General features: G+C 39.3%; 3 protein-coding genes and 1 long non-coding RNA gene across 10 annotated transcripts; 2 read left to right on the forward strand and 2 right to left on the reverse strand.

Moving 5' to 3' along the window:
• Positions 1-311: 311 nt before the first annotated feature.
• On the reverse strand, positions 312-13423 carry LOC136994648 (uncharacterized). Its single transcript, XM_067313880.1, has 13 exons — positions 13329-13423; positions 7650-7894; positions 6561-6632; positions 6433-6471; positions 6156-6215; positions 5624-5683; positions 5039-5110; positions 4526-4597; positions 4322-4420; positions 3500-3607; positions 2843-2914; positions 1839-1986; positions 312-861 (listed from the first exon to the last, which is right to left on the reverse strand). Exons 1-13 carry the CDS (start codon positions 13421-13423, stop codon positions 438-440), a joined length of 1566 nt encoding a protein of 521 aa, XP_067169981.1. The 3' UTR covers positions 312-437.
• A 7838-nt stretch (positions 13424-21261) lies between these two features.
• ATP11A (ATPase phospholipid transporting 11A) lies at positions 21262-165454 on the reverse strand. Of its 3 annotated transcripts, none has more exons than XM_067295749.1 (29): positions 165201-165454; positions 88937-89059; positions 71656-71745; positions 71030-71110; positions 67961-68068; positions 66449-66577; positions 65852-65955; positions 64437-64487; positions 62020-62084; positions 60357-60438; positions 58955-59105; positions 57452-57649; positions 55449-55622; positions 53791-53954; positions 53471-53542; positions 51638-51711; positions 51277-51380; positions 48696-48877; positions 47763-48014; positions 46004-46178; positions 44448-44550; positions 44051-44196; positions 43002-43061; positions 40297-40424; positions 38337-38472; positions 31367-31432; positions 30979-31082; positions 28780-28945; positions 21262-21716 (listed from the first exon to the last, which is right to left on the reverse strand). In XM_067295749.1, the coding sequence occupies exons 1-29, from the start codon at positions 165237-165239 to the stop codon at positions 21459-21461; spliced, it is 3585 nt and encodes a 1194-aa protein (XP_067151850.1). In that variant the 5' UTR covers positions 165240-165454; the 3' UTR covers positions 21262-21458. The 3 variants fall into 3 exon arrangements, with proteins under 3 accessions (XP_067151850.1, XP_067151866.1, XP_067151858.1); XM_067295757.1 differs by lacking the exon at positions 21262-21716 and adding an exon at positions 24074-24262; XM_067295765.1 differs by lacking the exons at positions 67961-68068; positions 71030-71110; positions 71656-71745; positions 88937-89059; positions 165201-165454 and having other exon boundaries at positions 66466-66567.
• Positions 165455-204659: 39205 nt separating this feature from the next.
• Positions 204660-272880, forward strand: TUBGCP3 (tubulin gamma complex component 3). 5 transcript variants are annotated; one of them, XM_067295780.1, is made up of 24 exons: positions 205299-205346; positions 206260-206354; positions 216228-216335; positions 218217-218284; positions 223650-223727; positions 224362-224579; positions 231922-232094; positions 234596-234714; positions 239086-239211; positions 242774-242842; positions 248286-248418; positions 249726-249892; positions 251261-251371; positions 251769-251877; positions 255143-255313; positions 256508-256697; positions 258014-258149; positions 259026-259094; positions 262340-262475; positions 267719-267807; positions 267942-268073; positions 268437-268577; positions 269235-269351; positions 271728-272880. In XM_067295780.1, exons 1-24 carry the CDS (start codon positions 205330-205332, stop codon positions 271884-271886), a joined length of 2931 nt encoding a protein of 976 aa, XP_067151881.1. In that variant the 5' UTR covers positions 205299-205329; the 3' UTR covers positions 271887-272880. The 5 variants fall into 5 exon arrangements, with proteins under 5 accessions (XP_067151891.1, XP_067151915.1, XP_067151900.1 ...); XM_067295790.1 differs by lacking the exons at positions 205299-205346; positions 206260-206354 and adding an exon at positions 204660-204811; XM_067295799.1 differs by lacking the exon at positions 206260-206354 and having other exon boundaries at positions 205187-205346.
• A 2581-nt stretch (positions 272881-275461) lies between these two features.
• On the forward strand, positions 275462-280581 carry LOC136992057 (uncharacterized). Its single transcript, XR_010884049.1, has 2 exons — positions 275462-277007; positions 278041-280581. It is a non-coding gene; the product is annotated as an uncharacterized lncRNA (long non-coding RNA).
• The last annotated feature ends 7777 nt before the right edge of the window (positions 280582-288358 follow it).

Consider the following 288358-nt stretch of genomic DNA (forward strand, 5'->3'; position numbering starts at 1 on the left):
GCTCTTTGGCAAGGGGGTGAAAACAACGATTAGGCACTTCCCTCTCCTCCCGCAGTCGCTTCTCTCATGCCCCATGTGCTCCCCCCAGCTTTTCTGGACTCCTCATTCCCTGCTTTGCTCTTTCTCAAATCCCTGCCAGCTCCCCTTAGCCCTCGGAGGCAGGAAAGCCCTGTCCGTGGAAACTTCCCCGCCTCTTCAGAAGCTTCGGCAGTCTCGTCGTTCTGTAAACCCCCCGCCTGCACAGCTCTGCCCGTTACAGCTCGAGGACGGAGCAAACAGAGGCTAAAAGCAAACAAAAGTAACGCAGGTAGCATTGTCTGCTTTTGAATTTACCTTTGCCAAAAAAAGGGGGAAAAAATTGGTCTCCCTTCTGCCGCAGCAGGGTAGTTTATAGATATTTATTACGATATAATCGTTGGCTGCCTCCACAACCGGACCTAAATCCCCCCAGGTTTCGACCGGCTCCAGCTGGTTCCAGTGCGGCAGCAGGGAAACACAGGCGGGGGGCCGGGGGGCCGGGGAGGCGGTTTTGCAGGCTGCTGGACGGCACCGGGCACAGCGGGTGGCAGCTGCTGCTTTGCCCACGGCTGCATCTGGGCCGCGGCCATTGGCTGCTGGTGCCCAGGTGCCGGGGCAGTGCTGGGGGGCCGCGGGGGCCGCGGTGGGGGCGGCCGGGGTGGGCGGCTGCCCGCGCGTGACGGGTCCGGTTCTCTGGGGCGGCCGGGGTGGTTTTCCAGGGGCGAGGGGCGGCCGCTGGCGTTGGGTCCAGGTCTCCGGGGCGCCGGGGTGGGGGGCCGGTTGTCCCGGCATGAGAGGCGGCCGCTGGCGTCTGCTCCGGATCTCTGGGCTGCGCGGAGGTTCCTGCAGGGAGAGGTGGCTGTTCAGGACACGCAGGCTGTGGGTCCCAGGGCGCAGGAGAGCCTGGAGCTGCCGGGGCGCAGCAGCCCCGCGGTGTGGACGGGCTCCGAGGGCTGCTGCTCCGGGCCCCATCGGCCACCTGGCTGGGCCAGGCCACAGCTGATGCGAGGGTGCCGGCGGAGCAGCGTGCAGCCCCCGTGGTGCCTGGCACCCTGCCTCCGAGTAGGAGCTGTGGGGTACCGAAAGCTACACGTAGAAAACAGGGCACACTTGCACCCACACAGCGTTGTTTTTGCTCCCCTGCACCGGCCAGCCAAGCCTAGTGGCCTCTCAAGTTCTTCTTGGCCCGTACCACATTGACCTGCCTTCTCTGCACACGCTGGGAGGGGGATCGAACTCTGAGAAACAGCGGGGACTGAAGTACTGCACAGTATGCCAGAATCTAGGAGAACTGCATAGTCTTACTTCTCAGCGTGCCTGACAAAGACCAATACTCAACTTGTAATATTTGACTGACAGCGACTACTCAGGGTATCCCCAAGGAAACAAGATCACAACTTCTGCTGCAAGGACAGCTAGGCTGAGCAGCACATTTGGAATTAATGGCATTAGATAACAAGGTGATTTCTGTCGCCAAATTCCCTCATAGTGGACTGTAGCTATTGCAGTTCTTACTTTCTATGGCAATCTCGCCCTTCTTTGTTTCTCTTCCTGACTTGGCTTTGCCTTCGTCTGTGCCTGCGTCTTCTCTTTTAGCAACAGTGTCAGTATTAGGTAATACTGGCAACAGCAGGAATGGCTTTCAGCAAAGAATACTCATTGCTATGAACTAAGGGGCCAAATAGAAAATCTTACACCAGAAATCTCAGCAGAGCGCCGTCAACAGCTAACTTTGCCGTCCTGAAGACTACATCTGTAAACTCTTCCTTACTAATAGCAGCCGTCTAATACAGAATTTTAGGGAAAAAAAGCACACGCACCGTTTCCTCTTCCTCCGCAGCAAAATAGCTAGGCAGCACAACACTGCTCCAGCCACAAGGATACCCAAGGCTGCTGCAGTGCCTATCGCGCGATGCTTCCATGCGTCTTTTGGATCTGCAGCAGCTGCGCTTCTCTCACTCGCCAAACCTGGAGGAAATTACACAAGGCCATATGTTACTGTGTTCCGCACTGCTGATAATCTCACAATGTGTTTGACATTCCCAGGAAATTTCCTTTTTCCCCTTTCTTAGCATCTCTGAAGGAGTGAAATCTCGGGGACTGCAACGCTTCCTTGGTTTCAGTAGCAGCAAAGTGCCCAAGTCACTGCAAACGAGCACGCTTTGGAGTCTCTCTTTAGCCTCTCAGCCTTGTTTACGTTCTGCGATGGCCATAATCCAGTTCTCCCAATTGGATGGGTTTGCTCCCCCTTTCTGGCAATCCTTTACATCCCACAATTCCTTTGGTGCTCTCTCGCCTTTCTGAGGCTCAAAAGTGCTGCTGCACGGAGGCATGCTCTGACCCTTTGGGACAAGTCGTCCCACTGAACAAGACTCATTAGGCCAGGCGGAGAGCACTCGGCAGTGCTCATCTGCTTTACCAATAACTCCTTTGAGTGACGTGGACAAAAGCCATCCCGGGTCCAGGGAGTGCCACTCCGACTCTTCCCTCCCAGGTCGGCACGCTTGCCCCAAGGGGAAAGAGTCAGGCTCTCTTGGGCTCTGGCTTCCATAGCCAGTGACACCGGTATTCCTGGCTACACCGTGTGCCGGCTCCAGCTGAAATGGTGCTGGCTGCGCTCCCCAGCCCAGCAGCCAGGGCCGGCTCCTCTGGGGCGGCCGGCAGCAAAGGAGACACCTGAACCTGGCTCTCTCCCTTTGCCTTTTCTCCAACACAGGCACCGCCTCCCCTTCCTCCGCCCTCCGCTCTTCCAAACACCACTTGTGTGCTCCACGTCTTCAGGACAACTCTCTCACTTAGGCATCCCTGCAAGACTGCTCAGTACCTCGGTGCTTTGGGAAAAAGGCGTATTTCCTGTCGTGGGGGGCTTCCCTGGGCTGTGACACACTTGGAAGCCCTGTCAAGAATCAGAGAGAGGTAAAGCCTCAGCACTGCTCAGGCACACAGCATGCAGAAGGACGGACGAGCTTCCCTCCAAACCCCTGCCCGACCGCTGAATCAGGGCATCACTCAGGACCTCCTTTCACAGCAGGGATCCCACTCTGTGCTCCTTCTGTGCCTAGGGCCTCTGGGGACTCCCTGCAAGTTCTGAGATGCAGACACGGCAGGAGGTCGAGTCGATTAAGAGTTGTGGAGCCTGTGGAACCTGCGCTCAATGTGGTTAAAACTGCCTCCTTCCCCCCAAATGGCAAAGCCCCGAAATCCCTGGGAGCTGCTTGGGGTGGGAAGTGAGGCTGTCTAACAGGACGCACAAAGGTTGCTATGCACATCTCGGGCACACTAATTGCAATCATCTCCACACGCCAGAGACAAAAGTCATCTTCAGAAAGCCGCTCCTGGCTTGTTTCAGAACACTTCCGGTGCCCTCATACTTTAACATTTGGTTGCTGACATGCTGTGCAGTAGTGGGCCCCCAGGGAAGAGCCTGCAGACACACAGGGATTTTGAGTTCCTACACCAGATGACAATGGACAGCAAGTACCTGGCATGCCCGCTACTTGAATTGCCTCTCCTTCTTCATCAGGGACTGGCAGGCTGTGACTGCCTCCTGCCGGAAAGGTCTCCTTCTCCAGGGTCTCCTGATGATTCTCTTTGGAAAGAAAGCAAGACAGCTTGATTAGAAGGAACTGTTCCTCATCCACTTCCTCACGGTATCTTCAGGAGGCAATACTTTTCAAAAGGCTTCAGGAAAAACCTCAGAAACAAAACCTGGCATTTCAGGGCGGGCACCTGGTCACTAGCCCAAACAACGTGTCCTTCGTAGAGAAAAATCAAAGCGCACAAAGTCTTCCAGATAACCAATACGGGCAGCAACGCCGGCTGTTTGGGTGGGGAGACGAGACAGTTGCATGTGATCCTCTCGTTCCCATTCCACTTGGTGCCTTTTTGAGAATTGGCAAGAGAGATTTGGCACGATGAGCCTTGTTTCTCAGAAGGCCTTTTACCCCAGCTGAACTGGCTACAGCTTTTTCCTGCTCTCTTTGAAGGAAAGCATTCAATAAGGCTCATCGTGCCAAATCCACCACACAGCACGCACAGCAGTCACATAGAGTGCACTGAGCCCCAAGCTCTCGCCGCTCTACCTCCGGGGCGCTTTCGCAAACATGGTGAAGAACACGCTCGTAGAAGAGACCCCGAACAAGCTCTGCGGCTTGCCAGCGCCTGCAAGGTGTGAAATGGTGCGTCACTGCGGCAAGGCTCTGGTCAATCCCCTTCTCCTGCGTAAGCTACAGCTTATCCATTCCTGTTTCTAAAACCTCGGGTTTACAATGATTGCGCTTAACACACAGTGAAATCTACCCACCAGCTGCTCTCTCCAAGTCCTTCAAGATTTCCTGTAGGACTTCAGAGGATTTCTGAGAAGACTTTCCTGTTTGGGCCTTGTACTTTCTTCGCCGAGGACCTAAACAGAAAGGATTAAGCTGAATTTCACATGAACGAGACATGCACAAGGAAATGCTGCTTCTTTCAAGTAAACCAAAACAGTAGGAGAATAGTCACGACCCACCTGTACGATCCCCCAGAGTCTCTGAACCTGCATCCAGCCGAGAAGCTGCAGAGACATCCTCTACGGCCACATCTGTAACCAAAGAGACGAGCAGAGCTCTTTCCGTATGCTGCTTCAGATTTGAATGGGAGTCAATGAGCATGGAACGTATCATTAGACCAAGGCACTTGTCCCGCCCTTCCACTCCTGAGTCTTCTGCAAACACTTATCGGGTACCTGCAAAGGCACCATGTGGCTACAAATCTAAGCATGCTGGGAAAGGATGCCCTGGAGTTCACACAAGCTGTAACCTCAACCCCCCAAACCTGCTGCCTTTGCTGTAGGCGCTGCAAGAAGCACAAGGCTGGAGGAGCCAGGCAGAACACCCACCGTACATCTCTGAAGCCCTCCCAAAGCCCACTCTGCTCCTCTGCAGGCATGAGCCTCGGCCAAAGAATTAAGCTACACGGCCCATGAATAAAACTCTCAAACAAAATGCTCATTCCAGGAAGTGAATAAATCTCCACCACTTACTCCTCGCATGCCCCTGAGGCTCGGAGATGGGATCCAGCTGAGCAGCTGGAAGGCCACTGCCTGCAGGAACGCCTGTAAGCAAACACAGACAAGACAAGTTTTCATCACGTGGTGCCACATACTTCCGCAGAAGTGACTTGCCGTGAATTTCCGGAAGGGGAATGGGGGACACACATGTAGGTCGAGAGTCTCCCAGCTGCAGGAGGGCCAGGGGGACTTGTTGGCTGGGACCTGGCACCTCTCCAAATCCTCCTTCAAGGCGCTACCCAACAGCCCCCAAGCACCCCCGGGACAAACACCCGGCCCCTCGGTGCTTCCTTCCGCGGAGGTCTCTAACATACACCAGGGAAACCAGAACTTTACCAGCAGGCAACCTGTAGAACCGGAGGACAACAAGGATCATTTACATTGCTCACGCACAGGAGCCCGCGGGCCGGTGGAAGACCGAACCAGCGTTACCCCTAGTTGTTCTGCTGCCCTTTGGTCAGGGGATGTGTGCTGCAGACTTTGGCTTCCTCAGGAGGGCGCTACAGAGCGAGAAAAGAAAGGCCTATTTGTTCAACTGACTATCTGCTGACTACTCACCTCCAGGTTCAAATCCAGGGTCCAGAGGAGAAGACAAATGTCCATCGCCTATGCCCACATCTGTAACCAAACACACATAGGAACAACTCCCATTACACAGATTTCCATATGCTTCTTCAGATTTGAATGGTAGTGAATGACGGTGGGGGACACAGAATCACAGCTAGGCGCTTGTCTTGCCCTTCCACTCACGAGCATCTTGCAGACGCTCACCACGTGCATGCCCAGGCACCGTATGGGTACCAATCTAAGCAGGCACAGAGCTGCCGCGGGAAAGCACACCCTGCAGTTCACACAAGCTGTAAACTCAACCCCAACAAGCCCGCTGGCTTTGCAGCAGGCTTTGGAAGCAGCACAAAGACTCTGCAAGGCAAAGCACCCCGAGGCACATCTCTGAACGCCTCCCGAGTCCCACTCTGCTCTTCTGTCTGTGCGAGCAGCAGCCAAGCACTTATTCAGTTACACTCCACACCAAGAAAAGTTGGAAACGGAAAAGCTGCTTCTGTGAAGTGAATGCATCTTGACTACTTACCCCGCGGATCCTCCCGAGGCTCGGGAAGAGGGTGCAGCTGAAAATCTGGATAACCATTACCTACAGGCAGAGCAGAAAGCCAACACATAGGTGGCCAGTTTTCCTTACAAGCTGCTACCAGCTTCTTCACAAAGCAGGTGTAATGAATGGAAGGGGGGGTCACGTCATGACATGGGACATATATGCAGGTCGAGAGTCTCAAAGCTGTGGAGGGGCAGAGATGACCTTTGGCCTGGCACCTGGCAGCTCTCAAAGTAAAGAAATGCTCACAACTTACCCCCGCGGCGCCCCCGCGGCTCTAAAGCCCTTGGACGACCTGAAGAGCAAGTATGAAGTACAATTTCATGTGAACAGAATAGTACAAAGTAAGTTCTTCTTTCAGGGAAGTAAAAACGGACTACGTACCCCTGGGAAGACCCCGAGGCTCAGCAACAGGATGCAGCTGAGAGGCTGGATAAGCGTCCACTACAGCCGCATCTGTAACCAAGCCGAGACGGGAACAGTTCTCATTAAGTATTTCCATAGACGACTGCTGATTTGAAGGGTGGTGGATGACGGGGAACATATAGTTACACCATACTTCTGCTCCCGTGCACCTTGCAAACACCTAGCGGGTGTCTGCACTGGCACCGTATGGGCATAAACGTAAGCAGGCACAGAGCTGCTGGGGGAAGGGACGCCCTGGAGTTCACACAAGCTGTAAACTCAACCCCATCATGCCCCCGGGCTTTGCAGCAGCCACTGGCTCAGGGGCACTCGCCAACGGCGCTTTGCGAGCCAAAGCAGCCAGCGCAGATCTCGGAAGCCTTCCCCAGGTCACACAGGCAGGTCGAGAGCCTCACAACTGCAGAGGGGCCGGGGGCACCTGTTGGCCGCCACCTGGCAGCTCTCCAAATCCTCTGTCCAGGCGCTATGCGACAGCCCCCAAGCGCCCCCGGGACAAACACACGGGGCCCCTCGGTGCCTTCTTCCGGGGAGCTCTCAAACGCCCACCAAGGAAGCCAGGACTCTACAAACGGGGAAGCCTCAGCACCGCAGCACAGGAAGGCTCATTTACACTGCGTGGGCACAAGAGCCCACCGGCCCGCTAGAGGCCAAAGCAGCGCGAGGACATCCGTGCTTCCAGCCTTTCCAGGGAAGATCCCCTGACGACTCGCCTCCAGCCCGTCCATGAGGCTCACCGCTGGCATCCGGCCAAGCACCGCCATCGCCATCGCCCCCAGGCACCGCTGAAACCGCGCGCGGGGACAGCAGCTCCCGCCACACAGCGCCAGGCGCTGCCCCACGCACAGCGCCCCCAGCGCCCCCAGCCTCCCCGCGGCCCCACGAGCCTCGCGGAGCCGCTCCCGGCCCCCGACGCCGCCGCCGCCGCGGCCCCGCAGCCCGGCAGCCGCCTCCCGCCGCCCCGGCCGCTCGCCAGCCGGCCCCGCGGCCCCCAGGCTGCCGCGCCGCGCCGTGCGGGGGCGGCGGTGCCTCCGTCGCCGCCCGCCCTACCTGGGCCCGGCGCTGCCCGCGGAGCAGCCCGGCTGTCCCGGGCACGCAGGGCCGCCAGGAGGCCGAGGAGCAGCAGCAGGCGGCGGCCGGGGGCGGACGCCCCCCGCGCTCGCACCGTGCTGCCCGTCGCCAGCAGCCGCCCCCCGCCGGCGCCCTCGAGCAACGCGCGCGCGGAGCGGCGTCTGCCGGGCGCGGCGCGGCGCAGCACAACACGGCGCAGCGCAGCACAACACGCCGCAACACGCCTCAGCACAACGCAGCGCAACGCAGCGCAGCACAGCGCAACACAGCGCAGCGCGGGGCCCCTCTGAGAGCTCACGGGCGCCCTCCGCGCGCCTCCGCGGGGGCGCCAGGGGCCGCGCACCCCCGCCGCGGCCCGCGCTCCCTCCGCGCGCCGGCGCCGCCCTGTGCGGGCAGCCCGGGCCTGCTGGCGGCCGTGGTTGCTGCTGCTGCTGCCGCCCTCGAGGAGCCCCTCGGCGGCAGCCCGGCTCTCTGCCCGCACGCTCGGGCCCCTGCGCTCGCCTCGCTGCTCTGCAGCTCCGCGCCAGCGCTGCCGGCCCTGGCGCGGGGCCGCCAGCGCCTGCTGCAGCCTCGCTCTCTGCTCTCCTGCCCGCCCCCCCTGCAGCCGCTTTGCTCCAGCCCCAGCTCTGCGCTTCTGCAGCTGGCCCGGGGGCAGCTGGTGAGAGGCGTGGGGGCTCCGGCGCCAAGCCTGTGCCCCAGCTCCCGTCACCCGTCAAGCTGTCTTTCGTTCTCCTGCTTTCTTGCTGGCACCACTCCCTCTGTACATTTGGCCTTAGCACGAGCATTTCTAGCCTCGCTGAGCCTTGTGCACCGCCTGAAGCAATCAGAGCTCTCCTGGTCCTCTACATTTCCCTTAGTGCTCCTGGTGGCTTTGGTGCTCTCTCCCAGCAAGGAGGAGGTCCCGACGCTCTCACATATCACAGAATAGCAGAATCACAGAATGGCTGAGGTTGGAAGGGACCTCAGGAGAAGATCATCTAGTTCAACACCCCTGCTCAAGCAGGGTCACCTAGAGCACATTGTACAGGATGGCGTCCAGGCGGGTTTTGAATATCTCCAGAGAAGGAGACTCCACAACCTCTCTGGGCAACCTGTTCCAGTGCTCTGTCACCCTCACAGTGAAAAAGTATTTCCTCATGTTCAGATGGAATTGTCTGTGTTTCAGTTTGTGCCCGTTGCCTCGCGTCCTGTCACTGGGCACCACTGAAAAGAGTCTGGCCCCATCCTCTTGACACCCTCCCTTTAAGATACTTGTACACATTGATAAGATCTCCTCTCAGCCTTCTCTTCTCCAGGCTAAACAGGCCCAGCTCTCTCAGCCTTTCCTCCTAAGAGAGATGTTCCAGTCCCCTAATCATCTTTGTAGCCCTTCGCTGGACTTGCTCCAGTAGCGCCACATCCCTCTTGTACGGGGGAGCCCAGAACTGGGCACGGTACTCCAGATGCGGCCTCACCAGGGCTGAGGAGAGGGGGAGGATCACCTCCCTCAGCCTGCTGGCAATGCTCTGCCTAATGCACCCCAGGATACCATTGGCCTTCTTGGCCACAAGGGCACGTTGCTGCCTCATGCTTAACTTGGTGTCCACCAGCACTCCCAGGTCCTTCTCCGCAGAGCTGCTTTCCAGCAGGTCAACCCCCAACCTGTACTGCTGCATAGGGTTATTCCTCCCTAGGTGCATGAACCTGCGCTTGCCTTTGCTGAACTTCATGAGGTTCCTCTCCGCCCACCTCTCCAGCCTGTCCAGGTCTCTCTGAATGGCAGCACAGCCCTCTGGTGTATCAGCCACTCCTCCCAGTTTTGTATCGTCAGCAAACTTGCTGAGGGTGCACTCTGTTCCTTCATCCAGGTCATTGATGAAGAAGTTGAACAAGACTGGACCCAGTACTGACCCCTGGGGGACACCACTAGCTACAGGCCTCCACCTAGACTCTGCCGCTGATCACAACCCTCTGAGCTCTGCCATTCGGCCAGTTCTCCATCCACCTCACTGTCCACTCATCCAGCCCACACTTCCTGAGCTTGCCTATGAGGATGTTATGGGAGACAGTGTCAAAAGCCTTGCTGAAGTCAAGGTAGACAACATCCACTGCTCTCCCCTCATCTACCCAGACAGTCATCCCATCATAGAAGGCCATCAGATTGGTTAAGCATGATTTCCCCTTGGTGAAGCCAAGTCTGAAGACTAACAACCCTGATGGGATTTTAACTGAATTTTGCAAGATACTAAAAAGAGTTTAATCTCCTGTATTAGGAGACTTAAAAAATCATGCCAGGAGGCAATATTCTATCCTGTTGGAAGGAATCAAGGATCTTAATATGTAAAGAGAAGGGGTTGTCCAAACTGCTGTCTGTATAGACCTATTGCATTATTAATATTGACCCAGTGGTTTTGCCGTGATAGATGAGGGAGCATACACATTACATTTGTGAGCCCAGACTAATAAGGATTTCCTGTAGGCAAAGAAGTTATAGATATACAAGAAGGGCCCCTAATCTAGCAGGTAACATGCACAAAAAACAAACCCTGTAGAAAGCCTACATGTCTTTCCTGACAAAGGAAAAACTGACTATAGAAAAGGGGGAAAATGGGTTCTATATTAAAATGACTTTGAAGAAAAGCTGCAGCTGTGCATTTTTGTTTTTTATAAAGATCTCAGAGCTTCTGTTGCAGCTAATTGAACTTCCTCAAATGGGCTTTAGTTAACAAGAAAAAGAAAAGATTCCCACAACCATCACTGCATGGTAGCCTCTGGCCACAGCAATCCAGCAGGATTCTTCACAAGACAGATCAGAGACGAGAGTATCATGAGATCTATAGTGCCTGACAACAGTGGTCTGGGCTTTTTGCACAACTTCCACTTTCCTCCTTAAATGCAATAGATTTCCAAACATTGCCCTGGCTTAATGCCTGGATATAAAATTAATTATGATAAATCAGAATTGTTAAGTGTTTGCACTTCTGGGAAAAGTTAGGGGAATGTAAAGCTTCATAAACTGAAGTGATGAAAAAGTTTAAAAAGTTAAACATAAGTACCTTCTAAAAACCAGTTATTTACTGTTCTAAAGTAACGACAGCTCTTAAAGAATGTGTAAGGTTGGACATTTCTTGGATGAGTAGATTAGTTACCAGTAAAACTAGCACACTCTTACAACTTTTTGTATTTCAGTGTTCACAAATATGTTCACAATGTTCACAAAGACTTGGCAAATGGTTCTCATGAACTACATCTGGAAATATAAGAAGCCAAAGTTGAGTGCATGAGTATTATTCAGATATGCTAAGGTCAAAAGATTCATGGTCCCAGTACAATGGCATATTGCCACAAGTTTGCTGAAGGATGTTACAAGTCAGGATGTGCAACCTTATTGAAATGTGTTGATTGATGCAGTACGAGGGAAATGCATCTTTCAGATATGAATAAGAATTTTCTGGGGGGGGGGGGGGTTTGGTCAAAATTAAAAAAGCTATCCCCTTTCCATGCTACCTCCAAATCTTTGGTTAAATATGAAAATTGCCTTTTTCACTTGTCCTCCATACACTGTTGCTCTTAAAAAAATTCTCTCTGAAGCCTCTTAAACATGTCAGTGGTCAGGTAAAGTGTCACTCAAGCCAAAATTCTGGTATATAGGCAATTTGCAATAAATTCAATGAGTTAAACGTTCCTCTTTTCCAATAGCTTCAAGTTACAACTTTTTGTAATGAGAAAATACTGAAAAAGCCACATTAGACCACATACCCTTTTTGAGCAACTAGCATAAATGGACTCAATAGAAAAAGGGTTAATTTCCAAAACATACACAATTTTAGCAGAGGAAGAGATGGATGAGGTTATTTTGAGGTTATTTTGAGGTTTTGCTTAGAAAGAGACCTGGGGAAAGGAACAGAGTTGGATGCAGGAGAAAGATGTGAGAGAAGTTATTTATCTTCCTTGTGGAATTTACACACAAAACTACCCTTTCATAAAACACTCGCTGGCTGGTTCTGTCTGCAATAAGGAGGCAAACCACATTCTTTAAGGGGGGATTCATCATGCTAGAGAGGCCCAAAAGAGAAACAGAGAGGGGAAAAAAGGAGCCTCTGTGTGTGTGTTGATGGTGTTTGTGTGCAGATGTCCAAATATTTTTTGGATGAAAGTGAGCAGGGTAGTAACCACTGTGGTGGTGACCATATTTGCTTCGGATGTACTGGTTTTCCTGCTGAATGATCCTCTGAGGCAGCATGAAAAAAAGAGATCCCTCTTGTTACCATGTATTGGACTATGCTTTGCTCAAATGTGGAAGGAATAGTTTCCTTTGTTCAGAGTGGAAGTTTGGAGTGCTAAAACAGGGATTTCCAGGGGAAGAAGAAAATACCCCAACATGTAAGATGTAAGAAGGAGGCAAGGAAGGCAAGATGTAAATTTGTGTATCCCGTTCCTGCTTTATAAGGAGGACAAGAGCTGAGCAGGCAGTAAAGCCTGAAACCCTAGTCAGACTCTTTAGAATGGATAATTGTCAATTACATAAAGCTTTTCTGCCCGTGCACAGTTTCTTACTTACCCATGTGTGTGTCCATCTAACCATCTCTTAAATCTGTATGTTTGCTCTTTTTTAAGTTCCTCCTGCTATCTGATCATGGTAGTTGCTCTTCTCCAAATTTCCTCAAACTCTTCATATCCTTGCATCAACACATTAAACTGAATACAGTGCAAGCTGTAAACATACACTGTGGGAACCAAACCATGTGTATTAACCTACTTTTGCACACACAGTTTAAAATAAATAGACTGTTTGCTCAGGTTCTTTTTTTGTTGTTGTTGTTATAGAAGCTAGTCTAGTTTGTTTGCTCTAAAAATCTTGCATCTGAAATTTGCTACATTTCTTTACCACACTCCAGCATTATAAGCTGAAAGAGCAAATAATTAATTTCTGTCAGCGTTAAAGTTTATTGGTTTTCTATTTGGGGTCTCTTTATCAGTAGTTTATGATTTTAACTTTTTCAAGATATACTGTGAACAGTGGGAGGGAAACTGCTTTCAAGATGTCAGTTTACATGACTGAGGAGCCACCAATCCTAAGATGTTTTAAGCATGATCATAAAGAGATTGCAAGGTGGAACTGCAAAGCACATTATGAGTGTTACTACAGTTCAACTGTATTAGGATGGAGATAAGGTTGAGAGGACATATCTGTAAATGTAAATATACTATACTCCAAAACTAGGAAATGAAAGAATGTTCCTAGCTGTGTTTCATCTGGTATATTCTGGATCCTATAATTTGAAAGCATTATAGTGCATAGTTCAGATCAATGCAGTTATAAAATATAGAAAACTAGCATTGACATGTTAGATTTCAGCTGATAAATAACACTGATTGTGTTACTGTAGCAGCCTTTTTGACTTTGAAGGAGAGATTTTAATGGGGAAGATTGAAGCAAGCTTGCAGATTGTAATGAGACGAGTCCAAAGACCATTATTCTGGGGATCCCTGGGTACTTTAGGCCCCTGCTTCCAGGCATATTGCTGTCAATATCCACATAGCCATGGACAGTCAGCTTTCTAATAACCAAGTCCTTCCTTGTAAGCATATACAATCATGTTCTGCTGCACCATGGGTTTAACAGTCTCTTTCCATTGCCTGGGGATATAAGAAAAAGGTTCTGGATCACTTTCGTACCTTCTTCGCTCTCTTCTGCGTTTGCTCTCCAGCACCTCTGGCTTGCAGTCTTGTCTCCTTAGCCTAACTTTACTACCATGGACCTTTACTACCATGGACCTGGACAGACCACCATGGACAGACTGTTTTCAGTTTCTGGCCTTCTGTAGCTTCACCCTGCAACAGTCATGAGGAGCTATCCACAACTCTGAAACATCTGTGTCTTTAAAGTATTCACACTGACTGCTTTAATCCTCCATGACTTTTGAATTACACATTCCAGAAAGAGATGCCAGAAAGAGGCCAGCTAGGTGCTGGCCTAATGATACTCTTAAAAGTCCACTTACCTAATACTGAGTCCCAAACGTTTTCACACCACTTTTTGTTTGTTTTAAATCATCTTACGCATGAGGGAAGCAATGCAAGAAAATATAGTGCAGGTGAAGGCCAGCATTGTGGGCCAGCTGTAGGCAGAAAATAACCACTTGTTACTAAATTTAAAATGATATCTTTGATGACAAATCACTCGTGTTTGACATGAGAGAGATTGGGGAGTCATCTTTTATGTCAAAGAAATAAGAATAACATGATAAAGAGACCTCAAATACTGTCTGTACTACTACTGGCTATAGCAGGACTTCCGAAGTTGAGGTCAGCTGACTTAGCCAGCACTGGTACTATGATTTCTAGAATCTTTTTAATTAAAAGCTCCTTGCTACATTATCATGAATTCAACTTTTTCTTCTGTGCAAATGACAGCAAAGACTCTAAATTTCATACAAGTATAAAGATTTCAACTACAGAAGCAGTTTTATGAGTAAATCTAATTTTAAGAATAATGTTCTCCAAAGGTTTAACTTACTGTCCTACAAAACGTGTTTTAGCTACTAGTAAAAGTTCATGCTATGACCAAGATAACTACAAGAAAATGAGCAATATGGGGGGAAAAAAATTGACCAGCTTTTACTCTTATTCTGTTGTAAAGTGGTAGTGCTGTGGATTTTTGTTTGCTTGTTGTGCTGACTCTAGAATGGAAAATAGAAGTAGCTGAATACACTACTTATTTAGAAAAATAAAATCTCTTCTTTCTAGGCTAAGAACAAATACGTAAACTTTCAACCCACAAAAAAGAAGATATAAACGAAGTCCCAGAATTATCACTAACAGCGATAGCGTATGCAGTTAAGCACCTATTATACTATACATAGATCAGTACTAGCTGGAATAAAATTGTCTTGTATTCAAACATACTGTTAACTGCAGAAATGTTCTGGTCGTGCACTCAAATGTGGATGCAAACGCATCTTCTGTGCTGCTGCTTCTAATAAATATCCAGAGAAGTTAGAAGTTATCAGGTAGTTGTGCATTTCTCCTCATCATGCAGACGTTAAGGGCCTCTAAGGAAGGTGGATGCTGAATCATTTGCTTTAGGTCCTGAGAGGATGTAGAGAAGCCTGACTCATGTTGCTGTAAAATCTAATATGGAAAGACCTTCAGTTTTTTTCCATCTGGACCAGTTCCCTGGTCCCATTCAACACAATGATGCACTTGGTGCTGACATTCTGCAAACCACAGCCTTAGCTTTCAAGATGCTTCTGTTCTTTTGAGCTAAACTGACAAATAATTTGGACTTTCTAAGAAGACTCACTTTGAAGTCAAGCAGATCCCAGCTGTTACTGAGCTATATCACGGGTTCAGTTTTAAGTTTTGGTTTTGTGCCTGAAATCCACCGCAGGGTGAACTCTCTCTTTCTGGGATATCATTTCCTCAGAATGAAAGGGAACAAAATACCTCTTCATAGCTAGGAATAAGCAATTAGCATTCAACCTAATTAATATTGACAATTTTCTCCAGCTATGCAGTTTATAATTATCTTAAAAGCAAGCTACTTAACATTTCATAGAAGAATACTCCTGCTGCTTGGTTGGAAACATTTTCTGAAATAAAAGACCAGCTACTACTTGATGGTCTTGAATGGACCCAGACTTTTTTTCCCCTTCTTTTCTAAACCTCAGAGCTTATTACCTTATTTGATTGGATTAGCTTTCAGATTTGTCTTTGGTTTTGATGTTAACATTTCAGTGTCAAGTATCTTTACAAAATACATTTAAAATCTTAAGGTAAGTGATGATGAGCTTTTTGAACAGCTATTAACATTGCTTTTCTTATTAGGAGCAGGAAGCATATTCTGTTTTTCATGCATTAAATAAGGAGACTGGATGTTAACAGTTCTTCCTGATATAATCTGAATAGTGAATCTGTGAACCTAGCAGGACACTGCCTCATATATATTTTTAAAAGCATGATGCACCGTGATTTTTGTACTGAAATGAATAACAGAGAACAGCAGCAAGCCTTTTGGTAGTTTAGAATTGAATACTACTCCTATTTGTCTCCTTTAAATGGAAAATAAAATAAATAGTTACTAAGAGTCACCACTATTACCTTATTGCAGACTCATCAATTAAAGAAGATAGTTTCAGAATTAATCACACACTGGAATTTTCAGATAAACACATCAAAACATATATGGGGGACTATTAAGTGTCTGATAAACTGTCCTACATAATGAAATGAATTAATGGCTATACTTGTTCTCATCCCTGTGCTATCATTTAACAGCGTAAATGAAGCCCTTGAATGGCCATTATTTTTGCATTAGCATTTGAATGAAATAAAAATGAAAGGACCTATAAATAAATGTAAAGGAAACACACAGCAACAAGGCTTTATTCAAATGATCAATTATTCTTTTTAACTTCCTGTAGAGTATCAGCTGAGGAAATCAGAATATGTGGAAAACAAAAACATAAAATTTTAGTCTGTCTCCAAACTATCTTACTTCATATTAGAATTAACTTCACTGAAGATTTTATAGAACAGTATTGCATATCTTGAAGAAATAAAATTGTATCTCATTCTAGAATATGAGAAAATTTTCTTCAATTAATTCTACAATGTAACTTACTAAAAGACCATAATTTAAAGATCTAAAGGCAAACATACAGTATTCAGTTCAGAATTAATACAATTTAGAAATCACTGGTTTTCTATCAGTGATTTTTTCCTTTAAATAAGTAAACATATTTTACATGCAAAACGGAAACTTGTCTATTTATGAGATAATCTGCTCCTCTTCTAGCGTGTTCTTCCTGAAATTGTAATTATTCTATAGCCTTTCATATGCATCATCACTTTCTTTTCTCAAAACCAGTTTCTATTTAATATTTTTATCTAATTGCAATTTGTGCATTTTTTCTTCATTTCATAAATAAAGGGAAAAACATCCACTTTAATCTTCCTTTTACAAACAATCTTCTCCAGAAGTTCTTTCAATAGAAAACCAAAATTCCTTGACTAACAAAAAGCAGATAGGTACAATGTGCTTGGATTATTTGGATGAAAAGTTCATATAAATTCAAAACCATTACTCTAAAATCTGTATTTTAGGAACTGAGAAAACAACAGCTATATAGCAGTACTCAAAACCATTGAATTTTAAATACAGAAAAAAGGTGCCTACACATTCTATGTAGCCTCAGAGAGAAAGAAGGAGCTACCAACCTAATGCTCTTAATTGCTCTGTGGAAGCTCTCTAGGAGAGCTTCAGTTTGACTATGTGAATATGCTGTATAGTCTCTCCCAGTTTCAAAAATACAGAAAGTCCTATAATATTGTACCACCAAAAGAAAGAAAGAAAATGATGGTATTTCTGTGCTATCAGTTCATTTTGTAAGCATCTGTGAACATTGCTACCAACTCAGATGGTAAAGCCCACTGTTTTTGCCTTTTAATTCAGTTTCTTTAAATTGCCAAAATTGCAAGAGAAAGGAGAAATAGCTCAGGACCTCAGAATCATAAGGAAATACGGATCTTCTTATGCATAGCTTATAATTTTGTTAAAGAGGTGAAGTTTAGCACTAATCCAATCTGTGCGGGAGGAATGAAGCTCTCCTAGACTGGTACCAGTTTGTATTTACTTTAAAACAACACCAAAAGGTTCTCATTTCAGCCTTCTTTGATTTTTCCCTTTTGTTAGCTAGCTTTTTAGCTGGTTATGTATACTCTGAAAATAAATGTGACTACAAGCATATTCAGGAACAGAATCAAACACTCATTTGATTTTCTATTATCTACTTATATTTTATTACAGGTTAATAAGAAATCATCTGATATTCATACTTAAATTATTTTAATTACTCATGAACAAACTTAAACCAGTCTTGAATTTTTAAATTTATTGCAAGCAGATTCATATCTCCTGCTTATATATTCTACATAAAGATCCAAAATGTGACTGAATATAAACAAGTTACATATGGTTATCTACAGAAATGAAAGTTAAAAATAGCACTGAAAAGAAACTTTACAGTAGTGCATTCACACACTGACTCTTCAATCAAATAAATGAAGTGGTATAGGATAATTTAAACACAAGATTCGAAGTCTGATTTATTTTCAAATAAATGCACCTATAATTGTTCAATTAAAAATATATGTCAGTATTTGGTGCTGATGACTGCAGACATCTTTAATGTTTAATGCACAGATAACTACCCCCAACCCCCCAAAAGCACTTCTGCAGATTCTACTTTACATTAGATCATGGAAGGACATTTAAAATGTAATGTATACATACCACAGAATTTGTGTCAGAGACAACACATATTAAAATTCTGTGTATTTTCATAAGGTAAAAACAAATTAAAGCTATATAAACTGATTTTTAGATTATTCTGCAAAGTAGAATCACATACTTTTTCACTTCCGTAATACTTTCGCAAATGTCCATTAAAGCTTGTTTTAACAGAGACAGTAGCATGAGCACAATGATCCCACTGGCTTCCAAAAGAAAAGTAGTGCAGTTGCTTAATTAAGCTATTTTTTCCTCTTATATTTGCAAGCCAGTTGGGTCAAGACAAACAGGCTAACGCAAGCAATAAAGTAAACTGTACGCTTTTATATTAAGTGGCTGAACAAACAATATTAATTATTGTACACCATGAAACAAAAAAGATCTAAGTCTTTTGCCACAAGCCACTGCAGCAATACATGAGCTTCAGTGGCTGAAAAGCTTGAAATACCTTCTAAGTTTTCACATATGTTTGATTAGTGCTTACTAGTTTCAAGACATTTATAGAAGCAGTTATGGAGACATTATGCTGTTAAAGCTGCAACAATTTAAACAAGGCAAGTTAGGAAGATATATAGATTTTTGTACTTTTCCCCTTTAATTCTTTTTTTAATATATAAAAACCTGTCTCCTTTCAGTGTCCCATCTATAATAAAACTTTCTAATTCATTTTGATTTACTTTTTCATCTTCACATTGTCTGATCCATTTACAATGAAACTCCAAGTTAACACCTGCTGCAGTGGACTAGGTTTGCACTGCAATAGTAAGACAGACTGAAGCAAAGATGCATCAAGTGAAACTGAGTTGTTATATGCCTTTTCCTTTAAATGGTCTATTTTAACAAACAAACAGTACCAACTTTTAAAGGTAAAAGTATTGCTAAATCAAAGCAGAAACTTCCACTTAAATTCTAACATCCCTCCCCTTCCACAGAATGACATGTTTAACTAAAATTCCCCAAGCACTTATATAGGTGCTTCAGCCTGAATAATATTTTCAATAATTTCTAAGTGTTGGGTCACAAGAAGTTTGCAATGAACTGCTTTGTTAGTAGGCAGAACAGGAATGCAGCATTTACAAAAACATTAAGCACGAATTTCCTTATTTAAGGCTAAAAGATGGAAATCAGAATAAAGTAAAAAAGCAGGAGGCTTTATAGAATAAAAAGCAGTATAGCACAGAAAGCATACCACTTTAATCACTGCTATCACAAACAACAATAAATCATGAAGACTTTGGGCGAGACTAACAGAACAATAGACCTATATTTCTAACTTAACATTCACCAAAATTTTAACATTCAGCCACAGTTCCACTGTAAGCTAAGTTTAGGTAGCCAAAACTCAAAAGTATAAAAAAAGGCTTCAAAACTTAAAAAAAAAAAAAAAAAAAAAAAGAAAAGAAAGAAAAGGAAAGAAATGGTGTGTTAACAAGTGTATGTGTAAAACAGATTTATAAATAGCTACAGTATGAAAAATATTTCAGTGCAAAGGCAATTTTAAGATTTCTAAAAAATACATTACAAATAATGTTAACTACACACAAGAAATTTGTCACTGCTACTGGCATAAAATTTATACCCATATTAATTTTTTTTAAAATATATACACCAGTGTTTTATGTAGGGGACGGTTCTAACTGACCAACATTCAAGTATGCAATGGCAAATACATATATACACACCCACACTCATATACATATTTATGTATTTCAGATTGTTACTACTGTGATGACATTCTTTGAAATTGAAAAGTGCTACATATTAAATGGTAAAAATACCTTCATACCATTTTAAAGGACAATGAATGCATTTGTGGTGCTCACTGTTAGACATTTTAAAATTCTCTTCCTTTATCTTTGGTATAATAAAGATTTCACAACTCACTTTACAGTATGTCTGTTTGACCCAGGGCATATTGATAATATTTCACTCTTTTTTAATAGGAAATTCACCAGGAATATTGCAAGGAACATTTCCCAGTAAGTTGTTTTTTCTTTTATTAAAAAGTAAATTAAGTAAATTATTTTGCTTCTATTTTTTTTTTAACTCAAAAAGGGAAATAATTTTCCCTACCATCCTACTCCATTAAAAAGACAACTAACAATGTCTTGGTCAAGTCTTCCAATAAAGGCTGTAGCTCTGATTCCAGATATTTTGTTTTCATATAGAAATAAATTTTTAGCCAATGGCCTCCCAGAATTATTTAATGATTATGGTTATTTACCAGTTATAAACACCAGATTTACTGAAATTGGTTGGAATCAGATTCATCCTTCAGATATTTTTGCACCCCAAAATAAAACACTGGACTAAAGAAACAAGACAAGGATAGAGCTAGTAGTAAAATTAGTGCAAGGTAACATAAATGCAGCAGAGATAACAGACGTTCAAGTTGGCTGTCATACTTAAAATAATTCAAACAAGCTTTGTCCAACTAATTTCTATCAGAACTATGGTTCGTTAGTGAACAGCCGTGTGCCACCTAGTGGTTCAGTTGCAAAAGTCAACAGTTGTGTACTCCCTGCTTTGTAATAACCTCTGCTTAGCCAATTAGCCCCTATTTAACCACACAATTAAAAAAAAACCAACAACAAAAAACAAAATTAAAAGGATGAATTCCAGATAGTAAAAGACTCATAGCCTTTTTTCCTTTTTTTTTTTTGTTAGAAAAGGCTTTGAAAAAAAACAAGCTTGCTTCTCACTATGCATACTTTCAAATCACCAAGACAGATAAGAAGTGGGAGCGCTGGCTAATTTTTATCTTTGACAAATTCACAAAGACATTTTAGGCAAAATGCTTACATTCAGTTTTTGAGTAGATACCAACACTGATCATATTTACCTATTTAACAGCCAACTTGACTTCATATAGTGCATATGCTACACAAGAATTATTTTGCCTATCTTTCTACAGGGGAAAATTAACTCAAAACCATACATAGCCCTGATTTGGCCACTTACAAGGAAGTGAACATTAGAGAGTGTTTCTTGAAAGCAGATTTGCACAGAGGAAACACCAGTTTGTTCTACAGAAAGAGCAAAGAAAGAAAAAGGACAGAGCAAAATCAGAAACCGCACTTGTTAAATACACTTTAGGAGACTTTCATTGGAGATAACTGAGGTCATTGCTTCTGGCTGAAAATTAAAACTGTTGATCTCAAAATGTAGGTCATTGACTGAAACTATACACTTCAAGTAACAAAGAAAATGACTAAAGATGACAGAAGCAATAAATGCACAAAAGTCTTGACAGAGAATGAAGAATTTTTAGTGCTATCAGTCTCACAGTACCAGACTGTGCAGATTGTTCATTGCTCCAGTAGTTTGAAACATAGAAGAGGCCAACTGGCCTGGAAGGTTTCATACTTATAGCTCTTGATCCTGTTTGTCTGAATGCTACTTCAGACAGCAAAAGCCAAGCAGAGTTTAATATATTTCTGTGACATGTTTGTTTCCTGTTTTTGCAAAAAAGAAATAAACAAAACCAGTTTTTAAAGGCTTGAATTGGTGTTCTGTCATACAGACGTTTCCAAACCTGACCCACTGTAGCGGTAGCCTGCACTGGAACGACAATGCTTATTCGAATAGCCAAAGACAGACGGAAGTACTGAATAATCAATGCCTCTCCAGTGCGTAAACATCATTTTTTTAGAATGAGAATTAGACCTTCTTGCTGCGGAACTGCTGCAGTCACTGCTCCTATATCTTGGGCTTTTCAGACAGGCAAGAGGTGTGAACTCTGAGATGTGGCCCTGACAGTGCCTTGATGCATTCTGTTAAAAAAAAACAAATACACAGTAAATAGATAATTTCAGAGCCAGAAGTCTGAAATTGTGTCCTTCCATAGGGCTATTATACCCTTGGCATATTAATGCCTCTCACTAGATCACCACTCTGGCTATTTGTTTCAAGTGAAAGTATAATCCCTCCATGTTGTTGAGCAATCAACCACTTTCAACATAATTAATTTTACATTAAGACCTACAGAATCAGGCATAATTTTACATACAATTTCTAAAGCTGATAATGGGTTTTTTAGAGAACAGATGAAGATACAGAGGATTGTTTTCGAGTTTTTTTTTTTTTAATCAGGTTTATATAGCATTTTGCACTGATTACTGATAAATCTTTTTATCTCAGACCTTTTTCAGTCAGGAATTTTTAGGGGGAATTTTAAGAAGACAGAAAAAAAATCAACTACTTTGCCCTGTACTTCCAAAGAGAGAATTCTCTACAATCGGTTTGTGCTAATAGATGAAAGTGCCAGCAGTTTAATGCACTAATTTTGTACTTTTAAGCAAGATCTGGTTTTGGACTTGCTTAGGTTACATGTAGCATCTATACAGGCAATTTATACTACACATCGCAATACTCTCTGGGTCTAATTATCAATTAATGTTTATCTGTACTACATAGTCACCTGACATTCTGGCAGAATCAGCATCTCCACTCAGGAAATAATAGCATAGCTGCATGACAAGACTCTGGAACATGTGCACAGACTAAAAGAAAATTGGCACAGTGCTTTCCTAAATCAGGTTTATCTATTCTCCTTGCTGAATGCACATATAATTTCCAGGTACAGGGTTATGGAGGTAATGTGACAGTATTTAAGATACAAATATATTATAAGCATTATTCAAACCAATGGTATAAATCACTCTCCCTATGAATACTATACATATGAGCAATATTCTTAATCATCCACTTTCTCTTTCCCTGCTAACATCAACAAAATAGTAAAAAGGGGGAAAAAATAAATATTAATGATATATGTTTATAGAAGTTTGCCTGAGATTTAATATTACTTTTTTTTTACGCCAATCACAAGCTCAAAACACTACTCTTACATAACCAAGAGCATGCAGAAAGCCATCTTAACAACAGTTACTCTGGGAAGAGAGAGTGAGCCAACTGTACCAAACTATTCACTACCAGTGTTGCCTGGCTTCTTTGAAACACATATATAGACCAAATACCAAAATTAATATAGAAAATGCAGATAATCAGGTAACCAATTAGCAGACTTTGTTTTAGAAATGCTGGAGGGAGTTTTCAAACACTGCTTTGATACCAATTTTCCTACTCCTCCAGCTACAAAGAAAAGCAGTTTAGTTACCATAAATATCTCTAAAAACAAAATTGTAATTTTTCCACACATAAAATGGATTCCAAGACATGCTATCTTTTAATCTGCTATGCCTAACACTACTCAAGAAAGTTGGGGCTTTCTACTACTTCTCATCTAGCAGATGTTAAAAATAAATCAGAAGAACCCTTCACCTACCTTTAAGCCCTACAGGCCAGGCCATTTCCTCCCACACCAGCTCATTACATTGCATTTGTCCTCTTCACATATGGGTACTTTGCTCCTTCACTTAATTTGTTGTGCATGACTTTTGGGGGTCAAGAGAGCGTGAAGGGACTGGAGCAGATATGGCATCCAGGTGGAAATGTATTTGAGTAAAAAGTGTTAACTTTTTACTTACACTTGTTAGTGTAACCAGTGGTATGGCAAGGAGATAATGTAAAGCAGAGAACTTCATTCTCCTGCCCTAATGTTTTCAGGCTTTAGGAGCTCACCACTTATGCTTCTGTTTCAGATGTTTGGCAAGACTATCATGTTTCTCTGTTGATTCAAGGCAGCAACGCATTGATGCACTGGTCTATGCAGACCATACTATTACAGTAGATACTGTCAGATGTATAGCCCCAGTCTCCTGACACAAGGTCCTATTCACATGTAACTTGCTTCCTTTGATATCGTTATCTTCCTGTTTTACTGTCTGCATTTGGTCTATGTATGTATTCAAGAAGTTGAGATATGATGGATAAACTGCTAATGAGCAAGAATTACTTCTGACTCTATATATTCTATACCATGGTGTAATGTGAATGCGTTCTGCAATAATGGCTGCAGTTCTACAAAAGAGATGTCACACAACACCCACTGTATTAACAGGACTTTAATACAGGTACATTGACTCATGCAGATGCATTGTTTTGCGTTACACTAGTAAGTGTGTGAGACAAAGATCTTACCTGGGATACGGAATACCTCTTGCAAAAACTAGGCTCTCCAAGTAAAATATAATGATTTTATATCAATATTGGTAAAGTACAGCAAAAACTCTGGAGGAAACAGTTGATTTGTAAAAAGCACAGTTCACCAATAGAAATTAATCCAAACTGGCAACACGTACAGTACTGTTACCTAGCTTTGATCTAATTATGCCTCGGAAGCTGAAAGATTTCCTTCAAGAAGTGGCCCATCGCTGTTCGCCAGTGCATTTAGGGTTGTTTTATGTCTCATACTCTTCTGCAAGGATGAGGAAAAACACTGAGACTCTTGCTGAATACATGCGGGAAATGTGAACGAACTGTACCATTTGGTACAAATGTAACTACTGTACCAAGGTCCTGTAAAGTGACAGATTTTCTGATAGATTTAAAAATAAAAGGTTATTCAGTGTAAAACAAGGTTTCTATTTCTCAATCCTGATGTTAACCCTTTGAGCCACACTGAGGATGTTTTTAATTCCATTCCAAACTTCGTTAAAAAATACTTAATTACTCCCAAAAGTATTTAAACTGTACCACAACCAGCTACTGTGGGCTGTGTGTTCTTCCCCACTGACAATGACCTGTACTGAATTAGAGAGTTCCCCTTGATTTGATAAAGCCATGTATGAGCACTGTACCTAGAGTAGTGCCCTACAGGGCACATTGGCCCAGTATTTCTTTTAAGGTGTTCTCTCCTAGCCAGCCCAGGCATTCCAAGTTAAGGAGCGGATGTCCTACTTCTCTACTCCCCACGACAACGGTATAGTGAAGGGAGTATCGCACGTGAAGGTGAGGGAGCCCAGCGGTAATGAAGGCCAACTTACAGCTTATTCATTACAACATGGTGAAAGAGGGCGGGAGAGTTGCTAAGGTAACTTTTTCCATGGGATTCAAATATTGCAACAGCAGGATCCCTTTCTTTGTTTCCCATACAAGAGGAGCCCAACACATGACAAAGGCAACAGTTTACTGGTCACTAGTTTTCTCAGAGCACTGTGCACTTGCTCAACAGAAGCTAAGCCCATTGAGGAACAGAAGAATGGCAAAACCCCAGAGAGGCTTCCCAGAGCAAAAGTGCCGCTTTGGGTTTCCCCAAGAGTGGCAAAGCGTAGAGATTTCATAACAAGGCTGATGGTCTGATCTTGTGGCTAAAGTGAAAGTGAAGTAAAAAGCCATCTGTCAGAAGCCACGAGAAAAAGAAAAATTTTTCTTAAAAAGGAACAAGAACATAGAAGTTATTTACAGCTCACAGTCAAAACACCTGGTATTGCAGTTAGAAAATATTTGGGATTACTGAAGCATTGTTAATTGAAGGGACAATAAAAAACATGAAAAGAGGGTAATTTATATTTTCCACAACAAATTAATGCAGTTTGGATATAAAAAAAATCCTACTGCTTATTAGAAGTAAAGGCTGAGAGAAACCCCACAGAACCCCTGCTCTTTTCTTCCAGTTAAAAAACAAAATTCAGATTGATGCATTGAGTCAGTCACATGTATGAGACATGAGCAAGTTTTGGCCTGAATTACTCAAAGACAACAGATTCCTCCAAAGCTTTTGCAGAACCAATGTTTTAGCCCATTAAAAGCTAGCTTTTAGCCAGTCTCGTGTTTTACTTGTCAACTGTTCCAGAAGTTCTTTATTATAAAGAAGGTTTCATAGCTTACATGAATGCAGTAAGTTTAAAAATCATTGGTTAAAAGCCCATTCAAACTAATCCTAAGGAACCTGCAAGCTAGTTTTAGCCAAAATGTTCAATACTGAAAACAACTTTGTGTAGTTTCCTTGTGATTTATGCCGTTTCTGTCATTTTTATTGACTATATATTTTTGAAGGGATAAAGAGAAAGAAAATGTATTTTTTATCTTAACTAGTTAAAAAATAAGGATATAAATTCTGCAGTGGAAACCAGCAGTCTCCTACTACTCAGTCAAAAAGAGCTTTCTTATAAACTTCAGGGAAGCCAAAATTTACTAGCTTTTCTCTATTTCATTATTAAATTAAATAGTATATACTTTTGTATCTTGGGCTATTTTCTTTCTAGAAAGAATCACAGAATTTCATAAAATGGAATACAAGGAAAGCTTGGTTTGAAAATGTATGCTAGAAGTAACTTGCCAAAAAAAAGCTGCATATTCTTCCATAACAGCAGAGGAGATAGATACATCCATATATTTGAAAGATTGATTCAGTATCTTCCAGTACTACATTTTCTGTACTAAGCTAGTAACATTGGCATAATCAGTATTATCATTTCTTTTTGTGGTGAATATTCCACTTAGTCACAACATGCATTCACCTACAGATATATCAAAGATTAAAACGGGAATCTAAGATTCTTGAGGCAGAAATATTATGTTAAATTCAGTAATAGAAGTGGCAAAAATGACAGAGTAGTGATAGTGATGGATTGTGACAATGATTCATAGGTTCTTTGGGATAAATAAACAGAAGAAGGAAAAATCTATGTGAAAAGTATTCTTCTTTAAAGTATAGTTGACATGTGAATCAGAAATGGAGACAATGAGTATGGTAAATAACTTCTGATGATAAACTTTCTACTGTCCTTTGAATAAAATGGCCAAGCATGCAGAAAGGCAGAAAAAAGTCACCTTTTTTTTCCATTAGAAACTTAGACTGCTTGAAGTCTGAGAAAGCATAAAGATGGTGGACTGCTCAACAGAAAGGCACTGATGTTTAGTCTGATTTCCCCAGAAGATTGTAGGAAGTAACCGTGCACATCATTTATGATTAAAGCAAGGTAGCAGTTATTTAGACAGAGCGGATTGGAAGACAGGAGGAAACAGAGAGGAAAGAAGAAACAGAAGGGATATATCTGGTTAAAAGCCAAAGATTTTCTGCTAAATATTAAAAAAAATGAATATTGCCAGTGTTAAGCCAAAAAGTCTGCTTTACAACTGATTCATTTCCAGCACTAACATAAAATGTAAATGAGAAATGCTATAATATCTTCGCTAGGGTATTATTATTTGCATTAACCAATCCACATTCTCTCTTTAAACTTTTAAATTAAAGCATGCAGAACTACACTGAGCAACCTCTTCTACAAGTAGCACATATGCCATAAACACATCTATAAAGATATTTAAATAGAAAAATGCTACACGCCAATCAACCTGGAAATGCTATATTCTTGCCTGAAGTAGAGCATTTCATAATTCTGTATATTCAAGAAATGCAAAACAATGGCAAGTGGTTTTACTTTGCAGATACTAGAACAGAATTTTTTTTACCTTTGCCAAATAGGAAATTTTATTTTCCTTAGAAGTGAAATTCCTTTATTCCTTTCCTCTTAATGCAAAATATCTTTTCTAACAGAAATTAAAATACTAACTAATCCCAACACACAGTCACTGGTAACTCATTAATTTCAGTTGATGTGCTGAAAAGAGCAAGGGCAATAACACAAGTTTCAGATTCAATACCTTTACCATCCATACATGTTCTAACATATGTAATACATGAAAGTTTGCTGAGGCCAAAAGTACAGGCAAAACCTTCAGCTGGGGTGAGTCTGATGGCCCCAGACTAGTACTATGCTTCCCACAAAACTTGGCCTCCCTCTCAGCCTCAGCAGAGGAGGCCTGTATTTATGCAACAGTTTCTTCTGTTGCGCTGATCAGAAGAAAGGTGACAATAAATTTAAAAATACTCTTCTCATGGGGGGAGCAAGGCATATGTAATTTACTGTGACAAATATATTTGAAAATTTTTTCTAAAGATAATGCATCAAAATAGGCAAAATAAATATAATTTGAAATACAAAAGAGGAAAAATGTTTAAGAGAATATAAATAAAGTTTAAATACACATTTTTGTAACAGGCATAGCATCAATATAAAACAGTTTACTAAGGAAGTATTACATTGCATAGATCACGCAATACAATTGAATGTTGGCATGAGTTTACTACATATTCCTTACCAACACACTATATATTCATCACATTTATTTTAAGCATATAAATTATACATTTTGTTCAACAATGAACACACACGCAGCTGCAGTGTTCCCCTGCTGTAGGATTGCAACTGCTTGTTCAAATCTCTACTTTAAAGTGGATTTCAGTAAAGTGACACGCTCCCTTGCTATTGGGTTTTAATTTGGACTTAGCTTATTTAGCTTAGCTAAATTAGCTTGTAGACAACTATGTTCAACTTGGACAGCAAATGCTAAAATGCCCATATTAAAGTTTCCTTAATGCAGTAGAATAATTGCAAATGTATTTTCTGGGTTTGAAAGATAATTACTTCAAATCATGGGTGTAGACAGCACCCCTGAATACTCTACAACAACAGGAACAACTCAAGGCTCTGTGCCTAGGCTGAGACAGATACCTAACTTCTGCTCCCCCTGCTTCCTATCACATACCTTAAACTATCCAGTCCATGTTCCTATTTTCTCCCTCACTCCTTCTATCTACCCACACTAAGAGCCCCATCCCCCTTGTCCTTTTTGTTTCCTTAAATCAGGAATCATGTTCAGCTGTGTATCCACCTCCCACCATCCTTATCAGCTGATTTCCCAGTGGTTGCTGGCAAGGAAGCACAGAGCTCAACCCAGGGTTTAGGTAAATGCCACCATATAAATAATAGGTAGCTTCACTCACCATACCACTTGGAAGTGGTTAGTAAATAACCAATGACATACATGGGGAACATCTGCTCTAAGCTTGTTTCTAAACCTCAGAGAAGTCTAATTATTAGAGATCTGTGGTACAAAAAATGACTGTACAACAAAAATAATTTTTACCTGGATTCTTTCTGTTGCTGTAGGACACAACTGTCTGCATAAAACCTTCTTAAGAACATCTGGAAGAAGGCTGACAGTTATGAGTAGAATTATACCCAGCCATGCAGGACCACTAGACAGCATTTGCATGAACACATAATACATCCTCTGATAATTGAGAAAAGGCCTAGTGGGAAAAGATTAAATAGAAATTCAGTACACAAGAGAAAGGCTGGCAATGTTAAATATAAATATTATGACAGTCATGAAATGCAGCAGGTTCAAATTCTCAGTTTGTGCAAGTTCATCCATCCCAGTTTTCTCAAAGTGAGACACTCACTGATTAGAGGGAACTGTCCTCCTCCTGTCTTCCAGGGTGCAGGGAAATATCATGCTATTCTTCCCCCCAAGCTGCCTCTCTCTTGCAAAGATAAACAAAGTTACATTCTTACCCTGTGTATATGCTCTTCCACCTACTCCTTATCTTGCCCCAGACATTTTCTGTATTTCTTCTCACAGCCTCCTAGCCATTACTTCCTTCCTCTCTTTCTCATTGCACGCTTTCTTGCATGGTTCCTCAGAGCAAGGCTTGTCAACCATACCCTTCTTCATACTTCTCATTCCTCAAGCACCACCAAGCATCTCTGATGGCTTTGTGTTAAGCTCCCCAAACGATTCACCACATTTTTGTCTTCCCCTACTCTCACTGCTTTCACTTGCATGCCTTCACTTGCATGTTTCCCTGTATCTCGATGGCAGTTTTACGGTCATTAAAATGTCTTTGCTGCTTTCACTAATGAAGGTTTAAGGTATATGACAGTCATTTATATTTACAGTAATTGGAACTAGAGGCCATGCTTACTGAGAACAAAGATCAATGGACAGTTTGTAGCAATACTGCAGTGTAAAGCCCTACTGCCAGTAATTAAATACTGTATTAGAAATCTCTTTAAATGGAAGACAGAACCCCCAAATACATAAGAATTGTTAAAATAGCCCAAATATTTCCATACTGGTATAACCATATTTCAGCTCATTTCCAAAATTTGATAGAAGTTCTTGCATTCTAAGAAGTAAGCAAGTTAAAATACATTGCTGCATGTAAATAGAGATATCTCTAATACACAGCAGGACTGACAGTTTCAGGAAAAATATCACTTCTGCAAACTGTTGTCATTCTGATGCTGAAGAAACTGAGACCTGATTTTGTTGAAAAGAAGATAGGCTACTGAATATCCAAGAGTTGGCAGTTGGTTACTCATTTGGAAAAAAATCATTGTAATTCAAATCCTCACTCCAAATTGAATGGCACCTCAGTCGTCATGCAACAAGTAGCCGCTGTTTTATCTTGGGTCCGTCAACATGTTTGTTTATGCATACAAAGTAGAACAAGCTCCAGCAGCAGAGATTAAAAGAGAGGACCGTGTACCTAGGAACTCTCTACAGGTGAGAGACATGAATTCAAGTTCCAGATGGCAATCAGGCATAATAAGAACTTGAACCTGTGTTTCACTTAATCTCCTCCCAACAATTTCAGTTTCAAGTACCTGGAATTCTTTTAAATAAAAAAAGGTTTTAACATTTTTTAATCAGCTATGGGCAGGAGTTATACTGCTTCTTAAAAAGCTTATTTTCTTACCAGCAGTAGGACAAGTAGGTGCTCAGACATTTAGGGTCAATCTACTTGACTAAACAAAAGAGGGCAAGGAATGACCTCAAAATACATGGCCCCTGGTCATCCACACAGCTTCATTGTTAATTCACTCCCAGGCTCTAGTTTAGACTGTTACAACGAGCCCCCCCTCAAGACAAACACACTGAGTGGCTAGCCCCAGGCAGCACAGATTTGACCTACTCTGTGACATTTTGCCTCAGATAGATAGCCTTGGCCACTTGAACCAATCCTTGGTCTTTTTTTATTTATTTATAGTATTGTGATAGCTTTAGTGGCAGTCTGAGGTCTGATATTCTTCTTCTCATAGTCTTCTCTAAGAATATTTTTAGCAGTCTATTTTCTAAGAATATTTTTCAGTGAAAGAAGAGCTGAGCATTCTGTAATCAGCATTACTGATGTGTTTAAAATGTGATTGCTATTGGAAGTTCTGTAATATATAAAAGCTAAACTGAACTCTGTTTGGGGGAACAAAAGTGAACTATCTAACAACTCTATTTAGGTTTCTGAAATAACATTTGCAATGCAATTTATAGTTGAGTTCATACCAAATAATTCCTCCCCAGAGCAGAGAAAAGATAATGTAGAATAGCAGTGATCCCCAGATCATGAAGTGATTTATCCATGTCCAATATTGTGTATCTAGTGCAAGCTGAAAAAACAACACATTTGTTATTACTATCAAGAAGCAACAGAATACTTAGTAGGAGTGAACTAAAACTACACCCTTTGAAAAAGGTAAGGATTCTACACAGAATTAGTTGACAAAAAAGCTTTTCAATTTTGAGTAAAGTTAAGAAGGCACAGATGGCAAAACTTGTAAATTAAACTAATAACCTCAAAAGGATGGTTGTAGAGAGAAGTTGATATTACTAAGCAGCCATGAGAAAACAAGCTCCAAGAAAGTTTCAATGGAAAAAATATAGCACACCTTACCTTCAATGTAACTGTGAATACAAGCACAGTAAACACCAATGTTCCAAAGGTCCAGTTTCCAAACATCTATAAAAGATGGTTATAGGTTATATCTTATACTGTAATATCAGTTATAGGCTATATTTTACACTGTATCATGAACTGACTAGAAACAAACACTTAAAGCTCATGTATTGCCTTGTATCGTGAACTGACACTAAGCAACAACACTGAATTCTTGTATGTTCTATCATGCTCTTGTGTGTACACGCTTTGGACTACATACAGTAAAAACACACCATCAATGCGCTTAACCCAAAGTTCATAGGTATATTTCTTTATAAAAACAAAGTGTAGCACAGTTAATGAGTTACTGAGATTTCCAAATGAACTGCAGTAATTTCATGAGTCTTCTTGACCACCATCTTTTCTCTGATCTCACTTCTCTGCTGTCCTTGGAGTCTCACAGTTTCTTGGAGGTTCAACAGTGTGTTATATAGAGCACTAACAGTACAAGTAAGAATGTGATAACCATCAAAGCCATATTAAGTATATAGATGTTCTATATAACAGTTTAAGATACAACACCTCTGAATTGTAGTTAATTTTCTCCCCACCTGCATAATGAAATAAAAACACTTCAGCTTTTCAAGTGGTCAGAAATGATCATTTGTGATGATGGAGGGAAGTACTGGTGGTGACTATGGTCGCAGAGGATTGCTTGGTCTGCAGTAACTATGAGATGACCAAGTTCAGGGTCCAGAGAAATGTTAGGAACATCAGCAGCTGAGCTGGACGCTATGTTTTAGGAAAATAGATTGTTTTATTCAGGAAATTGCAGCCATGAAACAGAAGAGTGCCCAAGAGAGCTGAATGATTTTTAAAGAGAGAAATGCTGAGATCTCAGGAACCCTGTTCTGCAGGAGGATGTGGAATTTCAGCAGAAGACACCATTGGCTAAGCAGGAAGTTTCTCAATGAACAAAAAGGCAAAAAAGAACCATACAACAGATGGAAACAAGGGTAGGCAACAAAAGAATAGTATAAAAGCACTGCCTGTGCACAAAGGAAGAAAATCACGAAGGCCAAAGCCTAGCTGGAACTAAGATTAGAGCGGTGTTGAGGGTAACAGAAAGGGTATCTACAGATATCCTAGTTTAAAAGGGAAAATGTGGGTCCATTGATGGAATAGTGAGGCAACCTAGTGAAAGATGATAAAGAAAATGCTGAAGTATTGAACACTTTGCATATGAGTCTTCAAGGGCAAAGCCTGCTCCCTGCATACAGCAGCACAGTTTGGGAAGAAGAGGAACACCCAACAGTGGGGGAGCAACAGGTTAGGGATCACTTAGAATCTGGACACATTCATGTCCATAGGGCTGAATGGAATTCACCCAAGTGTGCTGGTCCAGGTGACTGCCAGGCTGCTATCTGTTATTTGTGAAAAATCAAGGTGATCGGGGAGGTCCCTGAAGACTGGAAAAAGGCCAAAAGCCTCACCTTTAAGAAAAAAGGGAAGGAGGAAGACTTGGGGAAATGCATGCCAGTCACCCTCATCTTGATCCCTGGAAATATCATATCTTGTTAGAATCCATTTCCATACATATTAAGGACAAAAAGATAATCAGGAATAGTCTACATGGATTTACCAAGGGCAAATCACATCTGATCAACTTGATTGCCTTCTACGACAAAATGACTGGCCATGTAGTTGACATGAGAGCAGTGGATGTAATCTATTTTGATTTTAGTAAGGCTTTTGGTGGTGTCTCCCACAGCATTTTTCATTTGGAAGATGAGGAAGCAGGGGCTGGACAAACAGACTACTAGGTGAGTTCAAAACTGGCTGGACCACTGTACTCAAAAGTGTAGTGATCAATGACCTGATCTTTCATTGGCTGCAACTAACCAGTGAACTACATCAGGGATTGATACTGCGACTGGTATTGTTCAATATCTCCATCAGAGACTGGGAGGATGACACACAGAGCATCATGAGCAAATTGGCAAATGATACAGAACTGGAGGAAAAGGCTGACATAATGAATGGCAGAGCCTCAATCCAGAGGGACCTCCATTAACTTGAGAAGTGGGCCAACAGAAATCTTATGAGGTTCAGTAAGGAAAAGTGCAAAGTTCTACATGTAGGGAGGAATAACCTCATGTATTGGAACTGCCTGGCTGAGTAGTGGCCCTGCTGAAAAGGAAGTTGCAATGGGATTACAGTGGACTCCAGATTGAATACAAGCCTACAGTATGTTCTCACTGTAAATAAGGCAAACTGCAAACTTGGCTACATTAGTAGTACTTAGTCACTGGATCAAGAGAGTTTATTATTCCCCTCTACTCAGCAATGGTGAGGCTGAACCTGGACGTGAAAAAATTGAGAAGGATCAAGTGGAAGGCTACCAAGATGGTTAGGGATCTATAGCTCTCCTAAGAAGAGAGGGTTGAAAGAGCTGATTTACTTAGACTGTTAAGACTTACTTAGTCTGTTAAGAGTTAAGGAACAACCTAAATAGCTGTCCACAACTATTTGAAAAACATTTACAAGGATGATGTAGTCAAACTCTTCTTGGTAATAAGTGGTAGATGACACAAGGGCCCATGGCCACAGATTGCATGTTAGGAGGTTTAGGTTGCAAATTAGGAAAAAAAAATCAGTACGAGAGTAATGCAACACTGGAAGAGGCTGCCCAGAGAGGTCATGGAATCCCTGTCCTTGGAGGTTTTCAAGACTCAACCAAAGCCATGGTTGACCTGATCTACTGTTGGCAACAATCCTGCTTCTAGCACGAGGCTGAAGTAGACGAATTCCAGAGGTCCCTTCCAACCAACATTTCTATGACTCTGCTAAAAGCTTCACTTGTTACCCAGGGAGACTAAAGTCCCATAATCAGTAGAGAAAACAGATTTGTGCAAATCCAGTCACAGAGTCACATGGGAGTGACTTATCAATTTGAAAGGATGACATCATTCAGTAACATTTCTAGGCACGATAGCACTGGTAATTCTCAGTGTTGCTGCTGACAGTTTCTCCCAGTATCACTACCAATGCTGATTCTATTGATGCTTCTGTGACAGGAACACCTGTCTATCATTCATTTTACATATGTCAGCAGTTGAGAGATGGCAGCTTTTGATCCCTACTTTCAGCTACCAGTAAAACATATTCTTTCCTGTTCTTCAATGCTGTTCAGCCTCCAGTTCTTTATCTCATTTTTATTAACATTCTAAAAAATATTATCTGTAAATATTTACTGTCTTTATAGTTTCAGTTATTAGGCCATCTGAATTAACATTTTATGCTGTTTTTCATACTCCTGACAAGGCTACTTTTGTTAGCTTTTCTATAAACAAGTTTCTCTAGATATGCCAAATGTAATAATTCTTCAACACCTCCAGTAAGAGTGCAAAGCTGCAAGACTTTCAACACAGACTTCCACAGCATTCTTATAGTCAAATTGGTGATATTTTTTTAGGGTATGTGGACTACAAGGCGAATGGAAAATTGGCTGGACTGCCAGGCAGAGATGTATATGATCACATCACAGAGATGTGATTGCAGTATGAAGTCCAACTAGTGGCTGGTAACTAGTGATGTTCTTTCAGAGCTGATACTAGGGCCAATACTGTTTAATGTCTCTATTAACAACCTGAACAATGTAACGTGAAACACCTTCAACAAGTTTGTGGATGATATCAAATTGTGGGGAAGTATTTGATGTGCTTGAGAGCAGGGGTGCTATACAGAGGAACCTCAACAACTTGGTGTCATGGGCTGACAGGAACTTGCCTTCAGCAAAGGCAAATGTGAGATCCTGCATTTGGAACAAAAAAAACTGATGCACGAGTACAGGCTGGGGCCTACTGGCTGGAAAGTAGCTTTGCAGAAAAGGACCTGGGAGTCCTGGTGGACAACAAGTTTGATGTGAGCCAGCAACACGCTCTTGCAGCAAAGGCGGCCAACCTTATAAAGTATTGGCAAGGGTGTAGCCAGCAGGTCAAGGGAAGTGATTCTTCCCCTCTATTCAGCACTCACAAGGCCACATTCTGGAGAACTTTGTTCAGTTTTGGGCTCCCAAGTACAAGAAAGACATTGACATATGGCAGCAAGTCCAGTGGAGGGCCATCAAGACAGCTGGTCAGGATGCTGGAGCACATGACGTGAAGCTTAGGGAACTGGGCTTGTTCAGCCTTGAGAATGGAAGGCTAAGGGGGGATCTTGTTGCTGCCTTCAACTATCTGATACTGATAAGACAGAACCAGACTCTTCTCAGAGATGCACAGTATCAAGATGAGAGGCAACAGATACAAGTAGCGACAAGAAAAATTCTGGTTAGGTATTAGGACTTCCCTCTCCTTCTGTGACTGTATTCATTGTATTCTGTGTTCCTACCCATTGTTCCTCTTGTCTATCTACCTTTCTGCTCTTTTGTATTTCCCATTCTGTTACTCATTTTAACTTAATTTCTCCTACCTTTCTCTGAACCCAACTTAATTATATTTAAACCACTGTGCATCAAATGTTAAAATCAAAAATCACAGATGAAGTATGTTTTATTACATGGGTAAACTAAGATGACATTTACAATCTGCAATCACTTCTACAATGCTTTCTTTTCCTCTTACCTTCCTTATGTAGTTGGTTTCTGACTATATTTTTACAACATCAACTATGATGTCATAGCCAAACTGTAACACTGTGCACAAAGCATTATCACAAATTAGTAAAAATTAATAATAGACAAATCTTTGTCATCTTAGTTTTGTTTACCAGGAAATGAGTGAAGCAGGCATTTATGAAGTAAATTTCAGTGATTAAAAATACACTTTTCCAGTATTCTAGTAACACCACTCTATAGAGTTCAAACAGTTTCAACCAAATTTCTAAGTACTGAAAAATACACTGGGGGGCTTATGTTTGGAAGTGAGCTGAATGATATGTAAATTCTAGTCTGACACAGGAGGTAATCCACGTAAAAGACATTCACTTTGTTCAATTTTTACCAGTTTTGCAAAAATGGTGATTAGTTCACTTCTGGAGGGAAAGAAGATTTACAAATTTTTGATTCAGCACCCATTTTAAAAATTTGGAACATAACTTGGATCATCTTGTACCATTTATGGTATTAGTGTTGCCCTCAACCCTTTTATCCCTTTCCCTGTCTTTTACCTTCTGCCTGTTGCATAACACATTGTTGCAGTAAACTTTTCAGATGAAATCTTTCACTGACTTTTTCCAGACATAAGCATAATTTAAACACTTGAAAATAAATACCAACACCAACTAACATTCATGTATGTACGTATGAACGGATGTATGTATCTCTGACTATTCCTGAACACTAACTTTCAAGTCTTTAAAATTGCAACTGAATATTTGTATTTTTTATATACATTTATACATTTTTACATACACACACGTGCATGCTGAATGGTACTGAATTTTCTACACCACTCTGACCCTCAAGGGCATCTGAATCTCTCACCAAGCAAAGCACCTTATCATCCAATAATAACATGGGTACCTAGTTCTAGAAATACAAGTGTGGGAATTAGGCAGTAGTGTGTTTTTAGAACTTCATCAAGAATTTAATTTAATATATGCAACAAGTGTGCTAAAGTTTTTAAAAAGGAACCTAGTTAGAATATTTGCAGTATTAACCATTTACATTTTTTGTACAGATATGAAAAGACTAATTTTCAGGACTACAAATATGAACTGACGCAGAGTTTTCAGTATCTAACAGAGAACATCACTGTCAGAACAGAGAAGATCATGTATCAGAAGAAGTACTGCAATGTACAGTTATGTCTAAAGGAAAGTAATTCAATCCTTAGAAGATTAACTTTCTAACATGGTCTCACACAATAAAAGTCCATTTCACTGATGAATGTCACAAAGATGTCATTTAAAGATATTTGAATACTGCTTTTCTAGAAAATGTATACTTATACTTTACATGTAAGTAACAAAATTATGCAAAGTTTGCTTTCTCTCTCACTTTGTGGGTCTTTTCTAAAGCCTTTGAAGCATTTTATAGCATAAATTATAATACATTTTCTACAGCAGAGATAGGAACAAACTACAGGCCACGGAGAAGCATAGAACAATAATAAAATGCAAGGAAGCAAAAACCTACCTATTTTTGAAAGTTCTTGGTGGTTTAATATTTCTCATATACCTTAACATACCTTATACCCTATATAAGTTCTTTATATTTTAAGAACTTATAGAGTAGCAATAAAGAACATTTTTATTAATAAGTTAAGTAATATTTTTAAATAGCTGTAGGAAATATTTAACTGTTCTTTAATTAACAGTTTAATTAAAGAACAGTGAAAGATGAAATGGATATCATGACAAATCCACAGTAGTCTTACCATGTGAGTGTTGGTTGTCATTAGCTGAGGATAGGAAGAGAAGCAAGTAGCAAAAAGAAAAAAAGCACACAAATAAAATAGACCAAAATATCAATGGGTAAAATAAATAAAATGCAAAGGTCCTTAAAATTTGCATTCATGTGACTGCAAAGCAAGTAGAGATAGAATATTTTAAGCTGCTATATGTAAAAATATTTAAAATATTATAAAAGCCTGTTATATTTAAGTTCTTGTGTGATCACTCATAACTACTGTACCTTTTCTGAATACATAGTTAATAAGTTAATCAAATATTCATCAGATGCATGTTAAGCACAAAACAGAAATGTTACCATGTAAATTCTGAAGGAATACTTGAAATATATGATATACATTTATCTTAAGTTGTATCTAGTCCCATGCCACTATTTGCTGATATACAGAATTCCTATTACATAATTCAGATTTGCTAAACAGATAACCCATCTATCTCACCATAACTTATAAAACAGTTGTCATCTGTGCTGGAAATCTTGAAAAAAACAATTAAACTGTGTTCACATTGACTGAACACTTGACGTTTAAAAAATTATATTTCATCGAGTCTGATCAAATCCAACACTAACCTGTCCATTGCTGGTTACAGTTGTGTCTTCAAACAAGAAGTAGGCACCAAAGAAAAATACCACAGCATCAAACACTCCTAGGAATGTCCAATAGATAAATGCACGCCAGCGCAACAAAGCATTCTTGGCAACATCTCTGTGTTAAACAAGATATATGCATTCATATTAGCACATTTAAAGGAGTCCAGACAAATGGGACCAGTCAAACTATTTTGTGAGGGAAACAGAATTAAGAGACCACATATGGGATAACTTCACATTTCCACATGACAACTCTCTACCACTTCACAACCAAACCTTTCCTGGTTAGCTCCTCTTTATTTTTTAATTTAATTTTTACTGAACCCTTTTAACTGTTGCCTGTAGTTCTGCTTATTCCAACTGTATAGTTAATTCTTCTCCTGTGCTGCACCAATTTACATTTCAATCTTTTTACAGAAGGTATCTCGTTTACAGTACCTGCTGTGCAGCTGATGATCCAGTATAAATTGTAAATAAAAACACTAGAGGTCTCTAGAGACTCCACTTTATTTCCCATGAGGTACTTTTGTACAAAATATTGGAACAAAACAATTAATTTTATGTGAAACATGAATAACCAGGAATTTGCAGCTCAGTTGAACCTTTAAGTCAAAATGCATTTCTTGAATGTTTTCACACAAAAAAATACATGGATTGATCAACAGTAGAACTGATCACTAAATCATTAACATACATTTTCTTATTACAGAAAAATTTAAATAGTACAAATTTAGTTCTTGCACACAGAAAAAGTATACATAAACGTATCATTTACCATAAAACATGTCAGAACAGATCACAACACAGTTAAATGAAAACACAGAATTACCAAAATATCACATAGTAGCTGGAAACATTTACCATCAACCAAGACTTTCACCCATATATCCTTTAAAAATTGTGTCTCATGACCATCTGATGTCATTTTTCACTGTAAATTACCCAATGAGATTAGCAATATTCTTCTAAAATGGTGCAAAGCCATATATGGCTAACATTAGCTTCATCTGGCCTAGAACAACTGCACTATTGCTTGAGACAGCTCAGCAGCAGACTGTTAGACATACTAAGTTTTCAAAAACCAAAATGAAAGATCTTCTGAATTACAATTTCTAAGCCGAAAATATTTAAAATATAGAAGAGAATAAAAGTGAGGGGTTTTGGTTTCAACAGTAGTATCTTGTATTCCTCTTAGAATGACATCCTATTCAATTACGAGATAAATAGGTAAAGGCATATCACTTTAATCATTACCTTTTGCGCATCTACTATTACCACTTCCAAAAAATGTTTTCCCTTCAATTATCTACTATGATCACTCTCTAAAATGTACTGGTTTTGCAGCTACAAGAATCAAAACTGGGCACTGTTGCTAATTTAGATGGCCACATGCAGATTATTGGCAGGGACAGTATTTCAAGTGGCTAAGAGAAGTAAACTAAAACAGCCATAGCTTTAATGCCCTGCAAATGAGTCAACAATATGCAGAGGACAATGCTGGACACCCTGCAGAAAATATCCTATCACATGTCTACTCTAACACTCAGTTCCTCTTTCTTTCAAAATAAAAAAATATATATGGAAGAAATGGTATGTTTTCTCTTTATAAAAAACTTCTATTTCCCCTGGCTGAAGGAAATAAATAGCTCTAAAATAAATCATATTTTCAATTTGTAGGACAGTAACTTGTATTATGCTCTCATTCACTAAAGCAGCAATTGAACAGCGTGGATTGCAGTATTTAAATATACATGTTAAAATACATGTGCATCTACAGTACTTTATGTACAATGCATGTGGTCTTCAAACCTTCCATGGCAGTATATCTGATGTTGTTCTTTTGTACCTTGTGATATAGAAATCCTGAGTACTTTGGTTTAACAGAGCCAGATTCCGCCACTGAACAGTCAAACTTTACAAGGTAATGTATTAACTTTACCTGTATAGGAAAGGCTCTCTCTTGAGTGTGTCTGCACTGACATGTTGTTCCATTAGACTGTACAAGAGGATAGGAAGGGAAGTGAAGCTGATATTGTACAGTGTTAGATACGCAGTATCATATAAAGGCTGTAGATAGAAAAGAATTAAATTAGCTAGTTACAATTTTAAAGCACAACCCACTGCATTACGCTTGATTTAAAATCAATGAGTCAACTTGTTCAGAATCACAAAAGTATATCCCTCCACCATGGAAGCAAATATCCCTGAACAGCTGCTTGCTGATGTAAGACGCAACTCCACACTTGTACCCAATTCATCTGGAGGACAAAAATTAATAGTCTGGTCCACATATTGGCCCCTCCTATGGTTTCAACCGAGACCAACTCTAAACTACCCAAACTGAACAACTGAAGGTTCCTGTAGAGACAGAAAATCCTCTCATACATCCACCCCCAATTTATCTCCTCCTTGTCTATACAACATGGAGGCATGCAGGGAGGGAAGGAGAGCGTTCCAGAGGTTCCTCAGCTGTAGGTGATTGAAATGAGCCGTGCATAAAAACAGCCGAAAATGTCTGTTTCTTCTTTTCTTCGTACCACTTTTCCATGTGTGTACCATCACTGTAACTAGTACCCTTAAATTTATTATATCACCTCATAAAGAGGGCTGTTATTTCCCAAAACCTGTTTGGTGATCATTTATGCCTTAAAAATTGCTGTCAGCCCCCCCTTTTGATTCAGAATTATACTTTTCACTTAAAAGAATAGGAACTTTTACAACCAAATTTTCATCAACACATACTTTATTAACTAAATCCAAACAATGTCTCATAAAAACCTACAAAGCTTTCAGTGAACGGCTGACAAAAAACCCCAGTTCTGTCATTTTTAATCTTCCTGGAGCTTTATTTTGAGAAATTCCACAAATTCAAAGAAATTATACTATTTTCTTCCAGTAGAAATTTAAATAATCTTTTGTCTATGTTCAGTCATTCCTTCATTTGTTTTTCACCCCCTCATTCAGGGAGAAAGGAGAGGTAGACTTTTCTGCACAGATTAGACAATAGAAAGCAGAGGGGAGAAAGGCAAATAAAAAATTAGAAAAAACACTGCATCTTCTCCTAAAAGATGGTACTTTTTGGTAAGAGTAGTTCCCCTTTCCCTTATCTGTGTTTATCTTTCCTTTTCAATTAACTGAATGATGCTCTTTGTCTAACATTTGCAAGTCATTCCTGCACAGCCCCAGAGAAGACTCACTGATTCCTCCATTTTCATTCTTAATTCTAAAAATGAACAGCTGGTTCAAATATTTATTTTTCAGGATTGCCTCTCTCCATGCTGAATGAGGTCAAACCTAATAAAGTCCACATTTCTGAGGGAAATTTCACTTTCACAGAATCACAGAATCGCTGAGATTGGAAGGGACCTCAGGAGAAGATCATCTAGTTCAACACCCCTGCTCAAGCAGGGTCACCTAGAGCACATTGTACAGGATGGCGTCCAGGCGGGTTTTGAATATCTCCAGAGAAGGAGACTCCACAACCTCTCTGGGCAACCTGTTCCAGTGCTCTGTCACCCTCACAGTGAAGAAGCTTTTTCTCATATTCAGATGGAACTGCCTGTGTTCCAGTTTGTGCCCGTTGCCTCGCGTCCTGTCACTGGGCACCACTGAAAAGAGTCTGGCTCCATCCTCTCAACACCCTCCCTTCAGATACTTGTACACATTGATAAGATCCCCTCTCAGCCTTCTCTTCTCTAGGCTAAACAGGCCCAGCTCTCTCAGCCTTTCCTCCTAAGAGAGATGTTCCAGTCCCCTAATCATCTTTGTAGCCCTTCGCTGGACTTGCTCCAGTAGCGCCACATCCCTCTTGTACGGGGGAGCCCAGAACTGGGCACGGTACTCCAGATGCGGCCTCACCAGGGCTGAGGAGAGGGGGAGGATCACCTCCCTCAGCCTGCTGGCAACACTCTTCCTGATGCACCCCAGGATACCATTGGCCTTCTTGGCCACGAGGGCACATTGCTGCCTCATGCTTAACCTGGTGTCCACCAGCACTCCCAGGTCCTTCTCCGCAGAGCTGCTTTCCAGCAGGTCAACCCCCAACCTGTACTGCTGCATGGGGTTATTCCTCCGTAGGTGCAGGAACCTGCACTTGCCTTTGCTGAACTTCAGGAGGTTCCTCTCTGCCCACCTCTCCAGCCTGTCCAGGTCCCTCTGAATGGCAGCACAGCCCTCTGGTGCCTCAGCCACTCCTCCCAGTTTTGTATCGTCAGCAAACTTGCTGAGGGTGCACTCTGTTCCTTCATCCAGGTCATTGATGAAGAAGTTGAACAAGACTGGACCCAGTACTGACCCCTGGGGGACACCGCTAGCTACAGGCCTCCAATCAGAGTTTGTGCCACTGATCACAACCCTCTGAGCTCTGCCTATTTTTTGCATTGCTGTTCCTAAATTTTGTGTTCCCATAACCCTGACTTTGAAAATAACATGGCTTTTATGATAATTCATCCAATTAATTTCTGTAACTTAACTTCAACTGCCACTGAAAATCACATGAATCAAAAGTGCTGCTCTTCTTTCTACAATGTGCAAAGTAACTTAGAAATTTTCTCAGATGACCAGGTACAGTGAGAACATGAAGAATCCATTTGTTTCAAAAATTCCAAAGAGAAATTTTTGCAGTGAGAAAAAAAAAATACTAACCTGTTGTGAAAACCCACAAAAGAACTGATATAAAAACTGAGGGAAAATGAAGCAGACATTCTGTAAGACAAAGTGACAAAATTATCAAGTGAAATACAAGCACTAATACACATGCTGTGCACAATGCTATAACTATGTACATTATGATTTTATAAAACTAGCAAAAGTAAATGCTGCAGGAACAGTAGAAGACCTGCATACATTAAACATTAAGCATTAACATTCTCATCTTACGTTAGTACAGTAAGAAAATACTCAAAATATTTTGAAAGCAAACTTATAAGACTACAGTTTCAAAATTCAAGGGCAATGAATTTTTGATCCAGGAGTACAGTGCAGTTAAGAGAAAGCAAATAAGGTACAATTCACAGTAGAACACAAACTGTGATAAGAAAGGTTGTTTATACTTTGCTCAGCATGGTTCCCAGCAAAGAAATTTTAAGATGTTCCCAGCTGTGACCTCCAGGTTCATCCTTCCTTAACTGTACATACAGTCAAATATCTAAGATTTTGAATTACCTTCTTAAGGTTCCTTTCTATAATCTTTCCATTGCTTACTGAAGGAACTTAGATTGGATCCCAACATTTAGACATAATGAAACTGTCTAAATAGGGGGATGCACATTATCAACTTTCTCTACCTATACTATCCCAATGAATTTAGAAACTAATATAATTTACAGTTAAACTAAGTTCTCAAATACTATTTCCATTTTGATTAAAAAGGCCATTGTAGAAAGAATCTAGAAGTTACTGAAAATAAACAGAACAGTCTGTGCTGGAATTTGTAAGGGAGAAAAGACTAAAGCAAAAAGCAAATTGTACTTTTAACCATATTATAGATTATAGAATATATCTAAACAAAAGCTATTTTGCCTCACCATCTGGGTAACAACAGTAATCCCATCTCAGCTTTGCATCTTCCAGTCAACAAAATCTCTTTATGGAATTATTACATTTTTGTACTATTGACTGTGCAAACTGTATATAGTTAGGTATTACCATATGAGTTTTTGAGATTTAAATAATTAGAATAAGCATTCTCCTACCTTATAAAAGAAGTATTGCACAAGTTCAGATATCCTAACATAATAAAAATGCCCATGAACAAGCAACATTTTTTTCAAATGTTTAAATTTAGGTATTGCATAGTCACTGTTTCTTGCCGCTTGACGACCTTCTTTGCCAATGATTCCTTTAAAAAAAAGTGATGAAACTTTTTAATAACTAAAGAACTATACAAAACATACAATTATTTGAAAAATTATATAGCAATGTTGTGACATTGATCTAATAAGAGAGCACCACTGTACCTCATAAAATACTTGTGGTAAATGCACAAAAAGTTGTCTATAAATTGAGTAACATGATTCTTCGATTCCTGTTTTGAAGGATTAAATGTTTCTGTCATTTTGTTTGAAATAAAAATCTGAAAAGCACACTTACCTATACCAACATGTGCTTCTAGAATCATACTGACATCATTTGCTCCATCACCAATTGCTAATGTGATAGGATGCTCCTTTGATAACTTAATCAATTTTACAATCTGGAAAAGAACTACTGTTAAAAACTCTTCTCTGATGTTAATGGTTTGGTTACTTTGCATGAGACAGGATTTAGTGTACAATTTGTTAAAAATGAGCAACACAGTTACAAAGGAAATTCTGTGAAAGGACATAAAAACAATACTGCCCAATCCAACTACTATACATAAAGATCACAGTAGTTTCTTTGTATTAAAAAATATTTACTACGAACATAAATTCTTCTTTTTTAAACACCTTCAAAGTATCTTAAGGTGAGATTAGGTGGGAGGAAAAGTGAAGAGATGGACAGGAGAAAGGAATGCAGAAGAAAGGAAGATATTGTTGAGGTTGTTACGTGTTGTGTGAGTGCTTTTATAAATTAAAAGGTTTCCAGAGACAGAGTGTACATTTTCAAATAAATCTTGAAACTAAAGACTGAAAGATTCTGCTTTCTTAACTGTCCTGAAAGTTCTTTGTATTCTGCTTTAAGACATATTAAAAGTTAATTTTGGAATCCACAAGTGACCAAATGCATTTTAAATATAGATGATAAAAACAAGTTTGCACAGGAATAAAGAGCTACTTCCTGCGTTTACAACTGTGTCCTTTATGACAATTCTTTCTGTGCAGACACAGAAACAATAATAGGACTCCATGTATACCTGAACACTGTTGATACAGAAAATGCTCAAAAATTGGATTACAGATCTATCCATTACAAATTTTTACCTCCGACTAGTCAACTGCAGATAAGAACTTTTATAAACTTTCTCACAGTTTAAAGAATGCTGGCTAAATATATTTATTTGACTGAGTAAGTGTCTACATATGCTGGATCATATGTACCACTGAGAGAAAGACATAACGCTTTAAGAGAAAGAAGGAAGCATAAATTTCAATGTTTTGTTTCCTTTAAAAGGTCTTCAGCTTACACTGAGATGTTTGTAATGGGAGAAAACTTTTTACTTGCTACAAACTCGTATACAACAGTCAAAATGTACTTAAAAATTACCATGTATGCATTTTTCTGTCTGTATTCTCTTTCCCACTTGTATTTAAAAATAGAGAAGAAATATCATTCTACCATAATAAATAATTCAGGTTCTTGTAGTATTAACAAATAGTAGACTACTACCAGTATTCCAAGCTTGTTAGGTTCAAAAGGAAGCAATTAGTTCAATTCATTAAATATGTTCATGTATCAGCATGTACCATCCATAAAATTTGCAGAGTATATACATAAATCAAATTCAGGAGCACAGCAAGGTGCCATTTTAGCATACTATTATCTAAATTGCTTTTGCCAAGAGAAATTCTCCCCTCTCCCTTTCTGATTTTTTGCATCTTCCATTTTAGAAGATACAAAAGTGAATGTTAACATTTTTAATTACCGTAAGAAGTCATACAGAGTATTAACTTTCAAAATTTACATAGCTGCACAGCTAACAAGCAATTAAGAAATGAAATACAAACCTGTGCTTTTTGTAGAGGTGCCATTCGGCAGCATAGCACTGCACTGCAGTTCCTGCAAATTTCAAGAAAGAGCTCTCTGTAGTTACCAGAGCTCCCATCTTGTCTTGGTTTCATTATTAATGATAATGCTGCTCCATCAATTATTAAACCATAATCTTGCATATCAGCTGAAAGTCTGTTCAGGAATAAAACACAAACTAAGAGTCACTATAAAATCCTCAGACATATTTTAAATTTGGCAGTAGTTTATTTTGCAAAAATTAATTAATGAAAAGATAATGAGTATGGAATATTGGAAAACTAATATACTTCAATGGGAAATTCCTTGTATAGGACTGCTAGCAAAACCTTTTTTAATTCTAGCTTACGTTGAACATATGCAGCATCTCACCAATTTGAACATAGAAATCCGATATCTCAGTGACTATATCAGTGAGTATGAGTGTATAAGCAATAACCTTTTAGTTTGGTTTGAAAGGGCTCAAAGAACTGCAATGAGGTAAACTGTGTTGCAGGAAGTGTTTCACATTCCAAAATAAATGGAAAAATAATAATGCTTTTCTAGGGTCTATGTTTAAGTAAACCATACTTTGAAGAAATGCTTAAGAGACTTGCTGGCCTGGACAGATAAGCCTACATTTACAGTACATATTCATTGCATTTTTTTGTGGTGACTAAGTCTGACTCAGGTATACCTGAGCAAGCTTTAAGAAAAGCTGATGTGGACATTGCTAGAAGTGCAGCCATTGTTGAATGAAGCACAGTGTGGCACAATAAAATATGCTGAACAATGTGGGGTTATCGCCTACCCTGAGTGCAACCCTATAACTGTATTCTGTAGCATCCAGACTAACTAGTTCAAAGATGTCTTGCATTTGTCTGCATTATACAGCAGTTTCAGGCTCAGTAGTGAGTGCTGTGTAAACTTACATTCAGGATTATTTGTGCTCTAGTCTCAATACTCCAAGGATATACTATTGTGCTTGGGTTTCCAACAAGCATAGTTTCACCATGACCAATATTTGTGTGAAAAACATCACATTTATTAATGTTCTTTAACATATTTTAAGCATCTCCATCTTCACTACTAGAACACAGGCAATTTTTAACAGAGTATAAACTACTGTAACCTATATTTAACACTAATTTGCAGATGCTTTTCAGCACTTTATTATCATTGGCACAAATAGAGCAACACCATTAATATACCATGATATTAACCGAAAATTTATTATTATGAAATTCAGACAATGCACTGAATGTTTGACAGATTATAGTGAAAGGTTTTCAGCCTAACTTTGAACACCCAGGCAAAATCTCGCTACTACTCTCTGTGCACATTCTCCAACTCTGGAGACAAAGACAAGAAATTCTGATGCAGCTTAACATCTAGAAAATAGGCATTGCACAAGTTAAACATGTTTAAATATGTGTTGTAAGATCCACATACTCTAAGTTAGATGTGGAACAAATGATATAGATACAATTAAACACCACAAATGCTTTTTAGCTTGTTGTTCCTTTACTACAAATATATTGCAAATGCATATAAAATGTACTTGCTAGCTGTTTCCATATTAAAAAGAAAAACAAATATATGAAACAAACTATACTTAATTGCTATACTGTAATTCACACTCTGACAATAGAAACTGAAACACATTATTTTGCTGCTTTTGAGCTGTTCTAAAAATCATTTAGTTAATTATAAAATGCAGATGAATTTTTTCCTGGCTTGAAAATTCAAATTTTTTCTTACCCTGAGAAACTATCCCTGGTTAAGCTGCCATTGTGTCTTAGGACAGTTTTGCTTAAGTCAAAAAGCACATCATGTAAACTCTGCTCCTCAATTTTCTTTGTGGTTAGCTCAAGTATTTGCGTATTTCTCCGAAAGAGTTTGCAAGCATAGCAAGTAGCTGCAGCAGTCTCCATTTTGTCGCCTGTCAGAACCCAAACATTAATTCCAGCTTTCTGAAGTGCTTCAATAGTGTCAGCAGCTTTTTCTTGTAGTCTGTGGAAGTCAATTGACAACATACATTGACAGACTGTTTGGAAATAAGAAATTCAGAGGTCCTTATCGAAAGCTTTTCATAACCAAAAACATTTCAATAAAAGCTTTCAGATCCAAGAATTTTCTACAAATTGTGAATCTAAAAATGCTTAGAAGAGTAGTACATTACAAATAATTAGTTCTGACACTTTTAAAGTGCTCAAAGTTTCACCTCTGAGCCTAAAGGACAAGATGCTTCCTACGAAAGACACGTACTTAACATTTTTAGTGCTCTCAGTTAAGTCAAATAGTGAAGTATTGCTGAGTGATCCAAGTCACCTCCCTGTTTTAATAGACAGTTTTTGAACTTTTTCTTAAGATCTAAGGATTTTCCCTTCACTTCCTCAAGGCTCATTTCATAGTTTTTATCTCTAAAACATTTCTCTATTTGCTGAATAAGTTGTTATACTAACTGCAAGCAAATAGTTTAAACATACTGATTTTTATATGCTTATGTATTGCCATTAAGTTATAAAGTGTAACCTTAGTAAGCTAATGATATGAGATTGATTCAAATAAAGGGATTTGCCTCTAATCCAAAAAAAGTGTTACAGGAGAGTTTTCAAACTAGCAGACATTTGCTTATATATAAACGCTGGACCATGGTAACATCACTAAACATAGTCTAAGACACATACTAACCGATCTTCAACAGCTGTAGCACCAAGTAAAATAAAATCTCTTTCTATCTTCTCATATGCTTCTGCCAATTTCTTTTCCCGGTCCTGAAGGGCCAACTTTGCATTCTGAAGCAGCTTATGTGCACTGTAATACTCTTTCTCTGTGAGTTTTTTATACGCAACACACAGTGTTCGCAGTCCCTCCTAAAGAACGTAATCAAAACAAACAATATGTATCTTGTAAAATTCTTCTTGGATTTCTTAACTGGTGTTTTTACTCTGGAATATTTGAAAACTTTGAATCATTTTATCATTAACATGAAGAGTCTCCCTGCTCACCTTCATAGTAAATTATCTGACTAGAAGATGGGTGTGAATGATCCTGTGCTGCCCTGGAAGCAGGTACAACCTGTGATCCTCCAGAAGAGAAGCATCACAGCCACCCAAAGAATGTACAGGATCACCAGGGAAAAGAAGGTCAACCTAAAGCTTTCTTCCCATCTTTGTCTAACTAGGCAGGAGGAGTCAGAAGAAGAATATTAGCTCTGCAGAGCCTGATTTTGATGTTCTGTTGCTAAATACACTGCAGGTAAACCAGGGCAAGAAAGCCATACTACTGCATAAACAAGGGTTTTGGAATTTGACTTCCAGATGGCCCTTCCTTAACTCCACAAATACATAAGTTCTTTGCGGGATTTTTTTATTTTTTAGCAAAAATAAAGGGAAAAGGGGGGATTCTTATTTTTATTTTTTGATTTTAATTTTACTATATTTCCCATGTTAAATTTCATAAGATTTTATACTCTGAAAAATTCGTTGGCTGACAGCTGAGAGTCAGTTGCAAAGACTATTTTAAAAACACATACAACTGAAAATCTTATTAAGTTTTATTTTGATGCCTAGGATTTAATTGCAAAGACTACCACCTCGCAGTTTAGTTTTCCACTCCCTTCAGGAGTTAGTCTTCGAGATTAGAGGCCAGTAATTCAGTTTCTTTTTCAGACACAACATTCTGGGCAACTAAATTACTAATTACAGGATAAACTGACCTGTGACTTGACAATATTAATTCTATTTTTCCTAGTAGTGTATCATTCTGAACATGGAGTTTAAAGCATTATTTTAACATGAGAAAAGCTAGGATCTATGTGAGAAAGTTTTACTATTATTGTATTTTTTATTATCATTGATATTTTTATTAATATTTTAGAAAATTGAGTAAAGGGACAAAACATCATAGAGAGTTTTGAAAGTGAAAATCCAATATGCCATTTCAGCGGAGTGAAAACTAGACTTCAGCAGTGGTTTTTCAGACTGGATCAAACTTTTGGATTGTATGATGAGTAAAAAAGGGATAATATTTAGACTTCTGTATAATAAAAAAAAAGCTACTGTAACATAGAAAGCAAGTTTTGCCACCTGAAATATATTGCCTCTCAGAACATTGTTTAACTGGCACTTTATCTTCTTAAATGTTAAGCCAGTAGGTCTTTGCATAGTTACTTATTACCAATCCAAGAAGGAGAAGTATTCCAAAAGTATCCTGTTGCCATTCATCAGAGCAGGTGCCAAGCTGGCTGCCTGTATCTTCTTTTAGAAGCTTCTATATGTAGGAACCAGCTCTATATCCAATTAACCAGAATGAAGAAATAACTGTGGGTCTGGATTTCTCTCTTGACAGACACTGGATGGATATGATACATTAAACACTTCTTTCATTAGCTGCCTTCACTTCTAATTATCAGACAGCTGTTTCATACAGTAAAGCTTAGTAGAGCACTTTGGCAAAGAGTTTTCAAGTTTCCCTTCAAAAAAAAAGCAGGTAGCACTGTAGATATTTTTTCACATACCTGTAATAATATTTTGTTTTCAATTTGGGTACTGGATACACACAAATGGTATCCTATTTGTAAGACTGACAATCATATTCTATTGCAATGGGTTTTGTGATTGTTCAGACACAGCAAAATTCAATATTTTACAACTCCTGATACTACCTTTCAAGTAGAACCAAGTTTTGAATTTCTTCTAAAAGTAATCAGGCAGCTCACATTTTATTTTTAACAAGTAAAGATGTATGTATGAGCATGATCACTGGACTGTTTCCCCATAAGAAGCACATTTGTAGATAAATGGAGCTCTAACAGCTTTTGTCTTGTGAGAGCTTACAAAGCAATCAAAGGCAAGAAATCACAGTTGCTAAGGCTGCGGACTGAAAACAGGAATGAGACATTCAAAAAATTTTTTCACTTTTATTTCATTCAAAAGTTATTTCAAACCACCACAGTTGTGAAAATGCCATTCTAAAATGCTAATTGATGACCTCTGGTATAACATACAATATTATATATCTAATGCATTTGTATCTCACCAGAAATGCCATTGAGAGGATGAGATGGAGGAGAGATTCAAATAGGGGAGTAACACAAACTGCTACTCATACGGCCTGTGTGGACTTTGGTAAAGTATAATCTCTGTGTCTGGGAAGACAAAACTGTTACCAGACCAGGCAGGAGGTCAGGACACTTTTTTTTTTTTTTTTTTTTGGACACTGATATCACATGAACAGCTCATTAAATGTTTTAAAGCCGCTGGACTCTTACCACTGCATTGCGTTCAACTCTGGATCGTATTTGGTCAATTTTGCCTTCTTTAACTCTAGGAAATATGGAAGAATCTGCTCCCTTACAAAACAGAAATATATCACCTAAAAAAGACAGCATATGGAATTCAAAATGGCTAAGTGTATTTTTCTTCAAAAACCCCAGCAAATTACTAAGCCGTTCAAACAGGTTTCTTCCAAAATTTTTATAATATTTGTACGCACATGCTGGTACCCATTCCCCTTTTTTACATAGAAAGGCACACATACCAAGGTAAAAATGAATGAATCCTTTGATAAACCTGAAAGGAATTCAAATGAAGTAAAAACATCTAACAGGAAACAGAATGTGATAGTCCTACCTGTTGAGGATTTAACAATTACACTCATTCGCCGTCTCACAGAATCAAAACTCAAAACCTCTAATAATTCAAACCTGAAAAAGAAAAAGAATATTTTTTGAGCAAGTCTGCTTTTGCAGAAACCTAACTGGCTGCTGATGTTAGGGAACACATTATAACTTCAAGTATACGGAATAAAATACGACTTCTAGCATGGAAGTTATTCTTCCAGGGAATATTGAGTACTGTGGAAAATGGAACTACTACAGAACGAAATAGCAAGTTAAGAAAGGGGGGGAGGAGACTTGGGTCCCAATTACTTGAAACAGAGTTTGTCTGCATGATCTTCTTCAATATCTAGTCCTTGACAATAATCATATTTAACTGAATAATTTACTTAAGTAGAAGACCAGAAACCTTGTAATAGAGCATTATACTGCTTCTAAGGTAAGTAGATTCCTAGACACCTAGGCATAGCCTTAGAGCTTGAAACATGTAGGAGTTTACACAAAAGTCTTTATTTAATATTTTCCCAATTTCAACTATTTCTATCTCTTCAAAAAGTGCCAACCTCTTCTCATAAATCTTGCTCAAGTGCTGACTGACAAGTTAGTCAAATGAAAAACATTTCTTTTTACCAGTTTTTTACTTGCCATTGTTTTTATGATTTGATTAAATGATCCCAAGTTCCTTTCCTGTTTAGGATGAAAAATGAACACAAGTTCCTGTTGTATTGTCTCTGTATCATTCACTAGTTTATGTAATTTTATCATTTAGTCTCTTACTTACTTCCTTTTTATCTAAGAGACCTCCATTTTTTCCAGCACAAACATAAATATTATCATTAATTCTGATCTCTTCAGGGTTCATCTCCATTAATATTTTGCTTATAAAACAGATCTGCTTGTTTAATTAGATCTTTCAGTACTAAGTCATTACAATGGCCTGGGATTCACACCTGTGCAGGGACACACTGTTATTTCATTAAAAGCACTAACAGATTCCAACAAGGAGCTGGATCAGGCCTAGGCCTGCAAAATGTGATGCGTTTTGGAAAAAATTCCCTATGCTTATAGTGCTTTCATAAATCACCGATCATATTATTGTACTGACTGCACTTCTGATGAGTTTAGCCACAAAAAATCTGAAGTAACCTTCTGGGAAAGTCCTACATTATCTAACAGGGATAAAATTAATGGCAGGGTTCCTATATTTCCATCTGAGAATTCCTGTGCAGCTAGCAGAGTATAAAACATAAAGACTCAGATATACAAGAGACTTAACCAGTAGACATCTACATAACATTTTCAAAAGTATTCACATCCCATTGAACAGCTGTACTACTCAGATCTTATCAAAAATTTTACTCATAATATGGTCTACAAAGAAAATTAACAGAAAAACAATACCTGTTTTAAATTTTCTTTGAAACAGCTATATAAATTTATTCTAGGGGTATTATCCTCCTGTAGATTATATGGATAATTTGTTAACAACACATGGGGCACTAACCATTTTCTATTAAGAAACTATTATTTTCCACATAGCAAATGAAAAATACCCATAGTTTCTAAAATCAGATTAGGACATGAACTACCATGTCACTCCTTTGTTATTTTATTCATTTTCCTTATCACATATACTCCCAAACTGACACGCTAAGTGAAAATATAAAACTACAGAGTCTATTTAAACTTCAAAATATCACTAGATCATTATTTTTCCTACTAAAATGTACAATTTCTGGATTTTCTGAATTACAAATTAATGTTTAGGGAAAGAATGATTTATCGAACACATCAACAAAATTTCCTTTCCTCAGTCCCAGTCCTTCCATATTTTGTAACCACTCACCTCTCTATGTCATTTTCCCGATTTAAGATTTCCATAAAATTGTCCTTCAGCCTTAGATAGGTGTAACCAAGCCTGCGAAATGAAACATACATTAAGAGAATAAGTAAAACTGATAAATAGATAATATCCAGTTTAGCATGTCATAAAGATTTAAGATTGAGCTTATCTTCTGAAATAACATGTTTTTATTTGATTTATGACTATGAATAATCATGAATAATTATGTTTGCTATTAGGATTTCTATGCTGAAAACAATTCTAAACTTCAGTGATTAGGTCTCCAGATTAAAAAAGTACAATACCCAACCACACACACATACCTTTGTATTCCCTCAACTAAAGCAACTTCATCAGGTGATGATGATATATATATGCAAGGCCTTCTTGAGAGCTGGTTTTTCTTTAATCCATCTACATTGTCATCATCTTTTACCTGAACAGTGTGGCAAAGACAAAGGGCTCGGAAAAACAGTTCCTCTCTCTCCTAATAAATAAAAGAAATGATTGTCATTATGTGTGATCCCTTTCAAGCATTCCTTTGAAAACTTTTTTTTTTTTTTTTGGAAGGTGAGCATAGTCACTAACTAGTACTCTTTATCGTCAAGTAAGGCAGTGCCACAGATCACCTGCCCTTTAAAAGGAGCCAAGTCTACCCCAGTGATAACCACACAACCGGTTAATAGCTACTAGTACTATTAACATTGTCCTGATGGTGTCATGCCAGTCATGCAGCTGGTACCCAAAAAGGACAGTGTGCATCTTCTCCCTCCTCTGAGATCCTAGATGTGGCTAAAGAGCCTTTTTTCTTTATTTTCATTTAAACTTTAACAACCTGTATTAAATACTAATGAAGGTATAATTTTAGGATTCCCAAATCCAGACTGAGGAACAGAGGGCATGGAACACAGGTGTTAACAGGGTTTACACACTTCACTTTCTTACACAGCTTGAACACCTCTCAGAGCTATGCTAAATATAAGGCGTGGGGACATTCTGGCAACTGCAGCCAGCTTCTTCTAGAACGTTGCAGAGGGTTTGGTAATGACAGCTTACCACTTCTTGTTTCCAGCTTGGAAATCACACCAGAAAGAGATTTGTATTACATGGATTTATACATGGATGTATACTGGCTGTATTCTACCTTTTATCTTTGTCTGAATCATATTTTTCTGTGCCGTTCAGTACAAACTGCATCATTATAATCCCAAGATAAAAATGCCACAGGGTACCTGGGGGCCATGTTCTCAAGGCTGAGAACTGCAAGGCTGTTGAATTACATCAACATATTTTAAGAGGCCTTATTTTGTCATGGTGAAGGATTTGTGTGATTTGAGACAGTATTAACATATTTTAACCAGTTATTGTCCTGTGGCTTTGGTTATCCTACCCTTTCACACTTCTTAGTTGTTAATGTGCCATTTCTCCCTAAACTTCAGCTAGATTACTTTGCTTAACATAGCAACAACGCCACAGCGTGTACACATTGTGTGTAGTGCATTTCCAATGCGGTGACATTGAGTCACATTTAAAAGCAAACTAATTTGATCATAAGCCATTCTCTGACCACATATTCACTCAATGATGACTAAGTAAGTCTTTGCATTAGGCAATCATTTCTCCCCTTCATCATTTTCCTACCTTGCTTTCCATATTGCAGCTAATGTAAAATGGAAAACAGCCATTGCATAACTTTATGTATTAACCAGAGAAAGTTCCAAATTTTTGTTTTTGATTTAATTCAATTTACAGCTGCAGTAAGTGGAATCTGTTGGGAAACTTCTTATTAAGCATATAAGTTTTTCAGTATGAACTAGGATAGGAAAATGTTTATGCTGTGATGCATTTCCTGCAGATATCTACTTCACTCATTGAAATTCAGGGATGCTATATTTCTAATATTCCCATCATCAGCATAATTCAATATTTATGTTTCATTGTAAAAGACCACAAATTAAGAACCTAGAAAGAGTCATCTTACTTTTCCACTTCCTCCTGGAGAAGAATCAATCATATCAATGCCTGTACAATCGTGGAGAATTTGGCCATTGCAAATTACATGTGGTACATAAACATGCCCTTCAATGCAGCATTCTATGAATTCCATATTGTTCTCAGTTAATGTTCCTGTTTTATCTGTGAAGACATACTCAACCTGCAAATGAGCACAAATTAAAAACAGTAGGAATATGAATAGAGATTTTTCAAGGTCTCTTAACATAACTGAAACTATTACTGTGTTACACCTTTCTTTAAAGACCCTTATGAAGGCTCTTTCCAAAAAGGAAAACAACAGTTTCTTTCGGGGAGTCCTCTTTCATGGAAATGTGGGCACCAAAAGATTTTATACTACAAGTATCAGTAAAACTATCTTTTGCCTGATAACACATACAAATACTGCTTAACCTACTTTTACTCTTCTCTCATGCTCTTTTTTGATATTAAATGTCTTGCTTGCTGAAAGACAGATGTTTATGGAAACAAAATGCACACAAATACCATTTGCCAGGGACCAATATTTAATGTATACATCTGATCAGTTACTGATCAGTTACTGTAGGGTAAATCCAGAACAGTCCCTAGTGGTAGTGACAGAATTACTCACTACAATTACCTTAGCATAAATGAAGACTCTGAACTAACGAACGCATTCTTCGTATTGCTATTGTCCTGAAACTATTCCTTTTGCCCCAACATTCAATTTTTAATTCATTTTATCTTTTACAGTGAGCCACAGCATTCAAGGGTAACAATAGCAAAAATGAAACTGAAAAGTGAACTATAACCAGAACAACGGATAGACCTGCACAAGCTCAATTTTGGATATAAATTTTGTATACAGATTGCACGTATACATGTGTTAAACTGACAGCATTATGTAAAGTTAGGAATGAAATTCTGAAAATGAGGCAATTATTTAATCATAAAGTTTACAAATCTTAAACACCTACCAACTGTATCAAACAAAATAAACAATTAATTGTTGTTCACAGTAATTAGAAAAGAAGTTATAAATTATTTGAGCTTTCCTTTTGGTTTAACTTTTCTAACATTCACTGATTTGAAAAGGCTGTTTTCCAGATTTTCCAAAGGTTGTTTGTTATCTGCAGAGATAAAACTTATATTCAAACTTTTTCTATGTGGACAGGATTTACATGGGTTTCTCTCATGTCAGCTTCTACATTTAGTTTCATAAATCATTTATACAAGATACAAAATGCTACCAAGCAAAGCTCTTTTATTCATACAATGTGCTGCTTTCAGATCAGCACCCTTTGCACAAAAGGAGGAGTAAAACATTCATATCACTATGACAGTATTTGCTGCAAGCACTAATAACAACTCCCAATTAAAACCTTCATTAGAAATAGAAAGTATAATACCTTTAAAAAATGTAGAAACAAAACAGTTCATTGGATTGGTACTGATATGCCAAGTACTTACAAGGTTCCCATGCTTGGGACTGAGCTTAAATTTAGTAGCTTATTTAGTAGTTATTTTATATAACAAAATACTTAGCACAACCTTTTATCCAAATAGAAATAAATCTTCCTAAAAGCTTAATTACTAGTTTGGCTGTATAAAAGTAGACTAAGACACACTGATTTAATTTGAAAACCTATTAAAACATGTTTTAATGAATAGATTCAAATTAAAGATTTTTTCCAAAATGTAGTTGCATATCTTTGTCAAGGTGCAGATCTTCTCAACACAGAACACTAAAAATAGAATTCTTTTGGAAAAGGAGAGAGTTGGTCATTCATTTAACTGGAATAAACTTGTGCCCAGAGATATAGTGTCTATTTAGTCACACAAAAAGGGTGTTTTTTCTATCTGATTTTTACTCTAAAGAAGTTAAATGCTCACATAATCTCCCTCTATTGTCAATGGAGAGAAACTGTTATCCTCTTAAAGTGTTTATGTTTCACTAACACAGTTATCCATCCAATTTATCATCAGTTATAAATTTTCGATGAAATTTACCTGTCCCAGCTCCTCATTGAGGTCAGAAGTATTCACCAGTGGTCTTTCCCCTGTATCCTCATCAAACATTTCTTCATCCCATGTAAGGAAATAAGAACCAAGAAATTTCTGCATTTCCACAGTGACATACATGGATACAGGAATAATGTAGTTGAAAAGAACCATGAATGCAAGGAAGTCTGTAAATGCTTGAAGAAACTGCCAAAGAAACAAGACCAAAATATTGATTTTCGTGTATCATCAAAAATTCAAAGGCGACTACATACATTTGCAAATTAATGTTTCTAATAACTTTCAAACAGTAAGTGATACCATTCACAGCTCAGAGGTCGGCACAGGACTTATACATTTAATGATTTATATGAGGCACAAAGAAAACTTTTCATTTAAAGTTTCAATTTTGTATTCCTCTGTAGAAATACAGGTGGAGAGTACAGTTACATATTGTTGTACTGCTGCGTACATTATTGTTGTAAAGTTCTAGAGCAATTAATGTGAGAGATTACATATGAATGGTGAACAACTGTATGTGAGCAAGGAAAACAATAAAATTCATATGCACAAACTACGAGAAGAAACAAAAGTACAATAATGAATAATGCAAGGCTTACTGGATTATACAGACTTCAGGCAGTTTTTCATTAAACAGATAAAGGGTTTCCTTTCCCTCTCACAATACCAGTGCAAGTAGAATGTGTACAAATAATTAGGCAAGAGAATTCTTTTCACTGGTGGAGATTGGCTGGAGATACAGAAAGACTGCTGGGCAGGCTGAAATAGTGTTACTGGTGCTAATGAGCAACCTCTAACATGCCTGACTACTGTGTGTTCACGATGCATTTAGGGTCAAGAAGGAACTCTTCCCCCATTTTCCCCATTTCCAAGACTGAAAGGATTTACTGAAATAATATTATGTCTTCTGTAGCGTAGGGCTCATTTCATTACTTAGGATCACCAGGGTATTCTTACCTGACTAACTCCTTGCTCCTGCAAGGATGTCAGACACTGGCAACTCTAGTGGTCTCTAGTGCTCTCACTCTGCAGCAGGCTAGAGTTACAGGGTTATACACAACTATAAACTTCTGAGGGGCATTTTACAGCATATGGTGAAGTGGTGGGTAATTCCCATAGCAGATTCTTTTGAATAAATATCTGTTATATGATTATTGTGGGATTCCTTTCAGTCTATATTCCCCTGAAAAAGTTCAGGTTTTCTTTAGTACCTGACATCAATGGCAGGAAGCTCCAAATTATCTTCATATGGATTTTTATACCAAAGCAAAAACATTTTAAATACTTAATTACTATGTCTTCCCTTCAGTTAAATTAGCACATACAGCTTAAGGGCAAAAACTTAAAAGTTTCCACAAATACACCATCACCGTTGTTAGCAAAAAGAGCGATATTTCCTGACTGGTAAGCATTCTGTATACAGTTTTCAGTGGAATTCTTATGAATTTAGGGTTCAGTGAAACTTTTTTGATATTTTAATTTTTTCCATACCAGATTTCTTTTCCTTTCTGACTCGGTTTTCTGATTATACCATGGCTCATCACGAAATGGCTCACTCTGCCAGACATACTTCAGGACAGTATTTATTAGTGCTTTACTGATTAGAATACAGAGGTATACAATAAGGAATACATTCATTGATCTAAAAAAAAGTAAAAACAAAAATTCCATTAGTACCTGAACTACAGAGTTTATAAAAAAGTTTTATACTCGTATTCAAATCTAACATTTGCTATGAGTCTAACAATGCTGTGATGTTAAATAACTTTTCTACAGTGTTTTCCCAATGGAGAACAATATTATGGAGGACCACTTTCTATTTAAAATGTTAACTGCTATAACTATGTGTGAAATGTATGTTAGACATTACCAGATCTACTACATTAGTGAAAACAATAGCACAGATGGAGTCATAACAGAATGACTGGGCTTGTATCAGTAGACATTATTATGCCATTTCCCTGAACCAATATAAAAACACTTGCATAAGCACTTTTATAGAAATATAAATGCATCTAGAACATTTTGCCATGTACCTGTAATGGTTTAACTGTTTCTAGACAGACCTAAAAAAAGAAAGAGCAAGAACACTTCACATTTAAAATGACGTTTACATTAATGATGGGCATGAACTAAAAGCCCCAGGTTATACACCACTAACAACAGGAAGAGATACATCATCATTGCTCAGCCACTGTGTAGGAGAAGAGCTATCAGCTAGTCACTGCATTTTGTCTTAACTGATGACATCTTTTTTTCCAAAGGGCTGGACACCTTACTCCAGTCTGACGATTTCAAATAGTAGAGGAGAAAATAATCCTATCTGTTTTTAAAAATAAGCAACCCCTGACAGCTCATCCCTTGAGGATGGAAGTGTCTTCCTTTCCATCATATTGTGCTTATATAGAATTTTTTATTTTACCTAAAACATGGAAAATCTGCCAGACACAGGCTTTCTGTTACTGCAGTTGGTCCAAACTGAAGTGCATCATAGGAGTTATTTTTACTGAACTCAATATTTAATTGTAATGAAAAGGAAGGTTAAGATATTGAAGCACATAATCTTGCAAACTATCAGTAGGCATACTCTAACCAGTTAGAGAAAAGTCCTCTGGAACAGCAAAATATATCTTATCTTAAAATGGTAAGTATCGCATTATGTTTTTTTAATGTATAATAATTCAGTAACAAGAACCTCATTTTATATGGTGTTGTATGACTCCTTTTATGAGTCACAAATGAAACACAGAAAAATATGAATATTAAGTCCCTCCACCTTTCTTTTACTTTAGTCAATGAACGATACACTTTTAGTAAAATAAAAATATTTCCTTTTCCTCCCTCAAGCAAACATGCAGTTTTCCACCCCTAAAATACATATTAGAAATTTTACTTTTCTACAGCAGATCGTTTCTGTGATTTTGCCTGGTAATTTAGGGCCATCTTAGTTTCCATGCCGGTGTATATAGCAACACCTAAAATGAGAAAACCTGCTTTAATAAAGATTACATAGTACAATAACATATTTTAATAAAAGTACAATTGACTAGATTGTTATACCCCATCATTTCTCTAAGTCTCTATAGCCTGAAGAAAAAGACAGATCTGGATGATACTCAAGAACTAGAAACGGCATTAATATTTTGGTTCTCAGGGGGGGATATTAAAAAGCATTTTTATCCCATTCAAGATTCACAGTTCCAATTTCTAGAATGTTCTCCAATATGTATCAAAGCCAAACCAAACATGGGCTTCAAATAAACCATCCAGGCTTTCTAAGCTCTATTTTTTTTTGCTTTAATTTTAGAATCTAAGTCATACGTTCTGAAAGAAAATTCAGCATAGGGTTAAACTACAGGATAGATCCAAGAAGAATAACAGAAGACCACTGATTTCGCTCTCTTCAGGAAAATCTAATCATTCATGAAAGGAATTGTTACATCTTTTAGTATTACTCTATCCCTTTTAATAATACAGATTGAAGACTAAACCTCAGCAGATTAAATAAAAGCAGCTGTGAACAAGAAGATGAATTTAAAGTACATATTAAATCAGCACCTATGTACCTTACTAAAATAATGTAATTTTGGAAGTGGACTCTGCTGAGGTAATGGCAAACACTGCATATGTTAGGCAAACCAGAATCAGCCACTCATATATAAGCAACATCTCAGCATGATATACAAGTTAACTCAGATTTTAAAATTACCCTCTGAAATTTATAGAAATACTTACTACAAACTATATTAGTTCATCTATTTTAGATACCAATTAAAAGCAGAGAGCAAATTTAAATGAATATATACTTTTTACACTATTTTTGGAGAAGAAGTTGCAAGATTTTGATATTCTAGGCTGAGTAGTTCATCACTATTTATGATCTTTTTTCTTTGAGAAGGGAAGTTATATATGATAGTGGATGCCCATGATTTGTACCCTTGTCCCTTTCATTCCCAGCAAAGAGTGGCTTGACACAATGGAACTACTACTCCCAACAGGTTTTCTTGAAGAACATATTTAATTCCATGTTTCCTATTTCTGCTAAAATATTCAAAATTTGCCATGGAAGGAAAACAATTCATACACAGAATACACAGTCTAGTGGAAAAACTAATTTTGAGTCAGGAATTGTTTAAATTGATTTTTTTTGATCAGCTATATTTGTATTTTGTTGGAATCTGTCTGCTTTGACATTCATTTGACATTTTGAGATTCAACATTTCTTAACAGGCTCATTAAGTATCATTGGGACAACACTTTAATTCACATTGATTGTTCAAAAGACATATATTGACATGAAAAATTTAACTCATCTTCACTAATCCTTGAAGATTAAACTGTAAACCTCCCCTCTCAAAAATCCCGGAGTCATTGGCATTGTATATCAATAATAGCTGCTATACTGTAATTATGGCAACAGTAAACCCTGTAAAAAAGTTGCAAATCAAATGATTCAATAGAAATTGTGTGCTCAGTAATAATTCTAGACTTTTAACCTTGCTTGGTGTTCGGTTATGACCTCAGGGGCCATTTAAATAATCAATACAAATACTTACCAAAGATTTTTTCTGTGTTCTTTAAGGTGGCTCCTCTAAGAAGCAGATTTTCAGATCCTAATGGCCTATGAAAGATAAGTATTACGGAATATAAATACTTAGAAAGAGAAAACAGACCTTAATGGAAGCCATGTAAAATGGAAAATAAGTTCTACTCAATTAATTTTATTCTGTGTAACAAAATTAGTATTTATAGGCTGTATATAAAGTCTGCAAGTGAAAGTTAAAAACACAAATAGATGCCTAACATTAAGCTCATAATGTCACAATCGTATTAGCAACCTCACTTTTTAATATGTTGAGAAGATAACAGATTTAATTGCTTTCCAGTATCAAAGGCGAATGCATCTCAAAACCAGGCCACATGTTTAGGTACCTAAATAAAGACTCTCATCTTAGTTGTAAGGTGCATATTTCTGCACTTTTCTTTTTAGGCTTATATAAATTATAGCATCCTGCAGGTTAGAAATACTTAACAATACATTCTTCTATTTTATTTCAACTAAATGCTGTTATACAATGTAGTTACTGTATACTTTTGAAAGCATAAAGATGAACATAGGTAAAATAATTTATTGAAAAATAGGAGGAATTAGTTTAAGGATCCCATGCAGTTTAAAATAATAAGAATATTCTGAAGCATGATATGTAATATAAATAACCATATAAGTGCAAAAACAAGGACCAGTTTATAGATACACAGCATGAAGAACTGCTTGGTTGACATAGTAAACTATTGCCAGACTCTACTTATACAGCAATGGAAAAATAACAATAGCTTCAGTATTTTTGGATGTTATTCAAAGTGTTCTTGTAGTACAAAAAACACTAAACAAAAAACCAAAACCCCAAGGGCCATAATCTTTATGTAAAGCCTGAAAGTAGTTCCATTGAAACCAGTGGAATGTGCTGCAGGAATGATTTAGGTAGTAAGATATTATACACCAATATAGTAAAAAATAGCAGTTGTTCTAATAGTGCTGTCCAAGGAATATAAGCCTTAATGCCACAGTTTTTCTTCTAGTTCACAGTGTTAGACACAGATCAGTCTATCACTGTTTTTGATTAAAAAGGAGTGTGGTTTTTGGAAAGGTATTTTCTACCTATTTCTTCTTCCCCTGCCCCCCCCCCAAGTTCATTTCCAGACAACTTGATTGGTCAGAAGAATCTTTAAAATGAAAGAAGCAAAAGGGACTGTTTTAATAGTAGATTAATACAATCTACTATTAAATGATGCATCACACAGTGTGGAAAGGCCAGTAGGATCCTCAGGATAGATACTACCTGGAAGTAGGCAGCTGTCACTAGAACAGCTCACATGGCCAACACTCTGCCCTGACCCTCACATCGCAGGGAACCACATGAAACCGTACAGCCCAAAACAGCCGAGAGCTGCATGAAGTGCTCTGGTAGGTGACAGAGATCTTTGCACTGCCTTACAGTGCAGTCCTACTTATGTTTCCTGAGGGAGCTATGACACTGACAGATTTCCCTCCTCCACTTTGTTTACTGAGATAGAAAACTACTTATCTAAAGACAAATTTAGGTAAAGAATATTCTTAGCCAGAATGGAGTTATTTCCCACGTGCTGGGGCCTTGGATATAATCCAAGAGAGAAGCCTTTCCCTCCTATTGCTTTGTTCTCTTTGCTGTTAAGATCTGAAAAAAAATCAGGTACAGGAAGTCTCCTCCTTGCTGATACAGACCAGATCCTAGGCAGAAAAGACATGAAGAACAGTGCCTCTTTCGTACTGCTTTATTTTTTCTTCTCTGTTTGCTGGATTAAAAGTGTCCTGGGCTTCAAGCTGTGGCTGGTAACCCTGCTCCTTGGGCACAATGCACCTCACTCACTTCAGGATGAAACTCATTTGTGCAGCAGACAGACCCTCCCAGGTGCCAGAGCAGGATAACAAATCACCATCTGCTATACCACATACAAAATGCACTTCCTTAGATGCTCTCTTCTTGAACACACACAACACTGTGGGCTTTTGAGACAAATGTACAAATCCCCCCTAAAACTAAACATGGTATTTGGCATGTTCAATCTCTTCAAGGAAGAAGAAGAAAAAGGAGAGAATGATATACACATGATGCTAGTTATACTGTTTGATGCACTACAAAGACCCAATGCTGACAGGGCAGTACTATCAAAGCACTATCAAAATACTGTCAACATCAGTTACAAACTAAATACATGTCAAATAAAACCTGAAGTTCAATAAAGACATAAAAATGTCAAATATGAGAAAAATAACTGATTGAAAGATGAAATATTGGAAATTACAGTCTGTAAACTCTTAAGGCAATAGTCTATCACTAAGCCAAGAAAACGCAGTGTTGGTGAAACAAGGCTAATTCTCATTACTGATATATGATCCACTCTAAAAAGTGTAAAAAACCTGCATTTTACCAACCTTGCAGTAGGCTCATTCCTATCATGGTAAACATTTATTCGACCAACAAATCTGCAAGAGAAAAACGGAAGTAGTTTAGTAGCGAAGCTTATATGCATATTTTTACATAGATATGGCCCCAAAATTTGATTTTTTTAAAAATGTATATTACAAGGACATGTAATTCTCTTCATATAGATATATATACACAAACACACATATGCAAATATAAAAACAAAGTAAATTACTCTCACTTTAAAAAACTTTAAGAAGTTTGTGTGAATACGGATTGAGAAATATTTTATTAAAAGTATTTATTACAGTGAGCAAACAGTTTCCAGTTGAACATGCTCTGATCATCCAAGAAACAAGCTAAGAAGGAAATCTTGTATTTCTGTAAAATATATTAGATGTTACACTTAAAGTATTAAAGACCATATAGATAGTAAAATACAGAGCAGTAAGTCAAAATAAACTTTGCGTATAAAAAGATGTAAAAGATTATAAGGTAATAAATAAATCTTCCAATTAAACCCATTAGCAAGAAATAATAAAAAATATTATTCTCTAAATTATCTGAGGAAAGTAACAGCGTGATTAGAATACATTATAAAACATACAATAGAGTTAAAAACAAAATAAAACAAAAGCATAAAGCCAATAGGCAGTTTTCCCTCTGAGTAGCTCTAAGTACATTTTATCTACACTTGCAATGACAGTGTCCAAGTGGGTGTCTGAAACCAAAAGGGGTAAGTCTGACATTAGCATTCTGGACTGCAGAGTAAACTGGGGGGAGCTGCTGGTGGAAGGGAAACTCTCATGTTCAGAAGATAGTGACCTACTTGCAGAGAGGATGCCAAGCAGGAGAAAGCACAACAGAGTACAGCCACATCTAAAGACACTTTAAGTCTGATATGAGGCATCATGATGTAAAGGGGCCATATGCCTTTGGAAAGAAAAAAAGATCCAGCACTGGACATCTATATTGCCCCTGCAATCAGTCTGAATTCAGCCAGAGTTCAAGATGCCTACAAATCCCATTCTTAAGGCATGCAGTTAAAATACATTGCTAAGTTGGCCCTATGGCCCTTCAAGGAAGGAACGTGAGATGTCTTCTTTCTCCTGCCTGTTATCATACAAGGGCAGAGAGGATATCCAGAGATTCCTCAAAGTGCCAGGCAACTGTCCATCAGCTAGAGAAGTGCTCTCTAAAGTTACTGTGAGCAGTGCATCTGGGTTTTCTCCTAGGAATATCAGCTGAGGTGCCCTAGGGAGCCTTGAGGGCACTCTTGCAGGAAATGGATGGCTAATGGGACTTGGGCTCACTTTGGGACCACTTTAACCATAAGGACTCAGCCAGGATCTTTTTATGATGACATTCTTATAATTTATTGGTAGGGTACCTTAAATGAAACGGGTAAGAACTATTTTCTTACTTATAAAGGTCAGGCTGAGGTTGTTCACATTCAATGGTAGCATGTAACGCATCAATTTCTTGTTCATTGTGAAATGCCTTTGTATCTTGAACAGCATAGTAAGTCTGGAATGGATAGAAAGGTATAAATAAGATCAAAAAAGTAATGACATATACAAGATACTAATCTGCAGATATTCACACTTCAGGTCAGTGTGAAGTACCTTTACTAGCTTCTACATAAGACCTCATATTTCAAATAAGATACAACTTTAAATGCTTCTATTTGGGCACCTTCTTACATTATTTGTATAAATTCTTGCAGTGTCTCACAAATCAGGTTTCCATGAAAGCATATAAATACAACAAAAGCTTGTGCATTATCTCTGTAATCTGCATGCCTATACTGGGCACAGGCAAAACTGCAAACAACTATGTTTTAAAACTTCTCCTAAAACAATGTAACATTAAGAAAAATGAAGAATTCAACTGGTAGAAACTTAAATTACACAAGTGAGCATGTCTGCTTGCACATATATGCATGAAATTATAATGTATTTTCTGTAAAAAGTTAAAGGCCAATTTTGATTTAAAAAGAAAATGCATAACGTTTTATTACTTTATGACTGGATTCACCATCCAAACTAGCTGTTGTAACAAAACAGGTTCCATCCCCTCTACTACTTGACAGAAGTATTAAGTCACATGGGAATGTTTCATCTTCTTTTACCATCACAATATCTCCAACCTAAGAAAAAAAACAAATAAAACACATTTTTTATTTCTGTAACAGTCCAAATTTCAGATTTCAAGAACAAAATTATAGGTTCACTCAAAACTCTTGAAAAATCATCAATTTTATTTACACTAGGATTTTACCACAGGAGTAAAGAAATAAAGAGGTATCTCTCAAAACCAGAATTACACCCTATGGAATGAATGAGAGGATTACTGTGTACTTTCTTTCCTCTGAGGATCTCAAACCATCTTACAGATAACGTTTTATTATCCGTTACAACATTATTTGAGATGTGGAAAATACTATCCTCACTTTAAGGACACATGCAACAAAAATCCCTGTTTCAAAAAGAGCCTGAGGTTTGAGCTACTCTCATTGGCTCTTGAGGATAAGCATTGAGTTCATTCAGTTACTGATACCTACAGATACCCCATTGCATACAAATGTTTGCTATGCCTGTCTCTCATAATATTTAGTTCCTTAAAATATGATCTCTGAAAAGCAAGGGGTAGGAGAGAAATGTAGAAAACATAGGTAATGCATTAATTAATGTAATACAAATTCCAATTATTCTGTACTTTATTATTTTTATTTGGGATAGATAACTGTTGAGGCACACACATGCAGTGTTCAGCCTGTGATTTCTTTTTTTTTTTTATTACTTGAAAAGTCAAGGCAGAAGCTATCACACTCAAAGGGAAAGGTCACAGCAGGAAGGCTGTGAACACTGTAGAGCTATTTATGGCCAAATAGGGCAAAGCAGAAAAAGATATTCCTAACAAAAATATTAGAAATAAAGAAATAGTGAACAAATATCTATCAGTTTTGCTGAGTTCTAAAAATAAACAAGGATGACAAGTTCATCTGCTCACAAAAAAAATTACAGACATTGATTTCTGAAAATAACCTTTACAACACCAGGAAGGGTATTTAGAGGAATTCAGAAGCCCCATGGAGAGGCTGGGATCTGATGGGCTATGCAGAATGTATTCTGAATGTGTTGTATTTTCTCTACAAGAAATAGGACAAAGAGATAGGGTGGTCTATGATAATCAGGCTTAAAGAAGTTACTAATTTGCTTACCTAAAGAGAACCAAAAATGAAGAGAAGACAAAAGACAAATCATCAGTGAAACAATCCAAGTAAAAAAATGGAAAATAACAGTTATGACAGAGGAGTTAACAGAGCAAGGATAAAGCAGAAATATCTGTAGCTTATTAAAATATTTTATTCAGAGATATTCAATTAAAAGTCACTATATTTTAGGTCTAATCTCTATGAAATGTAATAAATACTACAATGTCTTCTACGCTACATTTCTGTAAAATTTATTTTACAAAAACTGTAATGTAAAGCCTGACTCCTAAAAGCTGTTAAGTTATAGTTACTTACTCTTAATTTTCGGCTTTGCTTTCTAACCAGTTTACCATGTTGAATGAAATGAACAGGGCATTGGTTCATTGCATTGTCAGCTTTATGTCGAAGCCAATCTTCATAACCCTAGAAAACAGTGAAATGGATCGACGGTGATGCACATTTAGCTATAAAGACACAGAACAGATCTATCTTGCAAGAAAAATTTTTAAAATGATCCTTGAGCAAAATAAGGAAGAAAAAGAAAAGATTCTCATGAGAACAAATGAAACTGTGATACATAGGTCACTGATACAGTCATGTTGGACATATGTGAAAAAGAGCACTTACAGTTACAATTAGTCAACAAAAATATATATTTTAACAAAGACATTTTGATGAACAAGGGTGTTTCAATGCACAGAGCAGTTCCTGGTGTTTAAGTGATCATTTCTTGCTCTTAGTCTATTCACTATGTATTGAGTGTAAAGTATGTATAGAGGTTGTTGCTTAGAAGATAAAATGTAGAAAATGCATTTTGGAAGGCTGGGACGCCATATTGAAAGATGATAAGGTAAGGGCATGACTGAAGGTAGTCATATTTCCTGATTGCTTTACAATTATGTTGAACTTTTTAGCCCTGTGTGCAACATATCAGTCCTCAAGAACATTGTCTGAGGAAGAGACTTTGCAGACTAACCAATTTGGATTGCTGAATTATTCTATCAATTTGTGGTGTTATACCAACAGACAAAGCGAAGGACAGGGAATCTGCAACTTTCCAACCCAAAGGTCCTGCACTGGGCTAAAGACTGCGATTGACAAAGACACTAATGGGAAGAGATGGAAAATGCTACTTGTATGCCATTGAAATTTTACATCTAATTCTCTTTAGTACATTTGAAAATTCAGCATAGAACACGAGTATCACTACTCTGAATGCACTCAGAGATAAGCCGAGAACTCTTTACAGCTTTGGTGTAACATTCTTTCAGGAGCTGGTACAGCTGCTCAAGCAGGCCCCAAAGTCTACACCAGTAGTCTGAGGACAGACTTAAGGAGATTCAATCATAATATTATACACAGCAAGTCATAATCCAGACTTTGTTTGACTCCTACCAAACTATAGTGAGAGACTGTCAGGTGTAACATCTAAAATCTTAGAGTAGGAAAGTCATGCCTAAAATGCTAGCTATTGCATTTATCACACCTCTGCTCATCTGCAAGATCCAAATTCTACTGCAAAGTACAGTCAACTGTGTATAGCCAGCAGTGTGAAGAAATAAAAACACTTTTTTATAGTTTCTTTGAAAACTAATGAACAATAAATTTGCATTTATCATAAAGACTATAAAGTACCAATGGTGGTAATCAGTTATCCTATTCAGGGACAATCAAAATTACTCCCTTTTTTTGTCATTGTTTTAATCGTCATAGCCCTGGAGCACGACCAAAGGTAGGTAAGGAAAACAGAGCCTCCATATAAGTTTTGAGCTAAAATGTGGAGCGTTCTGACATAGGAATTTTTCTGATATCCAACTTCATAATCAATCCAGAAAACAGGATATTCTTTTTGAAGTATAGCATGAGAGATCTTTTTTATGCCCATAAAAAGTGCTAACTCCTTCGAGTGGACAGGCAAAAGATTATGAACATCAAGCTGCTTGCACAAATCTTCCTAACACATTTATATCCCGTTCACTTATTTTATCTCCCGGTAGGAAAGAAATGGCTGATGTGTGGACCCAAAGATACAGTGGAGACTGAACCATGAAATGGAACTCACTGTGCCAGTGAGTTCTTACACTGATAGCTGTCCTGCAGGAGCAATTATGATTAGATTGGACTGAAGGCAACAAGCAAAACAAATAATAGAATCACTGTAAAGACCGCTATTTGTGACTATTACTTTAGGAGCTCGGAGTCTGAGAAACTACTCTGTGGCTATGGTGAGACACCACAGTAAACGCAGATGAAGAGTGCTGCAGCCACACAATGCAAAGCATTGCTTAGAAACTCACTTGCTAGTTCAGATTTAGTAACATTTTTGATGAGTTAACTTTGTACTGGCAGGCTTTATGCCAGGTCAGGTATTTCTGCAGCTGGCCTGAAGCCGACAAAGTCAACAAATTCTGCTCTGGCTCAACCAATGGAAGTGGAATCATGTGCTCACACCTGATCCAGATCAAATTTGTAACAGCAGAAGCCCTGATAATGAACAGATCTGATACTCATGATTGCAATATCCCATGAATTAAAGCACTCTATAACCACCTTAGGTTCCACTGATTCCAATGAGATTCAGTCTACATTTAAGTGCTCATACTAACCAGTACCACTGTAGTATTAGGGTTCTAGGTGAAAAACTACCATAACCCATTACTTTTGATACTAACTTAAAAGTGAAACGGCAAACTTGTACAGTTTCTTACCAATATAATGCAATTCTATTTGAACAGAACAAGTTTTATTAGGATCTTTTAAACTTCACTGATTGGCAAGAACTGATTTCTAAAAATTATTTCACTTTTGTAGATTAATTTTCATATTAAATGTGAGGAAATACTATGACATATACTCAGTACTAATCTGTAGGAAGTATTGCAGCTATCATTATAAATTGTAGATTATAACCGATATATAGTGAAGATTGTAGCCAAAATAATTTTTATTATCTGTTCATACTATAAAGGCTAGGACATCCTGAAGCTAAAAGCAGATTTATCTTATAGGCTTCTGTAGTTCTTACTAAACTCATTTTCAATCATTATAAAAAAATGTAATAGGATGTGGATTACTATTTCGAAACAGAAAAAAGTCAGTGTGCTGAGTAAACACAAGAATGGAGATGATCGCTTGGAACACAAGAATGCTGAACTTACAAAATAATTTAAAAGCTTCTGTTGAATTAAGGAAAGACACCACCATTTAGCAACCAACTCCTACTGTAACTACGAAACAAAAATAAAATTACTCTCTGAAACTTCACCAAAATCATTTGTCAGGGACAGCCCTAAGACAGTATGACATAAAGGCAGGGAAAAAATGAAATATAAAATAAATAAAATACTCTCTTTAGTTTTACTTTTTTCTCATTAAAGTTCTCACCTGTTTGATAGCTGTTACAGTGATGACAAATAAAAGTGGAAGTCCACTTGTAACTGGACTAGTAGGTGTATCAATAATTAACTGTAACAAAAGGAAAAAATATTTTCTGGTTATATTTTTGTGACTGAAAACAGTCAATTTTTCAAGCAAAATGTTTGAAGTAATTTTTTAACCAATATGTGCCCAAGCACCAAGAACATTTAATTAAAAAGAGCAGTATTCGAATTCAATTTTAAAAATATACACAATACCAGCAAAAACTGAAAAATTATAACCACATGCTATAATAAGATATAAAAGATATAATATGCTATAATAAGATATAATAAGACATATTATCACATTTGCATTTCACATTTGATATTAACTATTTGGATTTTTTTTCAAATAGTGCTCAGGAAAATATCACACAAAATTCACTTCAAAATAGGTACTTACAGGACTGAAACTTTTTTAATGAAACAGAAGTTAATAAAGTGATATTTCTTTTGGAAATACCCAGATCTCTAACCATCTAGTCAGAGCAGTTTATTAGGTGACTAACTGCCAAAGCTTTTCTTCAATCAGCATACCTCATTGTAATTTGGAAGACTCCAGAAATTTATTTAAAAATGGGGATAGCTTACCTGAACAAGAAAAATGATGAGAAAATAAAAATTAGCTATTCTTCTGAACTGCTCAAACAAATTTTTTGGTACAAAGTTCCAGAACGTGTACTGAAAATAAACACAAAGATTTGCAGTGTTTGTGAGAGAAAATATTATTCATACTTTACGCTCTAAAAAATCAAGCAAATTCCTAATTCATAACCCAAGATTAAATACAACAAAAATACTGGATAATACCTTTGTTACTTTATTTAATATATTTACTGAAATGGAATCTTAATTATCAGTCATGTATTCTTGGAATCATATTAATTGCTTCAGACAGGTTTTTCTGAACTGTGGCAATCTTGGTACTATGGACTGAAATAGTTTTTTTAATAACAACAGTGCTCATTCAGATATTTAGTTACACAACAGTTCATTTAAAGCCAGCAAAGGATTTAAAAAACATTTTAGTCATCTTATTCCTAACAGTACTTTTAATTCACTTCCATTTTGTAGGCATGACTTGTGGAGGTAGGTGGCATTCTGAGTGTTAACTAGGCACGGATAGCAAGTTGGGGACCAAGTAAGTTGTCAGCTGCTCTTTTGTCCCCTGGCTTTAACATAAACATACTCCTCACAATAAACTATACTGAATAAGAGTGTATTTTTCTACTAATCTTACAAATAGCTAAAGTTTAATAAAATGACCTGAGGTATAGTATATAAAAGTGTAAACAGAAACTGTAAAAACTTCAAAGGAAAAAAAAACATAGAAAAGTGAGAGAGAAAGGACTTTAAGAGGTCATCTAGTCCCTTCCCCTGCCCTGCAGCAGGTTCAACTATGCGCTTTTCATTCTTACACACCTCACTTTGTAGGTCCACAAACTGCATCAGAGTATTGCACATCAGAACATATGTGAAAAATGTCAGCTAAAATTGTGTAAAAACGTGTGTAAAATGGCTTAAGAAAACTAGCACTGTATCATCTTATTATCCAAATTATCATTTGGCACGTAATAAAATGTCAACTCCAGCGTAACTTTTATTTCAAAGCAGGCAGCCTGGGAAGCTTCAACAAATTATTTCTTCTGCTACAAATGTGTCTTCTCTCTTCTTGGCAGACTGCACTGACAATAGCTGATAAGCACATTATACCACTCGTTATATTACTTCTGAATTTCGCCCTGAAAGCAAAGACAGCTAGCGCTCTAAAAGGGAAGTACCTGTATTCTATCTACAGACCAAGTGCAACCTTGAGAAGCAGCGTTTATTTCCACATACAACCCCTGTTATGCAGGATAATCTTATTACTTGTTTTGGATTAAACCCCATACCTGTGTACGACATAGGAATGAAATGTTCTTTTCCTTATGATGTGCCAAAAAGCAGTATAAATAAATATAAACGTTCCCTAAGTAAACACTTATCCTGCTTAAGAGTTACCTCAAAACCCATGGAGACATACATGCAATAACTTGTAAGTCAGGTGCTGCTGTCCTTCTCCTCAGACTGGAATGCTATTTGCACTTCCCCTACCCCATCCACTTGTGCTGGCTGAAGAATTTCAAAACAGAGCTGGTTAGACTTGATAGGGAGTTTCACTTGCACAATGATCCCAAACATTTAAAGCTGCTGTTGCGATATGTGACAGTACAGAGAGGGAAGGTCCCACTCCCAGGGATTTCAGCCTTGTAGTTAGTGACAAGGACAACAATATCAGCAACGAGGTATCTTTTTGCTTACAGTCTTAGAGCTGTAGCCATCAATGAAAGGCTTAAACGCTGATGGTGATGCACAGACAGAAAACAAAACATAAATTAACAGATTCTTGGCTGAAAGATAATTTATGTGCAGGACTGTAGAGCATCTGGAGTTTTGACTTTCAGCTTTAGTTTAAGAACAAATAAAATAATTTTTATATTAACATTTTTCAGTTGTCTTTATGAAGCACAACCAAAATGTAACAATTTTCCAAATGAAAAAATCCTGCTTACATTCTGAATTCAACTGTTGTGATCTCCCTGGCACTCTAATGGCTACACACAGCAAAAAAGCTCTTGTTGGAGGGCTTTGTATATATGATTACACTAGGCATGAGACTGCAAACCACAACTGAGACATCAAAAACGCATGCTATTTTCTTATTTCTTTATTCACTATTATCAAAACACCAGATTTCTTTTACTTCATATGCTGCAAATAATGGTATGTAAGAAGAAACCAATTACAATAATTCTATATTTTCATCATTGATTATCAGGAAAATTATTTTCTAATCTTATGTATTTATTTCCTTATGAATCTCTGCCTGCGCAGAAGGTAACATGAACAGATGTTTCAGTGAAAACTTTTGCTTACATTTTTCTCTGTTTAGCAGTTTTGATATAACAAGTGTTTTTCCATGTTTCCACTGTTAAATTTTGATGATTTATACAAGTTTCACAAGAGACCATTCATAAAGTAAAATTATAATCTTGTAAGCAATAACTTCCTGTTTAAATCTCCTATATGGTAATTTGATTAAATGTATGGTGGCAGCATGCTGCTGTCAGATCAGATATTTAAAATACCAGATTGAGGAAACCAAGTCAAATAGTTAAAATAAAATCTGTAGAAAGTTCTGAACATTCACCTTTACCCTAAGTATCTGATCCTCCTCATAATCCAACCTCAGTTCACTACTTCTCCAGTCAAGCGCTGGGTCTCTCCTTTACTGCAACTTAACCTTTGGTCAGCAGCTTTTCTGTCTAAGTATATATGAATGCCTGGGAGCAGATCATTTTTGTGGTTTGAGAGGTGTTGCTTGAAACAGATGTTTCTTAAAAACAGAGAACTTGAAACTTCATTTTCATTTACCCTTACAGATTTTTAGCATTTTATTATACTGGATTTAACACATACACAGCACAACTTTATCCTGCCCATTCTTCTTCAAAGAAGTAACACTTTACGAAGGATTTTAGGCAAGAAAGAAAGAGCACCAAGATGTCTAGACAGATCTGAATATGTATTAACTATTTATATGGAAGCTGGTGCACATTGTCACAAAGTAAAATGTGATCACAGCTGACAGGACTTAACCATACCATAGTATTCTCAGTCCAGGGTTGCAGGTAGCATTTTTAATTTGGATTTATTTTGGAAAATACTGTAATCAGCCACAAAATTCCAAAGACATAAATTGTAACCGTCAACTAAAACCTTTAAGGGAGCTGAAGCAAGAAGGAAATTTGAGAAGGGCCTGTATCTATGTAAATGTAACAGCCCTCATTTCCACCCAGTAGAACAATACTTCCCATTGTTCATCAGATCTTGTATCCTTATTGGTTTGTGCTGCACTCTTTTTCCTGTAGAAGGGCATTACAAATACTACCTGACTAGTATTCATACTCTTACTGATGCATCACAAACATTAAAAGTATTAAATGAGAATATTTAATAACTGACAGTTGATTCTATTAACTTCTAGTGTTCATGCTGCTCAGAGAATGAGACAAACTCAGAATGCAGGTTCCAAACAAATTTGTAGTTGTGTTAAAATATTACAATTATCATGATGTAGCAGCACCAACAACACTTACTACAGGAATCTCTGGGCTATGAAATGAAGCCTAGCAATACTTGTACTACTCCAGTCTAATTTCTTCACATTTCCGCCTTGGCAGCCATACGACCATTGAAAGTTGAGAGAAAAAAGAAATTCACTTCAAAGTCTCTTCAGAAATTCACCTAACAATGGAAATAGCATGGATGGAAATTAAAGAATTCAGTTTTATTAATGACCTAGAAAGATACAACATTGGCTATGCCAAGGCAGACATCACTTTCTTTTCTGAAAAGACATGTTGCCTCCACTTCAGCTTTACCAGGCTTTCTAAACAAACCTGGAACGCCACAACGAAACTAGTCAGTGAAAACAAACGTTTTCAGGACATGCTAATTTCACAGTTCACACCTCCTGGTCATAAAGACATTTTGGAGGTACCCCACATTTTATTCACTTTCTCCGAGCATCAGTAGCTCAGAGCAATATCTACAAATGGATGATTAATGTATAACCATCATAATCAATCCTAGGAAAAACAACAGAGTGGCTGCCGCTCAGAGCAAGAGTTATCTCATGGCTGCATTCAAGTCTCTTAATCCTAGTTAGGCAGCAACAAAATAAAAATCTTCAATGAAAAGACATTAAAAATGAAGATGTTAAATACATTAGATTACTATGCCCAGGTAGAGAGCTAATTCTCTCTCTATTGAGTTAATTTCTAGTAATGTTCTTTGAAAACACTGAAAAACATAGTTTACGGATATTTAACTACCTTTTTCAATATATCTTGCTTGAAGGAAATAAGGATATCCAAATAGTTAGGCACCTGACACTTTTAAGATGGGAAGGCTTAACTGTTTGGGTTTTTTTTAATTGTTCCAGAAGACTTAGAAGGTAAAATGCGTACGTGCCTTCTGCATACTAGAGGTAATAGGTCAGAGAGCAAGTAGAGCTTTGTATTCATCTAAGGATTATGAACAGATACATCTAAAGCACTGTGAAAGGAACTGTAAAATCAGTCTGCCTGCATTCAAAACAGCATAATTCAAGCAAAATTGTAATCGTGATAATACCCGCAATTCTGTGCTTAGACTGTTTGGGTACACCTCGGCAGTACTGCCAAATGTGCAGCTGTCCCATCTCAACAGTTCTTGCATTCTGCCCCTTTGCGAAAGCCAGGTCAATTCTAGATCCAACTACAGCACCTCCTTGTTAGAGCCAATCCCATGAATTTAAAAACATCAAATAGAGTACCATAACAATGGTTTAATTTTCTTTTAAAGACTGTATTTTGACCTTTTCATTTGATATCTGTATTCCAGAATTTTGGCTCAGATTTCAAGCTTGCTCTGCATTCTAAGAGGCTGATATTTTCTTAAGTAAAAGGAGAGTTTCTTATGTAATCACTTGACATCAAAAGCTGGAGCTGTAAAGAAAAGCAAAGCACTCCAGACTGCAGTATTAAGATCTCTCAACACCACTTCCTCAATTTCTCACAGCTTATTTGTTTAAACAGTCACCATCTCTTTTCTAACCTGCTCTGATTTCATAGTCTGACACTGCTTTCCCTCCAAGTTACTGGACCCTTTTTGCTGTTTCTTGTAAGTGCTTAAATCTATTTTGCCAAAAATATCAACCATGTTGCTGTAGATGATGTCTGTAGACATCTTACCATGCTGAATTCTAACCCCTTCTGCAAGACAGAATTGGGAAGAAAAGATAAAAGCTGAACAAATAATGTTTTAGTCATTTCCTTTTTCAAGCTTGTCCATGTTTTTCTTTTAACAAATCAAGAAACATATGCAAGACTTGAACATGCCCATAGTGACTTCAGTATTTTTAACATACAGATTTTTATAGTACCTATCAATTACCTAGAGACGATATATTTTTTCAAGATGCCACCTTAGTAAGTGGACTGTATATTTATATATATGTATGTATTATATTTTATATATTATAACATAAAATATTGTTATATTCAAATTGTATCTATATATTTACTACATATTTTACATATATTTATATATATTTTTAAGGTATTCCCCCTTCAACAGGATAGATGAAAAAAGTCTCCTCAAAAGCTTGACAAATGCTTTAAAATTGGTTTTATTTTATATAAATATTACTCTTTTTTAGACAAATAATTTCCCAAAGTTTAACAGAGCAGAGAACTGGCAGTAACAACTACAGCAAATGGTGTGAAAAATAGTAAATCAATAATTAGCTGAAATCCTAAGCACTGATTTCAGTCTCTATCTCAAGTGACTTACTTAGAATAATCACATAGTAAGTTGTGGCAGAACTGAGCTATGATTTTTGATATATTAAATCAGTCTCACCTCTCCAAGCAAAAAACTTCAGGCTTCTGTGCTTCTTGTGATCCAATAAAAATAGAATAGCGATATCCATGAAATTTTGAAAAGTGCTTTGCAATGTATAGAACACAACTTGGAATGAATGTAGAAATACATAGTTAGCTATATTTTAATAGAAGTATTTACTTGAGCTTTATCTTCACAGTGTTTATGACTCTCTTGATGGAGAGACCCCTGTTTCTCCGTACCACATGATTCAGGGTAGTTCACATCACATTGCTCATAGTGAACCCCTTTTAGAGCAGATCAATATGCCCACACTAAAAGGCACACAGAACATGCCCTAGCTTGCTACCTAGCCCACAAGTATTTGCGCACAGACCTCTCTGCCCCACAAGGCATGCTATATATAATTATTTAGCTGCTTTGGGTGCACATGACCGTGCCAGTTCCCATTGTGGCCTTTGCTTAGGATGCACTGTTGACATTCAAATGACATTGCTTTGGGCTGTGTTTGAACTCTTCAATTTAAAGCTCTCATGTCATGTCCCTGTAGAGGCCAGACAAATTTTTCCAGTTACGAAGCATTGCTCCGAGAGGTCTGAGATAGCCTAGGACTCCTCCGCATTCCAAGGGGCTCTTCTTGGTGGAGGCATTTTAATAGTTCTTTAACCTTCAAAATTAACATTTCCTCTAAATGTGGCAAGATAATGAAAAACCAGAGACTCACAGCCTCTCTTTGTGTTTTTATAACATGATGCCGAGAGTGAGTGCTGCACGGAAGAGGGGCAGCACATAGGCATGAATTTCTGCTGGAACAGTGCTGAGCATTATGGTAAAAGCAAGGAGCTTTGCACACTCTAATTTGTACTTCCTCTTTTAGCAGTTCCTGGAATGTCCTGAACATTGAAGTATTTCCAGTACATTCGCATGGGTAGAGATACACGGAAGGAATATCAGGAACAACACAGTGAGAACAAACGAAGGGAAAATGGCTGCTGGAATGAAGTGAGGAGCATCCCAAACAGTGTAAATGCACCCAAACAATACCATCATACTATCCCCTCCTTGCATGCACAAGTTTGAAACAGTCTGCATATTAAGATGTTATAAACTATATTTCTATAGCTTACTGCTATAAGCTATCTGCTATAAGCAGATATAGAAATTTAGAATCATAGAATAACTTCAGCTGGATTTCTGGAAGCCATCTAGTCCAACCCCTTGCTTAAAGCAGGTCTAATTAGATCGGGTAACTCAGGACCATCTCCAAGGACAGACATTCCACAAGCTCTCTGCACAACTTGTTCCAGTACTTGGCCACCTCATGATAAAAGAAAAATTCTTCATATGTAATCAGAATTTCCCATGTTCCAACTTGTATCCACTGCCTTTCATCTTTTCACCAAATACCTCCAAGAAGAGTCTGGCTCCATATTCTCTGTATTCTCCAATCGCGTAGTTGTAGACTACTGTACAATCTACAGTCTGTAGACAGCAATCTACAACACAGATGCTCCCTCTAGGCCTTCTCTTCTTCAGGCTGAACAGACCCAGTTCCCGGAGGCACTCCTCATATGTCACGTTCTCCAGCTCCCTGACCAACCTGGTGGCCTCTGATGGGCTTGCTCCAGTATGTCAATGTCTTTTTTATAATGGGGAGCTCAAAACTGAACACAGTACTCCAGATGTGCTCTCATAAGAGCCAAATAGAAAAGGATCACTTCTGTCAACCTGCTGGGAAGACTCCTCCCAGCGCAGCCCAGGATGTTGTCAGCCTTCTTTGCCGCAAGGGCACAATGCTAGCTCATGTTCAACTTGTCCACAAAACTCCCAGGTCCTTTTCAGCAAAGCTGCTTTCCAGCCAGTTGGCCCCAGCCTGTGCTGGTGCATGAGGTTATTCTGTCCCAAGTGCAGGATCTTGCATTTCCCTTTACTGAACTTATATAAGGTTCTTGTCAGTCCATTTCTCCAGCCTGTCTGGGTGCCTCTGAATAGCAGCTCTGCCCTCCAGCTTGTTGACCACCCCACTCCCACCCCCCAATTTGGTGTTGTCTGAAAACTTGCTGAGAGCGCAGCACTGTGTCCTGTCATCCAAGTCATTAATCAAGGCATTAATCGGTATTGGTCACAGTACTGATCCCTAGCAGATGCCACTAGTTACCGGCCACCAGCTAGACTTTGCGCCACATACCACATCTCGTTGAACCTGGCATTCCAGTCAGTTTTCCATCCACCTTATCATCCACTTATCCAGCCTGTATCTCATCAGCTTGGTAATACAGAGAATATAGGACACTACCAAAATCTTGCTAAAATCAAGTTATACAACATCCACTGCCTTCCCCTTGACCTCATCATAGAAAGCAATGAGGTTGGTCAGGCATAATTTGGCCTTGGTTAACCAATGCTGGCTGCTTTCAAGCACTTCTTGCCCTTCATGTGTTTAAAAACAGCTTCTGAGATGATTTGTTCCATAATCTTCCCAGGGACTGAGGTGAGGCTGATCAGTCTATAGTTCTCTGGATCCTCCTTCTTGCCCTTCTTATAGATAGGTGTGGCATTTGCCTTTTTCCAGTCATCAGGAACCTCCCTCAATTGCCTGTCCTGACTGTCAGCTGTCTCAAGGCAAAGATCAGTGCAGTCAAGCCACTCCTTTGCACAGAGAGCAACCCGTCCTCCTCATCTTCCCACCCTGTCTTTTCTGAAAAGCCTGTATCCCTCCATAGCAGTACTCCAGTTATGAGAGCTATCCCACCATGTCTCCATATTCCCAATGAGGCCACAGTTCTGCAGCTGTGCATGGACTTGTAATTCTTCCTACTTGTTCCCCATGCTACACATATTTGTGTACAAGCCCCATTTGGGATATGCCCCATGCTGTTTTTACAGAGGAGGTGTGAGAGCCTCCACTGGCATGCTGTCTCCAGGACACATCTACTGTGTCCCTTGTACCTTTGGTTCACTTCAGGTCATGGTAAACCTCCCACAGTATGCCTAGTTTAAAATCCTCCTCACAGGGTTGGCAAGCCTGTTTGCAAAGACACTCTTGCCCCACTTTGTCAGAAGTATCCCATCCCTGCTCAGTAGCCTTTGCTCCTCAAAGAAGGTTCCAAGGTCATAGAAGCCAAAGCCCTGCCTGCAACACCAGCCATATAGCCAAGTGTTGACCTGCTGGATAAGTCTACTTCCTCTTGAGCCTTTCCCCTCACTGGAAGGATTGAGATGACCACCTGGGCCCCCATGCCCAGTAAAAACTTTTACCCCTCCGAGCTCTGTAGTTATTCTTGATATGCATCAGGTTACCCCTAGCAGTATTGTTGGTGTCCACATGGAGGACCAGCAAAGGCAAGCTCCTCCAAGCAGCAAGCCCGAGGGCAAGAAAAGCTTAGGCAGTCTCTCTGCAACAACATGGATCCTGGCTAACAAGCCTCCTGAGACAATAGGTTAGAGCAGCAGATAGCTGCCTCCATCCCCTGCAGGAGGGGGTCTCCAGTAACTATCATGTGCCTTTTCCCCTTCATGCGAACATTAAGTTCAGGCTCACATGGCCCTGAAAATTCATCATTCCCTGATGGGTCTTCTTTGTCCTCACCGGCACCCTGGGTACTGTGCATATTCTGAAGTTACAGATCTGCAGGTGGAGCAGAAACCTTCCTCCTGCTGCCAGAAGTCACAAGCTTCCGCCTTCTCCATCTTTACAGCTATCCCCCATTACCCATTTAGCCAGGGCCTCCAGCTGTCCCTCCTTCCTTGCTTTGTGTGGTTCAGGCTCTTAACTTTGCAGAGTTTCTGCACAGACCCTGTCAATCTCCTCTTCATTTTTCCTGATGGTACACAGCCTGCTCATCTCTCCCCGCAGCTCCTTCCCTTGGAAACTCAGCACAGGGACAAGAGCACACCTCTGACAGGAGAGGCCACTGCTGCTCCCAGCCCCAAGGAAATGCATTAGCCACTCACTGCAGGTCCAGATCTAGACAGTGACATCCACCTGCTGATGCTCCCCCCGGGCCAAGGCCTCCGATATGCCAAGAGCATTTGCATGAGCTGATGCCAGAGAGTGTGCCCTGCAGCAGGTTGAGATCATCACTGCATCCAAGAAGTGCGTGCAATCTTGAGCAGAAATGTGGGACCTCCTGCACACCAGCTGTGTTAACTGGTGCTTCTTCAGGAGCAAATAAATAGCAAATGGAAGCTGTTTCAAGGTGTCTGCCACTCTAGCCACACAGAGGAGAGGCTTTGCCCATCCCTGACCCTGCTGGGTCCCTTCTTGCAAGACTAAGAGCCCACCAGACCACAGCTGACTTAGCCTGTGAACACAATCACTGCCATGCACTCCCACTGCCCATGCTGCCCTCACAGCAAATAGCATTTTTATTGGAATGTATATGTAAAACAAACATTGAGAAAATCGTTCAGTGGATAGTGTTCTGAACAGCATGCACTCTAAATACAAAATTGGTTATATTTTGATATATATTAATATTACTGTTTCACTAGTGTTTAATAGTTGAATATACAGCATATAAAAACATAACAATTTTGAAAATCTATTTTCTACAGGTTTGTATTTTTCCCAGCATATATGTTTAATATTCTCAGATTAGGTTTGCATATTACTGTGATTTACTAAAAGCAGTATTGTTTTAAAAGCTGCACTAAGTACCAGAGATGATGTGGGAACCTTAGGACAATAGTTCAATAACAGGTCACAGAAAAATACTAACAGCCTGTCCTTTTTATTAGATTTATCCTGAAGTTATTTTTAGGTTGTAAAAGACCATTACAATCGTTTAGAATTACCTATGGTCCAGGCCACAGAACTATGCAATACAGTTCTTTGTCAGAGTGAGGTTCTGAAATAATGTAACACAACTTCTTAAATGTATAGTGGTCTACCAAAAAAGAAAAAGAAAAAAGGATGTTTGGCATTGCAACACTGATAGATCAAAAATATATACCTTTGCAATTACTGATTTAAAGATTCTGCATATTAGGAAGAAAGTCAGTCCTGGACTTCTGTAACAAATTAATTAGGCTCATGAGATGAAATAAAAACTAAGATCTTATAAATGGATATCTGATACTTTAGAAATGGTGTTATTATATTAGGAGTAATTTGCAGTAACACAAGGAAACACTGCATTATACTGAACATGAAACAGAACAAAGTCACAGTTGTACATTCATTCTTTTCTTTTTATAAGCAAACAATTTTGCTCCTTTTTGAGCAAACAATTTTGCAGTTTGTATTTTTTAATATTGTTTGTTTAGTACAGAATAAGGTATATAGACACACTCAAATATACTTTTATATTTAAATTTTATCTTTTTTATCTCTTTATCCTCAATTATTTCAAAATTTACATATGACTAGACAAGAACATTTTAGCATCATCCACTGAAACCTGACAAAATTACTTAAATTTATTTAACTATTAGTCACTGAGATTGAGATGACTCACAAATAATCAGATTAGTGCTGAAATCAGCTAAGTTTTTCCTTGCAATTTATAGGACTCTCAACATGCAGCATTACCGTTTCAGGCCATTCTCATACAAACCAACGTCTGGATCAGTATCCAAAGAGAAGTCCTCAGGAAATGTGAAAAAAACAGAAGATAATACTATTTTTGAGACAAAATTGGGAGCACTTCTGGTCAGTGAAAATATAGTAGTACAGCATTTCTACAGCAGGAGATAATAGTAATACTGTTTGCCATCTAAATTCACCTCATTGCTTCTTTATAATAACCTACACAAGACATAAAGCTATAGTACAAGTCATCATTCCATAATTTCATACCATAATTTAAACTGAATGAAATCTCTTTAATTGAAGACAAAGTTTTCAAGTTACAGTTCTTCATCCACTGTAGAATCAATCTTGCATTTCATTTAGTCATATCCCACTACTCTTCAGTATCATCTTTATGGGGCTTAGGCCCCACTGCTTCCAGTTATGTTAGTGCCCCAGACACAAGTGTTTATTGTAGCTGTAAAAATTTCCATTCATGAAACTATGACAGTAAAAGTTTGCAGCTACACAGGATCAATGTTATCAAGGCAAAATACTGTATACTGATTACTCACAGGCTGAAAACAAGAATAAAAGGCCTATTTACATGGCTTGCAAACCTGATATCTTTTAAGTTTCTCTAAGCCAGCATTTTCTGTGGTTGATAGGGAAAAAGAGTCAGTCTTCCTGCAGAGTGTCTCCTGTGTTTCTCAGTTTGTCAGCTTTTATTGACACACTCAGTAGTCTCTGACCCCTCACTCAACAGATCATTCCCATCCTGGCATCTCTGAAATTTTTGATTCTTTCTGGCGGGTCATTTTTTATGTTCTCTGCTAAAAGCAGTAAGCAACTCTAATCAGACAAGTCCTCACAGAGCTCCATATTGTTCCCTCAGAAAGATCTCATTTCTATAGACTCCCATCTCTTGTTCAAAAAAAAAAAAAAAAAGACAGATGTACACATCAAATTAGCCTTTAGTTCACTGACTCAGCTAGGAAATGCAAATCCCTACTGTGTCTACACATGAATGAGATCCTTCAAGCATAGCAGTTCTATAAATACATCACTTCCTTCTTCTGACAATTGCATTGATCTGGAATGTTACAAATTATTAACAAATGAATAAAGAGCTGAAAACATCATTATGCCACTGTATAAATCCACAGTTAGCCTATACCCTTGAATGCTGTGTGTACTTCTCTATCCTAAAACTCTATAGCTGACTTGGGAAAAGGTACAGAGAAATCTGAGCAAAGGCATGAACTAGCTTCTGCACAAAGAATAATTGAATAGACAGATTATTCAGCCTGGAAGAGAATATGGTAGAAGATCATAAACAGAACTGAGAAGATAAACAGGGGATGATGGTTGTTTTTAGATTCAAGGACTTGGAGAATCAAATGAAATTAGCAAGTAGCAGTTTCAAAATGAAGGGGCCATAGTTAATGTACTGTTTAACTGTAGAAATGTTTGCGGCAAGAAACTACGGAATCTGAAAGTTCGCTTGGGTTCCAGAAGTATTGAAGAAATTCACAGATGAGAAATTCAAATAAATAAATATTAAATACAAAATCATCACTTTTGGCTCACAAATACCTAAATCATAGATCAGCAAATACTGACAGAGTGTTCAGTGGAACTATCACTCCATGCTTGCTTGTTCTTGCATTCTTCCCCAGGCATCTACTGCTGGGGAAAACATACTGTGCTAGCTGGACCTTTGGCAGTTCTTACATCATTACCATGGTAGCTAGACAGGCACACTGACATACTACTATATATGTAAAGATATTCTCTTTACCTTACTGGTTGGGGTACTCTGGGCACAACAAAAATATGAAACTTGGATCTTAAGCAAGTTTCATATTAATTAGTTATTTTGTAATTGGTCAAGTTTAAGGAAAAAAAACAAAACTTTTTATGTTATCCTGATTCAGAAGAGGGGAAAAAAATGTTGTTTCCGACCAAATTCTGTTAACTGCTACTGCTGTATAGTTTTAACTTATTTTCCTTTTTACTCTGTAGTTAATAGAATCAGTAAATTATTTCAAAATTTGATTTACTTTTAAAAGGAAAAAAAAAAAAGCAACAACCCCCAAATCAATTTACTTGCATTTTTTTCCTTTGAAACATTAGGATTTTCTACCAGTTGATATTTTGCCATGCTGCATTACTGTCAAATGATAAATCCAAAGGCATACAACAGCTACCTTAAAGGCCCATGCAGCTGAACTAGCTAAAAATTATATCAACATAAAGATCCCCCTTACAAAGGTGAATACTTTTAGAACATAAGCCAACTCTATGCACAATCCACACGACATTAATTTATGCCTTCTCTCATTTCAACACAGCCTTTTTGTAGTACATTCTCAAAAATATAATTGAATTAACACACCAAATCAAAAGGACATTTTTGTTTGGTCAAGGTCTGTCTAGAAATCATTTTTCACCATGAGGAACATTTCATTAAGCAGCCAGAACATTAGCCATGTTGTACAGTAACATCACAATATACAAAAAATATCCTTCTGTACTGGAATCAAATTATTATCTTGCTGACACCAGGAACCCTTTGGTGAAGCCAAGTAAAGTTTACATTTAGAAAGAATAATGAGATGAACCTTAGATTTTCCTAGCTATTTCAAGCTGCCATATTTTTTCAGTGTTTTATGACAGGACATTTGTCAGTATAGTAGCATACAGATAGTCTAATTGATGAGGTTTCTTCATGGTCTTAAACATCACTTTTCAGAAGTTTAGTTTGTCTTAAGTTGGTAAAATCTGTACTTAGAAGTTTGGATTCCCTCAGCCTTGAAGAGCAATTATCTTCCTTCTTGTATGAGCATTAAAGACCTATAAAACCATAGCTGAAAGTTATTGTCCATCTTACCAATGAAAGAGTAAGGAAATATCCTTCATGGTTGAGATAACATTACAGAGTGTGCTTGTGTGTATTTTACTTTAACAGTTATGGATTTCCCATTTTAATTTTGTATATTTAATCATTTTCAGTAAGTTTAAGGCTGTGTTTCCTAAGCTGTGGTAGGTGCCCCCCTAAAGGTTACATAAGGGAACAGGTAAGGACAGTGAAAGGTTAAGAGCTCGCCAGCTTACAGAACTAGAAGCAATATAAGCCAAGTCAGTGTGGTGCTTTGCACAGGCTATTTGGGGAGTATGTGAATAATAGAGTTTACTTGAAAGGAACAGTACAGACAAGGTAGAATGGAAAGTTTTCATATAAAGACTGTCTTTAAAACTGAACTTTCAGCAGTCTAACAAATTGTACAATATTATAATGCATTTATGTGAACTCTGTTCCCTCCTGAAATAAAACTGCTGTATTTACTTTCACAGTAAGACTTAGAAATTTTTAAAAGTGTAATGAGTTTAATGAATAAATGGCAAATTTGAGAAATATTTAAGATAGAAAATTACTGCCTCTAATAAATTTTGTTCATGGAAAACCACTTATAGTTGACAACTAAAGAGTTTAGTATTTAAAACATTTCACTGAACATGCTTTACAGCTAAATAAAAATACAGTGAAGTCTCTTCTTTGAATTAATTGAAATCCTACATGTTTACTAAATGCAGTCAAGGATCTTCTGTTCAAAGCAGCTTTAAGCCATACTTAGAAGCTCATTCTGCAAAGCATAACAACTTGTAACTTACACTAATTTCAGCATCACAAAAAGATGTCAACATCTTGCAGGGCTGAGTTCACGGAACAAGCTAAGGGCACATGAAGCAGGTAGAAGAACAAATTTTTTTAATGTTTTATGGTTTTCATTTTATGAATATGAGGATTTTAGGTGATTTTTTCCATAATCACATTGACTTTTTTAGCCATTAATTTCATTTAATGTATATGGAGGAATACAGAAATCCTTCCTTTCTCACTTTGTCATTAATTTACTTTAAATGACTGAAATAGAAATGTTAATTAAAAAAAAGTATCTAAAAAGAACCTATGTTTGAGGCATCTAAATATGAAATAATGTTTTCCAATAAACAAACAAACAAACCTTTAGAAAAATCATTCATTTTCTTAAAAACCTCAGAAAATAGACTCTCCCAGCTAGCTCTACAGATTCTATGCCTGACACTAGTGACTGTAATCCTATGAATTCTATTTCTTCATTGCACACTTGTTATGGAGCTTTTCATCAAATGGGATCAGGTTTTCAATTAAACAACATTATTCCTGATATGAATACAATTTTGTAACATTTCAACATAAATAAAATGGAGCTACATAATCTGCATTTCCCCTTACTGAGCATTCTTGGTAACACAGAAAACCAACTTCTTTGGAGCAGAAAAGTCATTCCATTTTTTTCCTTTTACCTATTGAAGATCACATAAAGAAAAAAAAAAAGACCTATAGAAGTTTGAAGAAAATCATTTTTAGTCCTCCAAAATGATCTAATATTTGCAAAATTAAATTTTGTCAAGATTGAAGTCCTCAAAAGGCCAGTAAAGACATACTGGAAGGGTGAGAGTAAAGAACCCCGAGAATTCAGTTGCTACAAAATGATATAGAAATAAAAGAGATAATGTAAAGGACATTTTAATTTGAAAAAATGTCAACAGTAACTTACTTCAGTGGCTTTATTTATGTATTTCCCAGATGAGATGTATGAGATGAACAAATAAAAAAAGTGTCATGGGAGTACAAAGATTTGCATAAAATGTGTTTACTCTTCAATAATCCAAAAGGCAATATAAACTATTTGTGTAAAGCACAGGATTTCCACTTGTGCTAATTTGATCTTATTCTACTTGGACTATTTACTGCATTGTCTTTTGAATAGTCTATCTAATTAAAGACGCCAAGGTACCAGGCTGTTTGCTTTTGTATTGTCTTTGAATGAAGTATGGAAGGAAGGTAGTAAAATATATTTTCTTCGAATTCCACATAAGAAATGAAAGAGAATTTGAGAAAAGTGGCGGTTTTACTACTGTTCGGGCATATATTAAACATATAAGATATAAAGAAATATAGATGTTCGTCTCCTTAAGATTATAATGGAACTAAGTTTCTTAAATAGGTCTGTGCATCTGAGCCACTCTCCGAAAAGAAATTTTCTCAGTAGGATAGTTATTTTATTGAATTGATTATTTCCTAGTTGGTTTGAAGGTGTGCGTTCATGAAGTTTAAAACCTAAGCACATTAAAAATGTGAATTCTTAGGGTGTTAGCCCTATACTAAGCCACAAGCGTTCAACATTCAGATTAAGTTTTCCATGCCAGTGGAGGACGGACCTTTGCTAAAGCAACTCTGTCAGTCTAAAGAGGTACCAACAGCCTAATACCTCATGGAATTTTCCTCATGGAAGGTATAAGGAAGGATACACAAGCTAAAGTGACGGACAACTGGGAGGTTTCCAAAGGGCACAAATATATCACAAATACCAAGAGTTAAGAATGATCCACTTCTAGATGGATAACAATATTCTATTATTTCTATGGGTTTTTGTCAATATGAGCTTTTAGAGGGAACTGCACTGTTATCATGGAGATAGCTTAGTCTGTGGACCATTTGTATTGATCTTATTACTTCTAGTACTTTGAGGTATTGCCCTAGATTACAAAGGACATGGTCTTTGGAAGATTTTCTTTACTCCACAATCACCCCAAATTAAATTTAATGTCATACCTCTGTGTGGAAAAGCACAGCATCATTCTAACAGTTCACTATGTGCTATTTTAAACATGAGATGAGTCATTTTATTCCTGTTCATGCTAGAGGCAATTTGGCAATTAGTTTTGGTAGAAGAAATTTGAGGTATCGTCATTTTACCTTTACCAGTAGTTGTCACGAAAAAGGAAAAATATATACGAAGCAAAAATTCTTGGAGGAAATTAATGAACAGAAAGCATAACTTAAGCTGATTTATGTAAATGAATGAAGGAAAATACTACTACCTTTGATGAGACTATTCGGTTATCTGGGTATCTCTGTGGAATGTATGCTTCAGTGCCTGAAGGTGGTTCACGGTGTCCAACATAAATAGTCCGACTGTCCACCCAATTCTCTTCTCCAGCACACTACAGGGAAAAAAAAGGTGTCATCTCAGTTCACTCAGTATTTCTGCATGAAGATGAGTCACAGTCTGAATTATCTAGTCATGTCTCCGAACATCAATGCATACACAGCCATCAATGTATTACCCCTACATGCCTATTTATAATCTCCTCAAGAACACTAAAAGACACAAATATAAGTCAACTGTCAAAACTCTGCCTTAACTGCACTGAATAGCACTTTCCCTTAAAGCAATAAAGGAGCATCCATAAAAAGTATTATTTGAAAAAAGAATGGTTTAAGATTTTTTCAGTCATATTAGATTTTTATTAAGCATTTAGGTGGTCACTACGCATTTCACCACTGACAAAAATCAGTGTTAATTTAAAAAATGTATTTTATATGTGACAAGTACAATCTCATTTTTAAGACTGGCCAGGCATAACTCGATTTTTTACTAGAAACAAAACACTTTGCTGCAAAAGAGAAACCCTGTGTTCTCTGAAATACTAGTAATAATGATTTTTCCAGACACCAAGCAAATTTAAGGGATCACAGATTGCCAGTAAAAGATCTCAGTTTGTCAGCTCAAATCTTTTGCTCTTTAATTAAAGCTGCATCTGCAACTAGAAAAAAATAGATGAGCCAAACTGAAATGTTCATATATTCGCATCTCAAAACCCCCCTACATCTACAGCTCATCTAAAATCAGCACTTGTATGCTTTCAATTCACTGTAAAACTGTAGAATTCACTGCAGAAGAGCGTTTGCATATAAACAAAATGATTAATGTGTTTCTTTAGAATTGTGATGGTATATTTTTTTTTTTTAGGTACTTGGAAAATGCTCATCCCTTAGTAGACAGTTTTACTAATTCTCATCTATAATATGAAAACTATTGCTCAAGTACAGTATACATTTCTAATATCTTGTCCCATACATTGGAAAACTCAGACATTAACTCACTATTTTAATGTCATCATTAGGTCAGGTTTGGAGTTTTATAAGTAAATTAAATATTTAAATGTGTAATCAATTTAAACAGAAAAACATTGCTTTATACTGTAATGTTGCATTTACATATATTTCCATTAAGCATATTAGAGGAAAGCTTCTTTTCTTCATCTTCAATGGCAACATCTATTTACTATATTAAATGCTTCCTGAGAGTGCTCCTGGGCATTGGTGTTATATGGGTGAACTGTCAGAATGCTTTCTAGCAAACTAATACCAAACAATTACTAGGAGCAGTTTGGTAGTTTGCATAGCCAAAGCATCGCTCCCCACAGCAGCTGGATGTAGCTGTACAGCTCTTGACAGCAAGAGTTTAATCATATGGACACTGTCTCTTCTTTTCTAGTTGGTCTCACTGCCAATAGTTGTGAGCACATTTACTTTGCTAGTACAGATACAGCCAGTAAGTTTAACATAAAAAAAAAAAAAAAATCACCTTAGTATTGCCTTCAATGGTTCACTACATGATTATTCCACTGTCTTAAGTGCAACACATACGCCAAGAAGAAACTTCCAACATAAATTATGTTAACAAAGTCTCATAATACCCTGAACACCTGGAGTAGTTATGCTTATAAAACAGTTATCTCTGTGATTTGAATGGTTTTCTTTAGAAAAAAAATGAAACTTCAAAAATACCTATTGTACTCGGATTATTAACCACAGAATAGCTGAATAGTCATGAAGTGAAATGTAGAGTGCAATAAGAAGCTTAAACAAAAGCAACCTTTGCCATCCTACACATGTGCTAAAACTAGTTACAAAGAAACTTAAATTATTATTAATTCTTGCACATTACAGAGAAACAAAGGTTAGAAGCTACCAAAAGGTAGCTTCCAAAGGCTCAGAAGCTACCAAAGACCAAAAATACAAAACTAAAAATAAAGTGAAGAATACAAGTTAAAAAAGCTTGTATTTTTAACCATTCTAATCCAAGACCCCTGAAGAAGAGACCCTCAAGAAACATGATGCGAAGACAAGTTACCTATAAAGGAAGTAAAAATGATAGACCTTCTTAAGACAAACCAATGGCCTAGTCACAGTTACGTTAAACTCCATAACTCTTATTGACTTCAGTGGGAGTGCACGTACAACATTTCTCAGATACCAGATCCCTGCAGTGTGGGCCTGAAAGCAGAATGCAGGTAAGTTTAAAAAGTAGTCTAATTTTCCAGGCAGACAACTCCTTCTGTAGCTCTAATTTGACTTGTTACAGTTCGAAAGCAGGCTGCCGTTCTAACTGTTTAGGCCACTTCTGAAAATCACTTCTGAAGACTATGTAGAGTTGACTTGCAGCAAGTTTAAGTATTTTGGAAGGAAGGAAACTGTAGTGACAAAGTTTCTATATTCTACCATCCTTCTAGGGCAAGAACAAAAACTGGTATCCTTTATCATTCTACTGGCACAGAACACATTTTACCTTTCCAATATACCTGAATGTATAATGCATGCAAATGATTTACTGATGCTTGTGCCAAATAATTCTGGAAATGGAAGAGAGTGTGAGATATTCCTGAATAGTAGATTAGATTGTACAATATACTTATTAGTTTTTCTGTTAAGAAGGGTATTTCAGACATATAAGCAACATGAAGATTATTCCTAACACAGTCAAGTGCCTGAGTTCAGAGATGATTGCATAGGGGATGCACATACAGGCGAATGGGAATTCAGTACATAAATCTTTGAACATCTGGAATAAACCACTCAGCTTCTCCTTCCCTATACACAGGCCCAACCTGACAATATATTTCCTATATTTATTGTGAACTAATCTAAGCAACTTGGTGAGGACATTATTAGTTCATATAAGCATTTTTTTAATTTCACAGTATAATGTGACCTTTATCATGAGAGTTAAAACAGTCCTTTGTGAAATTATTTATCAACCTTGTAAGAATAAAGGGCAGAGCTCTTTACACAGTATTCTCCTACATTACTGCCTACCTTTTAAGCCTGGATGCCCCTAGAGTACTGTAGTAAAACTAAGTAAACCAACTTAATGTCACAGTCCAAAATTTGTATGCCTAATGAAAAGTTCCATAAAATTTACTTTAAACAGGGATATCAGATCAAGACAAACCCTTCTGCTAGCTCAATCAGATCTACTTTTACTTTAAATTGTTAAAATCACCACAAGGGACAATAACATAACTGTAACAATTTTAGCTATCTGCTAACGCAGATTTTTTTTTAATTTTTCAACATGTTAACAAAGAATAGTAAACTAATTTACTTTATTAATCTAATTCAAGAAGTTGACATAAGAACTTCAAAGCCCCAAAACATTCACAGTCCAAGTGTAAATTGTAGAAGGAAGCGTGAGGCTATATTATTCAGTGAGGTAAAACTGCAATACAAAAAGAAATATCATGCATTATTCAGTAAGACCACAAAGGAACTCACTTCTACCAAGCAGTAAAAGATGCTTTTAGGAAAACAGCGCTATATAGCCTTTTTTTTTTTTTTTTAAACAAATTGAAGGTTTGTGGCAACCCTGCATTGAGCAAGTCTATCAGCGCCATTTGTCCAACAGCATGTGCTCACTTTGTGTCTCTGTGTCACATTTTGTACATTGGTTTTTTTAGACATAATGTTATTGCATACTTAATAGACTACAGTACAGTGTAAAGATAACTTTTACATGCACTGGGAAACCAAAAAATGTGTGTGACTTGCTTTATTGCGATATTCGCTTTACGGCAGTGGTCTGGAACCGAACCCGCAATATCTCCGAGGTATGCCTGTATAAATAAACCTTAGCATTATCTGTTTCTATTAATAGCATAAAGCTCAATGTACTGAGACCTAGCTTCATTGGCACATCAGTGAAGAAACATTACTTGGTTTTAGTCTTTCAAGCAGGATCAGCAATACAGAAAGCAAAGACCAGCAAAAGACTAAGTCATCTTTACATAATACATAATAATAGCGAGACTGAATATTATACCTTAACAAACATTTGTCTTTAGGAGAAAATACCAAATATTCATATATCTTATTTTTCAGATTTAAAAATTAAACTCAAATTAGCTTCAGATTCACCTGCATGTTATTCTGCTAATTTTTATCTAAATTTAATTTAAATAAAAATATCTTATCTGAAGAGACAAAAGATTGGCATTCAACAGGTGACAAGGAAAGGATGGTAGGGAGGTATCAGCAGTTTTTCAATCTTTTACAAGAGCGCACCTTATGGTTAATTTGAAAATGCTCCTGTAACTTCTCATAGAAAAACAAACACAATGTGATCAAGTCCAGGAAGATAGTCAACCAAACTGCTCTTTGCATTTTATTTTAGTTCCTTCCTCCCAAAGCTATTTTTAACCCATTAACTAAAACTGAGCATACATATCAGGGTTGTCATTACAGTGGGTAGGTCTTTGAAAAGTAACTGTCCGTGAAAGATTCCAAGTCTTTCCAAATATTTTTAGAAAAGTGATTGGACTTACAGTTTGGGAAATCAGTGGAAACACTGAATGACATTTACTGACTCTCCACTTAAAATACCAATTTGGGCAAAACTAGTAGCAACAATCTTAGACTCAAAATTATATCCTCTCTCCAAATAAGGTAAACAAAACCACTATCAGAATAAGTTAGTATGCTTTAGGTACAGCTGAAAATTCAGCAAAATCTGCACTGGCCAGGCTGGAAATATATGTCATACAATATTCTCTTATTTTTTTTGCTAAATGCTTTCTCAGGCAGAATGTGTATGTTGGAAGAGTAATAAACAGACGGCACACACTAAACATAAATTTGCTAGTAAAGAATTCTCAGAACCAGTTGTAATCTTGCTCAGTCAGGCTATAACTAAGGTTCATTCACATAAATATACTTTGCACTCTTAGAGGCAGAGTTTGGGAACAGACTGGTGTTTCAATAAAACACTACTATTTGATCTCAGTAAAGCAATTAACACTTGGTAAAACTGCACACAAAACACACAGCTGCTCAATCACTTAGGAGTATTAGGATAACAGATACTGACAAGCTATTATCACCCAAAACCTGCATGAACTCCTGAAGTTGCACAGATTGAAAAGCTTTTGCATATAAAATATTTTGCTCTTATCTAACTGGATATGTTACTACAGGTCTGCACTACAAGATGTCCTCAGTTTTTAATTTTTCATTCAGCAGACAGAGAAAAAAAAATCAGTATCTTAAGAAGCTGTAATTCATTAAAGTGAAAAAAAGGAACTCATTTCTAATCTCTTAAGCAAATTGCCTTATTTGTCATACACCATTTTTATCACAGGTACTGAGGTACTGAGAACCTGTTCTTTTACACTTGACTCAGCAGCATTCTGCAGGTAAACCTGCAACCAACTTCCCTAGGGAAACAATGGGCGATGTGTAATTTCATCTAACCTTTCTAAATCCAATCAAATCCACAGTGCTTTTAAAGTTAGATCTGATCTATAAATCACAAAAAAGCAAAAGAACTCTGTAAATTTTATAAAACTGATTTTATCTCTACAGAATAAATCTACATTTTCTCTAAGAACTATTACAAGTAATTGCTAGCAAGTACAACAGATTAAGGATTGAAATAGCACACTTTGCATAAAATCTCATGAATTTGCATGTATTTCTCTGTGGAAATACAGGGTGAAGTTCATGCCCATTAAAAGTATCTTAGTAATTTGGCAAGCTCACTAAGATCTATATAGCGTATCGAATAAGATTTAAGTTTTGTTCACAGCATTATATTAGCCCTCTGTACGGATGAACCAAGCTCAGAATAAAGAGTAAACATAACTTTAAAGGACATTGTTTTTATATGTGTTTCATATGAATACAAAAGGGCACTTATAATTCAAAGATATATTTATCAGATAAATTTCAGGTTTTACCATCTGAGAAAGGACTACCTCAATATTAGGTATTGTAAACTATACAAAACAACTTATTATATGTATCTATAAGCCATATAGACAGTATGAGTAGTTAGTCAGCATGTAGACTTTACTGTTAAACTACTAATTTAATGGGGATACTAAAAGCAGATCTTCAGAGGCAACCACAAAAAAAACAAAACAGCTCCTCTGTCCCAGAAACTCCCTCTACGACATTAAGAAACACCTGTGACAGAATTAACAAATTCCCTACGGGAGATGTCATGGGATGGCAATCTCATGGGATCTGTTGCCTTATATCGTTGCTACAGAGTATTTACTGCTAGATTTCTTTTTAGAAAGATATTTTAAACCCTTACATGATAACTTTAGTCAGATATAATGCTTGAAAATAAAACTCTCCCAAATGCCATTGCCTACAAATCACACAATGTTGGACATCAGTATATGCCAAAGGAGAGGGAAGATAAGAAAATAAACATTCTTTGCCTTCCTTTAGGTTATTTTATTTATGAATCTCAGGTTAAGGGATGCGATTAGAAATAGACTGGTAAGTCTTAACTACAGAAAGTAGTGCTAAGTTGATAAGTAAATTACCTAACCAAGCCATACCTACAGCATTTGGTGAATTTTAATTTTCTGATGCTTCCTTCTGGTATGGACACCTACTACCACCTCCTGTGAGGTTCTCTTGTGTGTGCAGGTAGAAGGGGAAGAGCTTCACAGTGATAAGCTGCACGAAGTTTTGTGACATTTGCTTGGAAGAGGAAATGCAGAAACATGATGATGGAATCATGTAAAGTTTTGTAATGCACACCAGTTAGAACAAATGTTCTGACACAAAAGCAAATATTCCCGTTTTTGTAAAATACCTAACATTTCTGAAAACATACTTAACATATATTTATCTCAACTTTCCAGATCATAACTCCTTGAGTAAGATACTCAGCATAAAGGGTTTCTGAAGATATTCTAATACATCTATATTCAAATAACATCATATCAGTTTGTACAGTTCTAATATAGCACTTTGTCTGATTTGCAGTTTAAAATGTCACATTTAATTGAATTCCATGTAATATATACCTGATTGGTTAAACCATCCAACTTGATGGCTGAAAAAACAGTGATTTGTGTTCCTCTTAAAAAGAGTTATAGTAATTCTTTGTTTCAAATATATATAAACTTACTTAAGTTATTCAAACAAGATAAAGATCACTCATAAATATGCAGTTTAAACTCCAAATACTGCTGGCATGTATCAAAGACTTAAACTGGTCCATTAGGTGTAGCTATATGTGATACTTGTGACAAGCAAGAGAAAATCTTCTGTGTGTTTTTCCTGTTTACTTCCATGAAGACTTGTTTTGAAAGCAATACAGAGGGAAGTCTCCCATCCCTTTCATACATCTGACATTGAACCTATTTCAAGGAAACACTGGGGTGATCTCAGAAAGGTAGATAGGCAAAATATATGAATTACTGGACAGCTGGAAAAATGCTTGTTTCGCTTCTTTTCCTTCTTCCCACTGTAATAATTGTCCCACATTTTGCTCCTTGCTACCTATAATATCAGCAAGATATAATAGGGTAGGGAGAAACTGTGCCTCCCTCTATGTCTCCCCAGCCCCAGCCAAGAACTGCTACATGGAAATCCTTTCAAATGTCTGTCTTGCAATTAGAAAGGCAGATGAGAAACAAACTACACTTTGAGTAAAAGTGATAAGAGAAGCTAGAAGGGACAAGCGTCACATGAGATGCCCAATACTGGGCAGCCTTGGCACTTTAATTAATTATAAATAAAGTTTATATCTAAGTAGCTCCAGACCAACAGCTGAAATTTGAGTTTGTGGAGAAAATCTGCAGCTTCACTTGGTGCTAAAAGAAGCTGTAAGGCAACAAGAACAAGTATATTTCTTGCAAGAAAACAAAGTGGCTCTAAGAATTACATGCAATGCCAGTCAAACTCAGAAAGCTTTACAGATACTTCAGAGTGCAGGTTACTCTACCCTTTTCATTGCTAGGAAAGAACTGTATTTGCAATAATTCACCAAAAAGCTTGCAAAGAAAGAACAAAAATTTTGGTTAGTTTTCTAACTGAAAATTTTAAAATTGCTGTTTTCACAGTATACAGATTTTAAAGAAACAAAGAGGATGCAAGGAGGCAACCAGCAGAATATGTTCATTCAAAAATAAGTAACAAAACCCTAGATACACCAAACTCTCTATTTTCTTTTATGTGGAGATATTAAATGAAAACAAGCAAAAATACCTGTACCAACCTTTTCAAGAGCACAAGTTAATGCATATGGGGGCAAATATTCATGAAATTAGATACAACTAAAATTCATTCATAAGCATTGTTCTTAGAGTAGCTTCAGATTATTGAAGGGGGGGTCATATCCTAATACACACTTTAAATTTACAGCAGTAAATTACTCTACCATCAGCCTTCACGTAGATGTGATCAGAATTGGCCAGAGAGTGATAAAATCCTCTGCCAGGATTTCAGTAAATAATGAGCTCATATTCAATTTATTTGCCATTCTTCTGTTCAGACACTCTTTGAAGTGACACTCTTCAGCAAACAACCATGTGAACTTTCATTTAAGCAGGCAAGAAACAAAATGTACTATTTTTGTACAGTACCTACACTACCAGCAACACGGAGGCAGTCCCACGAAACCTTCAGGCCAAAATCATGCTATGATTTTATTCAGAGAGGAAAGAGAGAAGCAAGGGGAGGAATCAAAGTTCTGGCCAGGTTTCCAGAACAAAGACAGCTTAGAGACATGGATTTTCATATACTTTTTTACACTTAGAACAAGGGATTTCAAAATGTCTCATCTCTGTTAGCTGTTTTCTCGATTGTTCAGGTGAGCCATGGACAAAAATACACATAGTACCTATTGCACTCTGCAGCCTGACATATCTGCTGATCAAGAAGCCTCCCTATTCCTACCTTCCGCTAGAGAAGTACACTGCAGTTTTCCCCCAAGTTAACATCATCCTCTTTCCTTGTAAACCTTTAAAAACAGACATGAAAAGCTTCTGGAATGAACAACAGATGAAGATTTTCAAGATTTTGCTGCCTACAAAAGACCATGAGCTTGAATGCTTGTATGTCACAACAGCTGTGTGAACTAGCTTGATGTTTTAAAGTTTCCCTCCAACTCATGTTACAGTAATCTACTCTTTTTCACAACCAGATAGGCTTTTTACAATCATATTGCAGATATGTTGACTTAGGTTTGTTATCAGAAAGTACTGGAAGGCATCACTTAAGTCTCACAAGTTTATTGCAAATGGTAATTACTCACCGTTGTCACTCGTAACTTCTTAAAGTCAAAAAGAATTTTCATTCCTAAATAGATACACAGCTAGTGACATTTCAATTCTGGCAGAGAGAAGGTGAGAATATATGCTGATACCACAGAATATTCCAACAATTTTAACAATCTGTAAGATGTTCTTAGAAGTCTTCAGGCCACTGAGTTAGACACCTATCACCAAAGAACATGCAAATGTTGTTGCATAGAGTTCAATCTGTAATAACCTAGGGCTTTAGTCCTTATGTTATTATTTATACTGTAAATTCACCAAAGTATTTATTGTAGATGCATTTGTATCTATATATGTCTTTATATATTCATATTTAGCAGATAGTGAACTACAGTTTCTTAATGAACACTGACTTACTATTTAACACGGTTTTCTTTGCTACACAGACAATAATTATGTGAAAGCACATTCAACCCTTAGACTGACAATACATCATTGCATCTGAGAATTTGTTAGTAAATTAAGTTTTATCTTGTTAAATCAAGATGTCAGAATTCAGATTATAAAACATTATGTCAATTTTGGCATAATGTCTCAATAGCATGCAATAAAGTAGATATATTCTAAATATTAGAGGTGTCTAAAGTGAATACCAAAACACAACATTCTTATTACAGTTAGCACCATTATTTATAAAATTCAATTCACAGAAACATGATTGAAAGTATTATTAAAATTACTGAAATAATTTGTCTTGTCTAAAAGGCTTACTATTTTAGTAAAGTCATTCTTTTTTTGTCAAATACTGTTGCAACACTGCAATAAGCCTCTTTTGGGGAGGGTCATCTGAGTCTCAGCTTTTCATTTTATGTCGGTAGCTACACTAACCTGAGCTGGACCCTCATCAGATGCAAATATCCAAAGATAAACAAGAGAGACAAAACAAACTATCACATGGGTGCTGCAGAAATTGGTATGACTGATGTGGTACCTGATAGTCTTCCACACCTATAATGAGAAACCAAAATCCTCTGCAAAATTATCACTGGTTTTCTTTTGCACAGGTGTCATTTTTTTGACAAGTTTAAAACAAAGATCCTTCTCCCTTGATCCAGCCCCCAATTTATTCCTCAGGCTAAGAGCTGCCAGATTTTATCAGCCTACATACCACCCACAGAAATAAACAGATAAGATACAAATGACAAGTTTGTGCTGCATTGCTGGTATGTTTGTCAACAGCCTAGAAACCCTTGCATTAGTCAAAATGACAACACTAATGGTCAAATTCTACTATGTGTAATTACATTTTGCCATATCCCCTGCGGTGTCAGTTACAAATTATATACCTCACTTTGTCCTGTATGTGATTGTTTTTGAGAGCTATTAAAAATAGTCACATAAATCCCAGCAAAACTATACTTCATCTTGAACAAATTCTATATTTATAGCTCTAAAATAACCTGTTCAGAATGTTAAGAATGGTAAGTGATTAAGAATATATTGTTAGAAGCTATTTAGTGTTTTCCTGCATCTCCTGACTTTTTACTGTGCACTGGCACCAAATCTCCTGTGACGTAAATTTAGTTTGGTGAATGCTAACACACACAGACATAAGTCTGCTTTGATAGCCAGAGAGGACCCTAACTACAGATGGTTATAAAGATTAATGAAACATTTATTTGGAGCTGTTCAAAAAACTGACTTGAGTTTCAACAAACTTCAGACTTGCATAATTACACAACAGTGTTCCAGTACAACTCTGACACACTAAGAAAAGAACATAAAAAATTAATCTATTAGTTCTTTTAACACCGCATGGTAATGCCATATGATGAAGTATTTTAGCCAAAAGGTCATGTGTAGGTTCAAGTACTAGCTCACAAAATTGTATTTTGCAGTTTTACCTACCATTATATAGGTACTGATTATGAAATAGCCTGCTTGAACCTTATGTTTAACTATCAAGATCTTTTAAATTATCCAAAACTAGAAGGTCTCAGAATCATAAATCTGAATTCAGATGAAATCTATACTGAGGAAAAGCAAGAATTTTAAACTTAGTAAATGGCATGGCCATGAAGGATGTTCATCACCTTTGAGTGTTAATGTCAGGACTACGAATAAACCTACTCATAATGCATAAAAAGCTCTATGACACCGATAATAACAAAATTTTTGGAATACATTTTGTTTTCACTGAACTTAAGGAATGTGAAATCCATCAAGATAAAACATTATTTGACAATTCCTTTGATGCACTGAGCTTTAAAATAGTATTTACTTTTACTCTCAAGGAACAGAGATGTAATGATTTGCAACTGAACAAAATGAAGTAGAATAAATATTTCACAATGTATTACATTTACAAACATCAAAAGATTTATTTCAAGAACCAACACTGCTATGGTAACCAGTCAAATATTTTAAAAAGTAAACTTTTGTAATTGTTTCTACTATTATTTGTATTTTAAAAGTTAGATATTCATACAAAGGATTATTTTACACTCCAGCTATTTCTTTTGCCATATATATACACTCAGAAAAACATAAGCAAAATTTCAAAAAAATAGTCTACAATACAAAAGAAGAAATAGATACAAATATTGACTAATCAAACAGTTAGAAACTAGTATCAGTCACTATTCAAAAAAGTCTCAAGAACCCAGAATATAGATATGTATAGAAACCTGAAGAGCTGTTCTGCTCTTTTTCAAGACATCAAACATATATTATCCAGATAACTAAACAGCAAACTGTGGAAGTCAAAACAGCCAGTGCTTAATAGTCAAACCTAGGGAAAGGAATTTTAGTAACTAAACTCTTTGGGGTAAGTACATTCAGAAAAATTCCAGTATCTAACTAAACTATCGCTGAAAATTACAATACATCAAGACAAGACGCAGGAAAACAAGGAGGGATTTTCAGTTTTTACTATTTGAAATAGTTTAGTGTAGATCAGGTTAAGTTTAAAACAAATTATCATCAATAATTCACAGAGGGAACTTTTATTGACATAACAAAGCTGAGGAACACTTAAAAAAATTTTTTTCAATATATATTTAATCACCATACATTACTAGATGTTAACCAGCAGTGGCTGGTCAACATGATTGTGTAGTCCATACTTATAAAATAGTAATAATAATAACATTAATGATAGACAGGAAACTCATAGTGTGTCAACACAGATACTGTATGCCTAACACATCTGTAGTCAAGCTCCAGTACACCGAGTATTTCTTGATCAGAACTATCAAACTGGAGCCAGGATCTCTCAACTTCCTGTTCAGACATGAAGCTGCCAATAAATATTCTACTGGACATTGAAAAACTGCTATAAAGAACACAGAGATCCCCAAGTTTAATGCCAGATGTAATTGCAGCATATGTAGTACATTGATTTATTCACAAAAAAAGAATATTTTCATCTTTGATACCTAAGATATTTGCCCCAAAGTCTGATATATTGCATACTGCTAAAGTATTAAAAGAAAATAATCATATATTTATTACTTCCTAAATTCAGATTTGGAAAAGTGAAACTGTTATTTATTTGTGGACAAGAGAGAAAGGAAAATGAAACTGTCTAAAAGTTAAGGCTTGGCCTGATATTTAGAATTGCTGAGTATCTGAAATTCTCAGTAATTTCAACAGTGTGTTGTAATTATTTAAAAACTAAGAGTAACAGGTAAGTGGAACTTAATTTTTTACCTGTAACCAGCTTTTACTGAAGTGCTAAACTGGATGAAGGGACAGAGTGGACCCTCAGCAAGTTTGCAGACGATACAAAAAAAGGAGGAGTGGTTGATACTGCAGATGACTGGGCTGCCATTTAGATGGACCTTGATGGGCTGGAGAAATGGGCTGACAGAAACCTTATGAAATTCAGCAAAGGGAAATGGAAAGTCCTGCACCTGCAGAAGAATAACCCTGCCTTGCATCAGTACAGACTAGGGGCTGACTGGCCAGAAGGTAGCTTTGCAGAAGAGGACCTAGGAGCCCTGTGGACAACTGGTTGAACATGAGCCAGCAATGTGCCATTGAGGCAAAAGCAGCCAACAGCCTCCTGGGTTGCATTGTGAAGAGCATCTCTGGCAGTGATCCTTCCCCTCTACTGAGTCCTGGTGAGGCCACATCTGGAGTGCTGAGTCCAGTTCTGGGCTCCCCAATACAAGAGAGACATGGGCATACATAAGGGATCGGAGCATCTGACATACGAGCAGCTGAGAAAGTTGGGACTGTTCAAGAGAGGTAATGGGGAAAGAAGAAAAGGAGGCTCAGGGGGTGTATCTTATCAATGTGTACAAATACTTGATAGCGGGGAGTAAAGAGATAGAGCCGGACTCTTCTCAGTAGTGCCAAGGGAAGTGACAAGAGGCAATGAACAAAAACTGAGATACTAGAAACCCCTTTCAAACATAAGAAAAAGCTTTATTACTGTGAGGGAGGTCAAACACTGGAACAGGTGGCCCAAGGAGGTTGTGGAGTCTCCATCCTTGGAGGTATCTAAAACCAAACTGGACATGGTCCTGGGCAGCCTGCTATAGGTGACCCTGCTTGAACAGGAGAGCTTGACTAGCTGATCTCCAGAGGTCCTTTCCAACCTCAGCTAATCTGTGATTCTTTGGGGGGGGGGGGGGGGGGAGGGGAAACACCTCATAGACAAGACTGAATGATATGTATCTCAAATGACATGGGTTCCAAGAGTTCTAGATAAGATGAGGCTTTATCAAGCTATTAGCAATGTCCATGGGTCAAGCTATGAGCAGCTCAACTGAAGATATCAAGATAGAACCAATCTTTCTACCTGATCGCATCTTTTATTTCCCCTCAGATCCTATAATACTGTCACAAATTCTACTTTTTTTCTTTAGTAGGAAAGACACAGCAATGAGCTAGTCTAGTCCAAACTTCTCAAAAGTCTTCTATTTACCTACCAAAGCAGGATGATAAAGGAGTCTTTTTTCTTATTATTGTGTATGTGGTAGAATTTTATGTTCCTGCTTCTTCCCCATTTTTGAACATGTAGCTTAGTCAAACAACATTTAAACAGCCCTCTATGTTGTAAAGGAGTAATCTTTGTTGCAGTTCTTGACAATCTACTTTCAAAATGTATTTGCATACTCAGACTTTACCTTCTTGCATTCTGGCTGCATGTGTAATCTGTGATACTACAGTGTTCAACATTCTTAGGTGAGAGATCACCAAAGCTTTGCTGTGAAGTCAGGGTGGACACTGGATCCGAGACTCATCAAAAAGATGAGGCTGACTGAAGTCAATAGATAATCCTTAACTGTGGAAAGGGGTTCAAAGCATAAAGGAGAAGAGTCTTATCCATCCTGGAGATTGATAGATACAAATGACTTTATTTTAGTAAAAAATGTGGCTACTTCCCACTTTAAAGTGTGAATCATACACTGCAGCATTCATCTACAGCTCAGCAAGCAAGCTCCTAAATAATGCCATGTGATTGGTGCCAATATATTTATACAACATAGGGAACATGCTCTTGAAAGCTTTTCATGCTCTGTGTACCTCATTTTATCTATACATGGATGAAGAAACACCCACATTGAACTTTAATATATAAAAACTATTCTATGTCCTTCATCCAGGAAAACCAAGATATCGTTAAAGAAAGATTTTTCTATCAAGTCTAGAACTGTACTGTACACTGAGATTAATATATTCTGAGCTGCAAAGATTTGATAATAAAGGCAAAGGAGGTTATGTAGCTTTGTCTGGGATGAGATGATAAATGTAATCTCAAACTCCACATGTGTGTTATTCAGTGATACAGAAGAGGTTAAACATCCTTTTGATGTAGCAGGTTTCTATTCAGCAGCAGAAACGTATGTAACAATGCATGAAAAGGCTCTTCGGCACTTTGATTTACTACTGTGATTTCTTTGATGTGGCAAGGGATGAAGGCCAGTAATTACAACACATCATCCCCTCAAAAGCTTGTGATGGGGTAGCCTCTTCTTGCCATAAAATCATCTCTCTAAGGGCTCTAGCAATCTAAAAAATTCCCTCTCTTCTCCCCAAATGGATGTACCCCACATCATTAACTCGTATCTTAAAAGAGTTAATGAAAGACTCCCTAAAGAAATGTTTCTCAAACTGTAGAGGCTGATGTTTCCTTTTGCCATTCTTCCCCTTTGCTAATAAAAACAAAGAAAGAAACAAAGAAGAAGAGAGAAAAGACAGAGAGAGAGAGAGGACAGAGAGGGATTAAACACGTTTCTTCTGAACAGGAGACCATAAAGGAAACCAACACTAGCCAAGAGTATCTTACAGAAGGCTGGCAGTCTCCTATGCCCCACACAATGGGAATCCCTACCATAAGTCGACTCACAGTACAAAGTACATGCTGGCAGGAAAGACCTTCTTTCATTTACTGTACTTGAAAAAGCATATATATACTTCAGGACATGACAGGCCCTATGGGCCCTTAAAGAACCAAGCAGAGAGTATCAGGCTTATGGATCTTCTCCATGGCAGTTTATCTTTATCTTTAAATAGAAGGAAGATACCTGAGAAGTGTTCCTTCAACAGAACAAGCATCAAAAAAAAAAAAAAAAAAAAAAACCCACCCTTGAAACCAGAAAGAATTATTAGGATTATCTGTTTTAGTCTGCTGCTAAACAGCAGGCTGATGACAGGCTAAAGAACCCACAAACTGAAACATCCAAGTAATCATAAAAGGGGAAAATGACCTATTTTATGTATTTTTTCCTTTTGCAACATTTTGTTGTATTTAAATTTTATACACATATTTAAGAAATGGAAACAAGCAGAGTTGTTACAAAAGCAGAAAAAAATAATTTCAATAAATTATTTTCTTTCTTAGTGTTATCTTTTTGAAAGCAGTCCAATTGACAGATTTTCTTTTTAAAGATTGAGTTTTATTGAGCATAAGAGCTGACCTATTCCCAGAACCCCAGCACCCCCCACCAAACAATCTGGCTCTTGCTGTTTGACTACAAATTCCTGGAAGCAGGCCAAGGAACAGAAAACACAACTGCAAAGGTTCAATTACTGAAAACTGGGTTAGGAAAAGCAATGAGGAGTTTTAACCTAAGTTGTCACAGTATTTTTTACATCTTTGCATCAAGGAAATAAATGAACATGAAGTTTAAGTTGAATATCCAGTACATTTACTATACTGCAACACGTTTACCAGATTTTCCTTATTTGGAAAATACATGACCACAACAATGCAGTACTTTGAATCATGCTTTCACATTCACAGATCTTCTCAAATGATTACAGATTTATTGAGCAACCTGATCTGACAGAAGTTCAATAGAACTTTAAAATGGGCCATAGTCTGAGCAGAGGCTTGGACCAGACAGCCTCCAGAGATGAGTCTAATTGGTTGCATAAACTTCCAGACAAATATCTACGATTTAGATGAACTTGGGGGAAGTAATTCTCTGCTATATCTAAAACCAGTTTAAACTAAGTTAATTGACTGTCAGGTCAATTTTAATTTACAAGTGTGTTTGTAATCACAAGCCAGAGCACTGACATTTATCCTATCATGCGGTTTTTTAGTCTTTGCCTTATTTTAAAATATTTACAAATAAAGGCAAAATCCAAATAAAATCAGAAATTAATGTCCTGGACCTTCCCCCCCCCCCCCCAAAAAAAAAGAAACCTTTCCTTAGAAATAAAGTAACAAAGAATTCTACAAAACCTACTTCAGTCATATCACAAATATGCAGCCATAATGAATGAGGCATGTGTGGCTTCAGATGAAGAGTATATAATCACTTCTGTAAAATCTGCATGTTTCTGAATGGTTTTGGTTACATGCTGCACAATTCAAAACACACATCCTACAGGCAGGATCAGCTGTCCTGCAGGCAAAGAAAATGGGGCAAGATATCAAAATTAGTGCCAAAATTCAGATGATAGCACAAGGAGTATTACTACAAATGAGATAAGCTGATCATTGTCAGTGCCCTGGTTGGTAAACTAACAGTTGGTAGTAAAATGTCATATTGGAGTTATTTCTGTCTACTTCCTAATACTTTCCATTTTTCCTCCCCTTAAGAAGATTTAATCTATAAATGAGAGGTAATTTCATGGGGAAAAGTCATTTACTTTTGCTTTCTAGAAATAATTACTCTCTCATGTTTTTAGAAAGTATTCTACTGGACATCATCTTGGAAATAAAATGTAACTACATTTAACAACTGCAGATTAAACATGGTCTGGAAAGCTGCACATGAAGTTATTCTCTAGAACTGGCAATTCCCAGTCCAATTTTCTTGGACAACAGTGGCAACACACAAGATGGAAATACTATGCACAGATGCTGACTTGACTTCTCTTTTCAGGTATAAGCCAAATTAAAAAGTAAGCCCACCATCTTGTCTTATAAATAAGCAGCTATGACTACAAACAAACAAAATATTTTCACACTTATTTTTCAGAATATAATTTCATTTGAGGCCTTGCAACAGCTAGCAATATCAGTTACCAAATCCAGCAATCATGTACTTGCAACTAGATAGCTGATATAGACATATTAAAGATATATTAAACTATAGTAGATATATTAAAGTCTAGTGCAGAGAAAGATCAGGAGTCTACCAGTTATCCTGTTAATTTTTTTCTAGTACACATGGTTCCTAAGGGGTCAATTATACACTCTAATCTGAATTCAAAGGGAGTAAGCATTCTGATCGTAAGAGATAATTACGTACCTTGTTTCTTAATGTTAAGTTGATTATGTGCTTATGTAAGAGGCTATCTAGTGGCAGCTGGAACATTTTCCCTATGCTGAACCACTGTCTACAGTCAATGGAACACTGTGTAGTGGAAACGACTATGACCTTTTTTTTTAAATGGTATGTCATGTTCACACCAGTTTGATGAGTTCTGGGATACAGAAGGAACAAGGATATTATCTGGCAAGTTCCATCACAAATGAGTTAAATGTGCTATTGTTTTGAATTAGATTATAACTTTTAAGGAGCTGCATTGTGGATTACATTCTATTCAAATGGCTGAGAACATACTTTTTTTTTTTCTCTCCCAGTGAGGATACAATGTTATAGAAGGAAAAAAAAAAAAAAACCTCACCTTGGTTGCAAACTTCTGGATATTTTTGTGAGGACACTAACAGAAACCCAGTAAGTAGGGTAACAGTTAATCTCTGGAGATTTATTTACATTTACAAAAATAGTAAGAGCAAAGTATAAAAGCTGTATCAAAACTTATTTGTTCTTGACATAAATTCTTCTAAATGAAAAGTGTTGAAGTCCTACAATGTTTATACATACGAGAGGAGCATACCTCTAATTTTATGCTAACCTCAATATGCTATAAAAATGTCTTGGAGACAAGGCCTGAACAGATCTAGTTTGTAGGTGCAGACCTCAACCAGATACACAGCATCCTCTCTTGACTCTTTGTCCCTTGTAAATAGAGTCAAAACACCAACTGTCGAAGAATAGCCATGATTTCACTTGTATATATGAAACAATGTCTTGCATGAAACAGAACAAAAACTGTAATATTTAAAACCTGAATAAGTCATGCACATCACATATTACGTATCAGAAACCTGTATCTTTCCTCAAATATACTCTATAAAAGGACTATAGGCTATAAAATGAAATCTTAGCACTAACTAAAAGCAAAGGTTTGTACCTGTAAGAAACAATGCTAACCCTGGACTGTTAATAGGGAATCAATATGAAATAACAAACAGCATGCTTTCATGTATTCTGAAAGTCATAGCCGAAAGACCTGGGAGATGCCGTGAGAAGGCGGCTGCTAGGCCCCAAATACAAAAGCTACACTGACCTAGTGGCCCTATAAAAATTCCATTTTTCTTGGAAAGCTGCTTAGTTTTCTATAGTAGTAATTATTCTTAAAAGTCACTTTGTAGCAAACCCGTAAGTTTAGTATCAAAAGCAGATGTTTTAAAAAAATCTACATATTGAGTATTCTTGTGAAATGACATTTCACTCAGACCAAGAAACAATAAAAATATCATTTATCTACAATAGTGTTACTTATGTCCAACTGATGAAGCTACTTACTTCAGATATATTAAAAGTACACAGAGGTATAAGCCCTCTCTACTTCCTGTGGCAAGAAAAAAAGAAGACAGTATCACCTCCAGAGAAAACTCTCTTCTTCATTTCACTCAGGGAGCTGAAACAGGATGAATTTTAGAAGGAAAAGATTTCTTTTAAAGTGTGTGTGCGAAAGAAAGTGAGGTAGGCAATGGAGATAGAAGAGATGAAGTATCATGAAGCAGCCCATGCTAGAGAACTGGTACTATCTGTCAGACGCCCACGCTTTCCAATTAATGTTCAAGCACATGCTAATTTTGCCTCACCTCATTATCGCTTTTTAAGTTATTCTTTAGAAAATTCTAAGGTAAAGTTTTATTCGTAGGGACGAAAGCCTGTTGACTAGAGCTCTAGAAGGAAATTCCAGTCTGTGTACCAATGGAGTTTAAGACACCAAAGTTACGTGTTATAATTGTTAACTGTATTTTTGAGAACAGTCTATGAAACAATTTGTTTGTGCCCACATATTCATGAGAAGTATGCTACTCACCATTTTAAGGGTCTCAATACTTCAGTATTAGCAGATCTAATACCAGCCTAAAGGTATATTCTAAATTATTGTTCAAAGTAGGGGGAAGTTGGTGATGAAAGTAGGAAGCTAAATAAAGCTGATTGACAAATTATTTTGGTAAATTGTTAAACTGCTAAAAACTGCATTCATCACTGTGCTCAGAAAATGGAGAAATGTTCCAGAAAGTCCGAATCTGCACTTTAAGATGTGTGCATTAAAATTATCACCTCCTGTAAGACTCTATCACTTTTTTTTTTTTTTTTTTACACAAGTTAGTCATTAAAGCAGTGTCAATATTGCCCATTCTGTGACAAAAGCACAGTTTATGTTTTTTAAACAAAAATTAGTTACTCCATCACATACGAACAGCCAAGAGGGCAGAAACAGAATAAAGAGAAAACGTACACTCGAATAGCTGGTAGGACAAAACAGAAGTTTGTTTCCTTAGCAGACTGAAGTACTTTCAAGGACAAACATATTGTTATATCAAAGCCTGAAACTATTTCACTGTTGAAAACATTTTGGATAAGTGAATATTAAGTGTATGAATAGGTTATCATTACCACATCTTAAAAAAAGAACAAGTATTATAAAGCTTGATTTTAACTCAGAAGGTATTTAAAACTCAGATAGTAATATAATAATACAGAACATCTCTAGAAAATATTCAGATCTGGATGTAAAGACTGCAAATGAATTTTATTAGTCTCACAACTGTGATGCTACTTGCCTTAGGTATATATCAATTATACAGGAGGTTATGGCACACTGCCTCAGTATTCCGTGGTTCCATGGCATGAAATATTAGTTTATATGTTTCTCTAAGTTTTCTCTCTGTAAGATTGTCCTTCTAATTCTCAAATAATATCTCTGGCTTTTCACTGCACTTTCTCTAAGACTTAAACAGCTTTCCTACAATGTAGACACCAGAAAAAGAAAGGAATAGCATACGAGTATCATGCTTAATAGTATAAAAATCTTCCTACTCTTAATGTTTCCACTTTAACATTATATACTTATTAGAGGTAAGTGCAATATCATTTATAGAACCTTCTGTGCCTTGTTTATACATCTGCATAGATATGAAACTGGACAGATGGGAAGGGATTTTCCTCAGATGTAATGCTAGGTAGAAACCTTATGGGCAAAAAAATTTTTTTTTTTTTTTAAGTCTGTTAATACACACTTTGTTTTCAAGATGAAATTTTGCATTTTTTTCCCTTTTCCTCCCTTACCTTAACATCAGCCCCCTTATTGCCATCTCCACTCCAAGAGGGAAGTCTAGGCATTTCTAAATATTTTAAAGAATAATACAATATTAGGTTTGCCAAACATTTAACATTTAGTAATGCTCTCATGACAAATATTTTTATTTACAGTCCTGGTGAACCTGAAAGAGGAGTTGATACACATGGACCACCCATTCTGGTGAGTTTTGCAAGTTCTCCAGTTCAAAGAAAAGTAACACTGTGCTTACTCACAGAGGGATTTTCTAAGCAAATTTGATAGAAGATTGACTGGTGAAAGAAGTGAAAAACCAGCAAGCAGAGGGTTATATATTAGAAGAGGTCAGACCTACTTAAAAAGGGGAGGGAGGGGGTACACGCATCTCCCTGAGAAAAATCCTAAAGCTGGTAAAAGCTTTCCCAACGGTGAAGATGTTAAATTCCCCAATACTATTTCTTGTACTTACAACAGATGAAAAAAAATTCTAGATGACTGGAGTTATTAAAGAAGAAGCTCACACAGGCCAATGGGCTTCGGGGAACAAGCAACGTGCTAAACTGCTGACAAGAGGAGGCACCGGTGACACCCTAAACCTGACCCAGCATCAGCCTCTGGAGGCTGTTGGCACCGGGCAGGTGCAAAAACAGCAGCCATTTACTGTGGCAGTTCTGGCCTGGCCCGCGACGGTCCATCCTCTGAGGCCAGGCCCGGCCGAGGGGCCCCCCGCACAGCCCCTCAGAACCTTCTGGAAGGAGCTGCCCCTCAGGCCCCCGCCCCCGGGCACAAACTGCCACAGGTGCCCAGCAGGGGCACGGGTCCCTGTCCCCCTCTGCTCGTGGGGAGAGGCCAAAAGGAGGTGGGTGGGGTAAGGTACAGGGCCACCCTGCTACAGACACAGCCGCCTGGGGAAGACCCGCCGTGAGCACCTCTGCATCCTTTCTCCTCAGCACGAGCGCCTTGGGCACCATCCAACTCACTGCTTACACACACACACACACACACCTCCCTCAGATTTTAAGCGCAGAAAAGAAAACTGATACTTGGCTTAAAATTTAAATACGTGGCGCCCAAAGTGACAGGAAAGGAAACGGAGGAGGCAAAGAAGGGACGGCGGGGCTGCGCTTGGGGGGGGGGGGTGAGGAAAGGAGCGCCCAGTGGCCACAGGGCCCAAGGCGAAAGGGTCCCAACAGACACGGCTGTACAGTAGCTCCCACAGCACTTGCCCCAGCAGCTAAGGGCGCATGTAGGCAAAGGGATGTACTTTGCTTCTAGATAGCTGCAAAGACCAAGCCATAAGATGCAGGAACCATCAGCAGAGTAAACTAGGAAGAGGAATTCAACCTTTAATCTTATAAAGGACTATCTGCATTCTTTTTCTTCTTCTAAACATTCAGGATTTACTGATAAACGTGGTTTTAAAACATATACTTCTGTAGAAAGAAATCAGGTTCATATGACAATTCAGTTTCCTGATGTTAAAACCAAAAGTTTTTTTGAAAGTATGGCAAAAAAAGTGAATTCACCTCTGCTATATTAATACATGTGCCACCTTGTTCGACAAAGAATATACACTAGTGAAAATGTATCCCAAAACACAAATTGTAATATAACTACTATCAGACTAAAAACGAAGAAAGGAAGCAGGTCTGAATTTTTGCAGCCAAAACAGGAGGTACTGCTGTACAACGTGAAAAAGCTGTGACTTCCCAGAGTCTTCTGAAATCCTGGCCTTGATCCCACCGTAGTTGATGTCACACACCATGTTGGCAGCACCAGTCACAGACCAGTAACAGTTCACCATCCAAGAAACAGTCACCATTGTTGCACCAGTGTGACAAACACTAGTGTACAGACCCACTCATTTTATAAAGCTACATTTCTCACTAGGAAAAAGCAGACACAGGAAGACTACGTCTTCAATACCAAGTTGCTGACAAATGCTAAAATTCTCATCTGTTACAGCACATCTGCCATCTTAATGGCTTTCTACAGCTAACAGCCACATGCCAGCCATCACCATTGCCAACAAGAGGTGAAGCATATATACACGGAAGAATCTGCTTTTTTCCATACCCCATAAAAGGAAGACTTAGGACCAGCTAAGAAAGCTTTCTAGCTGAATCCCCATCACATTCTGTAAAAGTATACAAGGAAGTTTTACAAAAAAATAGCACCGAAGGGATTCAGGAATTTAGAACAGAATTTACAGGCTTGGAGATAGGAAAGTTCTCTACTGGAGAAGGTCATACAGGTCATCAAATGAAACAGAAAATTGAGGAGAAAACCCTTGTAAAAAATTCTGACTTGCATTGGGATGCAGTTTTGTGCAATGTTTATTGCAACTACAAACCACTTGCTGTTGAAAGACACTGCAAAGGGTTTTCTCCTTTGGCATTCTAGACTTCTGAAAACACGAAGGTATCTTCCCTTGCTGCAGAGAATAAAATTTTCCCATCCCACCTTGTAAACAAATGGGTGTATATATTTGAAAAAGCCAGACATCTTTAAAGATATGTTTACTACTTTTTTTAAAAACTAATTCTGACGTTGTGTGCTGCAATTAAGAGCAAAAAATCATACCATGTTTAAAACTGTAAGGCGGCTAATAAAAAGTAATCATAAATCTTTTCCAAATATGATGGAATGTCTTGAATTAGCTGAAATAAGCATTTCCAGTCCCTGATGAGACTTGCATCTGTGGGGCCCAAATTTGCTCTCAATTACATATTTGGTTAAAACTGAGTGTAAAGTTACACAGAATAGCCAAAACGCATGGTCTAGCCCAATATTGCTGCTCTGTTAATCTCAGAAACTTGGAAACTTTCATCATCCTTTTCAAGCGTTAGCTTTTTAAATACTGGGAATCACCTTACCTCACTGAATCAGTTAACAAACTGTCAATACCCTATGCTTTCTGGTAACAGGAAATAATGCAGTCCCTCTCAACATCTCAAAATGAGTCCAATACTACATTTTGCACTGTGTGATATGTGCTAATTTGTTACATCAAATTGAGAAACAGCCTTGAAACATCCTGGACTGTGATGTGTGCTAATTGGTTACATCAAAGTAAGAAACAGCCTTGGGAACATCTGTGGGAACATCCTACATCCTGTGGTGGGGGCATGTACCCTGCCTGAGATAAGGGAGTTGAGCTAGCGAAGCGGCAATGTTAGTTTAGATAGCCTAATATGGTGATGGCGATGTCACACAACTGTGAAATATAGCACGACTTCGAAAGTTGTAAAATATATGCGTGACCTGAGGGTCACCACTCACAATGCAGAGGGCTGAAGAAGACCCCTAGCAACAGCCGGCGCAACCGCAGAAGTTACAGGAAGTGCCACATATACCTGGAGCTGGAATTGCATATAAGGAGACTGTGAGGGGGGGATTGCGCGCGCCGTTGGTGGAGCAGGAGATTCCCCCGGCCGCCCAGCGCTGTTTTGCTTACTTGTAACTTGCTCAATTATTCCATTAAAGTAGATTTTATGCAAACCAATTGGTCGTGTTTGCCTATAACAATTTGGTGCCGTGACTCGGATACAGGCTTCCCTGGTTTCGGGACTCTGACTCAGGGGAGGCGCCCCATCCCGTCTTCGGATGGCCCCTGAGTGGGTAGTTCCCCTACCACAACCTGTATTTCCGAACCCTAAATCGGACAAGTAAGCAAAAGAACTGCAGTACCCCGTAAACTTTGTGCACGAAGACCCGAACGAAGACTCAGGACTGAGTGAGTATATGTATGCGGTTCCGTTCGGTTGGGGTGGGATACCCGGAGTACGTTTGAGTGAGACGTCCCCAGGGGACGGAGTGAGTGCGGACCCTCCAGGAGGGTGATTGTGTAACAGGGGACCGAAACGGGGCACCCGTCGGCCGACTGGGCCGCCCGCTGCGAAGGGACAACCGTCCTAGCAGTTAAAGACTCGGGTGGTGTGAGTGCGGTCCCCTGCGGAAAGAAAGAGAGTGACTGGGGTGGGTGCTCCGGAAGATGGGACAGAAAAAGAGCAAGTCTTCTGATCCCATAGAGGGCTCTACGGTACAGTTACCAGATATACCGCTCGATAGCCCTTTAGGATTAATGATTAAGTATTGGAACGATTGGCCCTCCAGAAAAGGCAAAAGTCGAGAAAAAATGGTACATTACTGTATGCAAGTATGGGGTGGGAAGCAGATTAGAGGAGACCACCTTTATTGGCCAGTATACGGGTCTTTTGAAAATTGGAAATGTCAGGCTCTAAATATATATGTGAATTCAAAGGAGCCCTTTAGTTTAGAAGAAAGTGAGTATGCTAGTTTATGGATAAGACCAGATACTCGGACCATGATATTTACCTTGAAAGAGAAGGGTTCGAGGAAGAAAAGCAAAACACTGGAGGAACTTCCCGTTTCTCCTCCCCCCTATATTCCCTCAGCTCCGGCTCAAAACCCAACACCAGCCCCTCCTCATAGCCCCTCTCCGACGACCCCAGACTGGGATCTAAACCCTCCTAGTTCCCCAGAAGAAACCCGAAGGGTCACGAGGAGTCAAACGAGGGGAGGTGGGCGACCTGATCAGCTGTACCCCTTGCGAGAACTCCCCATGGGAGGACCGCAGCCGGGGATGGGATTTGTGTCTATGCCCCTGAGTTCAGGGGACGTACGGGATTTTAAGAAAGAAATGGGGAATTTATTAGAAGACCCTTTAGGGGTGGCTGAGAAATTAGATCAGTTTTTAGGTCCAAGCCTTTATACATGGGAGGAATTACAATCCATCTTAAGCATATTATTTACAGCGGAAGAAAGGGAAATGATCCGTAGGGCTGGGATGCGGATTTGGGATCAACAACACCAACAAGGTCCTGCTGCAGATATTAAATGGCCCACCCAACGGCCGGACTGGGACAATCAGAATGCTGAGCATCGGACACATATGTCCGATCTGAGAGCCATAATAGTTCAGGGAATCAGGGAATCTGTTCCCAGGGGGCAAAATATTAATAAGGCCTTCATGGAACAACAAAAGAAGGATGAGACACCAACAGAGTGGCTCGAGAGACTTAGGAAAAATTTGCAACTTTATTCCGGGGTAGACCCCAGTACCCCTGTGGGACAGGCTCTATTGAAAACACAGTTTGTAGCAAAGGCCTTTCCAGATATTAGAAGAAAGCTAGAGAAGTTAGATGATTGGCAAGATAGGGGGCTGGACGAATTGCTGAGGGAAGCTCAGAAAGTGCATGTGCGGAGGGAAGAGGAAACCCATCGGCGGCAGGCAAAGATTCTGATGGCAGCAGTCCGAGAAGGGCAGAGAGGAATCCAGGCACAACCCCCTAGGTCGTATAACAGACCTAAAAGAAAGCCACTTCACCAAGAAGGACAACCCAGAGAAGTTGTGACGAGGGACTTGAGGCAGGTGGAGTGTTTTTATTGCCAGAAAAAAGGGCATCTGAAGAGGAATTGTAGGAAGCGAATGCAGGATGAGCAAATGTTCCAAGAAGATTAGGGGGGTCAGGGGCTCTATTTGCTGGGGACTCATAAAGGAACTGAGCCCTTGATAAAATTGAAATTAGGTCCCCAGCGACAAGAAGTAGAATTCCTTGTGGATTCTGGGGCAGAAAGATCTACTGTCCAAACGGTACCCTGGGGGTGTAAACCATCCCCAGAGAAATTACAAGTGATAGGAGCTAAGGGAGAACCCTTTAAGGTCCCAGTAATTAAAAATGTGGAAATAGAATCAGACTCTCGATTAAGTGTTGGATCCTTTTTATTAGTTCCCGAAGCTGAATATAATTTACTGGGCCGAGATATGATGGTTGAATTAGGAGTCAATTTAGAAGTAGAGAATCAAGAATTAGTTATAAAATTATGCACCCTTACTATTGAAGATGAGGCCAAAATCAACCCTGAAGTTTGGTATACCCCAGAATCAGTAGGAAAACTAGATATTGCTCCCTTTGAAGTGAGTATACGGAATCCAGAAATCCCTGTTAGAGTCAAGCAATATCCAATGTCACAGGAAGGGAGGCAAGGACTCCAACCAGTAATCCAGAGGCTAATAAATCAAAGGTTACTGGAGCCTTGTATGTCTCCCTATAATACCCCTATACTGCCCGTAAAGAAACCAGACGGTACTTATAGATTGGTACAAGATTTAAGAGAAATAAACAAAAGAACAATTACCAGGTTCCCAATTGTAGCTAACCCCTATACCATACTTAGTCAGCTGTCACCTGAGGCTAAATGGTATACGGTTATAGACCTGAAAGATGCATTTTGGGCATGCCCCCTTAAAGAAGAATGTAGAGACTTTTTTGCCTTCGAGTGGGAAGACCCAGATACCCATAGGAAACAACAACTCCGATGGACTGTTTTACCACAAGGGTTTACAGAATCCCCTAATTTGTTTGGGCAAGCCCTGGAGCAGGTTCTAAGTACTTACGAAACTAATCCTCAAATTACTTTAACACAATATGTGGATGATTTGCTTTTAGCAGGAAAAACACAGGAGGAAGTTAGATGTGAGAGTATTAAGTTGTTAAATTTCCTAAGTTTAAAGGGATTGAAAGTATCGAAATCAAAGTTGCAATTTACGGAAGAAGAGGTGAAGTATTTGGGACATTGGCTTAGCAAGGGCACAAAAAAATTGGACCCTGAAAGGGTAAATGGTATACTGTCAATAAGACCCCCGAAGAGCAAAAGACAGGTCCGACAATTGCTGGGGTTATTAGGGTATTGCAGACAGTGGATTGAAAATTATAGCAATAAAGTAAAATTTTTATATAAAAAACTAATAGTAGATGGGCTAATAAAATGGACTCAAACCGATAATCAAAGCCTTGAAGAATTGAAGGCTGACTTGGTGAATGCACCTGTTTTGAGTTTACCAGATATTAAGAGACCATTCTACATGTTTATTAATACACAGGAAGGAACAGCCTTTGGAGTCCTAACACAGGAATGGGCAGGGAAAAAGAAACCTATAGGGTATTTTTCAAAATTGCTAGACCCCGTCAGCCGGGGATGGCCCACTTGCCTACAAGCCATTGTAGCTACAGCCTTATTAGTAGAAGAGGCTAAAAAGATAACCTTTGGAGGAGAATTAAAAATATATACCCCTCATAATATACGAGGAGTATTACAACAAAAAGCCGAAAAATGGATAACCGATGCCAGACTATTAAAATACGAGGGCATTTTAATCCATTCTCCAAAGTTGGAAATTGAGACTACAAGCTTGCAGAATCCAGCCCAGTTCCTGTATGGGGAACCCAGTGGTCAATTAAGACATGATTGCATGCGTCTAATAGAATACCAAACTAAAATAAGAGAAGATTTAGAAGAAGAAGAGTTACCAGAGGGGACTAAATTCTTTGTGGACGGATCCTCTCGCGTAGTTGAAGGGAAACGCAGATCAGGGTATGCTATTGTAGATGGGAAGTCTCTAGAGTTAATAGAATCAGGGCCCCTAGACAAAACTTGGTCGGCCCAGGCTTGTGAATTGTATGCAGTTTTTAGAGCCTTAGAAATTTTAAAGGGCAAAATAGGGACTATATACACCGACTCTAAATATGCTTATGGAGTAGTACACACATTTGGGAAAATATGGGAAGAAAGGGGACTGATTAATTCACAAGGGAAGAATTTAGTGCACGAAAAATTAATCAGAAAAACTTTAGAAGCTCTGAGGGGACCTCGGAGAATCGCAGTAGTACATGTTAGGGGCCATCAAAAAGGCACATTTTACCACATAAGGGGAAATAATCTAGCAGATGAAGAAGCAAAAAAAGCAGCTTTACACCTATTGTCTGAAGGAAAAGAGGGCCAAGATAAACTAGATACCAGGATGAGTTTTACTAAACAGGAAATAGATAAATTACGACAGATAGGAGCCCTAGAAAAAGAAGGTAAATGGGTACTGCCCGATGATAGAGAAATAGTATCCAAAGGCGTAGCTTGGAGAATCATGAAAGAATTCCACCGACAGACTCATTGGGGAGTGCAAGCATTAGTAGACCAGTTTGGAACTAAATATATGTGCATTGGAATATATGACATAGCAAAAAGACTAGTGGGAGAATGTTTGACCTGTCAGAAGGTTAACAAGCAGCACCTCAGAGAAAAGGTCCCAGGGGGACGATCTATAGCCAGGAGACCATTTGAGAAAATACAGGTTGACTTTACAGAACTCCCAAAAGTGGGCAGGTATAAATACCTATTAGTTATAGTAGATCATTTAACTTACTTTGTAGAAGCTTTTCCCGTAGCCCGAGCAACTGCGAAATCGGTAACCAAGATATTATTAGAAAATATCATACCCCGGTATGGGAATGTATTGGTCATAGACTCAGACAGGGGGCCACATTTTACATCCAAGGTCATTAAAGAAACATTAGATCCTTTAGGAATCAAGTGGGAGTATCACACTCCCTGGCATCCTCAAAGTTCAGGAAAGGTAGAAAGGATGAATGGGGAAATAAAAAAACAGTTAACAAAGCTAATGATGGAAACCCAGATGAATTGGATCAAGTGTTTACCCTTAGCCTTGTTGAATATACGAACTCAGCCCAGAACTGACACAGGAGTCTCCCCTTTTGAAATGTTATATGGGATGCCATACGATTTAGAAATACCAAAAGAACATCCTAAAGTAGAAGAGAGATTATTACAGAAATATATTACAGAGCTTATGAAGAGAAGACAGGAATTGATAAAGAAAGGACTAATAGTACAGAGACCTCCACTAGATGTAGCTATTCACCGAGTTAACCCTGGAGACAAGGTTTTAATTAAAACCTGGAAAGACTCATCCTTGACTCCCCGCTGGGAGGGACCTTTCCTTGTTTTGCTTACCACAGACACTGCTATTCGTACCGCAGAGCGAGGATGGACACATGCTAGCAGAATTAAAGGACCGATTTCAGAATCATCGTGGGAAGCCTTTGGAAACCCAGACAATTTAAAAGTAACCTTTAAGAAGAAACCTGGAAACCTCGATAAGTGAGACCACATTTTGTAAAACCTAACATAGTATTTGTTATAACTCCACATTGTATTTGTTATCCCTTTGTGTGTTATGCATGTAGGGTTTGTAAAGGGAAGTAGTGGACTCATTGTTAGTACGGGTATCTCCCTAGCGGCATTTGCCGCCTTTGTTACGACAAAATTGACTTATTGGACATTAAAAGATCTTAAGAAAAGATCGGTAGAATGGTGGGAAGCCTTTGTTAAAAGGAGTACAACCAGAGAAAGGTTGTACCCATGCCAACCACCCCGATCACATAAGGCTAAAATTGAAAACACCAATTATAGGCGGACCGCACCGTATGTTGAGTGTCACTCTTGGGAACTGGGAAGCCTTTAAAAATCAAAAAGGCTCATACAGGAGGTTCCCCTGAAGAATACGGCTGCTGCCGAGAAGACGGTACACCCTGCTGCTCTGAAGCAAAAGAGTAGGCAGGGGAGGCAGAGACGTATAGAACTTGTGGGGATCGAGGCCGATAAGCCACCTCCTAAGCAGGAATACCCAAAATTGTAAGACCCAGACTCTTTAAAGTCCCAGAGACACTTGGCATCACGGACCGCCCCTCCAAGGCATTAAGGGTTCGTAAAATATCCGTTGACCAAGCCATGGGTCCACTACTCCTCTGGAAGATGATTGTGCTGGGCTTATTAGGAAGACGAATCCAAGGGGAACATAATGTACACCAACCCTTTAAATGGTCATTAATGAGATGGGAAGATCAAAAAGTGATCCAAGTGCAAAGTGTACCCGGGAGCCCTACATTCACACCTACCTTGTGTGAATTGGCACCCATTGAGCCATGTTCGAGTCGAAGAGAGTTCGGGAAACCGTTTTACTTTTGTCCTAGTTCTAATCCTGGGCGAGGATATTGTAACTACCCAAACTCTTATTATTGTGCTTATTGGGGATGTGAAACTATAGCCTCGGATTGGACTCCAGGAGCAGGGTCAGATAAGTTTTTATCAGTAAAATGGGGGCCTTCTGGGTGTACCCCCCCCAAAGAGGATTTCCAGCTGGGGTATCGGGGAAATCCCCACTATACCCCCCCAGGAACTTGTAAACATTTAGTGATAAACATCACCCGTCCGGAGGATCCGGGATGGTTTTTGGGAAAGACCTGGGGAGTCCGGTTCTGGGAATCCGGAACTGATAGAGGTGGATTAATTTTCATAAAGAAAGAAAGTGAGCAACCTGCTCCTCAAGCAATAGGGCCGAATCTAGTCGTTAAAGGAGCAAAATTAAGAATCAAACCAACGGCTGCGATAATGAATTTGACAAGTAGTCCTATGAGCCACCCCACCCCAAAAGATACTGTTGTAATCTCGGAAAGTAAAGCCACAGAGGGGGTAGACAATCCTCTGTGGAAGATTATACAGGCAACTTACAAAGTATTAAATGCTACAACCCCTAGTATAACCACCCATTGCTGGTTATGCTACGACATAAGACCCCCTTTTTATGAAGCAATAGGACTAAATATGACATATACTGTGAGCAATAATCCCGGCTCCCAGTGTCAATGGGAAGATAAGAAGAAGGGGTTGACCATGGAGCAAGTTACGGGAATGGGAATGTGTATTGGTAAAATACCAAAATCAAAGAGAAAGCTGTGTGGGTCTGTGACACTGCAAACCTACACCTCCAAAATTGGATGGATTATTCCCACCCAAGGAGCTAGGTGGATATGTTCAAAAACGGGCCTAACTCCCTGTGTCTCCCTAAGGGTACTTGGTGAGTCCCAAGAGTATTGTATACAAATAGAGGTAGTTCCCAGGATCTTGTACCACCCAGAAAATGTGATGTACGACCATTGGGACAACCCTCACCTGGTCCGAGTAAAGAGAGAACCAATCACCGCAATTACCATAGCCACCTTACTGGGCCTAGGGGCAGTAGGAGCGGGAACTGGAATCTCCTCCTTAGTAGTGCAGCAGCAGAGCCTTAGCACCCTACGAGCAGCAGTGGATGAGGACTTAGAACGAATAGAAAAATCCATTACAGCCTTAGAAAAATCGTTGACATCGCTATCAGAAGTAGTTTTACAGAACAGAAGAGGGATGGACCTCTTATTTTTGCAACAGGGAGGATTGTGTGCAGCCCTAGGAGAAGAATGTTGTTTTTACGCGGATCATACAGGAGTTGTCAGGGATACTATGGCGAAATTGAGAGAAGGCCTTGAAAAACGTAAAAAGGAAAGAGAAGCCCAGCAAGGGTGGTATGAATCATGGTTCAGTCATTCCCCCTGGCTAACAACCTTATTGTCTACCATCGCGGGCCCATTGGCTTTACTAGTACTAGTGTTGACCTTTGGACCGTGTATAGTAAATAAAATAATTAACTTAGCAAAAAGCAGACTCGAAGCTGCCCACCTACTGTTGATAAGAAGTCAATATGAACAACTAAATGAAGATGAGAGTAAGCATAACCCTATGCTCTCCCTGGCACAGGAGGTTGTTGCTCGATTTGATGAACAAATTAGAAGGGACCAAAACAAAAAGGGGGGATTGTGATATGTGCTAATTTGTTACATCAAATTGAGAAACAGCCTTGAAACATCCTGGACTGTGATGTGTGCTAATTGGTTACATCAAAGTAAGAAACAGCCTTGGGAACATCTGTGGGAACATCCTACATCCTGTGGTGGGGGCATGTACCCTGCCTGAGATAAGGGAGTTGAGCTAGCGAAGCGGCAATGTTAGTTTAGATAGCCTAATATGGTGATGGCGATGTCACACAACTGTGAAATATAGCACGACTTCGAAAGTTGTAAAATATATGCGTGACCTGAGGGTCACCACTCACAATGCAGAGGGCTGAAGAAGACCCCTAGCAACAGCCGGCGCAACCGCAGAAGTTACAGGAAGTGCCACATATACCTGGAGCTGGAATTGCATATAAGGAGACTGTGAGGGGGGGATTGCGCGCGCCGTTGGTGGAGCAGGAGATTCCCCCGGCCGCCCAGCGCTGTTTTGCTTACTTGTAACTTGCTCAATTATTCCATTAAAGTAGATTTTATGCAAACCAATTGGTCGTGTTTGCCTATAACACACTGACTGCATCACTTACTGTCACGCATGCTAAGCCTGAAAGAAATTCAGTAACTACTGGTCCTGAAAGCCATTTCCTTTTAACAGAATCATAGTCAAGACAACTGACTATACCACTGGACTTTTTTTTCGTTTTTGTGATAGGTGCTAGTTTGTTACATCAAATCGGGAAGTGATTTTACGGTGAAACGAGGCGCTAATTACGGGCTAAAACCACAACATCCTGCAATGAGGGCATGTACCCCGCCTGAGATAATTAAGTGGAGCCAGCGAGGCGGCGATGTTAGTTTAGATAGCCTAATATGGCAATGGCGAGGTCACACAATTGTAAAATATATGCATGACCTGAGGGTCACCACACACAACGCAGAGGAAGACTCCAGCCTTCATCCCCACGACCACCAGAAGGCTAAAGAAGACCCCCTAGCAACAGCCGGCGCAACCGCAGAAGTTACAGGAAGTGCCACATACACCCGGAGCTGGAATCGCATATAAGGAGACTGTGAGGGGGGGATCGTGCGCGCCGTTGGTGGAGCAGGAGACTCCCCAGCCGCCCAGCGCTGTTTTGCTTACTTGTGACTTGCTCAATTATTTTATTAAATTGGAGTTTATGCAACCCGGCCCGAGTGGTTGTCAATTTGTCGCGATTACCTATAACAGTTTTGTTTTAAAACAACACATTTAACCCCTACTCATAGGCTTTTAAAGCTCAGACGATTACATTGTTTTTAGACTGTTTCTCTTTGTACAGGTACTCAAATTGCCAGAAGTTAATGAACTCCCTAAATTAAAATAAAGTTTGCAAATTTTCCATTATTGTATTTTATTTTGTAAGTACTACATCTAACTGCAGATGGCTTCTTTGATCACCTTGCAAAATCCTACATCTTTCTGATTTCACATAGAGACAACATTTCACCAGCTTTCTGTTCTTGACTCTCCAATATTAGTTAAGTAGTTTTAGTGTCTCTGAAATGATTACACACCAAATGATCTAAGAACACTCTTATTCTCTTGAAATCTCTCCAAAAAGGCTATTCTTCTTTTATTGCTAGCTTGTCATTATTGGTTGGTACCATTTCCTTCAAAAATAAGTAGCACTAAAAACTATTGATTCAAGAAGTTCCACTCTAGGGAGTTCACATTAAAATTCAGACAAATGATGAAATTTATTGAATTGTGCAATTGCCTTAGCTCAAAAATACTCTGGGTTACAAAACAAGACTATGAAATCACCTTGGTGATTCCTTAAAATTAATAAATACATGGGAAGGCCCACATCAAACATTCTTCCTTCATGTCACAGAAAGTAATACAAATCAACATAGGTCAAATTTACTACTACTTTTTTTTCCCCGTTCTCTTGTATTGAAAGAAGAGAACAGATTACATTTTTTGCTAGTTAGCACTAATTAAAACAATTATTCCCAATGATGTGGATAATATCAATTTAAAATTACGTGAGGCTGGTTTAGAGAGATATTTACTACCTCTCCAAGCCCCAAATTCCTGGCACAGTCCATATTGGAATATTTTGAAACTCTGGTCATCTCCACACAGTTTCCTTCCCCTTATCAAGCCCTCAAAAATGTTCTAGTTCTCTTTGAATGTCCTGAGATGGAAATCTGATACTAATGCACAAAGATTACCAGTCACCACTGTGACCAACAGGGCAAATTTGATAACATAAAAGGAGTTTCCAAATGCTAGCTCACTGTTGCTTCTTTTTCCCTTCACAAAGGAATAGTACTAAAAGTGCTAATAGGTAATTCAATTTGCTGAGAATTAAACTAATGACCAAGATAAGTTTTACAGATATTTTCTATAGGTTTTTAAATACAAATACCATTTCCAAGCATTAGTAATTATAGAGACTGGTCCAAATATATGATAAATTTTTGCCCTGCAAAAAACTTCACCAAAATTCCATCATCACTTACATTTAGTCATTACTCTGCTACATTTCCCCCAGTACCAGACATAACCAAGAACCAACACCGTGCATTCAGTTTGTGTCAAAGAGCGCCTATAATAATCCTATCAGCCTCGCATTTAAAACAAAAATTAACTCAGTCAGCTCAACCTTTTATGCACATTCCCTTAGCTATATCTAATATCAAACTAAACAGCAAACTACCTAAAGAGATATGAAAATTCAAATAAAAACAAGAAAAAGAGCTACTCAGGCTGAGCAAACAAGCCTCAGAGCAGAATCTAAAGGTTCCCTAGCTCAGGCTCTAGAAAATTCAGGTGGAGGTCAGAGGACCTTCAATAGCCAATGTCCAAGCACACACAGATGAGAAGCCCCAGCAAAAAACAGGAAAGGAGATAGTACCTAGGGGAAAAGGTTCTTTGGCCACAGATTTTTACAAAAACACAGCCAGCCTCATAAATTCAGCAAGTTGTTAGACTTTGCTGCGCCTAAGTATGACGTTGTTACACAAATCCTCTCTGCTCAACAACTGCCGCTCCTGCTCAAGTTTTTGAAGGCTCTACAACATATTAGGTATATTAAAGTAAACAAATTTGAAGTTGACAAAATGTGGGTAACTTTTAAGTGACACATCGAGAATAAAGATCTTTCAAATACAGATGGAAAGCCATGTTAGTCCATGCCTCCATAAGAAGGTCTTTTTGTTTGGCCTTGAGAGGCATACTACCAAAACCCAGAAAAAACAAGGAAAAACCCTCAAAACACAAGTAGTCTCAAACACAGATAAAGCACTGCTACACTCCTCTGAAGGTCCTCATGTTTATCAGCATCACTTCTATCTTCTACCAGGGCTGTATATACTGCTGGACAAAATTAATCTGATAGCATCCTTCGTTGGGAACTACTGTAGAGCCAGTCAAAGACACAATACTAATTCTCAGCCCCTACTGAACCAGAGGTGATCAAAACTACTTACCCAAGTCATGCCATTTTCACATATCAAATGAGTATAGACACCTTTCCACTGTTCATCACCAGAAGCAGAGAAACAAGCAATGGTATTAGCTAAAGTTTCATGCTATATCATATCTAAGTCTATAACCTAGAATGATACAAATCAAGTAGTTTCAGGATGGGCAGTGAATCTGCAACCACTTTATTTATCATCACAATATTCCTTCCATGTATGACACACACCAAATTAGCAAAAACACTTCTTTCTCCAAGTCAGGTAATTTAAGAACTTCAGAAATCTTACACATTTCAAAATGTTTATATAGAACAAAAAAGACCACATCAACTTTTTTTCCCCCCACTGTTACTTGTCTCTCCACAACATGTGATTACTCCTAATTATAACAATCTTAATTTAAACATAGTATGAATGAACAAAAATGATTCTGGAAGAACAAATGGCTCTCTTGCTAGACTTAGTGTGGCTGATCTTAACCTGTACTGATGGAAAGAAACTTATAGTATACACATTTCTGGTTTTAATTGTTATTGTATGTATGAGCAGATTCCACCCTTCTGTCCTCACCACATAAACTACAACTAAGCCTAAAGCAATAAAGTTGGAGATTTAATTCAGAATCAAAGAAATTTACAGTGTAATAACTGATTTTCATATGTATGGTGATAATGTAGAAAAAAAAACAATGTTCCCTCTCCAACAGGGTTGTCTGCTACATGCAGATCTTTCCTTCACTAATAAGACCTGTTGCTACCATCAACATCAACAGGTTGTCTTATAGTTAAAAAGGCAAAAGCCCATGTCCTCAATATTTTAAGATACATGCAGTGTTATTTTATTATGCATAGACTCTTCCCTAAGTATTGCTTGATTTAGAAATCAAAATTTTTCCATCTGTTTATTCTTATGTTAACACAAACAAAAACATTTCATTATAGGACTCTGCTGTTTTCTTTGTCCTTGGAAAAGCAAGGGCACACAGAATTTCAAACTTCAGTTTCTGTGCTCTGTTAGTAATCACATAATAAGAGATTAGCAGTTAACAGTGCACCAATTGTTATAGCTAACAAGACTTACTTGTTGGTGCAAACAAGATATCTGCTAATATTATTGCATAAATTCATAATAAACATGTTCAAAGGGAGAAAAAAAACAGTCTGCAAAAACAAAGCAAAATGCAGCAGGTTTTACTCCAGGCATCAGAAAGGAAGACTTTTTAGAGCCTCATCACAAATGCTGTGCTACAAAGTGTCAAGTTAAAAAAAAAAAAAAATTCTTTTCAGGGCTTTAAGTTTGCTACACAGCTTCATTCCTAATTGTGTTCACAGCAGTGTGATCCAAGCAGCTGCAGTGGGAATTATTCAGGATTATTCCAGAATAAAAATCTTTTATGAATAAAAATGTTTCCTCTTTCATAAAGAAGAATTAAGCTGTTAAGTCACCAACACATAATACAGTAAGAAGCATCCTCTTATGCAATGTGTCACTTGCTCAATCTTTAATATAGTTTGAATTGTCATAACCTAGATGTGTGGAAAGGGAAACAAAGCATAAAACACATCCTGAACAAATAAAAAGTTTCTTTTGTAAGACATATGAAAGGCCCTCTAAACATTACCTGGAGCTTTATCTCTACATTTTTATTCTCACAAGGGTACCATGCATAAGATTTCTTTCATTCCCTAAAAAGTATAAGCGTCCTAATAAAATTCTCCTCTGTTCGTCCACTGTTTATATTATTCATGTCAGTTATTAAAAGGTTCCTTCTATTGTCTTCCTGTTTTTGTGAAAGCATTTTCCTACCTCCACACTGCAGACAGGCTTCCACCACAAAGCCGAGCTCACACTGTGTTCTTGTGACTAGCTGGGCTCATCCTGTTCTTTGCTGATATGCAGCTCTAACAAAAGACCAAAAATCTGACCATAAAAACAGTTTTACCTTGAGAATCTTCACACCAGAGATTAGAGATAGTCAACAAGAGAAAACAGACTTTAGGATATCACTTTATTAAAGAATAACTGAACCTTGAGCTGGGTCCAAGATCAGACCAGCACCACGACCATACACTGTGTCATAACATGATGTGTTATTGCTGCATCAGTACCTAAAAACGATTAAAGAGCTGCACAAACTGCTTTTATCTATTCTACAAAAAGAATCTCAAGTCTGATATCCTCTGTTCTTATGAATTGGAGCAAGGAGAGAAATAAAGTCCACAGTCCTTCATTTTACTACAGCAGAACCAAATGAATTTCAGGGTAGAACAACAAATCTGCTTTTTTGTGGAGAACTGCCCGACAATGAAAGCCAGGAAGCGGCAAGCTGGACTGAAATGGTATGAATCCAGGTGCCCAGGCACTAACGGGCCCTTACACTGACCTCTTACAGTGCCTGGCAAAAAAGTCAAGCAAGTAAACAAACTGGCTGACACGCACACTGGCAGGCATGCTGGCCAGCAACACCAAGGCTACATCTACAGCTGCGGTCTAAATAGGACTAGAGCGTGGGCTAAACTGGGATCACTTACACTGTTCATTAGTTCATTCCTGACACAGTTTTGGCCTGTGTTAACTAGTACTCCCGCATAAGTAGTCTGACAGTGACCTGGGGAGTAACACAGGGCAAAGACCATTCCCACCAGAAAATATAGATGAGTTTGCTCTCTTTTGCTAGGAAGGTATGCTTTGCCATATGGATGGGAACCATACCACTCGTTCTTGGGGTCAGAGACCCGCAGAACTGCTTTATTTACCAGTATAAACATGATCATGGAATCCCACAAATAACTTGCGATCCTTTCAAATCCATCAAACTCTTCTCAAATTTGTAATTACCAACAGTTCCAAAATCACAACCCGTGTCCTGAAAATATGAGGTACCTAATCCTTCCACTGTTACAGAGTAAACTACCTTACAGGTGGCACAAGGTTCTATAGAGAAAATGAAATATATACACTTTATTGGGGTAGAAATGTCATTTAGAGAGTATATTTATCTATGTATGGGATGACTTCCCCTTCTTATTGTTTTTAAAAACCTAAATCATGTCCAAACATAACTTCTCAGTCATATACTGGCTGAAATGAATCAATTCAGCACAGCATAAGGGAGATGGTAAAATCCCTAAGGAAGTGATTTTGAAATTAACTTAAATGCAGGTATTATTAAAAACATACTTAATCCTCAATGACATTAAGTAACAGAATGTAAGAAGTACTGAAAATTTCACTCAAAGCTACAAAAACTATCAGGAATATATGTACCAAGCAAATGGAAAGTAAACTAAAAAACCTTGAAGCTCATCAGATAAAGAACCAATCCAAGAAGGGTATCTTGATTTTCTCAAGAACAAGCATATAAGAAGCAAATGAAGATCATCAAAAGTCAACACTGGACTGCTATAAAGGAAAGGTCTGGCAGAGAACAAAGGTAACCTAGACATACCATCAAAAGTGCACCTCACTCCTCAACAATAACCACAACGATATTGGTCATGAGATCAGCCACATGACTAGTGAGAAAAAGTAGATGAATGGGAACTACCACAACAAAGGCAAAAGCAAAGCTGTACCCATTTAGCATGCTTGAACTACAGGAGCTGGTAATGGCCTCTCCAAAATTCAAAAAGAAGTGATGGGTGAGGAAACAAGTCAGGAAGAGGGATTATAAGCATAACTACCAAGTCCAGGCGGTACCATACAACTGTGGAAGAATGTGTTGAGTTTTGACTTCATGAGCAAGGAACTGGTATGTTAGATAGAGCACACTGGTAAACAATACTTTTAGTAAGTTTTGAAGGAAAGAATAATTAAGGATAGAGGAAAATTGGAGACTGCGTAAATGCAATATGGATTTATCTTACAGGAATTAGACCAGACTAGTGTTGGCTTTTTTCCCTGATTTTAAATACTCAGGAGATGCATGAGATCTGCTTTGTCTGGACATTGATACAGCATTTGATAAAGTACCACACAACAACTGACTAGATAAAACAAAAGTTCGAAGCTGTTAGTGGAGTTTCTCAACAAAAGTCTGGGATCAATATTATAAAATATTTTCATAAATAACTATGGCACTGTCCTACACAGTAGTGGTGCATTTGGATGACAACATAAAGCTGGGCACCAAGCTTTGTGGGATATTGTACAGAATTGGGATATTGTACTAGAACACCTTGAAAACTATAGTAAAAAATGCAGTAAAATTTAATTGTACAGAGTACAAGATCAAGCACTTCTAAGGACTAACAGCAAGAATTGTGGCTATGAACTGGGAGTTCATTAGTTGGAAAAGAGCCAGAGGATGAGATGCAGCCTGCAGAGAAAGTATTGTATTAATGTCATTATAAATGGCATGGGAAAGATCTGGAATACATCTATGATTCTGGTCCTCCTTATTCAAAAAAATCAAACAAAAACAGGCACAGAATAAGGCTATACCATCATCAGGGAAGTACAGAGCCTTTCTGAAAAGAAACTAAAGCATCTTTGTTTATTTAATCTAGGAAAACTAAGTGTGAAAAGAGATGTGGCTGCCCTCTAAAACACACTGGAATGAGAAGGAAAAAGACCAACACAAAGTAAAAGCATAATGTTGGCATATGAATAGATGTGTATAAATTGTCTGTAAAGTTTGGCTGGGACTGAAAGGAGGCTTCCAAAGAAGTGATTTTTTAGAAAAAAAATCTGTCCAATGGGGGAGAAAAAAAGATCTGACAATTCTGAAGCTTAAACTTGATAAACTGATGACAAAAAAGCCTGGCAGGTTCACAAATAATGCAGGCTGCCTAAAATATGAAATTTGACAGAATAAAAGCCTAAAGGCATTAAAAAAAGAAAGTACTGCTAATCATTCACTTGCAGACACATGCACTCTCACTGGGAATTTTTTAAGCCACCACCAATCTACATATTTTTCATGAGATAAATGTTAATCTCTTAAAATATATTTCCTTACAGAAACATAGTCACTAGAAGTAATATGTCATTCTGTTTTATAAAATGAATCTATAAAGAGTAGTTCAGAAAACAGCTTAAAATAGTCACCTGAGGCATACATTTTATTTTACTAGAAGACTTCTACCAAACCTAACAGCCCAGATTGTTCATCTAGTCTATGCTTGAAATGTCCTTGCATTGCAGAAGACTACTGCTAACAAATATCACTATATGGTAGGTGTAGTCAGCTATATTTGTTGGATGTACTTAATATATTATTGTGCAGTCAGCAGAACTGGCAGTGAGTCAGAATTGAAAATTAGTGCCCTCTTCAGATGAACGGAAGGAGCTCAGAATTTGCTTATTTCAGTTATCTAAGACTAGCAGGTTATAGCCTCAAAGCTGTAAAGCCATGCGCCTATTTACATTCAAAAAATCATCTTAACAATTTGAAGAAGTGGAGCTTTTTCTAATTTTTATGAAACAGCTTTGGATACCGAGAGAAACAGTAAAGTACATAAAGAGAGCAGCGCGATCCCACAAGTTTCAAGTTTTTCTTCTCCATAATGCAAATTTGGACTAACAAAAGAAAGATTCTTTGTAGGACAGAAATATGACTACATTTTATTGAAATAGCCAAGGGCCAACAGTAAGGATAGTTCATTAGGGTGAAGACACTATAGCTAAAAATAGTATTTTTATAGAAATGATTTTGAAGTGCCTGAATGAGTGGCAGTATTCAACTGAACAATAGAGCCCAGGTTTAAAAACAAGTGCAAATGGCATGGCCTTTTTTGCATAAATGACCCTATCCATAAGGTACCACCGAATTCCTGCCCAAGAAAATAGTGCTCAAGATATGACTGGGAGTATCTGCACAGTATGACCTCATAAATATCTTGCTGTAGTTACATTTACATTGCAATTACATTCATTTTGCAATAGGATTACTACAGAACATTTTCTGGTTTAAAAAGGTGACTGACTAGAAGCAGCCTGAATCTCATTCATCACAGTCTGTAAGGGAGCCTGATTTTCCCTCCTGATTCCCTCTTAGAGCAGTCTGAGCTGCAACACAGATAAATGAAGCAGCTTCTGTTCTTGCTTCGGTATGGTCAGGACAACACTGCGTCATGGATTCAATACTGCTAAATGAGGTGTTCCTGCTTCTGACCGCACAGCTGGTGTGGCAAGATACAGACAAGGAATGGGAGGCCAAGGGCAATTCCACAGAAATTTCTGCTGCCTCAGAAGGTGATGGTACCTCTTGGTGGAGATACCTCATGTGTGTGCCAATCACTGAATTTACTAATTGTAACAGGTGCTTCTGGTGAAGGAAACCAGAGCAAAATGGTGATGCCATACCTAGCTAACATGCTAAGCTACAGGTAATGGAAAGCTACCTACTCCAGTCTTGTAAAGACCTACAGATGACATTTTTTCGGTTATCACATCTAGATTAATATATTTAATCTCCCACACTATAACGGCTTACCTGTAAGTGGAAGGTATAACCAATGTGCCTGAAATTAACCACTAACTTTTACAGTATTTGACTCACTGACCCCCAAACCCTGCTTGTCTAGTGGCTTCAGGCAGCAATAGCTAAGCTCTTAGCACTCCCTGAACAGCTACCAGCAATGGCACTACTAGCATACCTGACTAGGCACACTGAAGGCTCCCTGGGTAAACTGAGCCAAGTACTGTAAAAGTGGAACAATGTTCCACACTGAAAAGCAGACAACTTAGTTCATAGGAAATGAGCGGGTAGAAGGGCCAGAAGATTCTTAAATGTGGGTTCACACTCAAGGATTATCTAACGAGCTCAACTGCACATCTCTCTCCAAAGTGGCAGGATCAGAACTTATCGTGAAGTGAAAACAAGGCAGTAAACCACATCCTAACTGCACACATGAACATTTACATGTAAAGTGACCACAAACCCAGGCATAACAGTGTGTATGACTATAAAGGGAGCTGGGAAGACAGTAAGAACATACAGTATGTTTACAGCAAAGACACTGCAAACTATATTAAAAATTATCTTTAAACATTTCCACAAAAGCTTATTTGGTACTCACCTGGGACAAAGCTTACAAAATGCTAAGTGTATTCGTATTGTTAAGAACTTCTCAACTTGACTGCTCACCAGAGATAGCCATCAGAGAGAAGAATTTCTCTCTTCTGAAACATGAAGAAATATATGTGACATTCAAATCAAGTTTCAACAAAATAAATTCTTAACTCAGAAAATAGGTTAGGCTGGGTATAGGAGCAAAAATACTTCATGTGTAGAATCAGAGGAAGGAATTCATGTCTAGGAAGGCAATCATCTCAAGAAGTAAAATGTGCTCTGAGTATACAGAGATCAGTAGGTCCGGTATTCTCATTTTCCATGCAACTGATGAGTCCGCCAAGGTAACAATATTGTCTGTGGGATGGCACCATGTGCTATCAGAAACCAGAAGCAAAAGGGGCTGGAATGAAGAGAGAAATTTCCTGAAGGAAAGGAGGAGTTATCAAAGGGGAAAAGGAGAATAGGTAAAAGTCCTTTGAGAAATGTTGTTTTTTCTGATTTAAAACTGACACATTCAGATGTCACTGAAATAAGGTTCTTTGTAAATATGATGCCAAGTTAAAGCGGAAATCGACACACAAAACAGAGAAGCTATTCTGTTCCTGACAGAAACCCACTTAAGAAAGATGTGCTCTACCAGCAAATTGCTAAGTGGTACTGACACGCAAACAATACTTAGATGAGGTATTTATTTCAGACTCCATCAGCACTTATAAAATTATCTGTCATTTTTCCAAGGGCTTTTTTTGTTTTGTTGTGGTAAAATTAGATAGCAAAATTTCTGGCACAATTGAAGAGATTCTCCTTTTATATGCAGTGCTACAAATCCACTTACACTCATGTTTCCATATCTTGATTTTAAAAAGGAGCCAATCTCAAAATAGTATGAATCCTTATCTTTTCCACACATTAAGTGAGAGAATCCCTATGACTTCAGCTTTGAGAGGATATTCTCTAACTGTGAAAGCAGATCCTTCTGTGAACAACACAATTCTTTAGACAATTTCCACCATAGTGGCATGTACAGTAAATCATGCAAGCCCACTTTTTCCAATAATAATACAGCTATATAAACTGACAGAAGCACCAAGATTCATTTTTAGTTGAAAAGAAGAAGACAGTCCAAACCCTGTCTTTACAGGAAGGCATTTCATGTTTAAATCTCAAACATTCAGTGCATCCAATGCCTTAAGACAAGGGGAAAAAAACAGGCACAAAGAAAGCAAAAGCTGTTGAAAACCTACTTTTCTAAATGTATACCAATCTTACCTTCTTCATACATTGTTCCTTTGGTTTGGATAATAGTTAAGATGCATACATCATTTTAGCCAGTGGCCCATATTACACAGCTTTAATTGCTTAGACAGTACCTAAGTAGCAAAAGGAACTACTTAATTTACTGTGTAAATGGTAAACCACAAAAAAGAAAAAAGCAACAGAGGCAATTTAGTGGTCATATTTTTGTAGAGTGTCAGAGTTAGCAAACAAAACAAAAATAACAGGATTTCTAGTTACTTAAACCAACACATTGCAGCATTTCTAACAAATGAGGCATTATCTGGGGTTGAATTCATGCAACAGTTCTGCCTAGACTGTCACACACAAACTGCAAATGAAGCCAAATATTTTTACCTTTAAATAAATCATTTCCAACAGTCACAGTCCCTAAAGGCAAACCTGTTCCAGCCCTCTGCAATCTTAATCCAGTCACGGCCAATTTCCACACAAATTCTTGCACAAAATAATGAAATCTTTATACAGAAGAAAATTTAAGTTGCGACACCAAAAATAGCAATAAATATTTAAACTGAAACTCAGGAACATTTATCCCCTGTTTGCACATCACTTTTGCAGAAAACGCAAATGGCAAAAAGACTTCAAAAACTCATTTTTCTTTAAAAGATCTGGACCTGGTATGGATTAGTCTGCATTTTATACTGGAAGATAATTACCCTCTAACAGAAACCCTTTAAGAAACTGTATACATTCAAACATGTTTAAGAGCAGTGTTATACAAGTACTGTTCTTTAACTACTCTGAAAGTCCACTCATGATTACTACCAGAGGAAATGTTTAACAGGCTTTTGAAAACGCTGAGTTTTCTGCAAATAGATAAAAACTGAATAATCTTTAGAAGAGTCCACAAAAAAGATTACTATAGACGTAGCGAACTTTCAGATAGCTAGATAACTAACTTCCTACTCAGGAACAAACCCCAGTGCACCAGCTTTTAAGAAGGTATTATCCTAATTGCCACATACAAAAACTGAGTATAGTCTCAGTTTAACAAAAATTAAAGCAGAAAATTAAGTGTGCAACATAAAATAGGCACCTAATTCAACAACATTTGATCAGAAATTATAGCAATTCAAAAATGTAAAGATAAAAAAATACAGCTTGAATAATTAAATTTTATTGCTAAAGTAAATTATTCCACATATGGTAAAAAGCTAGTATTTCATAGAATCACAGATTATTCTCAGTTGCAACAATTTCAATATACCTCAACTAAACATTTTTGCTTAGATTTTAATTTGAGGGAGAAAGAGCACATAATCTTTGAGAAGTGTTCCTCTCAGAATACAATTTCTAACTTGGTAAAGAAAAAAATCCTCAAATTGTATCAACTTTTCTCTCTGAATCTCTAGTATGTAGCTCCAAATATAACCTTGTGTTTTAATCAGTCTGTCCCTGATTATGTCAAATTTAGTTTAGAGATTTTGTTGCATTAAAGAAATAGTAACCTCCATCACATTCCTATTCATACATTTCACTGAAGACTGTTCAGAAATCTGCTCAAACAGGTTAACTGTCTGCTTTAAATGATCAGTTGCAGAAAGGATTGAAAGCAAGACACCTTCCACATTTCAGCCCATTAAGGTTATACAAATTCAAAATAAAACTCCACTCATTCTTTGCTGTCCTGTCCTCTTCCAAAATGTAGGCCCTAAAAACAAGGGAACTATAAACTTCTGAAACATTCAATATTCTTTAAAACAGAACATTCGCCGTAACTGCAACTTTATACCCCACAAAAAGTGAGGAGCACTAAATTGGTAACAAACAAGAAACAAACCTAAGCAGCTCCCTCAAAAAAGATATAAAGGTGAAAACAAAGAAGAGAAACATCCCAAGCCATAGGGTCTAATGGCAGTTGTCTCCAGCTGTCTCTCTGCAGTAGCTTACAGTGTGGCACTTATCAGGTTTTTTTTACTGTCAGTATTATATTGTTTTTGATGTTTATGTACTGCAGTTATTGAATAACTTCTCTTTCATTTGTATTAACTCACTCTAACTCTGGCCTTGTGCTTTACAAAGTATTTGACTTGTGCCTGTCAGTCTGCAAAATGTGTTTCCTTTAATCTTAAATCAATTAGAAGACAGTGTGACAGATAACACAGAAATAGCTATTTATATACTTACTGTTTTCAGGTTGTCTTGTTTACCAGAAACAGTTACTCTCAGTCAGTAAATGATTAAAGAACATGTCAGTAAAGAGACCTATTCTTATGCTAACAACAGTGTGCATATACACTAGTTTTCATAGTATCTATGGAAAATAAGTATCATCTTTGCCACAGTTCCTAGGTTGCAACTTATCTTAAAACTTGCACCTGCACCTCAGACTCCAGCTGAGGTTGAGAAGGACAACAACTAACAGGACAGCCAGCATACGTGCCAGGGAAGAACAAGTCAGAGAAGGGAGGAGGGAAGCCTCAGTCAAGTGACATCAGAAACAGGTAAGCTGTATCGGGGGAAAAATGCATGATGCAGAACAACTGAAAAAAAATGTAAAGACAAAATAATCAGGTACTTCTGACTTCAGAACAGGTTTTGTAATTTGAGATAACTAACACATACTATTTTCAAACTCACATATCTTGTTAGGCTATGGAATTAGTGTTAGTGGGCTTCCCATTCTGCTCAGAAAAGACTAAATCTATGAGTAAAGAAGCTTAATGTGCACATTTACTTAACACAATATTTAAAACAAGAATTTCTTCTAGTTTAACAGGCATTAGATGGATGTATTTAACAGATTGTTTTTGTCTTTAAGGTGAATCATCCTTTGATGGAAAAAAGAGTTTTGAGAACTGAATTTGTTAGCACTTCATAACAATTGCTCTATTGCTTACTTGACAAAATGGCTCAGTTTAACTTTTTTTTTTGTTCAGGATACTATAAAAAACTTGAGATTTTACTTACCACTTTTTTGTAATGCATAGGCTACAATTTATTCTGAGTTCCATGGCACTTAGAGGTAAGTATAGATAGCATTAAACAGAAAACCCAGAACTTTAAACAGAAGTGTTTTCCAGACCTATTAGGTAAAAACAAATTCAAGGCTGGCTAGAGTTAATAACAGGTATCTGTCTGAAGTATGCATGTAGAGTGTCAGAAAGGATTTTTTCCAATAAAGAACTTCAGAATTGCAGTAGTTTAAAAAATGAGATTTCAATACTACTATCAACTAGGACATAAACAATGTCTGAGTGTTCTAGCTAGATTTTCCTATTCATAATGAGAATAGTTCCTTAACTCGTTTCTTGTACTCAGCTTGTTGAGGAGAGAGGAAAAAAAAATGTATCCAGAAAATTTTGGTGGATTTCTGCTAGTGTTTTGGGAAATCAAAGAAAGGGTTAACAGTGTCACTTCCTTGCATCAAATTTAAAATGCAAATTAGTTTTTGGCAGCTTACAGTTCTTGATTAGCTCTTTCTTCTACTACCTGTAATACCTGACAGCAATCTGTGGTAGGTGCTCATCAATCACCATGACCTACAGGGAAAAGAATGTTCAGTTCACCCATTTGAAGAGTTAGTCAAGGTGGCACACAGAAGCTTTTCATAACCAAATTTGTAACACCAGTATTCCTCTTCAAAAAATTAATAGTCCTTAGCCATAAGCCTGACCCAGAAACCCTCACAAAGATCTCTGAACAGGAAACAAGGTCCTCCCCTCTGTGAAGGTGAAAGGTATGGCCAAAGCTGCCAAGTCTTCAGGCATGAAGGTGACTAAGAAAGCTGCCCTGGTTTTAAAAAGTTTTCACTACAGCTTTTCCTCCTGTTGTAGATGATCAGTGCTGTATGTGATCGGTACCTCTATTAAGAATATTGTTATTCAGGTGTCAAAGTTCACATGCCCAAGTTAGCCCACATCTGCATATCTAAATGTAAATAACTGAAACCAAAGCTTTCCAAGTTTTACAGTTTTTACATATAACCATTCATAGACAACAGAATTACAGATCTTTTGCATAACAGCCTTGAAGACTGACAATTTTTGCAGCATGTCTTGGAGCATCAATTCTTAAACTTTCTAGATCAGGAAATTTCTCTAAGATCTTGTGTAACCTTCTCCATAAAATCCACTCTACAAGAAATCTTTATGTACTCAGAGTAATCCATACAGGGGACATCTCCTTGTATTAAACTGATGGGACTTATTGGAAGAAAGTAAGGAAGCTCAACCATAAGGTCTCTTTTCTCCTGCTTAAGTTTTACACACATTCTTTCCTCTCTCTGCCTGATCCAGCTCTATCCTCTTTAGCTTTCCCTCAAATAGAAGTCATGCCATAGTGATTATCCCAGTCACCCTTATTAGATTTACTTGTGGACAGTGACCAAAGATGCGTACAGAATTCAGTGCACCAAAGAATTACAGCAATAATGTTTTCTGTTCTGTTTTCTACTCCTTCCCTAAAAACTCCTGCCATTGTTTGCATTTTTGACAGCTACTGAGCACGGAGCTTATGTTTTCGAAGAACTACACACAGTGACAAAAAAATTTCTCTCAAGACATCACAGCAGATGTGTAATTAGAATTGTTTTTATTCTCCTCCCGCAGTATGCATTACTTTGTGTTTCAGTGCTGAATTTCACCAACTACTTATTGTCCAGTTTCTCTGTATTGTGAAATCCTTCAACTTCTCACAATCAGTTTTGATTGCATAATTTTCTATTACTAGCTAAATGCCAGCATACTATTTGTTCCCTTTTCCAGATCTTGTACAAGAGCACACATCCCGCCAAGATTCCACTGGAAATACCTTTTTGGAAATTGCCATTTAGTCTTGCCCTTTTCTTATCTTTTAGTCAGTTATTAATACAACAGAGGGCATTTCCCCTTAGTCCACAACAACTGACTTTCTTTAAAAGCCTTTGGCAGGAGCTCTTGTCAAATGCTTTTTATAAATCAAAATGAGTTATAACAGCCATATACTTGATGCCCCATCAAAGGGCTAACAGCTTTGTGAAGTATGACTTTCAGCTAAAAAAGTCAGAGCTTCTTTATTATATTTATGTATTTACAGAATTTTTATCATACTTCACCTCCTTGAAACTTCCTTTTGGGGTTTTAATGTCTTTTTTGACAAGTTATGTTACTTCCAAGACTCCAATATGCTGTCTTTATCTGGTCTCCATGATGCATGCAACTCTCTCACCTTCATATCTACATCTTTTCATTACTTTTTAATATGCTTCTTTGTGTCTATAAAGCCTGCATAGATTTTGAAAAGGGGGAAGACAGGCCTTACACAGAAAACTTTTGGATGTTTTTTATTTGGCATCCTTGTATGAACAAAGTACAACGTGGGTCACTGCTGCAGGATCAGTGTTGAGCAGAATCTTGAACCAGATCTCCCGCATTGTTTAAGACTGAAATTTCCTCTCTGCATTTTGAAGCAGGTGATAGAAGAACGTCTATTACTGTTAGAAAACTGTTGTCTCTTTGTCACATTCAGTTGTGACATTCATTCCTCCTACTCTGCCCCTTAGAAAGCAAATGAAGCTTCCTACTATTATTGTGAATCTTCAATTATGTTCTCCTTTCATGCCCTTTGGTATTTTGCTGTTGGCCACATAATCAGAATGTTGACAGTGTTGCATAGCTACATTATATTCCCATCCCTTTTTAAGGCATATTTTGATCCACATCAATTAACACAACATATTTTATCTAACTCTCCTTAATGAAACAGCACCCTTCTTCTACAAAAGCAATTCATCTGCAAGCAATGTAACTCCTATGGATTTGCACCCAGATGCTGTAGCGTCCCATTGATTATCTTCCTTCCATTAAGTTTCCCAAAATGCTTATAGCATCAGTTTGCTCATTTTAAAAACGGGTATTCCTTCTACCTTTTTTAAAGGCTCCTAGCATTTTGATAAAAGCATACAAGACTCTGTGCTTGATCAGCTTGTCTATTTTTATATGCACCATTTAAGAGTACTTTATCTGCTGAGACATTAAAATTTGATCTTTTTCTTATGCTTTCATCATTCAGTAGCACATTATCCAAAGAAACTTTTCTTCTATTGCTTTCAGTTTTCTCTATCTTCAGTTTTAGCAGTATGAAGAAAGCCTGATTATTAGGATGAATCTAGCATTCTTTTACACTTTATTGCAGCTAATTTTGACAACAGGTAGAGTGCATCTCCAATCCCTGTGACTTAAAAGGAATCCTTGCACTTTTGATTTACCTGCCAATTAACTCCCTCCTCGTACACTTTCCAGTAGTTCTTCACTGAAAAGCCATTTAAACCCTTTAGGAGTCACAGGGAGGGATAAGAGCTCAATACACCTTCATCTAGGGACACTTCTTCTCAAACACTGCCTTATGGAGGCTCCTTCTCAGCCAAACTTTCTTCATTAACCACTTCATTGTCTCCAAAGCAGCATACCAGAGCTGAGCACTCTAAAGTCATCCTCTCCAGTACTTTTAAGCTGTTCCTCAGGATGCTTGAAAAACTTCTTACCTGAAAGAGACATGCCTTTTACTTGATTTCAGCTCCTGTTTAAGATTTTTCCTTCTCTGTCCCTTTTCTATCATCATTTCTTAACCCTTCTCTTTGGAAAGCTTACCCACTGCACTTATCTCTCTCATTTAAGGTTCATTTGAAGTTTTAGTCAGTCTTGAAATTACTAAGAGCATAGCATTAGTATAATCACTCTTAGTACATCTTAGCATATCACAGTCTAGAGAAAGCTAGACTTGGTTAAAACAATGGTCAGGCAGATAACTAGCTACAATAACAGCAGGCATAAGCAAATACCTAAGGAAGAGTGAGAATAAGGCAAATGTATAATAATCCCCCCTTACAGTCTTTCAGTCTCCAACTAATTGCAGCTCAGACTCTCTGGGCTGGATGTGGTTTCTACATATTTAGATGTATATTTCCATAAAAATGTTTTATGCACAGCAAAACACTGGTGATCCATTTATTATCACATCAAGTCAAACTACAGTACAATATTTCAATTCTATTAAGTATTTTTGATGTAGCTCACCAGGAAAGAGCTGGGAAAGTCTCTTGATGCTTTTTGTTCCGTAGTCTTGAGATGTCAGTTTTCTAACCTGCAGCTACACTGTCACTTCTTCTGACTTTGAATATGAAATAATGTAGTGGGCATCAGATCACTGAATTTGGCCTGCTTGAAGGGTGAAAATTAAATCACAGCTCAGAAACTAAGTAATAAAATGTGGCAGCCTTTTGTTAATAGCATGAAACCAAGTAGAGCATGGAATAGCTTTCTTATTACACTAATAAAGACAGATTACAGTATGCTCATTTTCTTGTCAGAGCTACATGGCCAGTGTTTCTAGAAGGACTAAGAAAATAAGTTATCATTTAGCTTGCTTTAGGGATGATTTTTTTCAAAGGCCCCCAAACTCTTGGGTTTTATTTTATTTTTTTAAAGAACCAATAGGAGTAGTTTGCTACTGATGCTAAGTAAGCTGTTGTTAAAAAGATTTAGTTAAAAATCATGATTAAAAGGGCTCTCTTTTCTCAGTCTTTGAAATAATACGATAGCTTTTCAAAGCTGCTGTTATAGTCACCTCCCTGCAACAGTGAGAAAAAAAAACAACAAAAAAAAAAACACACTATAAATGACACCTGGAAGGGACTTTTCAGACAAAAGCAGTCTCAGAATGAAGATCAACTTTGCTAATGTTAACTTATCTCCTTAAATAGCATCTCACTTAATTGTGGTACATAAGTTCTCAGTGTGGATGCAACATTCCCTTCAGAAGGCGCAATAAATCCAATTACTTGCAATTAAATTTTAAAATAAATTTTATGGCTAGTTTTAGAGAGTCACGTGTATAAAATAACTGAAGCTGAAGTTCAGTGAGCTATGATGAAAATCCATGAATATGAAATTCCAGGTATGACTGTTTTCATTACTTGTTTGTTTATAGGAATAGCCTCATAATTTAAGACAACCAGATGTGTAGCAGGACTCTGAAGTACATATAACACATTAATAGTATACAGTTGAGGAAGCTTCTCTAGTCTTGGATTGTGAGTCAATGTTTGAGAAACAACAAAACACCATGATCTCCATTCGGAAAGCATATTTCCATTTATTTTAAAAACATAATTGTATGAATTTAAGAAGTGTTTATTCACAGCCCAATACAGTTTTATTAAGCACTGCTTTTTATGACAGTTTAAACAAAAAGTGTATTACAAGCTGACTGCAGCCCAAACTCTGATAGTTTGCGTATGTGGTGGCTATTTGGATTGTATTTCCCCTTCTTTGTTCATGTTCAAATACTTATTTGAAAGCTCCAGAAACACATGAGATTAGAAGTTTTCATACATTGATCTATTACAATAAGTGATTAAAATACCACATTATTTTTATTTTCAAATGCTGTGATCCAAAAGTAGATCCTAAGCCTGAGCAGTATACTTCACCTCCCCTTTTAAAAAAATAAGCAAGTGGTAAAGAGAAAAAATGAAATTACTTGCAGCTGATCCAAAGCTCAGCTCAAAACACAGGTAAGAATCGTTTTAAAACATGAGGGGCACAGATGCATCTGTTTTCTCTTAAGCCTGTATTTTGAAAAGAAATTATCAGCACTAATCTGAATTTTAAAAGTTTCCTGTAATGAATATTTACTAGCTTCCCTTAAGGAAATTATGGATGCAGCAGAACATCATGTCCCTTGAGTTGGAAATACAATCAAACTTTGCTCCTCTGTTCCCTCTCTCTTTTTTCTTTTTTCTTTCCCCTCCACATACTATTAGCAGGGCCATTATTCAGGTGATATTTAAGACAAAGTATGGAGAAGCTAAAAGCGGGGTGTTCCCTATTAATTCCATTTCCTCCTTCTGTGAGGGCATAAAAATTAAGGAGAGATTTTCAACATCTAAAGTTTACAGGTTATTTAAGGACAGGTTAAGTTGGAAGACAAGCTACAGTTAGATTTTGTAACTTAACTAACTGTTCAGTTTTGAACTGAATGCATAGAGATGCTCACAGGTCAGTTTTTTCAGTAGTGGCCCAGAAGACTGGATAAAGAATAAGGGCACTTTTTCCCCCTGAAGCAGAGTCAAATTCATACAATAGTAGTGCATCACCAGCTCTCTTAGAAGCAAGGATGCTTTACAGGCAATCTCGCTCCTGGAGAACATATACAGTGAAAAGACCATTCCACAAGACATTAGAAAGCCGTGACGATAACAGAGAGCATGAAGTTATTTATTTGCAATGTATAAGAGCGGCATACAGGATGCATTACAACATAAAAGCTTCTAATATGCAAACACAAGGAGTAGAGATTGTATTATATGCACATCCTGAAGCATGTCTACCCTAAAGAAAGAAGGTTTTTTTTTTTCAAATACATAGAAGTACAGTAATGTTTACATGCTTCACTACTCATCTCAATACAATGTTGTGGGGATTTATCCTTTAACATTAAAACATTTTTTGAAGACTGCAATGCTGTCTTCAGTTTGTTTACTGGGCAGTTTGTGCCAAAAAAATCTGAACAAATTATCTGTACACATTCAAACAGCTTCACCACACTTGAGTCAATTTATCTTTTCCCAAATGATGTGTGCTACAGTACCACATTCAGAAGATACAAAAAAGAAGGAAATATGAAATTCTGATTTTTAAAAATACTCCACATTTCTTTAAGCAGGCAACACACCTTTCTCCTCCATTTATTTACATCTTCACTGCATTAATATCAGACCAAGAGTCATGTTACTCTAGGCATCAATGTTATAGATGCAGCACTGAAGGAAATACTCGTTACTATCTAAGCAGCTTTTACCGATACCTCTGTAGTGTTAAAAACAAAAACCACCCCCACAAAAAAAAACACTGATGTTACCACTGTGTACCACAGCAACATTGCTAATCAAGAGAACAAAACATGTTTTACAGTGCGCTCATCAGGGAGGCACCTTTCAATCATACTCTGCTGCAATAGCTGTCCTCAGGGACTTCTGCAGAAACTACCAGAACAACAACACTTGCTTCTCATCTACTTGGTCATTTGTGCTTCTTAATCCACAATATCATTCAGATTCCTCAGGATCAGGAAGACTTCTCTTCATGCAGGGAACAAAGTACCCTTCAATACAAACACCCAGTTCCATAGGTTGTTTAATGGGGTACAAGCAGTCTTTTGGGATTAGTAAATTCACATTTAAACTTGATCATTAACACATAACAAATCTATCATTCTTCTAGTTTAGGCATCTGTCTAAATGGCCAAAGCATGAAATTAAAGTCCCAGTCTACAACATCTGTCCTCACATGCATCTAATAAGTGAATGTTTTAAGTCACTAAAACTTCCACTCTCCCTCCCTCTCCTCCATACCAAATTGCTCTTCTTCACTTGCCTGTCACTTTTCAATGAAATTTGTTTTTATTAATATCAGAACTGGGTAAGTGTATGACCCTTAGCCATATTAGACCACCTTAAGCATGGAAAGAGTTATTATAGGAAAACATAAATGCTTGTATACATCTGCAATGAACCAGAATATCCAAGAGTCTTATGGACTTCCACAAGAAGTTTGCTCAGAGGAAAACTTGTTTCTAGCTTATCTTTCAATGGAAAACATAGCTCGCTGATTTTTAATCAGTTTAGAGAGCCTACTTACACAACCCTGTCTTTAGGGCATTGATTTTTAATCAGAAAGCTATCAAAACCTAGCAATTTTCCCCTCTCATTTTACTCTCTCCTAATTTCAAGAAGTAGAGCAAGAATAGTACTTAAAGATATTATTTTACAGAGTTTCTCTCACTTACATCAGTCTCCTTACAAAAAGGAAAGGCTCCACAAAAAAAATAGGGAGACATTCTGTCACATTTTGAAGTTACTATGTTTGTTTATATTCAGAGGAAAACTGCTGGAATTCATCTTTGGCTCAGTCTCATGAAAATTACACACTTCTTTCCCTAAAGCCAGTCCCGTTTTAGTACTTCAAAGAATCACAAATATATACTCAAGGTTAACACTTACACCTTGGCAAAGGGAGTGCAGACCCCCTTAAAGCTGAACCTGGATCAATTCTGCTGATGGCTTACCAAGCGGTATATGGGCTTTGAAGAAGGCTCTGTATAGGAAGGTTCCTGCATAAAATAAAGGTCTTTCCTCCAACTTGCAGGAAATAATGATACTTCCTACAAAGAGCAAGCCAAGAGCAGAGCATGCTAAAGTGTTTCCAGAGAAGATCCGAAAACACAGACAGCAAAGGACAGCAAAGAACTGCAAACATTTGCTTGTAAAAGGCTCTTGAGCATGAAACCCAGAAGAGAAAGAAACAGATTTCCCAGAAGCTCAGAGACAGTGTTAGGAAAACCCATTCAACCAGGTACAAAGTTGAAACTGGCTGAGTGTTTGTTAAGCCTTTTGCTTTTTCTGCAGAAGAGACAGGAGGTATCATAAGACCCCCACCCTCCCACACACACTACTTGGCATAAAGCCAAATCATTTGAGAAGCACAAGAACCAGTGCATTCAAATAAGGGAGACAGGAAGGGCTGTAAAACTCAAATAAGAAATATGGAGACTTGGAAACAGAGTGATGCATCTTGGTTTTAGTCACATTTTATTTCCTCCTCTGGACAACTAAATCTTTAGTATCTAGAATACAGTCTTCCACAAAAGAGTGGTTATGTTTTTTTCCCTAAAAGAGACAGCTTAAAATAAATGGTCAAATAAATCTATTCTGTAAGATGTTTCAGAATGAACAAAAAAAAAAAAAAACCCACACCACACAACCTACCAAGTCCTGTAGCTTTTTCCAGGCCAAGCAATAGCAGTTGTGCACATGTTAATATTGTGCCTCTCATTAAGGATATAGCATACAACAGTAACTGTTAGAAAGTTAACTAGTAGGCTCTATTTTGGTCACCTCAAGAGAAATCAATAGCTGGCAGAAACATTGCACACCACTGGCAAAGACTGTTTTAACGCTTCTTCCACTGAGGGATTATCACCACAAAAGAGAATAGTTCGATGTCATCATATTCCTTGCATCTAATAACATCCACTACTTAAACACACGTTCTACAGCAGATTACTGTTAATTTTTAAAGCTAACCATACAAGAAATACATAAATATCTGAATACTATGAAATGTTACAATTTCAAGTTTCATTGATTAAGACAGGGGTGATACAGTACAAGGTAAGGAAAAAAAAAGTCTTTGCCGTGAAGTTTTTTTTAATCTTCCTGTCTTACCCAAAATAGAACAATATCAGGCTCTCAAAACAACACAGAAAAACTATTAGCACTTTCTGAGGTGGTATTACTTCTTTTAAGAGCAATATAATGTTTGCATTCAGAACTACTTTTTTGAAAGCTCACTTGCACAGGAGTGGAAAACAGACAGCCAGACGTATGTACGTGCTCTAATGGCTTCAGGCTGAGTTTATTTTAGAGGAAAGCAAAAAGAAGACAGTACCAATTCCCACTGAGATGCAATATAATGCAGGAAGTTAATTTTTAAAGGACACCCATGAAAGTTAACCTCCATGGGATATCTCCGTCTCTCTTCCTTTTCCAAAAAGGGGATTTGTAGAATTTATGTGAAAGGTGCTGGACACGTTCATGTATTTTTAAAGAGCAATAATGTGCTTTCACTCAAGATACACTCTAACATTAAAAAGAAATTATAGTCTTGTTTCAAATATAACAAGCAAGAATAGAAATCACAGAGTTAAGGCATGAAAGAAAGTGTGTTCAAGGTTCTTAGTTAAATAAGGACTGTACCTGATAGGAATAATGCCTTCCCCTCAACCCTTCCTCTCAGGATAATCTTGATCATCCCCCCTTTTAATGCTATAAGCACTATAGTGGCTTCTCACCAGACCAGGACTGCACTTAAAAGCCTGCAGTGAGTTGGATACAGGACATCTCAGTACATGTCTCCCACCCCAAGCAGAGACTCGGTTTTGCAATATAGACTTGTTATACCCGAAGAGAGCACTGTGGGACAGGAAAACAGAACCCCCTAAGAGAAGGGCCATGCTGGCAGGAAGCACATTGTCAGCAAACAGCCACCTCCCCAGTGGCTGGCCCTTTCCTGTGAGAAGCAGATAATCTCCTACCTTCTCACAAAGTCTTCATATTTCTCCCCAGATTTAGCACCGATTTTTTATTTATTTATTTTTCATTCCATACAACAGAACCAGAACAGTAACAGTGAGGAATGGGAAAGGGGCTGAGTAAACAGCATCTCAGGCAATGAAGCATCCAGCAGCTTCCACTTGAAGCTATTGTGTCTCAGAACAAAGCGCTGAGGACACTATGCTTCCATCACACCTTTGGTCCCCTTTACTTTATACACCTCACTCATTTCTATCATTCCCTCCCTAGCCCCAATCAGTCCGCATACTTTCCTCCTCCTTATGCAAATGCAAAAGAGGAGAGTGCTTTACCCCTGTTCAGCTATATGCTCAAACATCAACCATCCTTGCTTTATGCATTTTCCGTTTCCATTTAAATTTTGGACTAAAAGTTACCAATAACCCTTTTTGCACATCTTTAAACATGAGTAAATCACAAGGGAAATCCATGTTTGCAGGAGACACTGCATGTCTGATACTGAATCAGACACCAATGTCTGATAGTGGGTGGCTCACACCACCTTCAAAAAAAAGACAGTTCTATTGTTAGGACTTTCAAACAATTCACACCTTCCAGACAAAGGATTACAAAGCAAGTTCTCCTAAAACTGAGTCGGCTAAAGCACAGAGTAATGAGACAAATTTCTGATATCCAACTTGTACTAGAGCTACCGTCTTGGATGAGGACATATCACCCTCAACTAGCCATAAAAATGGGATCACTTAGATTTTTATTATGCTTAAAACTCATCTACACCATTTATGTTTTAACTAAACCGAGCACATTACTCCTGCCATCTATGTACCATAAACCAAACAAACCCAATCTTGTTATGTGCAGCATTTCATAAATAATTTAGGAAGACTATTTTGTTTCCTTTGGATCTAGACTTTAGTCTGTTGAGAACAAGAAATCTTTACTACTCATTAAATATTTAGTATATGGCTGTTCTGGCATCTTCACAAGAAACGCTGCATTTAAGTTATGCATTAGAAATAAATAAAAACCCCTACACTTAAAACATTTAAAAGCTGCTGACAAGTGGACTACAGCCGGGAGATGCAAACAAAGCTGATGTCCTGGAAGGAATCTTCAGTGAAAGTCAGGCTATGAAGCAGCCACACAAGAGGCATATAATTACAGCTTAACCTCTTGCTTTGAGGTCAATATGTGCCAAGTAGCTTTCCATTAAATGGCCCATTTATCACCACCTAAATTTAATTAAGGGAAAAAAACAATTTTTTCAAGTGAAGCAACAATGCAATCAACTGTCTCACCCAAACAGCTTGCCATCAGTGTATGTTATAAACCTAGGAAAACTCGTAAGTATTTACCAATGTTCTGTATCCAATAGAAGCATGTCCCTCTGCTGGGAGCATATACCTTCAGAGAGGCAAACCTAAGTGTGTAACACCCACATGATAACCCATAAGATCGTACTGGATGTAGAGGCCTTAAAATAAAGCATCATCTTCAGCCTCCCACCCCATTGCAGAAGGGACACTACAACATTAAGTTAAATATATCATTTTAGATTGTTTCAAGATTTTACACAGTTATCCTGTCCGTAGTAGTATAACTATATTTCAAAGCAACAGGCACGTATCACAATGAGCAGATTTATCAATCCCATTGCAACTTTTGGAGTTCAAAGCACAACAGTTGACTCCAGGCAACAGAGCTAGAACTTGTGCTGCAGCAATAACCACTGCACACACCGGTTTCTGGCAGAAGTCAGCACACAGTTATACAGCAATTTTTCCAATCAAGTCTTCAAATAAAACTCCAAAGGTACATGTTTTTTGCCTGTTCTGCTTGCACTCTCTACAAAACTATTAGAAGACATTATAGTGCCCATTACAATGCTACAATCTCCTCTGCAAATCATGTGCCTGTGATAATGAACTTCTGGATTTTTATATTTTGTTTGAAATGAAGCACTGGCTACCAGTGCCTCACAAAAACACCCCCACCTAAGCATCAGGCCAGTAAAGAAAACTCTTCCAAAACAGACCTGGATCAGACCAACATAATACTGATTGGGAATGTTTTGGGATGGTCATCCCAGGCACAAAGCTTGCATTCTAGCGAGTAGGCCAGGTCAAAGTTTCAAGGCTTTACATCTCAGTACTTCCTCAAGACAACAAGGTACCTATTCTAAAAGATATCTTCTGTTTTCTGACAGAACTAGCATCCTTCCTAGGCAACAAGGAACCATGCTGGCCTACACATTAATGTATTTGAAAAGTGGAAATTCAGACTGGCAGAAGAGGATTGAAAGCTGATGAAGAGCACAGAAGTGATTAGTTTTCATTCTGTACAGTGGGGAAAGTCCCCCACTGCTCTCAAGAGAAATGGATTGCAGAATAGTCAATCAGACAGAAACCCACTATATCAGGAACTACACTTCCTTGCATAGCCTGCCAAGACAGCTGCACTGTTTTCTGTACTAATGACTTGGGGAGGTACTAAAATAAAGTTTTGGCACTGATGTCTACCAATAGAAGGGACTCTTATCATTACTGGAGATGGCTATGATTGTGTTTTGCTGTTTAGTATAAGAGTGTCATGCATAAATAATATATTTAGTAACTCAGTATGGCATAATCCTTTCAATGATATGCTCCAGCTCAGTTTGAGGGAGATAACAGCAATAGCACATTTTACTGGTTATAGTTTTCCAAGGGCCAAAGGCAGTTGGTTCCTCAAAGGAAGTAAGGGTCAGTTTATCCTGCCCTGGATACGGCCCACCACACAGAAACAGCTGATCTATATCAGCTGAGGATCAGATGACCTAGACTGATTTCAGACTTTGGGAAATGGAGCAAGGCAATCTCCCTGTAAGGCTAGGGGAAATCATAGAAGAGCTGAAGTTGGAAGGGACCCCTGGAGATCATCTGGTCCAACCTCCCTGCTCAAGCAGGGTCAGCTAGAGCAGGCTGCCCAGGACCATGTCCAGTTAGGTTTTGAGTATTTCCAAGACAGAGACTTCACAGCCTCTCAGGGCCCTCTGTTCCAGTGTTCAACCACCCTCAGAACAAAGACACTTTCTGAGGTTCAGATGGAATTTCCTGTGTTTCGGTTTGTGCCTGTTGCCAAACTCCATCAGTAGCAGGCTTAATTTGCCCATATAGCGGCCAGGTTCTATAAAGGAGTTCTAGCAAGCTTCAATTGACTGACCACATAAGCAGAGAACAGGGAAGTATTTATAGCTTGTTCTCCCTCAGCCACCAGCTCAGAAACCGCAGAAAGACACAACACATGACTTAAAGCACATGATAAAGTGTTTGACCTTCTCTCTGCCAAGAACTCCCTCTATTCTGTGGAATATTCTTTCACCTTCTTTCTCTCCTTGCTATTTTAAAAACAGTGATAGAAATCCATTGCATTAACATTCCCCAAAACTCCTGTAAGATGACAAATCAGGTATACTGAGATCAAGGGGACTTTCATATATCACTTCCAGTCTCAGATTATCTTCAGTCTTCTATTTGATTTAAAGCCCCAGAACTTCTCCAGAATGTTTAGTCAGACTCCTAACCCAGAGGAGTCTTTCAGAAACTTACAGTCCACTAGTGTGATCCAATATTTATTCATTCCCATGAAAATAAATCTGTTAACACAGACATCCAGAGTCATGCTACTGTTTTCTACCTTCTTGCCTTCATTCCTACACTCCCCAAACCAAAACACACACAGGTTTAAAACCCAACTGCAGTTCCAGAAAAAACTCTCAGAGCACGTTCGTGCCTAGTCAATGTTCTACAGTGACACAACTGTCATGAAAGCTGAGACTGGTGAGCCTAAGCCCCAATGGCACAAGAATTTTCACACCATTTGTTACTAATTAAAGTCTAGTAGCTTTTCATTTCCAGCCTCTCAGGTCACACTTATATATCAGCAATTTGCAAATTAAGTTTTTTATGCAAAAACTATAGGCACATAACCTCTTTTGACTCCAGCAGAAGAGCTCCCCAATCCCAGCTGCCTCCCCGCTCAGTTAGGCAGTGCCACCCCATTCCCAAAGATTAGTGCTTCCTCAGGTATGCTAGTTGAACTAATGAACATGTATCAGTCATCTTAAATCACACAGTAGTTTGATAAATCCATGCTTTTGACAGAAAAGGGTTTAGGAACAATTATATGTGCAATTAAAGGCAGCAGGGAGTGACAAAAATGAACAAATACACCAAGCAGTGTAATTACTGCTCAGTTTCATAACTGATGGAGTCTGTAGGTTATCACTTTAAGATGTCATGCAGCTTTACTCACAGAGCCTGTTTTTAAAACAGGATGTTTTATTACCACCTGGGCAGAAAAGAAAACCAAGATGGCTGCAAAAGAGGCAAGAGAGCATTTTCCTCTTTAAGTTAACATTAGGCAGAAGTCAGTTCTTATCTTCAAATTATAGAAGAATGTAGGTTGGAAAGAACCTCTCCAGACTACTCTGGAGAGGCTTCACCCTCTTTTTAACTCCATAAAAATTGATTAGATAGCTTGGTGAAAGCCAGGGGACAGAGCACTTGTAATGCTGTCAAACTATCTGAAAATCAGTAAACCAGTTTTTATACTGGAGAATCTGAAACAACTGTGTACATGTGTAATTCAGAATACATGTCAGCAGCTGCTGAATACTGCAGCCAAATAGTTTCAAAGCTGTGAGTCATAAATAGTCATAAGCAGAAGAGTAATATAAAATTGCTAAACTATCTACTGAGAAGCCAATATAGATTCTTTAAAAAAATAAACCCTACTCAAACAGGATTTTTTAATATTCAGTTTGGAAAAAAAACCTAAGAATTGCAATCACAATCTGAGAAATAAGATGACAAAATATCTTACTCTAGGGTGCCAATCTACATACAGTGAACTATCAGTATCCTGCATAGGCTAAACATGCTTTTAATTGCTGAATTTAATAAGCAAAAGGCATTGAAAAAGAAAAGAATGCAGCTGATGGGGGGGGGGTGTTTTAATAAGAATATTTTATGAGAACTGAGCATCTGAAGAAAATAGTGGGAAGCATGGAGATTATAGGGATTGTTTTTTTTCCATTAACACTGAGAAGGGGATATTTGTTTGATTCATGGAAAGCATGGACTGTGTCTCCCCCTTACACTTGTATATACAGATGACCTGTTCCTGCATACCACCTAAACACAACCTACTGGACAAAAAGGTGGCTGATCTGATTGAGTGTTGACAATAGTTCTGCTTCAAGCAGGCTAGATGGGTGACTTTTAGAGGTACCTCCTAACCAACATTTCTATGATTCTATACACTGCGTTGCTGTTCTCAATCATTAAAAGAGCCTAGAACAACTCATTCAATCAATGATACAGATACTGGCTATATTCCACTTAGAGGGATGTTACCACTTACAGCTTATGAAATCCTGCATATGTTATTCTGTGCTTGTTTATTCCCCCCTAAATTTTGAAATGAGTGTAAATAATTATTTTCAAGATAAAATAAGGAAATACTAAACAGGCTTATTGAAAGACACCATGTACATCTTGTCTCTGTACAGAGACAATCTTGATTTTGAAGCATCAGGCCCTGGCCTTGACACTAAAGCAAAAGCTTTCCTTGCTTGTCTCCCACAGTTGATTATAAGAGGGTTAAAGATGCTGTAGACTTTCACAGTTTTAACAGAAGATTCCAGTGCTGGCTAGTATCCCCTTTTCAATAAAACATGTTCTAATATACACGTGGGAGGAAATGCAAAGCATATAATGGCTGTTCCACTTTCCCTAAAGTCATGATACTTTAACTGCACTTAGCTTCAGGAAGGTCAAACAATATATGACTCAATATACGACAAGTACTACAACAGAACACACATCATAAGGTTAGTTTGGGGAGGGAGGGCTGGGGTTATTCCCTGGTTTGTTGATTATATATAAAAAGAAATCCACAAAACCAAAAGACACCCATGTTCCTTCTAGTATGTAGTCCCCAAACTCTTCTCCTCATTCCATAAATGTTACAATCGCATAAATAACCAGAAGACTTGTTTCCCTTCCACTTCCCAATTACTCCCTTCTGATGCTACCTACAAAGCAAGTCAGAACTTCATAGGTGCTAGCAACTTGCCAAATCAGTCGTGACTTATAGGTGATCTCCTTGGGAAGTCACTACATCCCAGTCAGAAGCACTATCTAAAACTCCAGAACTTGGCAGCAGTTGACAACACTGGTTCCCTCACACTGAAACTTGTCACTACTTTACCCATTTCAGCTTCAAACACAGAGTACCAGTTACCTTTTTAGGAAGACACCCTCATATACTCATTGCTCAATGGGCTGTCACACAAAGGTAAGTAAAACAGAAGCTACCATCAACAAGCCAACAGCACGTTCAAAATGTAATGGAAAAGAAAGAGCGAGTCTATCTCTACTACCAAAGCTTCTTTTGACAACCCTTCATCAAAAATTACAAAAGCTATAGGCAGGCTCATATAGCTGCACAACAGCTCTGTTTTGGTCTTCTTTTCTACGTACCATGAGAAACTGAAGAGAAGCCCAGACCACAACTTCAATCAGCTTATGGAAGAAGTGACATGATGTGGCTGCCTGCAGCCAGAAGCAATGCCACAGCCATTCCTTTCCACTCCTGTGCTTAATCAAACTGCCTGGTATCAGGCAGGAAGTTTCCTGTGCTCTAGTCTAGGGGCTGTAAAGATCATATTTCTGCTTCTCCCCTGTGCATCTCCAAGATACAGACGTGTATTTGAATGTGAAGAGTTCAGCGGCACTTTCCCCTGTCATAACATTCTTCAAAGATCAATACAGAAGCCACATACCAAGCAGCTGCTGATCCACAGCAATAGAGACATTATAAGCAGAAATAAGTGGTCTGACACAGGGGTGGAGGGGAGAAGACAAGCAGAAAAGTCAGTTCTACAGTCTCTTACTAGCCTAAAGGATTGGAAGTATTTGCAATTGTCTCACTATGACTCAACTTCAGCCATGACTCAACCAAACTTTGTCTAGCTTTTGTCATCATTTTTAACAGGCAAAAATGCAACAGCTTGTGCAAAAGCATTATTATTTTCAGTTTAAAACGCCTTCAAATGCATTACATGCAGGAAAATGGCAAGGGATACTGATATTTTAGTTCTACATGCCCAGCATAAGTCCAGCCTCAAGTGATTATATAATATGTGCGGACCTACAAGCACTTTGAGCAAGTTTCAGGTGATACCACGAGTACAGTAAGTGGAAATGTTCAAGGTAGCCTTTTCACTCCTTATAAAGGAAATGGGGGGCTGGAACCTTCCTTCAAAACAAACCTTCCAAGTTTAAGAGCTCCTGGGCTGAAAGAGACAGAAGATGTAAAACTGCATTCCAGATTACCCTTTATAAAGCTACGTTTATACTTGCCTGTGTTCACTGCACACTGCTTCACAATAACATCTGAAGCTTTCCTTTTATTTCTATGTAATTAGAGCCATTAAGCATGAAAGTTTAGCCTCCTCATGTTAGACAAAAACCAACAGCGTCAAGAAGTCCACATACTCATCCATCACATGAAAGTGAGCAAGCAGTTAAGGACTGAGGATGGAGCTTTTTCGTTTTCCCTTTATTTCTCCACTCCAACTACCAATACACAGGAGTGTCCTGCCAAACTAAGCCACCTGACAATTAAATAGTAAACTGTCAGTTAACACCATTTAAGAGACTAACTATACTTCATCATTGACAACTAAAGTTATGATCCCTGTAGCTTTTTTCACCTTAAAATGTAAAAGAAAAGAATTTAGTAGTTCCTTGTAAAGGCAGGGAATATGTGCTCAGACAACTACATGGTTCTGGCTTACTTTAACACACACCCCCCACACTCCCGCCACAGTACTGAAGGTCAGACATGTATTTCTTTAGTGGCAATATCTGTTGTACAAGAGACATTTCCGCATAGAACTTAAAATCAAACAGACAGAGTAGGTTTGTTAAGCTATTCAAAGCTGATTCTGCTGGTCAGGAGCAGAGTTTGGAGGGGGGAAAAAAAAAAAAAAAAAAACCACACACCCACATTTTAAGCCCATACTCACCATTCATGCAATTCCACTGATGAATCAAAGAGAGAAACAGAGTTGGCTAGAAGGGGTTGCAACTATTCTGTGACAAAGGAAACACCAATGAATAGCATTGCAGTATATTCCATGTTTACAGAGAAAATGCTGAAAGTTAAACTGATGAAAAGCACTAATATTAAGTAACCTAGATTTGCTTATAATAAAAGGAATCTTTTGACCAAAGCAAAATGCCAAGTCTGAACTTATTTACATTACATTTCTGCTAACATCAGCATAAAAATTAATTATTCTTTTAGTTATGATTTAGTCAATAAACTGCTTTGAGCCTAACTTTGCAGTATCCTCTCATATATATATTTCACATAATGAAAGAGTGTTGTTTCTAGGCAGGCACATTTTTATAAGTAGGATTAAATGGCAGCTTGGTTTATAAAAGCTTTTATGGCACTGTTTCATTTTAAATAATGTCTTCTGTCTGAAAAGAGATAACAGAAGTAACAGAATAAGTAGTACATCAACTCTTCCAACAACCCGTTTCCTCCACATTTGCCATATTCTCCCCAAAACACAACCAATGATTTTCTTATCAGTTGAGCTTGATTCAGGGTCCATCCATGTAACTCAAGTCATAACTATAGCCCAAAAGTTACCAGGACTAAAACAGCATCTGAAGATATACGTGTGCACAGGCACAGTGTCAAGCTAAAGCCATATGCAAACAATTACATGGGATGTATTTTAAGAGGAGGCCACAACTTTCCTTAAAATTAGCATTCCCTGAATGAGTAGAGTGTTGGGCTTTAGGGACCAAAAGCTATTTATTCCAGTGTGGGCCAAAGGACCCACTCCAAATGACCTCACGAATAAGATGAAATAAATTGACTGAAGCTTTTTCTGGACCACCCTTTTTCAGGTAGTATTATCATCCAAAAATAAGATTAGATTGGACCCTCTAGACTATTGTTCTGTAAGAAACAAAACTAAAGAAAATACAATTATTGGTAACCAATTTGTAATTGTTAGTATTAGAGTTGTGACCGCAAGAGTGATTTCTCAGAGGCAAGTGTCATTCAAATATCATCTTGGTTGCTTTGCAACATACTAGTCACACTTCATGAAAACAAATCAGCTGTATCATTTACCTAAACTATCCTTTCCTGTAACCAAACTTTTTCAAAATACAAAAAACTTCATATTAATTGCTATTCTATGTCTTTTGTACATTTCCTACAATCCTATAGGTTTTGCTAACACTAGAATTTGCATGTTTTTTATTCTGTAATGACCTCCTGCCAAGTATAGAGATTTAATATTAGTTATTAAATGCTACTTCTGATTCAAACTCACCTCAAGAGAGGTCATTTATGTTCATTATGTGCAGCATATAAATAGCTATACAAGCAGAGATAATGGATACCAGCGTTTGTATTTAAGTATAATAATCGCTCATACAAACAATTCATTAATAGCTCTTTGAAAAGATGAAGGGCTACATAAAATGCTAAGCATGTTATCTGACTTGCATTAGCAACATGCAGTTCAAGAAATCCATTTCAGTTCATCTACATGTCCACTTCACGATGTAAATTAGAAGTATTAGAGACAAAAAGGTACTGGCTGAACAGTTCAGTTCCTCCCTTCCTCCCTGCAATTCATCCACAGAATTCATTCCAAATAAGTACTTCCTACACACAGTTTCTTTTTCTGCATATAGCCTCTATTTTGATTATTAGCATTAGTTTTGCAAAACTTTATTTATGCTTTAGTAGATGTGCATTTCAGAGAATGTCATGACATTCTACCTTAGTAATGATGTAAAGAAAGAACCTAATTGTCCTTAATCCTCCATTTAAAATAGGTTAGACTAAATCCTCTTTTGATTGAACTAAAGAGATTAGTTAGTGCCACCAGGAAACAGAAATGCTCCTTTTGCCCCCTCCTCCCTCTTTGTATCTAGACAAGTTTAATCATTAATGAAGGAAACAAATTAACTAGTCTCACATTTCAAAAAGGGAAAATTAGTCTACAGGGAATAGCAAAATTCACGTAAAAGTGTTTCTGTGAAATCTGATTATATTCACTCCCAACGCTCAAGTTTCACGTTTGTAGCAACTACCATAATAAAAATAAGAACAAACATCACAGAAAATAGTCACACAGTATACTTCAGTAACTAGACCAAGGAACAGCTTAGATGAAGCTTTTATTACCAATACACACCTGGATCCCTGGCAAATCTTGGCATAATTCTTGACATCGCTGAGTAAGTTATGCACAATTTCAGAGAGTGCATGTGCACACGTGTGAGTGAATGTGTGTGCATGTATGCGGATGGAGGAGCAGAAAATTGGGGGCAGGAGAAGGAACACAGAATAACATTAAGTGGCCAAGAAGAAAACCAAAGACACAGCTCTTGTATTCCTATCTTCACCTGCTTTTCTTCCTCCGATATCTGATTACCTCAAAGCCTTAACCTACCCTTACAACTTCTCTCCATGGAAGAGATCTCATCTCTGTTAGAAGGCAAGAAGCACAGGGAAATTAATTTCCAAATACTGAGGAATACTTAGGTGCCTGACAATGAAGAATCCGGGCTCAAGTTATCAACTCATGATCTTCTATGAATTCTGTGACAAAATACTGGATTAAACAGATTTTCTTGGTTCCAGACAAACTCCCTAACCCCTGGCTCATCTCATCCTTTTGCTAGAAAAATCCAAGTTAGGCTGCCAGCTTCTTCCTAGGAGTGCATTTTTAATACAGTATCACAAATAATTTTAATTTTCCAAATGTTGACTATCAAAGTTAACTTAAAAAAAACTTCAAGATGATTCAGAGCATATTTGTATCTCACACTTTTCAGAGTCATTACGGGGTGAAAAGAGGGGGAGAAAAACTGGCGTCTGTTTGATACACAGAAAGGATCCTTGGTTTGACTTGTCTACCTGCAGTTGTTGCCATGGCAATTACAGCAAAGGAGATAATAGTATTCCAGTGTCATTCTGCCTCACAGTTCTGGATGAGCTTCGATTGAAGTGTCCCTTGACAATTATACAAATAGAAATACTATGTTATCCTGTGTAATGGTAAACCAATGGAATAAGAAGCATTACTCCAAAAAATGTAATTTGACTAAGAGACTTAAATGAGGAGATTCAAGCTATTTTGTAAACACAAAAAAACCCCACACAACACATAGCAATGTCAAATCCAGTTGCATAACAGGTGCTAAAACATCTGCTCAGCACATGACATGGAAGAGGCATCTTGCTGTCAGTCAGGTTGTAAATATTAAGCAAAAAAACCCCAGCTTTCTAGTCATATTTAAACCTAGTTAGATTATAGAAGTCTGTTATCCCTATCTTGACAGCACAAACAGGAGTTAGTCATGGTACTTATTTGTGGAACCTTTTAGTATTACTGTGGTACCTTTACCTAGTAACTGGGCTGACAAATAAATGTGTTCCAGCTTTAAAAAGCAGACTTGTATTAAAAGAAAACCACATTTCACCTTGTCATTTTTCATTTCAATTACTATTGTATGGCAGGGACAAAAATGAACGAGAAGTAGTGAGCAGGGATTTTAAGCTATAGATGTGCTACTTCATACTTTGTCCTCTTCCATTCCCAAAAAAGATTGTGAAAAAGCTTCTTGCCTTCAGTACTGATGTACTGTGGTGCTCTAGAAAAGCCTAAGTACAGAACTATAATGAAAAAAAGCACGCTGTCAACAGACAAAAATGACTGTGCAGTTCTTGTCTCAAAGACAAAAAAAGATCAAGACAAGAATATTTGATGCTAAAAATGGCAAGGTTAAAAGTTCCTGATCTATTTTAAGTCACTGAAAAATTTCTACAATTTAGAGCCTCCAGAAGAAGCGTTTTCTATCATCCAAGTGTATCTGACAAGTGTAGATGAGCAATATTGTGTAGTCAATAGCAACTAGCTTGTAATATGTGCTCTGGTTTCCTGTAAGTGTACTCATTTTGCATACACACTGTCCCATTTTCACGTGTTTATTCTCAAATGAAAAGGAAGTCACATCTTCCGTGTATAAGTTAACTAACTGATACTCAAATTGGGGCGGGGAGGGGAGGGGGAGGTGAACAAAGTCCACACAATTCTCCATACTTCTTGTCCCTCTGCTTTCTGTCAGATTTTTTGGAGGTCTGGGGTGTTTTTGAGCCTCTGACCAGACCAAAACATCTGCAGATAACATCGCAGGACTAGAATGAAGACAAAGAGTCATTACTGATATGCAAGAGTTAGATCTGCAGGACTGCCAAATCCTTTCAGCCGGAAACACTTGATGTTCACTAGAATTAATTTCTGAGAGAACTAAAACTCTCAAACTTTGCCTCTTTAAAACACAGGCTGAAAAGATCATGAAGGACAGCACTCAAACATAATCACTCCACACAGAATCACTCCCAAGGGAAACAGTTAGTAGAGTAACAAACCAATGATTTGGGGGAAAACAGGAAGGCAAGAGCTACACATGCTCTTAAATGCATTCTGCCACACCTTCTGCATGCAGAGGGTGAGGCTATGGACTGGAATCCACCACAAAAGAAAACAGCAAGATTTGTTTTCCTGAAATCAGAGGTGGTTCATTCTGACGCACTGACTTCCACAAAAGATACTAAAAACAGACTACATACCTGGGACAGACAGAAACACTTAAGAAATGCAAGATACTAATCAGTGTCCTGTAGGCACGTGCATAGCCCCTACTGAGGATAACTTTTGTACAGTTAGGACAGTCTGTGGATAAAAGGTCAGGATATAAACACATTTAAAAGGCATTTAAACAGCTTAAAATTATGTTAACGAAGTATAATCCTGAAAGAAAAAAGTAACCTTTTTGACTTACTGTAAGTGATAGCTAGGAAGTAAGTGGTGTTTAAAAAGACACCCTGACGAAGAAACATCTAAACAGCACTAGTTTGACATCAGTAAGCAAGGGTGCAGGAAAAGCTGAATACCATAAGGAAAAGCAGAAACCGGAATGGAAAAGGATATCCTCATCCGTATTATATTTACACTTTTATTATTTATATATTTATATCTGTGCTACAGAGCAAACAATCTCAAAGCAGCCTGGCTTAGCAAATAACCTGAAAGAGCACAGGCTTTTTCAGGAAAGGAAGGCAAGGAAAGAAGGAGAATTTGGGGGGGGGGGGGGAAGCACGCACACACATGCGCACACACACACACCCTACAACAAAACAAGGGTCAGAACACAAATGTTAGAGTTAAGCAAGTTACATACTACTTTTTTTTTTTTTTCAGCTCTGGAACTAACTTTAACAAATCCGGTTCTTCAGTCACTGAAGAGTACTCTGCCCGTACTGGCTTTTGGGAAGGAGAAAAAACAAACAAACAAACAACCACTCCAGACAAAAGAAGCCTTATTACTGTGATCCTCTCCCACCCCACAAGGTTACAACCCTTACAGCTACTATTCGGGGGGGGGGGGACCACACACAAAAAAACCCCACACACATTGTTGGGGGGTAGGGGGGCTGTTACTTTGATAGCAATTTCAGTCTATTGTTATATATTATATATATATATATTTTTTTTTAAATGAAAGCTGGCAAATTATACAAGTTCACATAACTAAACTTAGAGACAAAAGTAGAGCATCTGAAACACTTCATAAATGGACTGTTCCTTTAGACAAATAATTCCAGAGCTGTAATGCTTACAATTTCTCTAATTTTCAGGTCAAAGCAGTATCAACCTTTCTTGTATCAAAGCTACATAAAACTGGGGGGGGGGGGGGGGGGGGGAAGAAACACAACAAACCTGAAGCTCAGTATTCATTTATTTCTACTAAGACTACATACACAAGTAAAATACTTAGGAAATCTAATTAGAAAGCAGTTTTAGAATTATACTGCCAATAGAAACAACATAATTGTCTACACCAATGACTAAAAGCCAAAGGCTGCCATAAAGTTTAGTAGTGAACATGCTAAAGAAAACTAATTTAACCAAGAAGTTTCATTAGGTTATCGAACACCTTCTCAAACTAAGACTACTGTTGACCCATTTCTATAAAAGTGGGTGTGTGTGGGGGAAACATGCATCCGTTTGTCAAGTCATTTATTCCACCCCCTATCCCCCTCCTTAAAAAAAAAAAAAAGTTTTCAGAAAGTTCTGCAGAGTTAACAGACCAGAAGCCTCCTAAGACCTAAAGCTGTAATACATTACTGCTCCTTTTGAAAGTGAATCAATATCTGCTGCTGGATGCATTAACAGATAGTTACAAAGGCAACCAATATTTAACATCCAGATTTGCAGTCCTCAAGAATAGAACATGAAAGAGGAGAAGCAACAAAGTGGCAGTGGCAGGATTTTTAAATATACTACATAATAGCAGTAAAACTGCTCAGTAATACAGTTCTTTGACTCAGTAGTATTGTACAATCCAAAGCAGTCAACTTGAGCAGCTGCATTTACTGATCAGGGCCAGCTGTCTTACAAATACAGAACAGACTGTCACCATAAGCTGCAAGATGTTTAGTGACCATTTAGTGTCCAAGCAAATATATGCTAAGAGCAACATTTTCCAGACTGCCTGAAGGAGCAAATAACTTCAGGCATACTGAAATCCACATTTAGCCACAAATAGCTGTCATGGACACACATGCAACCGAAGAAGAAAAGTATACACATTTCATATGAGCAAAATGAACTTCATTTTATGAAGGATATGATATTAAGACCTGGATGCTTTGTTCTTAGAGCATAAGCCATCTCTTGGCTATAAAAAAGGACCTCAGAAGTCTCAGGATTACCAGACAAAGCTAATGCTACTGCAGCTATATGGGCAAAATGCACTGCTTGATGGTATCTAAGCAATGTCCCAAATAATTAAAATTGCGTCCTTAGAAGATTATTGTTTTATAGTTAATTTATCATGGTATGCTTAATTCCTCCCTAAGTAGGGCTCTGCTTAATATTAAAGCAGTAAGTTTCTCATATCACTGATGATATAAACAGGCCCTGCACAACACTTACAGGAGGGCGGTACGCAGTCTTGAGAATACTGAATTAATGTGAGGCTGGCCTCCCCAGGGTAGCACACATCCTCTAGTGAATGCACAAACAATCCAAGGAAGAGATGATAAAGCAGCACATTGTCTGATGCAAATGCAACATCCAGAAAAAGAGGTTATATCCTAATATATATCCTATCCAACCTCAACCATTCTATGATTCTGAGATAAAGAATAGGTGACAAACACTGTGCCTATACCCCCCCAAAAAGGCAATTTTCATATTATGCCAACATGGCCATTATTTCCATTGCTTAGGAAGGTAAATTAAATGTTTTAACAATTGGATTGTTTATCATAACTGTAGAAGGCTATTCAGATTCTGTGATTCCAGGTAAATGGAAAAGTTGTATACGGCAATGTTTCTGCTTGATTATCAAAGATGTATCTAAAATAATTGATAGTTTGAAGCAGCAAAATATATTGAATAATCTCATCAGACCCAATTAAAAAAAAAAATTTTACATTCCTATACCATATTTCATCCTGAAGGATTTCAAAGCATTTATAAAACTACATTGAACTTGAGCTTAACTGCACTTCAGTGAAGTGTAAATAGGTTTTGTACTGCAAGTTATTCTTCACCAACAGTCCTATAAATTGTGTATGGCCGCAGCCATGGTAAGGCAAAGAGGAACTGGAGTGAAAGAGAAATTTGCAGGATATAAGGAAGACGCAGCAGAACAACAGAATCTCAGTTTAAAACTTGGACAAGAAAAAGCTATCATTGTCTCTCTGTCCTTCTAAGAGGCTATTATACCATCTCTTGGGGAAGAGATATGAATTACAGTATGACTAGCATGCTGAATATCTATCCTATTCAACCAATGTCATTGAAGTGTTCCAGTGCCCAGAAGATGCAAACAAATGAAAGATGCTTAATGCATCTTTCAGGTAAAACAGCAGACAAGTATTTAAAAATGCTAACCAGGAAACTGAATTCAGCTTGAATTGACAGCACCCAAGCAGTTATCATTATGCTTCCACAGCACCTTGGAAATTGCACTACTTTGCATTACTTCAGGGCAATGACCGTAACAACAGTAAGGAGGGGCAGCTTCCGTCTCCACAGAGTCAGAGAGGAACGCTGATATTTAACTTATGCCTTTACAATATATTGGGGGGCAGGGAGGAAGAGGAAGACATCAGGCACAACTCTTGGAGACCACCATATTAGAAGCTCCCATTCATACAATGTGGAACAACTGTTTATTAGCCTGAGATCACATCATACCCTTGCTAAGAGCTCCAAGTTACCCCAACTATGCCTCCAGCCTGCATTCAGCCAAGAGCTACTACTGTTTTAGGAGTTCTGAGGATAATCCAGAGACCACTCTGCTCTGGGAAAGAACTGTGGCTGAACAAGTCCAGGTCAAGACTTGGAAAACAGAAAGTCACAGTCCTAGGACCTCAACTGCTGGATATTCTCTGTACAGATTTTAACTAAACCCAAGCTTATTCATATACAAGCACGAGATCTATATGTCGCCTCTGACTCTCCTGGAGAAGAATCACTGCCTTGGTCTCCCAAATTAAAAAGCAGCCTGGAAAGAGGCAAGCACATCTACACTTTAAAGTACTTCTGCTTTGCATACAGCTTTGGGTGAACAACTATGGAGAAACACTGCTGACCTGCATCTGCTACTCATTCAAGGCAGTCTGTTTCAGGCCCAGAATTCAGAATGCTCATTTTCATTTTTACTGTTGTAGCTGTATAAAAAATGTTGAGCCATGAAAAGGGGGGGGGGGGGAACATCCCACACACAACAGATGAATACCACATCATCTTGCCAGATCTTAGTAACCTTATTGAAATGACAAACCTGAATTTACTCATAACAGCTTTTTTCCAAAAAATGCTTTATTTGGAAGAAGAAATTTAAAATTAAGTAACTGAATTAGATGACTGAAAAAGAAGGAAAGCAAAAGAAGGAGCAACAGGTGAAAATATACACAGCAGGCCAGAACAGCTAGACAACTTTATAGAGAGAGCTTGTTGCCCAAAATGCAACACAGAATGTAGTGTGCTTTGAAAATACAAACACTTCCTCACATGGGATACAAGAACATTTCATATAGGTTTTAGACCGCTGAATTGCACTCATCAGCAATGCAGGACAACTTTCAGGTTGCAGTTTGCCATCACCCAAGTACTTTATTAGTTCCAACATACTGTTTTCTCAAGCCGATTTAATCATATTTGATGCTTACACTTAAGTTTACTTTGAAAAAGAGTTTAGCAACAGTGTTAGGCAGAGAAGAGATTTAGAGACCTCAGTATATTCTGCATACAATAGAAACAGTATTATTTTGGGGCAAAGGTTCCAGATGTGTGCCAAAAAAAAGTCTTAAACTAAATCCTATACTTAGATCAGTACAGACAGATCATTACTTCCAAACAGATCCTGTCTGCTTCCAGAGCTCAGCACCATCCACTGGGCTTAGCCTACCCTACACAGACACTTTTGATGCTCTTACACCTCATCATATTTGAGTACTGTCCTTCTTCCCCTTAAGGTTGCTCTCTAAGGATCTGTAAATATAGCTACTTTCAGGACTCGCCTCTCCATTCTCCCCTCATCCCACAAGACATTCTAATTAAAAAGAAAAAAAAAAATCTAGTTGTTTTTTCCACCTCTAAAATTTTTCTTCCTTTGCATGTAAATGAGAAATTTCAGTCCAGATTATGTGAAGATCACTCTGATGTGCACAAAACTAAGCACGTTTACTTTTTTTGGGTCAGAGTCTCCCAACTTGCAGTACTTCCAAATACATACACCTTCCCCATGCAGGAAACCCCAATATCTCTTACTAATACTACTTCCTACCTATTTTGAATTTCCTCTTCTACACTCAGAAGTACCAATTCACAGCTTCCTGTTTTCACTGGTGATCCCTGTCCCTTCTATTACATACCTCTGCATTTAACGGCATTCTGCCAGTTTACTAAAGCTATGGTTCTGAGGATTAGTTAGGTCAATAAAGCCAGATTTAACACCACTCACTGGAGGGGAAAAAAAAAACAAAACCACACCACCACACACTATCTATGCTTGCAAGCACTCTAATGCGCTCTTGATTTGCTCTTTTGTAGATATTTTTTGGTCAGCATGTTTTCCCCCCACCCATCTCGATAGCAAGATCAACTCACTTTCCCCAAAATAGACCACGTCTAGTGCATTTGAGTCTTATCACACACGTCTACAAAAAAAAAAAAAAAAAAAAAAAGAGTTCTTCCGAATTCGTCAGCGTATTTAAATTGGACAATTTTCCAGAAAACGCAGCTTGACTGAAACAATTGTAAGGAGAAACCCCAGAGTTTACCTGCCCTGCTACAAGGCTGCACGCCTCAGCCTACTGTGAACTCTACAGCGGGCCGACTCATTCCGGCTTGGTACAGAGCGGAACTGCGCTGGCGGGAGGGGGCCCACGAGCAGCCGCCGCACCTTCCCTGCCCGGAGAGCCCCGAGCAGCGGGCCCCCGAGGTCCTCCCCGACCGCCGCTCCGCAAGCCACGGGGCCGTCAAACTCATGACCGGTCCCTTCCCGCACGCCCCGGGAAGACGCGACCGCTCCACAGAGACTTTGCCTTACTTCAGCCCCACCGCTTATCTCCCAGCCGCGCGGCGGCGGCCGGGCCCGTCCCGCCCAGCACGGGGCAGCGCCGCGGGCTCCCTCCCCGCCGGGCGGGCCCCGGGGTACTCACGTATCGGCTCACGAGGGTCCGCAGGAGGCTGCAATCCATGGCGGGCGGGCGCCGCCGCCGCCGCCGCCGGGTGCTCGCCGCTGCTGCCGCCGGGCTCCCTGGCTGCCCGCACCCGCCACATGCAGCGACCGCGCCCGCCGCCCCGCTGCCCGGCGCTCCTCGCTCGGCTACACCACGCGCGCCGCGGGCACCGGGCGGCCACACCGCACGCTCCTCCTCCCCGCCGCCGCCGGGGCGCGGCGGCCCCTCATGCCCCCCGGCCCCGCCGCCCGCTCCGCGGAGGGGAAGGGAAAAAAAAGAAGGAGGAAAAAAAAAATTTTTTTTTAATTAAAAAGCCGCCAACAGTTTTCGAGCCAGCTCGCTCTCGCTCCCGGCTCCCGCCCCCTCGCTCTGCCCTCCCAGCGCCGCCCGCAGGGGGCTTTATCCCGCGGGCGCGACGCTGCCGCCGCCCGCGCCCCGCCCCGCTCCCCGCCGCGGATCCGCCCAGTGCCGGCCCGGCCCGGCCCGGCCCGGCCTGCCGCGCTCCCGCTTTGATCTCGGTAGGGCTACCCAGGCAGGCGGCGCACGTCACGCGGCGCGGACGAGCATGCGTGCGCCGGCGCTCCGCCCCCTCGCCGGCCCGCACACACCGGCTGCGGGCTCCCCGCCCGCGGCCGCCGCCAACGACCGTAACGGCTCCCCGGCTGCCGGCCCGCGGGAAGGGGGGGTGGGGGTTACAAAACGGGGAAAGGAGGTTTTTAAATGCTCTTCTCCTTCTCCTCCCCTGCCTCCACCTGCCTCCGCTCTACCGGCGGGGAGATGCCAGCCCGAGCGCGGGGCCCGCTTCCCCCCAGCGCAGGTCGGGCTAGGGTGCGCCCGCAGGGCTCCGCCGGCTGCCCCTTCCCCGCTGCCTGCCGCCGTGGCCGCTTCGTGAGGGAGGAGCGCAAGGGGAGGGCGGAGGCGAGGAGACAGAAAGCAACAGGGAGCGGCCGCCGCTCCGGTCCGGCAGCTCCGGGCGGAGGTGGCGGCGGCCCGACGGCGCCAGAGCTGCTGCGTGCCCCGGGGAGCGCCGGTGGCGGGCAGCGCCCTCCCGTGGGAGCCGCAAGTGAAGGGCGGCCGGCTCTGCCGCGGGGTTTGGCGTCCCGCCGTTTCCCGGCGTACGAAGTGACCCCTTGTTAGATCCCAAATACATATAAATAACTCTTATTGATACCAGATATCAAGTTAAAATTGTATTAAATGCAACATCTGCTTAGCACAGCCCTGAGCGTGTTCCTTTGTGTACAGGCATTCAAGGAAGTGCAGTCTTTATGCTACTGGCGTGTGGCACAGCGTTGTATCTGGACAAGGAACAGGTAGAAACTTTCCTGTGTTTTTAAAATGCAGTAGGAACAGTTAAATCTTTCAGTGACAGGAGCCCAAAATTATAGCCCTAGCAAACCTGCAAACAATAGAAATGACTTTGACTGTCTTAGGTGAAAAACAGAAATCAACAGAAATGTATACAAAGAGAAGTAGAAGTATATTTTTATTTTTTTAAAGATACCTGCAAGAATTTCTTTAAAGGCCTTTGTTTTCCCCCAACCGCTGTATTTTCATACCTTTCACAAAGTCAGTAATACCAAAGGACTTGCTTGACTTTGCTAGAAACTTACAGGTCATATCAGACAATTTGTACATCACTATACAATTCAGTATAAAAAAAGAGAGAGCAAGCCTTTAAGCTAAATACTTTCTCCAAAATTAATCAGAACTTATTAATTTCATAAAATTCAATATTGTCATTAGTTAATATTAACAAAAGCCAACAAAACCCAAAGCATTATGTACAATCAGAACAAAAATCCTTTCCCTTCTTGGACGCTCATCATGTAAGCTGCTCTTTATGGCCTAGATCATGGCCTAAATTAGTCAACTTCCAGTCCTTCAGTTTTTGTGTTGTCATAATTCATTAGTTCTCGAGACACCATAAAATCTTCTAGACCAGAGTACCTGAATTTCTAATAGAATTAACATATAAGGAAAAAATAAAGTTTACACCATTTGAGGTCATCATATAAATACTAAAAAACAAAAAAAAGGTCATGTGACTGGGGTTCCTTTACAGGTCACCTTTAATTTAAATGCATTATGTACATTCAGCATTTTTTATTACTGGTTAGGCTGCAAAATGTATAATTTAATATGCAATAAGTGCAGTGTGGTCAAGCTAATGTTGCTGTACAAACTCTAAAGAGATGTTGGTCTGAAAAACAATTTTCTTTATCTCTTGTTACTACTAATAATTTAGATTATTTTTGCATCACCTGTGTTTTTCATGCTCCTATTTACAGATCTAACATTTCTGTAACATAGGTTTTTGTACTTATGTTTCACCTTCAAGAAATTACCACTGAAACTGAAAGGGAAAAAGAATTAAAAGTGCTGTGAAACAATGTTTATACTGTACCACTAGCATTTTGTTAAAAGACTAGGAATTTGTCTTAAAATAAGCCGTTCTATATGAGCTAACAGAAAACTATTCTTGTCTGTTTATCAACATCAACAATTAAATGTTATAATAATATTCTCTGTGTATGTTATCACTCTTTAGGAAACTAATTTAATACAAAAAAATAGAAGAATCTAACTTATAAACATGAAGTGATAATTTCCAAATACACAGATTTGCTGAACTGAAACATGAAATTATTTTAGTTATTTTTTAAAATATTTCTGTGTCCAGCCTTTCCATTTTCCAGGAATCCATGAATTATTCATATTTCATGGTATTTTTACAAGTTATTCCACTTTTAATCAATCCGTCTTTAGTCATATTGCTTGTTACCTAGATTTTGAATGAAAGCAAATTTTAAAAGTAGGCAGAAATTTGCTTTTTAAAGTTTTCTTTCTTTTAATATCTTTAGTTTCTTTCATCTAAATCAACACCACACATTTTCAACAAAATTAGGTGTCATCTCTTCATCGAAGTTGGTAATTAGCTTTATCTCCATTTTGCATCAGGTAGAAATTCTGGCAAAGCAAGTTTAAGGATTTATACTCCTACAAGTTAAAAACTGCAACATATAGATATCTTTGCCATTAGAGACTAACCTAGAACCCTGTGTTAGGTGTGTAAGCTACTTGGTACACTGCATAGAGCATTTTTAAAGGGCAGCGCAAAAAGTTCACTTGATGAGCAAGGAGCAGTTAACACCAGCTCACTGGGCGTGATAATCACAGGGGTACATCTGAACTCCTTGCTATCTGCTCAGCTTAGCTCACTAAGATGTGGCTGCAGGAAAAATTTTCTTCAGATCCAGAGGCTGGAACCCACTCCTGGGAATGGGTCCCACAGGCATGCAAAGGTCTACTGTATCGTCTAAGAGGAAAGTAGGACCAACCTGCCGAGCAAAGGAAGTGAGAGTCCTGTTTCTGCTCCCTCCCTCAGTCAAGTGGGGGCTCAGGTCCATATTTGCCACTTCCAGGCTAGCGCTTAGCCTAAGCTGAGATGTTTTTCTGCCCTTCTTGTTGAAGCTGTGGTACTGTGCTGTCAAGAAAAAAAGAGAAAAGGAGCACAGCTGCATCCTGAGCATGTATTGAGATGAAATCCTGGCCTACATTACTTGTCCTTTGTGCTTTCATTTCCACAAAAGGAAATGTGCAGGCCAGAAAAGCACACTGGTGGGTTCCTGAAAGTTACCCCAGCCTACACTTGTTGATTGAACTATCTTTGTGCACAGAGGACTGAACAGCATAAATATATGCCTTTTTGGAGTAATAAGTGCCTCTAGGGTTAGTAAGCAACTGAGCAGGGTGTTTAGGTCGTACTTTTGAATTTAGGTACCTCAAATCTGCCTAAGTCAGGCTTAAGGTGCCTGAGTCCTTTATTCAATCTAGTCTCAAGTGACTTGCTCAAAGGTCACATTGTGACTTAACAGTAGACCAAAAAAGGAACTTAGATCATATTGGTCATGGACCTATTCTGCCTATTGTACAATGCTTTATTTTAAAACAATTTATTAAACTAGTAGTCTTCTCTTTGAATATGCCATCACATTTATTTCACTCCTAATTTCTCTTTTTAAAAATAAATTTATAAAATAATCTGTATGCTATGTCTGCCTTGCCTGACTTAACTGTCTTTACATTTCTAAATATCTTGCTTCTTTTCTGAATGCAGATTAGAGCTCCTGTTCCTATTGCTCTCCACTACTCTTTCCTATTCTTACTGAATAATTCTGATCCATAACTGGCCTCTCAGCCATCTGCCCAGTCCATTTCTCAACTGCTCTAGATTTTACTACTTACCACAGAATCTCACATCCCTTCTGATTTCCTTATCACATCAGTACAACTCTGCTTGAAACATTCTGCTCATTGTTTAAATAGCATTAGACACCAAAGCGAGTATTTGAATGTACAAAGTATTTACTCTTCTTGTGTCGTATTTTCTGCTACTTTGCAATCTTACTGAGTGACCCTTGTTTTATAATTGCCTGAAAATGTTGGAAGACCAGTCTAGGGTCCACAAAACACTTTATACTGAATTCTTTCTCTGAGGCAGTGATACTCTGAGAGTATGATTTAGTCCATCTCAGCTTTGGTAGGAAAGCAGGGTTTTAAAACATTATACACCAGCCAGGCCCCAGTGAAGTCCCGCAGTTATGATAAGTACTTTGGTTACATAGTACACATTAGTAATATGGTAGACATCAGAGGCACTAGAGATCTAAATTTTAAGATGCTTAACATCTGTTTGGATTCCTACTTCCTATTATGTTAGTGACTATATACCTCTTGAGGTTTTGGGCTTTAAGCTCCTCATACAAGAAAAGAAGCTAAATACTTTTTGAAAAAATTATAAATGGATAAGAGCTGAGTTGGGCATCTGTGAGAACAGTGTGAAGACAGGAAAACCACAGAGATTGAAAAGTCATTAATCATATGCAGCTCATCTGCTTGAGAACCTATTGTATGCTTTGAGTGAAATCGCTTATCCTGCAGAGTTCCTGGCTTTTCCCCTACAAATACATCACTTCTTAATTGTGTCTCTCCCTCTATTATATTTCTGAAAAGCTAACCAAAAGAACAACTTCTTTCTTTTCTTTCTCCTACACCATATATTTAAACAAGTTAATTTGTATTAACAAGGGATATTATTCCCCCAGTGGAACACGTTTGTGCTTTGATCTATTGCAAATATTATTTTCTCAGATCCTTCTGAACATTTTGTATGAAATGAGATACCAACACTAATTTTGCAGTCTTTGTCTTACATTAAAAATTTTTCACTTCCTAGTGTTTGTGATATACTTCATTTGAAGAAGAATGTAATCAAAGTTTATTGTAGTACTCTGAGGACTTACCTGTGCAAGGCATCTGTGGAAGATGAATCAACAAAAGGTGTGAAGTCAAAGTGAGTAAAATGGCCAGCATCAAACCCTTGTTTTGATGATCTTTTTCAGCAGTAGAGTAGCCTAAAGAACAAAAGATTAAGCTCTGTAGATTGATCACTTCACTCTTGCTTGAGAGATACTGCACTTCAGAACATAATGCTATGATTTGGGAAAAGGTACTCCACAGTTTTAGCAAATTTGTATTACTTATTTTAGACTCCTGGAGATGTGTCCATTCCTTTGTTGCCTCTGGGAAATTTAAATAATCTGTTGGTTTGGTGAGAATCAAATTCTAATATCCAGATCCATGCAAATGCCTTGGAAAGATGAAAGAAAATACATAAGATATATATGACACTTCTGTTCCTAACTTCTGGTGGTGGTGGTGATGGTGATTTACTTAACATGCTTTAGATACATGCTGTACGCCTAGCAAAATATGGTTAAGGATTTTTGAGAATCTTTGTGTTGATCTGTTTTTTCCAGAAAGTTCATGTGAAAATGAGACATATTTCTGACTTTTTGACCTCTCTAATCCTAACCTCTGGCATTAATGCATAACTTCTTTTATGCTCAAATGCTAAATGCACTGTCATTATGACAAAAAATAATTCCCACATCTTTGCTACCAACATGATCTTTGTTACATAATTTCTTAACAAACTCCTCTAAAAGAACACAGTTTAACTTCTAAGTATCAGATATGATCAAGTAAATGCACGTTAAGTTAAACAATTTGACTGCAATACCCAGCAAGCTCAGACAGTTTTCCACAATCACAAACAAGATTTGTGCCTCTGCGTTGCCTATTATATGTAACTTAATGAATTATAGGGGAATCTTGGTTGTTAGCAAATACATCTCTTCAAGAGATTCATTTCCTGGGAGCCACAAAGCTTTTTTTTTTTTCTTTCTTTTTTTTTTCTCCTCAGGAAAAGCACAGCATTCAGGAAGGTCTTACTACAGCTGTACAACTGTAGAGGCTCCAATCACATGGACCATTTGGACAACTTGCCCATCACTGTGAAGCAGTGTATTAAACTCATTAAAAGGAAAACCAGCCTCCACCAGAGTAAGCTTCTCATGGGATGAAATGCTTTTGGCTGCTATGGTTACTAATGTGATGTTCCATTTACTTCCATGTTCACTCACCTGCTTTCCCATTCAAACACCATACACAAGTACCTTCATAGAAATTGCTGGAATAGTGACAAACCTCATTAGTGGCAGCCATGCATAACCAAAGAGAAAAAAAAAAGATACAAATGAACAGGGAATAAACAGAAGAAAGGAAAATGCTGGAATCTATAGGTGATGTGGGTAATATTTCATCTGTCCTTGCTGGTATGTGAAATTTAACTTTGTATTCTACTCTTCACTTTGTATTTGCATTGATGTTAGTCTTGCCTTATGTCTCTATTTTACACTCCAGTGCCTTGGTCCTGCAATGAACTCCACACAGTCAGACTCCTGTGACTGTAGAGCTGAGTGCAGTATCAGGATCTAGATAAGGAAAGTATTCTGTTTTATTTTTGGTATCTTAAAGGGACAGCGTTTTATTTTGCTATTGCATTTTATTTTCAGTAACACTTCATGTTTCTCATTCTCACCCTTACATACAATTTTTCACCTTTTTTATTGTTCTGAACAAACTGTTTAGTGCATTCTACACTCTGAAAATCTTAAATTCCAAATAAACTGCATATCTTCAGGGTATTTTTTGGCAAATATCAAGAAGGAGGAGATATAGGAAGAAAATAATATGTGAAAATTACTGTCGCATTCCATGATAATAGCCAGATGGACTATTCAGTACAACTGGTATTCGTCATAGCATACTCCAAGTTAGGATATACTTTCTGATAATATTTTATAGCAATAGAAGCAAGTAACCGATCTTCAAAAAGGTTAGTAAATAAAAAGCATATCATTTTCTGGCTACTTTAATGTCATCTGGAAAATTACCTTTGTTCTGATGTAGCATTCAATCGAAGCTGGAAGAAATCTCCTTTTAGTGGTTTGATCTTTCCCACCAAATAAGGCACTAAATATAGCAGTATCAGCATTCTGGGCTTCAAAAAGGCTGTGGTTCAGGTTTCTCAACAATATCTGCATTTTCTCCTGGCTCTGTACAATTTGTTTTATAGCTGTTTATTTCGGAAGCATGAGCAGCTACAAATCAATACATTAAGTACCAGAAATATTAAACACTACAAAAATGAACTTTTTGCTTAGATGAAAATTGTGCAATAATATAGTCATCAGATTTTCCAATTTGAAAGCTGCTACTAGTTGGAGGACAAGTTCCTTACAAAGGGACAGAGCACTGCAGTCTAGGGCAATCTCACTTGTCCCCCATACAATAGTCTGTGTGCCTGTGCATCATTCTGATCTTCCCCCCACTCCTGGTTATTGTTAGGAGCTGCATTCTCATGCACTGGGAGTGGACACAGCAGAGGAGGAGTGGTGGTGGGAAGGAGGGTGTCCGTGGGGAGATCCTTTCTTCACCCCACCAGCCTTGATGATCCCCCACAGGCAGCAGTGATGGCAGGAGCGAAAGTAGGACAGCTATAGTTCCATACTCTTTTCTTTCCCGTAGGTAAATCTTGGATGACAGTGACACAGACTCCACCTCTTTCATTTTCCTTATCCAAAAGGCAGTACTGTTTTCTTTCAGATTAGCAAAAATATCAGTATTCAAAGAAATATTTTCAAAATCATTTTTGGAAATGTTTTCACTGTTAATGCCCTGTGCACAGCTTTTTCATATGCATGTAGCAAGTATTAAAACCTGCTGCTAAGGTCACAGCTTATTTGGTTGAGAAGTGGTTCTTTAAGATGCTGCTATATTTTCCCTTACTGCAGCTACGTCTGGCTGATCTTCTTGAGCACTGCAGAGGCTTGGCGTGGTGAGCATTGTCTGTACTGGGAATCTTGCTGTGAGGGAACATGGTGAGATGTAGCATTTTGTAGGCAGGCTCAATGAAGTGTATGAGATCCTGGAAGCTTTCAACCATGACAACATTCAATTCCATCATGTCACTTGCTGTGAAATGTGTAATGACCACAGCCATTGCTTTTTTCCTGTGGGAGTTTGCATGTAATTGCAGTAAAGTTACTGTTGTAAGTTTGCTCCAACTTGTCATTTGTATATTGCTAGAAAGTGTTTCAGTTAAACAGGCAATAACTTATCCTAGGAAAAAAGATTCCTCCTGACAGAAATGCACTAACACAAACCTTTACATCCTTTTAAAAGGGCTTATAGAAATAAAAACTATAGAATTGCATAGAAAGCTAAAAATAAAAATTATATTAGCATTTTTATTGTCTTATCTTTCCTCCTTAGGTTATAGCCTGTTGACTTGTAAAATGTCTCTATATTATATATAACTACAGAAGATCGAATTCAACATTCTCTTGTAACATTCCACTCCTTTCAGTCCTGTGGAGGGGAGCAGGAAGGGGAGTCAGTCATAGAGTTGGGTATTCTGTATGGACAGAAGCGTTCATCAGCAAATCCAGGAACTGACGGAGACGTCTTAGTCTCTTCACAGCTTTTATGAGGAGGAAGTTTGTACAGGTTGCTGAGAGTGCTTAGTTTGTATGACTGGGAAAGAAGCTTGCTCTCACCAGTATGTGTGCTTTCGTTAGACTGGAAGTTTGTTTTTTTCTGTGTCTTACTATATTTGATGTAATGGGGCATATGGATTCCATGCAAATTAGGAAGGGCTAGTAAGCTGGGGTGACAACATTCCTGCCTTGTCATGATACTTGTGATAGGTGTCGGTTCTGAAACTATGAAACTCAGCCTACTTACGTGGGAAGGAGAGCCAATCAAGACCCAGTCTGTAGAGTGTGAAGAGCCTGGCAGGAGAAAGATTTTATCAGGAGCCTGTGGTCTGTGATGTGGCAGTTTCTTCTGCAAAGGTAAGTCTGTACAAACTAAGCTGACCCGTTATGAGGAACCTCGTGCTTCTGTGGAACTAGGCTTAAGGTCCGTTTGGGCAGACCCAAGCCTTTTCTGACTTTATGTTTGCACTGGATTATAACCTGGGAGTTCTGCTTGCTGCAATAGGCTGTCTTGGCAAGGGAAATCAGTTACCACCCATTCAGTGGGTGAAAGTCTCTGCTGGACCTAGAAAGAGGATGCTGAAAGAGGGGATTTGACCCTCTCGTGTCCAGAAGTGTGGGATAAAATAAAATACACTTAACTGGGACTTACTCCAGGAAACTGATGCTTAATACCAGTGAACTAATAGTGTAGGTGGATAATACTACCAGAAACCATTTAAGAGGGATGTATGGTAATAAGCTAAATACTATGATTAAGTGCCACCAACAGTACTTGATACTCTATAAATAAACATGTATGCCAGGGCAGTCCTGCAGCAGTCATTCAGTGTTGGCTGATTTTAAGACAGTCAAAGCTACCATTGATTTGCCCCATTTTTATTCTACTGCTTCTGTAAAGCTGGGTGCGCTGCTGCTGGAATGGAAGATGGAAGTGTGACAAGTGTGTGTAACAAGATTGTGCCCAGTATGACTAGGGCTTTAAGATCTTTAGGTGAAAGAAGATAATACAAACTATTCTACTTCTTGAGCATGCCCCTTTCCTTTGTTTTCTGAAGTAATTGTTTGCTGGAAGCTTACTGCCTCAAATTAGGCCACCATTACAAAAGATCTATGAAAATGCAGAAAAATGAATGCAACTGAAATTTCCTATACATGGAGTTACAGCTGTGATTCCAGACCATGTAAAGTACGAGTGTTGTCCTGAATTGCACAGGCCTGCCCTGACACATTTGAGCCAGCAAATGTATGTGATTGTGTGACATTGAATGAGTTGTACAATGGGTATTGATTTATATCCTTATGTGGGAGGATTTGTTCATGTTATCATACTTCTGTTGAAATTGAATTCTATCGGTTAGAGATCACTTTGGCTCCTCTATACCGGGACGTAAATGAGAAAAGAGCAATTGCACATGCTGCAGAATTTTCAAATTTCTGCCTTAGCTTTCTATATTGTTTAGAGAAGGGAGTAAGGGAAATGTCAATTTGTTCCACTCTTTCCTGTCCTCCCCCTACCCCCACACTTTGTGAAGAGGAAGTGGTTCTGGCTACTAAATCAAAGGCAAGATATTAAGGAAAGAATCCAGCAGTGAGAGAAGTGATTTATGAAGGCCTCCAAGCTTTGAGGTCATGAATCAGATTCTTTCCTTGAATGCAGAGCCTTTAGGCTGCCTTCCTGTCTCTGCCTGCTACTGTGTAATCCCACTGACATCAGTGGAATGGAATGGGTGCAACTGAAATTAATTTGCTCCTAATATTCAGTGCATGTTAATTTATCAATTTGAATGGCTTCGCTGATTTCTGAGGAGCTGTTCCAAGGATGAAGGGTGGTGGCAGTAGAGAAAGAAACAAAAACTTATTAAAAAGATTGACCAAGACTGGGGTAACCGCTAGCCAGAGAGACGAGGTGGGGGGAAGGGAGGTTAGACAGAGAAGCAATAGAGGAGGGGTGGGTATTTGATAGCCCTTTATTTTATCAATTAACGTCTGACCCTGTTATTTATAAATTTATACACACACACATGCATACAAACTTCTTTTTCCTCTGTTTAACATTTTCATTACAATAACGCCCTGTAGTACTAGTCACTGTAAGCACACGCATACGGTGGTACAAAGTCATGGCAGCTGTCTGATAATGCATAACCCAGTGGCATATATACCTAAAGCATATATACAGGATGATGACATACATATATGCACACATTATGCTCTACATAAAGGAGAACTTGTTGCTAAAAAAATTGGAATACAGTGGTAGCTGAAACTGTATTACTACATTATGTTGCATATCCCTTAAATGTTAGAGTTATGGAGCATATAAGCTAATTTTAATCAGTCAAGAAGCAGAATATATTGTCTGAGGTCCATGACTAGACTGCTGCCTGTACCCAAGCTAGTGAGTGTAAAGAGAATTTGGATGGCCCTATTACAGCTCTGCTGTTTTTAGACAAGCCTTTAATGGCACTGAAACCCTGGATAAGAAAAGCATTTGTTAAGTCATACTATTTTCTATTCAGTCTCATACTCATCAGGCAAAAGAAGGCTGTGGGAATACTATGTTACACTCAGTACATTTTAAAAAGCAAACAAACAAAATTTTATCTCACGGCTGTGTATCTGCTGGTATCAGCAGGATATATTTAGCTGTGTTTATACAGAAAGTAAACAGGTAATTGGACTTGAACAAGAATCAGTGAAATACTCTGACGGGATTTTTTATAATAAAAATTTATTTTACAGTGAAAGCATAGTTGGGCATTTTTGCTGCATGAAATTGGAAACTCCTAGAAATATGAGTATTGAATTGATTTATTCGTGTGTTCATCACATAACCAAAAGACTGTAAAAATAAGTTTACTGAATAATGCAAGAAAATAACATTTAGCAGTAAAACTATAGCCATATTTGAAGGCCTAAAGAAGTATTGGGGTGCTGTATATACCAATAACACTATCCAGATGTATTAAAAAGCCCCGTCTACTAGCCTGGATTTTTATTTTAAATTAAGTAATGAGCAAAGAATAGGGAAGAGCACATAGGATAAGATTGTCCTACTTTTATTACTCTTTTAAAGATGTTCTTATTCCAAATGCACAAACATCGTTACTTGAAATAGATATTATTTATTACTACTTTTACTTAAATACGATTTTCATTGAGAAAAGCATAAATGCGCTTCCTTTCTGTACAATAGTTTTCTCCCTTTTGTGATAAGTGATGTGATTCTGCATAATGTCCTGCACTGTATATAGCTTCCGGGTGTTCCAGCCACTACTGACAAAACCTAACAGACCTTCTTTTTTTTTATCTAGCATGCTAACTTTGCCAGGAAAAGGTGAAAAAAAATATTGAACTTTCCTCTATGACTCAGGCAAAAGAGTGGGTTCTAAGGAAATATCTTTTCCTTTTTCAATAAGCTTATGTGTTATTCTTCCCATACTAATAGGAAGCCAAGGCTTTTTTTGTTAAAAGTTAGAAAATTTGGCAAGGCTTCCTCTCAGACCTCAGTGAATTTTTCATACATCTGATGTAGGCACATATGAGGCAATTGATTTATCATATTTGAGTTTTTGTGTCCTTGAGATTTATATCTTAATATAAAATTGGTCTGGAATTCCCCAGCATTTCACTGCAAATGGGAAAGTGTCCTCCTGCAGACTTCAGTATTTAGCCTAGGTTAAGTGGCAAGGGGCACGTGGCATAACAGCACTCTTCTCGCTTGTATGTGGCATTTAAAACTCTACAGATGTATTTTTACTGATCAGTTTGTATCAACAATATCTTAATGTGATGTCAATCACATCTGGATTATGTTTTTATGATTTGTTTCAAGGCAGGATTCAGCACCAACCTGAAAAGGGGGAAGAAGTAACTCCAGTTGTAGGAGTGCAGAATATGTCGAATACTGCATTACATTATTTTTTAGTTTCCATTCAACAGATGAAGAAAGTCTTAGTTTGTCCCAGTGTACAATGGTAAGCTAAAATGGGGAATGGGGAAGTAGGGGCAATCAGATATCTCAAGATGGTTTGATTTATCTAAATATGTCAGGTAAAAATCATCTTAGGTATTAGCTAAATCATCTGAATTGTTAGATAAAGAGAAAGAAGATCCCAGAAACACTTCAAAAGTAGGTTTTGGTCCTGTTTGTGAAACAGGATTATAAATAAAATTTTTTCTCCTCAGCTGAAAAAGAAATGAGTGGCTTTCTAGGGCAGTCTTAGTTTGAGACTACAGTCCTGAGAAGCATTACATAGCCAGGAGTCCAAGCTCTAAGAAACTTTAAAGTACTTGGCCAGATTTCCAAAATCATCACTTAGTAAAAGTAAATCTCTGACGCAAAGGCAAGTGGAAACACTAAAAAGTCAAAACCATCTCATGGCATCTGGGAGGCACTGGTCCCTGGGCCACCCATAGGACTCAGACTTCCAAAAATATAAAAATGATGAAGTGTATGAAAATTTATTCTTTGTGCTAATATGATTTATAGGATGCCATCAGGATTGGTACTGTATGCTAGAAAAACTGATGCTAGAGTTGTGACTATCATTATGTGACAGGAAGAAGAGGCCAAAAGCAGATTAAAATTGCGCTATATATTAGGGTCATTACAAAGAGCAAGAGTCAGTTCTACAGTAATGCTTTAAGAATACAAAGAGAATTTTTTTAATCCTGTATCACTTCACTGGTGCAGAAACATCACTGTAAAATGGTACTTGTTTTTTTCCAGAATGAATGCACTAGTCTTGTTTAGAAGAGGCTGATGTAATGATGAGCGGTTAAACAGCATATTGGCTGTCAGATAAGAATATTCTAGTGTACTGTTAAGAGACGAGAGGCAAATTTCTTTGCTTTTAGGAGCTTTTACCTTGTCTCCATATCTGATGCTAACAAGTTTTTTCTAGTGATTGGAACTAGAAATACAGAGAGATAAAAGTGGCTTGCTCTCTGAGGAGCGGAGGTGGTCAGAAAGTCTTCTTAAAGAAAAAGGGAGGACCAGGAGCATAAATGCCTTTTCAACCATTTCAGAGTTTTTGTCTGTCACCTTATCTGAAGTCCTTTCCTTTAGGAAAATCTCTAGATCAGATAAGAATTCAGAGATTAGATAAGGCAATCATAAAAGCAATTATTTTCCAGAGGAAATACATGCAAAATTTTAATTGTTCCTTCTGCCATATTTTAGTGTTCTACCAAAGAACATAGTGAAAGTATAAATGTAAAGGGCAGTTAGGTCTCTTTCCTTCTCTGCAACTACAGAAAACATGCCTATTCTTTCTGCTCATCTTAGTCTGTCTCTTCTGGAACTAGTTGCAACCAGTTCTGTTTCTACTGTTTATACATATTTCATATTCACACTAAGTATGTAGCTGCAGCTTTCACATGTTCTGTATTCTCTAATACCCTGGATATTAAGGTTCAAGAAAGGATTATTAGGAGAACATTTAATTCAAAGTAACTTATTGTGTAGTGTTTCATGTTGAATCCATAAGTCTAGATGCATCAAACCCACAGATTTTGGCTGTGTTTCATGTGTATGGCTTGATTTCATCCATGTTTGACTAAAATTAGATCACTGAATTCGGTTCACAAATTTCTGCTTGTTCAGCCAAAGCGGAGTGTTGGGGCCCTTGCGGTACTTCAGAACAACAATCTATATGAAATATAGATTGTTGGAACTACACTGTTTAGGATTAGTTGCTTAGCATAACTTGCTTAGCATGAGTAGCTAAATTTGCTGAAGCCTTAGGCCTCAGGCTGTAGCCGCTGCTATGTGCTTTGAAGTAGTTTACCAAGGACACTGGTGCAGCTGGGAATGATACATCCTGAGAAAGTACAGATAAACTAGCAGAAGCCAGTGGGAACCAAGGTTAAGGGCTAGACAGCTTTGCTAAACAAGCAGCAAGGTACAAGGCATGACCGCTGCGTGCGTGATCGGTGCAATGATTGGCTACCTGTGACATAATCTGTATGAACCACAAATCAAGGGCCAGAGCGCCGAATACTTGTACTTATAAAACGGGCAAATTGCTGAATAAAGATGGAATTGAACCTGCATTCTGTGAATGCGTATGATTCTTTCCCGTCACTCCCGCGGACCGCGACAGTGGAGCGTAATGAAATTGGTTTAAAAATATGCTGGTACTGCCAGCGAAGTGAGTGCAACTTCACTGCTCTACGTACTATTCAAGCTTTTCTTTTAATATTTTTTGGACTGTAATTTAACTTTTGTGATCTTTCCAAATCACTAATGTTTCAGTTGGACATGATTTTGCATGTTTGCCAGGTTTAAATTGATATCATATAGGGCAGAGACACTAAAGATAGTTTATTTTGAAGATATTCAGCATAATAATCATTGCCTGGAATTTCATTAGATCTGTATGTCTGTTTGCACATAGGCTTGAAAAAGTAACAATTTAATGAGTAGTCTTATACTGTAGCTAAATATGTCTAATTTTAATAAAAAAGATAGAAAAAAGCTACTAATGAAATTAGTAACTTTGTTGTGGGTTAGTGCTCCTCCAGTGCCCTCTTGGTCTGCATTGATAGGGAGGTAATTGGTTTATGAGCTAAGAAAGCTGATTATGTTACCCAGACCCTTCGAGACTTGAGCGGGAGAAGGGTAGTAGATGAGACAGAACTCCCTGTGGGAAGACACGTGTAAACTGTGCCTAATCTTTATTGGTTTAAAATCTCATTTTTTCTTAACTTCCTTTCCCACCATGCTCCATCACTTATAAATGTTACATCTGATATGTACTGCAGTCTTGTCTTCTAGAGAAAAACAAACTGGAGGAACCAAATCCATGTTAGAAAGGCTAAAGCAGCTGGGATTGAGCATGGGACATGGCAGCTTGAAGCCCAGCCTGAGAGGGAAAATCATGGATTCTAACCCAACATCCCGTGAAGGCTACAGAAAATCAGGAGTGGTCAGAGATGGAATTAGCCTAGTATTTGTGAGAGCCAGAGTCATTTTCTGGATCTCTGTCCTCTTACACAAACAATTTGGAAAAGAGTAGTTTTGCAAATGACTGTCTGAAAAGCAGGAATAGGAATGGCTGTTCCCAGCAAAGTTCCCGCATAACACAGAAAAAGGAGTCAGACATACCTCTGGGTACGTAACAATATGTACCCAGGTAAGGCCCTGCTGGAAGGAATTCTTAAAACCCATCAGGCCAGACACTCTAAGTACATAGAAGAAGAGGAAGACTAATATGTTTATATCCTAATCGTTGCCCTGCTGTGACAGATAGACTTTCACCTAAGCAGTTCATATCTGCTTAAACTATGAAAAAAATTCAAATTCTGTTGCTTCAAAGGGCAATGTGAACTTGATACAGTCTAATACATCATCCAGGAACAGCTGACATGCAAATCAGAATCCAAAACATTTGCTCTTTAAAGCTCAGCCAGGTGCAGGCAAGATCAAAGAGGCCCTAAAACCTTTGATTTTAGTGAGGATAAATAGGTAAATTTTTCCAGAGCTTACAGAATGGCAGAGAGGACCCAGAGTAGAGAGATGAACAAGAATGCTGTAACATGCAAGAGGCACAGTAATTATAAAATTCTAGACACCTTTTTCCTGACCCAAATGATATCTCTGAGTCAATATTACATTACTGAAATTCTGAAGACTCTTTGATTGGCATCTTTGATATGGTGATAAGGTCTCTAACAACTTCAACTTCAAAATCAGTCACAGAGTATAAAAGATGGGGATATGAGAGTCTTAGGATACCACAGGCCAGAAGCTCTTTGTTTTGACTGATGTCTGAAGGGATTAGAAGACTGACAGTTGCCTAAAAGATTTTTTTTTAATTGATAGATTACCAAGAGAAAGATTCAGAAAAGTAAGTGTTTGTTTTTTTAATTTTTCCTATGCATTATCCAAATTTTTAACCACCAACTTGGTTGTTACAGAGCTCAGAATAGGTACTTTTTGCTTACTGTTTCTTTCACACTAGGCAGATTTTCACTCTTTTTAATAAGCATTCTCCTGAGCAAACCATTTGATTAATGCGCTTGTATTTTGGAGTTTCAAGTAGAATAGTTTGAGGGGTGAAACAGCATTCAATTTCAAAGAAGGTTAGACCTTAAGAAATTAGACTGTAAAGCCTTAGTTGTTAAACCTTTTGGCATTCTTAGCTGAAAGCAATAGACAAAAATGTACTCTCCTCTGAGCATACTGTTGCCAGAGCATGGGCTAAAGGACACATGAATAAGGATTTAAGTATCACTAACAAGGGATATTATGCTAAGAATACTTTCAAGAATGCTTTGAAATTTGCTAGACTGCTGCCTTCTGCCCTCCCAGCTGTGCCAAGCAAGAATACCATAATATTAGGCTCTATAGTAGCTGCCCTAAGGATAGCCTTTAAATGGAAGAATTGATAAATGGTAACCAATAGTGTTCATCAAAATCTATATTATGAGACTTTTTTTTAATATGCAAAGACTGAGAAAATAAACTAGAAAAAGACTTCCTGAAATATTTATCCCATTTATATAGAGAGACTTAATGGTCCACAATATGTTTATCGATTTGTCTGGAATGGTTTTTTTTCTTAGAATACTACTATGAGGCAGAGAAAGTACTTTTCTCCTTGCTTACCAAAGTAAACCAAGAACAAACATCCATGGTGCATTTCAAATATGGTCCTAAGTCTCAGTTTTAGCCCAGACCACCATGTGTACACCATGGCATGAAATCTATGGGTTTAATCTAATTTTAGTGTCTACAGTGTAAGAATCTGCACCTGAACAAAGTGTCTAAACTTCTACTATAGTCAATGGAGAGCTAGTCAGTACAGGCAGGGGACCTGGGGAGGCATTCAGTTGACCAAATGTGGGTGTTTTCTTTAGGATGAGATAAATTCTTTGCATGCATTTGGACATATCAACTCTGTTGATTTAATGGAACTGCAGACACTTGGTCATATGCAGAAATTTCCACTGTAGACACTTAAAGTTAGATCAAGCTGAATCCTGCCCTAGGTAAGCTGTAGGGCAGATTGGGGAAAAACAATAGAACAAGGCTCGGCCTTAAGGCAACCCCAAGTGCACTTGAATATGCTGGCATTGCTTCATCTGGTTGAGTCCATCACCATGTTCTGCAACAGCCCTTTTCAGCAAGTCATGGCTGATAGAGGGTGGACACATCAGCCACTGAGTCTGTGGCTACCATGGTAGTTGCAGTGGCCCCACATCACACGCGCCAAAGGCAGATGGGGTTTGCAGGCAGCCGGAGCTCAGGCTCTCTCATCCTTTGAATAAGGTGGTCACAGGCAAAGCATTGAGCTGGATAGATAAAGGAATGAAGCTCTGTCAGGAAGTATTCTGGCCTTTAGCCCACTCCCTGTCCTGTGCTCCTGTGGGATATTGTAGATGTAGACAGTGTGATTCAGACCAGATTCCATGGGAGGTAGGCCCCAAAATCTCTTTGGCATGTGGAGATAAAAGACAATCAACAATAGTGACAAGACTAACTTCATTGTTTTACTAACTGCTATCTTAAGATAAAGCAGAGAAAGAAACCTTGAGCTTTATATAAAATGCTTCAACTCCTGCCTGGCTCGCCAAGGACTCAAATCAGATAAAAGTTGCCGAGTTTGCTGGTGAAGAACTTCCATTCTCTTTGTTCTCTGCCTTGTATATATAGCCAATCAAGAGAGTGTTAGATAGTAACTATACTAACCAAAGAAATGTATACAAGTCATTTACTTATGCTAATCAGGGAAGCCTCCATCTGATCTGTGCATCGGACACACTTCCCCTGCAGCTGCCAGTGTGTGTGTGTGAGAATAAAGGCTCTCTCTGAACTAAACAAGCAGAGTTTTTCTACGACAAAGATTTTGTGTCCATATGAATAATTACAGGTTATGTAGGAAGTCTTTGAAACAGAATGTGAAAAAAACCCTGTCATTTCAAATCTTAGGCCAGTGTTTTGACACCTGGATGATCTAGGTTGAACTGTCTCATATATTTTTTTTTTTCTGAAGTACATTAAGTTAATGTACTAACATGATATTAAGAAACAAAACTTGAAGCAGCTCTTAACTTTTTCCCTTTATTTTCATTGAACCAAGAATCATTTTGAATGCTGTCATTTTGTTGAGGAGCATCAATCTGTCACAAAAGGAAAGTACTGGGTGAGGAAGGTGGAAGAAAGATGATATTGTTGCCAGTTTCGGTTTAATTTCTGCTGAAAAAACACCTTTTATACTGTGTCTGAACAGCAGTCTATTAGAATATATGTGAAACTTTAGAAGAGATTAAGAAAGGTGGGATTATTGATTTGTTCTACTACAACGTACTCAGAGATGCTTGTACCTCTTCCTACTTATCTGATCAAATCAGGAGGAATTTAAGATTTTAAACATTAACCTTTAGTCTGAATACTCCACGAATTTCTGGTTCCCTCATCTCGTTCATAGCCTTAGAAAGTGCAGAGACATGGAGAGAGACTTTGGAAGTGACTTGCATTATTTTACATAAACTGTGCTCCCTTGTGTTGCACAGTGCCTTAGATGCCTTCTCCTTTATATTGCTAAGGATTCGCTGTTCTGCAGCCTGCCTTTCTTTCCCAGCTCTGTACTCCTGCCCCCACATCACCATGGCAGTTTTTCCCACGGCCCCTGGGACAATATTTTTCCCTTGGTGCCCTCACACTGTTATTCTCATTTTGTTATTCTCATGGCCTTGCCCCTGCAAACCCCACTGCTGCCCCATGGCAGGTCCTGCTGCACTGGAGAGGGGGCCCAAGGGAGGATGCTCGTCTGTGGACCCACCAACACTTCTCTGACAAGCTAGGCCATGAGGACAATTTTCCTCCCTCTCCCTCCCCTTCCTCCTCCCTTGTCATCCCTTCCCCAAAACTAACTTTCACCATTAGAAAATGCCATCAGCTGCAGCCCCCACCATTAAATCTTTGTGCACGTGAACCTGCCTCAGCACCTTCTGTGCAGCAAACTGTTAATCTTTGTCAATTTAAGTGCATTTTAGGTCCACATTCTTACAGTTTTTAGCTTTATCTTTGGTAAATACATTTAGTGCTGTCTTGAAACCTTAACTGTTAAGAGAGAAGAGTATTACTTTTAAACAATCCATCATATTTAATATTTTTTCTCCTGTACCTTTACATAAATGTATCCCTACTCTCATAATGAAATATAATGGACTTCTGATTTTTGTACAGGAGGAAATATTTTCTTGACTTACCATTAAGAACATCAAGTTTCCTGTCTTCATCTATGGAAGAAAGAAAAAGAGGTAAAAGCTGTTATTTCCTGAGTTGCTTGTCTGCCTGGGATTAGAAGACCAAGTCTTTCATATTTGCTCTGGCATTGTCTTGGGAGAAGTTAAATCCTGCAGAGGTATAAACCTACAGGGTAAGTAGAGGTTAAATCCTTTTTCACAGTTAATTTCATGCTGTCAGCACTGGTCTTTCTATTTCCTTAAGAAGTAAATAGATGTTAAGATCATTGGGGACTGGATTTAAAATCAGTTTCACATGATAGAAGCTCTACAATATGCATAACAGGGTATTGGAATAGTCTTGGTCCAAGGCATCTTGATTTTATCTGCTGTGTTCATTATAAATTTTTTTAAAGAAAGCACTTACATTATTGCCATAGAAAAGTGTAAATCAATCAATTATTAGGGCTGAAGCCAGCCATGTTTCAGATAGATAAGTTACTTTCCTAATATTTCCTAATATTTGCAAAGAATTATATTTAAAAAGCTTTAATATTTGGTAGACTAGGAAATGATTGTAACTATTGTTATGTATTGTGCAATTAGTTTTATATCAAATACTGAAGATAGTTCTTTACTAATGACAGGTCAGTCCTGTTCTATCAAGTATAAATTGACATTTGATAGAGTAGTGTTTTTTTAAGGGCAAGTAAACATGGTTATTCTGAATATTGCTTTTAATAGGCTAAAAATATTGAGTTTCTCATCCATGAGAGAAAGCTGGTTTTATTTTTCCTTTATTACATATATTTTTAAAAAAGGTCATACCCATTAAAAAGACTTGTATATTGAAATCCAATACAATGGCAAATGCAGCAACAATTAATTAATTGTATTACTTTTACTTTAATATGGTATAATTCTATAAGGTTTTTGTCCTGTCCACTATGCAGCAGCCTAGCCTGAATAATATTCTACGAGCATCTGTGGCAGTTAAAAAATCTAGGGACTAGGAAAGCTATGCCAAGATAGTGAAACTAATCTAGTCTGCTAATTCATTTTATATAATAATGCAATGACAAGTGACAATTTGACCATGCATTTTAATTGAGTACTCATTTTTATTTGTAATTTTATATGACTTTCCATCCAAATGTTTAAAGGAGAGCACTATATAGAGCAGTCTTTAAAATATTTGTTCTGTTGTAACTATATTTTAAGAAGAAATTTTTATCTTGCATTTTACTTTATGCTTAATGTCAGCATGTTTCATGATGTTTTAGCTGATATTTGCAAGTTTAACTTTTTTCCTAATGCATATCTTATTTTCCCTATTTATCATAAAGATATATAATATAGATATCACTGGGCTAATCATACAGATTTATGATGATCTATATATACCTATATGTCACATACATAAAAGTCATTTTATAGTTCAAACAACTTCAAGTGTACAGATTTCATCGTCTTGATTTAAGACACTCCACTTACGACACAATCACTGCCTAATTTACTGCTCCTCTCTGACATACCAGTGCAACTTTTATTTCTTGGCACTGGGAAACTCTTCAAATTTTGGTTAACGCTAACACTGACTTGAGAAAAATTACTGTAAATCCTTATAACTCCTAGAAGTAAGACTGAGTCATCCTGGAATGTTAATAGCTGTAATAAAGTCATTGAAATCTTGATTAATGATAGAATATCAACAATGTTAGAGTTACAATAACATATCTGTTTTATAGACAACATGTCAAAGAAGCATTTCAATTGACCCTTGCAATGCCTTTGTGTGGAGGAGGTTAGGGAATTATAAATGTAATACAGTAGAAAAAGTTATGTGTACAAAACAAAATAGCTCTGCTTAGAAATATTTAACTTGTACTACTAGTGATAGTCACTAATAACTTAACAGGTGAATCTTAACATACTTCAATACTAATGTGTTTTGGTTCTTTCTTCCCTTTTCACATTTTCCCTGCTTTTATTTTTAGCACATATACACTGTTATCTTTTCTTAAGATAAGTCATGATCCTGCAAGGATTTATGCACAAGTTTAGTAGATGAATAGATCAAATTAATGTAATTTAAACACTCAGATAACACTTTGCAGGATCAGAAGCCCTTTGCAAATAGATTTTGACTTTCTATGGGTACAGGGCCAAAACAGGGGTACTTGCCCTTGGTAGAATCTCTAGGCACAGCAGTTAGGATAGTAACAATTATGATCACCTTTTATTAATCATTTGACTTCAATAAATTCAGTGACGTATTCAGTTTACTGATACTGAACTATGGAACTATCAGGAATATAAAATAATCCCATATATTGAATGTGTGGATTTTCTTCCTTGAAATACGAATACTTTGTCACTGGTTTATTAGCAGTTAGATCCAGTATGAAGAACTGAATCCTAAGATAACATCAACAGCTAACTGACCAGGAATGATAGAAGTGACTAAATCTAGTTCAAAGTCCAAATTAACATCTTGAAGCAGTCTGCATTTGGGAAAAATATGTATAATGGGAGTATGGTATTAGAGGAGAAAAAGAATGTTTCACCTTGTTCCTGGTACACAGTGGAGGATGGTCTAGAAAATTACCATATGCTGCATTTGCTGCATTGTTTTTCCTTTGATACCATTTTAATGCTGGAAACTTTTTTTAAGGGAAGCAGTCATGCAGCTATCTATAGTGGGCAGTTGGTACTTCTAGCTGTGTTCCTAGGAAGGAGTAGAAGAGCTACAGGTAGGCTTATACTTCTTATAAAAGAGCAGGATCTCCATGGAATTTCCTCCTATGGAAACTGAGAGCTGTCAGCTACAACCCTGTGTTCTTATCTACAGAGCTGCTATTCCTCCATAAAAGATTGTAAAGTATTTAACCTGGGGGAACTCCTGTAGGTACTGCCTTCCATAACAGAATTTTTCTTTCAGTGGAAAAGAACAACATGGTCCTCTGGTGAATTTGCACTTTGTCTTACAAGTTATCTGTACTGAGTTACATCTAGTTTCACCACATTTACAGTGAAGTTAAATAAGGTCATTCAGAAAATATAATTGTGCTAGTATTAAGGTAAGTTAATCCTGATGTATTACAATATTAAGGCATTCCAAATTTAAGAATTGTTGTACTTACATCTTTAAATTTAAGAACAGAAAACTAAACTCTACCAGATCATCATACAGGAAAAACTGTAAGATATTACATTTTTCTTCAAGATTTTAACCATAAAATACAATTACTTTAAACATTAGGTTTTGTTCTATGTATTTTCAGACACCAATGGAAGTATCTCTGAGTAATGTCATTGACTTAGAACTGTGTGTATGGTGGTGGTGGGGAGGAATATGTATTTCAAAAGAGCATTTATCATATGTTCTTCTAAAATATATAAAATAGATATATGTTCTTTTCAAGTCCTATCACCATAGTTATAGAAATATGCTCACAATTAATTTAAAGCAAAATCTTTCTTACTAGTTTCAGACTTTTAGCAGCTGGAGCAGGACACGTTCATTTTATATGAGCAGTTCTAATTCTAAATGAATGGAATGTGGATCAGTGTTTCCATATTAAGAGCTGGTTCTGCCACAGCTCATCTTTTCCATCAATAATAGATAGCTGTCACTCCTGGGAGATAAGAAATCCTAGTTGTTACTGACCATTTTCAGATGTGTTTCAGAATGAGATTTAAGCAGAGGTTCTTTGTTGGCAGTTTGAGTCACTATTTGACTTTACTGGCTCTCTAGATGCAAGCAGGGTATCTCACAAATGCACAAGCCATATTTACAATGTACCTTCTTGATTCTTTAAGTTAGAGACCAGCTATTCATCATCTGTCAGAGGCAGATTTGTTGGGATGCGTTAAACGAGCGGTAGGTCCTTTCTTCTTTCCCCACGGCCTACTTCATTACCATTGTCAGCTTTCATCCTGATGGTGAAATACCTGTACAGCAATGCTCCCCCTGTATCCACATCATGGCTGTTGAAGACTATCAGTAAGGATGCCTTGATTTACTTAAAATGCTTCTGATTGTCTGTTAAAGCCCAATGATAACTCTCCCTGTTGTTTCTTAGCTCCTACACGACACAGAGTATGACTATAACATAACTTTATCATCTAACTAGTTGGTAGGACTCCCAGTAATACACTGCCTTATATTTGGTCGACATTGCGTGATGCTGCTTTCATAACTCTTGGGGTGTCTTTCTGAATGCTCTGAGGTTGCTTGTTTTCTAAAGGATTTCCAGCAAATACAAGCCTCCACATCATTCAGAATCAGTTTTGGAAGTACTTTTGCTGTTCTGGAAGTAACCATGGTGTTATTCTACCAGGGACTGGTCTCTGTCCAGTGTGTCAGGGAGCAGTGAGGGCAAGCTGCTCCAAGGGACAGGGAGCCAAGCGCAAAAACATGGCCCCCAGGGCAGGGCCCTTACCAGCCAGGGCACTATCCCATCCCACAGTGCCTGAGTGAGATGAGCAGGCAGGCCTGGGGGTGGCAGCCAGGGTCAGCCCAGAGTCCAGATGGTCAGACAAGCTTGTGGCAGTGAGGCAGATCTAAGGTCAAGCTGAGAAGTCAACACACAGTTCAGGGGCTGACTCAGGCTCAGTGAGGGTAACCAGGGTCAGACACAGTCCCATGATTGCTGGGCACGTCCATAGTGACAAGGCAGGTCCAAAGCCAGGGCAGTAAATCAGTTTGCAGGTCAAAGTCCAGACCAACAGGGACCGTAGCTGGGTACAGGCGTGGCTGAGACAGCTGGAAACTGGCACAGCTGCAACATACCTTGAGCCAAGACTGAAGGCCTTGGGCTTCTGGGCCCATGGGCAGGGGGTGTGGGTGGAGGACCCAGGTGAGTCTGATCAAGGTCATTAAGGTCTATTTGTGCCCTGCAGGCTCTGGCATAGTGTGCTGCAGAAGAGTAGCATCCGTAGAGGCCAGAAAAGAAGTGAAGATTCCAGTACAGGTGTATTTCTTCAGAGGCATTTCTTATGGGACAACTGGGTCACAGCACAATTTTAATCAAACAAAATAAACTGTATTAATCCTTTGCATAAGTGAGAAAAGTTAAACTGAAATCTGTGGACTTGCATCAGGATTAAATGTAGGCTATGAAACAAAATGAGGTAGATGCTCAGTGCAATAAAGAGTTAAAATAGAATTGTGCAGTACATACCAAGAGTCTTTATGACAATAGCTGTATACTCCCAGGAAAATGGCTGAGGATTTTATAAAGACAGCTCTTAGCTATGCAAAGTGGATGAGGACCTCGCTTTAGCAGTAAATAAACTTGTTCATCTGTGTCCAAGTCATCATCAAAATTTGTCTGTCAGTGACCTCAAGTTAAAGGTCTTTTAAATCTTTGCCCTTATTCTCCACTACTTTTCCTATTTGTGAAGATTACCATGTATATATAAATCATTAAAATAATAAAATAATTCATATCTAGAAAAACATATACCTATTTATGTAGGGCTGATCTGTCAAAAGAATTACTTTCAGAGCTTTTATCTGCAATGATATTGTCAGTCAGCCTTTTTGCTCTTTCTCATGTGTGCACACAGCTGCTCTTCACAACATGATCATTTCAGATCTTAAAATAACATTTCACCTCTTTTGTTCAGCACAGCAGTCTGAAAATTCACTTGACAAGAAGTACATTTCTAGTGATTTTGAATGCTAACATCAGCATGAAATAAGCTATGGGTTGGTGGATAGACCAAACAGCATATGGAAAGAGAGGTTTCGGAAAGATACAAAGCTTCTGTTTTACTTCTGAAATCTGATATTTAAAATTATTTCTGAAAATTTAAATTATTTTTAACCTATCCACCATTTTTATATATTGGTGTATGTAAAACGATAACACTGTTTCAAGTGCAGAGAGTAAGGGGAAAAGGGATGTATCTTATGATGGAGAAACTGATGATGGTCTAAAAGAACATATTTTCTAAGTCCCCTGCAGATCTCAAGACTAACACATGGACATAATGTGTTATTAAAAGGCACTAAAATGTTCCTCTTCTTCTTGCCTTCCTTTCCAATAAGGAGCCAGATAGACTTGTCAGCCAGATAGTTCTTGTCTTCAGGGGACTGTAACATTACGAATCTGTTTTGTCAAGAAAAGCCTATGGGAAAATGTCTTTGCTAAAAGTTCTGAAAATGCAGGTAGTGGACTATCATAACTGTTCATTTAAATTTTTGTCCTGATCAGATATCATGAATACTAGAATGTTGCAGCAGGAATCTATACTCAACAGATTGTCCAGATATACGGAAGGCTTACTGACTGTAAAGGAAGTTTGTTGTCAGAGTCTTAGACCATATTAACACAGTTTGGGGTGTCTATGACTACTGCTTAGCCTATGTGAAGTGTCAGTGTTGCCCCTGAAGGTTGCTGTCTGTGATAATGCCTGTGCTGTCTAGATACGGACCAATTACACATGTTTTTGTGATCTCTATTAAGATGCATTAACCAGATGTAGCTGTTTCTCAAACATTTGGATAAAGGGAATATATCAGCTGTAGACTCATTGCATTGAATAACAGTCAGTTTTATTCTTTGCTATCATCACACCCAGCATTAAAGCTGAAGAAGGTGAAAGAATTGTTCTCTCTTTCTTTTTTGTATTTACAACTCGTTTTGTGTAATTTAGTGAGAAAGTTACTCACAGCTTCCCAGTAACACTGCATCCTGTCCCTTGCACAGTTCTCTTCTCACAGAGCTCATCCTGGTATGATTGCTATGGAGACTTCTCTGGCTAGGATTCCTGGCAAGAATTTTAAGGAAGGGTTTACTCACAATTAACTGATAGAAGGTTATAATCAATAATTACTTGCAGCCGAGAGCACAGTAGTCCCTTGTCAAATTGTTCTAATGGTAAGAAAAGATAGTCTTTTTGATGTAAATATTATATTGTGGTTGTTCTTCAGTCACAAATTTTTACAAAGTTTAGGTACTGTTGAACACAGGCAGATTATAGTAAGATGGCTAAATATTTTCCACCCCTATCTCTCTGTTCTACCACTTTCCTAAAAGACTGTACTTCCATTATAAGGGGAGGTAAAGATCCTAAAAGTACCTTTAAAACTGCATGGGCTGAAGGTAGAGGAGAAGGCTAAGGTTTATACAGTCTCCTTTGTGAACTGTGTGTCACTAGACTAAAGGGAGGAAGCAACTGAAAACCAAATGAAGTCTGAAGTTCCGCACATCCTTAGTTTTCCCTCTGGTACAGGCTAGATAGATCCTATTTCATTTATTATTAAAACTCCTGCTGAACTTCTGGAAATTGATATCAGGGAAGAACCTATTTTCTGTCGAAAAGTGCAGTAGATTACCAGTGAGGTGCATGTGGCTACAAATGATAGTGGGAGTACTTTTTATTCCATCTAAGTTTGAAATAGGAGAACAGGATAGACTTGAAAGCAACTCTAGCAATGCAATATCCAGTATCGGGAGAACAAAATCCTTTTGTTTCCTGACCTCAGCCTCATCAAACAAACCAAGAGAAAAGTGTTATTGAGCTGGAGGAATTTGTTTACTGGAACAAATACTGAGGCTCTGCAATGGGATTTTACAAAACTAGAGATGTTAGAACAAAATAGACTTTATTCTGGATAAGAGAAGCAGCAATGATGCACAGATGACAGTGAGGTCAATGGAAAATGAACTTTCATGAACTATAAAGTAAACACTGTCAATAATTTTGATTCTTTTATTTAGTTGACAGCTGTACCTAAAAGTGATCTCAATGATACTGATGTAAGATGTTTGAAAGACCATTTAATTAACACATGTATTTAATTCTGTGTGAAATGAATGCCGCAGTTAAATACACTTAAGCCTTCAAAAATGCAAGATGTGGCTGAGTGCATAATGGTGAAAAATATCTATCCAAAATTAATCTCATTTTTCTATACTGAAGAGTTAATTTCATTAACTGTTTCGGAGTTCTTTCCTGCAATGTGCTCTAGAAGTTCTTGCTCATCTTGCTGTAATATCAAAGAATTTCTTTAGTATTCGTGCCTTGTGTTTCCCCATCAAAAATTTCTGACTGAATGATGCAACTTCAATGTAGGAAAAGTACAATGTATCATAAATAATTATTCCATATTAAGGTCTTCTATAAATTCATCATTTGTATTATTAAGCCTTACGATTTTTTGGAATTTGTGACCATTTTTGCATACTTACATATTACTGTAAGTATCAGCAGCCAACTGAAGTCTCTGCTTTTATTCAAACTCACTTTTATTACTAGCAGAAATATAAATATATTAATTTAAGCATGATCATACCAATTCTATTCCAATATATTATCAAAACTTTTCCACAACTTCATTCATGTTTCTAAGAAACATGTATGAAAAGACATATTTGTGAATAATAACCCAAAAGTTTAAAAACAAAAACAAAAACCAAAAAACTTCTGACTTACATCTTCAGCTTTAATAAATACAAATTGCTCTAAATTGCAAGATGGAACTCATCATCTGAAAGAAATGATACATTTTGACTTTACATAGACCCATTTCATCCTGCAGGTGAGCTACACACAACAACAAACACCAGCTTCAACAAAACATATGCAATAAATCTTAAGACCCTTCCTCACACCTGCAGAAAAGAGTTGGGTAAGCAGCTGAATCTTGCAGAATGTCCTGAAGGTCATCATCTCAGTCACAGGCTCTCATGCACAAAACCAGTGAAAGCAGGTGTCCTGCATAGTTTGCTTTATTCACCCTAGTGTGATGTTTGTGCCTTTTTGATTTGGTGTATTTCCTTTGGTATGCATGACAGCATCATGTCCTCCCTTATGCACTGTGGGGAATTTGTTGATCTGGGGGAAAAAAAAGATCAATTACCTACCTGCAGATCCCCTGCAGATTCCTAAAGATCTGGGACATGATGCTTTGGCAGGTGTTAGGACTTAGCCCAATCTAAGGAGTGTGTCACTTTATCAGGCATCTAAGGAAATAGATGCTGAAGATGTACAGTTTAGTATTTTCTGTAGTCAGATCAGACTTCTGCAAACCCTGGATTAGTATCTGAAACTGAACATTCTCTTGAAATTTAAATACTAAATGTCATCATCTCTCCTGACCAGGGCTCATGTCACAAGCTCATATCACAAGATCTATGTCTCATATATCTACTGAAACAGCGTGGGCAATGCATTCGATTCTGAACAAATCTTAATTCTTCAAAATTTTCTCTATGCTTACTCTCTCTCCACAGCCTATTCTCCTCCCCCACTGCTACAGAGTCCTTTTATTGTGTATTATATATGGCAAAAGAACAGAATGACAGATGGGACTGCTCCATATTTTATGCCTTTGGGGGAGAAGAAGAATGCAAGGGCATGCAAAGCACATGTGTGGTCCAGCAGCAATCTGAGTCAAACCCTCATAAATGTGGAAAGCTAGTGCCCCAAGAATGAGAGCCACCTAAACCAAACAGCTCAAAAAGCCATACTCCTGATGTAAGAAAATTCACTATTCTGTTATGAATTTTTAAAGCCTTCAATCGAGAATATTTTGTAAATCAGTATTCACCATCAAAGATTTGTTCTGAAGGCAGGGGAAGATTTGCAAGGGAAGGCATGTGAAGATGGCTACTCTCATCTCCTAATGCTTCTTGTAATGACTGTTTCTCCCATGCTGGGGGTCATGCAGTGAGAGGGCACTAACAGTACATAAACTAGATCATGGCTATATTGAATCTTAGAAGCTGCGCTTTAATGTGGTTTATGTATTCATTTACAGGGATTTACTGAGAGTAACATACTTCATATAATGATCTGCTTTTTAGTGTGTTCTTGCATCCCTTGTCCCTGAGCATCACTGTATTGGTTTGTGATCAGTTATAAAATCTGTATTTTGCCTTAAAAATGGTTGTTTGGCTGTTAAGACATGGTAATGCAGAACCCTAAACAAGCTGTACAAATATCCCTCCAGTATATTCTTCTCTGAGACAGTCTCATTGTAGACAGAGCTCCTCTTGGTCTTCAGTCCACTCTATTTAGCTGGCTTCACTTGCTGGGAGAAAAGAAAGGAACTTGGCTTCTGGGCCTGTTTTGATGGGATGACACTTGTTTCTCCCTTAGATGAACAACAGTAGAAAGGAAAGAAATGCATCTGCTGCTGCCCCGCACGTTAACAATGGCAACAGTAATGTGTGAGTTTGGAGAGCTAAACTGCTGCTGAGTTGTTTGCCTGAGAAGAAGAGGAAAAACTTTGGGAGGAGCCCTTGCCTGGAGAGGGGGCGTCTGAAATGTCTCTGGGGTTTGCACAAACATCTCACACAGTGGGCAGAAATAGTGATCCAGGAATATGTGGTGGGAAGTTAATGGGTTCTGTAAACAGCAAAGCAAAACTGAGCAGCCCCATTCTTCCAAGTGAGAGATGAAGTCGGGAAAGGGAAAGGGAAAGGGAAAGAAACCCTTTATTACTAGATGGTATGTGCTCTTCTCTCCATCTTTTTAGACCCTGTTCTGCAGCAGCCACTTGAGATAAATGATAATGTAATTGATAACGTAATACCACCAAGACAGTGCCCCGAATTTGGCAGAGGGTCCCTATGGTGCAGGCGCAGGTTGCCCGAGTGAGCACTATTTGCTGTTTTACAACGGCTAAATTTTCTTTAGCTTCTGTACTGCCACCTGGCGTCGGTTCTTTGAATGGGGATGAATTTCATCCAGAGATGATGATTATTTTTAAAGGCCATCTGTAGCTTTCTGCCTGACGTGTGCAAGCACCTTTTCCCTTTGTTTTTACAGACACACCATGAGTGTTCTCCAGTGCTTGGGGAAAAAAACTTATGGGGAGCAAACTGAAGCTCCCCGCCTTTCTACTCGCTGAATAGATTCAGCAGGAGATTTCCAAATAAACTTATGTTCTTACATACATTCTTCTTATTTATGTTCTTCTTATGGTCTTAAACCATCATCTTTATAACAATATTAGTATTAACATATCCAATTTCAAAGTTGCATGCTGATAAGCAACAACAGGTTTGTAACACAGCTTGCCAATAAGTTGCCATGTCAAACAGAAGAATAATTTTCTGTGTGATCAAATATGAGGTTTTAGGGTTGGTCTGCTTTCTACAACAGGAAATATTGGCATCAGATCCTGGTGCTTGTTTGAGCAAAAGTTATGTTTCAGAGTTTGTGTTTTACTTGTCCCACTTCTCTCACTGCTCTCTACAGTTATGTTCTCATGTTCCATTAGTTCAACTGCATCTTCTGAAGCTAGCCTGTATAGAAATATGATCTGGTGAACTCATCAGGCCAACTCTTTCCCGACAGACCATAGCGTGTTCTTATCATTCAGCCAAATGGCCTCTTGTTTTTATTAAATTACATTATAAAAGACCAACTCCATTTTAGACATCAGAAATCCGGAGTTTGTTGAATGTTTGCTCCTTCTATCATTTCTAGCTGAGAATTTTGGTTTCAAAAATGTTTGCTTTCTCTGGAAAAATGTGGTCTGCTTCCTTTATTCCAAGCAATGATTAGTTTATTCTTAAAATTAAAATGTAATAGGTGATTAAAATGAGAAAAAAAATATGATTAGCAGATGCCCACAATAGATTAGCTGAGTCAGTGCTTATTAACATACATTACTTCCTTATTAAATAAATTACCTCAAACAACCCTCTCAGAACATCTTTCCTCTAGTATCTTCATGAATACATGTAGAGACTGTCATTTGGAATTATGGCTACATTTGCATATAAGACTCAAAATCACTTCCCAATTCCAGAAGCATAAGTATTTCAGTTCCCTACTCCATAGTGGAGTAAGTCTTGGGTATCCTATAGCCTCCTTCCTGTGCCCTGGTTTCTGTGTAAATGTAGCCCAGGTTCATGGCCCAGATGCGAGCAATATTGCACTTCCAGATAACCAGCAGCACCTGGTCTACTGGCAGTAGGCTCTGCGAGTGTGGTGCAACACACATTAATGAATAAGTACAGGTGAGCTTGCAATGCTGTAGTATGTTGTGTGGAAGCATGCATTTTCTTTTGCCTACCTGACTTTTCACAGTCAGCACTGGTGCAACATAGGTACCAGGTACAGGCTAGATAAATGCAGTGGTGGTGGTGTATCATCCTTGTTGAAGAATTGCTATAACTCCCTGTAACAGTGCCTTACATAGTAACAGCAAATGAAAACTGAAAATTCTAAGCTGAGATTGAATGCATGGTAGGCAGGGTAGCCTATAATAACAGAACCACTGACTTTCTTAAATCACATCATTGTTTCCTAAAACTGTAGATACTGCAAAGTCCTCCCATCATAAACATGATTCCCTTTGTCTTGGGCAAATGTTAACTAGGCACCTGGAACCTGAAGGTGCCCATAACTGAATGTAGATGCCTCATATTATATTAGTCAATACAAGAAAAGTAGCCTGGTTTTCAAGTGTTAGCTCATACAAGGTTTGTTGTTGAAATTCTTCATTCAGTAAAGTAAACTGTGAAGGTATTATTCTGTGTGATGTTTTCCATCTTAACTGATAAACAATTTTGTCCTGTTTTCTGTTCTGTTTCTGTCCAGCAGAGGAAACAACTGGGAAATGAAATGAAACTGCACAGTATCATGGACTGGACTCTGCTTTGTTTGACAATTTGATCACATATTTAATTGTGTCATAGTGTCTGTATAAGGTAGGATGATCATCCTTGCTATTCAGATTTGTAAGAAATATAAAACAACTGAGGGCAAAGCTCATTTATTCACATACCCATAACTCATTTTGGAGAAAAGATATTCCAAAACAACATTACCAGAAGAGTTTTATACAAGGATAGATATCCATTATTATACTTTCTCCTCTGTAAAGCAATAGTGGTAACTGTAATGATAGTCCAGTGAATTCCAATTAATGTGGAAAAACATACTTTTTTAATTTCTTGGAATATATGCTGAGGAGAAGAAGGTCTTCTGACTTTTAAAATGCTTTTGACATTAGTAAGATAATAATAATTTCTTTCTTCAGATTTAGGAAGCCTGAACTGTTTATTATGAATGTATGCTGTTAGTGTACCTTCTAGAGTACATGTTCCTATCTTTAAATAGAAAGCAGTAGAAGGATAATTGTAACATTTAAAAATACTGAAAGCATTCTAAATAGGAAGGAAAGATGGTTCTGTGGTTAACATATAAGAAAAAGAGAAGATCAGCATTATATTCTTGGGCTGACCAGATATTTCCTGTATAACTTTGGGTAAAATGTTTCATTTGTGCCTGTCCATTTTCCCATATTTCATTCTCTGTAAAATGGAGATTCTAACACTTGTCTGCCTCAAGGAATGCTAAAGATGTTTGTGTAGGGCCAGACATTTTGAGATGTAAGGTGTTATGTGGCTATCATCATAAATGGAGACATAGGATATGTCTATGTAGATCAGTTAAAAGCTGATCTAATTACATAGAGGAAACCCAAGAAATAGAGTTAACAAACCTCATTTTCAAAAGCTCCAGTTGCTATCTGAATGTATCTGCTCATGTGTATTTGTGTCTGTCTCTGACAGCCTGACTCCCTGGAATATGCTTTTAACTGCCTCATCCCCACTTCAGCCTCAGATTTTCAGGAGGAAAGAAGTATTGAGATTAGTTTCTAACCCGCCTGCTGTAAGTTCCTCTAACAAAACTTTGACTACTATAACACAACAAAAGTTACCTGCAGAAGAACTACCCTGCCATAGGAAAAGGACATGTACAATTAGGAACCAGCTATGGTTCTGCTGATTACGCACTTAAGCATCATCAGATCTTTGTAGCTCTGACACTGCTCTTCTTGACTACAGCCCCTTTATTGTCACAGGTTTAACAGTGGTGATAATAAGCACTACTTTGAAATTCTATACCATCATCCTTTAATCTGAGCATCTGAAAGCATGTAATTTTCGAGACATTTACAAGTCTAAATCCCACTGCTGTTTTAACAGCAATGGGGACATGGATTCCTACATGCTTTTGTAAATCTGGGCCTTAAAAGACACTTTGTCAGGCAAATATATTGCAGATATTAACTTGGTAGAATATGGCATCTTTCTAACCAGGAAGCACAGAAAAATACTCTATTCACTAATTTAGATACACAGGATATTAATCATCAGGCTAGACTGTGGCAGGAACAGTCAGAACTGTTCTCGTTCTAGTAAGAAGGCTACGGATTGAAGTCTGTTCTTACCTTTCATTCCAAATATACAGCAATATAAACGGACTCCTCCTAATACTGTGGTTGAAGTCAGTAATCTTCAAGAATGGAAATGGAAAAAAGCTAAGACTGGTATGAGATGAGCAGCCACAAACAACTTTAATTGAAATCATTCTATAATTCATTTAAATATAAATAACTTACTTTTAAAATGGTCTGCTGATAAGCTTTACAAGCTTAAATGCAGTCTCATGCCATCCAGAGGTATATACTAGCCCCATTTTGCAGATGAGATGTAAAAGGTACTTTCCTAGCATCCAGTAGAAATACACATCTCGGAAATCAAGGTTCTTTGACTTTCTAAGGTCCATGGTCAGCTTCATGAATATGAATAGTCCACTAAAGTGAATAGGATTTTTTTTTCAAAATTTATAGGAAGATCAAGCTCAGGATGCATTCTGCAGGGGATATTGTTACCTTGACAATCATTTCTGTCTGGAAATGCGGTACATATTTTTACAGACTGACTAATTGCTATACTAGAAATAAACCTGCAAGGAAAAAGAAAAGAAAATGGGTTCCTCTATTTTTCAAACTGTTTGCCCTCTACATTTAATACAACTATACATACAGTTAGTTTCATCGTTTTTCTGTCTAATTCATTGCAAAGATAAAAAATGAGTAGCAGTAAAACCCTCCAAACACTGAGGAGAGAGCAGAAAAAAACAATAAATATTTTTAAAAGCATTACAGAATGAGATTCCCAGACTGACCCTTTACAGAGTACACTACCAGAAAATGGCCTAAATAAAGCTAGTTCAAGCACAATCAAAAGCGGACTGTTGCTTATCCTTTTATAAATATTTTTGACATTTAAAACAAAAACACTAGAAGAATCTGTTCCTCCCCAGCAAACTGGTTGCTGTCTTTTCTCCTCTGTGATATGAGGAACACCCAAAACTTGACCTTGAGGCTTTCAGCTCTGACAGATGTGAGAATTGTTATTGACCTGAGAAATAGGCACTCAGGGCAATGTGTAAACAAAGTAAGGTTAATAAAATACAAAAACTATCTCTGACCCTGTTGCTTTACAGTAAAATTAGCTACAAAAAATAGTTTGATCTTAAAAAGTCCAATTGCCTTGTGATTCCTTCTTGCAAAGTACTGCAGTCCTTTATAGAGCTTTGTTATTGACTTATGCTATATTTAATGAGTTATTTTTGCCTAGTGATTCTATCATATTTATAGAAATATCTCATTGCAAATGCACTATTACATATTTTATGATTGTTCTGCTACATAGCATTTTTGTATTCAGCATCTTTGAAACTTTGAAAGTTTCCTCCCTTTGTCTAGGGCTAAGAAAGATCGAAAGCTTTTGCTGTAAAATATTGGAGCCAGATATGTTCAAACTCATATTGAATAGCTGATGTTTTAAACAAAATGAAATATATATTTGGAAATATTAACTCTTATTACAGAGCTTCATTCTCCAAGCTCCAGAACTATTTTTTCTGCCTTTTTAAAAATAATAGTTGTCACAGAGTAGCTTTAATTTCTAAATATGAAATATTTCAACAACATTTTGTCAGATTTTGACAAAATAGAAATGTTCTTGCAGAACATATTCACAGAATCACTTTATGATGGAAGATGATTTCATCTGAAATTTTTCCTGCAGTTCTATGTATGTAACATGACCATGGGCAACACAGAAAAATGCCAAGGAGTAGTTTTACTGAGCTTGCTGGAATGCCTTTTTGCTGGCTGTAGTTATACTATTCATTAGAATGATACATAATGTTGTCCACTTCTGCGTAATCAATAACACTTAATATTGAGTGGGCTTCAGTGTGTGTGTGTGTGTGTGTGTGTGTCTATATAGCTTCATGTTGGAAGGAAATTCTGTTTATGGCTAAGTACTCCTGGATATAGATAAACAAGAGACTTATCAGATATTGCCGGCACCACCAGAAGACACTCAATTGTGCCGAGAAGCAAAATATTAGTACTACTTCTGGCTTATATAATAGCCAGTAATAGTCATCTAACATTGTTATCTTACTGTAAATACTGAAAAAAGGGTTCCAAAATAAAAAGAAAAGAAAAGAAAATGTTGTCCTTAATTTTATCCTTATGTAGCTTACATCATAGTCTCTGGTATCTCTTAAGTATTTTAAAACACAGGTTTCATTCTGGGTGTATATGTGAATTCAATGGGCTTTCTGTAGGTATATGGCATATATACATATACATGTGGGGGGGGGTATGTATATGGAACACTTTTCAGGCTCCTCAATCAACTGAAGAACAGCCTAAATGAAGAGTTTTGAAACTAGACAGGTGGTACTAATATTGTTGAAGTTACAACATGTAGGCTACAATGCAGAACTAATACTCAAGAGAGTTAAACTGTTTGGATCAATTTTCTTTTTGTCTGAGCCTTGCTTATGCACAGGGAGAACATGCATCTGAAATCAAGTCACATCACTAGAGCTAAGGAAGCTTTGTTTCCTATATTTCCTGGGAACTTGCCTTCTTCCTGCCTCTTTCTAGCTACTTCTAACATTATTTCCAGAGCTCTCTGTCCCTTATACTTTCAGTTCCTGAATCCTCTGGCTGGCTGGACAAGAAGCAGCTGGTGCTTTGGCTGGTTCAGAGATAGGTATGTGCCATCCAGGATGGGCATACCAATCAGCTAGTTGGATAACAGCAAACAGAACAGGAAGAACTAAGTTCTCCTTACCGTTCTTTTCATGAGGGCACTAACTTGGATCTTGGTACTTGCTTAACCAATGGATTCTATAAAATGTTTATTAATATCTTTAAGGACTCTATCCCTCTACTAAATTTGTTTGAAATTGGCAACAGATCCAACAGTTATGAGAACGTGCTGATGCACAGAACAACTGTATAAGCCTCATCACCTTAGCAAAAATGGGCTGGAAATGAAAGAATACATTCCCAATAATCTAATAGAATTGACGGCTATTACAGTATTTCAGAAGCATAAATTAGGATGCAGATTTGCTGAAGTTGAAAAACTTAAATTAGTCATTGTGCTTTTGCTTGCAGACACACGAGTAAGCCCACTTTAATAGCATGCTCTGTATTGTGCTGTTCCATAATGTGTTCTGTTTTCAGAACTGACACAATTGCCATAGGTAAAATGACCAGCATGAAAAGAAGTATTAGATTTAATACCTCCATTTAAAAGCAGTAACAGGATATTTGTCAATGACTGGATTTCCTTGGAATCTGAAGATTTTGTATAGCAGCACCACTTCTTGATATTATTGCCGAAACTTTTTTTTCTATGTGAGCATATATACTCCATATATACTGCTTGATAAATTAACACCTTCCATGATGAAATTTAAATGTGAAATGACAATCAGCAGTAATGAGTCACCTACTCTTTGTAGAACAACTGATGTGTTTCCTTTGGGTGGAGAAAGGAACAGAGATTATTCTGCTGCTTGGTAGGAAAAAAACCCACAGTCTTTGAAGTCTTTCAGAATCAGCTTACAGACCTCTTATTCACACAGGGTCAAATTCGGATAACTTTATTATCATTGAGTTGTCTGAACTTTAATTTGAGAGTCTAAAGAAAGCATCGCTAGGATTGAAAGAGTCATAATGTGAATGGTGAGATTATGATATTCCTACTACAGTATCCCAAATAACAGAAAGCCAGACATCTTCAACCAATTTTAGTTCTTGGCTTGCCATCATGATTAGTTTCTACTAGTAATGCTAGTAATGAGGCAGTAAGGAGTCAAATTCATTGTTTGCATCTATGTTCCCATAAAGAAACGTCTGAAATTACATGTCCGTAAAAGGTATACACATAAAATTTTGGCTATGCAGAGATGATGTAGCTGGGTGCTGACACAGACTGCCAGAAAGAAGTGTGGCATAGCAGGAAGTCCACCTGGCTGCTGCAGCATTTCAAAGCACCTTTACTAAAGAGGGAGCTGGGTTATGCAGAGCTCCAGAAGCACAGGGAGAACAATTATTCCCTAGTTATAGTAGTGATAGAATTTGACCTGGACCTAGCGTGAATTGACTGAATAAGAGAAATGGGAGAGAGGCATCCTCGAAAGTCAGTATGTATTTCAGAGGGATGATAAACCTGAGGAGCAGGTTTGTCGAAGGACTGGATCCCAGTTACGAGCATGTTGCCTAAAACAGCCTAAGAGCTAGCTTGATAAGGCAGCCTGCTGGCTGGACAACACCTGAAGCACACCGTTGATTATAAAGTTATGTTATTGTTTGATGATAGACTCTGTATTCAAATGATAGAAATCAATTTGCAAAGCTGTAAGTTTTAGTAAAATAAAAGCATTGTACTTTTTACATTGAGATTTCTTTAGTGATTTCAGGATAGCTGGCACATGACAGGCACCCCACCCTTCAGGGATGGCAAATACCTCAGGGTACTGCGTTACTTTCCAGTGCCAACCACAACAACAGGAGACTGGGGACCTCAACAGCAAACACAGGCTGCACATCCACGAGGCAGCATGATATAGAGAAGATGTGGATTTGGAATATTGAAATATTTTCCAGATCTGCACTGATTTGTAACAATTTTATCTGGAAGGGTTATCAACATGAATTGATACTTTTCCAGGAATAAAAAACGTAAATTATAAATTATAATTATACTTCACTGTAAATTATAGCGTTATATAATGATAGCAAGGCCGTGAGCAACTTGCTCTTCTGGGTGCAGAAACGAGAGGATTTGATCTCTTTCGGCTTGGGGGCGGGGGGGGGTGGGACGACGAAAGGACACTTTCAACAAGTGGAAAGTTGTCGCAGGGTGGGAATTTTCAGCGTTTAGAGCATCTCTGGCCGCGGCTGGCTTGCGCTGCGCGCCTCCGGGGGTGGCCACGGCCACGGGGGCATCGCCGGGGCAGGCGGACCCACGGGGGCCGGGCGTGCGGCCGGAACCTCGGCGCCGCGGCTGCGGGAGGCGCGGGGGAGCGTGTTCGGCGCGGCGCGCTCCGGTGCTGCTCGGCGCGCAGGGGCATTGTGGGCGTTCGGCTGCCGCCGCTGCGGCTTTCGGCGGGTTCTGTTAAAATGGCGCCTTAGGTAGCGGGCGGGCGGCGGAGGTAGCGGTCAGGGCTAGGCGCCGGTTAGAGACGGGGAGCTTCTTCCCGTGTCTCTCCTCGCTCCCGCCTCTGCCTCCTTCTCTCCCCCCGCCACCTTCCTCCCGCCGGCGAGGATGGCGAGTCCGGACCAGAAGTCCCCCAACGTCTTGCTGCAGAGCCTCTGCTGCCGCATCCTGGGCAAGAGCGAAGGTAAAGGCCCCCCTCGGCGGCTGCTGGGGCGGCGGAGCGGTCCCCCCTCCCCGCGCGCGGAGCAGGGCGGGGGCGGCGCGGGCGCGGCGGTAACGGCCGCGCGGGGGATGGGGAGGGGAAGGGTGGTGCTGTCATCACGACGGGGGGGTGGCGGCGCTGGCCGAGCGGGCCCGGGCCGCCCCCTCGGCGGGGAGCGCCTTGGCCTCCCGGCCTGGCGCCTCCCCCCCCCCCGGCCCCGGGGACAGGCGGCGGCCGGCTGCGCGCTGGCAGCCCGGGCGAGCGGCGCCGCGGCTGCGGGAGGCCCTGCCCCCGCCTGGGGATGGCCGCGGCCGCCCCGGCCTGAGCTGGGGGCAGCTTGGGCGCCCTGCGGCGGGTGCGGGGCTTGTGACACCCCCGTGTCCTCCCCCCTCCTGGCTCCTAACAGCGCTCCCCGCTCCTGTGGAGTGGGGCACTGCTCCCTGGATGGCTGGGGCAAGAAGTGGCTGGCGTAGGTGTTCATACATCTCCATCTTCGTCCGATGCCTCCTCGAGTCAAGTAACTGCTCTGGCAGCTGAGTGAGATCTTCTAGATCCCCTATATCTTGCCGCTGCTGTGATGTTCCAGCAAGGGATCGAATCTCAGTGTTTGCATAACTTCTGTCTGTTGCAAGCAAGGCAAAGCTTCTGTTTTTAGCAGGCGGTTGGAGGGTGGAAAGGAGGAGGTGCATCTGCTATGACTGCTTTCTAAGTGCTATTGAAAAAAATAGCAATGTTGCTGTGTTCATAAGCGTTGCTCACCAGAGAAATGTATGATCTAGCTTATGTTCTGTCCATTTTCTCACATGAAAGTTGACTTTCTTCCATATTCTTAGTAGCTGTAAAGTCTTCTATGTGTTTTCTCTTGCCACTCTTTTTTCCAAAAAGTTACTCTAGATTACCTTTAGATATTTGATGACAGTAACTGTAATAATTTTGAGTATTGACTTCTTGTAAAGAATTTAGTTCAACCTGACTAAAATGTGGCCTATAAATGAATTACTGTTGTCTTTGAAGTCTGGAAAATGAGCAACAAGGTGCAAATATATATGTTTGTTGTGCTGTTCTTGCAAATTTTTTCACTCTACCTACTGGAGAACCGAGAAGCTTGGAAGAGTTAGAAATCTCCTTGCCTTCACTGAAGTGAGAATAGGGACGCCTTCACAGAAACACCTTTTAAGATGTTGATTGCTGGGTTGTTTGTTTGCCCCCCCCCCCCCCAATCTTTTTCTTCTCTATTAATATGTCTTCTGTAAAGCCCTAACTTTCCTATTTTCAGAGTTGTCAATCTGGAATAATTCTGTGACAAGAATTTCTGGTGTAGGTGTTTTCTCAGAATGTGACAAGTTTCTATTCTTCCCCTCCCTCCCCCAAATCAAAAGGCACTATTTAAAAAAAAAAAAAAAAAGTGAGCCAGGATTTCTTTTTTTCAGTCTTCTGTGGGCTATTCCATACTTTGAAGAGGGCTGGTTCCAACAGGATTTGAGAAGTTTCTTTAACTTCAGTGAGGAACTATTTGTATCCTCTGGTAAGAGAGCAGATTCCAAAAATTGCTTTTACAAATTGATCATGAGTAAAATAAAAATGATATTTCAGTTTGTAATGTTAGCTTCTGAACTGTTTAATACCTCCTGTGGTTTTTATGCAACTATATGTTTATTTTAGCAACTGGTTTAATTGTATATTAAAGGGTACTTCACATGAACATACAGTTATAAGGTGCTATTATAGCTTTACCTTTAAGGCTGTTTCTCATCTTTAAAATAACTTGGAAATATTTTTCTAATGCAATTAGAATATGTTCATATTTAAGAACATATCAAACTTTTACAAGAAGACTTGAATTGTTGTGCTGATTCTGCTCCCTTAAAAAGGGAAAGGGAAATTGACTTGCATTATTGGGGTAGTGGAGACACCTGTGAGGCCACTGTCTTTATATTGCCAATGTTGAATTGCGGAATCTTGTTTTCTTCATGACTTTTTTTTTTAGACATGTAGGGAACTACAATCTCAATATATCTAAAATTGTGTGTTCATAATGAGCATTTTAGTTAGATATGTGACATTTATAAAACTTAAACAGAGAAGAAGAATAGAAATAGAAAGCTATCCTGCATTTATCAATTGTGGCATGAGTGTTAAGGAGAGGTTGGCCATTTCTGCTGACTTGAATCTAGCCTGTCTTTTGAAGCTGTAGTATCTATATGTTTTTCTCACTTCTGAATGGAGTAATAAGGTTTTTTTTCAAGCTAATATATGCTTGCATATACTAGCTTGCAAAAAAGGGGGGGAGGGAATGAAAGCTTTTTTAAAATAAGCGTTGAACTCATTGCTGTATGCTGGGCTTCCACTCATGTAACTAAAAGTGTTCCCTCCTTTCCCCCCCTCCGTGTGTGTGTGACTCATGAAAGAGGAAGCTTATAGGAAGTTACCCATAATCATACTAAGTTGCTGCGTGCAATCTGTAGTCTGTTGCCTCTGATCGCTTGTGGGTTATTTGAGGTGGTCTTTGAAGTAACAACTTGAAAAATAAGGTCAGTTATCTGCTATGTTTACTATCACTCGTATTTTTATGCATGTGAGAGATTGGAGGCCCATCCTTACCCTGTTCTTTATCCTTGTATTAGGAGAGACCTTAGCACTGAAGACTCATGCTTCTCTTGACACAGTAAACTGTATGTTAGAAGAGATAATATATATGTTAGTTTGTTATCAACTCAGCTATTGAAGGTAAGTTCATAGAGACTGATAAACCAGAGAGTCTCTGTGGAAGAAGTCCCAGTCAGGAAGGGTGTGTATACATGGGTGGGTTTTGTTTGTTTGTTTTGTTTTTCCTCTTTGGCTCCTATGTTACGCCTCCGAGGAACAGAGAGGGTAGGGGAATTGTTACTTCTAGCGATTCTTTGTGTTGAGGTAGTGTGATGCATGTATCCATAGATGTTAGGGAAACCACCAGACAAGTTATTTAGCACCTCACTGTTCTTCAGGCTTTTAACTCTTATTTCTTTTTAGCACAGGAAAAGCCTGAAGTATGGTATTTGTGTGCAGTTAGTGGTCTACTTGGGGAGCTGCCTCCTCCCCCCGCCATGTACTCATGAAATTAAGCTGCTTTGTATGTACATGCTCTCTTTTGTGAAGCAGACTTTACAAGTATCAGTTTTATCTTTGAGTGTTCTATGATGTTTAAATATCTCTGCAGAGTTAAAAAATAAGAAAAAATGCCTAGCTACTTAAGAGATATTTAAATGTATTAGAGAAATACCTAATGAAAATTAGTAACAAGAAGCTGAAGCTAGATGCAAACAGCAATTTTTAACCATTTGCTTAAGTATCCTGCTGTGAACTTATTAAAATTCTAGCTTTTGATAACTTCTTGGAATAAGTGCTCTAGTAAAATACAAGTTGAACTGTAATGGGTTTGTGATAGAAAGTGAATCGGACTAGATGATCTAATGGTCCTTTCTGTCCATACTTTCCCTGAATTTGTCTGCACTTAAAAAGGTTTAATTTCCTTGGCAATGTTCCTTCTCAGCACTTCTTCTTGCTATATTCCTGAAGAAGCCGTGGCTTCAGTAGGAGCTGAAGATCCAGTCTATATAATGTCTACGTCTTAGTGATGCACTACAGCTAATATGGGATATGAGTGCTTTTATTCTACACCCATGTCTACATTCTACAGCTCCATGTCTGAAGTGCTCGTTAAATTTGTTTGAACCTGTTTCTGCTGGGGATTCTTTGGGTCTGTCTCTTCCCTACTTCTTAAAAAGCTTATGCTGAAGTGAGTTTCTGTCATGATGGAAGGAGACTGCAGAGGCTTTCAGTGGTGGAACTGTCCTTTTTCTCTTCTTCCCCTTTTTCTGACCATCCACTAAATAGACTGATGAATTAGTTTGCAGCATCAGTTAGCTGCATAGGTTTAGTTACTGTTTCTGGTGAAGAGCTCTTCCTCTAAGAACTTCATTACAAGATCTGCTGAGTTATGTGGGAGGAACTCTGTTTAAAAAAAAGTTTGTTTGTTTATTTATTTTAGAACTAAGGATTGGCAGACTTCTGTTCCTGTGCTTTGGCCAGTTCTCAAGTAAAGCTGGCTTCACTTGGTACTGTGTGTCTGCATAAGTTAGTTTGGGATCACTGCAGTTAGAGCTATTGCTGACCTTACTTTTCCTGCTTATGCACTCGCAGTGTCTAAGAGTTACTGTGTTAGTTTTGCATTATCGATCTTCCTGTGTTTATCCACATTATCCAAATCACTCTTACCCTAATACTTGAGCTTTCAGAGAACTGGTCTGTAGTATTTTTAATGACTTTTATTTTATTTACTGACTCCAGCAGTTATCCAGGACTGTATGCCTCTCTTTGGACAATGAATTTAAGCCTCCTAACAAAAAGCTTTTTGTTCTTAGCTGCCTTTCACAAACCTCTTGAAAATCTTAGATGAACTGAGACACTAGCTTTTTAGTTTTAAGAACTCTTAGTACATCAAATGATACTGCTGTTAATATTCAAGGTACATCTATTTGTTTTTGAATCCAAAAAACGTTTTTGTATGCCAAGCTCCTTCAGTGTTTTGGGAGGTACACGTGCTTTGGGAAGTAGTACTTTTGTCTTCATAGAACAGTTTGGTTCCTGAAGTCTAGGCTATGCCCTTGCTTTATTTTCATTGATTTTTAAAAGCTCTAAGCAATTGGAATAAATGTTAGTTTTAGTTTTCATGGCAGAGGAAAGCATAGAGTCCTAAGGTTGTTCATTCAAAAGGTGAAATAAGAGTATTCCTTACATGTGATAAGGGAAGCAAATACAAGCTGACAAGTTAGGCAAAAATTCACAGCAAGGCAAAAATTATAAGATGACTGTGTATTCAAGTTGCTGATATTCTGTGAGGCGTTAGTCAAATCCGCTTACTGACAATGCAGTAAGAACCAGCAATATTAAGACAATTAAATAGCTATGTTTCCTGTGCTGTGCCTCCAGTTTTGGAGCAGGAGGCACCTGGCTTTCAGGTAAGGAAAGACACGGGAGTTTGTAGGGTTTTTTTCCCCTGGTAGGAGGGGAGTCTGAAAACTGGAAAGACTGTTAATTAAGAATAAACTTAAAAACTTGCATGAAGAGAGTATTTTTACACTTATAGTTTATAATTTGTTTTTACTGTTATCATCATTCTGAAAGAAAGGTACTTACAGTTGTAAAGTTTAAGATAGTTGTATAGATTAGAAGACTGATGCAGGATTAGATTTTCATCGGGAATACTTAATAATTGAGCTACCCCAAAATTACACTACTTAAACATAACCTTTTGTACAGAAACAAGCAGTTCTGCTTATAATGGGTGTAAACTGTTTTTTAAGCAAAATAGTAACACTAACAGCCTTCTATGCTAGTAGATCTTTACTGTGAGGGTGACTGAGCACTGGAACAGGTTGCTCGGAGAGGTTGCGGAGTCTCCATCCTTGGAGATGTTCAGAAGCCATCTGGATAGGGTCCTGGGCATTGTGCTCTAGGTGACCTTGCTTGAGCAGGGAGGTTGGAATAGATGATCTCCGGAGGTCCCGTCCAACCTCAACCATTCTGTGATTCTACTTTATCAGCATATGACATCAGCATATTAATGTAACTTTTCTTTCATCGTGATAATTTATACTGATATAAAACTTGTTATGTTGGTAAAATACATAGAGGAGATATACCAGCATTACTGTATTGACAAAATCAGTATGCGCTCACAGTATATGTAAGAAAATTCTTCAGTTCTACAGCTCTGCTTCCATGCTGGGTTTTGCAACAGTAGCACATTTGAGTGTTTAACAGATGTGCTTAATGATTCTTTTCTTCCCAGGGTGTTTTAAATGTAACACAGTAACAGTGTTCAAGTAGTTTCCAGCAATACTTGATAGCTATTCAGTACTATGCGTAGAATATTGCATGCTGTTTAAAAGGCAGCTGTATTTGAATAAAATTGTGTTGTCTGGGGTTTTAAACTACCAAGAAGAAATAGTAGAGAGAGCTTGCTAATCTGTGAAAATAGTTTAAAGTAAGAAAGCAATTACCATCTGGTTCGGGTAAACTTTTTTTAGAACTGTCCTATAGTTTAAAAGTTATGCTTGCGAAGAAGTTCAAGTAACCAAGTGTCTATTTTTTAGGAAACCAGGTTTCTCACAATCATGATATGTTAATGTTTTGAAATAACTTTTCAATTACTGTTTCTGTTCGCAGGACTTTTTCTTTAAACTTTAAAATTTTCTCTTTTTTTTCTTTAAACTTCAAGAGACCTATAGGTAATGGTGTTGAAAGAAATGTGCAATAATGTAAAGTAAATTTCAGTTCACTTCCTAAAATTATAGGTAATGTCAGAAGCTTATTTTTTAGCAAAAGACTTGCTGAATTTCAGCATTTTCTCTGAAGCACAACTTCTTGCAAATACGTTGGCCAAGTGATTCTACTTTGTCTTCCTTGGACTTTTCCTTTTAAATTTCTGTTTTGTACTATTTTTTTCCTTGTTTTATTGCAACCAAATTCTTGCTATGTTTTACATCTCTGTTCTTTGCATGTGCTATGCTTATACCTTCTTTTATGTGGTTTTAAAATACTGTCATCTGCCTTTGGAAGCAGTTCAGTTTTCATTCCGCACTGTTTGAAGGAGTGCGGATAGTTGGGTGAAGTATAAACTTTTGAATAGCTTGCTCTGCTCAAAGGAACAATTTTTTTTTTTTAGATGTTTGCAACTGCTGTTTCTTTGTTCAACTGAATGACTGTTAACCAGTATCATTAATTTTGTGTGTATGTGTACTTATGGGAGACTTTCAGTTTTATGATTTGAGAGGGAGCGGCTGTCTTTTTTTTGCATTAGATGGTCTGATCAGACCTCTGAAAACTAAGCCATGTTCCTGTATCGTTCTCCCCTCTCCCTGCAAACAGCTGCAGCAATTTCATGTGTCAGGTATGTGACGTTGCTGTTGTATAATAGAGCCATACTGTATAATAGATCCATGTAATTGCTTATTGATGAAAAAGTTGTGTACCTGTCTATGGGTACATCCTATCTCTTTGAAGTCCATCTGATGTCTTCATGGCTATTCTTTGAGAAGGGAAAACAATTAAACATGTCTATTCACTATAAACTATGTGAATCTTTGTTTTGCTGATGACAGATGTCCTTATTAAATTATGTAATCACTTCAGATACTGAAATTATTTTACAGACTCATAAGAAATAATCTGATGCTGAAGAAACTCCTATAGCAAGGAGTTATTGCTTTTAAAGGAGCAGCTGGACTCTGTATAAATAGAACATGAAAATCTGAATAAAACATAATGTAAAAACAATCTTGCTACAATGTTATTGAATCACCAGTGCAAATCTGTATGTGTAGAAAGCAGGTAACTTTGGGCCCTCTAGTAGTGTAGCAGGCTTAATCTTTAGAATTTTTTGATGGAATTATAGTCCTTCTGCTAGAGATCTTTCCCAGATTGCCTTGTTAGGGGAGTATGGAGAAGACTATACCATGTTTCTATGCTTTAACTAGTCTCACTGTAGTTAATTTTGAAATAGAAGATTATTTATGATCTTTCTCAAAACATCCCCATTCCAGGAAAATCCTACTACTTACTATTAATAAAGTATCAATTCTGTTTTTTTATTATTAGATTGAAAATTTAAACATAAATCTTCAAAATTTCTATCCAGAAACTTTCATATCTGCATTTCTTTGTCCCTCAGTGTTGCCATCAAGATCCTGTTGTGCTACAAAACTAAAGCTTAGGTAGTCTTTTTTAAGTCTAGTGTGAAGCCGCTTGGAAAACACACAAATAGCAAAGTTCTTGTTTTCCGCCCCCCCCCCCCCCACCTCCTCTCCCCTTATTTTCACGGCAAATTCCTGTTTCAACATCATCAACTTAAACAAAGGAAACTTGCAGGAATATACAGCTGTTTTCCTCAGTCAGTTCTTTTGGAGAAATTAAATTCTAGGTAGTCTCTAGAAGCTTTTTTTTCTAGAAACTTCGTACATATCTATGCTGGATTTAATTACTTCATCAGGTGACCGAAGATGGTAAACCCACCTGACTTCTCATTGTATGACTCATAGTTCATTTTAATTTAATCTAAACCCCCAAAATTGAAGGGAACAACAGAGAGGAAATATGGTACCTCCAAATCTCTTTGAAACGCTCATTTGAAACGTTATGGTTCAGAAACCAAAGAATTAAAAAAAAAAAAAAAAAAGTACAATAGAGAACTGCTTACATGCAAAAATGTGCATTGTTGTTCAGTGAAAATCAGAGCATTATATATAATTTGTTTTTTCTCTGAATTAAATATTAGGCTTACTGATAATCTCAGTATAAACCATAGAATATACTGAAAAGTCAGCACAAGCAGCTGAATAAATAATGCTTAATTGTCCAGACATAGCAGGATGTTGAATAATAAAATATGTAATTGATAAAAACCCTTTTAAAAAGATAAACATACAGCAGTGTACCACAAGGTCATAAATATGTAGGAAATAGGTTCATTAAGTAAAGATATGAATAGATCTTTATTTTCTAGGGGTTTGTGTCCCAAGTCTTCAATCAGTTAAACTCGCTGTTGCATCCTTCAGCCTCCAGCCACAATACTGCCAGCTGGTTCTCTTGTTCCTGGTAGCCCTCTTCAAAAATTGCTCTTCCTTCACCTTCTAGGTCTGTGTTTCTTCATGCTCACAAGCGACAGTCTGGGCAGGAGGCACCACATGGTACTGCTGATTCTGTGCTCGCAGGCTGATAGACCAAACCAAATATGGAGCCACCGACTGTAGTCTTTCTCTCAGGGAATGTTATTTGGATGTTTGTTCTACCAGTCGCCAATTTCCATGAAACCTGTTTAATTTCATCTCCAAGACCTCTGTCAAATTTGTTAAAATCTGTCAGTAGTTTAAAAGTTAATGGAGGGAATAGAGAGGATGGTGCAGGTGGATGGATTGGTTAATTTCAGAAGCCTCATTTTCCTTAGAAAACCAAGCTAACACATCTCAAAAGTGAGGAAAAACTGCAGGGGTGACTTTTTTTCCTGTGTGTTGTGTTGTTTTTCTTTGTTTTGTAAATAAGATATCCATTTATATTTTTGGTTTCCTGTTTTTTATTTTTCTGTAACCTATGTTGAACTAGTTTGTTGATGATGATGATCCAATGTCTCTTCTCTAGTAGTTTAATCTAGATACATGTCATAACTGACACAGTGCTCTGGAATCAACCCTTGATCCTTTTCCTAACTTTAGTTCACCTGAGTTGTTTGAACTGGAGCTCACTTAGCAATCTTGTTTTTTACTGTCACTTGACTTGGGCTACAATTTAAAAACATTTATGCCAAAAATATGAAAGAATGATTAGAGAAACCTAGCTCTTGCCCAGTTGCTGCTAGGTGCACATTTGTGGAGTTGACAAAAGATAAAATAACTCTCTTTATTTTCTGGGATAACTTACTGCCAATGTTTTTACATTTAATTAACTTTGCTAAATTCAGTGTTCCATTTTTAGGGACCTGTTTTTTCCCTTCCCCCCGATTCTATATATAATTTCTGGAAACATTGAGTTATTCCATAATGACATGCATTTACCTAAGAATTATGCAGAAACAGTTCCTCATGCTCACTCTCCCCTCATAGTTCATCAGTTTAGTTCAAGCCATTCTATCAGTGAATTCAGTTAGTGGATTATTGTTGTTTGAATTCTAAAGTGCTTGTTGCAGATGAAAAATTGCCTAGTCTAACAGTAGAACTATTCTTTCTGGGAGGCATTTAGATCATGCATATTTGTGACCTTACAGTGATTTGAGACTGGGTGATTTTTTTCCCCCCTGAAAGTAGAATGATAGGCATGCTCCTTTAATAGTCTGATGTATTAAAATACTGATAGATATTTATGGTCTGTCTGAACAGATTTATTTTTTTTTCTTGTAGTGAACTGTTGCTTTTTGTGAACTGGTTTATTGTGTTTGCTGGTTTACAGTTGTGTTCTATTAGATTGGGACCTGTATGTGGAGTTTATATCGCAAGGTGGACAAAAATGGGCATTCAAAAAAAGTAGCACATTCTGATTTCAAATTTCTACTTTCCATAAATATCTGGAGATCTGAATGGATTTTTATCAATAATTGACTTGTTTTTTCCTAGTTGATTTTCTTTTTTTCCATTGTAAATGTTGATATTATCAATTTAAGAAGTGATACAACACTTTAAGTATCTCTGCTTCTAACGGACCTTCACCCTATTCCTCTTCCATGCTCGTTTTGTATGTGTTTGTCCAAGGCATCATCACTTCTTATTCCTTGGTGGAACCACTGCTGCATGACTCTATGGTTTTCAACTGAAAGTTGGCTGCTTAACTGATTAAGTAAAATGCATGAGGAGTCTGATGCATTTGCATGCAAAAATTGTTATATTCAAAACAGACCTAAAAATCAGAAAGTGTAAAGAGTCAAATAACTGACACCACACATTTGCACTTACTTTTTGTCTAGTAATATTCCCACCATATTACTAGTTATTCATATATGAGAAATAGAAATTTATCCAACACTCTGCGTGTGTAATGACAGTAGGCATGACTGTAGTGTTATTCTTTGGTCAACTTTCAGATCAACAAATGGGAACATGACTGTGTTGTAGAGGAGCTAATACTGAACTAGCTCTATCTCAGCCTTATCATCTGAAGTCAGTGCTAATCTTCCCGCAAAGCAGAGATATTTGTCTCAAAGCAATACTGTTTATCAACAGTATTAAAGATAGAATCAATGCATGAATGATGGTGCAGTTGAAGGAAGTCACTGGCTGTTTACATTAGGCACTGGGAGATAATGCAGACATCTCTGAACTGGCTTTGACCCTAACTTGTAAACCCATGTGTAGCAGATATCTGAGTTCAGTTCCACAAGTAGGATAATCCAATTTGGGTGCCTACTGTTAGAGTATACTTAGTGAACATGGCTATATTGTTCCTATGTGTGAGCTGAATCTCATGAATTTGTGCAAAGTCCTACAGGATTTTGGTTCCTGGATAACTGCAGAGCCAATCGAAGTGTGTAACACGAATAATTGCATAGGCCTAAAAGTATCTTCCATCTGCACAGAGGTTCTAGTGCCATTACAGCAGTATGTAGCTGGTACAACTTCTAGGCTTGTTTTTGTGGATAGGCTTGTTCACAAATGTAAGGGCAATCATTTTGCAGTCTATACAGGTGAGTGTTTTAAAGTATAGCACCACTAATCTGTCTGTGGTGAACTGTACTTGACTGTCCTTAGGTTAGAAGTGTGTCTAAGGAGTACCATAGAATAATAGCTGATCTAAGCCAGGTACATTTGTGCCAGATTTGCTTTTAATAGGACTTTTAAGTCTGTTTAACTCAGAGAGTTTTTTTTATTTCTTTCAGCTGATGCAGCCCAGCAGTTTCAATATGCAGTGAGAGTTATTGGAAGCAACTTTGCTCCCACTGTTGAACGGGATGAATTTCTTGTAGCTGAGAAAATCAAGAAAGAACGTACGTGCATCTTTATTTCTTTCCTAGAAATAGGAATGGAAGTGTCTCACTTTATCAGTTTTATAAAAAGAAAAGTGAATTCATAAGGTCTGAATATTGTGAGGTGCACTTTAAAAATATTACACTTTGGCACAATTAATTTCATGAGCACCTGTGTAAAATTTGTTGAATGAGCATCCTGGTAATGGAAGGAATCATTGTTTGTTCATGTGACTTACCTGATGTTTCTTGCCTTCATTTTCTCTACGAGTTTATCTGCAACCACCTCAAAACCAAAACATTAGACTATGTCAGTATAAGTTATACTATATTTGTATTCCCTTGTACTCTGTTCTGCTCTGAGTCAGCAGTGTTGTGCTGTGTGAATCCAACAGGGAGGTGATGCATTCTTGAAAAGCCAAATACTGCTTTCAGCAGATTCTCTGCTCTATTGTCCGAAAACAATTACTTGAAGTATATTAATTAAACTAAAGCTTCCTGTTTATGCTCAAGCTTTGAATATTCTGTCAGTGAAATTGGGTTGGGGTAACTGAAGTCAGTGGTTGTAACCTTTTTAAAGGACTCCGTTGCTCTTTGTTAACCCAGAGCTTCCATTACCTGCTCCAAATAAGCCCATTAGAACTTTTGTACATCTGACTTCAAAACACTGTATTCTATGGTGTACGCTTTGGCCAATACTAGGCACAGCATGCGTGCTCATTAAATTTGGGCCAATTGCCAGGAGTTTTGAAGCTGATGATCTCCCTTATCTTCTTTCTGCACTACTTTGGCTTGTAGGTTGATGTCAGTGGTCATGGAACAAGTAACTGGATATATTCTCCTAACTTTACGCTTATTTTGGAGTTGCCATTCAGGAGGTCGCTTATTTGGCAAAATGTACTTAGCAGTGGCTTTTAATATTAAATAGCATTTTTAACATGTAACAGTAGTTGTTTTATTAAGATTTCTTTAGCTGTTTCTCTGTGTGGAGCGTGTTGGGGTTTTGGGGGGGTTTTTTGTTGTTTTTTTTTTTTATATGGTTCTGTTTCTTTTTAATATGTTTCTTTTTCTAATGTAATGTGGCTTTTCTGAAGACACCTTAAAGCATGGAGACATTTCTTCTCTGAGTAAAGACTTGTTATATAACTGGCAGAGATCAAGACAATATATTTTGTTTCTTCTTAATGCATAGGAGTTCTGTGACCTTGGAATCCTGCTTGACTGTGAGCAAGTGGCACTACTGTGCTTCTTGCTTCTATTGTGTAATATGGGAACAATCATGCTTTGTTTTGTAAAGTGCTCTATAGCATGCTGTAACCCATATCTGCTTTCAGTTGTGTTTTAATTTCTTAAACCTACACAAAGACAGGCTAGACTTTAAAAGGGCTCTTATTTAGAAGGTGTATTTTTTTTAATTACCCAAAGAGAAACAGGTACTTACATTAGGTGACTTCTGTTGCAAGAAATTTGGGGTGACAAATTTCTCCTTCAATAGACTGTCTGTATTAAAAGCTCTGGTTAAAGTTGATGACCACAGTATGTGTCTCTGAAATTTTTATACCTGAAAGTAGAGGCAAAAGTCATGGGTGCAAGATACAATTTAATGGCTGCTTTGTATCATCAAAAAGAATGTTACCTGTGAGTTATGATTCTTTTCTGTTACTGTTTCACTTTTTGGAAATAATTATCCATCTCTTGGAATGGGTAGCTCTATTTATTTCCCCCCCACACACACACACACATGCGCTGTTATCCACCTTGTGTGGACGGGGATACAAGTAACATGAAAGCAGGCAAAACTGTATGAGTAAATTTCCCAAATTACCACAAAAACATCAATTCTGTCATGACTATTACACTCTTACTTGTTTCAACTTTTTAATCTATATTCCCTTTTTACAGTTGTGAGGCAAAGAAGGGAAGCAGATGCTGCTTTGTTTTCAGAACTCTACAGAAAACTCAGTTCGCAGGTAGAGTAATAAATTTACCATCAGTAAAGCAACTGAAAGCATGCATACATGCCCTTTTGATGTGATAGATTTATTTTGGACATTGCTAACTTTCAAATGTAAACTTGTTTAACATTTGAGCTTGCAATAAGTTTATAAGTGACACATTTTTACTGTGAGCTGTTTGCTATTAAGAAATGAACCTGGGTTAAATTTGAAGTCAAAGAGAATAAAAGAAGCCTTTTTTTCATGTAAAACTGAAAGATTTTCTGGTTGCTGTTTATTTTAGGGTAATGCCTCACATGTATGTTGATGTAGAAGTTAAACAGTCCTCTTGATTTTTTGAATTGTGATAAGTGATTGGATAAGTGATCTGAGCCTTTCATGTTGAATGTCAAAGGTATGCCTTAACCCGGTGCCTACCTGGTAAGCAGGGGCTTAAAATTAAGAATGACACCTAAAGTTAGGTGGGAGAGAATGACCAGTAGTCAAATCAAGAACCAGTGGACAGTTTGACAACCAAAGGGTCTGGGGTGATGTAAGCAGAAGGCATCTCTTGATCAACAAAACAGGGCTGAAATGGAATCACCCCAAGCATATGCAAGAAAATAAGGAAGTGCTTATGGGATTACATTATGGGGAAAGCTCTCATGTCCTGCCTTGGAAGACAGGGTGCCAGGGTGCTTCTCTGAAGTGCCTTAACACACACAGCATAGGGAACAAACAGGAGGAATTAGAGGTCTGTGTGCAGTTACAGAACTACAATCTCATTGGTATCATAGAGTCGTGGTGGGATAACTCACACAACTGGAGTGCTGCAATAGAGGAATACTGGCTCTTTAGGAAGGACAGGCCGGGGGAATTGCCCTTTATGTGAGAGAGCAGCAGGAATGCATGGAGCTCTGCCTAGGGATGGGGAAGGCATTAGCTGAGAGTTAATGGGTTAGAATTAGAGGGCAGACCAACATGGGTGATGTTGTGTTTGCCAAGTGTCTGCTACTGACTACCTGATCAGGAAAAAGTACAGGAGGCCTTCTTCAGACAACTGGAAGAAGCCTCATGTTCACAGACCCTGGTCCTCCAGGGGGGCTTGAATCACCCCAGTATGTGCTGGAGGGACAGCACAGCAGGAGGTTTCTGGAGTGCACCGATGACAGTTTCCCAACTCAAGTGATCGAGGAGCTGACAAGGAGAGGTGCTCTGCTGGACCTCATGCTTACAAACAAGGAAGAACTGGTCAGAGTGGGAATGCTGGGGGCAGCCTTGGCTGCAGCGACCATGAGATGGTGGAGTTCAGGATCCTGCAAGGAGGGGAGAAAAGCAAAAAGCAGGATCACGACACTGATGGCAATGCTGGAGAGGAGGCTTTGGCCTGTTCAGGGGCCTGTATGGAAGAATCCCATGGGATACAGCCCTGGAGGGAAGAGGGGTCCAAGAGAGCTGGCTGATGTTCAAGGGTTGCCTCCTCTAAGCTCAAGAATTCTGACAATCTCCATGCCTTCCATCAGGGAATCAAGCAAAGGCAGCAGGAGGCCTGCTGCTGCGCGGGCAAGAAGGAGCTTTTGGCTAAACTCGGACATAAAAGGGAAGTGTACAAGAGGGGGAAGCGGGGACAGGTGACCCAGGAGAAATATAGAGACACTGTCCAAGCAACAAGGTCTTCTACAAGTCCATAAGCGGCAAGAGGAAGGCTAGGGAAAATGTGGGTCTGGTGCTGAATGGGGCAGGGAACCTGGTGACCCAGGATACGGAAGAGGCAGAGGTAGCTCGATGCTTTCTTCACCTTGGTCTTTGTTGGTAAGACCGGCCTTTAGGAATCCTGGGCCCCTGAGACCTGAAATCATGCTTAACCAACCATCTGTATAGCCTCCTACGATGAGCTGACCAGTGTGGTGGATGAGGGGAGAGCAGTGGATGTTGTTTATCTTGACTTTAGTGAGGCTTTTGACACTGTCTCCCATAACATCCTTGTAGACGAGCTGACCAAGCGTGGGCTAGGTGCGTAGACGGTGAGGTGGGTTGAAACTGGCTGAATGGCAGAGCTCTGAGGGTTGTGATTAACGGCACAGCGTCGAGCTGGCGACCAGTCGCTGGTGGCGTGCCCCAGAGGTCGATACTAGGGCTAATACTGTTGTAACATCTTCATTGGTGACCTAGATGATGGGGCAGAGCGCACCCTCACTTTGCAGACAATGCAAGATTGGGAGGAGTGTTTAATAGAGCGGATGGTGTGCTGCCATTCAAAGGGACCTTGAGAGGCTGGAGAAACGGACCAATAGTAATCTCATGAAGTTTGACCAGGAGAAATGCCATGTCCTACACCTGGAGAGGAGCAACCCCTTGCATCAGTACTGCCTGAGGGCTGACTGTCTGGAAAGCCGCTTTGCCAAAAGTGCCCTGGGTGTCCTGTTGGGCAACAGGTTGAAGATGAGCCTGCATCTTCAAGGCTTCTTTGTTGGATTCGTATTAGTTTGGTTATCCTTATGATTATTAATTATAAGCTTACATTGCTCTATCCTCACATTTTGCTGCTTGTCCTGATGTTCGATGCTTTAGGGTTTTTTTTGTGGTTTTCTTTTTTGTGTGTGTGTTTTATCCATCCTTTTCTGTCCTCTTGGTTGCCTCTCTCCATCTTGGCTATCTGAAATAGTAGCATCTGAATGCTGCCTTCTTTAAAATGTACTCTATCAATTATTACTCAGTGTGCTGTTAGGTGCATTACTAATGATGAATAACTTCCCCCCACCCCCCCACGTGAACTTAGAGAAAGGCATAGTAGGAATATGTGTGTACTGAACTGATGAGGTTGTTTGTTTTTTTTATTCTGCAATTCTCTTGGAAGCACCAAAAGAAAGGAAAAAAACATATATATGTGAATCTCTTAACTTTAAGCTTCATCCCTTACCCTAAAGAGAAAAGGAGATCAGTGTTCATTCTAATGGCAGCTCCCCAGTTGAGCAAGCCATGCTTCTTGAGACGCTTAGACTTTTTCTACCCCTGGCCAGTACAGCTAGCAGTAATGTTGCTACTCCTCTGCTAGTGGTTAAGAGGTTGCTGGATTAGAGTTAATCCCAACAGATGGAAAAACGAATTTCTGTTTTGTTGCTGAGCTCAATGCAGAAAAGACTAGACTTCCACTCTATATAAGAATATAGAACTTTACCTTCTACTCTTACATAAGAACGTAGAGCTTCAATAGGTTTGGTTAGTGGGCTCTGTTCTGAAGAAGTGTTCCACAGGCAGAGATCTTATAGTATGTAACACATAGACACAAAAATGCATATTTTGTAGGGAAACAGGAAAAAAAAAAGTGAGAGGAAAAATATATTTAAAAAAAGATTTTTTCAAAGTGACCTTGGTAGTGCTTTTCTTAAGACTGATGGCACGGATTTACACTTTAGAGATAGAATCTCTGTTGAAACTCAATGACTAGAATTTCCTTTATACTTAGCATTCCTTAATGTTCCCTACTGTAGCTTGATTAAAAATTGTGAAGGAACTTGTATGAGTTTCTTTGACATACTGCACTATTTAATCCCCAATATAAAGTGCATGTCTTCAAAGAACTCAGGTTCAAAAGTTAGTATTATAAAACTGTGCATTAATATATCTAGAAACTGTTAGGCTCCCAATTCTGATGAGCTTTGCCACCCTCCCCTCCCCCCCCCACATCACTAGGTCTTCTGCAGCTGTCTCTAGGGCCAGGGTTCCTCCTGACCTGGCTAATAGTGACAGCTGCTGCAGCAGTTCCCCAACTCTCCAGTTATGAGGCTGAGCATGTATCCCAACAGGCAGTTCATGCTACTATACACAATAGATGCAGATATAAGCACATGGCTGGACCCACAGATCAACACTGACAGACCAAGTCAGCACTTCTACAAACACCAACAGCATCAACAGCCTTGCCCTGTTCCTTTCTCTGGCTCATCAGAAGGAAGGCCCATTGGTTGGAAATATATACATATGTACAATGTGGATACCTCCAGCAGATGGGCTTAGACAATCAGTCCACCCAGTAGCTGGTCCCTGAATCCTTGATCTCGCCTGTTGCTGGCACCCGGACATATGAGTTCCCAAGGTGTACAGCCCCGCTTCATTTGCTGGTACTGACCCCATCACACACGGACACACACAGGGTCACTGTAGTATCTGTATAGTAGCTGGCCTTGGACATGTAGACCATGCAGTAGCTGGTCCTAGATCCTTGCTCTTTCCTGGTGCCTCACCCTTAAGCCACCCCTGTACACCCATGGTCCCCCTGGCAGTTGGCTGGGACTCCCCTGGTACCTCTGGTGACCACCTCCCCTGTGTTCTTGCCCTCAGAGCCACACACCTACATCGATGGATCTCCCAGTCGATGACCCCTCTTCCTAAAGGGACTCTACAGTCCCTTTAGCAGTTGGCCAGGACTCCCCTGGTTCCCCAGTAGCCAAATGGCCTAATGGGGGTCCTTAAAGGCACGCGCACACAAACTGGTCTGTGCTTATGGAGACTACTTCTTGCTGGGCTGATCGCCCTGCTGTGATGGGTCTGGGAGTAACTGGGGTAGGGTGGTATTCAGGTTCCCTCACCTGCCATTGTCTCTCTGTACTATTTTGTGTTTGTGGAGATGAGCTTTTATCACAGAAATATATATATGCTTATCTAAAATAAAGTATTGTAATATTTCCCTAACTCTTCTCTTTAAAGTGTTCTTTTTGTAGCTTGGGCTTTACTGTTGTTCTATCTTCTGCTGGTAAGCTTTCTGCTGAGATTTAAAGCTACTGAGAATGTTATTCTAACAGTCTATGCATATCTGTGTTTTATGTCTGCTTGGTAGAGAATATATTGCATATACCTCAAGTTTTGTGTTAACAATGTCTCTGTATCTTAAGCTGTGAAACATTTGATAGCTCTCTTAAATGGCATTTACAGTAATATAAATTTGAACTATCCCTGATCCTTGAAGCCTCCCTGAAAAGGACAGGGAAGGGGAAAGTGGAGAAAAGACAGTTGTTTACTTACAATTCTACCAAAAGTTTTCCTTCTTCACATTTAGGATGTTTTAAATGAAGTAGGGCAGGAATGTTGGTCAAAGTTCGACACTATAAGAATTTCTTTGTTAGTAGCTATGAATTTTAAATTGAGTGTGCTTGTTGTTCTCAGATTAAGTGACACTTCATGACTTGAACATAATGGAGAAAGTTCATTAAATTACTGATGAGGAGGCTGTACTGCACATTCCCAGTTTACTCAGGAGTATGGCTCTGAGTGGGGTCTTATTTGTGTGGAAAATTGAAATTCATATGTTTAGATCTTTAGTAGGCTGGATAAACAAAAATGAGTAAGTTGTAATTTTTGATAATAGATTTTTTGTATTCTGCTTTTTATCTCTTTTTAAAAGGGTGTTTTGAAAAACAAATGGTCAATACTCTACCTCCTGCTTAACCTTAGTGAAGATCCACGTAAACAGTCTAACAAGGTAGGCAAGAAGGCTTGTTATTTCTAACTGAGAAATGGTAAATGTTAATTATTTTAGATGTCATTAAGAATCACTAGGCAGACTTAACCAACATTTCTGGATTTATTTATTTTTTTTTCCAGCAAAGTTCATGAAAGCTGCTGAGGTGAAGAAGGCATTTGAAATAAGCTTTTGCAATTCTTTTTCTATGTACTTTTTTTGTATTAAGTGAATGTAAAATTATGAGCTGTCCAACCTTTGTGGCTTAAGCTGTGTCTTTGCTCTGAACCTTTTTCTTGGTAGTGTCTGCTAATACACTAATGAGTTTGAAATGGTGGAGGAAGAGCAAAATTTCTACTTTGATTGCAGCTCTGCTAACAAAAACTGCTTTTGCAACTATTCCTGATGACAATTCAGGAGGCAAAAATAAGCTATATTGCTAAAAGCACTCTTGCTGGCTGTAAAGGACTTGCTTGTTTGTCATTGTAGTTGTATCGACAAATTTTTTTCTTACATAAACATGGTCTTCGGTTGTTTTTTACATTCTTGAATATTTCATTGTGTTAACTAAGGACATGACTTAATGCAACTCATAATTTTTTTTTGTTTTAATTTTATTTCTTTTTATTCCTCCTTTCCCTTTTCCCCTCCTCAGGTATCAAGTTATGCCACACTCTTTGCTCAGGCATTACCACGGGATGCTCATTCAACCCCTTATTACTATGCCAGGCCTCAAAGCCTTCCATTGAATTACCAAGACCGCAATGCTCAGTCTGCCCAGAGTTCTGGTAGTATGGGGAGCAGCGGGATCAGTAGCATCAGCCTGTATGCCTTGAATGGGCCAACACCAACTCCGCAGTCACTCCTTCCAGGGTAAATTAAACCTTGTTAACTTACAGATAGATTTGGGGAAGACCTGCTTAATAATACATAGATGACTAGACAGGATCTGCTTGTTTTTTACTTGTATGCTGTTGTGGATCCCACTGTAGGTGCATAGAAACTGTTCTTTAGCTGAACAGTTCTGAGTGTCAGGTGCTGTAATGTGCCCATCTGGAGCTATAAATGGCTGGCCAAGCATAGCTAAGATTAAGTTTAAAGAACTGATATCTGCTAAATAGCTGATACTTTATTGAATGTATTCTTTTGGATCCTAATATCAACAAATCCTTTTCCAAACTTCTCAGTTTTATGAAACCCTTCAAAATAGCCTTTATCTTTCTTCTGTAAGCATCTTGGATTTAGAATCTTCCTCAGTGAAGTTCCTTTTACAGTGTTGCTTAGCCAGTGTCAAAATAGTAGACTTATCCCCAGTTTTCAAATGTATGACCTTTCTTTGATGGTCTGACTTGTTTTTAAGCACATTAGTAGCAGGCTGGTTGTTTTACCTAGGGGAATCTTGTGTTTTGAGTGGACAGACTTTGGCCATTCTTGTCCATTCACAAATGAAATTCAGACTTAAAATGTAGACATGCTTATTCTTCCTAACAGTCAAGTCTGTACCATCCAACATACCACTGAACAGCCCAATGAGTTTAGCAGCTTCTTCAGGGAAAGTAGTACTGAGCAAAGAATTGATACTGAAAGGCTGTGGCAGCTTGTGTCTTAAAGCAGTGATCTAACACATAAAGAAACTGAAAGGTACATCTCTGAACCTCAGAGTGGGAATTCAAGGAGAAGTTTGTTGTATTCTTGCATGCGTGCGCGCACACACACACAGACCAGAAAGTGTTGGAGAATGTTAAGGAGACAAAACTTCTTTGACGTTTTGATGCTAGAGACAGTGAGTCTTTCACTTTGGGTTTCGCTGTAATCTAATATACCCTTTGAGTGTGTGTGTATGTATTATATGTATATAACAAATATATTTTTGTGACGCTGTTGGCATCTGCATGTCAATTTTTTCATTGGCCATTTTTTTATGGTTTGTCTCATTGATGTAGGTGGGTTTTTTATTTATTTATTTTAATTGAAGGCAGATATAAGTATTCTAGAAAACTTCCTCAGGCTGTACAGTTCAGCTCTGAGTTGCCCTGTGTTAGCCAATTTTTCTTATCCCTTTTCAGTGACTCCCATACACCTTGTTGGAGGATATATTGGAGACTGAAATCTCTATCCCCCTGCATCATCAGGAAAAGCTTTTATTCCATGTACTTCCTTATTCCCAAGATGAAAGGAGAGTAGAAAAAGTCATATTCTACTTTGAGAAACTAAATATTTTTCCTAGTCTTATGGTGGTGATATGGCAATCCCATTGCTATGTCAAATACAAGATGCTTCCTTGCATGTTCATTTAGTAAACAAAAGACTGCCAATTCTTAATTAGTAGGGTTTGTTGCCAGTATAGGGTATTACTCTATAGTAACAAGCAGTACTGTTTTTACAAAGATCTTAGGGGTGATGGCCTACTTCTATTGAAAAGAATAGAGATATGCCATATTTATGTCAATGTCAGCAGGGATCCTTTAACTGGATTTAGCTTATGTTCAGCATCCCTGGAGTCTGATAAATTGTACAGTATGGGTTGGGTCAAAATAGATTGCCTTTGTGGGATGCCGTGGTTGTGAAATCAGCCTTTTTCCAAGTTTTTCAGTGCTTTGCTCTTCCTATTGAATTAGCTAAGTCCTTGGACTACTTTTTTTTTTTTTTTACTGTATTTTCTTTGTAGGTCCCATGGTTTCTTTTAGAGTTACCATACCCAAAACTGATTATACTTACAAGCATGGTTCACATTCCAGCAGGGGGTGCCGGGATGTGCTGCTAGCTTCTGGTTAGCATACAAACATGGGAAAATTATTGGGAGAACAGAAAGATACCCTGTGTCAAGGACTTTCCTTTCCCCATCCCGCTCTTTCATAAGAGGAGTGACAAATCTGTTGATGTTAGGCTGAGGAGTTGACCTCGGCAAAAGAATAAGATGACTCAAGAGGAATCAGTTTATCCTAGGTTTAAAATCAGTATTTGAAGTCTGCAAGCTCTTCTGCTTGCTTATTCAGAATTAATGTGTATAATTTGTCAAACATCTTGTGTATAAACACACAAGGGAGAACCTGATTCAGGCACACTCTAGACTTTGAAATTGGTGTGGTTATACTAGTGTAGTCCGTTATTAAGGTGTACTGGTATAGTTTTACTATGTTCCATGACTTAGTGACACTGCTTACATTTAGGGGTTGGGAATCACCTATCAAAAGATCTAGTTGTGGCAAAGCATGAACAAGAAACACCCACAGATGTTCCAAAGGCATTCCCCTTGGGCTAATGGGAGGTGCCTTTACGATCAGACTTTAATGCTTCCATTTCTGTACCTATGCAAAACCGGACTTTACAGTGCATGGTTCATTTTAACAACCATAGTCATAGCAGTTCTGGTTCCTTCACCTTTGCTGGTTGTAAGTCTACTTCCAAACTGACATCTTTAGTTACAGCCTAAACTTTTACACAGCACTGATTCACTACAGTACCCAGCAGCTGAATAGTATAATTGGAACTTCAGCAGGTGGTGTGTGGAAGGAAGGGAGATGTCAACATTTAAATATATTTCACTTGGCCCATAAAGAAAACACTGTAGGTTTAATCAAATATAGTGTATTTTATAGTATTCATGAATAATTGGTTAGAGGGTTTTTAAGAAAACACTTTGTTTTGTTTTTGAAATAAAGTATACAACAATTAATAAAAAAACCCCATCTCTTAAAAAACAAAAAAAAACAGAAAATAAACTCTACTGTTCAGCAGTTGTTTAGTCATCTGTTCATACCAAGATTAATCTGCATGTGCAACTGAAAAATTCAAATACTGAATAGTTCAAATTTTTCAATGATGAATACAGGCTGGCCATTGTAGGCTATAAGATGATCGCCTGAATATTGACTCTGTTAAATAAGCTGAATACACACAGGTAGTCATGTGTTCAAAATCTGGGCCCTTCCTATACTATGGGCTATCATGTTGGATAATCGCTACAACTCTACAACCCCTGGCAGAGAGAGACTACATGTAGTCTGTTCTGTGGAGGGAAAATGAATGCGTGTCCATCGTCAGTGAGAAGGAGTGGTTCAACAGTGATTCTGTAATACCTACCTGGGAAATACATTGATTAATAGAAGTTGAGCTTGAAAAGGTGAACCGGATGTTATGAAGCTTTCAGAAGCGAGGACCTCAGCAGTCTTATTTGCATAGCTGTTTTAACCTTGAACAAAAAAGTCTGGAAATACAGCCTTCATCAAAAAGCTATGAGGGCATCAGTTTTCAAGAAACTTTGGTTCATGTCAGAAAGGCACACAAGAACATAATGGAAGGGAAAAAAATCTTTTTAAGGGTTGCAGAAATGAATGAATTCCTTCATTGGTTATGACTTGACCAAATTCTTAGTGCATGATTGATTTACTGAAAATTTTATTAGTTTCTTTCCTTTCATAATTGGAAAAGAGAAAGAAACCATTGCCTCTTCCCTTAATTCTCCCTTTTTTCCTCCCAGGCAGTCCTGAAACAAACACACAAAATTAGGATAGATGCACTTTCAAGTAAAAATAAAGCTTTTACGTTGTAATAAAAAAATTTTCAGAGGGTACGTTTGGGTGGTCTTTTAGAATTTATATTCTGGAAATTATCAGTGCTGACACAACTGGTTTTTATTGTTGTTCATATGCTTTACAATGTAAATACTTACTTGACTTTGACAGTACTAGGTTTGTGTGTCGTATCTAAGAAAAGTAACGGGGAGCTTTAAATTATGAATGATGGGGGATTCCTCACAATCAAGTGAGGAAGTGGTGGATGAGGTTGGTAATTAAAAGCTGCAGGGTGATGTGGACGAGGGAGACCTTGAAACCAACAAAACAGGGCAGAAGGGGGCACGCCCTAGCTGTATGCACGCAAATGGGGAAGAGCTGATGGGACAGCCTTATGGGGGAAGTTCTTGTACCTTTTCTGGGAAAATCAGCACAATTGTGCTGAAGTGCCCATACACTTTGCACACTCCCTGCACGCAGCAGGGAGAGGAGGCAGGAGGAATTAGAGGTCTGTGTGCAGTTACAGAACTACAATCTCATTGGTATCATAGAGTCGTGGTGGGATAACTCACACAACTGGAGTGCTGCAATAGAGGAATACTGGCTCTTTAGGAAGGACAGGCCGGGGGAATTGCCCTTTATGTGAGAGAGCAGCAGGAATGCATGGAGCTCTGCCTAGGGATGGGGAAGGCATTAGCTGAGAGTTAATGGGTTAGAATTAGAGGGCAGACCAACATGGGTGATGTTGTGTTTGCCAAGTGTCTGCTACTGACTACCTGATCAGGAAAAAGTACAGGAGGCCTTCTTCAGACAACTGGAAGAAGCCTCATGTTCACAGACCCTGGTCCTCCAGGGGGGCTTGAATCACCCCAGTATGTGCTGGAGGGACAGCACAGCAGGAGGTTTCTGGAGTGCACCGATGACAGTTTCCCAACTCAAGTGATCGAGGAGCTGACAAGGAGAGGTGCTCTGCTGGACCTCATGCTTACAAACAAGGAAGAACTGGTCAGAGTGGGAATGCTGGGGGCAGCCTTGGCTGCAGCGACCATGAGATGGTGGAGTTCAGGATCCTGCAAGGAGGGGAGAAAAGCAAAAAGCAGGATCACGACACTGATGGCAATGCTGGAGAGGAGGCTTTGGCCTGTTCAGGGGCCTGTATGGAAGAATCCCATGGGATACAGCCCTGGAGGGAAGAGGGGTCCAAGAGAGCTGGCTGATGTTCAAGGGTTGCCTCCTCTAAGCTCAAGAATTCTGACAATCTCCATGCCTTCCATCAGGGAATCAAGCAAAGGCAGCAGGAGGCCTGCTGCTGCGCGGGCAAGAAGGAGCTTTTGGCTAAACTCGGACATAAAAGGGAAGTGTACAAGAGGGGGAAGCGGGGACAGGTGACCCAGGAGAAATATAGAGACACTGTCCAAGCAACAAGGTCTTCTACAAGTCCATAAGCGGCAAGAGGAAGGCTAGGGAAAATGTGGGTCTGGTGCTGAATGGGGCAGGGAACCTGGTGACCCAGGATACGGAAGAGGCAGAGGTAGCTCGATGCTTTCTTCACCTTGGTCTTTGTTGGTAAGACCGGCCTTTAGGAATCCTGGGCCCCTGAGACCTGAAATCATGCTTAACCAACCATCTGTATAGCCTCCTACGATGAGCTGACCAGTGTGGTGGATGAGGGGAGAGCAGTGGATGTTGTTTATCTTGACTTTAGTGAGGCTTTTGACACTGTCTCCCATAACATCCTTGTAGACGAGCTGACCAAGCGTGGGCTAGGTGCGTAGACGGTGAGGTGGGTTGAAACTGGCTGAATGGCAGAGCTCTGAGGGTTGTGATTAACGGCACAGCGTCGAGCTGGCGACCAGTCGCTGGTGGCGTGCCCCAGAGGTCGATACTAGGGCTAATACTGTTGTAACATCTTCATTGGTGACCTAGATGATGGGGCAGAGCGCACCCTCACTTTGCAGACAATGCAAGATTGGGAGGAGTGTTTAATAGAGCGGATGGTGTGCTGCCATTCAAAGGGACCTTGAGAGGCTGGAGAAACGGACCAATAGTAATCTCATGAAGTTTGACCAGGAGAAATGCCATGTCCTACACCTGGAGAGGAGCAACCCCTTGCATCAGTACTGCCTGAGGGCTGACTGTCTGGAAAGCCGCTTTGCCAAAAGTGCCCTGGGTGTCCTGTTGGGCAACAGGTTGAAGATGAGCCTGCATCTTCAAGGCTTCTTTGTTGGGAGAGTGTTAATGCACTGGCACAGGTTGCCCGGAGAGGTGAAGTTTTCATCCTTGGAGACATTCAAAACCTGACTGGACATGGTCCTGGGTGGCCTGCTCTAGGTGACCCTCCTTGAGCAAGGTATTGGACAAGATGATCTTCACAGGTTCCATCCATCCTCAGCCATTCTGTGATCCTGAAATAGTGGAGGAAGGTGTAGCCACTTGGTCATTGTGTCTATCTCCTTGCTTAAAATATAAGCAGAACCTATGCTGTTCCTGACTGATTCTTGGTCTGATCTGATCAGACTTTTTTTTTTTTTTGTAGTAGTAGTTTTTCTGCTCTTTTCTTAGTACTGTAGTTTGTGAGCTAGGCAACTCAAATTCATCAAATCTTTCTGTGAGGATCATTCCTCCTGAAGTTCTTTTCATAGGTGTCACCCCCAAAAAGCCTGTTTGGCTTTTTTTGTTGTATGGTCTTCTAGAAGTATAACAGCAAAAATTTGGCCTTGCACTCTTGAGGTATGACAGCCAAAATTCAGTGCTGAGGCATTACAAATGCTAAGCACAATGGAAAAGTCACTTCATGCCTTGCAGGCTGTGCTCCTGTTCATTACTTAGAATCATACAAGTCTGATGCCTGGCCATACCATGTTTTATGGGAAGGAGGGTGAGGGGGAAAGGCATTTTTTGACTGTAGTTGTGTGACATTTGTGTTGCAACCTTATTCCATCTTTCCCTGCAACTGTATTTTCACATCTTTGTGGAATTTGTTAAGTTTTTATAAATATGTGAATGTTTCCAGATGTTTACATTTAATTGCTTGGGGGAACACTGTCAGCTACAAAAGTCAAAAGACCCTTGCAAAACTCTGCAACTTTATTTTCATTATCATAATACAGAAATAATCAGAAAGCTAACTTATAAACTTGTTTGCTCTTAAAACTATTTTTGTGAGAAGAATTGGCAAGTTTGAGAGGAAGGGAAATCAAAACTTCTTATCTAGATACTCCCTTCCTAATTACATCCTCAGACACTTGATGCAAACTGTTGTCAACAGTGGAGTAGTAGGAAAGTGAACTTTCTCCTCTTTTTCTACTTTCCTTTAATTCTGTTTTGCTACAGATTCAAGTAATAACTAACCTTAAATATTTGTTGTTTTTTTTTGATTTGAGATAAGAACAATTGACTTCAATTTTAGTCTTTCTGAGTATATCTACACAGTTTAGTATGAACAAAATACCTCTTTATCTGATATGAGATCACATATGTCCAAGTCCTTTGGCCCTTTCTTTTCTAGAGTTTTATTCATGAAAGTGTAGGCTTATATGAACCAATAACTTGCTTGTATATTCTGCACCTTTTTTTTTAAATTCCTTTAAAAAAGCCAAACCTAAGCTTAGGAAACTTTTCATAATTTGCATATGCAAAACCAGGTGGTGGGTCTAAAGAGTTAAGGTTTTTAAAAATGTTTTTTGTTTTTGCCCTTTTAGACAATCTTATCAAGCTCCAGGCGTTGGAGATTGCCTCCGTCAGCAGTTGGGGTCACGTCTTGCATGGACTCTAACTGCAAGCCAGCCTTCCTTACAAAGCACTACCTCAAAAAGCCTTCCCAATGCTCTCTCCCGCAGTGTGTCGAGGTCAAGGCGAGAAGGGGATACAAGTGGTAAGCAAAGATGCATTTGTTAGACATAACTTCCTACATCTAAAAACGTTTTGTTGTCTACATCCTCTATTATTTTTAAATGTTTTTGAAATAGTTTTATAGCATGTTGAAATTTTTGAGGAGTGTTTTGCTACAGAATAGAAAGGAAATACGTATATGTATAGAAATAAATATGTAAGATAGTAGTGTATTTGGTTACAATCTCTTTGTTTGTTTGTTAGTTTCTTTTTTGCAATGATTAGTTTGATAATGTATATTCTGGCTCTTAAAAGACTGAATCTATCGCTATGTATATCAGAATCAAGTGATTGTGGTTTGTGAGTAATCCTCACTCATTTGATGATCAAAAGATGCTACTGCTCTGAGAAAGTCTGAAAGAGAGCTCAGTGAGTAGAACGTGCTAAAATATATTAATCCATTTGTGATTCTTCTTTAAAACTTGAAAATGTGTATTGGAATATAGAGTCCTTAAAGCTATTATTTTTTTCTTTAAATTAGTACACAGTTTATGGGGGTGGTATTTAAAACAGTTAGTGTACTAAATATTACCAATTTCTTCTTCTGATCAAGTGTCTGTAAACTTGAAACTGATGTCTAGAGGATCTATTTGGAATTTACACAAGTGTAACTATGGAGAAATTGGCCAACTTAACAATTGGCAATTGTTGTGGAAGGTTCATCCCACTCTTTCACCGTAAAAGTGGGAGAGAATAAGAGAATTAATGACAGATATTGTCATCCTACAGTGCAGTTGTTCTCTGGCAAAAATGATGAAAGGTGTCCTTTTAAAACAACCTACATAAAGGAGTGTGGATAGTTAGGAGATAAAATACAGTTTATCTGACAGCCACTGCAGAATTTACTACATATTTTAAAATTGAGCTAGATTCTTTGCTGGCAACAGTGCACAAAAAACACGACGACTTAGAGGCCAAATGGAGTTGTGCTGGTGTACCTGAGGCCAGCATTTGCTATCACAATTAGAACTTAATTAACAATACTGTTGATGTGCAAGAGGAAGAGTATATATACGTATGCCTCTTATTGCTGTTGTACTAATTGAAGAGCAGTACAAACTTGTTTTATTCAGTCAGCTGGCACCTATGGCTCTTGATTCTTATGCGGAAAAGTGTATAGACTGACGGTTTTCTTAAATGTGGTCACTTGCTGAAGTAGAAGTAGAACTGTACTCAAAATATAAAAAAGCTATTGTCAAGAAGATGTATTTCTGTGAATATCAAATTCTTCTAACTAGTTAAAGAGCTTTTTTTACAGCTGTTTGCTGTTATTTGGAGTTTTTATTGTTACACTTGCACAGACTGTATAGTCAGGAGCATTGTTTCCTTGATCTTAATACCTGTTGTACTGTCTACCAAGAAAAGGAGCATGCACTTCAATCTTCTACCATTTCAGAAAGAGTTCTTAAAAGGGACTAGTCACTCTTGTGTACATCTTGGACTTACTTACGAGATGAATCTGACTTTTAAACAGCATCTTGAGGTGATGACTACTTTTGCCAAAATAAAAACATCATTTTTTTGTTGTTTTTGGTTTTATTCTGGAAAGGTGGATCTGTGGTGGAGTCTAACTGGTCCGAATAAGAATGCTGTCAAATTTGGGAGCACCTGAGTAGAATTAAAAGAAGCAGCATGTTGTAGCATCTGAATTTCTGGGTGGTCTGGACAGTTAAAATTGTTTCATTCTTCATACCTTAAACGAAGTCGTAAAAGCAAATGATGCCATTTAGCCTAGAAAAGTGTAGGAGTAGTTGCAGTGGCCTGCACAGCAGATTTTTCAATCCTATATTTCCTTTAAATCAATAAATATCCTAAGGCTTGAACGTAACCTGGTTAGGAATGTGAGCCAGAAGACAGATTGAATGCTGCAACAGCAAAAGCTTTACTAAATCAGCAGGTGTATCTTTTTTCAGAAACGGTATCTTACCTTTTTCTGTTTGCCAGGCTGTGTAGCTGTTATGCAGCTGGCAGTCTAGTTTTGAATAATCTTTCCATACTCAACAGTGGTGTAAGTGATGACAACGTTGCAAGACATTTTTAAACAAGTAACTCTCATTCTGGATTAGCTCTCTTGTTGTCCTAGCTAAATGTAGAAGATATTATTCTGTAAGCCCTAGTTAACAGTTTCAACAGTTCGGTCAAAGGAAGGCAAAGTTACTCTGATGCTTGCCTCTGAACTTGCACGGATGATTAAATCAGGAAAGATACAAGCTGAAGAACTGATTGCAATGTTGGTTAAAATATAAGGTGCCCTCTCTCACACAAGCTGACCTGCTCTGAGACAGTCCCAGGTATCAGCAGAGCCAGGCATGGGACATTCTTCTTGGCTTCCCTGTTAGTTTGTCAAAGAGGTCTTAAAATATTTCTTTAGGGGTTCTACATATAGATTTCAGTTTTTTTCACTAGGCTTCTACATAGCTTTTTCAAGCCATAATCAAACTTAATTGTCCCAGCAAATCTAAATACTTTTCTTTTTCTTTCTAGGCTCTGTTGAAATAACTGAAGCAAACCTTGTAAGAGATGTTTTATACGTCTTCCAGGGAATAGATGGCAAAAACATCAAAATGTGCAATTCTGAAAACTGCTATAAAGTAGAGGGAAAGGTACTGTATAGTGACTTGTATTTCATTTGTGAATGGAGTTGGAACAGAGAGGTATGTAGGGGAGAAATAGCCACAAAAAAGTTATAGTTAAAAGTATTAATACAAGTCTTTACTTGCCTTTTCTTAAATACAGCAAAGTAATTTCAACTGTTCCTAAGTTATTTGTTATTCAGCAATTTCCTGTTCTCAGTCAAACCCACTTCTTGTTTTGTGTCTTAAGAAAGATGGAGGAAATTGGCCATCAGGCAAATGCAGGAGTAATGTGGAATGAAATGGCCATTATTTTTTAGGAGGAGGAAATAAAGATGGATGAAGTTAGTGTGTACTTTTGCCTATTCTCTGTTTAACCTCTGGAGACAAAGATATGGAATTCTAATATTTTATAATATGGCTGAAGAGTTGATCAGGATTTGAAAAAGTATGTGAGTGAAATGCCAGCAGCAACAGATTCAGAAATTTCAAACACACACACACACACACACACACACACAAATACACACATGCACACACACACACACACACACTGAGTCTATTATTATTCAAGGAAAGGATAATTTAAAGTTCAGAAATGAAGAAATTCAGAATATAGTAAAATGAAGACCTCAGAAGTAGTTCTGGCTGCTTTATCTAGCATTACCTTAACTTCTATGAGCAAGATTTGGGCACAGCTCTCCTAGCAAGGACTGAAAGTCTTTGTATATATCTATATTGTAGAGCAACATATTAGTTTAAAATGAATTGGGTAATTTGGGTCCCAGAAACAAACTGCAGCACTTCACAAGTTGTCTGGCGGTGGTACCCAGGCTGACTTGTTCTACCTACCTAGGTAGAATTCTAACTATTAAGCTAACGCAAAGGCTCCTGAGTTATGGCTTGATTTGGGGAGTTTTGTTATCATACCCCTTCCCGCTCCAGTGTGTGAGAATGAATGTGAAGCAGATGTAGGCTTTTGACTACATTGTTACTGTTGGTGATTCTATGTGGATTAAATTTAACAGACTGAGATGTGGAATTGAGTTGTCTGAAAAAGATCAGGAGCGTCCAGTTCTGGGCTCTGTGGTACAAGAAAGACACAAAGCTACTGGAGCGAGTTCAGTGAAGGGCTACTAATACGATTAAGGGACTGGAGCATCTCTCATAAGAGAAAAGGCTGAGAGAGCTGGGAATGTTTAGCCTGGAGAAGGGACTGTGGAGGGATCTTATCGGTGCATATAAACATCTGAAAGGAGGGTGCAAGGAAAACAGGGCCATACTCTTCTCAGTGGTGCTCAGTGACAGGATGAGAGGCAATGGTCACAAACTGAAACACAGGATGTTTTCTCTGAATCTAAGGAAAATCTTTTTTACTGTAAGGGTGACTGAGCACTGGAACAGGTTGTCCAGAGAGGTTGTGGAGTCTCCATCCTTGGAGATACTCCAAATCTGTCTGGACACAGTCCCGGGCAGCCTATTCTAGGTGACCCTGCTAGGGGGGTTGGACTTGATGATCTCTAAAGGTCTCTTCCAACCTCAACCATTCGGTGATTCTATGAGTGGAAATTTATATCCTGATGGATGCTAGCCACTTGATGTTATAGACTTGATTACAACACATAAGTGATCAGATGAGATTATACAGATCACCCAGGAAAAGGCTGGTGATAGAGCTGAAGAGAGCACTATCAACTTCTGTTGTCAATAACAAATCCAGTTGATATGGATATGAAGGAAAGTGTTGAACAGGGGACAGAGGAACAAGGGAGAAGCCTAAGAGAGAGAAGATCTGGCTTTTAAGGTGGTGAAGAGATGTTAAACATATTTGCAATGTGAAAAAGCCAAAGGAGAGATTGGGTGAGCTGATCAAAGAACCAAAAAAAGGCCCTGCTTGTTTCAGCATCCTCTCCATATTCAGTATTTAGAGGATACTGTCTCACACTTTGGTTTCAGCTCACTAATTGCTTTTCACGTGCTTGTTCAAATGGAAAGACAGTGCTCCTGATGTTCACTTGAATTAAGACTATTTTATACCATGACAATATGACATAGCCCTTGAGCTTTGGGGAAGTGATTTTGGGTCATTTCATGTACAAGAGCACAATAGACTTAGTGTCTTAATGAGAACTGAACTAACTGCCATTTTTTTATATTAATAGTAAAAAGTGAAATGCATAGTTCTTTCCTCCATAACTTTACGTTGTTAATAAACAGGGTTCTTAAAAATAACTTCTACACTTGTAGTTGTGCAAAGTTAGTAATTCTTCAACACCTGCACTGTCTTAATTACTTTCTGTCTATAAATTAGATTATATATGGCAAAGGAACGGTAGCTTAATAGATTTTCTAGCAAAGTGTGGAGAAAGTGTAATCAGTGCTAGTAAAATTGGCACTATGGGTTTCATTGTTTTTCTGCATAAGTTTCATATCAAATGGGCTAGTTTGAGGTGAAAAACTGTTTTGCTTTGAATTCCTAATTGTGTTAAGTTAGAAGGAGTTGGGTCTTTCAGATGAATTGTGGTCAATAATGCTTCTTCCTGAGACTTGGTGCCTACGGTTATTTTTGTGAAGTCAGTTGTCTCACGTCCTTTTTCCTTATTGGCACTTCTGTTGACCCAATGCACCCAGTGAAGTTGAATTTATGTGACCAACTAGCCCTGCAGCTGGAACATTTTTGATGAACAAGGTGGACTGAGATGCTACTCCAGTTGCATGACAACGCTAGACAAAAAAGTAGTTGAAGCATATAGTTTCACCTCAGTTGAGCAAAAGTTTGTAAAATATGTCATAGTACACAGTCCTTTTCAGAAAGAACTATATCTTTCAAGCTATTTACTCTTGCTAGAAGGTTCTTTAATGTCTACCTTAATATTAGGCCAGTTGGTAATATTCAGCACTGTAAAACCTAACAGCTTCTGATTCGGGCTAACAGATACAAATGTAATTACATTAAGCCAGTTTTGTTTGTTCCCATTTGATTCCAGAGGATGTGTGATTGTACTTAATGCTTGCCAAGCACTCTTAATTTTAGAATTCAGAATAACTCTTTTGTCATTTGTTTGGTTAAATCTGTGGGCAAAGTTTCTAGCTGTGTATGATCATACTTGTTTGGGCTAGAATTTAACCTAAAGAAATTGTTCAACACTTACAGCTGAACTTACAGCTCTAGCTAAATCAGAGGGCCAGGGATGGAACTGTAGTCTTACAACCACAGGTGCTGACTGGTTGAAGTCCACACTGCTGTGACTAGCCCATTCTATAGCTGATCTTTTTTCTCAGAGAATATGTCTGTACTGCTAACTAAGAAGCTCAGGGAGCAAGCTTGATCCCTAGTTCTTAGGTAATCTGTCTAGCTTCATCATTAGGTCACTTTCTTGCTTTGACTTGGACTGTTCCAGCTGGCTCTCCAAGACAAAATTGTCTTCAAAGTTGGGCTAGACCTAAACATTGTGGGCAAAAGTCAGTCTCTGACTCTTGGCCTAATGGATCAGTCATGCTCTTTGCTTTTGTTTGCCAAATAAAATTTGTAAAACCTGGTTGTGTGTGTTCCTGGCTAGTCCAATGAAACTGGGAAGAAGCACATCTCAAGTAGGAGCAGGAGAAGGAGCAATGTTTTGTGTGTTGGTAATTTAGATGAAGAAATGTGCTGATTCAGATGAAGATAGAAATAGTTGGATAGGGTGTTGGGGATAAGGCAGGTTTGTAGAGAAAGTGAGATGTCTAGTACAAATAAAGTAGAAACAAACCAAAAGAGCTCAAAAGTGCTTGTGATTAAATAGCGTTAAAGAGCTATTACTTGTAGATCTGACATAAACTTGGAATTTGATTTGAATTCTCTAAGTTTTGGTTCTTGATACCTAGCATGGCATGATGTCATTTTTCTTCTATTAAAAGTTTGTTTCACGTGTAGTACGTAGTAACTAATTATTTTCTCTACGTTTCTTCATTAATTTCAATCATGGACACCTCATGTAGCAATCTGAAGTTTTCAATCTTCTTATTATCAAGCTAAGATGAAGTGTGATTCTACATCATAAAATTTCTTCAGATTTCTTCTCCTTTTCTAAATACCTTTTTGTTATTGACAAAATTGCCTAATGTAAAAAGAATGTGTGAATACTGATACATCAAAAGGAAAGATGCCAGAGTTGCCAGTAATTTATTTGTTGCTACTGTCTTTCCAAGACTGTCTTTGTCTTTTCCATTATGCTATTAGTAACATAATGCTGATTACATGTTTGTATTCTTTTTTGGCAGCATCTTTGCTGTAGAATGTAAAATGATTATGTTTCCTCAATTGGCTTGTTTTATGAGAAACAAAGGCTTGGTAGAGAAACAAGGATCGGCATGGTAGATTTGACTCAGACTTATGAATTGTTGTTTCTGTTAACTTTGTAGGTGAGCTTGTCTAAATCTCTCAGAGATACTACAAGTAGACTTGCAGAGCTGGGATGGCTACATAATAAAATAAGAAAATACACGGACCAGAGGAGTTTAGATCGTGCGTTTGGACTTGTGGGTCAGGTAAGTTGTCTAAAAAATTGATTTTGCTACATATATTTGGTCTTGTTCCCCTTAGGAACTACCGAGGAAAATGCAGCACTGGAATGATGGGTAGACTTGGAGAATTCATAGCTTGGCTCATTCATCTTCTGATTTACTCCTTTTATGGACTGCAGCTGTTGGTATGAGTCGAGGTCTGAAGGCAAAGGAAAGGCATTTATTTTTGCTGGTCCTAAGAAGAAGTTGTCCCCTGTTACCCATAGCTGGAAATGTTTCCTGCATAGATTCCTTTTTTTTTTTTTTTTTTTGAAGCACTTATGCATGTTTATAAACAAAAACATTGCTTAAATGAAATGGTGGCATCTCTGAGGTAATTAATCACCACTTCAGCTGTTAGAGTGAACTGTGCAGGAGATACTCCTGACTTGTCATCTGATGTTGATGTTCATATGTTAATACTGCACTAACTTGCATGAAATGCAAATACCCAGTTATCTGCTGCCCTTTTTTTGAATACAACATCAAAAGAATGTCAATTTTTGTTTTTATAGGTTCCATCATTACGATTTTTGTAGTCTACGGTAACTTCAAAGCTGCTGTAGTACCTAAAACCACATTTACTGCTAAGGCATTCTTGTTTCCTCTCACTTGCTCTCTCTGTAAAACTGGATATTATCCCTTCTGAGTCAACAGAAATGTTGTTGTCCTTGCCTCTAGCCATAACATCCTACCTAATCTGCAAAGAAATTGAAGTGCTTCTCCCTTCAATCTAATTTTTCTTAAGAGGTCAGTAGAGACGCTGTAGTGCTTTCGACTTTTCTAATGTTTTATTCTCTTCCCTTCTTTCTCTTATTCTAAGTAACCTTTTTAGTTACATACAAATAATTATTTTTCTAGTGATCTAATACTGAATTTCATGTTTTATATAGTAGTGTCACTGTATATGTATTTTCTTCAGACTCTCACCCTCATATTTGGGTGAAGTTTTTTATTCTTTATCTAGTAGCTTCATGCTTATGCTTATTTTTACTATCTCTGGCTTTAAGCTTCAAGTTTACAGCAAGGGGGAGAACTTTAATTCTTCAGTGAATTTTAAGTGTGCAGTAACTTAGCTATCAAGTGCATTTTTCAGATTCTGAGCAGAAGGCTTTGCAGGTAGTTAGCTGAATCTGCATAGCTCTAATTCTGTTAATTTCCCTTAAAAGAAGCCTTATTGTATTTCTAGGGCATAAGTGTACAAATAAAAACATATATTCTACTCCTGTTTTCAGTATTTGGGCAAAAAAGTATGTACCATAGCTCTTCATTGCTTTTATAGCTGACAATTTCAGGTGCTGCAAATTTGGCATTAAGAATTTAGCACAAGAATGTATTGTGCATTCTAAAGTTTTTCTTTACTGTTTTCAAAGAATGCTATTCCCCCTTGTGTACACCACATGTAGGATATTAAGTCTGTCACCCCTCTTACATGGTGCTGCTGACTTTTTTATCAGGCAAAGTGTCAGGTGTTGACAACTATTAGGAGTAGAGATATACCAATATACTGCACTTTAACATTATAGTGTTCTACCTTCGCTGCTTAGTGTCTAAGCTTTACTCTGTCCTCAGAAGTAAAAAGAATAATCAGCAATGAAATACAACTTGCCTTGACAGTTTCCTGATTTAAAAAAAAAATCCAGTTGAGGTAGTGGGCATTTTACATTTTTTCTCTTGAACAAGCATTCTGTTTCCTTTCTAAATTCTCTCGTACTGTAGACCAAATCAGAATTCTAGGATAATGTCCAGTTTTCCATTACAGATTTTTGTTTCCCGAACTGTTGTCTGTGATGAAGGAATTGGCACTGAGCACAAATTTTAACTTCTGAAATTTCTTGGAGAAGTTGATGGCCAGTTAGATTCTAAATTCTTCTGACTGCTGAAGTCAGTGATATCTTTTTCACATTTCGTGTAGATGTATAGTGCCTTTGAATGTTTTGGATCTCATCTGCCCTTGACAAGCATTACGTTAGTAGGCTCAAAATTGTATTGAAGAAGCAAGTGAGAAGAAATGAAAACTGGTGTTACAGATGATGGGATTTCTTTTTGCCCCTCAGTATCCTCTGGAATAGAATGAATTTCATACATTTGTATTTCTCTTTCTTATGCATAAAGTCAAATTGAAGAAAGGAACGCTTCTGTTTCCCTTTAAAGGATATAATGGCAAGATTAATGACTTTTTTTATTTACTTGGGCAGAAAATCACTTCTGAAGGTAGAACCCTTAACAGGAAAAAAGATTTTCTTCTTCTAGTGCTTATAGTCATGATTTTTCCCTTGTACATGCTGTAATTAATAAATATTTTACTTTAAGTTCTTGGGTTTTCTTTTTGTGAGCTTTTTTTTTTTTTTCCAAATTACTTTGACTGTGGTGACTTTGAAAATGGTTGAGGGGAAGGACCTTGGGGAAATTCTTTACAAAAAGTGCAGGGATTGCCTCTAGATACTCTTGACGTTTTAAGTTTCCATGAATATGTCTCTGTTCCGCTTATAGTTGATTAGAACAGAAATCAAAATCGCTAGCTGACAGTTGATTAAGAAATCAATTCTGAAGCAGAATTTGTGTATGCACAGAAGCACTCTTTAAAAAAGAGTGCTTGTGAGCTATCAGTCCAAAATTTTCAACTTAGTCCAAAATTAATGTGCAATATTTTAAATTCCATTTGAGAAAATGTCTTGCAGGGATTTTTTTTAGTCTGTATGCTAGATTAAAAAAAACCCAACAAACCAAAAAAACAAACCAACCCCCCCAAACCATAGGAAGTTATCCATTACTAAACAAATATCCTTTCAGGAATTATTTTTAAAATCATCCATTTTTTTTAAACCCCAAATAATTGTACTCAGAATTGTTTTACAAAGAGAAATCTTGTCTTTAGTTCAGGCCTGTTGAATTCTACACATTTTGTAATTTTCTTAGGATTGTATCTTCCATGTCAAGTGAAGAATTGTGCATGACTATCAAGTGCTAAAAGGACAAGAATTTAAATAACTTGATCAAGCAGCACTTATAGAAGGAGTATTCTTTCACAAGCAATGTGTATTCTTGATCACGTCGTATAGTCTATATTGTAAATACTATGATAGTTGCCTAACTTTTGTGTTCTGTTATTAGAGACCCGTATGAAATTGGAACTCTATTACATACTGTCTTTTACATAGTTATTAAAGAGAATATTTCTTTTGGGTCATGTTTTGATTTAAGCTTCCCTATAGTAATTTTTACTGTCTTAATTGAGATGCTATATTTTTGGAGAGTTACATTTATTATGGTTTAATCTGTTGATAGAATCAAGAGAGCAGCAACAGAAAGTCACTTGTTAATGTGTGTGTATTCTTGGAAAAGGACTACGTTATCTCTTCAGAAAGCACTTACATATACATACCTATTACATTCACCAGTTTTTTAAGATTTGGCTTTTGTGGTGAAACTTGTAGGTCGATTCCTTTTAGGAAATTTCTACCTTCACAATATGATGATTTGATGAAAGCTGTTCTGGATTAAAGCAGAAAGAATTTTCCTGATAATTTTTTTCTTCCTCTTACAGAGTTTTTGTGCAGCCTTACATCAGGAACTCAAAGAATACTACCGACTTCTCTCTGTTTTACACTCTCAGGTAAGTTAGGCAGTTCTTATTTAACTTTCTTATTCAGACAATGTAAAGCAAAACAACTCCTAGAAAGTATACCTAGGTGTCCCTTTAGAAAGGGAAGGATGTGCAACAGTTTCTACTGATAGTGTACAGGGCTTACTTTTTGGATATATGTACCAGTGAGTATTTTCCTCTTAAAAATTCACCATACAATTTGATGTTTTATATAAGTAAGGCATGGAATCCTTGTTTCTAAGCCTCTGTCCTTTCTTGCCTTGTTTTTAGCGGTTTCATCTTGTGTGATATCTTTACTATCATTCAAATCAGAAATAGTAGCATGCCACATCTTTCTAAAGGGAGATTTTTTCTTCCAGTATTTCAAGCAATGCATGGTTCAGCAACTAGGACAGTTTCACCTTTTTATTCTGTATAGTGCAGTTTGTATGTTTTCCTTGCCCCTTCCACTGTATTAAGAGACTAAGATATTTCAATGTTGTATTATTTTTTGTGTGGTATAAAGCAACTTGGTGGTGACAATCTGCAGTTTATCTACAAATCTTTATAGATATGTGAACTAGATCAACTTGCTAGCACTAAAATAAAAATTAAATCTCTTTTTCGTACCTACTTACTTTTTTATAAAGGACTTTGAAGGAGGTAATTATTTTTAAATGAGAAAGGACAATTCTTAGAATCAACTTAAAGTTATGTAATTGCCCATTAAAAAACTCTATAGTTTAAGTCACAGTCTTCTGTAAACTTTTTCAAAGCATCTATTCCTTTTAACTCACTTAGAGTATGCCCTTTAACATTTGTAACTAATGGAATGCCTATCGTACTTGCTGTTTGTGTGGCTTTTTGTTTGTTTGTTTTTCCTCTGGCTGCCAGAGAAAACAGAACTTGCATCTTCTTTGTCTTCAGCTTTTTCATCTATAGAGTTATGATTTTTCTGGAAAAAACTTTTTGGGAGATAGCTTTCAACTAGTTGCCCTTAAATGTGACATCCATTTCATTAAGTAGTATTTTCAGGAATTTGAGGTAATATTAGATTATCCAATCTGCATCCTGGAGCTGTGGTTTCATGTAGCCATGTAATTTAGTTACTTTTCAGACATCCCCCCATCATTCATTTGTATAGCAGATTCTTCTGTAAACAGCAAAAGTGTAATGGGTTAGTTTTTTTCTATCTACAAAAAGCTCCAAGTTTTCATTAAATTGAATTAATTTATAGGAAGCATTAGGCCAAAGAGATGAGTTACATGTTCATAAGTCACCTGAACCAAATGGCATTCATTCAAGAAGGATTTTGAAGGATTTCAGATGTGAAATTGCAAAATGCCTGGCAAAGGCATTTCCTTACAAACATATCCTTACAAACATCCCATGCAGCAGAGGACAGGAAGATGGCCTATGTTAGCTCATCTGCAGAAGGGTTGTAGAGATCTGGATAACTACTGGTTAGTAAGTCTGATTTCCCACCAGGTGGAGGTTGGACAGGACCTCTGGCGATCATCTAGTCCAACCCCCCCCCGCTCAAATCAAGGTCAGCCTAAGGAAGTTGCCTGGGTCCTTGTCCAGTTGGGTTTGTATATCTCCAAGCATGAAGACTCCACAATCTCTCTGGGCAACATATTCCATTTTTTTATCACTCTCACAGTAAAAAAGCTGTTCTTTCCCCCTTGTTTAAATGGGATTTTTTGTGTTTTAATGTGTGCCCTTTGCCTCTTGTCTTTTCCCTTGGCACCGCTGATAAGAGTCTGGCTCTGCCTTTTTTTACTCCCCCCATCAGGTATTTATACACATTGATAAGATCCCCCCAAGCCTTCTCTTCTCCAAGCTGAACAGTCCCAGCTCTCTCAGCCTCTCCCTGTATGTCCAGATGTTCCAAACCCTTAATCATCTCTGTGGCCCTTTGCTGAACTCACTCCAGTGTGTCCATGTCTCTCTTGTACTGGGGAGCTCTGGGGGAGCTGGCTGTTCAGGCCATGGCAAGGAACAGCATGAAGCTGAGTGTGTGAGCAAACAGGTGTTGGGAAGCTCCGGTGTGGGAAATATGGGGGCATTTTTTCTGGAGGAAGGCTAATCTAGTGCATGCCTCTGCAGTGCTGAACTTGGCACTAGCAGCCCCAGTTCAGAAATGACCTTGGCGTCCTCTTAGGCAGTCGTCTGCACTGTTGGACTCAGCGTGCAGTGGCCTGTTTTGGGAGAGCAAGGTAGCGGGTGTCAGCGTGGCACTGCAGGAGACCTTGGTTTGCTCCCAGCTGGAGTGCTGTGTGCAGGGTTGGTGTCTGCCTTGCAGGAAGTGTATTGGGGAGGTAGAGACTAAGCAGGGAGAAGGACAGCTAAAATCATTAGGAGTACAGGACAGCTGCCATATGGGGAGAGGAGAGACAGACTGAGTCTTGAGGCTGAAAAGGAAAAGGCTTGGTGAAGAGTGGCTTCGGTTTCTAAAATTATGAAGGATAAACTGAATACAAAGTTGTGGGATTGGTGAGTGGCTGTGAGAAGAAAGGGGTTACTTGGTTAAATGAGCATGAGAGAAGAGTGGCTGACTTTTCAGATTTGTTTCCTCAAGATATTGTGGCCATCAACAGATTGAAAAGGGGATTAGACAAATTCATGGAAGGAAGATCTGCAAACAGGTACTAAAAGGGCTAAGAAAGGATGACATTCTAAACACGGTAATGGGATCGGGGGAACCAGGGGCAGTGGACTGCAGAAGAGGGATCAGCTTTGCATGCTCTCCCTGCACGTTTCCTTTTATCATTACTGGAGATAGAGCAGTAGTCCATCTAGCCCGTGTTCTGACACAGGCGGGCATTTCTTTTGCTTCTAATTGATGGGGCAGAAATCTTTAAGAAGGAAGTCAGAATTCTCAGGACTTGTTCCAGATTATCCCAGAGGTGAGCAACACTTGTCAATTTTATTTTAAAAAGTGATGGAAAATCTACTTTTTTGGAAGACATTATTTACAAAATTGTACATTTTAATTGCATGAAAACATGTAAAAGATTGTGTCTTAGAAGCAAATGCATATTGCTTTCTTGTATTCATGAGGTTATACAGGGAGTCAGTTTAGGAGTTCAGTTAGCTGCAGTTCCATTTAGCTGCAATTCAGGTGTAGATAGTACATAACAAGAATCTCATCATAAGAGTTCTGTATTGTCTTCTCTATAGCTTTTTATTACTCGTTCAGAAGTTCTCCCAAACCTGTTTCTTCCTCTGTAACTGTCCTTTCCTTCATGTACTGTGTGCTTTTCCATCAGCTTTTCTTTGCAGACTGTTTTTGAATTCTCAGCCTCTTTGAAAATGCACTTCCATGATGATGTTAGCTTATAATTCTTTTTCTAAAGACAAAGGTGGTCTCTTAATTCTCTCTGTCTCTCTTAGATATTGCCAATTTCCATCTTTTTCCAAGATGAATTAAAAAAAAAAAAAGGTAATATGGACCCAGGACTATCAGATCGGTCCACTGCCATCCACATTAAGCTCAGTCTTAAAGCTAGTTAAATTTATTAGCTTCTGAATTAGAATGCTTTTCTGGAACCTCAGACGATAGTAGAAAATTTCTAACTTAGTTTACTTTAATCTGTAGCTAGTCAGTCCTTGTGTCAACAGCTCCCGTTTCTTTCTTTCTCTATGTTTACACTGGGGATGTTTAGAGAGCTGGCAAGGTTCATAAGGAGAAGTAATATATTTTATTAGCAGTCATATTCTTTTGTCTTGCTAGACTAAGGAGGTCCTACTCTTTTTAATCTTCCCTACTTTTTTTCTGCTTGCCTTTGACAGCATTCCCTGCACTTTGAGGCTGTGGACTTTCTTGAGCATAGTCCACCAGAAACACACTAGTCTTTTAAGTTCAAATACAAAATACAATGTATTTTTTGGGAAAAAAAAGTGCTAAATGTGGAAACAAAACCTGGGATATGGGTGGGTTGGTTGTAGCATACAGGAGGAAAGAAAATGTCTTTTCCAAGAGTTTATCTGCTTGGACTGCCCCAGGAACTTGCTTCTGTGTTCTTAGGCTGTGCTCTTGTCCTGCCAGAGCTGAATCCTCTTAAGAAGGCACTTGTAGTGGTCCTGACCAGAAGACTATGATACAGTGAGGAATTAGTGATCCACATAACAGTTGGCCTGACCTGAGCAGGCACAGGTCTGTGCTGTGCTATGCTGTGCTGTACTGCACATATCACTTGGCCACAGGATAAACTGAGCCCGCTAACGGTAACAGAGAAGCCTGTAGGCAGCTCCCACTTGGCAGCGGCAATTATGCCACTGGTGTGTCTTTGTCTTTGTCTTTAAAAGAAGCAGCATGTTCCCGTGTGAACATCCTTTTGCTTGATAGTAGAAACGATGAACAGAATTGTTTACCTCCAGAAACATCCTTTAAGAGTTCTACAGACCATAATGCCAGTGAACCTCAGCATGGACAGGATCTGTGCAGTGTGCCATGCCCTGGCTAGAGGTCTGTCTGATGCTGTACAACTCGAGGTTCCCAGCATCTGAAGGGCTATCTATGCTATCCCCTTTTTCTCATGTTGTCTCCAGTAACTGTTGTTTTAACCGATACCTTACGAAGTCTGAGTGCCTTTCTTATGGAGATCTGTAACAAACACTTACCTTGGTGTATTATAGCACTACATTCACTTCTTAGAAAGCAAAACAGCAGACTGTTCTTTGCCCATCTCTTGTCAATTGCTGGGAAATGGTTATGGAGAGGTGAAGTGGCCTTGGCTAGTTATGGGAAATGTTCCCTTTTTAGGAGTGAGGGGGATCCTAGATTACTTAACCCATCTGTACCTGTGACATACATCTCAAATGCAAATAATTGATTTTCATTCTCCATGGTGTTGGAAAACTTCATACATGTGGTAGTCACTTTGTAACAGTTTTTTCCTATCATATCTTTTAATTTTTGGATTGATGGTAGCAATTACTTAATCTCATTGTATAGCTAACTTGAGTTTTGATGGCTTCTGGAGGAAGGCATTAAACGGAATTTGTCCCATGTTGAGCTAAAATAAGTTGACTATGCAGTAATAAAAATTTTACCTCCTGCACTCTTCAGATTTTTCTTTATATGTTTTTTTTTTCTCTACTCTTTTCAGAGCATCTCTTTGGTCACCATTTGCTGTCTTTCAGGATCTCCGCTTTGTTTGCCTCTGCCCTTCTCTTCTTTTGTGACTGACTAGCCATCGTCTTGGTTTCTTTAACTTTCTTAACCTCTTTATTCTATCTGACCCATTACACTTCTGCTTGTCTCTGTTCTTTCGCCTTGATTTTCTATTTCCATTTGTGGGGCTCTCAAATTTTAGCCCAATGATTTTATGAGAGGACATATAATATTGGGTACTTTGAGTGTATTAGCAAAAGCTAATTTTGGAAGAAAAATTATGAAATACCAATTCTGCTTCAGTACCTGCCAGTTTTGTTCCTTGATGTGTCTGTCTGTTTCTAATTTGATCAGCTGCAATTGGAAGATGATCAGGGCGTGAATTTGGGACTTGAAAGCAGTTTAACACTTCGTCGTCTTCTAGTGTGGACATATGATCCTAAAATAAGGTTAAAGACCCTTGCAGCACTTGTTGATCACTGTCAAGGTCTGTTTAAAGTTCATTTAACATTTTTTTGGAAGTTTTATAACTTTATAACTTAGCATGCCAAATGTAGATATCTGTAATATTACCATTATGTTTTTAGAAATTTTTGAGTAGCTAATCCACAAGACTATCTCTCTTTCTTAGTTTAAGTAGAAAACTGAGGGATTATAATGCTGTTTTGATATACTCCAACTTTTTTTTTTTAACAAGGACATGCTTAGGAAATCTTTTAAATTTTACCTTTCACACTTCCTCAATTACTCAGTTTTATTTGTCTTTCAGAGAATATTTCACTGTGGAAAACCCCACTAACACACTGTAAAATGCTTGGTACCTCTCAGTCTCTTCATTGTGTATGAATATTCCTCTGTGTTTCCTGATGGCATATAACAGTGATTTGCAACTTGTCTGCAGATTCATGTGAAACAACAAAACTTTACAAATCTGCAAATAGTGTGTGGGTGTGTTGGTGACCCACAAGAAAGAGCTGGGGAGTGGTGTTGGACTTCACCAAAATTTTGGCCAGTAACCAGCATGTAGGCTATGCTTCTTCCTGAGGGGACTTCAGCTTTGCTGCCTTGGAAAATAAATGGAGATTGTGGCCATTTGGAAAGAACATCTTAACTGAAAAATCTTAAGACTTCCATTTTACCTTAGTTATTGTAATTGGTATGATTTGAAACAAGCAGGCTTCACTTTCAAGACATTCAGGAAAATTCTGAATACTGCAGCCTGTGCTGGAAAAAACTTTCAGCTGTGCAAGTTAACAGCAAAACAACTACTAGATCTGCTTTTTTTGGCAGCCTCTTACCTTCTAATTGCAAGAAGACGGGAGAAATTACCTAAAAGGCTCTGTGGGGGACTATAGCTGAGAAGCAGAAAAGATGTGTCTGTGTGCATGTATGCACACAGAAGGTCTGAGAGACAAGCAAGGACAGGAGAGAGAGAAAACAAGCCCTAAGGTTCCCTTCTGGTGGAAAAAAATCCACAAGTATAAAGTTAATCCTTAATGAGTGATTTGATGCCTTACAGTTTGCATTGCTCCATGCTAGCATTAAGTAGACAGAACACTGTGTCAGGGCACTTGGTTTACTACTACTTTAGTGAGATTAATGATTCACGCTTTAAAATCTAAGCACTTCCTGTCAACATAAATAATGTTATTTTTGCTATGCTTTAAAATTGCTGTTCAACAAGCCCTCAGAGCGACATATGCCTAGCTAAATCAATGGCTGCAGAAATTTTTAAGTGTGATGTATATACTTTTCCTTCATATACTTCTGTTCTGCTCCCCTGTTGTCTTACAGGGAGAAAAGGTGGCGAGCTGGCTTCAGCAGTTCATGCCTATACTAAAACAGGAGATCCCTACATGAGATCTCTGGTTCAGCACATTCTTGGCCTAGTATCCCATCCTGTACTGAATTTCCTTTATCGCTGGATTTATGATGGAGAGCTGGAGGATACATACCATGAGGTAACTTATATATAACAGTACATAATTTATCTATGTTAATTTGCTTGGTGGGAGTGGAATTTATGGGAAGCTTAGAGGAGAATTAGGAAAGTAAACTGGGACTGAACCATATAGAATATGAGTAAGTCATATATACAGTAGTAACATGAAATGTGACTTTTTTTTCTCCATGCATTCAGTGCCTGGGGGATGTCCAGTGGCTGCAATGATACACTATGTTGTCTTTAATGCTTTGTCTTTTATCTTGGGTCCATTTAGGAGAGGCATGATAGTGGACTAGTGATAGATGCTTGTTAATGAAAAAAGAGGTCATCTCCTCTTTCTCTCTCTCCCTCTTGCCTCTCTCTCTCATCTGTCTGTCTGTCTCTGTCTCTCTCCCCCTCTCCCTTCTCTCTCTCCCCTACTTCCCCTCTTCCCCCTTGCCCTCTCAATCTCCCCCCTCTTGCTCTCCTCCCTATTTGTTTCAAATAAGCTTCACTTTTCTATCCTGGTACCTCTCAAACTTGTTTTTCTTTTCTTTTTTTTTAATCATTTATTAGCTTTCAACTCTTTGTGTGTGTTTAAAAATCTAGTTGTGCACTTTAAGAATGTTCTTAATACTGAAATCACTGTGGTATACCAAGTTACAGTTTTCACACTTTTGTCACGGTTTTCACACAAAGACAATTGGCCGTTCTTGGTACAAGTGTTATTTAGAGGGGGTGAAAAAAGTTCTTGTCCAAAAATGGATGTCTTGCATGACAGGATGAAGATAGACTCCTTCCACAACTTATTTTAACAAAACTAATCATGTAGATTGTTTATTATAAAAAATGGTATCCTTCCATGTAGAGTTGAGAGACCTTGGCAATTGATCGCCAGTTCAATTGCAGCAGGATTTCTCATTTTCTGCAGTTCTTTCTGCATCTGCTAAAATAGGAGAAAATCCAAAGGCCTTCAAGTGAAAAATAGAATCAGTAAAATAAAAGAATATTACAATTATATTCTGACCTTGATCTCCTACCCTAGCTGTATAACTAGCTGTCTGAATGCTGTCTGTAATGCGCTTCTGTATTTCTTAATGGATATTTTCTAGATAATACATCTTACTGTATCCTGAGGTAGTCAAGGTTTCGTAGCTTACAGAAGGAGATTAAGTTATGTGGGGCTGTTCTTTAACATTTTTTCTTCAGAGTTCATATTGATCAAGATAAAATTTCCATGTCAGTTACTAGGACAAATCTGTATGTTATCTATAAATTTTTTTTTTAGCTTTTCTAGTTAAAAAGACAATTCATAAATACTTCTCAAGTGTCTCAATACACAAATGAAATACAAGGGGAAAGAATCTGTTTCTCTTTTGTTTTTAATATTTTTATCAATCTACAGTTTTTTGTAGCTTCAGATCCTACAGTTAAAACTGATCGGTTGTGGCATGACAAATACACTTTGAGGAAATCAATGATCCCTTCTTTTATTACAATGGAGCAATCAAAAAAGGTATGAATAAAAAAAAATCTTCTGAAGATTTTTTGGCCCTATGCTGTTATTTAGACTTTGATTAAGAGAATGCAGCTGAAGTTTAAGTATTTGTCTTAAGAATAGCTAAATTAATTGGATTGTTTGTTGGCAGAGGAAAACTATAAGACTGTTTCTCCTTTCCATTCTGTAACAGATTATCTTTGCTTAAGGAGGATTTGGAGAGGGGGGAACAATTTTGCATTTAAAACCATTCTGTGTTAACAGTGCGGTTCTGGTTTGCTGTGGTTGGGATTGTGAAGCTAAAAGCTAATTGCAAGCTGACATAATACCCTGTTGTCCTTGAGGTGGTGGGGTCTTGTGTGTTTGTTTTCTTTTATATGCAAGTCATTTTTAAAAGTCGTCCTCTTCTGTTCAGGTCCTCCTGATAGGAAAATCCATAAACTTCTTGCATCAAGTTTGCCATGATCAGACTCCATCCACAAAGATGATTGCTGTGGCAAAGTCTGCAGAATCTCCAAAAGATGGTAGAGTATCAGAGTCAGTCGACTTCTCTTTGAACTGAGCCCTGTACAATACGTGGTTTAGACTACAGAGTGATGTTTTGGATAACGTGGTAGAAAGGAGTACAAAAGTCCCACATGCCTTAAAACATAGGTATTTTAGTAGATATTTGCATTTTACAAAAGCTGTGTTGAGAAGCACACGTGCAATTAATTTTCTTGTCTTTAATTTTATAGGTTTGCTAGATGGTTGTTAATGTACTGGAATTTTGAATAAAATCAGGCATGATCAGCTTTCTTTCATCTGATTTTTCTTTTTTGGGGTGTATTCTTGAGTGCTGCAGTGAGAGTTTAGTACTAGTGGCTTCTCATCAAGTATACTTTGTCATGTGATCCCATAGTGATATTGAATTAATTCTGCGATGTTTGAAAATTATTCTGTTAGTTGTAAATAAAAAGAATGCACCATAAAAACAGAGAGGACCAAAGCCTTTCTATAATTGCACTCTACCACTATAATATGACTGAAGAAAATTGAGTATGTGGAATGTTAGTAAAATTATTTTTGAAGATTACTGAAAAGTGCGGTTGCCAGCTATTGAACATTAAACCAAACAAAGTTTTACTTTCAGAATTCATTCAGATTATATCTTACTATGTAAGAGAGATTTCAATTTTAATGAATGAGAGATTAAATACCATTTGCGGTTATTCTTTGGTGGCATATTCTTTGCAATAAGGTTAGAGTTGTTATGATGAAAGATAGCAAATAGTAAACATTTAGAACACACAGAAAATTGAGACTTTATGTGTAAATACTTAGCAAAGGTGATAAGGTAATGTGTAGGGTGCTGCTACATTTGGGAAAAATGATGACTTGCTTTCTTCTGGTGAAATTATACTTAGCTTCTTTAACTTCTTTTATAACTTGTTTAATATACCAAAAAGAGTATTATTCGTTAAGGTGTAGGTGACCAAGGTAATGTCTCTGATGCTGTTTTGTACATAGTTTATAGGAGTATAGTGAGGTCATGCTAGCATAACCAGCTTTTGCTAAGAGAATTATTTAAATATTTGTTTTCTGCCAAGATTTTTACTTAGTCTTCTAAGAATATCCTTCTCTGCACTTTTTGACATCTTGTACAATAGTTTTTCTATCTGTTCTCAAATACGATTTTACTTTTTCTCTTGCCTATATCTAAATTTGAAACTTGATTTGGAAATTAACTTTGGATTAGGTTTTATATTAACTCTTCACAGCATAGCCTTTTAGGGTGAGTACTTCCATGAAAGGTGTTCTAATAATACAATCCAATTCCTGCCTGAAGGAAGATTTTATCCAATAATGTGATTTTGTACCATGCACAGTGCTTGCCTGATCAAAGATGGCCTTAAAGTGCAAAGAGGGTCAGGGTTAGGTTAACAGGGGCTGTAGATGCATTTGAAATATAAGCTTGCCAGCTACTCAAAAAAGTCAAAAATAAGTCTAAAATAGTCTTAGTAAGACTAAAAATAGTCTTTAGATAACACCACTCTCACCACTTGACACAGAGTTTATGACTGTGCTTTTCCTTTCTTTTTGGTTTGTATTTCTGTTTGCCTCTGCTTGGCTGAATGGAGGATCTGCACAAATATAGGTTCCTTATTATATGGGGGATGTGAGCTTCACAGCATGCTCTTAAGCAAGTATGTGATCTTAAGCACTGAGAATACCAATTTCAGACAGAAGTGTAGTTTAGAAATGAACATTATCTACTGTATTTGTAGTGTGCTGCAGATGTGCCAAGCTTATGGCCTGTAGCCTAAATACCTCACAGTATTGCACTACCTTAATTCTGTTTGAAACTGCATTTGTGTTCAGGATATTTTGCCCATTAATTCCAAAAAGAACATTCTGTGTCAATGATGTTGAAAATACATCCTGTCCTGCTTATATGTTGAGTCTTAGTTGTGTCATCTGGCAATATCCCGAGTGTCCCTTCAGATAATTGCTCGTAATAAGACAACAGAAGGACAGAATGCCAGCTTGAATTCTGGATGCTTTTTCTCATTTTAAATCTGAACCTGTCATAGTTTTTGGCTTTATATTTCTATTGCTTTAATTTGCTTTGAAACCTTAACTCTCATGTTTCCCCAATTACTTGTGATGCTGTAGTGATAATTATGTAAAAAACTGTCTGAAGATATATAAAAATAGGAAGTCAGAGAGGCAGAAGAGTGTACAAGTCAGTCATTACCTGACAGGGCATTGTAGCAGACACTTAGGAAGGAAGAACAGTAAGGAAGGCTGCTAAAGTGATCCCAGCTCCAACCTCTAGCTATCAGCAGTTTGGGTGCTTCTAAACTAGGAATTGTACAAGATCACTGAGTTCAGCAGCAACTTATGGGCCTGTCGGTGCTTCTGCCTGGTCCTTTCTTGACCCATTTCTGGCTTCCACAGTGTCCTGCAACAGTTTTAAACAGCTTTAAAAATTTGTTCCTGAACCTCTCGTTTGTTGATGTAATTCAAGCAACCTTTCTGAGCGGTTTTTCATGTCAAAAAGAGATGGTGCATTGCCTATGCTGTCAGCTTGAATTTTGCTGTCTCAGAGATGAAGGACTGGGGCCAGGCCACTTCTCTTAAGCCAAGGGGCAGTACTGAGGAGAGGGGACAGGCTTGTTTCTGCTTGGGATATCAAGAAGTCGAGACTGGCCAACATGTCCTCAGCCATAGACACTGCCTGATACATACTCACCCCTCCTTGAGTAGAGGCAGAAGCAGCAAGTGTGTCTCACTAGGCTTGTCATAGGCAAAGTAGGCAATTGCCTGCTGTCTGTCAGCTCTGCCTGTGCCTCAAGTCAGTCTTGGGCCTGACCTCTGCATCAGGTAACTGAAGGTTTTAGCCCCTAGCTCCTTTTGGGTTTGCTTGTTGCCTCTTTTGCTTTGTCTCTTAGGCTCACAGCATCTTCTGGAAAGACACTTGCAGGAATAGATCATCGGGCTGTTGCAGCTTCCTGTGAGCTCGCTGTGAAACTCCTTTTTCAGCCCCTTACCCTTCTGGAAGTTCTTCCTTCCTACTCCAAAGCTGGCAGTGAAGCCATGTAGCAGTTTGATAGCTGACACCACTATCTGTGCAAACAGCCACACTCAAACTGCTCTTCTGAAGATGGAAATTAAGAGGCCAGGATCTGCTGGGAGGGAGACTAGGAGAAAGTTGGAATTGATTGGGTGTTCTTACTGCCTTGTTGCCATATACCAACTTGATGAATCTGTTTGCACCAAATGATGGTCTTCCTTTTTTCCCAGCAGTGGGTACAATGCCGCTGCGTGCTGTGTTACCTGAACAATGCAAGAATTGCTCTGTCAGATCAAACCAGATTTCTGTCTTGAGTGGAGTGAGCTGCAGCAGAGACCTTGGTGAGATGCCTCCCTTGGTGTCAGTCAGCGACTGGAAAGGCTACTTTGAGGACTCCTTTCCTAGTCAGTATTAATTCTGACATCTCATAAGCTTTATGTGTGTTACTTGAGCAATTAGCACTCTTCTAGTGTAGAGATTTTGAGCACAGGAATGTTTTACACAAGTGTCATCTATCTTTGACATCTCGCCACATGCTTGCACTCAGTGTCTCATGGCAGAGAGCTTCGCAGGTTACTGAATGAGAGTTTGGAAAGCTCAGCATGTGTCACTGAACCAGATGTTGCAAGGTTGCCCTCATTAAAGAGTGACTTCTTTGTTAGAACTCCTCTTTTTTTAAAGCAGGTTTGTTAACTGGCCTTAAACTTAGCAAAAGAGCATGTGAAATTTAGTTCTGATTATTTCTGGTTAAAATACGGTTTGAAACTTATCCTTGAGTTGGCAGTGCACTGACTTAGACTGATTTGGTAACTGGATCTTCAGTTTCGACCATTAGAGTAATAGTTGTGGAATTGAAAACTGTTGAAAGTGGGAGTATATCCTTTCTTTAAAACTGAGAAAGGCATGAATCTTATGGTAATTGGCAGTCCACTGCTTAGAGATTACTCAAATTTGCTTGGAGAGGTTGCATTTGTTTTCCCGCTATCTCATAGTAGCCTTATTGCAGTTCCTTTCTCAAAAAACTTGTAGTTGTAGAAAAGAATAGGCTGCCTGTAATACGGTAGTGTTCTGCTTTCTGCCCCCAAGTTGCTGTGATTAATGGTGGAGAAGAAAACAGTAGGTTGCTGTCTGTCTCCCAGAGAATGCAAGAATATTCCTTCCTCTTGCGTTCTAACTTACATGTAGGAAATCTTTTCTGTTGAACGTTCTGATTGATTCTTTGATTTTTCATCCTTTGAATTGACTTCTGATTTAGAACCCCCTGAAAAAAAGCATTTCCCTAACTCTGTTCTTTTGGATCTCCTTCAAATGGTTGATTATGTGTATCATAGTATTTCAGCAAATTAAAATAAAATTCACTTTCTCTGTAAAAGTGATGAAATAATATAAGCTCTTACTGGAAGGTAAAGGCTGGGCACAGGATAGAAGTAATAATGTTTAAGTGTGGGCTTCTTTAAACTTGCTTTCACTTTTGTATAGCTATGACAAATGTATAGTTAATAGAGTTAGGGGTGATCTCTCTGCTTGTATGCTTTCATTTCAAACTTCCTTTGCCTCATTTTTGGAAAATACTTAACTAAATTTTTTTTTCTTTTTAGCTGCTGATTTGTTCACAGATCTGGAAAATGCTTTTCAAGAAAAAATTGATGCAGCTTATTTTGAGACCAGCAAATACTTGCTTGATGTTCTCAATAAGAAATACAACTTACTGGAGCACATGCAGGCCATGAGGCGCTATTTACTACTTGGCCAAGGAGACTTTATCAGACACTTAATGGACTTGCTCAAGTAAGAGAGCACGAAGGGTAATTATGTTGAATTTCTGATGCTTACAAATGTGCATGATCAGCACAGAAAATACTTTGGTTTTGGAACTGGACACTTTAAGTATCTTATTACTCGAAGGGTTAACTGAACATCTTTAAATTCCATTTTGGATTTGATTTCTTTTACTCTGAGGCTGACATTTAGTTTTCTTTCTTGGTAGGTAGTGAGTACAGTACAATTACAGGATCTTCTAAAAAGCTGCACTGACATAGCTGTCTTTACTCTGACTCTGTGACAGCCCCTAAGATGTTTGCACTTCTCCTGCTCCTGCCAGGAGGTTTAAGCACAAAACTTCAGTTTCTGGTGCTCTTAACGCCATTTGTGAACATTGCCGTGAATGTTAGGCTTCTGTAATACTTTGAAAGTGTTTGGTCAAAAACATTGTGTCAAAACCCCTCATTGCATCCTGGAAATTCTACTGATACCTCACCAGCCTCTCTTGTTTTAAGCACTGAGTTGCTATCACAAGTATCAGTCTCAGTTCTTAAAGTGTATTTGCAAGCTGGCTGGCTTTTACATCCTGTTCCTATTGCTGAAACTTAGCCTGCCAAAAATATCCTTTACAAAGCTCTCCTTCAGTCTATGAGGCAGACTTTGTATTAGAGCTTCTATTAACTTGTTTATACATCAAAACCAACTTTGTCTGGTGACCATTTGTATTGACATGCATGTCTGTGCTTTTTAAGCAAAAAATAGCATGAAGCAGAGCTAAGGTTGGTGCATGGAGTCAGTATGACGTTTGAGACAGAAGCAATGAGGGACTTTTCAGTCCCAGTCATGGGGGAGAGGAGCTCAAGGCACTTGCTACTCACATGTCACAGCTCTTCTGAAAGTTGCAGTTACGCAGAGGAGGTGGGCTTGCGTGCTTCTGTCAGCATTTCTAAGCCCTTGGGACGATGATCAGTAAGTCTCTCAAAATTATGAAATGTAATTAGTGGTTTGATGTGTTAATGATGCAACTATTGTTCATTTTAGATATAGATGCAACTAAAGTTGCAGAATAATTATCCTAGCAATCCTGATAACTTCAAATTACTGACATCAAATGAGAATGAATTTATTCCTAAATCCACTGCTATTTAGGTGTATAGCTGCACACAAATAGATGGTTTGAAATATTTTGCTCATTGATTTTCCCTGTGGTTAAGACAGGGATTTTGAAAGTCAAACTGTCAGAACGGTGTTTCATTGTGTACTACAATTACTACCAAATCACTACTTGAGAATATCTGAGTGATGTGCCATAACTTTTTATTTGTTTGTTTCATAACCTCCAGGCCAGAGCTTGCACGACCAGCTACAACTTTGTATCAGCATAATCTGACGGGAATTCTTGAAACAGCTGTGAGGGCAACTAATGCACAGTTTGATAATCCTGAGATCCTCAAACGACTGGATGTTCGACTTCTGGAGGTCTGTTGCATCATGGTGGTTTTGCCCTGAAATGAGAAATGAGTAAAAATGCCTACTTTACATGTGTGTGTGTGTGTGTTTATATATATTTATATATATATTTTATATATGTACGTATGTGTACATACAGACACATGTATGAAACAAAATTTTCATGTGCATATATAGTACATACAGTTTTTCCTTTTTTTGCCATTGAAGCCTATTTTGAACTATGTAAGCCTCCTTCAAAAGTCTTCCCTTCTCCCATCTCCTGCCCGCTGTCTTTGTATTTTGATCTGCAGGAGTGTGGTTATTTCATTGACAGTGCAAAGTCAAGTATTTGAGTCTGACAGTAAGTGATGCTGGTGGTCCTGATTTGGGGTTCTGCAGGCAACTCCTATTGCTGTTGCTCTTACTAGAATCTGGGGTGTGGTTTCTTTGTGACTGGTAGTTACAAAAAGTGAAGAAAATGAAAGTGCATTTTGTGAAGGAGATCTTTGGTAAGAAACTTGTGTCAATGAGGAAAGGTTTCAGGCTCCAGCCCCAGAGATGAGGGTTATCCAAATAAATGTAGACATCTGAAGTTAAGCCTACACTTCAGCCTGAATCCTGCCTGAGAAGTCTCTCTTTCCCTACATTTCTTTTATTAGCTCCAGTAGAAAAAAAATGATGTTACAAACATTTGGTGAGATAAATCCCACCCTTGTGTCAAACTTAAAATAATTTTTGCTTAATTTCCTGAGGGTACCTTTTGATAAGAAACTTCCATATTGACATTGATGATGTGGCACTTGTTTTTTCATAGGCTTTGGGGAATGGAGGAATAAATAAAACTTCTTCAGCACTAGTATGCTCTGGTTAAACACTAAAAGCAGCATCTTTTTTTAAATACAGGTGTCTCCTGGGGACACTGGATGGGATGTCTTCAGCTTAGACTATCATGTTGATGGGCCAATAGCAACGGTAATGCCATACACTGCAGATTGTGAACATCTCTGATACCAGTTTGGATTGCTAAATAATTTGTTACTGAAATAACTTTTTATTCTGGAAAGTAAAATCAAAGAGACTTCTTTTTTGGCATTTAGGACAAACCCACTGTATAAACACTTGAGTTTTATAAACCAGCAGTGAGTGTTGAAAAGCTACGTTTAAAACATTCATTGCTGAAAATCAGTAATTCTGTTCCAGCAGAGATTTTAGCAAGTACTTAATAAACAGAGTGTTCTTTTTCTTTTATTATATCAAGGTTGTAGCAGCTACTTTGGGGTAATTTGCAAGAAACTAGAATATATTTGGGGAGAACCTATTTGTACTATTTAAATAAAATTTGATAGGTAGTATTCATTGGAACTGCTGAGGAAATAGTTGCACTGTTGATTAGAATGCTTTTAGTCTCTATTATGACTTTTTTTTTTTAAACAAGACATCAGGATGGGAGTCTGATCAGCAGAAAGAATCATCCATACATGTGTAGTTTGAGAAGAGTGAACCATTTAGGCTTTGTCCCTTGTTCACCCTTTCTTACACTTCTTCCCAGCTGGGACTGAAAGTGCTCAAAACCTCCCAAGAAATGACCAGCTCCTAGCATGTGGGTCCAAGTTCTTACAACTGGCATGTCAGTGGGACCTCAAATAGAGTGTCACTTTCCCATCTTACAACAAATTGAAACTGGCAAAAGCATCAGAGCAGTACTGAGGGTTTTTAAAACTTTTTATTTAATTTTATTTCAATACATCAAAGATGCCTACATGGAAGACTCGTGTAGAAAATTAAATAACCTCTAGTGCATTTCTACACCACTTTCTTCAGTCTTCTCAGGAATATAACGTGGGCATATTGATGTAGGAATATTGTGCTATGGGAACCCTTCCAGTGTTAAAATGAACAAATAAAACGGTGGCTGTAAGCAGGCACAGTTGAAGTGTGCTCTGGACCAGGGAAGATGCTACAGCTCTGCCCTCAGCAGTGCCCTGTCAGGACACTGAAAGCTTGCAGCTTCTGTTGCAGCTACCAAGGGGGGCAAAATCCTGAGTGCTGCTCTGCAATGCATTTTTAAATCTGCCTGTGCCATTTTTCACATACATGAGGCTCCATTTTTATTTATTTATTTTTTTTAATGAACTGCAGTGCTGTTATAACTTTCAGCACCGTATGTAACAGATGTGCACTTGGGTGCATAAAGGATAGTACACTTGAGGGTGAGGTCTGAGAGACTGATGAGGAACGGCAGCACTCCCTTGTCTGAAGGCCTGCCCTGTCTGTTGATAGAGATTATACCAGCTTATAGAGACTTCTCCTCTCTCTTTTCCCCAGTGAGTTATCTGGCCAGTTCCATTTGGTCTCCTGACTCCAGTAGTTTGGAGAGCCAAGGAAAAAAGCTAGCTTTAGTATTTTGGAGGCCCAAACTTTTTTTAGCTGGCATGTATAAGTATGCATAGTTACACATTCACACATACTTTTTTCTTTTTGTTCTGGTAAAGACATGCAGGAATTAGGCAAATATACTTGACAGTTTCCCCTTATATGTTCTGGTGCCTTTTGAAGTTGGACAGACCTGGTGCTGCAGAGCTGAGGGAAGCTGGGAGAAATATTTCCCTCCCAGCTTGCTAAGGAGTTCTGGAAGTGACCCTCCGTTCTGCACAGATTGCTTCTTGTTTGGGGATGGAGAGGATTTCTTCCCCTGCATTGGAAATAGCACCAGAACACATGGTATTGGTTTCAAGCTAGTAGAAATGGGAAGGTTTGAGCACTTGCTTTCAAGTGACAGTCTGGGAACACATCCATGTTTCTTGCTTGTCAGTTGTTGCAGTTGTTGAGTGCTCCTTTGCACAGCTCCTTTCAAGTGGTGGTGTGAATAAAGACTCCCTTGCAGTTTGCCACACCTATTCTCAGTTGAGGATCTAGCTGCTTGGGCTCTCTGCGGTGCTGAGGATGCCCACCTCAGTCCTTGTAACAGAAGCTGCCCATATCAGTGAGTTGGCGCTGAGCTTTTCTGATCAGCTACTGTGCTGCAAACTACTGCTACCCTTTGACTGTAGCTCCTGCTGAATGCGATGTTGGAATTGCCAGGCATTTCCTCCACAGATCAGGAAGAACAGTGTGCAAGTGTTGGCAGAGAACACCGCTATGATTTTTTTCATAAGCAAGGCAGCACCACGTTTCCCATCACCTCTCTCCTCATATCGCTTTTCAGGAATTTCACATCCTCCTGAAGCCTGAATGCACTTATAGAAATTGAGTGTTCCTGGGGGAGCACATCCCAAGAGCAAAATCAAGAAGTGCATAGGAAAGGCTTCTTTATTAGGCTGCTGGGACTCCTACGTGCAGGACCTGCTGTCAGACAACCGAGAGCAGGACCTGCTTTCCACTACAACTGGCCGATCCCTGGCAGACGCATTCCTCCTCTCATGGCTGCCCCTTGTTATATGCCTTACCCGTGATATTAGCCTCCTTCAGAAGTATGAGAAGTGCCAGTGACCAGCCTCTCAAGACTGAGGCAGTTCTGCTTTGAAAAACAGGGAATCCTGATGCTTTAAGCACTGCAGTCTGTACCTCACCTTCTGGCCTGCTGGCACAGGACTTGGGTTGGCAGCTCTGCCCTCAAAATTCCCTGTATTTCATGCCTGTCTGCATACTTGGTAGCTCTTGAGGCTAGAGCAAGTGACTGTAGTGTTTTAGATGTGTCATTTGGTAACTCTTTCAAGCTCTGCTGCTTCTGGTAGAGGAGAATTTTGCTTATTCCTACCCCCCCACAGCTGGGTCCCTTGAGGAAAGCCTGTCATTGAAAGCATTGATCCAAAATCCCATTCCTCAGTGGAACCTTAACTTAGGGCTGACCTCTCTTATGAGGAAGAGCTTTGAGCTTATGGCTTTTTCTTTTGCAGTTTGTAGTGAAGATAGTCTTTGGATAGCCATATCTTCTCATTCCATCTTACCACAAAATATTCAGTTCTTGCAATGCAGTACAAGTTTAATGTGCAGCTTTTAAATGGTATTTTATTTACTAGTTGAACTGGTAACTCAGCTAGCTAAACTCTTGAGGAAGCATCTTCACAATAGCTGTGGGGTTTTCAGTGACTTGGTTCTGCCAATATTTACTCATAAACTACCTGAGTCAGAACAGATGGTCTGTGAAGTGGTTCTCTGTCCCTCAGAACATGTGGTATGTCTGTTAAATTTGTACTGATCTTTTGTTAATTTTGTAGGTATTTACACGTGAGTGCATGAGCCACTATCTAAGAGTATTTAATTTCCTTTGGAGAGCAAAGCGGATGGAGTATATTCTTACTGATATATGGAAAGGACACATGTGTAATGCAAAGCTTTTGAAATGTATGCCAGGTAAGAGGGACCCAAATGAATAACATACTTGCAAACTGGAATTAGATAACTGCAACTTATTTTAACTTTGTGTTATGGAAAAAAATTAATCCACTAGGACAGATTAATTTTATATTTTGTTGCCTCTCTTGACTAAAGGTTTAATGATAGATGATGATGAAGGTGAAACAGCATAACTGGGAATGGAAGTTTCCCCTCTTTGTTGTTTTAATTAATCCTTAGTTGTGAATTTTGTAGCAGTAAGCAGATGAAATGCTCCATGACCATGGAAAGAAGAAAGCAAGCAGTGAAGTGACTGTTTCCAAGGCAGGTGTTTTTGTGGAAGAGCCAAGCAGTAGGAACACTGCCATAATACAGCTAAAGTCATTTTACTTTTGTAGACTGCATTTTCTAATTTACATCTAACAAATTAGCAGAGTGTGCTTTAAGGATTAGTAAAGTTCAGTCATGGAGTGTAACAGAAGAAGGTGCCAGCCAAGTCTGTAGATGTTTTGTCCTTTTATTGTTGACGGATCCCAATCATATGATGGAGATCTTCTGGGTACATGGCTCAGCCCATGCGAAGCTCTGTGACTTCGTTGGCTTTCCAGCTGCTGCTTATACACATTACGTATTCTTCATCAAATGGGTTTAGAAAAGAAAAAAGATAAATAAAGAAGGGAAACTGAGGCAATATAACATTTTAGTTGCATGTGTAGCCTTTACTTTTCTGTAACACAATCTCTTTTATGCCTAACTTTGTTCCATTACAGGGTTCTAGTTATGACGTCAGAGAAAACGTCGAGTTTCCTAACTGCAAGTTCAGAATGGAGCAGGTAGAAGAGTTGGATAGAGATTGTTTTCTGTATGTTTAAGATAGAAACAAATAATCCACACAGTGGCAACTCTGCGAAACCTGAGCACTTTGAATATACATTCCTTTCAGTATAGAGCATTAACGTTCAGCACGGCATAAAAGAAGTGCTCGGGTCTATTTTCCTTGTACGCACTTCACCTTCCCTCCACCAGCATTCCCTCCTTGTGCTTACCATTACTTTTCTCAACAACCCTGTCTTAAGACTACACCAGGTAGCACACTCCAGCTCTTCTATGTATAACTTCATGCTACGGCCTGAAAGATGCACTCCTGGCGGGGGACTTCTTGCACAGATTTTACCCGGAAATCCAGAAAACATTGCCTCTTTCGATCGTTGCTCTAGCATGTATCTAGCAAACATGTTCTGGCCCTGCTTAGCATGTCAGCTACTGGCCTATGGGGGTGTTATTTGGTTCTTTTTTCTTTTTGATGAAGGTGTTTGAGGAGCTGCACAATGACCAGAAAGATATGATTTTGACTCCTTGTCTCTTACTGGTGTCACTGGATGTTTAGATTTAGCTTAAGAGAAAAATTTCTAGCCTCACTGAGCCTTGTGCACAACCGGAACCAAACAGAGGTCTCGTGTTCTTGGGCATTTCCCTTCGTGCTCCTGGTGGCTTTTGCTGCTCTCGGCAAGAAGGAGTTCCTGACGCACTCCCGTATCCTGGCACTGGAAGCTGGACTTTGTGAGGATGGCTTGTGTGTCTTCCCACTCTGCGCTCCTCATGCTGAGAAGGAAAAAGCAGGCAACTGGAGACTGGACAATGCTGCCATTGCCCTCCCCCTTGAGAGACCCCAAACTGTGTGCCTGCCTGTTTCAATCACGGAGTCCCTCAGACCTGTTTACCAGGCCACCTGTGGATTTCAGGAGCTCACAGATGCAGTGTGACTTGAGGAAAAACTGTAGCCTGTGATTCTGGTGTGGCCTCGACTCAGGCTGGCTCTGAGGCGGGGAGAGCAGCTTTCCAAAGAGACCTTTCTGAAGCTGAATAGGAGAGGGAGCAGGAGAGAGAGGGAAGCTGCCTCCTACTGCCTGGTCCTTCTCCATTCCCTTTTGTTCAGCTTCCTTGAGGCCTTCCCACTGTCCCCTGTGTTTCCCTTTCTCCTGTGCTGCAAGTAACAAGCCTTCCCAAGTTGGGTGTTTTCCCCTCCCGCATTGCCGGTGCTCTGGCTTAGCTCCGAGCAGAGCAGAAGAGGCTCAGCTAGGAGGAGCAGCTGTTGGAGAAGGAAGTGGAAGGTGTGCAGTGTAGCGGCTCTGATGTGCTCAGAAGGGCTTGGGACCTTCAGGTGGCACTTCTGAGCTGAGAAGATCGTAGTATCTCTGAGCACGTGCGCTGACTCAGGCTTGCCTTCTCGGACCTAGCTGCACGTCTCTCAGTAGCTCTAGCTCCGGAGGGATACACTTCTCTGTGGCATGGTAATGTTTACCAAGATGGATCTAGGTGTTTCGAATTGGGAGCTTTTTGGCTGGTGGGAGTAGAGGGGTAAAGCGGAAACGTCAGTGTCCATGTTTAGTGTTGCTTGTATGAGTTTTGCACAGCTTTGGTGTTACAGTACCACAGCTACTAGAGGCCCGCATCCCGGGTGTTTTCAGCCATGTGCCTCTTAAGAGAAATCCCCAAGCAGGAACTCCTTGACTGGCTTGAGAGCTTCCCTTCTCCGGCCATTGCTGCTCTGTTCCTGATGGGAGTGGCGAATACGCAAGCTCTTTGCTTGCCTTTCCCTCGAGTAGTGTAAGCAAATCGTCTACTTCTTCCTTAACTCTTTTGGCTACGAGCATGGGGGTGCCCAACACTGGTGCAGGTAAAACCCTCACCTTTGTGCTGTGTCCTTTGAAGAGCTGGGACACTCGTGGTGTAGTCAACTGATGGCTTGCAGTCTTGGCAATAAGGTATTGGCCTGTAGGTGTCCCTCTCTAAGGCAGGAGTGACTGTTTGTGGCCCTGGTGATCAGGGGAAGAGCACCTTTGGGAAGGGCAGGAAAGAGAACGGAAGGGCAGGGAGCTTCCTGCATTTTTCACACCTCCTGGTAGGGCTGGGATTCGTGGGCTGCGGTGGAGCAGCAGAGCTGAGCCTGCCCAGCCACCTGCCCCTGGGTTTCCTAGCAGAAGCACGGACCCTGTGTCTTAAGCACAAGCTCTTCCAGGCAAAGTGCATTGATTACATTTCCTCTTGTCCATCCAAGGTGATGTTGAGTGATTTCTGAGTCACAAAAGCTTGGGGGCAGGGGAGGCAGGAAAGGTCTCAGAGGAAAGAATCAGTGGCCCAGAAGAATGTGCACAGGCAGGGAGGCATTTCTGTCTTTACTCATGGCTTGCGCGTCCCCCGACTTCTACAATGACGTCACAGGAGCGTGAAGGGCTCTCTTCTGCAAGACCAGCCGTAACTAGCACGCAGGTGGGTTCCGTCCCTTCCCAGGCGCGGACGTGAATCGTCCGCCTGGACACGAGTTTAAGATGCCCGAGGTGCAAATACTTCTCTTCCTGCAGGACCCAAGTTTCCAGTGGCAAGTAGGTAGCTTTGGAACAAAGCGTGGACATGCAGGCGCTGGCACAGTATTTGTTTCTTCTCAGAGCTTGTTGCCTCCTTATTTGCAGAGTCCAAGGCTGCTCTTCAGCTCTGAGGCACTTTGCTGTGGGTTTAGTTAGACGTGAGGAGGCAAAGAACGCCTCTGCCTCTGGAGGCGGCTGGGAAAGAGGCTCTTGTTGAGTCTGCTCCGATTCACAGAGCTGGTCTGTGGGACTTTTTGGCATGACTCCGTTTCCCTCCTGCTCCTGGGAAGTGGCATTTACTTTACTGTCATTTCTCTGTGCCCAGTGAGCGCTTCTCTGACTCCAAGCCAGCGTGTTTTGCTGTTCTCCCTTTTGGACTCCTTTGAGACGAGGGGGCAGGTAACCAGTCTTATTTTCCTCACCCCGCAGTTTTCAGACTGCAAGCATCTCCCGTTGTGAGGGCTTTGTTTTTTCTCAGAAGGAAGTTTGGTCTTTGTTCCTATTTCCCCCTGCCGGGAGGCATTTCTTGTGCTTTGCCGTGGAGCAGTTGTTTGCAGATAAAAGCTCCATTGCTCACCACCTTCCGTTTCGGCTGCACGTTAAACACCACCGTGGTTTAGGATGCTGGCCAGGCCCTTATAGCTGTTGCTGTCGGAAGGAGGCCAGCGTGGGCTTCTCTGGGTGTGTACCCCCAAGAAAGGGGAGCGTGTTGACAAAGACATGGTCTGGCTTCTGGCTGGAGGGATGGAAGGAGCAGCTGGAGGGACTTTGTCCACTCCCTAGAGGTCGTGTTCTCTTTCTAGGATAGCTTTATTCCCCGTTCCCGAACCATATGAACACCCGGGATTTTGATCCTTTAAAGGAGGAATTACAGGCAGTAGGGTCAAGCTTGCTCTTTTGGTGTCAGTAATCTGAAGAAGGAATACAAATACACCCTCATCACCAACGTTAAGGAATTTCTGCTCTTTGGCCAACCCGGGAAGTTATTTTCATTGACCCTGTTTCAAGTTGATGCAACACAATATGTTGGAGGCAGTCTTCCTGCAAAGGTGTGAGGAATGAAGAACAGAGGAGCTTGTTGGTCCATCATTCAGCGCAGCGTATGGTTCTGTAACATCGCAGCATATGAAAAGGCAGCATTCCTTCTGTAGCAGTCTCGTGTGCTTGTCTACAGCAGCACGATCAGTTTGGCAGCTGTCGAGAGAGAGGTCTTCCTCTCCCCAGACAACCGCCTAGTTCCAGAACGTTGAATATGCACATACTGGAGAATTATGCCATTGCTGGTTTTCTTGAGCCTGCCCTTCTGCAACAGAGATACCCTCTTCTACAGGTGAGCAGCTGAGGCTGTCAGGATGACTTGCCCCTGTGTCTCTGTGGTGGCATGAGGAACGGAGCCTGGAACACCTGAGTCATGAACTGCCCAGTCCCGCCACAGCCATCCTCCATTTTGGTCTCAGTGTAATTAAGTAATGCAGATTATGCTACCTCTGTCTTTGAAGGCTCATTGCAAGAGATCTGAGGAGAGTGAAAGAAGAAGCAACTGCGGATCTGTAGTCTTAGACTTTCTACCAAAGAGTGCATGCAGCATTCACTGTATTTTGGTCTCTTGGGGGACTGCAAGGGTCTTCTTCTCTTGTGATGCTCCGCAGGTTTTCAGCGCTGTCTGATCACACAGCCAGCATCGTCTTTGGCTCTGTTTTCAAGAAGTTCATTGCGCAAAGTTCTTTGGTCTTGCGTTACCAGCCAGTATTGCAGTTACCATCCAAGTTTAGTGGCTGTTTTGTGGGGTACTCCGTTTGGCAAAAAAAAAAAAAAAAAAAGCCATTGCCAAGCTGGTTTGATGGCTATCGCTGTCCTTTTGGTCTTTAACATACCATCTCTTTGAATTTTTTACAGAGCTTTCTGGGGTGCTGCATCAGTGTCACGTTCTGGCATCAGAAATGGTCCATTTCATTCATCAAATGCAGTATTACATTACATTTGAGGTACACTTTATCCACCCAGTTGGTTGCTTAAAAAAGAAGCACTTCTAATATGCTGTGTGTGTTGTGTGTGTTAAATTTCAAAGAGCTTGTCATCTAGCAAATCAAAATAGCCCCATCCTGAATCATTGCTCCAGGTACTTGAATGTTCGTGGGATGAACTCTGGAACAAGGTCCGACAAGCACAGGACTTGGATCACATCATTGCGGCTCATGAGGTTTTTCTGGACACAATCATCGCTCGGTGCTTGCTGGATAGTGACTCCAGGGTAAGTCGTTACCTTTGCGTTAAGCTGTAGCTTTTGTGATCTTGGCTCATGGGCTAGCAGCTCTCCTCTGTTATGTTACAGGAACACCGGGAAAAGTCATTTTTCCCCCTCTGATATAAGACTTGTGGTAGGCTTTGTACCTAGTCCCTGCACACACACGTGGGTGCTGATTATAAAACTTGCTGCAATGTGAGCCAGTTGCTTTTGGTCTTGAGAAGCTGCATGCTCAGGCAGCAGCTGACCTGGGGCCTTGCAAAGCAGCCTGTCTGGCTGTGCTTAAAAAGATTAAATTTTTGCGTGTTCCAAAGAGTCTCTTTCACTGTAGAACTCTCCTCAATGTTCTGCTGTTGTACGATCTCACAGGTACTTCTCAACCAGCTTCGGGCTGTTTTTGATCAGATCATTGAGCTCCAGAATGCCCAAGATGCAATGTACAGAGCTGCTTTGGAAGAGTTGCAGCTGAGGTTGCAGTTTGAAGAGAGAAGGAAACAGCGTGAGCTTGAGGTACAGCAATGCTCTCACTAGAACATGGCAGTTAATTGAGGCAGCTATAGATGGTTTTTGCTCTCTAATACTCAGGGTTTTTCTGACAGCAGCTAGAGCTGAAACAAAAATTTAATGCTGGGACAAGTGTAAAAGTCATCCGTAGCAGGTAGTGAATTCAAACAAAACCCCTTGAATGGCATTCTCCATGTCTATCTTGCCCCTAAAGTCTAGGTGAGTAGATCTTTGGAGGACAAGAAGTTTAGGGTTGTTTTAGGTGAAGGGAATGGAAGCAGCTTGCGTATTCTAAACTTTTTCACAATGAATGCCATAGCTCCATGCCTGCCTCCATACTGCCCATCTGTGGGAAGTGTGGTGCTGGGGTGAGACTTTGTTAACCTGAGATTTCCTTAATAGTCTCTGTCTTCCTACGAAGGCTGTGAGAAGGGCTTCTGTAACTTTTCCTTCTAAAGGAGTCAGGTCATTAATATATCCTGAATAGTCTCACATACTCTACAGCCGCTGAGTGGGCTGACAGTTTCAATATCAGAGGCTATGTGTTTGGCTTGTTCTGGCGATGTTTGGTTGAACATGGTGATTTAGCCAGGTAGAAGGTGGGCTTATGAGTCACTTCCATCATGTGAAGCTTGACCTGTTATTCGTTTGGTCTCTTTGTAGGGCGAATGGGGTGTAACTGCGTCAGAAGAGGAGGAAGAGAATAGGAGGATAAAAGAATTTCAAGAATCAATACCCAAAATGTGCTCACAGCTTCGAATACTTACTCATTTTTACCAGGTGCCCCTTAGTTCTTTTTGTATATGGATTGTGAGTTTTGCTATGTAGAAATCAATTTCAAATACAGGTTAGGTGTTACTACTGCATTTATATGCACCATTTGTGGATTTGGTCTTCAGTTTTTGCTGCTCTGTTTAGAAGTCTGTATTCACTGTTCTTCAACACATTTTTGTGATTATCTGTGTTTCCCTGATAAAGAGGGATAGTCTCTTCATTTAAGTCTCCTCCTTCTTTCAGGAGGGGAAGCAATAGCCATGTTTTGGTGTAATCTGAAAAAATCTAATTCCTACTGCATTCCATTTGTTTTCTCAGCCTTTGCAAGTTATTGCTGTGAAAGATGTGCGGGAAGAGTCCTTTTTTCAGGACCTACTGCTTTTTCCTAAGGGTGCAAGCAGGGGCAATGGGTGAGCTGTTGGGGCAAGGTGCACAGAGTGCCTTCTTTGAAAGGCATTATTCTCCCATTGTCTTGCTTTCTTACATCTGATTCGAAAGTTCCCACTCCTCAGCGAAATCAGTTCTCAGCTTCCAGGGAAAGCATGCCAGAAGGAAACAGAGGAGGGGACACAGCCATATGTTCCCCAGCAGCCTTTTGGGAGTTGAACCCAGGTCCACTGGAAACCCAAACCCTTCCCATAGCTCACCTCTTGACCTTCACACATGGGAAATTCTTGATGTCTTTTAGTAGGCCTTTTAACTACCCTTATTTATCACCTTTGGCATATCTGAAGTTAGTTTTATTTAACGATGCTAATACTGAGTTTGACCTAGAGCTCTTGGGCCTGCTGTCTTCCTATTTTTTCTTGATATTTCTTATATCTTCTTTCTTTTTACTCTTTACTCCCCATAAATATGCATTTAGACAAATATTAAACATGTAAGCATGCATTATTTCCCTAGGTAAATGAATTAAAGTATTTTTTTTTGCTGGGATAACTCACCCATATTTTCCTTTTAGCTTGCAACAGTACAGTAGGTACAGGTTATTTACAGCAGCTATAATGGCGACTCTGTACCTTTTCAGCATGTGCACAGCACTTCCCAATGCTTCTCTCCAGCAGTTTCCACCATAAGATCCATTTCTCTATTGCCTACAGCTTTGCCAGGATATAGCTACCCTGGATGAAGTGCTGCATTGCCAAAAGAGTTCAGTTCACATGCAAGTTTGAGGGAAAACAGGTCAGAAGTGCTGAGGTCAGAAAATGCTGGTGGCTGTTGTTGGAGGCTGTACTGATCCCAAGCTATTGATGCAAGGACTTCAAGTTTGGGAGCGATTTGCCCTCTGGCTCCAAATATGGCATTTTTCCTGCCTGTGAAAAATTGTGCTAAATTCTTTAAGAATCGAGAGCCCAGAATAAATTGTCATTTGCGTGTTCAGAAGAACTGCTAGAGGTTGGCGATTTAGCTTCTGTCTGCCTGGACTATATTCTGGCTCAGCCCCACCATGAATTTCCCAGGCAGGACCTCCCTGGCCAGCCTCTGTCATGTCTGAAGGTCACTGGGTGCTCTCCCTACGCATACGTCCACACTAGCATTTCAGCGGAGATCAGGAGTGAGCTCTTGCAGTGAGTCTTCGCACGCTCCCTACCTCCTGAGCTGTGCTCCATCCTGGGGAGAGCTCCCGCAGCCCCTTGGCTGGAGCTGAAGGGCAAGAGGGGCTGCAGGCCTGTGCCTCCTGGGTCCTGACTGCTGCCGGCTGCTCAGTCCCAGAGACCAGAGAAGAGCTAGCCCCAAATAACCCCCCCTCAAAAGGCCGACAGGCTGGTCACCACGTTCGCAGCACCCACTGCCCCTGTGCTGCTCCGCGGGGCTACTTGCTGCTGTAGGTGCGGCCTACCGCAAATGCAGGCCTACACACTGCAGGTGTGGCCTACCGCAGAGCGGTGCTTTGGAGGCAAGCAGTGGCTTCAGGCTGGTTTGGCCTGCCTTGTTGCTGCAACCTGGGAACATGTTGAGGTGTCCTGCTTGCATGGCTTGGGTCCTGAGTGGTCTCCAAAGTCTTGTGGGGCTGGCCTGAGAGGTTCGGGGCAGTGGTGCAGGAGCGGTTCCCCTGCAGCCCCCGTCCCGGCAGCCCTAGGCCAGGCAGGGGAGTCCCAGCAGGGCAAGGAGACCACTCTGCTTAAAAGGCTGAGCTGGGTGTGCTGCAGACGCTGAACTGTGTATGGTAGTAGTTTAAAGACAAAATGAAGCTTTGGAGTTTTTGCAAAAAGTGTGAATACAATGTAACTCTGTTGCTAACATTTGGGTATAAATGCTTGTGTTTGCATTTTCCTGGATTCTCCCTGCCTCTTTGCCAGGCTTATATACCACCTCGCATCCTCGGGTGAAACACATCTGACATGTTCTGAGGTATCTCTTGGGTTTTTCTTTCTCATTCAGGGAATCGTCCAGCAGTTCTTGGTCTTGCTGACAACCAGTTCTGATGAAAGTCTTCGATTTCTTAGCTTTAGATTGGACTTCAATGAACATTATAAAGCAAGAGAACCAAGGCTTCGTATTTCTCTGGGCACTAGAGGCAGACGAAGCTCACATATGTGAAACAGTTTCTAGTAACTACACCTCGGTATCCAAAGGATGTTGAACCTCTTGTTGGACAATGCAATCAGTGTCAACATAATTACACCAAGTGGCGTGCGATAGGTGTCCACCACTTCTGCAGGCAACGTTTCCCGTCATGTGATTGTGTGACACTATATAGCAGAAAGCAAAGTATGTTTTTTTACACTGATGTTTATAAAACAAGGTGACTAAATGAGCTGATTGAACCTCTTCCAATCAACTTGTTAAATCATCCTTCTCCACAAATGCCATATTTAATTTGGAGCTTTGTAAGCTTCCTCCACTGTAACTTTTATCTGTGTCCAGGAAATTGCATCTTTTGTTTTAGGAGGCACCATTTCCTTTTCTAACAAGAAAATAAGAAGGTTATTTTTTCTATATACTTGTTCTATTTGAAAATAGCTTTTGTTAAATCTGACAGATTAGAACTCACACCTAATGTCCGTGTTAACAAGCTGTAGCAAGCATTTTATTATGCTGATTTTCAGTGTTGTGATGTATTCGACTGTGTGAGAAACTTTGTATGCTGGGACATAAATTTAACTTTAATGTTTCTTTGTTTTCAAGGTTAGCAGTTTCAAGTAGAAATGATTTAACGGGCAAATTCTACAGCTACTGAACAGCAGCAAACTGTAGAAGCAGAGCAGGAGTGAATTTATTTCACCTAAGATATCCTAAGAACTGAAGTTAAAGCCTCGCTACTGTCAAAGGAAAGTGTCCGTAGGGATGGAAGTGAATGAAGTATTTTGTGTTGAGATGTTAGAAAGAAAGGGACTTGGCTAAGGTTGACTACATTATTTCTCTTCCTTCCCTATTTTTTCATTGTAAATATTTATATATTGCTGTCCAGATGCTGGGGTGGGGCGGGACGGGCACGACACAACTATTCTTTTGCAAAGCTGCCATGATATCAGGTCATTTATTATGTTCCACGTACAAGCTTAGAAAAATAAAAATGCAATTATCTTTCAAACACTCGTTTTACTTTTTGTAATGGAAAGGTGACAGTGTTTAGCCAGCATAAGAAAGAAGACACTTCTGGTTAGGAGTGTAATTGGTTTACAAATCCTTCCCCTTTACAGGGTTTTGGTACAGGTATTAACTATAGTCATGGTTCTGAGCAATTTATTGACTAGCAATTGCTCTCAGGTACACCAAGCCTGTGGGCTTTTCTGCCCTTTCTCCACTCAAACCCCTGAAAAGTGGAGACGCTTGCCAGACAATTCAGGGGAGGCTGCTGTAGGCCATGAGGGAGGTGAATGCTTGTGGGGACAATGCATGAAACCCGCAGCCATGGACTAACAGGTTTATTCTCTGGGCACCAGAACTCAAAGGTTATCTGGCAGGTTCTGCAGTCCTCAGTTTGGTTAAAGAAAACATGGAAGGGTTTGCACTCTGTGCCCCTTACAGGACCTGCCAAGGCAGCTTCACGGGAGCGCTTGCAGGCACCATTTCAGCCAGAAGAAAATCTGGTCCCGAAGGCAAGGGATCTTTTGTATGCCAAGGGAGAGCTGTATGCTTCAGAGCCTGGTCCCCTAGCGTTGCAAGAATCACTTGACAGGTGGGACTACTCTGTGCACATGGTGGGGGTATTTTGTTATTGTAAAGCTTGAAAGAAGCACAAAGCTTATGTGCTTGTGACTTTACCATGCCTCCCAAATTCTGCTTAGAAAAATACAGCTCCAAAGGGACCCTTTTGGCCTGTTGCCTGAGGGAGCTGTTACGTGATCCCATGTGTCCCTAGAGAATCCACATGCCAGAAACACCGCACAAATGTCACCCCTGGCGGACAAGTTCATCACAGTTCGTTCTGTGCCTGAGTTCCTTTCGATCTGTGCAGTTTACAGGACTAGGTACTGCGTAAATCAATCTTTATGTCATGAACTTATTAGGTAGAAGTCAAACAAGGGCTTAATCCCTGTTCTGTAGGTTAGCCTAAGTCATGAATCCATTAAATCATTGATTTGCATCCTTACAAACAAAATAGGTACTGAGCTGATGGCAAGGGTGCTCATCCTTCCTCCTCGGTCTCAGCAGACCGGCTACTGTTGGATCTGCCTCAAAGGCTCTTTGGGTAAGCTGATGTATCTATACCTTCCAGCTAGGAAGTTTGGTCTATACCATTTCTATCAATCGTTTCAGTTACTGAGCCAGAACTTGCTTATTCTGAGAGTTTCAGTCTCACTAGGAACTAGTAAACAGTTACTTGCAAAACTGCAAGGTTAGCGGACCTGATTCTTTCAGGCCTTGCGTATCTAGTGTATGTTTTGCTCTCGCTTTAGCCTAATGGCACTGCTCCAAATGTACATCAGGCCTTAGCATGAGACATTTGGGGGGCCCAAAGCCTGAGCAGAAGTTGAAGGAACAGTTTTAGCTGAAGGTTTTTTACCTTTGGTGCCAAAACGAATCCAACAGTTGCCAGGAAACCAGGCTTCAAGGCTCTTCTCCTGGCGGTGCCTCTGAGCACAGCAGACTTTGCCAGGCCAGAGGGCTGGTCTCTTGCAGTGGCTAACCAGGCCATAAGGTACTGGCTGTATGATAGTGCCCCAGGTCGCTGTTGAACACAAGGTTATTTTGGCAGCTTGGAGATTACGGCTGCCTTTCCCTGCAGATGCAGAGGCATGCTGCCACTTTTCCATTTGCGCAGAGCAGTGAGCTCTGGCCAAATGGGCTGGTCTGCCTGGAGGTCCATGGGAGTCCTTAAAGTGCGAGTGTGCTGCAAGCAGGATTAAGCGAGGCATCAGCGAAGAAAGAGGTCCAGAGAAAACAGACTGAGGAGGCTGAGGAGCCGCTGCAACCATCTCTGCCTGTCAGCTCACACACAGCGGGGGGATGATTCCTTGTTTGGGAGGGTTGTGCTTTGAGAGTCAGTGCCTGAACATCTTCCCGTGGGAAGTGCCGGTCTCGGGAGTGGTTTTCCTAGTCCTTACCTAGCTGAGCCTCGTGACAGGAGACTGCCGCTTGCATCCCTCTCCCTTAGTGCAGCGTGCAGAGCGAATCCTGCAGGACTTCCCTGCACGTGCAGGGAAGATGGAGGAGCTGGTTCTTCCGATCCCAGAGGCAAAGGGTTGCTGGGCCACCTGAGAAACATGCTCAAATCTCACCGCTTGCCTTTCCTGTCCTATGCCCTTCCTTCACCAGGTTTCCCATGGCTGTGTGAGCTTCCCCAGGGACACTGCAGCTGGTGGGGCTGCACCCTCCTGTTGTGGCCTTCCTGCTGGATCCTGCGAGGGCCTTTATTGCTTTCCTTCTCCTGCAAGCTGGCAACAGGGGTGACAAGTGTTTTCAGAGGCGGCAACTGTTTGACTACGTTCCTCTGGAAAGGTAAGAGTCCACTTAGGCCCACTTTAAAAAGAGCGCATAGCATCCTGGGCTTTCCTCGAATACGGCTGTATTCCCTTTTCTGCCTTACCTCCGGTATTCATGGCTTGAGCGTTGGGGGGAGCAGAGCAGTGCCATTTATGTGCGTCTTTTGGTTACCTTTTGTTGCATTTTTGATGCCAGTACTGTTCTTCCTATCACAGTCCTTTTTGCTCTCTTTCCCAACCAGCCCCCTCTGACTTTTCTCTACCTGAAGACGTTCGGTTCTGCGCATGGAAGACCATCGCGCTAACCCCCAGCAGCCTCTGGTCTCACATTAGCGCTCCTCTAATCCGTTGCTCAGAGCTGCATGGCCATCCTTGGCAGCGCCTCCTTCCCCTTGCAGTCCCCAAATCCGACAGGATCCAGTGGAGCAGTCCTGGTGAGTTCATGGATAACCATTTGCATGCCACATCTCATCTGCGCTCCCCCATTCGGATGAATGAAACCTTAATGACAGCCCGAGTCGGGAAACCAAATTGATGATGGGACCAAGGGCATCCCTTGATGGAGTGCAGCTCCCTGACAGCTCCTCTCGCTCATCCAACCCTGCCATAAGCGCTGTGCATTACACCCAGACAGAAAGGACCAAAAGAGCCAAGGACTCGCACCGTTTTAACCCACCATTTTTATTCTTCTATTCGGAATATTCCTCTGAAGTACAATGTCCCTGTTGGTAATGAGAACACACACACTTGGAACGATCGGCTTGGGGTAAATTGAGGGCAATGCAGATATCTGAGGAAGAGTCATAACCACCCTCTGAGCTCCTCTGGTATCTAGGCTGCAATGAACGTTTTGAATTCATGGCATTAAATAACTGGGCAAGCTCTGTTGCAAAGTTCACCGGAAGTGGACTGGAGCTGTTGCTGAGATTTTCATTTTTTATGGCGAGCTCATCCTTTTTTCTCTCACTTCCTGGTTTTGCTCGGCCTTCCTCTATACTTGACTCTTCTCTGTTGGAAGCAGCGGCAGGATTAGCTGGTACCGCTTCTCTGCAACAATGAGAATGGCTTTCAGCAAAGAGTACTCACTGCTAGGAAGGAAGAGTCCAGTTAAAAAAAGTTTACAGCAGACGTCTCAACAGCTCACCAGGCACTCCATGCTACTATCACTACACATGCTTTGTTGCTAAAATATAGAAAATATAAAGAATGTCAGAAAAGAACAACTCACCGTTTTCTCTTCCTCATCAGGAAAATAACTATACATGTCAGCACTAGCCCAAACAATACGGAACCTGAGACTGCGGCAGGGAGGACCAAACGATGCTTTTCTACGGCTTTATGATCCGCAGCCTCTGCACCTTTGTCACCACCAAGACCTGGTGGTGGAAAGGAGACAATCCCATATATCACTGGGTTCTGCAGTAATGATAATCTCACTGTGTGGCTGGGATTCCCAGGCACTTTTACATTCCCTGTTGTTACTATCGCTGATTCTGGTGTCTTGGCACCGGCGGACAATAAAGTTCATTTACACTTCTCTTGGGCAAGAGCCCACCAGCCAGTGAAAGCCTGAACCATCAGTACCCCTAACTGTGCCTCTGGGCTTCACGGAGGGCACATGTGCTGGGGACCTTGGATTCACCAAGAGGGCAATAAAATAGGACAAACGAAAAAATACTAATACAAAAGTCAAAAGGAAAGGAAGACAGACTACTTACCCCTGAGACCTCCCTGAAGCTCAAGGAAAGGCTCCAGCTCAGAAGCTGGAGAAGTGCTGCCTTCAGGGACATCTGTAAGTACACACAGACGAGAAAAGGGTAAAATACCTGTTCCAATATACTTGTTTGTAAGGGAAGTGTAGTGAATCAAAAGAGGTCTTGTAATGACCTGGGACACGTGTAGGTCTAGATTCCCACAGCTGCGGAGAAGCTTTCCTGACCTTTAGGTAGGGACATGGCACCCTCCATATAAACCAATAGTCATGACTCACCTGTGGCATTCCCCAGGGACTCAAAATCAGAGTCCAGATGAGAAGATAAATCTCCATCACCTATGGCCACATCTGTAACCAAACACATGAGAATGGCTCCCGTTATCTATTTCCATAGGCTTCTTCAGATTTGAATGGTAGTGAACGCAGGGGGAAAACGTTATCACACCAAGGCACCTGTTGGGCCCTTCCACTCACGAGCATCTTGCAAACGCTCACTAGGTGCATGCACAGGCACCATATGGGTATAAATGTAACCATGCAGAGAACTGCCAGGGGAAAGGACACCCTGGAGTTCACACAAGCTGTAACCTCAACCCCAACATGGCCATAATCCAGTTCTCCCAATTGGATGGGTTTGCTCCCCCTTTCTGGCGATCCTTTACATCCCACAATTCCTTTGGTGCTCTCTCGCCTTTCTGAGGCTCAAAAGTGCTGCTGCACGGAGGCATGCTCTGACCCTTTGGGACAAGTCGTCCCACTGAACAAGACTCATTAGGCCAGGCGGAGAGCACTCGGCAGTGCTCATCTGCTTTACCAATAACTCCTTTGAGTGACGTGGACAAAAGCCATCCCGGGTCCAGGGAGTGCCACTCCGACTCTTCCCTCCCAGGTCGGCACGCTTGCCCCAAGGGGAAAGAGTCAGGCTCTCTTGGGCTCTGGCTTCCATAGCCAGTGACACCGGTATTCCTGGCTACACCGTGTGCCGGCTCCAGCTGAAATGGTGCTGGCTGCGCTCCCCAGCCCAGCAGCCAGGGCCGGCTCCTCTGGGGCGGCCGGCAGCAAAGGAGACACCTGAACCTGGCTCTCTCCCTTTGCCTTTTCTCCAACACAGGCACCGCCTCCCCTTCCTCCGCCCTCCGCTCTTCCAAACACCACTTGTGTGCTCCACGTCTTCAGGACAACTCTCTCACTTAGGCATCCCTGCAAGACTGCTCAGTACCTCGGTGCTTTGGGAAAAAGGCGTATTTCCTGTCATGGGGGGCTTCCCCGGGCTGTGACACACTTGGAAGCCCTGTCAAGAATCAGAGAGAGGTAAAGCCTCAGCACTGCTCAGGCACACAGCATGCAGAAGGACGGACGAGCTTCCCTCCAAACCCCTGCCCGACCGCTGAATCAGGGCATCACTCGGGACCTCCTTTCACAGCAGGGATCCCACTCTGTGCTCCTTCTGTGCCTAGGGCCTCTGGGGACTCCCTGCAAGTTCTGAGATGCAGACACGGCAGGAGGTCGAGTCGATTAAGAGTTGTGGAGCCTGTGGAACCTGCGCTCAATGTGGTTAAAACTGCCTCCTTCCCCCCAAATGGCAAAGCCCCGAAATCCCTGGGAGCTGCTTGGGGTGGGAAGTGAGGCTGTCTAACAGGACGCACAAAGGTTGCTATGCACATCTCGGGCACACTAATTGCAATCATCTCCACACGCCAGAGACAAAAGTCATCTTCAGAAAGCCGCTCCTGGCTTGTTTCAGAACACTTCCGGTGCCCTCATACTTTAACATTTGGTTACTGACATGCTGTGCAGTAGTGGGCCCCCAGGGAAGAGCCTGCAGACACACAGGGATTTTGAGTTCCTACACCAGATGACAATGGACAGCAAGTACCTGGCATGCCCGCTGCTTGAATTGCCTCTCCTTCTTCATCAGGGACTGGCAGGCTGTGACTGCCTCCTGCCGGAAAGGTCTCCTTCTCCAGGGTCTCCTGATGATTCTCTTTGGAAAGAAAGCAAGACAGCTTGATTAGAAGGAACTGTTCCTCATCCACTTCCTCACGGTATCTTCAGGAGGCAATACTTTTCAAAAGGCTTCAGGAAAAACCTCAGAAACAAAACCTGGCATTTCAGGGCGGGCACCTGGTCACTAGCCCAAACAACGTGTCCTTTGTAGAGAAAAATCAAAGCGCACAAAGTCTTCCAGATAACCAATACAGGCAGCAACACCGGCTGTTTGGGTGGGGAGACGAGACAATTGCATGTGATCCTCTCGTTCCCATTCCACTTGGTGCCTTTTTGAGAATTGGCAAGAGAGATTTGGCACGATGAGCCTTGTTTCTCAGAAGGCCTTTTTCCCCAGCTGAACCGGCTACAGCTTTTTCCTGCTCTCTTTGAAGGAAAGCATTCAATAAGGCTCATCATGCCAAATCCACCACACAGCACGCACAGCAGTCACATAGAGTGCACTGAGCCCCAAGCTCTTGCCGCTCTATATCCGGGGCGCTTTCACAAACATGGTGAAGAACACGCTCGTAGAAGAGACCCCGAACAAGCTCTGTGGCCTTCACAGTCACTCAAACTCCTTTCTTCAGTGCTGAAGAGTGTACAAGGCAGCTAGCCTGCCCTTGGGGGTGTTCAGCCACCCCCCCTTCCCCATGACTGTGGGTGTGATCCTCATAACAACAGAGGAGAGTTGAAGTCTGCAGCAGCCAAGAGCTAGGGACTGTGCCTGTGTGAAGAGAACTGTAACTGGCCACCTCTACCTTCCCCTGAAGGTTATAAATAAGTTGGCCCCAGAGGCTGTTTTTGGCTCTTTGTGGGTGACAGCGGGTCTGCCAACTTGCAGAACCTCTCGGGATGGGGACGCCCTCCCGCAGTTACTTCCCTGGGATTGAGTGTACGTTGGCCGCTGAGGCAACGTGTGGGCAAGATCAATCAGAATTGGTTTGCCTAGTTCATTCATTTGGGTATTTACAGTTAGTATAAATTAGCTATCTTTTCTGTTTACTAAGTAGTTACCGTTAGCATAACTTTTAGTGTAATTAGAAATAAGTATTGTAGTTGAACTAAGTTTCTGTTAATAAGAATTGTTGCTTTGTACCATTGCAGCCTCTGTAGTAAATTTTGGTCTTTGAAACAAGTTGTGGAGTTGTTATCTGAATTATTAACTGAACTTGTGAATTTTACTTCGGAAGGAATTTAAATGGTTGAGATTTAGGACTGGAGCAGCTATCTTTGAAGCTGCCAAGAGTGAACATGGGAGGAACTCCTAATCAGTGTCAGTGACGATGTTTGTCCTTCAAGTTAGGAACATCCTGGGAACCTGTATATATCTAATCAGTAAGCAAAAAAACAACAACTAGCTGTAACCGAGAGTGAACTTTCTTCATTATAATATCATTATAATGCTAAAAATCACACCCACTAGGTTGAAGACCCCTAATTGTGGGGAGACCCTTCCCCACTGGGCATGTGTAAGTGAGAAGTGCAGTGTAAGCAATATGCAAATAATTTAACCAATCATGTAATAGGGGCAGAACAAGAGGCAGCTCTTGGCTGAAAAAAAATGTATAAATAGAATGATAAAGAAATACCTGGTGTGCTTGCTTTGTGGATTTGCCATGTAGCACCTGACTTTGCACGATCTCAAAATAAAACGATATCTTGACTCTGTGTGTGGATTGACTTGTTGCACACCAGATAACGTATCCCCGATTTGGGACAACAGAGTCATGCAGTAAATCTCCTTCTCCCCCTCCTCCTTTCCCTCGCACCACACGAAACCCACATGGTCCGGGACTGTAAGGTAGTCGGTCGTCCCATGACACCATTTGTATATGTATCATGAGGGAACAAAATACCTGTTGATATCGATACAGATTGATAGGCATCAATACCTCTCAATCTTGGGAGAAATAGAGATTTCAATCTTGGGAGGATTTTGCTATCGGTTGGCATCAATGCCTATCGACACTGATACCTCTCAATATCAAGGGGCAACCATGCCTCTTGATTTCCATACCTACTGATAAGGATCAATACCTTTGACCTCTACTTTTTTACAGCTTAACCCTGAATATTAAAATATGTTGTTTAGATTTGATTCATTGGCTCATTGTTGTGCTGATCTAGATGAAGTTCCATAAAGTTTTTTCCTGATCCCCTCAAGTGCAAAATAGTTCATGAACACAGATCCTACATAATCACCTAAAATTAATGTAGCAGGGCTACTTACATGACCAATTCCAGCACACCTGCAGTCCACAAGTATATTTTGCCAGGATTCGACCAAGATTCCAGATAAGTGATGTCTTCTGGAGTGATTTTTTGCTGAAGATCACCATTTTCTTACTATTTTTCCAGTAGCCCTGGGAGCATCAGCCAGCCACAGTTCTCACACATGAAGGCAATGTGCATACTTCCATGGGTAAAGCCACCTCACAGAATTAACATAACTTGACATTAGGTGAGCATCAATAGACCATGCAATAACATAAGATAAGACTTTGGATAGACAAACCGATGAACAGTGCAACAAATTAACATCCTTCTGCCTCGAGCTACCTGCCTTGGCTATCTGCTGCAACAGAAATAGGAGGACAGTGTGTACCCCAGCCCTCAGCAAGCCCACTCACATGCCACAGCATTAGCTTGAATCAGCAGTGAAAGAGGGTTGATACCATGTCAGACACTAAGCAAGCAAGCAAAGCTTTGTCCTTCTGCAATCCAAAGGTTATCTAGGTGCTAAAAAGGGCAAGATATGAAAGGATAAGAGCAAGTAACCTTTACTCAGTGTAATCTTGGTTTTCCTATTTCACATCAGGACTGTAACAGAGTGAAACTTCCTAAGAGCCCACATTTGGAACAGTGCTCCACTGAGCACCTCTAACTTTAGGTGCTGAAGACTTGTGTAAAGGATAAAGAGAAATAACTAGAGACAGATGCTGACAGATGGACCTTGTCAGTTTTAACTGGGATACAAAGGAGTGTCTCTTTATGGCAAAAAAAAAAAAAAAAAAAAAAAAAAAAAGTCCCATAAAGACAGCTAAGCTCAGGGAAGAAAGTAAAGGATTCTGAGCTATGATTCAGCAAACCATTAAAGCCCATCTTAATTTTAACTATGTGCCTAACTTTCTGTTCTTACTTAAATCCCACTGAAATCTGTAAGTTTTAGCATGTGCATACATTCCTTGCTGAATCAGCACTGTAGCTTGCTACTTGAATTGCTGTTATATTAAAGATAAACCACAAAAGATATACTCCATAAATTTTATTGTTATTACGTTACATCTGCATACAACAGTAAACTGAAGAGTCTTGCCTGGCTCAGCTAGATATTCAGGTGGAATACAAGCTTTTCTGGAAAAATTCACGTTGGGAAATACCCAAGTTGTGGCAGCTATATTACAGAATCACAGAATCGCTGAGGTTGGAAGGGACCTCTGGAGATCATCTAGTCCAACACCCCTGCTCAAGCAGGGTCACCTAGAGCGCGTTGCACAGGATTGCATCCAGGCGCGTTTTGAATATCTCCAGAGAAGGAGACTCCACAACCTCTCTGGGCAACCTGTGCCAGTGCTCTGTCACCCCCACAGTGAAGAAGCTTTTCCTCATGTTCAGATGGAAGCATCTGTGTTCCAGTTTGTGCCCGTTGCCTCGCGTCCTGTCACTGGGCACCACTGAAAAGAGTCTGGCTCCATCCTCTCAGCCTTCTCTTCTCCAGGCTAAACAGGCCCAGCTCTCTCAGCCTTTCCTCATAAGAGAGATGCTCCAGTCCCCTAATCATCTTTGTAGCCCTTCGCTGGACTTGCTCCAGTAGCGCCACATCCCTCTTGTACTGGGGAGCCCAGAACTGGGCACGGTACTCCAGATGCGGCCTCACCAGGGCTGAGGAGAGGGGGAGGATCACCTCCCTCGACCTGCTGGCAACACTCTTCCTGATGCACCCCAGGATACCATTGGCCTTCTTGGCCACGAGGGCACATTGCTGCCTCATGCTTAACTTGGTGTCCACCAGCACTCCCAGGTCCTTCTCCGCAGAGCTGCTTTCCAGCAGGTCAACCCCCAACCTGTACTGGTGCATGGGGTTATTCCTCCGTAGGTGCAGGAACCTGCACTTGCCTTTGTTGAACTTCAGGAGGTTCCCCTCTGCCCAGCTCTCCGGCCTGTCCAGGTCCCTCTGAATGGCAGCACAGCCCTCCGGTGTATCAGCCACTCCTCCCAGTTTGCTATCATCAGCAAACTTGCTGAGGATGCACTCTGTTGCTTCATCCAGGTCACTGATGAAGAAGTTGAACAAGACTGGACCCAGTACTGACCCCTGGGGGACACCGCTAGCTGCAGGCCTCCAACTAGACTCTGTGCCACTGATCACAACTCTCTGAGCTCTGCCATTCAGCCAGTTCTCAGTCCACCTCACTGTCCACTCATCTATTCCACACTTCCTGAGCTTGCCTATGAGGATGTTATGGGAGACAGTGTCGAAAGCCTTGCTGAAGTCAAGGTAGACGACATCCACTGCTCTCCCCTCATCTACCCAGCCAGGCATTCCATCAGAGAAGGCTATCAGATTGGTTAAGCAGGATTTCCCCTTGGTGAAGCCATGCTGACTACTCCTGATCACCTTCTTTTCCTCCACATGCTTAGAGATGGCTTCCAGGATGAGCTGCTCCATCACCTTTCCAGGGATGCAGGTGAGGCTGACTGGCCTGTAGTTCCCTGGGTCCTCCTTCTTGCCCTTTTTGAAGACTGGGGTGACATTGGCTTTCTTCCAGTCTTCAGGCACCTCTCCTGTCCTCCATGACCTTTCAAAGAAGTTGGAGAGTGGCCTAGCTAGGACATCTGCCAGCTCCCTCAGCACTCGTGGGTGCATCTCATCGGGGCCTGTGGATTTGTGGGTGTCAAGTTTGCTTAAATGATCTCTAACCCGATCCTCCTCCACCAAGGGAGAGTCTTCCTTCCTCCAGACTTTCTCTCTTGCCTCCAGGGTCTGGGGTTCCTGAGGGCTGGCCTGAGCAGTAAGGACTGAAGCAAAGAAGGCATTCAGTAACTCTGCCTTCTCTGCATCCTTCGTCACCAGGGCACCCACCCCATTCAGCAAAGGCCCCACATTTTCCCTAGTCTTCCTCTTGCTACTGATGTGTTTGAAGAAGCCCTTCTTGCTGTCCTTGACATCTCTCGCCAGATTTAATTCCAAACAGGCCTTAGCCTTCCTTGTCGCATCCCTGCATACTCTGACAACGTTCCTATATTCCTCCCAAGTGGTCTGTCCCCCTTTCCACTTTCTGTATACTTCCTTCTTCTGGTTGAGTTTTGCCAGGAGCTCCTTGCTCATCCATGCAGGTCTCCTGCCTCCTTTGCTTGACTTCCTACTCATAGGGATGCACCGCTCTTGAGCCTGGAGGAAGTGATGTTTGAATATTAACCAGCTCTCTTGAACGCCCCTTCCTTCTAGGGCCCTAACCCATGGGATTCCTCCAAGTAGGTCCCTGAAGAGGCCAAAGTTTGCTCTCCTGAAGTCCAGGGTTGCGATCCTACTTGTTGCCCTGCTGCCTCCTCACAGGATCCTGAACTCCACCATCTCATGGTCACTGCAGCCAAGGCTGCCCCCGACCTTCACATCTTCCACCAGCCCTTCTTTGTTTGTTAGTACGAGGTCCAGCAGCACACCTCTCCTTGTTGACTCCTCCACCACCTGTGTCAAGAAGTTGTCACCAATGCTCTGCAGGAACCTCCAGGACTGTTTGTGCCTTGCTGTGTTGTCTTTCCAGCAGATATCGGGGTGGTTGAAGTCCCCCATGAGAACCAGGGCCTGGAATCGTGAGGCTACTTCCAGCTGTCTGTAGAAGGCCTCATCGACTTCCTCATCCTGATCAGGTGGCCTGTAGTAAACACCCACAACAGTGTCACCCATGCTAGCCTGCCCTTTGATCCTTACCCATAAGCTCTCGACTCGCTCTTCATCCACCCCTAGGCACAGCTCAGTACATTCCAGTTGCTCTCTCACGTAAAGAGCAACTCCGCCACCTCGCTTTCCTGGCCTGTCTTTCCTAAAAAGCACGTAGCCATCCATGACAGCACTCCAGTCATGCGAGCTATCCCACCATGTCTCTGTAATGGCAATGAGATCATGGCCCTGCGACTGCACACATATCTCTAGTTCTTCCTGTTTGTTCCCCATGCTGCGTGCATTGGTGTACAGGCATTTCAGAGAGCTGATCGAGCATGCAGGTTTCCCAGGAGGGATACAAGAGGATCCTCCATAGCCACATCCGATGCGCACTTCCCTGGCTGCATTCACCTGCTGGAGGCATCCTGACTTGAGCAGTCTTTTGCCAGCTACCCTGGCACTATAACTCTCCCCTTCCCCCATCTTTCCTAGTTTAAAGCCCTCCTTACCAGGCTGGCCAACCTGTTGGCAAAGACCCACGTGCCCCGCCTCGTGAGGTGGATCCCATCTCTCGCCATCAGTTGTCGATCTTCAAACAGGGTCCCATGGTCGTAGAAACCAAAACCCTGTTGCCAACACCAGCGGCGCAGCCAGTCGTTAACCTGGAAAGTCCGTCTCCTCCTCCTCTCATCCATCCCCCTCACTGGCAGGATTGAGGAGAAGATGACCTGGGCTCCCAGACCCTTGACCACCATCCCCAGAGCTCTGAAATCCTGCTTGGTGGTCTCCAGTTTGCCCTTGGTGTCATTGGCGCCCACATGGAAGAGCAGCAGTGGGTAATAGTCCGAAGAATGGACGAGCCTAGGCAGTCTTTGCATGACATCTCTCACACGAGCCCCCGGCAGACCACAAACCTCTCTAGACATGAGGTCAGGTCGGCAGACAGGTGCCTCCGTCCCCTGCAGCAGGGAGTCCCCCACGACAATCACCCGCCGCTTCTTCCAGGCGTTCCGGCAGGGCACAGGGTCTGTTGTTCCAGGTACTTCCCTTGCAGCCATGCCCATCTCCTCCTCATCCTGGAGGGCACTAAACCTGTTCTTCAGCTGCAAGTCTTCAGGAGGAGTAGGAGCCTTTCTCCTCCCACGAGCAGTGACCAGTTTCCAGCCTTCTTCTACGGTGTTATGATGTACCGTTTCACACGGCACAGAGCCCTCTGGCAACTCCACTGCTGCAGGGGGTTGGGACTCCTGGAGCTGTACAGTCTCCGAGAATAACCTGTCTATCTCTTGCTCCGCTTCTCGGATGCTGCGCAGCCTACTGACCTCCTCCCATAACTCCCTTACCTGACGACACAACTCGTCAACAGCAGCACACCTCCTGCAGGAGAGCTGGCTGCCAGCCCAGGCCTCCCGGAGAGGCCCCAAGCACTCCCTGCAGCCTGAGACCTGTAGAGCTGCATCCACTGTCAGAGGGTCGGTCTGGGTCCCAGCCTCTGACACAGCAACTCCAACAGCTACTGGGGAATGTGCTGTACGGCGTGTCACAACCATACCTGAGGAAACGTACACCACAGGGAACAGAAACAAAGGTTCCTTCGCACGCCCTTCTGTGCGAACTGCTGCGCAAACTGCTGCGTCTGCTCGCTGCCTCTGTTAGCTGCGCTCTATATTCATACCACAAAAAAAGAATCTAGGATATAGACTCTTGTTTGAGACCTATGAACCTGTAATATGCTAAAGAAGAATATGTTAGATCCTTTACAGATGTAAACTTAATTGTGCTCTGTTTGAATAGCTACAGTTACTACATCAGCAGCCCTTAAGCAGACCATGACACTCTCAACAACAGAATTCGTGCCATAGCAATGGCTTGGGGCAAAGTTCAGAATTAATATGGTTTTTTTTTTGTATCGTTCATTATGCTTTCCTGATACTAGGGTATATACTTCAACTTTATAGAATTAAAATATATTATTTTCTACTTTAAAATAATTTATTCATTTGGTCAATGATTTTTAATCTATGCCTTTTAAAAAGTTTTTGATGATTTAGATCCTCAGTAAAAAACTTCTGAAATGACTTGTAGTTCTTTGTAGTGCCCTTAAAGAGTGACTTTAAATAGTATGTTTCCTGTCTCTGTCTGATGTACTGCATAGAGCTCAGCTCATCTTTGTCTAGAACACCAGCAATAGAAAAGGATTTGTGGACATGACGTAATTACAGGGAAGGCAATTTGATCATTTCTGAATGCTCATTTCTAAACAAACAAATCTAGCAAATGTGAACTATTCAGTTTTGCTATTTGTGCTTTACATTGTCATATCATGCAAGCTTACAATAACCTGGGACACAGCCACACCTGTCCATTGTTCATACTTAAATAACCCCAGCATTAAAGGTATATATCAAAGTTACCAAACTCTTTTTTGTGAAGGACAGCTATAGAAAATACACTCCCTTTTGGGCTAGAAGGATTGTGGTTGAGCAAACTTATTGATGACCACAGCTAAATTCTGTATGCAAGGAGATGCTGGAAAGCCATATGTTATTGAAGAAAAACAAGAGGAAGATAATTCAAAATGACCAATTCCAATGCAAAACAGTTTCTAGGACATTTAATCACAAAATTAGCCATATTATTTGTTCAGCCGTGTCTCAAATTCTGTGCCAGCTTCTGTTGGTGTTCAGTCTGGCAAGAGTCTCTGGCATTAGAGAATCTGCAAGAGAGACTGAAAAAGGCCAGTGTGGTCTCAGAATATGTGATGACTGCTGTGTGAGGTTATTCAGCACATTTCTTATCTGCCTCTGTAAAAGAAAAAGAGTGTCAAATGCACAGATGTCTAATTGGAATAGCTATTTTTCACATTCATCAGTTCTGCAAACCAGTTAACCGCATGTCTGTACAAATATTTGTGCTGTCCCAGTGCATGGGTGGTTGGTGATTTAAATAAACAGCTGAAGGCAGGGCATGCTTTCTGGTAACAGTTGTGTTAAATGAGTGTCAAAACATAACCTCAGACAGTGAGCCCAGCAGTAAAAATATCCTTCCCTTAGCTTCTGTTGAATACTGCATGAGGAATTACCACTGTCAGGTGTAATTTGGCTCATTTGTAATTCACAATTTCATGTGTCAGTGTAGGTGAATCTAATCTTAACCAGGAATCATGTTCAAAGCTTTATACCAATTCTAGATAAGCTGCCAGGGTCTCAAGTATAGGATTAACACCCTTTCCTGATAGAAAATATAAGATGGCCCTTCCTAAAACATGAGCTTTTAGAAAGTATTAATATTTATGTTCTTTTTATCTTCTTGATTTTCAGTTCATAGAGGTGATATTTTTGAGGTTTTCTCTATCACCAAAAGGATTAAAAACCTGCTTAAAAAAAGACGTCCCTCAGATTTTGTCACAATGATATGACTTCAAGAATTGTAAGACACACAGAGAATACGAGTCCCATAAAAAGATTGTGAAAGTTTGGCTTTATGTGTTTTGGCAAGCTTCCAAAAGTACAGAAAGAACCTGATTCTGCTTGGTGTTAACTGAAGTGCAGATGTG

Source organism: Apteryx mantelli, chromosome 1 (genome assembly GCF_036417845.1).
Source record: "Apteryx mantelli isolate bAptMan1 chromosome 1, bAptMan1.hap1, whole genome shotgun sequence".
In the NCBI taxonomy this organism is placed as follows: Eukaryota; Metazoa; Chordata; class Aves; order Apterygiformes; family Apterygidae; genus Apteryx; species Apteryx mantelli.

Bases quoted from the DNA above. Each gene is read 5' to 3' on its own strand.
- LOC136994648 (XM_067313880.1), bottom strand. From the start codon at position 13,423: ATGGTAGTAAAGGTCCATGGTAGTAAAGTTAGGCTAAGGAGACAAGAC. The intron at 7,895-13,328 runs GTACGAAAGTGA...CGTTGTGCTGAG, and splicing joins CGCAGAAGAGAGCGAAGAAG to GCGTGTTGCGGCGTGTTGTG. The intron at 2,915-3,499 runs GTACTTGCTGTC...GATTCTTGACAG, and splicing joins TCAAGTAGCGGGCATGCCAG to GGCTTCCAAGTGTGTCACAG.
- ATP11A (XM_067295749.1), bottom strand. From the start codon at position 165,239: ATGGATTGCAGCCTCCTGCGGACCCTCGTGAGCCGATAC. The intron at 66,578-67,960 runs GTAAGTAACTAT...TTTTTTTCTTAG, and splicing joins AGCAAAGCCGAAAATTAAGA to GTTGGAGATATTGTGATGGT. The intron at 53,955-55,448 runs GTAAGATGACTC...TTTATTTATTAG, and splicing joins CTCCAGGAGGAAGTGGAAAA to GAGAGAGAGGAACTGTTTTT.
- TUBGCP3 (XM_067295780.1), top strand. The intron at 239,212-242,773 runs GTAAGTTGTCTA...TTCCTCTTACAG, and splicing joins CGTTTGGACTTGTGGGTCAG to AGTTTTTGTGCAGCCTTACA. The intron at 255,314-256,507 runs GTCAGTATTAAT...TTTTCTTTTTAG, and splicing joins CTTTGAGGACTCCTTTCCTA to CTGCTGATTTGTTCACAGAT.